At 46.4% G+C, this 288,358-nt stretch overlaps 1 protein-coding gene across 2 annotated transcripts; it reads right to left on the reverse strand.

Moving 5' to 3' along the window:
- Positions 1-19,481: 19,481 nt before the first annotated feature.
- On the reverse strand, positions 19,482-204,275 carry CHRNB4 (cholinergic receptor nicotinic beta 4 subunit). 2 transcript variants are annotated; one of them, XM_085643702.1, is made up of 6 exons: positions 204,052-204,275; positions 68,271-68,416; positions 52,592-52,636; positions 52,377-52,486; positions 28,233-29,205; positions 19,482-19,867 (listed from the first exon to the last, which is right to left on the reverse strand). In XM_085643702.1, exons 1-6 carry the CDS (start codon positions 204,134-204,136, stop codon positions 19,715-19,717), a joined length of 1,512 nt encoding a protein of 503 aa, XP_085499828.1. In that variant the 5' UTR covers positions 204,137-204,275; the 3' UTR covers positions 19,482-19,714. The 2 variants fall into 2 exon arrangements, with proteins under 2 accessions (XP_085499828.1, XP_085499829.1); XM_085643703.1 differs by lacking the exon at positions 204,052-204,275 and adding an exon at positions 71,651-71,779.
- Between the last annotated feature and the right edge of the window lie 84,083 nt (positions 204,276-288,358).

Consider the following 288,358-nt stretch of genomic DNA (forward strand, 5'->3'; position numbering starts at 1 on the left):
AACATACTAATGAAAGTGTTATTGCGCAGCGCAAGTCTATAAGATAATTCATGCGGAGGTAAGTCACTAAAAGAATGTTCAGCAGCAACATTATAAACATGTCTAGAAATAGGGTAATATATGTGCAACAACATACTTGTAATAATTATTAAAAGACTCAATAAGAACAAAATTAATAATGTCACTATGCAGTGGCTACGCAGTGATTTACAATACGCCTGTCGTTTCAACATTTTCCGCGACTGTCCATGATTCAGGTCTAGATGATACATGTCAGAGACAAATTCAACCGCTTCACCTTGGAGAGGACTTAAACAATCAAATTGTCTGACGTTCTAGGCCTCAATTTTACTTTATAGAGTTCGGTTTCAGTTTTTTCAACCAAAGGAAGTTTTGAATCAGTCTGTGAGGGAGTGCAGGGCACAATGTCTATATCCGAGGATAGTCCATGAAATTTCTTGATATGGCTTGAATGAATCCAGCCCTTGCGGCCCTCGATCTTCACGGCTGTTCTTGTGGTCAGCAGGACCAACTTGGGTGATTTCCACCTGGGCTCCAGCTGAGTCTTTCGGTCGAAATTCCTCACAAAGACAAGATCACCCGGAACAACGTCATGGGGTTTCACCTCAGTGTTGTCGGGAAAGGCTGCAGCTACCTGTGAACGACAAGATTGTAGTGCAGACATCAAGGAAGCCAAGTAATCTGTCAGCATATTACAGTCAATATCAGTTATTTTGCGTGGTATAGGCGTCCCCCACATATTCGGTGGTCTGCCGAAGATCACCTCATACGGGGATAGCCCTGTTCGAGAGTGTGCTACCATTCTCATGTAAAAGAGTGCAACTGGTAACGCTACTACCCAGTCGACACCTTTCTCTCTGCATATTTTGGACATTCTGATTTTCAGTATCTGGTTATGTCTTTCTACGAGACCTGCTGCCTCGGGGTGTCGGACACAGTGGAATTTCCACTGATATCCTAACAGAAGTGAAACGTGTTTCATTAATTCGGATGAGAACGGCTGGCCGTTATCTGAGTGAACAACACGTGGTAAACCGTATCGTGGGAAGAATTCTCGAACCAACTGTTTGGCAGTAGTCGGGGCAGTGTAATCTGAAACCGGGTATGCCTCTGTCCAACGGGACAGAGCGCAGACAACTACGAGAACATATTTGAATCCTCGACATCGTTCCATCTGGATATAGTCCATCTGGAGTACTTCAAAAGGGTGATGAGGAGGATGAAATCCACCCTGTTCTACGGGAACGCTTTTTCCTGGGTTGAATTGACAACAGATCATACAGGTACGGACCTTTTGTTTGGCTGCTGCTCGTAAATGTTTATTGAACCAAATGTGTTGAATGCTGTCTAGCATAGCTTTTTCTCCTAGATGTGCTGGACTATGTATAGTGTTAATTATAACTTGGACCATTGAATCAGGAAGGAACCATACAGACTTTTCCTTCATCATCCATCCCTGGTCCGTTTGAATCCCTCCTAATTCAGTCCATTTCTTTATTTCGTCTGGTGTAGCATGTGTCTGTATGTCAATTACGTCAAGAGTAGGATCTTTAACTGTCATACAATGTGTCGGTGTCGGGACTATTGTCTTTGTCATGTCGGGGGTTTGAGTTTGAGCAGTCTGTTTAGCTGTTCTGTCGGCTAGATCATTGCCTTGGGAAATGATATCAGTAACCTTCGTATGAGCCTTACATTTCATAATTGATATTGCAGTGGGTAGATGTATTGCATCTAATAAGGCATGAATGAGGGGTCCGTGCTGAATGTGGGCACCGTGGGAAGTTAAATAACCTCTCTCTCGCCACAGCACGCCGAAGTCATGTACAACTCCGAATGCATAACGTGAGTCAGTGTATATGTTGACTTTTTTATTCGTGGCTTGAATACAGGCTTGTGTTAGAGCGATAAGCTCTGCGGCTTGAGCTGACAAAGTATTTATACGATTAGTTTCAATGACTTCAGTATCTGTGGTGACTGCGTAAGCAGCCACTAACTCTCCTGTACTTGTTCTCATACATGAACCATCTACATACAATGTCAGGTCTGGATCTGACAATGGGACATCGGTTAAGTCTTGTCTGGGTTTTGTTGTTATTGTAATAACTTCAATACAGTCATGAGCTAGTGGGTCTGTTCCGATTACAGGTAAAAGTGTGGCAGGATTCAATGTGTTACAGCGTCTGATTTCTATATGTGGCTGAAACAATGTAAGTTCGTATCCTGTAAGTCGCGCTATAGTCAAGTGTTGTGTTTGCGTTCTATTTACAAGAACCTCTACTGCGTGTGGTACTTGAACTGTCAATGGATGTCCTAACACTATGGCATCGCTTTGTCTGATTGCTAAAGCTGTTGCTGCCACTGATTTTAGGCACGCAGGAAGAGCCTGAGCTACGGGATCTAATGTACTAGAAAAATAAGCACATGGTTTGTGTGCTCCTGCTTGTTCCTGTGTGAGTACTGACAAGGCAGTACCTTCGCGTTCTGTAACAAAGAGTGTAAACTGTTTTCTGTAACATGGCGTTGCTAAAACGGGTGCTTGACATAAAGCTTTCTTTAGGCTTTCAAAAGCTTGTGTGTGTTCCTGAGTCCAAGGGAGAACAGTCGGTGTGGCTGCCTCCTGTGTGGTTAACTGAATGAGTGGTTTTGCTAGAAATGCATACTGAGGGATCCACTGCCTACAATATGAAGTGAGGCCTATGAAAGCTCGTACCTCCTTTTGTGTCTTGGGTATTGACATGTTAGCTATCAACTGAATGCGGTCGGGTGTAAGCTGCCTTCCCTCCTTGGACAGCGAGTGTCCAAGATAAACAACTCGCTGGACACAGAATTGCAGCTTAGAAGGGGACACCTTGTGCCCCTTTTCGGCTAGAAATTGTAAAACTGTCAGTGATGCTGTTTCACATTCCGGTTCGCTTCTCGCGGTGATCAGCAGATCATCGACGTATTGAAGCAGAGCAGTGTTAACTGGCATGTGGATACTGTCAAGTTCTCGTTTCAGTGCTTGGCTATAGATGCTGGGGCTTTCTGTAAATCCTTGAGGTGCGCGTGAGAATTTAAAGCTACGCCCATTTAAACTAAATCCGAACAAATATTGACTTTCCGGATCTATTGGGACGCTGAAAAAGGCATTCTTGAGATCAATTACAGTAAAGAATGTTGCTTCGGAATCAATAGCTGTCAATAATGACGAGATATCTGGGACCACAGGAAATTGTGGCACAATGCATTTGTTTAACTCGCGCAGGTCAATAACCAATCGATATACTGGCGGGGCTGTAGGATCTGTTCGTTTAAGAACCGGAATTATCGGTGAATTACATACATTGGAGTCTGTTTCTACAACTACTCCTTGGGCAATAAGCTCGTCAATGATTTGTAGTAAAGCCACTACAGCATCTGGTGGTAACTTGTATTGTCGTATTCGTGGTAGCACCACTCCTGCCTTTAGTGTGACTCGATATGGTGTAATATTCATGCAACCAACATCAGTAGGGCCTTGTGCCCATAGATGTGTAGGTAAAGTCTGCAGTCGGGGATCCATGTCTCTAGACACATAGTGACCTTTAAAATCACGTAAAAACAACCTTACTCCTTCCGGGGAACAACATATTATGGCTCCTAGGGCTTTCAACGTTTTTATTCCTAACAAGTTTTCTGGACATGATTTAGTAAGCAATAGATCTGTAGTTCGGGTCAGAGGTCCTATCGTAAGTGGAAGAGGCTGTGATACTTCATTAACAATAGGTTTTCCTGAAAAACCAAGGGAAATATTCTGAGAGCCTGAGAGGGGTGCCCCTGGAACTTCACTACGTTTTATAGTTGTTCGACTTGCCCCTGTATCGAGTAAAAATTTTCTATCTTGACCTAATAATTTACTATGTACATAAGGTCCTTCTTGGTCTACAGGAATCTCGATAAGGGGTAAGTCAACTTCCCTCTCTAGGCTAGGTCATGCGTAACGCTGATACTCAGGATATTCATACTGTGCGGTCTGATACATTTGTCGTGTTGTTGTCTGTGTGGCAGCAACAGGCAACGGTGGTGCAGCTGGCACAAACTGTATTGGCTGTTGTGCGGCTGGCATGGCCTGGGCATGCTGCATAGCTCCTTGTTCATTCTGATCTTGTCTTAGTGGCCGTGATCTTTCTTGTGTTTTACCTATGGCGATATTATGTTTTAAAACTGGACAATCGTGTACGTAATGACCTGGCTTTTTACAATAATTGCATGTCCCTTTTACAGGTCCTGCTGAATCGGAATGTGTCATACCCTTTTTATGTCCTTCAGCTGGAACTGTCTGGGAAACTAGCATTTTCATTTTCGTGTCTTTCATGCGTCTGTGTTCATGTTCTTGTTCCTCTCTAATTCTATTGTGATGGTACTGTAACATTTGTAACATTTGTGATGGAGTGTTACCTTGCCAGGTACTCTCGAATTTTAATACTCTATTCTTTACTGGGGGCAGGGCATTTTCCACTAATTTTGTTACAAACAGATGCGGGTATGATTCGCTACTTGCTTTTATGCCACTATTTATACCAAAACATTTCTCGAATCGGGCATAGTAATCACTAGTGTCTTCATCTTGCTTCTGTTTACAGGCTGAAATTGTACCCCAATCTTCCTTTTTCGTAGTTAATAAACGTGGCAGTACCTGTACTAGTAGACCTGGTAGTGCTTTAGTTTTGTCCCCAAGCCCCGAACCTGGACCTCGGGCCTTTTCTTCTGCTTCTAATGCTGACCATTCTATCTTTTGGTCTCCTACCTCCCACTCTTTTTCCTTGAGTTTCTCATAAATGCCAGCAGGCATCAACACCTTTAATATTGTCATAATGTCGGGGTAGGTATACTCTCCCATGAGTAACATGTCTTTAATTTCTCGGTGAAAACCCGCTGGATCTTTGTCATGACTGGGTACCACTTTCTTCATTTGCAACAATTCTATTTTTGATATGGGCGTATATACAAAAACGCGCCTAAACTCGTTGTCCTCGCCTTTTATTGGGTGCACTTCTCGTAAGGGATTCTGTCTATCCATGTGATACGTGGTTCTTTCCTTGACAGGCAACGAGACATGCTCTGAGCATACAAAAAGAATATACTGCTTTCTTGATTCTAGAATTTCTTTAATTAATTTAGTACCTGGACCTCTCCATTTATTCATAAGCAATTCAGTCAATATGTCAGGTAAGGGACCAGGGTCCGAATGCTGACTCCGATATAGTATAATGAGTTGTTGAATCATATAAATCCCAGCTAACCTCTGTTCATCTGGGGTGAGATTCAAAAATGTGCGTACTACTGTATCATCACTATATTTTCCGGGACTGTCCACCCAATGGACAGCTGCCCTGGCTAAATCTTGTTCGTCCATAGAATCGAGAAAATGATAACCCCTTCGTTCTCGGAGTAGTTTGTCGGCGGTTTGGAACGAATGCTTGTTAGACCTTATATTAATTATAGGTATTTGGAAATTCCTGTCATTATCTGGACATATCGGACGTATTGAGTCAGTATGACATCTAGTCTGATTCCTATTACAAGATCTTCCTCTACCTACATAGGCTATGGTGTCCGACTGTCCTGCGGGCAGTCCTGACCCTTCTTCCTCGCTTTGTTCGAACTCGTCTGCCTCTAATCTCTCTTCGTGTAGGCGTTCTATTTCTTTACGGATCTTTCGGCACATGGCTATTATACAATTTTGCTTATCGTGTCTCCCTTCTGATATATTCTGGCTCCACCTTGTAAGAATTTGCATTGCATCCGGATCTACCCCCGGTCGGTCTTGATTTCTGATCACACAGTTTATGAGGAAACGTAACAGTTCCCCCTGTATCTCTACTTTCTGGTATTCCATAGCTCTGTTAATACATTCTGGATCTCGCCCTGTTTGGACAAAATGGTATATATTATCTAGATGCGCAGTCATTCCTGGTAACTTCGCTAAATACACTGCGGCTCGTCTGATACGCAATGATGCCAGGATCATTTCGTCCTCTATACCGGGCACCGGGTCATATCTACAATCTACAAGAAGTTCTTTAAGCGCACGGGCACTTACGAATTTGGGTGTACGTGAATGCGCTGACTCTTGAAAAGTAAGTTTATTTATTCTAGGTGGCGTAGAAAAAATATTGGTAGCACCTCCCGTGGCCCCATCTGGGGCGTCGGGTGTGAAAGGATTCGTCGAACGTGATACAGCAACTATAGGTGTGGACACAGCTATAGAAGTACCTGTAGGAACAGATGCAGAAACAGATGTGCTTGCCGGAACTTGTGACTCGATTTGTTGCTGTAGGGATACGGGTGCTGGATCTTGGCGTTGGACCTCCCTGGTATGCGGTCTATGTGGGGCGGAATTAGCATACTCGGGGGCTGCGTCATCTAAATATGAGGAAAGAAAAACATCTTCTGCGGTTCTAGGATGCCCCTTAGGATGTACCTTGATTGGGAATAATGGGGGTGGCAAGTCTTTCGGTATCTCTGGAGTAGCCTTAGGTAATCCTTCGGCCAGAAGGGGATACATACCATTCATGAGGGCATTTCTTTGTCTATCTACTTGTTCTGATTTCACTCGGATACCTTCCTCAATTAATAGATTTTCTTGAACTTTGCTTGAACTTTCTTTACTCTTCTCTTCCTGCCTACGTGCTTTTTCCGTACGTCTATGAGATTCTTTACGCCATAACTCAACGGCGTCTTTCTGTGACTGTCTGACTTTCCTTTTCCATAACTCTTCCTCGACTTTCATGATGCACTCTGCATCCCAGGTCCCCGCTGCGGGCCATTTCTGACTTTCTGGTAATCCCTTGGTGTAGTCTACCCATAAATCAAGAAATAATATAGCGTCTAAGCCATGTTTGTGATACATGAAGTGCCCTGGAGTATCCCTAGGAGGAATAGGGACGGCTTCTTCGAGTACCCCTTTTCTAGTAGTGATCTGTCTTAATTTCGAAAAGAGCGGCATATTGACAACTGATCCGATACTTAATCTTGAACACACTTAATACAAAAGCACACTAATGAACAACCATTCATACCACAATATGCAGGACGTTTAACACATTAAACATTAAAACATTAAACTTTTAACTGAAACAACAATGATGATCGTCTGCATAACTAATCACCACGCTTAATTCTTGACACTAACTAGATACTTCGGAATACTTGATATACTGCTAAACAGTACAGATACACTGCTAAAACAGTGCAGACCGGATTTGTGTACCCAAACCCGTCTTGACCGGCACAACCTATGTGCACGTCAGAAATGCCTCCCCAGTAATGGTACTCACCGGGTAGCTTCGGTAACAGAAGGCCTCGGTAACTTGAACTTGAACCGGACTGGACTCGACTCGACTCGTCGGAAACTGAGCTTGACTTCCAACTGGTGGGTCTCTGTATACCTCGGATCTTGCTCTCTCAGCTAGGCTCTGGTCGGGATACTTCGCACTTCTCACCGCCTCGTCTGGGTGTTGATCGCAGTCTCAGTCGCCCCCGCTTGACCGGAGGGAGATACAGGAAATCCTGCTGGTACGCGTTATTGTCCGTCCAGCTGTGGCAGGAGACCGGGCCTGCTACTCACCGCCGGCGCGTGAGATGAGAAAGTGTCCCTGTTCGGGCGCCATCATGTGGTAAATAAAAATTCCTTTACCGGGACTGAATTTGATACAGAAACATTATAAAATAGCTCAGTAAAATGAGAGGCAGAATCCGTGATATTAGAGGTTCGGAATGGGCTTTATTCCAGTGATCGATTATAATCGGATGCTCCAAGTTCCATCACCACGGGGGTTCAGGAAGTGAAGTACATACTTTATTGACAAGAAGTAACTTTTATAGTACATACATTACAATGAAGCGAATACAGTAGGCGTAACAATTGATAAGGAAATTGACGTTTTACCTGCGTAACCGAAAATGGGTGTAATAATGAGTAAAAAGGAACATAATTGGTTATGATGTCATATATAGGTGGATCTATAAGATAATACTTGGTCTAGATGCGCGCGCAGCAGTATGACGTGTAATTGACGTGTAACTAGGGGGTGAAGGGGACTTGACATTAGCTCTACATGTGGAGACGAAAAGTCTGGGGGGTCAAGTCAACCTAATCCCAAATCATATCTAACATCCTATGTTTAAAGAACTATGTTATCCACAAAAGAAGGACTCTCGGACAGAATCTATTCTATACTGACTGTGCGTGCGTGTACAAGCGTCTAAGTGTCTACACTGAATGCGAGGGGGTAGGAATATTCCATGGTAACAGGGCTATGAATTACTTGCATGAGGACAGAGAAGCCGGGCCTTTTGCTTGGTAACTGGAAGAATGTTTACTTAAACTACTAGGCAGGAATGCATCGGCTGAGGGGGGGAAGCAGATAATTCGAAGGTGAAATACAGTTCTTGGCAGAGAATAGGCTGATGTCAGGCTTCGTGAGCCGCGCAGAGAATGAGACAAAGTTCATGGTCACAGATGCAGGCTCAGACTGGAGCTTTCAGAGGCAGAAGGCAAGAGGAGTTTTGATGACAGAATCAGGGCCTACTTGCCTGGACTGTAAAATGGCATAAGTGAACCATATAAAGCCGGTGGCCTTTCATATTTAGGAATGGAATATCCAGCCTATTCATGGCGGATCTGACAGAGGACATGTTGACGGTGGACGCACATGTATTTGCGTCTTCATAACTGGAACTGGAGGAAACATACATGTACTTATGACATGCACATGGAACCGTTGGGGTCCAAGATAGGGGACATAACTGACCAGAAAAATCCATATTTCCACAGAAGAACGGGTTGAAAGTGAAATCCGCACTGTGTGCAGGTGGTGGATTTATCAGTCAGGTTCCATGAATGTTGGCAGCTAGTAGATCTAAATGCAGAACAGTGCAATGGCCACATAGGAATTATCTGTATTTACGCTACAGTCTGGATTGATTTCACACACAAAACACATGGATGTCACTGTGGACGACACATTCAAATAAACAAACACAAAAACAATCAGTGGCCTCGGAGGAATGGTGGGGGCCTGCGAACAGTGTTGTGGGAGGGGTAAGGAGAAACATGGGAAGATTAAGGGACGGCAGGGGGCCTGTGAGCAGTGTTGTTGGAGGGGTGAGGAGGAGCAACTCGGGAGATTAAGCGGACCAAAGTTTCATGCACAAGTAAAAAGAACATTTAACGAGCAAAGGCAGGCCAACCAAACAAAAAAAGAGAGCTCTCAAACTATAACTAACATGAAGAGTAAGAAAACATGTAACAGGGGCAGTCCTCATGGGAGGATACAAAATTCCATAAGAAGGGACTACTAAGTGTATTCACCAATGAAAAGGGAGCATTTCTAAAGGACAGTAAAAAGAAGCCCATATCCTAGATAAAGCATGTCTCGAAGAGACAGTGCATGTAGTGCCTAGGCGAGACCTAAAAATGGCAGTTTTGCATTTAGGCAAAGGTGGAGAGCAGGGAGCAAACCCACTTTTTAAACACACCTATGGTGCAAGCAGCAAACCCACAACCTCCCTTATAAAGTGCACAGAAAAAATGTTGTAAGCAAGTTTTGCAAAATATCCCCACCAAAAACAGAAATAGGACAACATAAAATGATCTCTATAACTCAATGAAATACACTTAAAAAAATAACTTCAAGTCCCCAAACTACAATTAAATTCATGAGCATAGAATCGTGGCATTCAGAAAATAGACTTTTCTTACTACTGTGTTACCTCGGTCACTCACTCGTGTGTAGTATTTACAGTAACAATCATGTATCTTGCGTGTTTAAATATGCTTCTGATAGGCGATACGTGCGGCTCCAACTTTCTCAAGCCTGGTCTAGGCCTCCCTGCATAGAAGAAACTCATCTTGAACCCAGATATTCTTGCTAATGGCACATAATCACTCACCTACCATCTTGGGGGAGATCATGGAGAAAGCCATCAACTCCCAGGTGCAGGAAATGATCAAAACAAGGCCCACATGTGAACAACAGATTTAAACCCCAGTGCACAACAACGCCAGCCATAATTCAAATGATCAATGACACTCTCCTGGTTGCAGACAATGGTAACCCTTGTCTTACACAAAGTGGGGGTTTGTAGCTACAAAACAAAATAACACAAATGCTGGATGCACAGAGAGATATCTCCATGCTCATCAGGTGCATTTGAAAATTGATTTCCCTGGACTGCCATGCTTGACATGGCGGCCCCTGGCAAGGTAAAAACCAGTGAGTGCTGCCTCTCCCTAATTAGGGCTGGACGTCTTACACTGTGACCCAGCAGTCCAGTGATGAATTGGCTGCCGGGTAGAGTTCTCATGGGCGAAGCCAGCAGAGGTTTTGCCAACTTAAACCCAACATCTACATGGAGCGCAAAAAACGAAAGTTTGACATGTAGCACGGGACCACCACCAATTTAAGGAGCTGCTTTTGCTCCAACAAATTGTGAATGACCCCCAACATTTGTACTCCTAGACAATGACAGCGAGCACCAAATAGTAAAAGAATGGCTCTTGAAGATATAGTAGGATGGGCTTTGGCCCAAGCAGTTAAATGCTATAAAGCTGTTCTCTACCTTTACACTAACCTTGATTCAGCAAGTACTGCTGAGCAATGAACCTTAGGACGCACCGTAAAAAGTTATCTCAGCTTTTCCCCCTTAAAAAACACCCATCTTTAAAACATTATTCAGACTGGTGAACTTTCTCGAACACATGGTGAAACCACTTCAGACCCCTGAATGCATGGGTAGCTATATATGCCTTGAATAGGATCAAACTCCAAGAACAATTGTTAGCTAGTGTAACATCCATATGGGTACTAACTTCTTTCAAGGCTGTAGAGCAAATAGTTTACCTGTAATTAGATTTTTCCACTCCAAATGAGATGACCTTTGTTCCTACACAGTTTATTCAAAGATTATTTTATTGCCATCAAACATCTAATTCTGTCTTCAGCCCCTTATGTGTCATGCAGGTCATCGTCAGCATACCTCAAAAAGGAAATAATACTTCCTCCTAGTTTGGAGGGAACTCAGCTGTGGCCGGCACAGGTAAACGCGGTGGGGTGGGCCGGGAGGGGGGGGGGGGTCGGGGTTGGGGGGGGAAGTCGACAGAATAGGTATAATCAAATAAATAAATAAGACATATTCCGTCGTCTGTCGGCTTCTCCCCAGCCGCGCCCTGCCCATGCCTCACCGTGATTACCTGTGCCGGCCGCCGCTGAGGGAAAGTAGTCATGTGTTTGACACACAGGGCTAGACTAGACTTCAAAATATATCAATAAATACGATAAAAAAAATTAAACTAAAAATTGAAAGAAGATGCAGTGAGGGGCACCCGACAATTCATGCCTCGCACGGGCCATCAGAGGTAGCATCCAATGAAGCGTTTGTTGTCATGTCTTCTTAACTGTAATGATCCAACCAGCCTGCCTAACCTTTAGAAGCCCTCATCCGCAGGATGCCTGATAGGAACCCTTTAAGCTTGATAGGGTTTATTTCTGTGAAAAGGAAATAGGACTTGGGAGGTAGATAGCAATGAAAAAATCCTCCATATTGTATAGGAAGTGCTAAATCTTAAGCGTAATCCTACACACTTTTAAATCAGCTCACAAGGGATCTTTATTCACCGTGCCAAGCCTCGAAGCCTTATCCCACTGCATGCACTTATGAGTCCATGTAATTATGGACTTAGTCCAGCAGAAACCACCAGTAGAGACACTTTTTGTTTTTTTTAGACCATTGTGGTAATTGTGGACATTGATGCTTGTTTCCGGTCCAGGGAAGACCTGGCTTGGCAGTTCGGGCTGGACTGTTCCCAAAAGGAACAGGGTCAAGACTGATTTGACTATAGCTGGGTCTGAACTGGGGTGGTGAAGTGAGCTAAAGAACGATGATGGATTCAACCTGACCAGTGACTGGGGGTGAGTGTCTGTAAAGTTTCTGCACTCCGTCCATCATCTGCTTGTGTTTACTGTGTTCTTACAACCAATTAAAACATTGGTAGTAAAACAATGGGTAGAAATTAGTGCAACTTTTGAAATGGATAAAGTGGGTGGTACGTCCCTGATGAAAAATAAGGTACTTGGGCTCAATTCTCGATAGACATCAGTGCCAAAATGGGCACACATTCAGTCTGCTTCTCTTTTAGCCCTACTATCTGGGTCTTTGACGTTTTAGCCATTGCCCAAAGAATAACATTTATGTGCATAGACATTATGGCCTATCTCGTTGACTCCGAAAATAAAATGTTGAAACAGTTTTCCTCCATTTTATTCTTTATTGTACTTTCTTTTTAAAATGTTGTGATAGTTAGCTGATAAATGTTTTCCTTTTTATGTAAATAGGGCCTGATTTAGACTCTGGATGACAACATACCATCCAAAAGGGTGGCAGAGGACTTAAAGTCTGCCACCTTGATGGATGGTAATCTGTCCTAATGAGAGATGAGCGCTGGCACAGCGGCATCTCTGTATGTTGAAAGGATCTGCCTTCATGGCGATTCCCTTCAAAGTACAAACATTTTGGTGAATGGCAGGCATCACTTTTAATGGCCATCCACCAAACTTTTTACATATATTGTTTTTCAAAACCAACCTCCCAAAGTGGGAATATGTTATTGAAAATATTTTTTTGTAAACGAATAATCCCCACACTTTGGGAATTTGTCCAAGGCTGTGGGGGACATTTTTCTTCTGTCTCTCATAGCCAGGTTTCTGCTGGTGCTGACCGACAGAAAACAAAACTAGCAGCTGTCTACTCTAAGTAGAGTGGGCAGTAGGATAGCTTAAATTAGATGTCCTTACTCCGTCGGGCCTTCGGATGTAGCTGTTCGTTGATTGAGCCAACAGGAACTACATTGATAGAAAGTGGGCAGCCCTTCCAAGCCTAAATAAGCCATAAACACTGTTAGTTTGGTGAAAAGGGTACTCAATTGATTTGCAAACTCCATATCACCCCCTCAGTTTGGAGTGTGTAGTACCTTTATGTGCCACGCATGGAACCAGCCTATTAGAGTGTATGTCTAAATAAACTGCTGTCTGAGTTGTAGACTCTTACACCCACTTCCACCAACAGCCTCCTCACGCTAAGAGCAACCGTTTCATAGAGATTCGGATGATAACTTGACAATGGCCATTTATTGGCAGATATGCCATGTTCACCCAACTTTAGGTTTCTTCATCTTATTTATTAACAGGGGCTCCATCCTTGGAACGACGACAGTGCCCATCCTGCCTTGGGAGGAGCTCCAGGAATACTGGAGCCTTGTGCCCATAGCCTCAGAGTGCCCATCCTGCCTCGGGAGGAGCTCCAGGAACACTGGCGCCTTGTGCCCATAGCCTCAGAGTGTCCATCCTGCCTCGGGAGGAGCTCCAGGAACACTGGTGCCTTGAGCCCATCCTGCCTCGGGAGGAGCTCCAGGAACACTGGTGCCTTGTGCCCATAGCCTCAGAGTGCCCATCCTGCCTAGGGAGGAGCTCCAGGAACACTGGCGCCTTGTGCCCATAGCCTCAGAGTGCCCATTCTGCCTCGGGAGGAGCTCCAGGAACACTGGTGCCTTGTGCCCATAGCCTCAGAGTGCCCCTCCTGCCTAGGGAGGAGCTCCAGAAACACTGGTGCCATGTGCCCATAGCCTCAGAGTGCCCATCCTGCCTCGGGAGGAGCTCCAGGAATACTGGTGCCTTGTGCCCATAGCCTCAGAGTGCCCATCCTGCCTAAGGAGGAGCTCCAGGAACACTGGTGCAATGTGTCCTTCGCTTCAGGGGGATCCTATCCTATCTAGGGAGGAGCTACCAGACCTATTTTTCCTCTTGAAGTCTGACATACCTGGCATGGGAGCAATAGGCAGGGAAAAACAAGAGACAACTCCCAACATGTCTAGGATAACTATTTTTTTTCAAAATTAAAATCCACACTTTAGGAGCTTGTCTTTTCAAAACAACAAATATTCTAGCTGATCCACTATGCCGCCAAGGCACAGCAAGTCTTTTTGCATTGAACTATTTTGCTCCTGCTGTGTCTAATGAAGTTCTTCTGTGGATAAGTCCTTGCCTAGATGGTGTGGCTCTGCAAGTTTGACAGATGATACACTGTGGAGCCTTTTGAGCTGGACCCATGCCACCACAGGCTGAGGCAACAATATTTTACGGAGTTCTTTGGTTTTCCGTTGTAAAACTTACTTGACCTTGGTTTTGTGGACGTTTTTAATTGTCTCCTCTCTCAGTCTCTCTTTTAACCCTAGCCACCTGCTCAACCTGACAAAAACTAAGGATCCAGGACTAATTCCAGTACCTCAAAGTGCATGCATCCAGCACTTTGACCAATGAACTGCAGCCAGAATTACTTGCACACCGCCCATGAGCAGTGTTAGACCTGGCACCTTGGCATGAGTCTCCCTTCTACTTTTTTGTCGCTGTGCCTCATGTGTTTTGCTGGTGTTAGCTGCTCAGAGCACTGTGCCACTGCCAACCAGTGCCACAGTGCAAGTGCTCCCTATTTAAAATGTATATGTTGGTTGGATTCCATGATTGGCTTATTTGGTTTACTGTCAGACCCCAGTAAAGTGCACCAGGAGTGCCCAGGCCTTGTAAATACAAATGCTGCTGGTGGGTTTGCAGCACTGGTTGTGCCACCCACAAAAGCAGCCTGGTAAAATGTATCTAAGGTCTGCCGTAGCAGAACCTGCGTGCAGTCTGGTACTGTCATGCTGACTGGGTAAGTGCACACACTTGCCAGTCCCTAAACCTTCCCTTAACTTCATATCAGTCACCCCTATGGTAGGCCCTAGGGCAGGGTGCATTGTAAGCATAAGGTAGGACAAGCCCTGATGTGTGTGGCATGTCCTAATACTGAATTACAGCCATTTTCGTTTTTCACTATTGTAAGGCTACCTGTTCTCCATAGGCCAGAATGGGCTGTTAGAATTGTTACATCCTATGATCCTAACAGACCCAGGGAACATGGTAGAAATTCGAGTTTAGTATGCCTGAACTCAGAATAATAAAATACATCTTTTAGTTAAGTTTATTTTAATATTCTGTGTTTGCAAATACCACTTTTAGAAAGTTGGTATTTGCTTGCCTGACAATTTCAGCCCGCCTCTGCTATGATGTGTATCTGCCTGTCTGGTTGTGTGAGTGACAGGGCTGGGGAAACGCAGAGGGGCAGGGCTAGGTAGCCTGGCGGTGAATAGGAAGATTGGCAGTCAGATGGGTGGGAGGAGTACACCTGGGCTCTGAATAGGGTTGTGCTCTGCTACCACAATGCTGGCTCCACCTCCTGCGGAGCGGCTGATGTCTCTGTCCTGCACTTGAAAAAAAAAGGCAGAGTCATGTCAACAGAGTGCTCAAGAACTGGTTTGGACTGGGCAAAGGCCCCTCAACCCCAGAGGAACAAAGGAATTAGGGGTATAAGTATTGGGACCCTGCTCCCAAGAAATTAGATCCTGCTGAAACAAGAAGAACCTCTGCCAGAGGAGAAGGAACTGGGAAAGCTGTAGGAGGAGTACTGTCCCATACCTGGGGGATTGGCCTGCAGTGGTTGCCTTGCTGCTGAAGGAGAGGAGAAAGACTACTAAAGACTTTGCTTCAACTTGTGCTTTAAAAAGATCTCCAAGGGCTTGAACTGAGCTTGCCCCCTGAACGAAGTCCCAGGACCAGTGGACTTCACCCCCAGCTCCCCAGAGTCTTTTGGAAGTGCCTGCTGCTGTTGTTGGGCCTTCTGAGGGACTGCGTGTCGCAAGGAGCTGGAAGCGCGACGCAAGGAAGAGAAGCGTGCCGCCGTCGGAGCTTGCAGAGAGTGTCGCTGCTGCAGCATCGCATCGAGCGGAAGCGTCTCGCATCATTCCGGAAGTGTCTCGCAACGCCGAAGAAGCGTGTCGCCATCGCAGCCATCGTAGCTGTCGCATTGCACCGCATCGAGAGAAGAGTCTCGCATCGAGGAGGAAGCGTGTCGCCATCGCAGCCATCATAGTTGTCGCATTGCACCGCATCCAGAAAAGTGCCTCGCATCCACGGAGAAGCGTGCCGCTGTTGGAGCCGCTGTCGTCGCATCTCGCAGAAGGGGTGTCGCCGCTGCAGCATCGCATCGAGCGGAAGCGTCTCGCAACGTCGGAGAAGAGTGCCGCTGCCAAGGCCGCTGTTGTCGCATCTCGTCAAGGGTGACGCCGCTGTAGCTGACGCATCAAGTCGAGTCTTCTCGCAACATCGGAGAAGCGCAACGCATCTGGAAGATCCCGTCTTTATTTCTTTTGCACCAAGAACTTCAACGCATCTGCATCGCTGCAACACTTTCGTTGCCCTGCATGTCGCATCTAAGGTACATTGACTTAAAGTGTCGCATTTAAGAACTTAAGAGAAACTAAGCAATCTTCTACCAACTAAGCAACCGTATTGTGTATTTTTAATCGTTTAATGGTCGTGTGATAATCCTATATAAAGAATCCTTATTTTTAATATAAATACCTGTGTGGTGTCCATTTGCAGTGCTGTCACTTGGTTCCTGTATGTGTTCACAAATGCTTAACCTATAACGCTCTGAGATAAGCCTGGTCTGCTCGCGCCAAGCTACCTAGAGGGTGAGCAGGGGTTGTTTTAGTAGTGTAACCCCTTTCCCTGACTAGAGGAAAGGTTCCCTGCTTGTCACAAGTACCTACCTGTGCCAACCAGAGAACCCGGATTCTAACAAGCAGGAAATAACAATCAGACGTACTCACAATAAAAATGTCATAACTGTCGAACTGTAATGCTTTACAGAGGTGTACCCGTTGATTGTAAGGAAATGTCATTCTCCTGCATGCACTCTGATAGGAGAATATTAAGTTTCATTATTTCACAAACTCCCCTCCTGCTGCCGTTTACACATGCCCTCCTCTCTCACCCACCGCTCCATGCAGTTTCTCCTTCAAAATCCTTCTCACATGAGCGTGTCAGACATGCTCGGAGGACCATATATAAACACGCGTGTTCAGTAAACCAGAAGAGTACCGATTTACCATAACTAGAAGAATTTACAGATGAAGCGCAGTGCATGGATTGAGGGTGAGCATTAGAGTGAGTAATGAGATGCACCGTAAGATGCCAGTGTGCTTATGATTTTAAACCATGGCATGGGGAACTGGGTTCGAATCTCGGTAATGACGCTGAACTTCCTGTGATTCTGGGCAAATCACTTAATCTCCCCGTGCCTAACAAAAAATGAATGTGTGTCCTCATGTAACGTAACTGGTGGTATGTAAAGCGCTCTGATACCTGATTGGGTTCGGGTCAAGTTCGCGCTATATAAAACTCAGCAAATAAATAAGTAAATAAATTATGCCGCTTTACGACCAATCAGAATCCCGCGTAACACCCACTGTAGGTGTCTATGGTCCGTCTGGCTATCCTACAGAAAACAAGCCGCCTTCAGTAATGTGAAGAATTACTATAGCAGAGGTAAGGAGTCTGAGTGAACAGAGAGGCAGTATGTGTATATGGTTACAATGTTCATACTGAGAAGAAAGGCAGATACCTTCAGCAATTCGCAGATGTCCATAATCCTATACATGTATCTGTTTTACTACTAATTACCCCTAGAGGAGTCGCTTATACAGATACTTTAAATCCAAATTGTTGAACCATATTAGGAATCATCTTTTCTAATTAACTAAAAACAGACTAAAATAGACGATTGCTTATGGAGATTAATAATATTAATATCACAATTTATTTTATTATAAACGTACACATATATTTAATAAATTGTTCTATCAGTATGTAATGTATATGAGGTAGATTTAATGTGTCTAACAGTCGTTTTATACTTTTGTTAGAGGTCTGTTACATGTTTTTAAAACATTTGTGCACTATTTACGTGACACTTTGTTCTCATTGATGTATGATAAAATATTTAATTGTATGAGTTTGTAATACAACAAACTGTAATATTTTTCATAAATGTGCCTTTAATTCCCAATCAAAACAATCTATTTTTGGTTAATTAGTTATCATAATTCCAAATATGGTTAACATTCAGAATTAAAAGTGAGTAGAGTTGTATAGATAGGGACTTTATCCAGGGGTAATTTGTTGTGTACATTATTGACCCGTACTCCTGGGGTGTATACATAGGTGGCTCTGTTGTTTTTGTTTAGGGCTTTCAGGTACATCGACTATGTATTTTGACTGGAAGCCTCATAGCACCGTGATAGACCCCTTTGGAATGCCGTAGAACTCATACATCAACATTGGAGACCGTAGATCGACAATTTCTGCGTTACCATAATGCAATTCATTGTAATGTTTAGTTATGGGGTGATGGTAACTTTTGTTGTTAATGGATTGTAAGTGTTACAGGATATGTCTAGACGAGTGTACAGCTGATGTGCTCTTTGTTGCAAGGGCACTGTAAGGCATGTACTGCACACTCGCTTTACTGATCCAGTCCAGGTGTAATACATCCTCTTGTCCACCCACGTCCAATATATTCCAGACTCTTCTTTAGAGAGAAGATTAGTTGTGGCGAAGGTCTTCGAACAGGAAATTCCATTTGTGTCTTGCCGCAGTATTGTATGTGACAACCCTTTTGGAACTGCTGTTTCATTTCTGGTTATGGATGTACTTACCTTACCTGTGGTTTATTAGACTTAAGTTGTTCTTCAGAATTAAAAAGCTGGACGGTCTGATTTTGGAGCGTGTATGGGCCATTAAGAATTGTTCAGGGTTTCAGGTCCTGTAGAGGATACTAACTTCCTACTAGTTGGAATTACGCTACATGGACACCAAAAGAGAAGCTTATTGTTATTACAAGTCCTTCTGATGCAGATTTGAACAATTGTATAGATCTTTTTTTAAATAGCTTTGCAAAAGGTAAAGAATACAAAAGATATTTTACTTGCAGCAGAGCTACCAACCCTTGAGCTGAAAACAGTGAAACATCACCAGGAGCACAACATTGCTGGCACTGGTAGCCGTCCAATGACAATGCAGGTTACATTTCCCCAGTGTCCTAACTTCGTAACTTGTCAGATGATCTTATTTGGTATTTTTCTGGGAAAATCGATCCTTCTCTATGGTTAAAATGTGAAGATTTCTATGTGGTCAGAACACCATAAACATTATAAACATGAATCATTTGCAATGGCAGAATAATTTAAAACATGATTTACTGAACTCTTAGGACTTACCTTCTATAATCCAGTTGAAATTCAAGGGGTTAAGGGAGGCAAGACAATAGGGCTGTCTCAAGAATTCTCAGCAAGCAACTGACTCTGGCCCAAGATTTCTGGACAGCACGGCCACTGACCACTCACCTCCCAATGGTAGGAGCGGTGCACACCTGTCTGAGCGTGTGTGTGTGTCGCCGAATCAGACCACACGTGGGTTACAAATGAGCACGTAATTACTCTAGTTTGTATTCTCCATCCTAAGGTCTTTCCAAGAACCCCCTTAACTGAAACAAAGGCGAGTGGTTGGTAAAACTAAGAAAAGTGTAATTTATAAAATGTACTGTATACTAGAGAAACTTTACATGAAGCAACAGTTGAATTGTTGTTACACGCTTGAATGATGATGCATAGATGGTTATTTACAAGCGTAAAGTCAAGGTTTCCAAAGCAAAAGTTCTAGGAAGTGCCATTTCATGCACAAGTGACACAAGCCAGAAACCTATGGTATTGCAATAGTATTCATGGAACTGTCTGCATGGTTTAGTGTACAGTGTCCTGTGGACTGCTAAGGGTATAATTCTGAAAGAGCGGCTGCATGAACAGTCCAACCGTGCCCAGGACACACACGAAGATGAATATCCACAGGAAGAGTCGGTCCACCACCATGGCCACGTACTTCCAATCTTCAACCACCTGTAAAGCAAGGCACACACAGTCAGTGGCTTTTACTACCATTTAAGAACAAATATGGCTTTGTGAGGCAGTTTTCTGAGAAATATATTTTCATTTTCTGAAAGAGAATCAGGCACATGGAAGAACTGCTGTGCAATCAGGTCTAATTTAAGCCAACATCTGTGCTGGGAATTCAGAGCTCCTGGAAGGTGCCATTTGTAAACCTCCCTCTCCCATGGGCAAAGTTTACATGCAAACCATTTCTCAAATGCCAACTCCAGTCTCTTGTGACTTCCCAGCACAGTGCTCGGGGCAGGTGTAAGCACAACGAAATTGATGAGAGGGATAAAATAGTAAACTGGTCCAGAAGTGTTTGCAATATGATAGAGCACATGATAAATACCAATGGCTCCTTACTGCATTTCCGGCCTGCAAGCCAACATATGTTTGTATAGGCATTTTCCCTTAATTTCCCTTAATCCTTCACTCACCTCACCCTCTGCAGCACATCACCAAGTAACTTCACTCTAGAATAAAGGTATAAGCAGCAACCTTGGGTTGACAAATGTGCAATGAAAAATGAGGTTCAAGCAGCTGCTTACGATTATTACGAAGAATGCCCACGCGTGGGTGTTTATTCTGACATTCTTCAATGCTGCAGCTGCTGGTTGTACCTTGCATCCACATACAAAAAATAATTCTTGCCAACAGGTTGCAAGAGGCATGATTGAGTCATTTCTTGTCTTTTCTGCAACCCCATTGTGCTGAAATAGTTGGTTGGTACAAGACATGGAAGATGTAATTTCCTTCTGCGCTGTCAGGCCCCAGTTGCACCGCCTTCTGCAGATCTGCCTCATCAATCTAATACATGAAGCCTATAAAGCTGTGCAACCAGACTACCGCCATCCCCTGAGCTGCAAATGCTGCTCAGTTGGTCAAGAGAATATAGCTTCGAGGCTCAGCAGGCATACTAGCAGTTGAAGGTCAGACATCTACTGGTCAATTCCTGGAGCCCTGGTCATCGAGGAGCCTCACAGTCCTGTCACTGATCAGCTTTTCCTCTTTAAACACCATGAGTCCAAATGAGAAGTTAAATAGGATCATTGGCTTAGCTAGCATGGCGGGGACTCGGCCTGATTATGAGTTTGGCGTACAGGGTTACACCGTCACTAAAGTGATGGATATCCCGTCAACCAAATTACAATTCCATAACTTTACATGGAACTTGTAACACGCCTGATATCCGTCACGTTTGTGACAGAGTATTCCATCCGCCAAACTCGTAATCAGGCCCTTAGTCATTAACACAATTAAATAGAAGGTTGGCCTCACTAGGTCAGCGCCAGAAATGTCCACATCCCCATCTCCTCTAAAAATAAGCAGTGCGGTATTTGCAAAAAGGATTACAGTTTCAGAAGAGTTTATACAGAAAAGCAGTTCCACTTGCTAATGAAAAGGTATCTCTTGCTGCTAACCCAGTTGGTGGTCTATTCACTGGATGCACATTGTGTATTTTATGTAATGCAAAACGGTACAAGTCCATTTAAGGTAGATACTATTCATGCAAAAGGTTTGTCACATGAGGAAAATTTTAGGGGTGGGGGGAATGTTTCCTTCTGCCCGTGGAATTAGGGGAATTTGGAGAATCCGTTAGTCTTGTAACGCGGATTGGAGCCGAATTCCGCCATTCAAAATGTGGTGGAATTTTTTTCTGTGAGGCTTCAGAAGTGCGAGCTGGCGAGCAAGATTTGGCGTCTCCTAGTGCGATTTTCTATTGTGAGTGGTCGATGTCAGTGGGCTTCTTGAGTAGATTTGCTGCCGCTTGAGTAGATTATCTCTCTCCCACCATATGGTGCCGTTTGAGCTGATTTTTCAGAGCTGCTCGCGCTACTGGTGCAAATTGCAGAGTGAGGTGCATATTTTCCTCTGCAGCTCTACAGAATTCCACGCTGAGATTTTACCGGCAGAGTGGCAAAGTCCCTAATTTGAAAAACATGCAGGAATCTGCACGGTCCCCAAAGTCTCTGAATTCTGGATATTTCCCAACATTCAGGATTACCAGGATCCCCAAAATGGTAATTCTGGGGGAACTGGACTAATCAATCAATCAATCAATCAATCACGAAATTTGTATAGCGCGCTACTCACCCGGAGGGTCTCAAGGCACTTGGGGAGGGGGGTCTGCTACTGCTCGAAAAGCCAGGCAAGATATTGGGCCACACATAATGAGGGCATTAATATCCAGATTTACGCCCTCATAACACCACTATATGGCTCCATGTCACTGAGAAACCACCTTCACACTCGGCATTTCTTGTACAAATCACAGTCTCATTGTTATCAGGTATATTACTGCGATTGGTTTAATTGAATTACACTATTACTGCCAGATTGCCCTTATTTAGTAAATTAAATCACAGGATTGGAAATGTGGTATTTCCATGACATGAAGAAATGTGGTAACCCATTCCTATGTCCGAGAGTCATATGTTAGCCAAAGCAGAGTTCCTTGCTCTAGTCTAAACTATCTTTGCTGCTCCTACAAAAGACTAGCATAAGGTTCTCTGCCCCTTCTTAGAACACAAAGCTGGCAATGCCTGTTAAGCTCCCCACTATCAGGCCCTGGTTTCAGATTGGGTTTTCATGATCTAAAAACCTTCGCTACGCATCTAGGAATTTGTAAACAAATAATCTTTTAGAGGCAGAAACATGGAGAAAACTCCCTGGCTGTTCAAAGCTTCTGACCTTGGGAGGCTCTAGACACAAACTTGAGTTCTGAACATCCTAAACAATGAAGGCCAGATTTAAAACATTGCATTCCCCTTGCATCATACATGGTAATGAAAGTCAGATTTACGTGACGCTGCAGTGCATGCTAAGTCTGGAGTAATGCAAGGTAGCTCAAGTCGTGCCTTGAAGTACTCTGCCCCAGGGAGGCGTTCACGGGAGGAGCATAGGTGTTCCCACACATCCACCCATGGATTTTGGCACATTCCCAGTTTAGCTAGACTAGCAAACCTGGGAATACGTCAAAATGCTACGTCTTCCCAGGAGAGGAGCAACGACGAAAAATATCTTTATTTCTCCTTATTGTTTCCTCTTTCTAGAAAGAGAAAAAAGCCTCACAGGGTTGTTTTTGTGCAGGGAGGAGTCCCTTTCTGCAGAAAAACAAGCCTGTCTGCAACACTTGTACCCTTGCACCATGACGCAAGGGTGCTACTTGATGTTAGACAGACAGAAGTACACCAGTAGAATAATTTGCCATATAATGTTAGATATGGCGCATTGTTTTTTAGAACTACTTGCAAATTAATTCCGTCCAACACAGGCCTGCAATTTGAACAATATCGGCCATGGGTCTGGACCTCATTGACCAGTATCAGACTTTCTAGTTATCCATGTTGAGCTGTACTCTCAGTTGTGCTCAATATGTCTGGCCAGTCTAATTTTGACCCAATCACCAACAGATATATATGTGGAAATTATTGTAGAGATAGAGTTCTAATGTTGCTTGCTATTCTGCTGTTGGGAATGCACTCTGGCTTTTGTTTCTTCTAGGTCGACTGTGGTATCTTTCAAATCAGGGCCAGCAGAGAGAAATCGTACATAGAAAGCAGTGCATAGAAAAGGCACATATTGTGTTATGTGTATTTGTAAAGCTTACGATCACCTACAAGGGTATCCAGGCATTAAGCAGGTGTGTGCCTAGCCCGGCCTAAGATAGGTTGGTTAGTTGAAAAGTCAGGCCTTCAGCATATTGCAGAATTTAAGACGAGAGGAGGAGGCTCTGATGTGGAGTGGGGAGTCATTGCATGCTCTTTTGAGGACACACTTGATATTGTATATGCCAGCCAGAACTTCTCATTCAAAACTGTTACTAATACTCAAGTTCAAGCAGGTTCGCGGGGGGGGGAGAAGCTTCTTGTTGGGGACAGCGAAAACTTGGAACCTCCTGCCAATCTCGATAAAGAGCAGCACGTCGGTCGCTCATGTCTTTTAGAAGATTGCTGAAAACATGGCTATTCTCCAACTGATTCTGCTCGAATTTCATAGCAGCATCACTAGGTCCTACCAGCTCCAACGTCCTGCCAGTTCCAGCACCAAGACGCCCTTGGGCATACGCGCGCTATACAAATTTATAAATCAAATCTATAAGCAATGTAAAAGGATGCTCGTCCTCCTGATCTGGTTCTGTGTATGTGTGGGATGTGTGCAAGTAGTACTCCGCTCCGCAGTACTCCTACTTGCACACATCCCACTATCTTTCTTGTCTTCTCCTGATCGGAGAGCAGAGGCTGTGGCTCTCCCTTTTATTTACTGCAGAATATGCAAGGGTGTCAAATCACCCATAAGCTCTGCCTGATATTTCCTCTTAATTAAACAAAGCTGTGGTGTAGCGATGCACTGTATCTCCCGCTTCCTTCTGGCAACACTAGGCAGATGGTGGCACCATCTGTCTGGTCACCTTCATCACCAGAAGAAGGAATGTCGTAAATAAAGCAACAGTAGCTAATCTGAAAGCCAATATTTAGCTGAACTCAAGCTCGAAAGGCACCAATCCCCCCAAATCGAGTTAGCTTCTTGGACATTCTAAGTTGTTGGGAGGGGGTCAGAGGTCACTGGCTTTCATAGGGATTGCTAGAAATAAACATCTTTTGAGAAGACTTTGGGTACTGTGAACAATTCATTTGATCCCACCCACTGAGTCAAAATGAAGTTTAGTAAACCAAAGACCTCTAAAAATATATGCATTTTGAGCAACAAACAGTTGGGAATCCCAAGATAGAATAGAGATGGCAGAATATAGTTCTAAATACATACAAAGTTCTGACCTAAACAATAAATACATACAAGGTTCTGACCTAAACAAATTGTAGCCATGCTCACAGCCATTCCGTCAACATACAATAAAAGGGTGACTTACTTGCCACATGCTTAATTTGTTTTTAAAAAAAGGAAAAAAGAAAAGATGATAAGTGCACAAATAGTACTCTGAAAAGACACTCCACTTTAGTTAAATTTTTCGTTGATACTGAGTCTGTATTCATAATATACACCAAATAGACACATGTGTCTGACTAATTTCATTGACCACCTAATTGTTGGCTGTGAAACCTCTCCAGTTCATAAAAGTAATAATCACACAATGGTCAAATACATCACCGATATATGTAAGGAAGTACAAGGTAAAACCGCCTTAACTAAGATTCAGTTCTCTCCAAATATCAGAATAAAATTGTCCTTCCACAGTCTTTGCAAGTAGTGCTTCGATCAGTAATGGTACGAGTAACAAAACTGATTAACAGTTGTTCTAAGTCACTCTGAACGTGATCTTGAAATTCTGGGCACAGCTTAATGCTCAGCTACAAGTTCCTCTTCAGCTATCTCTTGTCCTATTCTACTTAATCTAATCTAATGTTGAAATTCATGCTATCAGAATTTCAACCACCTCACAGCTGCTGAGCCACAAAAATGTTAAAATTAGTACCCATGGCATTTTAGGTGTCCCCGGGTTCCTTTTACAGCACGTCGCCGGTTAAAGTATGTAAGGTCATTTCCCCACAACAAATGCCCATACTCAGGGTCATATTCACAAAGGTAAATCTACACATGTGAAGTTAATACAAATAAATGTGGTCATACACTTTTGAGTATTTTACTATGTTTGGTTATTTGCTATTTAAGAACGTAAAGTTACTCAAAAGTGTAAACTCACCTGGCTGCACTCCCTGAAATAAGGGGTGTAGTCAGAATAAAACGTCAGAGTTGTAAAGTTACTACTCCTGATGGGAAAATTATAAACATTTAATAAACTTTTAAAAACATTTGAAATAATATTTTCTATGTTAAATATTATTGGTAGGTAATATAACTCTTATTTCAAAAATAAAATATAAAAAGTGACAGCATCGATAATTTCTTTTTAAATATAAAATATAATTATTTTAAATATATTGCATTAAAATAAATTTACTTTGTAAACTTTAAAATTTAAAAGCTCATCTCAAGTAAAAAATGTTTTTATTATGTATTAAAATTATTAAAAGTGATGCATAGACTTAAATAAATGCAACTTTTTATTATATTATTTTTAATTTAAAAAAGGTTAATGACATATTTTACGATAAAATAATTTGGTTTTATTTATAGACTTTTTTAACATTAATGGAAATGTATTGTTTTGTAATAGTTTAAATGATTTATTTTATTTTAACATTACTTCTTGCTGGGTTTTATTTTAAGTCCCTACTTCTATTATTTTCTGACGGGGTATTGGAGTACCAGTTGTTGGTGGACTTACTCCAGCTCTGTGCTGGAGAACATTTACAACTGCTTTGGGTCCTTTTTGGCTGTACTAGCTATAGAAGCGCAGTTTGTGAATAGCAATTTGCTTACAAATTTGTGGGTAGGTGCATGTTCCTCCATAAACACCTGTCTAACACTCTCTAAAACCCTGTTTTACTCTTTTCTAAACCCCTCCCCTTTAGAAGTAGGTATTCCCATTTTCCAGTCACTCCCCTTGTGGCTCCCACTTTTCCTTCTAAAACATATACTTAGGGGTGTGGAGTCTGCTGCAGTCCGGGCAGAGATCTCCGCACATTAAAAGACAGGTGAGGTGGAGGCTTCCACATGTAGGTATGTGAATGGCAATTTGTAGTACATCAGTAGTACCATTCTAGTACCACAAAGCAGACTCCAAAATGCAGTTTGTGAATAGGCCACTCAATGCTTTCAATCCTGCATACTATTTGCTACAGAATACAGTAATACAGATAGAACAAAAAACAACAATAGCTTGTCTACTTATTTGAACAAGGGAAGGCCGAAGTATTGATTTCTCTCACTGACATAGTGCTGGTGGCAGTCATTAATGCTGACAGGTCTTCTTTCCTGAGTATGTGGAAAAATGCACCACATTTTACTGTCTAACCATGAACCACTGGTCAGCCACTGCAATGACCACCTGCCAACCAAAGCTCAAAAGGCCAAAACGCTGGGGCAGAACACTGGGAGTACAGAGCCCACAGCTCTAGAACATACTCCATGCAGCTTTGATGTCCACCATGAACATGTACAAAAAAAACAGGAAAAATGCTGAAAAACAAGCTCTTCAAGCAATCATCAGACTGAAAATGAAGACAGCTGGATACAGTAAAGAATGATGGCTGATGGCCAGAATCCCTCAACGTTGGCCATAAATTCTTTGCAACAACTACCCTATCCTGAACAGCTACTGTCAATCCCAGTGACAGCTGCTGGTGTTAATCATAACAACATCACAACATCTCGAGTAGTAAATAACCACCTTCCAACGTTGTTAAAATTATTGTATGGAATACGCTCTATAGTGGCCTTAGTGTGACAAGTTGGTTCTATTTAAATGAATTGCATTCATTCCGTTTTCTTAATGTAGATGGCAGTCTTGCATCATCTACTGAGTTGACTATTTCAAAGTACCCTTTTAATGTGTCTTTTTTGAGCTTTACGGAGGGTGAATCCCATATTGCCCCTGTTTGTATCTACCATTACCTTCACTTATCTGTCATTTTACCTGCCTGTTCCTATCTAATGTTTTAGTAACACTTTCTTATGCTTTCTGATTTTTAGTACCATTTTTGTTATCCTTTAGTTATACTTTTCTGGGTTAGTGTTTCACATCATCACATGTGCACGCTTAGTGTTAGGATATTAAAGACAATTAAATATATTTTTTGTTAGATTCTTGTTTTCTATATCAAATTCAATTTTCTCATACTTACCACTGTTCCTATGCACATCTTGCGAATTTCAAATTATTTGGTGTAATTCAACCAGTTATTTGCCCTATTTATGCTACCTCCATTTGAGTGTAAGTTACGGGTCACCTGCTGCACATAAATGTACAGAATTGTTAAATGCCCCTAAAATATAATACTAGGAGGCAGAGGGTGAGGGTCACAAAATGTGCACTTTGTGCTCTTGACACTTCCTCTAGCAAAACCAGTTCCACTTACTCCACCCCTTGAAATTCCTACCTATTTACAGTTACATCCTAACCATGTGCAAATTATATATTACTTAATTGTTTAAAATATGAATGATTAACGTTGGTATCGAGGTTTCGCATGTATACCCTGAATTCCCATTTCTAGCTTTGTGAATGGCTGGCAAATAAATTATGTGCAGCTATTGACTTTTACCAAGAGTAAATCAAAGTTAATCCAGGAATACACTTTGAGCACTGCCCATCCCACAGAATATCTATAAAACTAACTTTTAAAGTTTGGGCATGTTTCAAATGTTAGAAAGGTATGCCGTGAGTAATGGACCAGTACACTCCACAGAGCCCTGGGAGGAATTTGAAGTACTCTAAATAAAATATACAATTTAATATGAATATTCTTACACTTTGGTCGTCATCCTCACTTTGCATGTGGTCTGCTATAAAACTGACGCCATCGATGGCTTCTTCAACGCCAGCCGAATATTTAACTGAAGGTCTTATCCTGTAATCTTGATGGTTGGTAAGAGAATCAGGCATTTCAGTAACTTTGATGTCATACTTTGTAGTCGAAGCTTTGTTCACAAAGTAGGCAGTTTGCTTGTACATGTCTGTTGGGGGAGAATGGAGACTGTCATAGGGATTCTTTCGTCGATTGCTCAACCTCTGCCGTGCCGAGTTATTCTCTGGCCTCCTGATAAACAGGAACATTGGAAGTCTTTCAAGGAAAACCAATTTTACCCAAGGTGGCATTGTATGGGTGCTGGGTGAGCGATGGTGAACATTCAACACGCAGACACTGGCAACAATGGAAAATGTTACTAGCACCATGGTGAACATCAGGTACTTCCCAATTAGAGGAACATCGAGTGATGTTGGAGGGACAATCTTTGAAATCAAAAGTAAAAAAACAGTCAAGGCAAGTAACACAGATATACAAAGAGTCATCTTTTCTCCACAGTCTGAAGGGAGGTAGAACACTAAAATTGCCAAAGATGTTATGAGCACACAAGGGATAATGAGGTTGATTGTATAAAAAAGAGGCTTCCTTTTAATGATGAAGTCATAGGTCAGATCAACATAGGTTGGATCTAGGGGATTTACATTTCTTCTTCCAGGAAGTTCTACAATATCCCATTCTCCGCTGGGACTAAAGTCATCCATTCGAGCCCAGCCAGTTTTTAAAACAAGGTCAATTTCCAGATGATCGTAGGTCCACGAGCGAAATTTCAGTGTGCAGTTTTGTTGGTCAAAAGGGAAATGTTTCACCTCAATCTTGCATGCACTCTTGTAAATGGCAGGAGGTAGCCAGAATATGCTTCCATTGTTCTGCACAATTGCATTGGTGTAGAGGGAAACCTCATATGTACCATCAGCACTAAAACAGATAAAATAAGATGAAAATGTAGAATTAATGATATTAGTATTTGATATTTATACATTAAATATTTTAAATGTGGTGTTACGAAGATTACAGTTCAATGATTCACAGTGAATGATCCATTTGTTATCTTTTTGCATTTGGTGAAAGATGAGCATAAACAGATTTTCAAGACTTTTATGCAGCAAAACTACACCAAATAACCAACTCTATCATTGGAAATATAAATTAAGACAATGTCTGTATTTCATCTACACTACATGAAAGTATATGTGCTAAATTGTAAATAGCCAATAAATGCATTATTTTGAATTAATTTAGGTCTTAATGATGCCAACTTGGTCCAGAGCCTGGGCATGCATCTTTCAGCCTTCCGGTCAACTTGGGATTTGTGGCTGCGTCCCCCCTCTGACTGTACTCTATGAAATCATGTTCTCTGGGGTTTTCACTTCTGGATTTATGATTTCTGTGTCTTTTGTGCATCAAGACATTTTTGGAGATGGTCTCCGTCGATTCCCATGATCCAGACCCGCCATTTTGTCTGATCTTTGCCCGTCCCTTCTTCCCTCCCGACTCCCCCTGATGACCCTCGAATGCTTTTCTCTTTCTTGCTGGATTGCCTTTACTACGTCCCCCATCAGGTTCCCTTCTCTCCTCTCACCTATTCTCTGACTTCTATTCTTGTCCCCCTTTTCCTTCTCTGCCTCTTATTGATTTTCCATTTACTTTGCAATTTCTGTGCAATAAATGTTTTAATTATTTATACCTTGTAACTCGCTATGTTGCTATGTTGTTCCTTATGTAAAGTGCTCTGATACCTCCGGGTCTAGCCAGCACTATATAAAACTCAAGATGAATAAATAAATAAATAATATCAATATATTGATCCATTTAGTGAACAGAAAAAGCGATGGTTGCAAAGGTAGTACGTTTTTTGTGGAAACATCTTTTTAGGAAAGGACAGTAATGACGTACAGACGGCGTGTTTTTTTTTATTCTGTGCATCTTCATATAACACGGTCTGTGCGACAGCAAGAGTCCACTTCACAGAAGTGGGACCTTCAAGAGACTGGTGCAGTAACAGACATAGACCCATCAGATCTGTGTTACTCTCAGTAGTGGAAAGAAAGAGAGCTGGCCATACACTCCTGATGGAAACCACACATTACAATTCCTTTTCTGACTTGATTAAAATAAACTACTGAATTATTTTGAACAAATAAAGACCAACCAAATAGTTTAATTTTACTGGTGGTGAAAGCCCCATTCCATTTTGATGCTCTTACCCCATTCAAAGCCTACCCCGTATGTATTCTAATTTTAAGCCAACCTTCTAAACAGGCATACTTTTTAGGTCGAGCATAAGCGTACGACCTCTTGTATACTTTAGAATACATTTATCTCTGTGGGCCAAATGCCATTCCTTGCTTCTCATTTGTTTGTTTCAATGTCCTTTGCTTACTAGTGGCCAGTCCTGCCTCTTTGTCCCTCCTTTTATCCTCCAAGGAGCAGGGACTTAGTACAATATCATTACACTTTGTTCTGTTGATCTGCTCGTGGGCGGGACTATTTTATAATGTTTTCAACCTCTTGTTACACTGTGGGTGCTCAGACTTAACTGCTTAAATTTTATTGCAGCAGTCACGTCTTGTCCTTCCTGTCTGAAGCCAGCAGCAGCCAGCCATGCTTTCTAGCTACTGCGGCTCTAATCACATAAAAAGTAAGCCAAAACTTAAACACAGCTTGAAATTATATTTTAATATGCATGCTGCTTGTGTTTTTAACTCCCGTCCAGGACTTGTGCTTGGCTGCGGAGTTGGAAGTTTCTCCTCATCAGTTTTGCGCTGAGGCCAAAATATTTCCTTTTGGAAAAATGTCCCCTTTAAAATGTGCATTTTAATCTACTACATTAAATAAAAGCAGAACAAGAACACAGGGCCAACACAAGGGCTGTGCGATCACACTGGATACTGACTTCAGATGGGCAATGTTTCAGAGTTTATTTTGCTGTTGAAAGCACTCCACACATTCCTGGCCTCCTGCAATTTCCAAACAATAAAAATGTCAAGATAACTCCGATGATTGATGTTCTTGCCACAGAGATCAGAGTTGTCTAGTGAAAGAAGTTTTAACTCATTGCAAGGTAGCCAGAGGGTTAATATACCAGCTGTGAAGTAAGTGTACCATGCAGATTACAAAGTGCATAAAATGTAAATAGGTCAATCGGCTACTGCTCTTCTGTTACTTGAAGCTTATAAGTTAAAATCCTAACAGAACAGAAAATGTATAACTGTCATCAAAGAACTGCATGCACTGCAAAGTAAAGATTAGAGAAGATATTAAAGTTGCAAAAAAGGTTCATCTGGATGGAAATTGATTATTTTTATTTAGGAGAACCCCAACTATGGTGTTCTGTTTTTAATTCTGGGTTTGTGCTTCTGGGGCCCAAGCCCTCTTTAGCAATGATGCCTACCAATATGCATGACTTGTGACTCCTACACCCTTTAGTCGTCTGGGTTATGTAACATTTCCTTTACACTAATTTACACACTTAAGATTGATTGTCTCTGTGTAATTTGGGTGTGATACAAAGTGCTCTGACACCCTACACTGGTATGTGTGGTGCTTTATAACGAATTAAATGCATCTGAACATTAGTGGTTATGGAGCCTTGATGGACACTGTTAAAGAGTGGTGGTGAAGTAATCTGCATCACTCAGCCTGACCTCAACATCACCTGAGCACTGTCTCAGCATCAACACAGCACCACCTCATCATTGCACCACCAGTGCACAACCAACTCAGCACCACCTTAACATCAGCACTGCACAGCACTATCTCAGAATCAGTGCACCACTACCTCAGCACAGCACAAACTCAACATCACTCAGCACCACCTGATCACAAGCTCAGCACCACCTCAAACAGTGCAGCACCAACACCTCAGCACCAACTCGGCATCACCACAGTACATCAGCATCAACACAGCACTACCTCATCATCAGTGATCCACCACCAGTGCAGCACCAACTCAGCATGAGTGCAGCACCATCAACTTATTAGCACAGCACCACCTGAACACCACCACCTCAGCATTAGCACAGCCAAATCTCAGCACCAGCACAGCACTACCTCCTCATCAACGCAGCACCATCTCGGCATTAGCACACCACTACCTCCTCAGTGCACCACCAACTCAGCACCACATCAACATCACCACAGCACCATCTCAGCATTAGCACAGAACAATCTCTGCATCAGTGCACCTCTACTATTGCAGCACCACCTCAGCAGCAACTTAGGACTCATGCAGCACCACTTCAGCGCAGCATCAACTCAGCATCACTCGGCACCTCCTCAGCACCAGTGCAGCACCACCACCTCAGCATGACTCAGCACCACCACAATATCACTCAGTACCACATCATCAGTGCACCACCGACTCAGCATTCGCACAGCACCATATCCACAACTGTGCACCACCACTTCAGCACACCACATCAGCACCACTTAGCACCAACTGAGCACCAGCGCAGCACCACCCGAGCACCAGTGAAGCAGCACCACCTCAGAATTAGCACAGCACTATCTCCGCATCAGTGCATCACCTCCAGCTCAGCACCAAAGAAGCCCCACCTTAGCAGCAACTCGGCGCAAATGCAGCACAACTTCTACATCAGCGCAGCATTACCTCAGCACTGTCACAAATTATCACCCAGCACCACCAGAGAATCAGCTCAGTACCACCTCAGACCCAGCACCACCACCTCAGCCTGACTCAGCACCACCTCAGCCCTACTCAGCACCACCTCAGCATCACCTCAGCAGTTCACCAACACAGCAGCAGCGCAGCACCACCTCAGCACAACATAAACTTCAGCACAGCACCATTTCTGCATCAGCGTACCACCACCACCTCAGCAGCAACTCAGCACCACCTCAGCATCAGCAGAGCATCACCTCAACACAGCACCACCTCAGCACCAGCGCTGCACCACCACCTCAGCATGACTCAGTGCCACAGCATCACTCAGCACCACCTCCACCTCAGTAACATTCGGTATCACCTCTACACAACTACCTCAGCATCACTTAGGAATACCTGAGTTTCATTCAGCGTCACCTGAGCATCACATCTGTACCAGCACACCACCACCTCAGCACCACTTCAGCATTACTCAGCACCACCTCAGTGTGTCCTCAGAATCTGGCATCTGTTGATTCTCTCCTAGTGTCCGTCTGCTGCTCATGTTGTCATTCAGGTAGTATTTCTCAATCTCCACCCTCCTATTGTTTATGTCCCTGCATAACAAAGAAAAGCTATAACAAACAAGCATTACAACAGGAAGGAGGAGATTGCCAGTGTTGCAGGACAAAATAAACTGGATGACATTTTTTGATAATTCTTTTTTTTAAAAGAGTCAGTCAGTTGTACACAATGTCTTCTTTAAACTCCACTACATAACACTCCACAACACAAATTACCACTCCACATACTTACACTCCATTATACACTGTCTCACACCACATAATTCCAATACAATAAAAAATACATAATTACGATCGACATAATACAACTACACACATTACCACATAATTCCACTACACACATCCACACCACACAACCCCACAACTAACAAGTCCAATCTAACCCACATAATTGGTACACACCACATACATCCACTCCAATCCATAACACATAGTTAAGAAACATTTACATTTACAATGCCAATAGCTCCAACTCTTTCCTTTTTTAAACTCATAGATCTGATGCTTAGCTCCTACCTATTTGTTCTTTTCCATCACCAAAAACGCAAAGCTATACACAAAGTTTCATGCCACACAATTCAGCTCCACACATTTCCAACCCACACCACATAATTTAACACCAAACCACATAATACAACTCAACAACACAATGACCCAACACCACATACATCCAGTCCACACCACACAATTCCACATTGTGCCGCAAAATTCAACTGCACATCACATAATTAAACTGTACAAGATACCACTCCACACAATCCCACTACACATAATGCCACTACACTGAATGCCACAAAATTACTAACCATATATTTCCACAGCACACCATGCCACATAATGCCACTACACAAATTCACTCCACACCATAGAACGAGACTACACACAATTACACAACTAACTAATCCAATCCAACCCACATAGTTCCACTAGACACCACATACATACACTCCATAACACATAAGTAAAATACATTGCCATTTACAATGCCAATAGCTTCAACACAAACAAATGCGAGACCGATTGCATTTCCAATGCTTGTTTAAAACCACGTTCATCCTCATAATCTAACCACAGGATCTCTTTCTTCCAGACTGCACTACCCATCCTCATTTGATTGGCCGCCTGAAAAAACTCAGCTCATTCTTTCTGTACACGAAGATAATACTGCCATAACCCAGTGCTCTATTTTTTTACATTAACTTTCAGCTCTTTAACACTATGGTGGAACACTTTCTAAGCTCTGTTTCTCCTGCCCCCACAACTCTGTTCTATATTTACTTTTTCTAAAAATAAACAATTTATCCAGGGCCAGGCTGCTACTGAGCTGCTCGCTTCTTGCTCCCCATCCACATCTCAGCTTGTTTGTTGCTCCTCTACCTTTCACCACCCATTTGTGTTTTTTATATTTTAAATTTAAAAACATTTTTAGATAAAAACAAAAACAAAAATAACATACACATGCACTTTTTGGTGAAGACCTGGCAGCTGCATACTGCTAAAGGTCCGCTCATGTCTTGCTCTCCACCACTGCACCTTGGCTCATACATTGCTTCCCACACCTCCCCTTCCTTTTCCACTTTTTATTTATTTGTCTTGGAATTTTATACACCGGGTGTGGATGAAAGTACTGTAAATTGTCAAAGAGATGCACTTACAAGCTATGGCCACCAAGGCATTATGTTCTATAAGGGAACGGTCTTATGACACCTATCAGCAAAAGGAATATGCTACTTACCAGTATGCATCTGTTCTTGGCATGTAGAGCTGCAGATCTATACACTGTGCATAGATCGCCATCTGGTGTTGGGCCCGGATGTTTGCAGTTTGTTTTTCCTCTTGGAAAGTCTTTGGAAGTCACGAGGTCTGTGACTCCTCCTTTGGTTCGTATTGCGCATGGGCTTCGGCTCCATCCTCAGATTGTTTTTCGCCAGCAGGGAAAGATGGAGCGTAGTAATAACAGTAAAGAAACCCATGTGTGTTGTATCTAAATAAGATAGACTGGAACGGATACAGGTAGCCGGGGAGGCGGGTGGGCGTGTATAGATCTGCAGCTCTACATGCCAAGAACAGATGCATACTGGTAAGTAGCATATTCCGTTCGAGGCATATGAGTTGCAGATTATACACTGTGCATAGACTATATAGCAGTGCCCAACCCTAGCGGCGACCACCGGCATCCATTGCAGTTGTTTGGAACAGTGTTTTAGTACAGCCTGGCCCACACTAGCTTGTTGCTTGGTTTGCTCATCTACACAGTAATGTTTTGTGAAAGTGTGCGGTGTTGACCATGTTGCTGCTTTGCAGATGTCATCTAGTGGTATGTTTCCTAGAAAAGCCATAGAAGCCCCTATCTTCCTTGTAGAGTGGGCTTTAGGGGGAACAGATAGCGTTCGTTTTGCTTTGTGGTAGCAAATCTGTATGCATTTTACAATCCACCTAGCTATCCCTGATTTAGAAATAGGGTTGCCTTTATGTGGTGGAGAGAAAGAGACAAATAGCTGTTTGGTTTTTCTGAAAGGTTGTGTTCTTTGGATGTAGTAAAGTAAGGCCCTTTTAACATCCAGTGTGTGTAAAGACCTTTCCGCAACGGTTTGAGGTTGTGAGAAAAAGACTGGTAATTCTACCGACTGGTTTAGATGGAAGGGAGAAATGACTTTGGGTAGAAATGTTGGGTTTGTGCGGAGTACAACCTTGTTCTGATGCATTTGGAGAAAAGGTTCCTGTATAGTGAGTGCTTGTATTTCACTAACCCTTCTAAGGGAAGTGATGGCCACTTGAAATGCTGTTTTCCATGTGAGAAATTGCAGCTCACATTTATGTAATGGTTCGAAAGGGGGTCCCATTAGCCTTGTGAGAACTATATTCAAGTTCCAGACAGGTGAGGGTGGTACTCTGGGTGGAATTACTCTTTTGAGGCCTTCCATAAAGGCCTTGATGGCAGGCACCCTGAAAAGTGATAGGTGCTGCCTGTTCTGTAAGTAAGCAGCAAATGCTGCGAGGTGTAACCGAATGGATGTATATGCTAGGTTACACCTTTGAAGTAACATATGATGTGCTGTATGGACACAGAGGGTTCATTGTGTTGTTGTGGCAGTAAACAACAAATCTTTTCCACTTTGCAGCATAGCATGCCCTAGTAGTAGGGCGTCTAGCTTCCCTGATAATATTCATGCAATCAGGGGGAAGATTAAGGTATCCGAATTCTAGGACCTCAGGAGCCAGATCGCAAGGTTGAGCTGAGCTGGGTCCGGGTGCCTGATCTCTCCATGGTTCTGGGTTAGGAGGCATGGTGAGAGGTGCAGCTTTTGGTCTGGTACTACCGAGAGTTCCAGCAGTGTGGTGTACCACGGTTGTCTGGCCCATGTTGGAGCTACTAGGATCAGTGTTAGGGAATGCTGTTGTAGCTTTCGCACCACTAATGGAATTAGTGGGAGAGGTGGAAAAGCGTATGCAAATTTGTTTGACCAGTTCATCCATATCGCATTGCCTTTGGACAATGGGTGTGGATATCTGGCGGCGAAGCTTAGGCATTTTTTGTTTTCGTGGGTGGCGAATAGGTCTATGAATGGATGCCCCCACTTCTGAAAGAACGGGTGCAGAACCTGTGGGTGAAGTTCCCATTCGTGAATCTGTTGCGTTTGTCTGCTGAGCAGATCTGCCATGGTGTTTTGGACTCCTGGGACATGTTGGGCCAGGAGAAAGATTTTCTGTGGAATTGCCCATCTCCATATGCTCTGTGCTAATTGAGAGAGCTGTGGAGAGTGTGTGCCCCCCTGTTTTTGAATGTAGTACATGGCAGTCATGTTGTCTGTGCGAATGAGGACTGCCTTGCCTGAAATCTGCGTCTGGAAGGATTTTAGGGCTAGGAAGATTGCCAGTAACTCCAGATGGTTGATGTGGAATAACTTCTGTTGCGGCGTCCATGTGCCCTGTACTGTGAGATGTAACAGATGAGCTCCCCAGCTGGAGAGCGATGCGTCTGTTAGGATTATTTGTGGAACCGGGTCCAGGAACGGTCGACCTCTGGAAAGGTTTGTGGTGTTCCACCACTGCAGAGAGCGATGGGTGCGACCGTCTACCAACACCAGATCTGTCAGTTGCCCCTGGGCCTGGTTCCACTGGCACGCTAAACACTCTTGGAGTGGACGCATCTGGAGTCTTGCATGGGGCACTATGAAAATGCAAGAGGCCATCATCCCTATCAGTTGCATAAACACCCTTGCTGGGAAAGAGTGTTGAAATATGAATTTTTGACGCAGAGCCTGTATATTTGCAATCCTGGCAGGATTGGGATAGGCTATGGCTTTTGAGGTGTCTATGGTGGCACCGAGGTATTGTTTTGTGTGTGATGGTACCAGGTGGGACTTTTGGTGGTTCACCATGAAACCTAGCTGGTGAAGTAGGTGGATTGTAGCGGCGGTGTGTTGCACACATTGTTCATAGGACGTGGCTTTTATTAGCCAGTCGCCCAAATACGGGAAGACGTGAATGTGCTGTCTTCTGAGGTGTGCCGCCACTACTGCTAGGCACTTGGTGAATACCCTTGGTGCTGTTGTTACCCCGAACGGGAGCACCTTGAACTGGTAGTGTTGCCCGTCCACTACAAATCTGAGGTACTTTCTGTGAGCATGGTGTATTGGGATGTGAAAGTATGCGTCTTTCAAGTCCAGAGTGGTGAGAAAGTCGTTCTGGGAGAGGAGTGGAAGAACCTGTTGAAGGGTTACCATGTGAAAGTGGTCTGAATGTATGTAAGTATTTAGAGGTCTGAGATCTATAATAGGTCGTAGAGTCTCGTCTCTCTTTAGAATCAGAAAGTACAGGGGGTAGACCCCTAAATTTTGTTGATTGATGGGGACCTGCTCTATGGCTTGTTTTTGCAGGAGGGAGATTACCTCCTGTTTTAGTAACGTGGCATGTTCTTGAGACATTGGGCGTTGCCTGGGTGGAATGTTTGGGGGGGTAGATGTTAATTCTAGGCAATACCCTGAATGAATAATTTGGGTCACCCATCTGTCTGAGGTGATTGTCTCCCAGACGTGAAGGAAATGTTGTATTCTGCCCCCGACCGGAGTGGAATGGTCTGGAGGGAGCGGGGGAAAGTCATTGGGTAGGCGGTGTGGCAGAGCGAGCGGTATTTGTCTTGAATCTGCCTTTATTATTATTGCCTCTGTATCCGCCTCTTTGATAACCCTTTGTGAAGGTAGATTGAGGAGGGGATTTGTAGGAAGTGGATGCACTATCTGAGGAGTAGCCTCTGCCCGTGCCCCGAAAGGAAGAGCGGCGAAAGGAGCGCCTAGGAGTGTGTGACTGTAGGGCTCCCATGGATTTCGCCGTATCAGTATCTTTCTTCATCTTCTCGAAGGCTTCATCAACTTTTGGGCCAAATAGATGTTGTTGGTAGAATGGGTGATTCAATATGGAGGCTTGTACATCAGGTTTAATACCTGAAACTCTTAGCGAGGCATGGCGACGGAGAAGGACACTGGTGTTTATGGCCCTGGAGGCTGTATCTGCCGCATCTAGGGCACAGCGTATAGAGGTATTAGTTATAGTTTTTCCCTCTTGGATCAATTCATTAGCCCTATTTCTGTATTTTTCAGGGAGATGGTGCATGATGGTCTCTAACTCATCATAATGCGCCCTATCGTATCTGGCCAATAGCGCTTGCGTGTTGGCGATACGCCATATATTGGCGGCTTGTGACGCAGTGCGCTTCCCTGACGCGTGGACTCTTTGTCAGGTGGTGGTGCTTCGCCGGACGCCTGAGAATTTGAACGCTTCCTAGCTGTAGGAATCCAGTGGTGCAGGGCCTTTAATGTATGAAGGATCTGTGGGGGCGGCTTTGTATTTTTTCTCTATATGGGGGTTTAGGACCCTAGCCCTGACTGGGTCTTTAAAAACCTCCGGTGCATGTTTGATTACTCCTTTTAACATAGGTAGAATGGCAGTAGACCTATGTGCATTATCGAAGGTGTCTAGGAGAAAATCTTCCTCCACTGGGTCAGCATGTAACTCCACCCCGTGATAATGTGCCGCCCTCTGTAGTAGGTGGTGAAAGCCTAACAAATCTTCTGGTGGGGATGGCCTAGATGGGTAAAGGTCATCCTGTGGGACATCTGAGATGTCCGGCTTATTATAGTCATTCCATGGGTCTGGAGATCCAGTAGGGGTGGGGTCTTGTGGCACATCTGCTGGATCATAGTAAGGGTCCCTAGATCATCTTGGTCTGGAGAGCGATGAGGCAGGGGTGGAGAAGGTGGAGGTGGGGAGGGTGGAGGAGGTGGAGGAGGTGGGGAAGGCGCTCTGAAAGGGGAGGTAGCAGTGTCCTTCCTCTTTGGAGGTGGAGGTGGAGCTGGTTTGTCCAAGTGTCTCTTTTTGAAGACAGTGTCAAATGTCCAGTTTTTGGATCCTTGGTAAGTGTCTTTTGCAGAGGATCCGGTGTGAAAAGTTCTTGCGACACTGGGTGTTCGGTCGGCGCCGAGGTTTTCGGGGCTGACGGCTTTTTAGGCTTGTCTAAGCCGTGCTTCTTCGGGACCTCCGATTTTTTGTTTGGTGCCGAAAGAGTCTTCGGCACGGGAGTGTCGGTGCCGAGGGCCTTATGATGTTTGGTCGGCACCGAGAGGGCAGGTTTCGACACCGAGGGCTTTGGTGCTGGGCTCGGTGTGGAGGTGGAGGCCGATTTTTTTCTTCGGTGCCGAAGGGTGTCTTTCGGTACCGCTGGTAGGCTGGCTCGAGCCCGAGCTGCCGGAAGGCTTAACAGGCTTCTTTACCGGGCCCGAAGGTGGGGTGTGAGAAGCAGTATCCTTGGTCTTGCCTAGGCTCGAAGGCGAAGGCGTGACCGAAGCCTTTTTAGGTATCGGCGTGGGTGTGGGAGGGGGTATAGTACTCACGACCCTCTGCGCCGGGGTGATGTTCTCCACATCTGAGTCGTCGGCCTCGGAAGCACTGACGAGGTCGTCTTCCTCTTCTTCGATGTTCTCCTGTCCCAGAGCTTCGACGTCGTCCCCGAAGATGTCGACTGGAGCGGAGGTCGAGGAGTGTGCCATGTTGCGTCTGGCCCTTCGATCGCGAATAGTCTTTTTAGATCTAAAAGACTTGCAGGCGGCAAAGTCTCGGGCCTCGTGTTCAGGGGAGAGGCAGAGGTTGCACACCTCATGAAGATCGGTGTGGGGGAATTCGGACCCACATCGAGGGCACTTCTTGAAGGGAGTTCTTTCCATCAGCTGAGACAGGAGCCGGAATAGGCCCGAAGGCCGCCGTCGACGACCGGAATCGAAGAAGTGCCGAAGAGAAGGTGATTAAGATGATTTATTATCTGAAGGATCTCGATGAGCGAGGATTTTTGCGTCGATCGCTGAACTGGAAAAGTTCGGAACCGGAGCGCGAAGTATTACATCCGAGCCCGATGGCGGAAAAAAACAATCTGAGGATGGAACCGAAGTCCATGCGCAATATGAACCAAAGGAGGAGTCACCGACCTCGTGACTTCCAAAGACTTTCCAAGAGGAAAAACAAACTGCAAACATCCGGGCCGAACACCAGATGGCGATCTATGCACAGTGTATAATCTGCAGCTCATATGCCTCGAACATTATCTTTATCTTCTGTCGGTAGGTATTTTTGCCACCCTGTGTAAGCTACATTTATTTATTGTGGGCGTTTCATGGAATGCTGTGGCTCAGGCAGGCTCTTAGCATGTAGGAAGTAGGGTTGAACAGCAATGTGATCTCCTATTGGCAGACCCAGTCCCTCACAGTCATCTAGTGAGTGGAGGGTCTCAGCTTTCTTATCTCCTATCCTGGGAATGTAGTCTATTGCACCTGATTTTCAAAAGGCAGACATAGGCAATCAAATCTTTCCTTCCCAATACCTTGTTTACCGACTGAGAAGGAAGCTGGACTGGTAAGGTTCAGACTGGGCCAGGCCTATTTCAAGGACAAGAAAAGGGATCAATTAACAAAACAATTCCAAGCCATCAAAACCATGGAATGGCCAGAAGCACAAAATTCTCTGTAGGGAAAAGATATAAAATATCGAAGGTGGCCCACAATCACATTTCTCGTACTTGGTCCCTCCACCACCCCTGGCCTCAACTCACCACTTCCAGTCGCAGTGTCTTTCTTTGAAGGAAAGATCACAACAGAGAAGCTGAAACTAGGGAACATGTTTATTATAGTAAGTACCTTGTGCTGCAAGCTCATATAATGGCTCAAACTGCCACAACAGCGTTTGTACATCCATTGTGTCCAGAGTGTATGCATAAGACGCTGGAAGAACATACCCATAACATATGGATTGTGGGCTGATCCTCCTTAAGAGTCTGTTTCCAGTACGATCTGCTGGAGAGAGGAACATCCAACTAGATCATCCAACTAGAGAACCTCATCACCTCTGCCACCTACCCAGAGGACTGGAAACACGCCAGATCAAACTCCTCCTCAAGAAATCTTCTACCGACCCCAATGAGCTGAAAAACTACTCACTGATCTCCCTGCTCCCCTTTCTGGCTAAAGTCCACACACAGGCCATCAACCAGCAACTCACGGAATACCTAGAGAACAACAATCTCCTGGATGGATACCAATCCAGATTCTACTCCAACCACCGCACCGAAACCTACCTGATCGATGACATCAGAATCCTCCTCGACCTCTTGGTGGCATTCAATACTGTGTCATACCTCACCCTGATCAAGAGTCTTCATCAGATTGTCATCCAAGATGATGCCTGCAAAAGGATTGCATCATTCCTCTATGGAAGAACTCAGAGGGTCCTCCTCACTCCCTTCACCTCAGAGCCTAAGAGCATTATCTGCGGTGTCCCTCAAGGCTCATCCCTCAGCCCCACCTTTTTTAACACCTACATGACCTCCCTGGCCAACATTGTCATGAACCACGGACTAAACAACATCTTCTGGACAACACCCAGCTCATCCTCTCACTATCCAAGGACCCCTCTACCACCAGGGCCAGTTTCCACCTCTGCATGACCAGCATCGCCAACTGGATGCAAGACAACTGCCTCAAACTCAACACAGACAAGACGGAAGTCCTGATCTTCGGGAATACTGCCTCACTGCTCCTGGTGGCCCGATGAACTTGGACTCCCACCCAAACCCACGAACCAAGCCTGGAACCTCGGCATCAAACTCACCAAGAAGAGCCAGATAAACACAGTCTCCTTGGTTTTCTTCTTCACCCTCCGCATGCTTCAAAAGATCTTCAAATGGCTCCCAGCCACCCCCAGATGAACTGTCACTCAAGCCCTTGTCACCAGCCGCCTGAACTATGGCAAAACACTTTATGTTGGAATCTCATCACACCTCCTGGAGAGACTGCAGACCACCCAGAATGTGGCTGACAGACTCATCCTTGACTTCCCCAGATGGACCCACATTACCCCCCCACCTGAAGAAACTCTACTGGCTCTCCGTCCACAAGAGACACCAATTCAAGATTCTGACAAACGCATATGAAGCCCTCCACAACCAACGACCAGTGTACATCAACCATGGCCTGCGCTTCCACCTCCCCTCGATACCCATGCCCTCTGCCTCGCTCTCCCTCACGACCACCCCCTGCATCTGCCACAGCAACAGTGGAGGTCGTTCCTTTTCCTACCTCACCACGAAATCCTGGAACAGCCTCCCCATCCACCTTTGGACCTCACCATCCCTCTGGGAGTTGAGAAGGGGACTCAAGACCTGCCTATTCGACTGAAGCCCCTGAGTAGACTGGACCTAATGCCTGGATACCCTCTCGGGTGATTAGAATGCTCTACATATCCTGATTGATTGACTGAGATAACAACATCATGTCAGATGGCAGTGTGTGTAGGAGACACTAATATCCATAGCATATATGAGTACTGTTGTTTGCTAAAGTGATAATTGCAAATGTCACTGTAATTGTGCCTCTTCCTGGTACATTGCTTCACATGGTTGTAATACTCACATTGTCTGCTGCCTTGTACATTTTCGTACATTGTGCATTGATAACTAGACCTATCCAAATACATGAAACATATCACGTTTGCCCTGGCTCGGATGCTGTATTTTGCAATAGCACAAACCCCTGTGTTCTGACAAATATAGGAGTGTGTAAAACTGAGTCCATATTGCATACCTAGTTAATGCAGTTACCTTGAACGTCCCTTCAAGTTTTGTGACTCCACATTGTTTCTGCTCCACATTATACCCTGTTCCTCAATGACTATGCTGTAGTTTCAGTCATATGATTGCATTGATATTTCAGTAACCTTCTCCACTACACTCATATTTGCCTCTATTCATCCTCGGTGTGCTGTCATTCTGCGGTGGTGTGCCTGTGCACTGAACCTGCAGAAACTGTGCTCACACTGCCTCTCCTGTACACTCTTGCTGTGCATTATACAGTGTTGTGAAGGGCTGGTGCGGACTGCTGCAGGTGATGTGTCCCAGCCATTTCTTCTGGTGCTGGTTTTATCCTTCTGGCTGTCTACTTTTCACAGTGTCCTTGAATTCTCTCTTCACGCCTTCTGTGCTGGTAGCTACTTTGACAAATCCAACAGATCTCTCGTATGCACGGCTTATTGGCTTTGCCAGTGCTTGATTTTCATTTTTTTCAGCCATGTTGTACAGGAACATGTCTGCTGTGCAGCGTGGCTGGAATTAAACCAATAGAGGCCTATGACCTGGTAAACGCTAGCTGGGTCATAGAGCTCTTTTTTTAAAACTTTCAACCATGCTGCACAGCCGCCATGCCACTTGCTGCACGACATGGCTAAAAAAACACATTGATAGAGCCAATCAATGTGATTTCTAGCCATGTTGCACAGCAGTGTGGCATATGTGCAGCATGGCTGAAAGTAAAACAAGCATTAGCATAGCTAATAGGTCTTGCCTTTGGGACCTTATAAGTGTATAGCCACGCAGCACATTATCAGACAACCTAATGCATCACAAACGTAATACTGTGTGTGCCGTGTAGATTGTAACTGCATTTATTTAGCACTTACTACCCCCGCCGAGGCATTGAAGCGCTTCACGCAGCTCTGGAACCCAAGGTTAATGGTTAATTAAGTGATATTAGTTACTGCCAGTTTTTGGGATTAGACTTGTGCGCTCAAAGCAAACCATTCCATGCAGTCATTTCAGTTTTTTATGGTGGACTAAAGTAATTGCAGTTTGTTCTGCTCATTAGATAAGCGTAAGTTGTTGGATCGCGTGCAGCCCCCCGGAGGCACGGTTAGGTCTCGTGCTGTTACAGATGGACAACCCCTGGATAGGTAGATGGACAGGTGAAAAGATGTCAGAGTAAGGGGATGATGGATGAATGGGTAAAAAGATGAGTGAACAGATGATAAGTAGATGGACAAATGGATGGATGGCCAAGAGGATTAATGTATAATTTATGGATGGGTGGCTGGCAGAATGAAAGGGTGGATGGGTGGTTGGCAGGGTGGATGGATGGTTGGCAGGGTGGATGGATGGATGGCAGAGTGGATGGATGGATTTGATACACTGCATGCATATTTTTCCAAAGTCCGTAATACAGAAAGGTTTTTGTACCAGGATTGCTATGCATATGACAAACATTTTTGCATATAAATCACTTCACTTGTGTAATTGAGAATTTAACAAAGAAATCTTAGTCAACAATGATTATGCTAAAAAAAAATGAATGTAATGATTCTGCACTATTGTTTCTATGAGCGTAATGAAAAACTGAACTGATTTTGCCGTTTTAAAGTACTGGGTTCAAGCCAGGGGCCGGCCACTGTGCCAAGCTCGCTTCAATGCACAGATCGTTTGTGTGTGAGGACTTGCTTCTAGTATGCATTTTTTTTTTACACTGTGTAGACGTTGGTTGTGTTTGCTTGGCTTTCCCGAGGTCTTTAATGTTTTTTTTCCAAAGAGATCCTTTTTGCTTGCAATATATAAAACGCATGCCTTTCTCAGAACACTTGTAGTTGTAAGACACATCTGGATGCTATGAAGGGTTGCCCCTGAGGCGGTGGTGGTCCTTGCAACCAATACATCAAAGATCCCCTGGGACTGTAGGTAGGACAAGCCGTACATTCATAGCAGCCATTGCCAACTCCTAACCATGCAGGCACTGGTGCACTCGTGAACCATGACCAGTGCATGACGTGTAATGCCAACGGGTGTCAGTGCCACACAGTTATCATAGGGGAAACTATCCCAATTCAAGGCAAATCCATGAACAATCAGATTAGCAAGCAGAGAGGTTTGTGCGGTTTTCGTGTGCAGTACACCCGTACAGTAATCTGCACATCCCAGCGTCCCTACTTTCAATGTATATCTGGACTCCATATGGATGAATTGTAATGTAAACACTGACCATTCATGCAACTCACAAAACAGAATGAATTATGTCCTCACGCCTGAGGAGGTTTGCTTTTAATGCGTAGGCCCTTTCTCCTCATTTTATCTCCCTACAATGGTTGAAAACACGAGCCAGCTGCCGCTGGAGTCAGGACTGTAATTTGGAAGCCAAAAACGAATCTGATTAGCTGACACCCAACCCACTGAGCTATCCTATCTACAGCTTGGCTGGGTTAATTAATGCTTGGACGGATGACTACTTGGACAGGCGATGTGGTTGGGAGGAAGCGTGAATATATTAAGAGAGACCGGCCTCGGTGTGGATGAATACATAATTACATAACAGAAACCAGTTGTAGTAAGACAGTGGCGTAGCAAGGAGGGGTGGAGGGGCATACCCCCCTCCCCCCGCTCTTACTTGCCGTTCTCGGGGAGGCAAATAGAAAAAATCCCGCCAGCCCCCCACAACCCCTTCTCATTTGTGCGGCCGCAGCGGGTCCGAACAATTCCTTTCAAATTTTCAATTTCCACTGTTCCATTATTTCCTTAAACATCGATTTTATCTTCTGGAAGTTTCCTCTAATATCTTTAATCAGATGTAGCCCTCGTCAGTAGAATCACGTAGGCGACTGCCTGATTCTACTGACGAGGGCTGCAGCCGATTAAAGCCCTGAAGAAGCGAGACTTTTGCTGGCTTGGCTGTATATGTCACTATATTTGATGAAGAACTTTGATCAAGTGTATGGAGGCTTGGCTGTAAATGTCACGCTAGTTGAGGAAGAATTTTCTCAAGTGTATGAAGAGTAGTTCTGAATTATATGTGTTTTCTCAGCACATGAACTACCGTATGGACTATTCCCCGTGAGGGGAAACGGGGGACTGAGAAGCATCGCCGGCTAATCTTCTGTTTCCCATTTGTGAATTTCACGCTGGACATGATATGGATGTTTGGGTGACTTGGTCAATGGGTTGTTTGTGGGACAGGTCATAGCGTTCCTGGTTTGTCCAACAATTCTGGCCTGGGCATTTGTTAGAGTTGGTGATTATGCAGTTTTCCAGAGTGTAATAGCTTCTGCCCTTTGTTTGTGACTGGTTTTGCACCCCATCGTTTGCAGACCCCTTATTATGTGGGAAAGAACGTGTGTTTTGTGCTTGGTGACAGTCATTGAGCAAGGTGGATTTCTGACATGCAGAGAAACTTCTTACTCTGTCAGCAGAGATGCAGCAGTACCTTGTTCGACATTACGGTAGATCCACCCCCGGATGTATAAAGGCAGATCTGCCACCAGTCTGTGAAAGACTACCCTGACAAATGTAGGAGACATTCATGGGAGAGGATATGGCCTAATGGCAGGAGCGTCAACCTCGAAGCTGGGGAACCGGGTGCGAGTATCGGCAGCGACGCTCAACATCCTGTGATTCTGGACAAATCACTTAATCTCCCCGTGCCTACCAAAATGAACGTGTCCCTCTGTAATGTAACTGGTGCTCAAGGGAAGCGCTCTGATACCGTTGGGTCAAGTTCGCGCTATATAAAACTTACCCCCAAAAAGCCCAAAATAAGTATAATGTCTCCAACATCTGGGGAGATACCCTTAGGCATGTTAGGGAAACTAGATCTGTGGCACTGACAATGTACTTTGGGGGCTAATTTTTGCTGGCCACCTTTGGGCCCCCGATTATATTATATATTGGATTCCTGGCTTGCATACCACTCCACCTAATAGTAACTGGCCTGGGTTCTGCACCGAGTTGCGTAGGTGAGGTACACTGGGCTTGATTTTACTAGCAGGAACATCAGGCCAGTAAAACTGCATGAGACATTGACTGCAAGTGCAGCCAGGGCCGGCTTTAGCGCTGGTGGCGCCCGGTGCGACAATCATTTTTCGCGCCCCCACCCCTTGACCTCCTCCTCAGATTTTCTCACTACCACCGAGCAAAAGTGCCCCTCATCTCTCCAATCATAAGTTATTGCTAAACACAGCACCCTCCCTGAGGTCAGCGCCCCCTCCACAGGTCAGCGCCCTGTGCGGCCGCACCTGTCGCACTGCCCTAAAGCCGGCCCTGAGTGCAGCCCAGTTCCGACCCCCCCCTCTCCTGTGCCATGGAAGAGGCACAAAAAGCTCACTCCTGTCTGACACAGCCTCTCCTGCCTCTTTGCAACCTCCACCCCGCACCGACCCCCCCCCCCCCCCCCCTGCTCAAAACAGCTGGTAATGGGAGCAGATTTGTCCCGAGAATGGGCATACCGCCATTGCTTAATTTGTAAATACATAAGTGCCAGGCCCTTCATCATGAGGCTACTGCACGTTACACCACTCGGTGCCCCTACCAGCGCTGCCAACGACAGTGCTTACACATCTACTAACCATCACACTTGCAAGTGTGACAGTTCAGATTATTCCAGGCCCCCAAAACTATGAGAACGGCTGGGGGGGCAGGTATTAGTCGTTTTTAATGTATATTGTATTAATGAACAACTGTTGCTCTGCTTACCTCTAAATTACACAAGCAGCGCTTCCATGGGGCAGACTGGCATAAGTGCTGTATCGACAATTAAGTGCCGGTGCTGAGCACCGGAAAACACCGTCAAAAATGATGCAGTGATTAAGCACTGACAAAAACTCAGAGTACTTGGATTTAGGTACAGGTTATCATTATTTCCAGTCACACGGTATCTTCCACAGAAATTGGGCTACCTAGAAACAACCCTTGCATGGATTCACCTCTGCCACAATACTGGAGAACTCTAAACCTATTCAGATTACCCACTGGTACCTTAGCAAGGGAGGGAAAATCGCCTCGAGGTGGACAAAACATCCGCCATCCAACTCTCATTTAGGGCCTCTACCTATAAACCTAAACCCTAAGCTAAAAGATCCCAAAACTGCCCATTGTGCACCTTGCTCAGGCACACTGCTCAATTCTTCTTTCATTTATATTTATTTCCTGTTTTTCTTCTCCATACACACAAAAACGATTTATGCAAATGCACACAATTTAGTACAGCGATGTAACCATTCTCAAGGATTATGTCTCATTTGAGTAGAACATTAAGGACAGTTTCTTCGGATGTGCTGGGCTGAATGAACTCACGGAGACTGGTCCGGGCCTGGTTACATCTCACAAGCGATCAACATCGACGGGAGCATTTTGAACCTGAAGCTTTCTTCTGGCATGAATTTGACATTTTCTATTCCCTGGTGTCAGCTACTACCTGGCAAAAATAACACAGACTGAAAGCGACAGGACCCAGAGAGCATCTTTATCCCTTTTACCCAGAAAGCATCTTTATCCCTTTTCCCCAGAGAGCATCGTTATCCCTTTTACCCGGAGAGCATCTTTATCTCTTTTACCCGGAGAGCATCTTTATCCCTTTTCCCCAAAGAGCATCTTTATCCCTTTTCCCCAGAGAGCATCTTTATCTCTTTTCCCCAGAGAGCATCTTTAACCCTTTTACCCAGAGAGCATCTTTATCCCTTTTCCCCAGAGAGCATCTTTATCCCTTTTACCCAGAGAGCATCTTTAACCCTTTCCCCCAGAGAGCATCTTTATCCCTTTTCCCCAGAGAGCATCTTTATCCCTTTTACCCAGAGAGCATCTTTATCCCTTTTACCCAGAGAAGAGAGCATCTTTATCCCTTTTACCCAGAGAGCATCTTAACCCTTTTACCCAGAGAGCATCTTTATCCCTTTCACCCAGAGAGCATCTTTAACCCTTTTACCCAGAGAGCATCTTTAACCCTTTTACCCAGAGAGCATCTTTAACCCTTTTCCCCAGAGAGCATCTTTAACCCTTTTACCGCACTAAATGACAGTAGGCATGGCAGGCGGCGCTGCAGCACGTCTTAATTTTGTGTTTGACTGATTTCTTTCTTTAGTCATATATCAAAAAGATTCCCATAAATGATTCCTTTACCAGACCACTCTTCTGGGAAAGGTATACTAGAAACTCACTCAAATTAAGACGAAACATTTTAAGCCCAAATGTGCATCTATCTTTTTAGACGGGCTATATCTTGGGTTTAAAATAAAACATTTGCTTTCATTTTCCGTTCATTTCCGTAGCACCTTCAGCCCACTGGAATTGGGGGTGTGGCAAACAAATAGTGCTACCTTGAACTAACATCTTTTGGCTTTCTGTTTGCTGGCTTCAGCTGTTTTAGGCTGTCCAGCATGAGTTCCTCCCTCCCAAGGAGCAAAGCTTTTTTACACTTCTTCTCCTTATATTCTTCCAGTACTCCTTTCTATAAACAAACCTGTAAATCTTGTTCTTATATTGTCACATTTGCTGTGCATTCAAAGGTCAGAGGTCAAATGTCAGGCTCTGTCTTCTGGGGGGAGATTTGTGTTTACTTTTCTTTTTATGACTTCAAAGTGAGAGGATTTATGTGACAATCTTGCAGGATACTGGGGTAGGAAAGGGTTTTTTTCTAGCACACAACAACATTTAAATTAACTGTGCAAGTATTTCAGAATTATGAAAGCACCAATGATGTAAATGTTGTTGTCCATTCTGAAGTGTGTTGGAAACAAATACTTTAATATGATTAAAATAAATCAGTACACTAGGAGTACACACATTATCGTTTGTGCGCTGTACACTTTTATTAGTAAAACTGTATTTCTGTGCAAACGTAATGATCATTTCAATTGAAAATGTGTTTTTTGTATTGGCAGTGTGCTACCACACCATGCATACTCCACTCTGCACCACTCTACTCTACACCAATCCACACCACTGCAGTCTACTCTGCACCACTCCCCTTTACGCCACTTCACGCCAATGCACTCTACTCCACTCTGTACCACTGCACTCTATGCCTCTCTACTTGGCACCACTCTACGTCAATGTACTCTGCACCATTACACTCCTTGCCACTGCACTCTATGCCACTCTACCCTGCACCACTCCACATCACTTCACTCACCTCTGAAACAATCTACTCTATGCCACTGCATTCTACGCCACTGCACTCCTCGCCAATGCACTCGAAGATATTCTACTCTGCAACACTGCACTCTCTGCCACTGAACTCTACTCTCTACTCTGCTCTACTGTACTCTATGCCAATGCACTTTACGCCACTCTACTCTGCACTACTCCTCTCTGGACTCTATTATGCATCAGTCTAATCTATGCCACTGCATTCTATGATGCTGCATTATATGCCGGTGAATTCTATGCCGCTACACTCTACACCACTATAGTCTGCAGCCCTCTACACTGATGCACTCTACACCAGTCCACTCTACTCTATGCCACTGCACTCTACTCTACAGCACTCTACTCTTTTCCATTGCATCCTACTCTGGACCAATGTACTCAACGCCACTGCACTCTACTCAACACCACTCTATTCCGCATCACTGTACCCACTGCACTCTACTCTGCACTACTGCACTGTATGCCACTGTACTCTATGCCAATCTACTCTACACCACTGCACTCTATTATGCAACATTCATATCTAAGCCACTGCATTCTATAACGCTGCGTTGTACGCCGCTGAATTTAATGCCACTGCACTCTATGCCAATCTACTCTGCAACACTCAATGCAAATGCACTCTACACCAGTCCACTCCACTGTATGCCACTCCACTCTGACACTCTACTCCATTCCACTGTAAGACACTCCATGCCACTATCCTCTACTTCACTAATTTTAGCACAAAAATACTTTGGCAAAGCCAATAGCTCTTGCATAGGAGAGACCTGTTGGCTTTGCCACCGCTTGTTGACACAAGTAGTGCAATACAAGGATGCAAAAAAGAAAAGTGTTACCAAATTATGTGCACCTAAAAAACAGAGCAGCATGCAATAGGTTTTTTTTTTTACTCCATAGCACTGAGGGCTTATTTATGAGCCCTGCGTCACTTCTGCACCACGTAAAGTGGTACATGCATGACGCATAGCTCTCAGTCCGATTTATGAAACAACACAAAGCCACCCTGTGTGGATTTGGGTGGCCTCATAAATCTTGAGTAAGGCAATGCAGCGCAAATCGCTGCATCACCTTACTCTGCCACCGGGTGGCGTTTTATGGGCGTTGCAGTTGGTTTTCCCACTTAACACCCATGGATTTTGACAAAATCATGTAAACCTGGGGAAGCACCAAATCCGTATGCCTCCCAAGGTGAGGCGTAACGAAGAGAAACTTCTTAATTTCTTCTAGTTGTTTCCTCTTTCTGTGTGATGCGGCACTCATAGAAAGAGGAAAACACCCCTTAGGATTGTGTTTGTGCAGGAAGGTGTCCTTTCCTGCACAAAAACAATCTGCATGCCAGGAAGGCACCCTTTCACCATGAGTCAAGGGTGCCTACGTTTGTGCTAGGCTGCCGAAAAAGCACCAGCGCAGGAAGAAAGGACAGAAATGCATCGTGCTGCGTAGATATGGTGTATTTCTGGCGTTTCACTTTGGCGTAGGGCAGCGCAGCAAGGTGCCTCGCTGCGCTGCTCTACAATCCTATAAATGATTGTCCAACATTCTAATGTCTGTGAGCATTCTTTCTATGGTCCTCTGAAGTGTTCCTGTCGCGCACTTCTGAGTGTTATGACGCAGCAGAACTTACTTGTTGTAAAGTACAATATCTGGCAACCAGATGTGCTTCGCAGGGATCCGCAACTTTTTTATACCATCATATTCACCTGGCTCCCAGGTCAAGCGATAATCCACCCACTCCTGGAATAAGAATGAGACACAGTTAATTTTGCAATGCCACGTCCTAGCCCGCTGATGCTGTGGAGGAGATGACTCCCTGTGCATTACATCACAGCCTTCCATTACCTGATTCAGCCAAACATTGGTAGTCATGATTTGCTCGCGCTCGTTCTGAAAAAGAAGGAGTAACAGTCAGTGGGGGCAATAGACAGTCATTGGGTGCGGCTAATCACCATAGTACACCTCTTCTGTGACCTGTGCTAATCTCGGCTTAGAAATTTGCACCAAATCAGGATTACACCTGACGAGGCAGTGGCGGAGCCTCCATACGAGCTGAGGAGTGACCCCCCGAACAGTACTGCATAGAAAGCTTTAAAAATAAAATGCCAATACAAATGATTTTAATACCATTTTACTCTTCCAGCTTTCTGTCGAATGGAGAGGGCAGGGCGGGCCAGTGCGTCATTGCTGCTGGTTGGCAGCAATGACAAGTGGCCCCTTTACTTTGAAGTGCGCATGTCGGTTTGGACGGCTACCGTATTACTGCCAAGCCAACATGTTCCATTCAAACTCTCCAACTCAGCTGTCCTAGACAGCTCTGTTGGAGAGCAGGCACAGGGCTCCAGTGCCTTTCAGAGAGGTGAGGCAGCCTGCTGCAGCCAATCCATACGCTGCTCTGAGCCGCATCTGAATTGGATAAGGCGTCGTTTGCTTTTCTACGTCACTTCGTGGTCAGAGAATCAGAGCCACGTCTGGAGAGCGTGAGGACGTGCTGCAAGGTAAGGGAAACTTTTATGTTTTTTTGCCTTCCTGACTCGCTGTGTGAATAATTGTGTGTGTTTGTGTGGGTGTGTTTATGATTGTGACTGTATATGTGTGTGTGTTTGTGAGCTTGTCTGTGTGCCCAACGATTTTTTAATGTCACCAACCGCCGCTGTGGAGAGGTAATACCACATCCCGTACACCCCTGCACACATTTCGTCAAGTAAAATTTGGCAGCGTCTGTACAGAGAAAATGACGTACATTTAGGGTTCTGTAGCTCAGAACTCTGGGAAACTTGTGGTATTATCACATTATGTACCATTATGATATGGTCATACTACATCCCCTAAATGTCGCACCCTGCAGTAGTGCTATTGACCAGGTACCAAACTGATGCACCTAATGAGGGGTCACTCAGAATGAACCCCTGTGGATTTTAAGACATTGCTTGCTGGAGCAAGACACCTGTTATTCATGCAAGGCGCCTCTTATTCATGCAGGGTGCATGCTATTAAAGCACAGAGCATTGCAATTCATCTGTAGTTGAATAACTGAATATACTTGCAAAATAATTTGGGAACTGTACATTTTTCTTTAATTTGTAACCCTATTGCATTGAATTTTCACACTGCAGTAATTCAATGAATAGAATACGACCCTGCGGGGGAAAATTACTATTTTTTATTGCATAAATGTATTGCGTGCACACACATTTTTTGCCACTGAAAAAAGCAAAGGTTGAAGTTAAGCTATAGTTAACTTTGGTTATACATACATTTAAACGAAAGGACAATAGACAACATATTGAAAGATGAAATGACGCACATCAGAATGAACGGCAGCGAAGCCAATAGTAAATAGAAGTGTTGATAGAACATTTCACAGGGAGAGGTTACAATAAGTAGATACCCTTTTTAACAGCACAGGAGATAAAAAAGAGCATGCATAGAAACTGGAGGGCAAACAAATAAAAAAGGCGCTTAGGACACCATTCAGCTTAATTACACAATACGAAGAAGGTCACTTTTGGATCAGAAAGTCATTACAAAAAAAGGCAACTGCTTGCTGAAAACCGAACATTTCAAGGAACCCTCCAGCACAGACTGGACTGGACTTCAGAAGACCAAAAAAACATAAGGTAGATGTTACACCGGTCTGAATTCAGAGACAACAGGATGCATAAACCATCTAACCGCCTTCGAAAATCATCCAACATTTACATTTGCCCTAACTGCTCAGTCTGCAAATTTGTGACACAGAAGAAAACATATCTTACAAATCACAAAGGAAGGAAGGAAAAACAACAGAGAGTGGCTGCACTGCACTGGCTCTCTCATGACCCACCTCCTCATCTGCCAAGATTACATTGGAAGTAGAATTCGTGTCCTTAGACTAGGAATGCAAGAAGACTATTCCAATACACAAAAACGAAACCCTGGGAAACCAATTTCAAAACACTAATGCAAAGTTCATGAACCTGAACATACATTCAAATTCCTTCAATGGCCCATAACCACGAACAACCAGGAGGAGGTCATTGGGACCAGGCCCCAAGAAAGAGTGTTTGGATCCGACCGATGGACGGCGTCCAAAATGGGATGAACTTGCATGCAGAAATGCACCACTGGCTTCAATGATCAACCCACTCCAAGCTCCGAATACTCTTGCTCGCCGACAGACTACTAAATAGGATGTCACCCACTACTGAGATACTACTAGTGTGTCAATACACGCCAACCACAAGGGCTCTCTGTCTTGTCCACCGACACTGTCATGAGGTTTCATGTTGCTGCCAGCTGCCAACAACGTGACAAAAATGTTGCTGACAGCCATTACAGAACTTTGGGACTTAGTCCCCTGTCCTGAGGTTTAAAAGTAAAAAAGATATAATAAGCAGGGTAGGAATACTCTGACCCCCCTAGGCTTTGTGGGGGCCGCCACTTGGGCCCCCCCAACAAAAAAGGAAACAGCAGTTTTTGCCACGATGCCACAGGACTTCAGCAAGATTACAGCAACAAAACAAAAAACATGGTCGTCTGCCATTTAAAAAAAATATTTGGGGAAGAGGCATGAATAGGGGCTCCCTCCCTGAGACGATTTGGTTCCCAGAGACCTCATCCCCTTGAGTCAACACTTAAAAAAAAAAAGTGAGGGGAGCCCCCGCCCAGCCTGTATAGGTCCCCAACTCCCAGGGCCAATTTGCAAATTTGAAGGGAGGGGTGGCCATGCGGCCTGCTCCTCCAGCCGTGGTAGGCCACAGGGATCTCATCCCCCAGAGTCGATTTCTTCAAAATAATTTTTTAAAAAGTGGGAGGATGTGTGTGGCCCCCTCCTGAGCCTTAAAAAGCCCAGGGACCCCATCCACCAGGGCTGGCTCTTATGCTCTGTGCGGGGGAGCACATCCTCGGGACAGAGTAGTTTACCTGCCCGAATTAGTTCCGGGCAGGGAAATATATGTTTGTTCCTGCCTGGCGGGAGCATTTTTAAATCTCCCGCCAGATGGGAGCGAACATGCCTTTCCTGTTTGCAGCAGAGAAGGCAAGGCCAGCTGGTGGGAGATTTAAAAATGCTCCCTCTGGGTGTGAGCAGACTTCTGCTACACTGCCCGCACTCCTGCGAGCACGGAAACCGATATTTTCCTGTCCGAAGGCAGCAAGCATAAGCAGCTGCTTTCTCCGGGCGGGAGCAATGCCAGTTGGCTAGGGCCAGGGGAGTCCTGGGGTTTGCCTGCGGCCCCCAACGTGAAGTTTGTGGGTGCCTCGGGTGGAAACCGGGGCACCCACCTGAGAGCCCGGCAGGGTCTAAGAAGGCTTGGGTAGGGGGGAAGCATGTCACCTCCCTTTAATTATGCAATTTGGCCCAGGAGGATGGGGTCTCTGGGGCCTAATAAGGTTCAGTAGGGGGGCTGTGTGTCCCTATAGTAACTATAACTCATGCCTTCTTCAAGCACTGTTTATGACTCACATAGTCCAGACGAACTGTGAAATCAGTGATTACATCACTGATGACAGCTGAACTGACATCATTGGCAACAACACTATACATGGAACGGGCGCAATTTATAGTTACTTGAATAAAGTATAACAAATAGTTTCTTACCTGTCGGTGTAGTTTTGCAGCTTGAAGATCTTTCTGGATTCACTATGCTGTGCATTAGTCCGCGATCTTGTGGTTGGGTCCGGATTCGTAGTCTTTTCTTTGTGTTTTTTCTTTTTTTTTTTTTTTGTAGCCCAGGTGGGCGGCGACGACCCACCATTTGGTGCACCTCCCATGACGTCGTCGTGCTTCCTGCGGAAGTCCCACCTTTGGGGCGCCATCTTCGGGTTCTTTTTTCCTTTCCTTTTTTTTTTTTTTTTTAACCCTAGGCGATTGATTAATCCTTCTTGTCCATTTTTCTGTACGTTTTCATTTCTTTTGATCTTTTCCACTTTACCCCCTCTTCCTCCAGCCTCATCTTCCTGGCGGAGGTGGGTGGCTTCGCTAGTGAATCCAGAAAGATCTTCAAGCTGCAAAACTACACCGACAGGTAAGAAACTATTCGTTTTGCAGCGTGAATCTTTCTGGATTCACTATGCTGTGCATAGACTTTGTAGCGGTTTTCCTAATTTTGTGGCGGCTGGGTGGTAGATGAGCGTTGGTCGTTGAAAATGTGCTGAAGCACCTTCTGTCCAACCTGTGCTTCCTTGTTCATCTGAATGTCCACGCAGTAGTGTTTCGTGAACGTGTGCACAGATGCCCAAGTTGCCGCGAGACATATGTCCTGGATGGGCGTGTTCGCCAGGAAGGCAACGGTGGCCCCCTTCTTCCTTGTGGAGTGAGCCTGAGGCCCCTCCGCTAGCTCCTGTCCAGCCTGTTTGTGGCAGAATTGAATAGTGAGGGCAATCCACCTAGCGATGGTGCCCTTAGTCACTGGCCTACCCATGAAGCTAGTAGCAAAGGACACAAACAGCTGCTTCGACTTCCTGAGTTCCTTGGTTCTCTCAATGTAGTGCATCACCGCTCTTCTTGCGTCGAGGGTGTGCAGGGCCTTTTCTGCGTTTGAAGTCGGGTTTTGGAAGAAACTTGGTATCTGAATACTCTGATTCATGTGGAACGCCGACACCACCTTGGGCATGAAGTGTGGGTCCGTCCTCAGGACCACTCTGTCCTTGTGAATCTGAATGTAGGGTTCCTGTAGCGTTAGTGCTTGAAGCTCGCTCACCCTGCGTAGTAAAGTTATGGCCACTAGAAAGGCCGTTTTCATCGTCAACTTTTGCAGTGTGGCTTTGTGAATGGGTTCAAACGGTGCCTTCATGAGCTCCGTCAGAACCACGTTTAGATTCCATGCCGGCGGCGGCAACCTTTTTGGGGGGGCCATTCTTTTGGCTCCTTCCATGAATCTCTTCACCACCTGCGAGGTGAAGAAACTTCCACCCTTTTCACCTCTGGTGTAGGCAACGATCGCCGCTAGGTGTACCCTTAGGGAGCTCGAGCAGAGGTTACTCTTCAGAAGGTGTGTGAGGTACCTCAGTACTGTTGAGTCTCTTGTCATTCTGTTTTGCAGGCCCTTTTTCCCGCACCACACAGTGAATCTCTTCCATTTTGCGCTGTAGCATTTACGTGTAGTTGGTTTCCTTGCCTCCCGTAGCACCCGCATAGTGCTCGGAGGCAATCTTAGGTGTGCGAACTCTAGGTCTTCAGGAGCCATGCCGCCAGGTTGAGGGTCTCTGGCTCTGGGTGCAGGACCTCTCCGTTTTGCATTGAGAGCAGGTCCTTCCTCCTCTCGAACCTGTATGGATTGCCTTGCGCCATTTCTTGAATTTGTGAGAACCATGTCTGCCTTGCCCACTGCGGAGCCACTAGGATCAGAGTCATGTTGCTGGTTCTGCACTTGTCGAGCACTCTGTGCAACAGGGGTATCGGTGGAAAGGCGTAGGCAAATGTCCTCGACCAGCTTATCCATAGGGCATTTCCCCGGGATTGCTGATCTGGTTGTCTGGACGCGAAGCTTTGGCATTTTGCATTTTGGCGTGTTGCAAATAGGTCTATTGTGGGAGTTCCCCATCTCCGGAAAAGCTTTTCCGTTTCCTGGCCATTGAGCTCCCACTCGTGCGATGCCGAGGTCTGCCTGCTTAGCCAGTCTGCCTCCACATTGTCCTTCCCCGGTAGGTGAATTGCCAGTATATCTATCCTGAGAGGTATGGCCCATCTCCAAATCTCCTGAGCCAGAGAGGAGAGAGGGAACGACTGTGTCCCCCCTTGTTTGTTGATGTAGAACATTGCCGTGGTGTTGTCTGTTTGAACCAACACCCTCTGGTTGTACAGGTGCCTCTGGAATGCCTTCAGGGCTAGCAGGACTGTTTTCAACTCGAGGTAATTGATATGGCGAACCGCATCTGCTGGAGCCCACAGACCCCTCACTCTGAGGTTGTCCATGTGCGCTCCCCATCCCTTTTGCGATGCGTCCGTGGTAATGGTCATTGTTGGGATTGGTGGTGTCAGGCTTCTCCCTGCTGTCATGTTGTATCTGTTCCACCAAGTTATCTCCTCCTGCACTGTGTGCGTAACAACCACTAGATCCTCCCAACTTCCGTCTGCTTGTGACCATTGCTGTTGTAGCCATTCGGCACCAGCTGGATACACGACGCCATCATCCCCATCATCTTGCTCACTGACCTCACTGTCAGAGCTCGCCCCTTCCGGTAGAGCCGTGTCTCCTTCAGTAGGGCATCTGTCCTCCTGTCGCTGGGCACTACAGTACTGTTCAGGGAGTTGATTTTTGCCCCCAGGAAAATCTTCACCTGCTCCTGTTCCAGCGATGACTTCCCCCAGTGAATCGAGAACCCCAGATTCGTGAGAGTGTCTGTTACGCGTTTTGCGTGCCTCTCGCACTTCTCGCGTGAGTTTGCCTTGACCAGCCAGTCGTCTAAGAAGGGGTAGACATGGATTCCCTGCCTTCGTAGGTGGGCTGCGACCGCCGACAGGCATTTTGTAAAGACCCTTGGCGCCGATTTTAATCCGAAGGCCAGGGTTGTGAACTGGTAGTGTTCCTGGTCGATGTTGAACCTTAGAAGGCCCTTGTGTCTTCTATTTATTGGGATGTGCAGGTAGGCATCCCTGAGGTCCACGGTGACCATGAAGTCCCCGTCTCTTATTTGGGGCAGCACCTCCTGCAGCGAAGTCATTTTGAACTTCTGCGTTTTGATGAACTTGTTTAGGAAACGCAGGTCCAGGATGGGTCTGAGGTTTCCGTCTACTTTCGGGACCACAAAGTAGTTTGAGTAGACCCCCTTGTTGCGTTCTCTGAACGGCACTGCCTCTATGGCTCTTTTTTCTAGAAGTTTCCGTGTTTCTTCTCTGAGTAGGGCCAGTTCTTGAGCCGATCTCTGTCTTCCCTTTGGTTTCCTGTTTGGAGGTCTTTTCTCCAAATCTACGCAGTATCCGTACTGTATGGTGTTCAGTATCCACTTGTCTGTGGTTATACGCCGCCACTCCTGAAGATAGAACCTCAGCCTCCCGCCTACTGGTGTTGTATGCTCGTAGGCTCTTGGATCTTCTCTCCCCCCTGATGTCACTTTTTTGCGCCTCACCCTTGGGGGCATGTCGAGGGTAGGCGTCCTCTTGCGTGCTGAGTCACTTTGATGAGGGCTGGTCACCCCCTCTCCTCCTTTGGCCACGTCCGTTCCCTCTCCCCCGAAAGGACTGGCCCCGAGGTTGGTACTGCCAGTTTTGCTTTTGTTGACCTTGTTGTCCGTGACTTTCACCCTGCTGACCCTGCTGGAACGTCTGGTGCGACGCCCCCTGTTGGCTTCCTCCCCTACCGTAGGGTCTCCTCGAGGGATTGCCTCGCCTCATTCCCCTCAGCTGTAGGGCCCCCATGGACCTCGCCGTTTCGTTTTCTTTTTTCAGCTGGGTGAGTTTCTCGTCTACTGTTGCTCCGAACAGTGTCTCTCCGTTGAAGGGGGTGCTAAGGATGTTGTTCTGCACCTCCGGTTTGAATCCCGAGATTCTGAGCCATGCATGCCTTCTCTCGGTGACCCCTATGGTCGTGCTGAAGTCTCTGCCCCGTCTAACGCCGTCTTTATACAGGAGTTGGCGATGTTTTTGCCTTCGTCTACCAGGTGCGAGGCTCTCTGGCGGTATTCTTCGGGGAGGTGTTTTACTATCTCCCCCATCTCGTCCCAGTGTTGGTACTGGTGCCTATTGAGGAGTGCATTGGAATTCGCCATGCGCCAGTGCATTGCGGCGTTCCTCTCGACCTTTCTTCCTGTGAGGTCTATCCTCCTGCTCTCTTTATCAGGTGGTGGGCCCGAAGTTGCTGGTACGTTGGCCCTTCTCCTGGCCGTGGAAGCTATGATGGAGTCGGCGGTCACGCTACCTTTGATGTAAGGGGGGTCCAGGGAAGAGTGCTTATACTTCTTCTCCGTCCTGGGCGTGATCGAACGGCAGGTCGCTGGTTCCTTGAAGGCTTCTCTCCCCTGATTTATCACACTTTGTAGCATGGGGAGGAATTGGCTCCTCGTCTGGATGGGGAGCAGGGTCTCGAGGAGAAAATCGGCTTTCGGCTTCTCTTCGTCGAGTTTGACGCCGAAGGCTGCCGCTGCGCTCCTGACCACCATATTGTACACCCCGATGTCGTCGGGCGGCGAAGGCCTCGAAGGGTACGTGTCCACGGGCTCCTCCGGGTTTTCGGTGTCGAGATCCTGCCATTCGATGTCGTGGCTGGTCGATGGCGCCGAGCCGTAGAACGACTGCTGGTCTTCTTCCTCGGCTTCTCCGTCATAATAGGTCTCGTCTTCCTCTTCGAGATCCCTCGTCAGCCCCTCGGTGTCGAATTCGTCCTCGACGACTTCCGTCGGTGGAACCGTTGGAATCTCGAACTCCTTCATCTTGGCGTCGAACTCCTTCTTCCTCTGAAGGATGTTCTCCATTTCGGCCTCGAGCCGCCTCTTCTTTTTCTCCATCTCGGAGATGCTTTCGGCGTCGACCGCGGGTCTTTTCGTCGAAACTTGCGTCGACGTCGACCGTTCTTTCTGCGTCGATCGTCCTGTTTCCTGGGTTGTCTTCGACGACCCTTGCTTTTCGGCGTCTTTCGGCACCAGGGAGTCCTTTTCGAAGGATCCGCTCGGCCTCTTGTCCATGCTTCCCCCTTTGGTCGTCGAAGTTTTCGGCGCCGGGGTTGCCTTCGTGGACTTTGACTCTGATTTTCTCGAGTCACCCTCGTGTTTTCGAGGTATTTTTTGTTTTGCGCTCGACGATTCTCTTACCTCGTCTTCTTTTTTCTTGTCGGTCTCTACGACCGTGAAGTTTTCGGCTGCCTCGGCGACGTTGTCCTCATTGTTCGTGGAGAGGCCCAGATCGTAGAGCGACGGGGCCTTACCCTTGCCATCCATGCTGGCGTTGGCTCTTCTCTGCCGATCTCTCACCCGGAGCGTTTTCGGCGCGAAGGCTGAGCAGGCATTGCAGTCCTTACTCTGGTGTTCGACCGGTAGGCAGAGGTTGCAGACCGGATGCTGGTCCTTCTGCGCGAACTTGTGGTGGCAGTTTGGGCAGAACTTGAATGGCGTTTTGTCCATTGCGCTCAGGGCCTCTGAGTGCGCATTCTCCAAGGTCGTCGAAGAAAAAGGCGTAGAACCTCCTTTCTTCGCGCTCCTGATGAAATCTCTTCCTTTCCTGTGATATCTTCTTAGTATTTATCGACGAAACTCGCTTTTCTTTCTTCTTCCTTCGATTGTAACTCTGGAGCTTCCCGATGACGATCCAGACCCAACGGCGGAAAAAAGAATCTGAAGATGGTGCCCCAAAGGTGGGACTTCCGCAGGAAGCACGACGACGTCACGGGAGGTGCACCAAATGGTGGGTCGTCGCCGCCCACCTGGGCTACAAAAAACAAAACAAAAAAAAAAACAAAGAAAAGACTACGAATCCGGACCCAACCACAAGATCGCGGAATAATGCACAGCATAGTGAATCCAGAAAGATTCACGCTGCAAAACTGGTGAACTTCAGTGTTTTTAAAATTATTTTTTGTTAAAAATGTTGTGTTTAAACTGACATTTTCACCTAACTATGACGTCTGTTGGTTTTTTCAGTGATTATAGATATAATATATATTAGATTTTATTGTTTTTTCCTGCCCTTTCTATGTCCACTCACTGTGTGCTCTCATCTTCATCTCTCGCCAGTAACTATCGGGCAACAAATATAAGCTCTAGATGTCCTCAGCAGAGGGCAATGGCACTCACTTAGAACATAAGTGCGTTGTGCACTCTACTCAAAACGATGGAGACGCTGCGGGTAAGGGACACTGGCACATGCCCGCTGTTGCCGCAGGCCTGCCAACTCACACAGTGCCACATGGCTTCATGCCTCCTCACACGGCACAATCACACGTCAAGCTGGAAACCCTTGCACCAAAGGGCTTTCTAGCTCAAGTGTGAACTCTATATACACAGCTGGGCTCCTGTTAAACCCCCCAGTTGTTGCGAGGTGGGGCCAGATGAGTTCCTTATTGCTGATGGGGAGGGTGGGGGTGTCTATTTAGGCAGAGCAGTGTGCCAAGATCCCCCTCTTCTTGTATTCTCATACGGGGAAAGATAATACTATAATCTACAGCCACCGTCAAGACATGAGGAGTTATGTAGAGAAATGAGACAGTGGCTGCAGACAGAGTAACAGGGCAAATGCTTCCTCCTTTGTCCATGCTGTCCCAGAGCCTTGGTAGGAGAGAGAAGTAAGTCTCTGCAGAGTCTGTCTGTCCTGCTGCCTGAATAAAGAAGGGACATTTGGCTGAACCGAGAGACAAGCAGAGGCTGCTGTGGCAGGGGGTGCTGAAGCTCCATCCGGGGCTACGAAAGAAGAGAAATAAAAGATTGCCATGGTTAAAGAGGGAGTGCGGGAAGCATTTGTTTTTAGGAGGGCAATGTTCTAACAGACTTACAGCCCTTTTCACGGGATATACAGTCCAATAAAGTCCTGCTTCATTGTTATTGTCCTTCGTCTTATGTTGAGGCCAATGACGCTGAAGCTGGCCTTTAATGGACAGTATAGCCTTATATGGAGGGCTGTAAAGGAGTCTGTATAAAGCCAATAGAATATGTGGAGCACTGGAGCACCACCTACCACACAGGCATGTCAGAGTGCGTACAAAGGCTGGTGTGGGCCCTTTGCTCAAACATTCGAATGTTTCTAGTTAAGTTTATCCCTGCTCAATTCAGAAGATTTTGCCCTGAAAAAGTGAAGTGTGTTAAATCACGTCACCCTTTCGGCTGAGGGCTAAGCCATTGTTTAGTGGCCCAATTACTCATTATAGGCTCAAGCGGCACTGAGAGAGAGCCTATGACGACTGGCATGGCCCTCAGCCTATAATGACTGGCATGAACCTCAGCCTGTAATGACTGGCAATGCCCTTAGCCTATAATGACTGGCCTTGTCCTCAACGTGTAATAACTGGCATGGCCCTCAGCGTATAATGACTGGCATGAGCCTCAGCGTGTAATGACTGGCATGGCCCTCAGTGGGTAATGACTGGAATGGTCCTTGGCGTATAATGATGTGCATGGCACTCAGCGTATGACTGGCATGGCCCTCAGCCTTTAATGACTGCCATGGCCCTCAGCGTATAATGACACACATGGCACTCAGCATATTATGACTGGCCTCGTCTTCAGCGTATAATGACTGGCATGGCCCTCAGCGTGTAATGACTGGCATGGCCCGCCGCATAATGACTGGCAAGGCCCTCAGCCTGTAATAACTTGCATGGCCATTGGCGTATAATGATTGGCATGGCCTTCAGTGTATAAAGATTGGCAATGCCCTCAGCCTATAATGACTTGCCTGACCCTCAGCGTGTAATAACTGGCTTGGCCCTCAGACTATAATGACTGGCATGGCCCTCAGCATATAATGACTCGCATGGCACTCAGCATATAATGACTGGCATGGCCCTCAGCCTATAATGACTGGCATGGCCCTCGGCATATAATGACTGGCATGGCCCTCAGCCTATAATGACTGGCATGGCCCTCAGCCTATAATGACTCGCATGGCACTCAGCATATAATGACTCGCATGGCACTCAGCGTATAATGATTGGCAATGTCCTCAGCCTATAATGACTGGCCTGGCCCTCAACGTGTAATGACTGGCTTGGCCCTCAGCCTATAATGACTGGCATGGCCCTAAGCGTATAATGAGGTGCATGCCACTCAGCGTATAATGACTGGCCTGGTCCTCAGCCTATAATGACTGGCCTGGTCCTCAGCCTATAATGACTGGCCTGGTCCTCAGCCTATAATGACTGGCATGGCCCTCAGCGTAATGACTGTCATGGCCCGCAGCGTAATGACTGTCATGGCTCTCAGCGTAATGACTGGTATGGCCCTCAGCCTATAATAACTTGCATGGCCCTTGGCGTATAATGATTGGTATGGCCTTCAGTGTATAATGATTGGCAATGCCCTCATCGTATAATGACTGGCAATGCCCTCCATGTATAATAACTGGTATAGCCCTCAGGCTATAATGACTGGCATTGCCCTCAGCCTATGACGACTGGCATGACCTTCAACGTAAAATGACTGGCATGGCCCTCAATGTATAATGACTGGCATGGCCCTCAACATATTATGACTGGCATGGCCCTCAGCCTACAATGACTGGCATGACCTACAACGTAAATTGACTCGCATGGCCCTCAGCCTATAATGACTGGCATGGCCCTCAGCGTATAATGACTGGCATAGCCCTCAGTGGGAGGCACCCATACCATGACATTGGATTTCCAAATTAACAGTTTTTATTGCCAACATAGTACATAGTCACAGGTACTTTCTCCAAACACACAATATTTTTAAGGCATCATATTTCACCTGCCGTAGAGCAATGGCTCTTAATTTAATTCAAACATTTTTGGGACTTGTTACGATATGCAGATCATTGCTATAAGTATTCTTAATGAATAACACTGTTTATCCTCAAGTGACTGTAGTCTAGCTTGCGATTTGTATTTTGTATTTGGAAAACATGGTATTAGTCTCTCCTTTAAATGAAATGAATTGTTTCACAAATACAGAAATTGATTTGCTTACCGCCTAAGTTTTTTTCTGAAGGCTCGTGTTAATTAGCGATGACATTAAGGTTTATGATCCCAATGTTTGATCTATGACATAAAATAGTTTAGAGGGATTCGGGGGATTATACACAGCAATGTGATTGGAAAGAGTGGGTGGAAAATAGCTTCCAGAAAAAAAGCTGTTTTGGTTTAGGTGTTTTTTTTTCAATTAAGAAAATATCCATTTTGGGTTATTGAAGGTAAGAGCTTTTCCTGTGGGAATGATCATCAACTTTGTAGCATATCACAACTCGATATGGATGCTACTGTTTTCAAATTGCTTTAACTCCAATATATTCCATTCTAATATCCTACCATGTGTTACCTTGTGTATCATCCCTGCCATTTACCATGGCTCGTATCTTGCGCTAACTTGTATTCCATCTTGCGCGGGCTTGAATAGCATTTCTGCTCTTCATTGTGGATCCACTCTTGCATTAACCTGCATAACCCTTCAGCTAGTTATCATGGATCATACCTCGTCTTGATATGTATGCCATCTCTGCTATTCACCATGGATCCTCCCTTGAGATAACGTGTTTACCATCATGCTATTTATTGTGGATCGCATCTTGCGTTACCTTGTATACCATCTCTTGTCTGAACATGAAGGCCATCTCTGCTATTCATCATGGATCCTCCCTTGCATTAACTTGTGTACCATCTCTGCTATTTATCATGGATTCTACCTTCTACTACCTAATATTGGATATTTAATTCAGGACCTACCTTGCATTAACTTGTATAACATCTCTGTTATTTAAAAAGTGCCAATTTCGTCAACAACGCCGATTAACTAAATACACACGTTTTGTTCAATATCGGTTGATGGCCCCTGCAATCGGAGTTGTGTCACATTCCATAACTAATGTTTTAGCTACGTATAGCAATGGAACTAAACTCGGATATCTGGCACTCAAAGTTATTGTGATTTGGATTTATTGTCTTAGAGACTAATGTGGCTGAGGTGTTGAGAATGGTCATTAAATTATAGTGTACAGCACCCAAAAAACTGTAACAATCACTCTTCAACAGCGTTGGGCCTCATTTAGAAGTTGGTAACTGGCCTACTAGGCTGAGAGGTCTGTCATGGGCCTCCCTTCCGCTCATCCAGTGGAAGACTGTCCATGGAATTTATAGGTCCCTGGTGGAGATTGGTTTGCCGAAAGTGCATCTGTTGGTGTGGCGGAGTTACTTCCGATACACACAAATACTGGTTGGGCCACTGTGTTATAGCAGCCTCCTCAGCATTCCCTATTGTTCTGCAGATCCCCAAGCTGTTGGTTCTTTCTGCAGAACAAAATAAAAATTTCCATTTTCTTCCTGCGTGTTATGAACATTTTTCTATTCCCTGCTGGGTCTACCAGGACTCACAGACCACCATGCCTCAAATGGCGGCTCTAATCGGGGGTGAAAGCCACACTATAAACAGAATGAGGCCTCTGCCTCTGTGACCTGCGGGCTCTGTGGCAGATGGATATTTGGACCAAGGGTTTCTGATGGCCGGGCCAGCTGAGGCTCAGTCATTGGAATCCTTCTGGTTCACCACCTACAAATTGTACAGATCGGCATTCGTGGCAAAGTCCTCTCCTGGTTTACGCCCTTTTAGGCAGATAGGTCTTTTCAAGTTCTCACCACCCTTCCACTCCCATACACAACTGCTCCATTGCGGGGTCCCACAGGGCTCCGCACTGAGTCCTACGCTGTTCAATATTTACAGCCACTGGTATTAGCAGCAAAATCCAGTAACATCTCCTTGGTGTCATTTGCGGATGACACCCAGCTGGTATTTTCCTTTTCCAAAGATTCTAGCCAGTACTCTGTGAAATTCCAGGAGAACCCGATTGCCATTTCTGAATGGATGGCGGCCAACTGCCTTCAATTGAATTCTACCAAATCAGAACTCCTTCTCTTAGGAAGGGATACCCATCTATGGGGCAACCACTGGTGGCCTCCTGTGCTTGGCTCACCCCAACAGCCAAAAACAGCTGTAAAGAACCTGGGTGTCTGGATGGATTGTTCCCTTTCTTTTGACAACCAGGCCAAATCAGTAGCAGGCACTTGTTTTGGTCTTTTACCTATTTTAGGACTCTTTGATTCCCATATTCGCCAGATGATAGTCCAATCTACCGTTCTGGGTAGACTGGACTACTGCAATGTGCTGCTCCTCTGCTCTACCAAATTGTGATTAAAAGGCTCCAGCGAGCCCAGAATGCCGTGGCCCGTACCCTCTTCGTGCTCCTCCAGCACTCCCATGTGTCTGGCCTTCTTCCCTGGCTGCACTGGCTGCCTACAGAGCAAAGAATCCTTTTTAAGGCTCTTTGTATCGCTCATAAAATTCTCAGGGGGTTTTTCACTGCGATTTTGAGTGATTTGTGTCTTCCCTATGTTCTGGCCATTGCCCCGCGCCCGGCTGATCTTCAACTTGCCCGCGTGCCCCGGATGCGTAGAACCAGAGCCGGCAGAGTGCCCCTTTCTGGAATTCCCTGCCTCCACCCATCCGGTGAACTCTGGACCACTGGGTTTTTAGAAGGGGCGTGAAGAACTGGCTGTTCTCTGATCACTAGCTGTTCCCATCTCTCCCGACTCCACTCTGCAGGTTTAAGCGCTGGGAAGCCCCATTGCTGGGGTATCCATGCGCTCTTTACAATAATCTTAACATAACATAAAATAAAATGTGAATTTGGGGAATCTCCTGCCCGGTGCAGGATGCATGTCACACTCTCTTTGCTTGTTGTATGAGATTTCTCAGATCATCCTCTGGGGTGAGCTGTGGGAGATCACAAAGGTGGGGTCATTAACTCTGGTCCAGCTGGACCTGTTTACTGCTATACATGGAGCAAATTGGTCACTATTTACTTGTATCGCTCTGTGCATTCTTTTTTTTGCTTTTTCAAACCATGTTACAAGATTTCTAAGTTAAACATTGCCTATTTTATTAAACTTACCACGCTTATTAACTGCGCCAACGACACCTGAAGCTGAATGGATACCAACTGTGAGCTGTTGGATGCGGGTCGAATTAACTTGTTGTATCTATCAGGACTCAGAAGTGTGTTCATCAGCCTCTCCTCAGCATCTGCAGAGCTGATTTCTGAAAAACACAACCAGTGGAAACACCGGCATGGTTACCCACTGCTATCACACAGAATTATATTAAACGGTACTGCGTGTTGTTTGTATTTAATAGAGAACACTTACGGCCATGGGTATGACAGGGTTAGGCTGTGATGCGTCATTGAATGTCCAAATAATCATACACAAATTACTACTGTTTGGCCTCTGTTTGTGAAATGCTTATGTTTATTACACATTTGGTACTCAACATGTCAGAGCCTGCACACTGAACTCTTTGATATGTCAGGACTTCCCCAAGACCCTGATGAAACAGACTTCAAAGGCCATATTGCTAAAAGAGATGCTAACACAACTTGCATCGGTGTACATCATCGCTGGTGTGTCGGGGCCATGGGCAGACCTGGACTGTGCACCCCATTAACATAACAACAATTGGAAAAGCCAACAGGTTTCTTTGAGCCGACCTTTTGGCTTTGTCAAAGCTTTTTGACAATGCAGAACAACATTAGCACAAAGAGAAAAAGATTATGAGCCTGATTCACAGAGTTAACTTAAGACAAAATCATGAATTTATTACTTTTGGTATTCACAGAAGTTAGGATTTTGTCTTAAGTTTGTCTTACTTAAGACAGACTTAAGTTAGGATTTTGTCTTAAGTTTGTCTTAAGTCTGTCTTAAATTTGTCTTAAGACAAAATCCTAACTTCTGTGAATACCAAAAGTAGTAAGTTTAGGATTTTGTCTTAATTTAGTTCTGTGAATCGGCCCCACTGTGTCCAGGTGCTGCACAGCACCAACAAAAACAAAACAAAGCCATCTTGGTTGGATTTAATAGAGTAATTTTAGCGATCTCAGCCTTCCTGAGAGTAGCATTATATCACAGTGATCCTGTGTTGAAAAGGTGGACTGAGTCTAAAGACCCCCATGACGAAAGGTTGCATTGAGAATTCTTCTTGCCGAGGGAAATCTTGCATGGTGTAGACCGGTCAACTCGCACGTTGACACTGTCACACGATATCCGCTCCCTTCACTACAAAGAGTGTCTTTGGAGGATGTAAGCAGCCAGTGTCCATTAAGGGGATTGAGAATACCCCATAACATCGGCACCAGCTCAGTGACCCTTTTTTTGGGCTGGGAGGAGGTGGAGGGCAGAGTGCCTCTTAGGTAGCTCTAGGCACAGGGCCCTGGATCTTCCAAGGCCCCGCCCCCCCTCACACCGTGAAATTTTAGTTGGGCACGTCTGGGGTGAGATCTTGCTGTTGTGTACACATATTATGACATTTTTACCCCAAAGCATTTTTATGGTTTTCACTATATATAGATAACCATTAATGATTCAAACAAGCTTACATCAAGAAGGTGGTAATGTACCTCTATACAAGGGGTCTTCAAACTGGGAGGAGGCTACGGGGGGGCCTGAATTGATTCAGGGGGGCACCGAGCTCTAGTCAAAAGAAGCATTATGCTGATGACGGTGCTTTGTTTTTAGCGGAAAGGAATGAGCGGTAGGCAGCAGCTCTGTAATGGGCCATCACTAACATCTTGTGTCATTTATATCCTGACAGGGAGAAGGTGTTAAAAGGGAAGGGACTCCAAATGTTCTTTAAACCCCCCCACCCCCATTTCTAATAATCACACTGTGGATACTTTCACATGTTAGTAACATTTTAGTGAAACTAACATATAGGGCGAGGAGGCCCACTACAGGATATCTAAACACAAGTATGAGCCGATCCAGCAGAGACAACGAACTCGAAAAATGCAATGCCTAGCATTAGGGTAATTCATGACTATGCCCTTATGCACGGTGGAAGGGGCAATACAAGTGTCCATGAATGCAAGAGAGGGAGGCTGAGCACAAAACCGAGTGTCCATGCAAGGAAGGAGATCATCATTAGAGAACAGAGTTTTATGTGTAAGTACTAACACATCCCAGAGATCAGTGATGAGAACATGAAGGAAGGTTTATGACGTTAACTCCTAGCCTGGGCCTTCACTCCTGATTTCAGATGTGCATCTATTGCTTTGCGTACTACTAAATATGCAGTTATATGGCAATGACTGTATGCCATTGCTAGCAACTGCTGTGGCTCACATTATTCTAGGATGCTCTTAAGTACAGCCCATCATTATCTTTTATGAGTGCAGTACCCACCATTGCTGTGCATGCACATAATGCAACAGCCAATAATGCAGTTTCCGCTATGACGCTGCTGGGTATGTGTGGGTCAATATCCATGGCCATGTGGAACGTTTTCAATGACAAGGGCACCAACACTATATCCGGGGCTGGTATGGGAACGCAAAGCAGCCCTGACAATTTTTTCAGACCATGGGTGTAAGTATGAAGCACTACTGCTTTTGCTACTGGGGCCCATATTGCAGCACTGGTACAAAACCAACCTCCAACAACAAAACCGACCCCCACTGCTGCAAAACCACCCCTTACCCTTCCAGCCTCCCGGGGAAATGCCCGACACCCGCTACTTCCAGTTAGGCCCAGGCTTTATCACAGTCGTCATATTATCTTCTGTGACTTACAATAATATCCTACTGTATTTTTGCTGCAACTCCCATCAGCCTCCAGTGGGAACTTAATGCCCTGGAAACCTTTGCATGAAGTCACTTTTGAGAAGTAAGCATTGGCAAAAGTAAGGTTGTAGTCTTCTTCAAATATCAAACATCTGTACAATTATTTTGGAGATTAATAATAACAATTGTCAAATTAAGCACCTTCCTAACTTGGTATTGCTCTAACTCAGAAAAGCTCTGCAAATCTCCGTATTCACTAGCAGACTCTACACACATTATTGCATGGAGGGGTAATACAAATAAAATTGTGCAAAGCGGGAGAGGCATTGATCTCACCTGTTGAAGATTTATGAGACAGAAGGTCCTTCTAATTCAGAGGTATGCAGTTGAGTTTTAGAAATGAGACACATTATATTTTTTCAACTAAAACGTAAGGAACTGTTGCCTCTATAGAAGAGGTTTTTTCTGTGCAAGGACTTTACCTGAAGGACTCTGGGTCTGATTTAGAGTTTGACAGATACCCCATCCGCCTTACTACAAGTGCATTACGATATGATAAAATGTACCAGGCATAGTTACAGACTGAGACGTGCAAATCCTGCCGCTTCTGCCCAGTCTCTATAATTGCCACCACTGGTTTCCCTAGTGCGCAGCTGGGCATCCAACACACAGGAGCGGGCCCTGCACAACCTTCCCAGCACTATTCATTCTCGGAGTACCTCTGGCCGCGCTCCCATAGGCTGCGTACTCTGGGTCTGCCACTTCTGCGAAGCCCAGGCGGCTTCCGACTCACTGCCCTGCTTCTCCACTTCCGGCGGCGCTCGTCAATCCCAGACCCGCCCTTCAACTGGTGAACGGTGATGGCGCCTCTGCCCCAAACTCTCGTTAAAGAAAGAGGGGAGGGAAAGATGTGATCAGGCTTTCCCAAATCTTCGGTGACTTCTCGTCTGGCGTCCGCCTTCTGTTTTGGGTTTTCCTCGCCGGCTTCAGCTCTCGCATGTCAACGCTGCTGGGCCTCATTCGTGACTGAATGTAGAGGGAACTTCTTTGATAAACTTTTTAAGCATGTATTTTAATGTACATTTTAATGGTGCTATGTATCGCGATTTATCGACACGTTGTTATGGTTTTAGTTCACTAAACAATAAACTTGATTTTGATTCTGATCCTGACGCCTCTCTGTGCGGTCGTGATCTGCGCTGTTTGCTGTCCCTTGCAGCGTGTTCTGCTCACTCTGATTTTCATCTCGGGGGTGCGGCGGTCTCTTCAGCACCTCTCTACCCTGTGGAACTCCAGATTTAGGACGGATATCGGGCTTTTCTACGTTTTCGAGCCGGAGCTCTTCTAGTGTGCGGCCATTGCGACAGTTCCAGGCCACACCCCCTATATTTTTTCACTATTAGTATAATACAAATAGAGTACAATTAGCTGGAACATGACCTTCTCTGTGGAGAGTAAAACATGCTTATAAATGTATGCTGTGAGCCTGCTTGCGGTTGAAAGTGTGTTGACCTGCAAGAGAGAGTGTGGGTGTGTGTTTATGTGTAAACGTGTGTGAATGAAAGTGAATGTCAAAGGATGTGTGATGTCACTTCTGCTACCCCAGGCATTTTGGTGAATTGACGTCCATGAATGCCAGCGCTCACCTGAACTAGACCAGCGGATTCTTTCTGTATCTACAGCTGGCACCCCACTTGGCTTCACCAGGATCTGCTACGGAGCACCATCTGTTGTTACCCTGCTTCTAGAACTTTCATATCGTGACCTTTGCCCCTGCCTGCAGGGCCGGTCGCTCCACATACCGCGCAGCTCCCTCCGTGAGTGCCGGGACCCTTGACCCCCCCGCTGCTGCCTCGCACAGCCGTGCGATCGGATTGCCGTTCTGCAACTGCTTGCCTGTCTGTGCCCCTGACTTGGTATTTCGTTGTGCCCACTGTGCCTGTGATTGTATTTTCGTGCCTTCTATTCTCGTGCCTGTGATTGTATTTTCGTGCCTTCTGTGCCCCTGAAGTTGTCGCCCTCCCATTGTCCTTTCCCGCCGCTTTCCCTGTCCCCGATCCCCGCCGCTGCTCCCCTGCGGCCCGCCCCCTTTTGCTTTCTGTAGCCCGCCCATTGGCCACCCCGCTCCCGCCTCCCAGCTGCTCCTCCCTCCCACTTCGCCATTTATGGAGGTCGCCCCGCGGGAGCGCAGCGGGCGCACTGATTGTGCGCCGAAGGCGCGCCAAAGGCAAGCCCGTCTACACCCGTCCGCGCCTGGACCGCGCCCAGTGCCAGGACCCCTGGCCCCCGCCGATACAAGATGACCCGACAGACCTACGACGCCGCCGCCCTCAACGCACTCAACGCCGGCCGGAACCCCGCCTGCTGCCGGGCCACCCCGAGACGCATCCACGGACCCTTCACCTGCAAGCCTGCAAGTTCACCTCCCTCCGAACCGGCACCGCACCCGCCAAGCCAAACACCAGCAACAACCACCTCAAGTGCATCCTACTCAACACCGGCTCCGTCCACAGACACGCCGTGGAACTGTGGAACCTCCTCGACACAACATCACCAGACGTCGCCTTCCTCACGGAAACCTGGATGAACGTCTCCTCGGCCCCCGACATCGCCATCCCGGACGGGTACAAGATCATCAGGAGGGACCGCGTCAACTAGACCGGAGGAGGCATCGCCATCGTCCACAGGAACACCATCCACATCACGACCAACTCCAACGACGCCTTCGCCGCCGCCGAGCACCTCCACTTTCAGATTCACACCGACCCAAAGACGACTCTCAGAGGCACCCTCGTCTACAGACCCCCGGGACCACGCACACAATTCAGCGAAGACATCACGGACTTCATCAGCCCGCACGCCCTCCCCTCCGCCGACTACATCCTCCTAGGGGACCTCAACTTCCACCTGGAGAACAACAAGGACCGCAACACCACCGCCCTGCTGGACAACCTCGCCAACCTCGGACTCAAGCAACTGGTCAACACCCCCACCCACTACGCCGGCCACACGCTTGATCCCGTCTTCTCATCCAGCAAGCACATCACCTTCAGCCACTCCACCGGACTCCACTGGACCGACCACAGCTGCGTCCACTTCAGCTTCAGAAGAACCACGACCCACCACCACCCACAACAGGTTCCCCACAGAAGCTGGAGCAAGATCACCGCCGACCAGCTCACCACCTCCCTCAGCCAGAGCCCACCCGCCTGCACAAAGGACCCCAACGAAGCAGCCCGCAACTTCATGCAGTGGCTGACCACCTGCGCCGACAACCTCGCACCACTGAAGAACCCTCCCAGCAGACCCAGAAGCAAGAAGGCATCCTGGTTCACCGACGAACTCAAGGACTCCAAAAAGACCTGCCGCACCCTCGAGAAAACCTGGCTCCTCGACCGGACCACTGACAACATGACCGCCCTCAAGCACGCCACCCGCAAGCACCACCAGCTTATCCGCACCACCAAGAAGAATTCACTGAAGGAACGACTGGACAACAACGCCCACGACAGCAAGGAACTCTTCACCATCGTCAAGGAGTTCTCCAACCCCAGCACCGGCAACAACGACATCACTCCGTCACAAGATCTCTGCGACTTCCTCGCCTCGTTCTTCCACCGCAAGATCGCGACATCCACAACAGCTTCGGCGCACCATCCACGCACCCAACCGTCGAACCAATGCCCCCCACCACCACCCTCCGCACCTGGACCACGGTGACCACCAAAGACACAACCCGCACGATGAACACCATCCACTCCGGATCTCCAACCGACCCCTGCCCCCACCACGTCTTCAACAAGGCCGACTCCACCATCGCACCCCAACTCCGGAACATCATCAACACCTCCTTCAACACCGCCACCTTCCCGGAGAGCTGGAAGCATGCCGAGCTCAGCGCTCTACTGAAGAAACCAACAGCGGACCCCACCGACCTCAAAAACTTCCGCCCCATCTCGCTCCTCCCTTTTCCTGCTAAAGTCAGCGAGAAGATCGTCAACAGATAGCTTGCCGCCTTCCTCGAGACGAACTGATCCCTCGACCCCTCGCAGTCCGGTTTCAGAGCCAACCACAGCACCGAGACCGCCCTCATCGCAGCCACCGACGACATCCGAGCCCTGCTCGACAATGGGGAAACAGCGGCACTCATCCTCCTGGACCTCTCTGCAGCGTTCGACACTGTCTGCCACCGCACCCTAGTCCAACGCCTCAGCAGCATCGGCATCCAAGAGAAGGCACTGGAGTGGATCATCTCGTTCCTCGCCGGAAGAACACAGAGAGTCCGCCTCCCCCGTTTCGATCCGAGGCCACCGAAGTCATCTGCGGCGTTCCGCAAGGACCTTCACTCAGCCCCACCCTCTTCAACGTCTACATGAGACCTCTTGCAGCCATCTCACGCCAACACAACCTCAACATCATCTCCTACGCCGATGACACCCAGCTGATACTCTCCCTCACCAGAGACCCGACACCGCCAGAACCAGCCTACACGAAGGGATGAAAGACGTCGCCGAGTAGATGAAGAACAGCCGCCTGAAACTGAACTCAGACAAGACGGAAGTCCTTATCCTGGGACCATCGCCCTCCGCCTGGGACGACTCATGGTGCCCCCCCGCCCTGGGCACCACTCCCAAGCCGACAGACCACGCACGCAACCTGGGCTTCATCCTGGACTCCTCACTCTCGATGACCAGACAGGTCAACGCCGTCTCCTCATCATGCTTTCCCACCCTACGCATGCTTCGCAAGATCTTCCGATGGATCCCGACCGAAACCAGGAAGACGGTCACCCAGGCACTCGTCACCAGCCGACTGGACTACAGAAACACCCTCTACGCCGGAACCACAGCCAAGCTACAGAAAATACTCCAACGCATCCAGAATGCCTCCGCCCGACTCATCCTGGACATGCCCCGACGCAGCCACATCTCCGGCCACCTTAGAGACCTACACTGGCTCCCCGTCAAGAAGAGGATCACGTTCCGGCTCCTCACCCACGCACACAAGTCTTTCCATGACCTGGGCCCCAAGTACCTCAACGACCGCCTGACCTTCTACACGCCCACCCGCCAGCTACGGTCTACTAGCCTCGCCCTCGCCGCCGTACCACGCATCCGAAGAGCCACCGCCGGAGGCAGATCCTTCTCCTACCTGGCGGCCAAGACATGGAACTCCCTCCCCATCCACCTTCGGCTGACCCAGGACCATCTCGCCTTCAGAAAACAACTCAAGACCTGGCTGTTCGAGCAGTAGCGGACCCTTCCCCCCCAAAGCGCCTTGAGACCCTTCCGGGTGAGTAGTGCGCTATACAAATGTTATGATTGATTGATTGATTGATTGATCGTTTCCTGACCTAGCTGGCCGAGGTTGCCACTTACTGACACCATTGTGGGGTCACCCCTCACATCACCCATTCCCTGAGATCCTTAGTGGGAGACAACCTTGTTCACAGAAGGACCCTCATAACATGCAAAGCATCACTAAGGCAATGATAAAAGTTAGACTTAGTTTAATTATTTCTTATTTCAAATTTCAGTCACTGGCTGTACTTTGTATGGGGAATTATATGAAACCGTCATATTACCTTTATTTCCATGACAATACAATACAAGTTGATTCACGACCATGTGATGATCCCTTCGTAGCCATTACATGTTGCCTGCAACATTTCTTTTATTAATTCAGTAATTTGGCTTCCTTTAGTGTTTTTTATATTTCTCCTGAGGTCTATTTTAATTCTTCACAATTCATGTCTTACAAGAGTGATTTGCACTGAAAATTTTGCTTTTTTGATCGTAGTCAAAAGTCAAGACCACCAGGCTTTTCCAGATTTTAACACGTACTAAGATGGGCTCTATGTTGGCTATATTTCTTAATTATATTATTGAAAAATATGATTTCCCCATCAAACATTAGGTTTGCTTTCAAGACAGCGACACATTCCTATTAATGTGGGTCTGGTGTCTGATTTCTCAGTCGTCTCTGTCTCTCATATTGTATTCATAGCACGTGTACACTTCTCAGCCCAGTGTTATGGTCTGTAGATCAGTATCATCGCCCACCGCTGCAGTACTTGAAGGTGAGCTGATGGTCAGACGGTGCCTACAGGTGTAATCCAAGACACCAAGACTGTACTCGAGCCGAAAGACGTGTGTGGGTCTTGCCAGGAATCCGCGGGGCAAACAACCATTACGCATGTAGACAAACCCTAGTAAGAGCATTAAATACCCCATTTTACACTTTTTTAAAGCATTTGAAGAGCACACATACACCAGCACGGTTTCTTGGAGCTTGGGTTTCAGAGGTATTGCACGCTGCTTATCAGGACTTACTCATATGCTTGTTTATAGAGCCGTGTTTTTTGTGATGGTCTGAAACTCACCCAGCTGGAGGTGGCTCTTATCGCGGGTGGTAGTGCGTTCCAGATGCGGGGGACAAACACTGAGAATCTGGAGTCTCCCATTTTTTTTGTGTTAAATTTGGGTATGGTGAGTAGGTTCATGTGGGTGGACCTAAGGTTTCAGTTGGTAGTGTATTTTTAGATACGGGCCCACAAGAAGGCTGGATTTCTTCCGCGAAGGGATTTGAAAATTATACAGCCCATCTTGAAGACGGTCCTTTGTTCTACCGGAAGCCAGTTTAGCTTTCTCATCAGAGGGCTTATGTGGCAGTGTCTGGGTTGATGGAAATTAATTTGGCTTGTGGGTTCTGGGCTAGTTGGAGTCTGCGATTGAGGCCTTTAGGAAGGCCTAGATAGAGAATTTTGGCGTAGTCGATCCTAGATATGACCAGGTCCATGACTACTTGGCCGAGGGCTTCAGCATTGAAGAATTTACTAATTTTCCTGATTTGCAAGAAACAGGAATAAGTGACCGAAATTAGCAAGGACTTTTTTTTTTTTTTTTTTTTTAGAGTTTTATATAGCGCAAACTATGCCCGAGACATTCTGTATCAGAGCGTCTTACATGAGCACCAGTTTTGTTACAGATGGAAACATTTATTTTTGTTAGGCACGGGGAGATTAAGTGATTTGCCCAGAATCACAGGATGTTGAGCATCGTGGCCGAGACTCGAACCCGGTTCCCCAGCATCAAAGTCGACTGCTCTAGCCATAAGGCTACATCCTCTCCCCATCCTCATCCACTTTATACAGAGATCCTCATTAATGAGAACCCCAAGACTTTTCACTGGTGTCTTAGTGGGGCACCCATTGGTGGAGGCCAGAATAAGGGACTCCAAAGATTGACCTTGTTTTTGGTTTAAACAATTTCCATTTTTTGGAATTTAGCTTTAGATGATTGCTGTTCATCCAATCAGCATTGTTTTTTAAAGGCTTCCTGTGATTCAGAAGAGTTGTTGATTGTGTAGAGTAACTGTATGTTGTCTGCGTAGTTGTAAATTCTAACCTTCATTTTTTTAAGTGTGTACTGGAGGGCAGATGTACAGGCTGAACAGGTGAGGGGACAGGGAGATCTCATATGTACTCCACAGTTCAACTGGACCTTGGATGAGATGAATGGCGTCAATCGGACCGAATGAGAGTGGTCTCTCAGGAAGGAGATAATCCAATTGAGAGCTGTGCCCTGCAATCCCGTGGCCTCGACACACTCCACCAAGAGGTTGTGGTGGGCCATGTCAAAGGCTGCCGATAGGTCAAGGAGGACCAGCGCCTGGGTAATGACTTCTTCTCTCAAGTCATCCACTACAGAGAGGATGATATCTTCAGTGGAGTAGGCTGGCCGGAAACCTGCTTGATGAGTGTCAAGGAAATTGGATTCCTCTAGGAAGAAGCAGAGGTGGTGAGCGATGTGGGCCTCTTTGTACCTTTGCTAGCTAAGGAAGCAAGCAAATAGAGCAGTCGTTTTTCAAAACAAATGGATCTTCGCCAGATTTTGTTTTTGAAGCGTTACCACAATGGCTTCTTTAAAGTGGCTAGGGACAATGCTGTGGCTGATGAATGAGCAGTTAAGGATGGATATAGCCAGGTCTGGGGAGTGCAGAAACCCCTGTTTTTAGTATTTTAGGGGGGCAAATATCATTAGGAGCTCCACAAGTCTATCCTGGCTGACTGCGGCAAAGTCGGAGAGGGTAATGGGGGGTCCTGTTTTCTGGAGAAGTTGCATTTAGAAGTATGTTGCAGGGTTTTCTCTCTTTTTATCAGCTTGATTTTGTCAATGAAAAAGAGTTGAGGGCTTCGCATAGACTCTGGGTAGGTAGTATGGGCAAGGTCACTCTGTCTGGATTTGACAATTCAGAAACAATTCCAAAAATCTCCTTAGATTTAATCTCAGACTTTAGTATTTTGCTAGAGAAAGGGCAGATTTGGCTTGCATTATGAACTTCTTATATTCTTTGAGAAGATATACATAGACTTCCTTTTTTGTCAGGTGAGTAATTGTTTCCCCATTTACGTTCAGCACGTTGATGTTCCAAATTGCCCAATTTCATTTCTTCAGAGAACCATTTAGACAGATCCTGACGTCTGGTCTCTTTATCTTTGCAGAGGGAGGCAAGTGTGTTGCTGTCTACTGTTAACCATATCATAAAATGTTCCTAGTGCCGGTCTATGTATTCAATTTGGTTGGGAAGGGTGCTGGCCAGTGAGTTGCAGAAGGAAGTATGATCCACTCGGGACCAGTTTCTGGAAAGAATTCCAGGACTTGGGCAGGGTTTTGGGAGAGCTAGGCCAGTTAGTGAAAATCTGAGAAAATGGCGGTTGGACCATGTACTGGGGGAGACCGAACGTTTAGACAAGACTAGATTGGTGAACGAGACCTGGTCCAGTGTGTGCCCTTAAGTATGGCCATGTGAGAATACATGTTGTTTGAAATTAAGGCTGCAGAGCAGGTCAGTTAAATCTGTGGATGGCTGCCCTCCAGTTTGCTCATTGGGCCAGTAGTTGAGGTCACGGATTAGCAGTTGTTTGGCATAGTCTAGGACTAAGGGGGAGATTGACTCTGCATGAAGTCGTGGGAAAAGCTCCATGTATCCTGGGGTTATGCACATGAGGGAGCAAGTCAAGGGGGAGATTGATGAGTCACGTTTGATCAGAAGACTGTCAACAGCTGGAAGAATAAAGGGTGCGAGTCTGGTGAAACTAAGATGTTTCTTCATTATTGCCGGTACACTTCCACCTTTTTTGCCTTCAGGTCTGTTACTTTGAAGTATATAATAATATAATATCCTTCTGGAAGAGCCACCAAAGTGTCTGGGGAGGATTAATCTGTTAACCATGTTTCGGTTAAGAGTAAGTTAGCGGGGGATTCATCATCGAGTAAATGAAATATTTTGAGCTGATGTTTAGCCATGGACCGAGTGTTGAGATAAGTAATCATGAGTTGGGTGATGTTCACCTTTAGACGGTGAGACCTGGAGTTTCTAGCTGGCAGCACTTCTATTCTATGGTAGCTTTGTTCACTAATAGCTCTTCTCTATCATTATGATTATGTGTTTCTGACTCGTAAAGCAAATCTAAATTAAATTCTGCCATAAAATGACCATATTGGGTTGTTTGAGTATTGGCTTCAAGTGTTACTTCTAACCCATTGGGTAATGTTTCCACATGCACCAGCCTCAGCCCATAACCTAGGTAGGTCAATCATAGATTTCTCACTGTAATTAGTTTAAACCAACTTAGCTGGGTTGGGTTTTCTTTATGGTATCATCTCAGATTACCCTTCACATGGTCAGGAGCTACTTCATTAATATCTGAACCCTTTGCCTTGCCTGTTATTAATAATATGTGTTTTACTTTGTACAGTTATTTGCCTAACATGCTCACAGTTGCTCCATTGCAAAATTGACCTTCCAGTTTGCCTTGTTCTTGACACGTTTTAGAAAGATGTCCGAAATGAATAAAATAGGGGCCTAGAATAACCAAAACAATCCAAGTAGAGTAGGGACATGTGTGGGGCTAATTAGCTTGGCTTCCATGCAGTTGCTCCAATGCCAGTCCTAAGGTTTGCTACGTGCTGCCCATGCCCACTACCACCTACAGAGAGGCAGCCACTAGCTGTGTGTGCAGTGTGCGGTCTGCTCTGCTACCCTGAACACCTGGATTACCAAGTCTGCACTCAAATCTCTACTCAGGAGTCACCAGCTAAGGGTGACCATCAATCTGTCGTTCCCTGCTCGCACAGAGACAGCACTGATAGGGCAAGCATACTGTAAGAAAACAGGGCTTTTTGCAGATATCCCCCCACTTTTTGCCCACATTAGAACTACTAGACGCTGGTTGTCGACTCTGACAGTGCACTGAAGCCTGCTAACCAGACCCCAGTGCCAGGGTTCTCTGGTAACCCCAATTGGCAAGGACTTTAACTCCCTTAACCTTATAAATCCCTAGTATATTGTACTAGTGGTACCCAGGGCATGGATGTTAAAGGGGTCATCAGGTCCTGAAGCACTGGTCGTGCAACCCTGAGTGACCCAATCAAACTGATGACAGCAGTCCTGCTATTCCAGACTGCAGGAGCAGTGCAAACTGCTTGAACTTGTATTTTCCTTCATCATGTGCAGCAAAGTCAATGCACTATCTTTAATATATATGCCAGTCGCTCCTAATTAATGACTCCTGAGCCCAGGAGGTAGGGTGCATTATATTAAAGGTCCGGCCATACAAGTGCAGGCTTATATGTCCCTATAATGTTCATTTCTATTAAAGGCTACGGTAAGTGTTCAGTTATCCATAGGAAAACATGGATTGGCACCTGGAAAAACCCAAGGTTGGCAGCTCCATTATGATACCGCCAAAATAGGTCATGTTTGGTATCAAACAACATGCCTCATCCTCCCAGGAATGAATCTCGTATCAAGGATGATGTGGCATGCACACACGTGGCTACCTTAGAGGGTGAAAACCTGGTTGCCCCGGCCTTCCTATGCTTTGGCTTGGACGGGAAGGAGGTCACACCTCCCTTTTTGACAGAATGGCTAAGGCGGTAAGCTTCAAGACCTTCACCAGTTGTGATATGCAAACAGGCTGCTTCTCAAAGGGGAAACAGCCTTCACTCTGCCACCACGCACATTTGCAAGCGAGCAGGCGGAAAATTAGGTATTCAGGAGGTGTACACCCTCAGAAGGGTAGCCACACCTCTAGAATGGGATACCTGGTCTGTACAGATAAGGAAGACTTCTGCCATTTTTAAAAGTTGTAGAATAGAGGGTTCTGGGTAAAAAAGGTGACCAACACCCCCGAGTGTGGTCACCTCAGGGCCGGATTAGTTGCTGGGGCCAGTAGCCCATTGGCCACTTGCACCCATACTCTTAATGCCCCTAAATCTAGGATTCAGGGGCTACCCCTGACATCAGAACCTCAGTTCTGATCTGACTTGCAACAAAGAACAAAGAGGTGACCTGTGTCTGTGACAACGGATCTGCACAAAGCAAAGGCGTGATGCTCTGCACCTGTGGTTACCTTCCTGGAACTGTATGACTGCGACACTTCCTGAATCAACGCTCGGTTCTCCCAGAAAGAGGGACCACTTTGAGAGCCAAAGGCAACTCCAGGCTCCCCTGGACTAGTTGCTCTAGTCTCCTGCCCACTGCAGGTAAAAACAACGTACCGGAACCAAAGAATAGCTGGCTATCGGGCCCAGTGAGGGATTGTCCAAAAGTAGATGGTTCAGTGCATTGTGGGAAATGTAGTTCTGACCTCCACAAAGGTTAAGGTGGCTTTTGTTTTCCCTTTGACAGCAAAATAACTGGACTAATTGGTCACCAGCCAGGCAACCACCCCCTTTACTCTGCGCTGCACCTCGAGGGAAGTCCGCAAAATCTTCATCCATTTGCACCGGGTACCTCACCGTTTAAGTGGTAAAACTAGCTCCGCTGCAGGTCCTGCTTCAGCACCACAGACAGCCAGGACATCTCTGCACCCGGGGGGGCCTCTCGAGCCAGGTAAAATTTAACTGATTGTTGTGGCTTGGTCCTGGGACCTGCATCACCTATACCCTCGTTGTGTTCCACGCAACTCGACCTGCAAATGACCGATTGCCACTAGTGCTTTTTACCACTGACTGCAATGATAAAGTTTTGTAGCACTGTTTTGCGCCGATTTAATTTTGCTTCTAAAATCCATAACTCAGGTTATACTTAACCAACTGACTTTGTTTTATTGTCTAAATTTATATAAACATCTGCTTTTATTTTTATGAATTGGTGTCAGATTTTTTTTTATCGTGTCAATTACTTATCGTCCATGTTGGTATTTTGAAATGCTGAACACATGTTCCTCTAGTAAAGCCTGACTGCACCTTGCCACTCAACCAGGACTGAGTTAAGGATGCATTATTGTGAATCCAGGGACCATCTTTGGGGTATTGTGAGAGTATTGCATGGTGAGGTCTAATCACCATCACCACATAATACTCCGCCTTCCTACACAACCTGCACAGGACAAGTGACAGATGAGCCAGGTCAGGTCATAAGTTGGTTTCCAGTCAGACAGAAGCCCAGAGCCAGGAGCAGAGTGTCCATCGACCTCAGCATGAGGCTCCTCACCTACTGCATCATGACCTCCAACCACTTCCAGCTTGAAGGTCAGTCAGTGGAGCGATAGTGTGCAGTTCAGATACATGTCCTGCTGCTAGAGCTCGCTACCCCAGAACAGTGGCTCACGTGAAGCACAACATTTATGAAAGCCAGGCTCACTAGGTTTTTGGTGAGATCTTGCCTAGACCAAATGAGCAACTCCACTGCTTGATAGCTGATGGAATAGTCCTGTGAGAGAGCGCATCACTCCCGTAGCGGCGGGTGTTCGAGCAAAGTGGCAAGGTGGAGGGACGGGGAAGGACGGACAATAAAAATAAAAAAAAACACCCGCCGCTTCGCTGGTCTTCCGCTCCTCTCTGGCTCCAGCCCACTGCAGGCACAAGCTCCCAGACTACCCTGCAGCCAGTGCTGACGCTGCTCTCATACTCTCATGCTGCTGGCATGCTGAGACAGCTTGCCAAACCCACATACGCACTGGAGGCAGTGTGTGCAACCACTCACCTTAGTGCATGTCATCCCCCCTGAACCCTCCCCCAAAGACTCTTCCAGAAAACAAAATAAAACTATAATAAAACCGGCCACTGCATAACTCAGAATTTCAAACACTCCTATTAATTTTGCTTTATGCCAACCAAATCAGCACTGAACATTCAAGCTGCCCTTCATTACACCCAAAAGGAGGAAAGAAGCTGAAAAAAAGGCGGGTCTAATTAGCATAAGCAGTGATGTCACTTCAAAAATGTAAGTGCAGTCACATTTGCAATAACACTTGAGCGATAAACCTTACAACGTTTTATAATATTTGCATCTTAGTGTTTGATGTGCAATGTATGTGTTCACATAGTGCACTCATTGTTATCCATCCAGCTGTCGCTGGAAAGCAGTGTAGGACTCCAACAATACAGGACTGGTAAAAAAAGGCCTGGATCTATAAAGTTCAATCATAGCTGCCATGCAGCAAAATACAAACCAAGGAATGCAAATCTTGCTGTACACAAACTATGCACTACTGTTAGCCTTTACATTTGTAACTCAATGTTAGGATGATATCAAATGCAGTCATTCGTGATACATCATAGAAAGTGTGCCTTGGAACAAGAGTGCAGTTTTACATTCAGGAATCTCGGAAGTTTATGATCAGGCAGTTTCTAATAGTGCTTTGAAGCGGCCACCTAACAGTGCCAGAGCTAGGCAAGAAACAATAAACTAGACACTACCACAAATGGAGACGAGAAAAGAACATTGAATGACATTTGCCTCTTTGTAAATCACATGCATATTTTTCGTATACCAAAAGGGTAGTCGACCGTCTAGATATCTGAAAATGAGATCAACAAAGTGAATGTAAACTTAGCTGGAATATTTAGAAGGCCTTTTCGATGAGAAAATTAACCGTTTCAGTGTTTAACGGGACTGTTTGGGCTGACACTTTGCCGAGAGTGTGGCTTGCAGCTGCAGATTTGTGCCTTTCCCTGTCAGCAGGCCTTGAGAATAATGGAATGTTTCATAAATGATGTAAAAGTCTAGCACTTTTTATCAAATTTAATGTAAAAGTGTGCTGTAAAATGAACTGTTGGGACTCATTTTTAAACATTTTTGAGTGTTTTTTTCCTCTATTGAGAAAGGTGAGCTTGCTCGCTGCATTACAGGTGTGGCATTACAGGTGTGGCATTACAGGTGAGGCATTACATGTGAGGCATTACAAGTGTGGCATTACAGGTGAGGCATTACAGGTGAGGCATTACAGGTGATGAATTACATGTGTGGCATTATAGGTGAGGTATTACAGGTGAGGCATTACAGGTGTGGTATTACAGGTGTGGCATTAAACGTGAGGCATTACAGGTGAGGAATTACAGGCGATGAATTACAGGCGAGGCATTGCAGGCGAGGCATTGCAGGTGAGGCATTGCAGGTGAGGCATTGCAGGTGAGGCATTGCAGGTGTTGCATTACAGGTGTTGCATTACAGGTGTCACATTACACGTGAGGCATTACACGTGAGGCATTACAGGTGAGGCATTACAGGTGAGGCATTACAGGTGAGGCATTACAGGTGAGGAATTACAGGCGAGGCATTGCAGGCGAGGCATTGCAGGTGTTGCATTGCAGGCGAGGCATTGCAGGTGAGGCATTACAGGTATGGCATTACACGTGAGGCATTACACGTGAGGCATTACAGGTGTGGCATTACATTAGATCTCGCGAGTTGGATAGTGCTGTGACTGGTCTCTCACGATAGATGTTGCCAAGCTTACTTGACCAAAATATATTTCATACTTTTGCGTCATTTTTGACAGCTGTGTAAGAGGTTAATCTGTTGTGTTAGTGTTAACTAACAGAACAAGGGCATTCAAACCCCTAGGCTAAAAAGTAAAGCGCCCCTCCCTACCGAACAACACAGCATCAGAGGTTTCGGCGGTGCCAGTGGTGGGCGGGACACCAATGAGGGTGTAATGTTGGGCCCTAGGCCCTCATGCTGAGTAAATGTCGGCCCTTTTATTAGCAGCGTCACCTGACCCAGTGGCGTCTGTGGTGGGTGGGTGTATAGTGGGATACACACATAGGAACACTAGAACGTGTCCCTGCTAGGACACTACATGAGGGGAACTTAAATGTGCATAATTGGGAGTGTCCAGCACCAGAGGTGAAAGTGGGTGGAGGCCTCCTAATTAAAAAAAATTGCACCATTGACCACCTCCCCGTCCTCACAACCACCACTTTTTGGTGTGCAAATTATGCCCTGGTTTCTTTGGTCAGTGGGCGCAGGTGTGCCCTGCCCCACCTCTGCCGGAACTAGAGCCGCATCTCCTTAAGCGGTCTGATGCAGCCTTTGTCTGGAGCTGTTCATGCCACAAGGCCCTTAGAACTGGAGGCCACAGATAAAGCAGGAATTGAAGTTACTTGCTAGCCACATATTGAACAGCCCCACACGTCACAGATGCTGAAGCCGCCTCCCCTCCCTCTACCCCGTCCATGGGTCAGACTAAGGCAGAGTCAATCAGAACTGGAGCTACTGCCCCAACCCAACAGGTCTTTGCTGTGAACTTTTCTGATACCACTTTGGCATTTCCACTTGTTTTTATATGCCAGGTGTTTATTATGGTTCCATCAAGCAAAGTAAAATCGGATTTTTACAGGAAGTATGAAGTACGCCCCAGTTATTCCTTGCTATTGATTTCTGAACCATTAACCCGCATCTGCAATAGATTTTTTATTAAAGCTCTGTGATGCCAGGAACCACAAACCACAACAGAGTGGCCACTAATGATGCCTATAACTGCCAATCAGTACGAGCTCGTTGGTATGTGCTCTTACTGTTGACTTCACAGTAAGATAAACAATTTCGGGATAACAGAGCCAGGCACTTGTCAGTGCGGTACATCAACAATCAGCAAGAGGGCGCCATCTTCCCGAATAATGCAGTGAAGGCTCAAGCTTTTAATACCTCTTATCAATGTGCTGCAAGTTAGTCTATTCGCTGACTGCTGAACACATCCTTTAACTTTAGTGCACCATAAAATGTGCAATTCATCAATACAGCTTGAACTACTTGCAGGTCAGGCGAGCTGACGTCAGAGCAGCACGCCCGCTGACGATTGCAAAAACACTGAAGGATGTCAGTGCAATTTAGTGTGGGTTCAATGGAGTGAAGGGTTTGTTTCTTTACGGCCCATAAACATTTGTATTTATTTCTGAATTTGTAATTAAGGATTATTGATCGGAATCAATGTCCGTGTGATACGATGGAGTCTAATTTACGAGATCCTCGTTGAAGAAGACGCTGCATAAAAAGGCAATGATCCAAGACGCTGAGACTGACTGCATTTGTTTGAAATAATGTGATTATCAGAAAGCAGCATGTAGGGCTCAATGTACAGAGCACTTTTGTGGTTGCAAAACCTGTGATTTGCAAAATATCAGTGTTTGCTGGCACAAAATGTATTTGTTTTAATGTACTAAACCCATTTTGCAATTCAGTAGCATTTTACCGATTCGCAAATTGGGTTTAAAAAGTCATAACAAACCACTATTTGGAGGGGCCATGTTTACGGAGTTCCCTCCAAATAGCGATTTTGTGACTGAAATACAATCACAAAGCATTGAAAAGTTATAGACTCCCCAAGTTGTGGTGCTAACACATCCGCAAAATGGACCCAGTCCCCTAAGTACATCGAAAAAAAAATGTTGATTGGGTGGTAGGCAGACAACTGCCAACTCTCAAACTTGCTTTAAAAAAAGTCCCTATTTAAATGCAGTTCTCATTCCTTGAAGAACAAGCATTTACAACGCAATAGGTTTCGCAATTAGGAGTTTTGGATCTATTGGCATTGTAAATGGCAATGCCTTTTATAAAAAATTAAAATGCATTGTCATTTACAATACCAATAGTTCAAAGTTTTGCAAAAGCAATATCTATTGTATTGCAGAGCACGATGTCCGTGAAGCAGGTGCCGTGCTCATTATTAAAGTTTTCAAAAAAACAAGAAAAGAAAGAACACGGTGTCCCTGAAGCAGGCGCCACGCTCATTATTAAAGTAAAATTTAAAAAAATGAAACCAAGCGCGGTGTCCCTGAAGCGGGCGCCGCGCTCAGTATTAAAGTAAAATAAATTAATTAATAAATCAAACCGAATGCGGTGTTCCTGAAGCGGGCGCCGCGCTCAGTAATAAAATTTAAAAAATAAATAAAAAAACAGAGCACAGTGTCTCTGAAGCAGGTGCCGCGCTCTACATCAAAGTTTTAAAAATGACATTTAAAAGGAGCGCTGTGTTCCTAAAGCGGGTGCTATGCTCAACATACAAATACAAAAAAAGCAGTCGCCATTGTCTCCAGCAGTGTCAATAAACAAAATAGTGCTCACCCACTTATAATGCAGACCGTGTAACAAGCCAAGTAAATGGTCCAGTCGTATGGGCGGTAACAAATGCAGAAAAGGCGGTACCAAGGAGGGACTAAAGCCTATTTACGAATCAGAGGCTAGCATTTAAGAAGGACAATGATACAAGCCAATGACAAATATGGGCGGAGAGTAGGAGGGGCTTCCACTGCATACTCTATTACAGCATGCCTCGCAGAGTGAGCAGCGCGTGCGCGCTGCCGCTAGGCTCGACCCAAAAATGGGCTCCATTAATAAAAGTTTACTTTATTTGAATTCAATCATAGATGTGGTAGTCTGCTGACCCCTGGAGGCAATCCTCTTTTTGATGGAATAAAATCGTAGTGATTTACAATTTGTGACCTACCTTATGAATATTGATGAGGCAGGTCAAATTGTGACCCAATATCATTCAGAGTTTTTGTGAACCAACCTATTAGTAGAAAGGTAGGTGCTCAAACTTCTTTTCCGGTTGCACAATTTGCAACCCCCTTTTGTGCACATCTTTTTCATACATCTGGATCTTACTTTGCCAAAAAGCAGTGCTATTTTCTCTGTAATATAAAACGACCAGGCACCAGATTCCAATGGAAACAATCATGACATGATAGGTTACTTACCGGCATGGTGTCTACCTTAGAGCTCCTATTTGTTCAGCTGTAGTTTTAAATCTATTTCCATATTGGCCCATGTCAATGGCTCGCGCCTTTATGGGTCAATGGGAGGTGTGTTCCAAGTCTAGCACTAGTCTGGACCTCATGCACTTAAACCAGCCAATAGCAGGTAAGCTGTTTGGGGCGTGACAGGGTCTAGTCAAACCTTGTGTGTCACTGAGCCTTTGCCATGGTAGCAGTGACATTCTTGAAATAAAATGATATGTATTTCTCACATTAAGAAGCAGCAGCTGTTCTTTTAAGCACCTATCTGGCCTCTGCAAAATCCGTGCAATTATGACTAGAATCACCTCAATAAAGGTGGGTGCTCTGAGAGGAGTTCAGGAATTGAGCTCTGGCAAACATCTGCTCAAATAAAGCACCGGGCAGAAGATTGCTTTGCAGTGGTAACTGCTGTTTATAAAATGTCACAGCAGGAATGTGACAGGAGTCTACTGAAACACAAAGGTGATGGATGCCGTATATAAGTATAAGTGACCATCCCTATGCATTCCAGTATTGGTCCTACATACCGCAGAACTGCCAGGACAGCTCGCCTTTCTACTGCAACACAAGGCTGGTTTCAGGCTTGTTGGGCCTCCTCAATTTGTCTTAGTATGCGGTATCAGGGAACCCATGGACTGGCATCCCACTTCATTTATGGTTACACCATAAAAAGCAAAGGGGATGCACAGAATGCTCGTAAGTGGCAATCGCACAGGTCACCTTCCCATCCATTATTTTTTGCCTGCCAAGGCACTCAAGGCATTCATTGGACACACGCAATGGATGAGGTGGGGAACGAGGGTTGAAATCAGACCTTCCTACCACTTGCTTATTTGATTTTGTGAACTTGTTTTGCAAAACGCTGAGCTAGTGAGTTTTGCAAAAAGCCCCCTAAAAAGACCACTACAGCAAATGAAGCCAATAAACACTGCAAACAAATAAAAAAATCAAGGGCCACTCTTAAAAAAAATATAGCCAGCACCATGCAAGCTACCAACATCCCTCAATGTCTAAAAAGTTGTTTAAAGATATATATATTTCCATGTAATCTTCCAAACACTAATCAATAGGAACTTCAAGAAGGCAACATGACAAGTGTAGTTTATTCCAAGCTTATTCATTTGTAAATCTAAAAGCAAGGCCCGATCTCCAAGAATTCTTGTACCACCATTTATTAGGCTCAAGCTACTGATTGGTGACTTATTATGGCATTAAACACGAGAGAAGTCCATCTAATCCTATGTGATATTTACAGAGGATGCAGTACAACCGTTTCAAGCTTGGAGTCTTGCGAGCCATCAATCATGCCACAGAGTGGAGCCCAGCCTTCACCAGGGTCTTCTTGAGAAGGCCAGGTGGTCCTGGCCCATCTGGGTTACTCTGGACGACACAAGAGCCTGGAGAACTGAGCGACCATCATTCTCGGGAATAAAAGACGAGTTCTTCCCCGATACACAGAGGGCACAGATTGCCCGTGTCATCATTGTGCTTGTTCAAGCTCAGCTGCAGGTCCGAGGAATGGATGGGTGATTTCCCATCCGAGCTTATTTCTTGAAAGTGAAACAGAAGATTGCCCAGAAGACTGCCTAGGCAGCTTACAGTGTTACCCAGAAGACTGCACAGGTAGATTACATTTTCACCCACAAGACTGCACTACTACAATTATTTACTACACAAAGACTGCACAGGTAGATTACAGTGTTACCCAGAAGACTGTACGAGTAGATTACATCACTACCCAAAGACTATACAGATAGATGACATAATTACTCATATGACTAAACAGGTAGATTACATGATCACCTCAAGATTACACAGGTATCTTACATTATTACTTTGAGGATTGCACAGGTAGACTGTTAGAAGGTGGTTCTGACACTATGGGCCGCCCAGATTTTTCGCTTTTTGAGCACCTTATTGTTGAGCTTTTACTGTGGGGGAGCCTCATAAATTGGGACTCACCCACAGTGAACTCAGGATGGAAGAGACATGCCAGAGAAAGTCAGTGTGTTTTACTGTGTTTTCACTTCCTTATTCCCCTATGGGAATGTGGAGCCAGGGGCTAGATTAACTTCAATTAGGCCTACAGATTCCAGACATGCACTTAAGCCAATGTAGCAAATGTGAAAAGAAGTATTCTGCAGAGTCCAAAGTCATATTTGTACTGCTTTTGGGTCATCCAGAACTGTCATATTTCTCTGAGCCAGCCATGACCAGACCCAGGCTGAGGGCTGACCTCAGCTGGAGGGATTGATAACCTTTCTTCCACAATCTAGGGCCTCCTCTCCACGAAGAGAAGATGGGAGGGGCTACAGGCTCATCAATTAGCAGCTGTCACTGGGTGCCAGGCACCAGGCTGCACCAAGGAGGGAAGGCAGGGTGGAAGGAGTTGGGTTTCAGAGGCCATGTGGCCAGAGACACTGGGCGACGCCATTTTGAACAAACCCAGAGGCTGGACAAGAAGGAGGGAGCAGGGGCAGGAAAGTGATGTGTCGCTGTTTGATAGAACCAACAGGGACTTCCTGCCAGCCCCCTACTCAACTTTTAAAAAGTGCTTGCACAGGAAGAGAACCTCTCTCTGGGGTGTGGTCGGCAGGGGCTGAAGGTGCTGGAGACTGGCGCAATGGGCAGTTGGAAGGAGAGACCCCCTGACTGCTCCCAGGACCCAAACAGCACCAGAAGAAGAGTCCAGGACCGGTGCGCAGGAGCAGTGGCCTCTGCGCAGGGAGAAGTGAGGCCCCGAAGGAGAGCCAGGCGAAAAGCTGGCGCAGGGAGCCAGTGAAGACCGTTCCCTGCGGAAGGCACCCTCTTGGAGACCCGGAGGGTGAAGGAGCGTGCTCTCAGTGGCTGGGGGGCGCCACCAGGAGCAAGAGGACGCGAAAATGGAGGAGATCGGACCCCTGGGGGCTGAGATATGCCCCCCAGAAGGTACACGACCTTTGATGGGACCGACGACGAAGCACGTGGGGCTCCGCCGCCGGTCTGGAAACTGCCCCCGGGGTGGGTCAGGTCCCGGGGTCTGCCCCTCAAGGAAGGAAAGTCGGGGTGCGCCATCGCGCACCCTGTGGAGGTTCCCCTGTGGGATGCCAGGAGCCCACCCTGGCCCCCGCCGAAAAAGGAGGAGGGGGAGTGCCGTCGCACTCCCCGGGAAGGTGGCCCTTGGCAGGGGGCCAGGAGCCCACCCTGGCCCCCACCGATGCGGAGTGAGGGGGAGCGCCGTCGCGCCCCTCCCCGCTCCATGGAGGATGCGGCGTGTCTGCCCGCTGGAGCGGGCAGACCAGAAGAGTCGCGCCGGCTCCCGCGGCAGCACGTGAGGGTGCTGGCCAGGCAGGGAGCCGGCGGGGGCAGCTCCCCAGGCTGCCCCCCATCTCGGAGGCATGAGGGGGTCCCGGGTGGGACCGGGACCCTGAACACGAACAGAGGAGGCGGAGGCGCAAGGGGCCCGGGTGGGACCGGGCCCTAGAAACCAGAAGGAGTGGCTGGGGGTGGGCTCCCCAAGTCGCCTAGCAGCACCTGGGGGTCCGGGTGGGACCGGGCCCCCCACCGAGGGAGGAAGATGCGGCGAAGCCGCCGGCACCACCAGCGCGGCTCTCCCCGGCACAGCGGGAGAGCCGCTCATCTTTTATGCATAGAAAAAAGCTGTAAGCGCCCCATAATGCCTTGCAAGGCATGGGGAGAACATCATTGTTGGCGCCTGGTGGCCCCCAGAGGAGGGGGTCACCCTCATGTGTGAAAGAAAGTGCATTGGGGCTGCAGGAGCACCGCAGCCTCCCCCAACCTAAAGGAGAACAGTCCCCCCATAAGTTTCATGGGGAATCTGAAAGAATAACCTCTCAAGGGCTCAGCCAGCATTTATCACCTTCTGGGCTGGAACTTCTGTTCTACAGCTGAGGGTGTACTACGAAGGGCATCATGGAGTGAAGGGCTGAGTTGGGGATGTCTGGAGAAGGGCATCCCCTGGAGATGAAGTGGTGTAACTGAACCAAAATGCATTTACTAATGGTTATTTCTTTCAGAGGGACTGAAATTAATTTGTTTAATGTGATGTGCTGGTGTAAGGTGATGTCATAAGCCAAGTGGGTTATGTTGCCAGACAGTCCTGCTAGGGTGTCTGGCTGTATATGCGTAATCCTGTGATTTCATATGTGAAGTCTTTAGGGGCTGTGATTGCAATGCATTCAAATGATCAACTAAGGTGATGAGTACTGTCATTCTAAAGTATGCGTAAACATGGATTCTTGCTGCTGAGCTTGGGTGAAGACCCCAGACTGCTAGCCCTTAAGTAGGAGATGCTCAGTCAGGGTCATGTGTCACCAAGGCAGGTTTACCTCTTTTTAATGCTTGTTGAGGTAATGGGGTGGGTCGCCGCTGGGATGGTGCCAGTGTGCAGGGCCCTTGCTCCAGGTTATGTTCAACTAACTGCATTGGGGGCAAGTTGATGTGCATACATGGGAGTGGTGGTACTAGACCCCACCCCCCCTGCGGGAGGGGTGGATACGTTATGCAATGTCACAAAGTAATTCCAACAGTTTATGTATATTTGTAAATTGGTGCATAGTATTGAGTAGTGTGTGTGTTTAATAAATGTACTCTTACTTTTATAAAGCAAAGTACAGACTGGACAATCAATTATTGAGTGTTATTTCTGCACTCCTGCAAATGGCGATTACTAGCCCACCCCACCTCCCTTGAGTAAGCCTCAGACTGCTCTGCAACGCTACCCTCTGAGAGTCAGGCGCTACAATTGGGTGTTTGGTTCCCAGTGAAGGACAAATGTAGTCATGTTATTTGTGCAGGCCTCACAGATGCTGCCTCGTTTTCCAACAACGACATTATTACCTGGAGGATTGCACAGGTAGGTGACCTTATTTCCCTAAACACTGTATAGGTCGACTTAATTATAACCCCATCATTTGCACAGATTCCATTATTACCGAGAGGACTGAACAGGTATTTTAGTTTATTAAACAAAGACGGCACAGTGAGGTAGATTATATATTTTTACCCTAAATACTGCTTAGGTAGCTTACAATAATACCCAAAAGACTGCACAGGCAGGTTACATTATTACACAGAAGGCGGCATAGGTAGAATGCATGGTTACCTAAAGACAACATAGGTAGCTAACTTAATTACCCAGAAGACTGCAGGGCTAGATTACTTTTTTACCCAAAGACTGCACAGGTAGCTAATATTATTGCTTCAAGGCTGCGCAGGCAGCTCACGTTAGTACCTAGCAGACTGCACTGGTAGGTTACATTGCTACCCAAAGACTGCACTAGTATATAGATATGCACATTATGACTCCAAGGCTAGGGTAATATAATCACCCCAAAGCTAAAATTATAGTTCAAAATATTACCCCAAGGCTGCATATATATCTGACACTATTACCGAGAATACTGCACAGGTAGATTGTATTACCTCAAAACTGCAGAGTTATCTTACATTATTATCCAGAACTGGGCCCGTTTGGGTAGCCACGCGCTCTATAAATCCCTAGCATAGCATAGAAGACTGCTCACTTAGCTTGCATTAATATGTCACAGGCCACAGATGTAGCTTACCTAATTACCCATCTAAATGCACTAGTAGATTACATTATTACCATAAGACTGCACAGGTAGCTTACATTATTACTCAGAATAATGTCCAGGTAGATTACATTATCACCCAGAAATTTGCACATGTAGATTATATTATTATCCAAAAACCGAAAAGTTAGATTACATTATTACCCACAAGACTTCACAGGCGTACATTATTAGACAGACTGCACAGCTACCATACACAGGTAGATTATATTATGATTAAAAACCTAAAAGTCATATTACATTATTATCCCAATACTGCACAAGTAGGTTACCTAGGTACCCAGGAGACTTTACAGGTAGCTTACATAATTACCCAGAAAACTGCAAAGGTAGTTTACAACATTACCCAACTACTACTACACAGGTGCTTACGTTTTTAACCAGAGGAAGGCACAATCAGATGACATTGTTACCCTAAGAGGGCACAGGTAACTTACATTATTTCCCAAAAAGCTGCACCCGTAGATTACATTATTACCAGAAACTGCCCAAGTAGCTTATATTATTACCCAAAAAAACCTCGGGGGAGGATTCTCAGAAGGCTGGGTGCATGCCTTCAATGCTCAGAGGGCATCACAGACTTGCAATGACCCAAATGCATGTTGGTCCAATAATCACAGGGCCCTACGGAGGCGGAAGGGGCAGGCACTGTGAGTGCAAGAGCGGCATTTTATTTCCCTCTGTCCCTGAATGATTGGAAAGGTGTCCGTACTTATTGTGCACTGGCTCTCAACGCCCAGGTGGGGATCTGACAGGAAGGCCTGCCCCCTGTCTCCACGTCGGTTCTATATATGCACAGGCTCTCTAGGTTCTTGGTAGTTATGAGGACTCCAAATATATGCATTACACAAACATTTTATTTATCTCTCTCTTACATTTCAACAAAACGTCAGTGGCATAATGGGCCTCCTTTTTAGGCCTCTCTACAGACAGTTTTGCTCTCTTCAAGACCTTTTCCCATCACAAAGCACATATGCGCGCACACACTCCCACACACGCACACACACACACACAACACACAACATCAAACATACAAGAGTGTCACCCTCCTTCTCAAATGGTTGGTTTGCATGAGCCCTCTTCAAAGATGGTCTTCAAGGGCTGTCCCTCACCTTTAGGTAGCAGTCCATGGCACTCTGCAGATGTTTACATCAGCGGTGGCCCCCACCATCAGGGCAGAAGAGCATCGCCCCCCTTCTTCCAATGCAGCAAAAGTGAAAAATAAAATGGTGATAAAATTCATTACAATTTTACTTTTCGCTACTGCCAGGTCAAGCAGCTTTCGAGGGCTGGGCCATTGCTGCTGACTGGCAGCAGAAGAGGAGTGGTGCTCACTCCAATTTAAAGTGTGCGACAGCCAGCCTGACATGCGCACTTTAAACCTCTCCACCTAGCTGTCTTCAAAGGTGGGTGGAGAGCAGGCCCCCAGTGCCTGCTCTAGCGTCGTGGCAGTTCGCTCCAGCCAATCCTGGTGCTGCTCTCATGCTGCTCATTTGCAGCATGAGAGCTGCTCCGAGATTTGGAGAGGGGAGTTGACGGAGGCTCCAGGAGGATTCGCGCCGGCTGCAATCCAGGTGAGGAAGCGTGGGTTAGTACGTTATTCATTTTATTTTTAGCTTTTTGGCCCACTGACGGGCACTGTGAGAAACTTGGCATTGCCTAAAGCCTTAATTCCAGATCTGTCAGTCGCAGCATGTTATAAAATCTGTTAACAAGCCGCGGTCGAGAGCTTGGAATGTGAGCCTAAAGTCATTGAGATTACAGAGCCCGCCACTGGGTTGAGCTCTCGGTTCGACGACCCTCCACTGTTGAGGGTCACCATCAGCCACTGGTTTTCATTTTTCACCGCATCCCTGGAAATAGTCCTTCGGCCCTCACATGCTGTTTAATTCCACTAACCATCTCCATACCATCACCCATGTGGGATGTCTGATTGGGCCCCGGAACCGCCCGTCATACAGTGTATGCTGCAAGTGCTGAGCAGCCACAATCCCTGTGAGCGAACATGCTCGGAGCCTTTTAACTTACAATATGTTTTTTAAAGACACCAAAGGCATTGTCCCTCCAATGTTTCCATCTTTTTGGCACCATTACCCACTACAATACAACTTGATAGAGGCACGTTTTGCGGTTATCATATAATGATGTGGTTATTTTAGATGAAGAATCCTGTTGACATCCTTAGCAACCACATCGTAACCTGATAACCTCCGAATATCAGGTCATGCTGTGGTTGATAAGGATCCCTCCTCTGGTATTTAAATTAGAGAAATAACCATTTTGGCTTCCTTAGTAACCATATCAGAACATGGTACCCACACAATGCATCACTACCAAGTGATAATATTGTGGCAGCGCCAAAGAGAAAGACACGTTAGAGGACAGCTACCAATTAACGTCCTTAGCAACCACATCATACCTGAGAATGTGGTAAAGACGTTAAAGGTAGTTTTCCTCTAATGTTTCGCCTACAGGAACACTACCCCATGGCATCCCTAGTAACCACATCATTACCTGATAACCCATCCTCTTCTTTGTAGTGATGGGGGGGGCATGAATAAGTAGTTTGCCTACCCCAGGACCCATTCCTTGAAACTAGAGCAAACACTGGCAAAGACAATAGGTCTTGCCTGTCGAATGCCAGCGCCAAGCTGTTGGCTTTGCCAATGTTTGTCTGTAAAGTATTGTTCAAAAAGATAAAAGAAAAAAAATCGAAATACTGGAGGAAAACCAAACACATATTATGTTATCTCAAAACTGTGCATTAAATTCAATGTTTTTAATCTTTATGAATGGCGTGCTTTATTTTTCAACTACTTTTCACTCAAGAAATGATTAACCAAATTTGAAAAGAATAAGGTAGTGTCAGAATGTAAAAGGAAACGCTTGGCAGTGCCTGGTTTACCTTCCACAGGATTCAGCCATTTGGTCTTCTGCAGTAGGCATCCTCCGAAAGAGTCATGCTAAGCCCAGCTCTGCCTCAGAGGCCAAGTGAGTACCTGCAGCAGGTGGCCATCCTACAGGGCTATATTAGCCTTTGTGTGCCAAAGCTTGTGTTTTAATGCAATATGTGGTATGCATGCGATAAAGCAGACCAAACCCTTAATTCCGGCTCTTCAGCCACACCCTACCACAAATAACTGGGTTGCTGCACTTTTATAGACATGTTGGGAGGGATGGGGAGCAACACAAAGCGGGGGACAGATGTTTGAAGGGGGTGTGGGGTAGAAGCACAAAAGGAGCTAAGTAGAAAACACATACTCTCTCATGAAATGCTAAATGAACAAGAAACAGAGGTGTTTGTTAGGGTTGAGCAGCGTAAGTGAGCCAATCAAAAGCATCGTAAAGAGCCTATTCTTCAAGAGAGGAACAAACATAGGAAGAGGGAGGCAAGCAAATGAGAGTGACGATAAAGCCAACCAATGTTAAGTCATGGGTGGGCTCTAAGCTCACAATAGGTCTTTCGCAACCAGACAGCTTATGCTGTTGCGTGGGCGGGACCAAAATAATGGAGTCACAGGGCCAGTGCCGCTGACTGCAAGGTGACAGAGTGTCTTTGGCTCAAGAACATCTACAAAGAGCATTCCGAGTCCGGCCAAGCAGAGTCATTATTTTATTTCTTAATTGTATCATAAAATTATAATAAAGTTTCATCTTCTTCCTAATGACCTTCAGGATAAACAAGAGCGAAGCCAAGAGCGCCAGGGGATTACTCTGATAATAGAGACAGTAAGGCATCCATCATTTTGTGACGTTTAATATGCAATGATAATGAACAGTTGATAACTGTACACAATGCTAGCATTTGTGCCAGGTTTATCTGAAATTGCTAGTAGGAAGCAAGGAGAGGGAAACACACCCGGCTATTGTCTCAATAAGCACAGCAGCGGCGGGCACAAGGTCAGACTGCATTGAAAACAAGAGGCGTCCTTCCCTGTGCACTGTGGTTTGGAACCTACTAAAGTAGTGAGACTTTAAGAAAGAAACTGTGCACTCTCAGTAATTCCTTTCAGGAAATGATTCCATCGCACTATTGTTAAAATGTATACCCACCCGTGCCATTGATTCCCTGGCTGAGAGGGAGGGCATCCCAGCCCTGGGCCCAGGTGACGCCTGCTCATCCTGCGTGGGACAAGCAGCGCGATTGAAAGCGTCCACACAAGCGCGCAGCTCGCTGCTGCCTCTGCTGGCCAGCCCGCACCCCTGTCCTGTGCCATGGATTCCCCTGAGAGGGAGGGCATCCCAGCCCTGGGCCCAGGTGAGCCTGCTCATCCTGCGTGGGACAAGCAGCGCGATTGAAAGCGTCCACACAAGCGCGCAGCTCGCTGCTGCCTCTGCTGGCCAGCCCGCACCGCTGTCCTGTGCCATTGATTCCCCTGAGAGGGAGGGCATCCCAGCCCTGGGCCCAGGTGAGCCTGCTCATCCTGCGTGGGACAAGCAGCGCGATTGAACGCGTCCACACACACGCGCAGCTCGCTGCTGCCTCTGCTGGCCAGCCCGCACCCCTGTCCTGTGCCATGGATTCCCCTGAGAGGGAGGGCATCCCAGCCCTGGGCCCAGGTGACGCCTGCTCATCCTGCGTGGGACAAGCAGCGCGATTGAAAGCGTCCACACAAGCGCGCAGCTCGCTGCTGCCTCTGCTGGCCAGCCCGCACCGCTGTCCTGTGCCATTGATTCCCCTGAGAGGGAGGGCATCCCAGCCCTGGGCCCAGGTGACGCCTGCTCATCCTGCGTGGGACAAGCAGCGCGATTGAAAGCGTCCACACAAGCGCGCAGCTCGCTGCTGCCTCTGCTGGCCAGCCCGCACCGCTGTCCTGTGCCATTGATTCCCCTGAGAGGGAGGGCATCCCAGCCCTGGGCCCAGGTGACGCCTGCTCATCCTGCGTGGGACAAGCAGCGCGATTGAAAGCGTCCACACAAGCGCGCAGCTCGCTGCTGCCTCTGCTGGCCAGCCCGCACCGCTGTCCTGTGCCATTGATTCCCCTGAGAGGGAGGGCATCCCAGCCCTGGGCCCAGGTGACGCCTGCTCATCCTGCGTGGGACAAGCAGCGCGATTGAACGCGTCCACTGTCATACAAATGTTTGGCGGGATTAATAGATGAGCTACGTATTGTTAGATTTCAGGGGTATAGCTTTCAAAAGGGACAGATTGTGATCTTTGAAATGAGTTGTGCTCAAACTGCAGAAGTACATTGAGAGCAATTAAAGGCAAACATGGAAGTGGCTTAGAAAAGTTGTGCTCGGAGAGAAATTCCATGCAGAGGATGTGAAAGGCAGAAGAGGGTCATTTGAAAGGAAAAAGGAGATGGCAATCAGGGATTTTAAGTCAAGATCAGTTTTACAAGGCAGATTTTATGAATATAGAGGATGCTTTTTGAGGCAGCATGAAATTTAAGGATTCAAGCCTCACAGAAGCAACATTATTTCCTTGTGATGATAGTGCTATATTCTGTACTTTTGATAGACGCTAGAATCGGGCAATCAGTCTATGTGGGGCTAGCTAGGCTCCCACTAGGCCACCAATTCAGCAAGGACAGCTGATCAACTCAGTGGCTTGAATCTTAAAATAATGCTTAACATATATATAATGTTGGCTGGGGGAAAGCCTTGTAAGGAGATTCTGCAAATGTTGGAGTGGGTGTCTTCTCGTGTTTGGCTCACAGTATTAATTGTAAAGCAACTTTACTGATACCTCTGGTTTAACGTGGCACAAGATGAAGGACAGAGTAAAGTTTCCTTAGCAGTGGAAGTGTTTTCCTTGCATTCCTGTGGGTGGAGATCCAGACACTGAAATTCAATTAAGACTTTGTTAGTAAGTGGTTGTTGATTAGCCTTCCTGCAGCACTGTCCCTTGGTAACTGGTAGGAGTGAAAATGCAGATTCTGATCTGCAATGTAAGGTGGGATATACAGTTTCTACTCACTTGCAACAGCATTTGAGAAGACTACTGATACTCACACATGAAACCTATGAGGAAAAGGCTACTAGGCTCACTGCACATTACCAGCACTCCACTCCAAAGATAGAGAACCCAACCCCTCCCTGTGTCCCCGGGATATCAATAATCGAGACCTGTAGGATCAACAAGAAAACAAATCTCGCCCAGTAGCATGCAATGGGTATTGAGAGATGATCTGGAGCTGAACAATATTTAGAAGGTATCATCCAGGACCCAGGTTTTTTAGTTGTTCTCAGAATGTTCCCCTATTTGTTCTTCCAAAGTCCACGATGAAAACCTTAAAACAGAATAAGTACACTAAACTCTTGGGGATTAACACATTGGGTGGTTGAGCAGCACTCACTGAGCCATAGTCAAGTGACCACCTGAAAACCAGCTTGCCTTGACAAAAAAAGCTTCTTCTCAGTTGCCATTCTTCTCAGCTCAGCCAGAATTGTTCTGACAAACAACTTAGCAAATGAACGTAAGAAGGAAACAAATCTATGAATAGATGTTTCATTTTATGTGCCTATTCAGGTCTGACATAAAATAAATCCTTAGCTGTCTGCTAGCCTCTTGAAATCAAAAAAGGTACACATAAATACATAATCACACACATACATAGAATAAGGGCTATCGGTTGGCCCCCTTCAGCCACTGCTATGTTCGAATGTCAAAGAAATGTTGGTTCAGACCATAGGATATCCACCAGTCATTGCCTTAGGTGGCAGTTTCATGAATTTATTTGCTCAATCCTAATCACAAGGAAAGAAGCATGCATTAAGAAGTCCCTCTATACTCACCAACACTGCACACAGCATACTTACCCTGCAATGCTAAAGCAGTGAGTAAACATCAATAAGGCCACACACATTATTTGAACTTGTAAGACGCATTTATGGCAGCTTCACTGATGGTGTATCTGAGGTGCTCTCTGATACGGATTGCCTCACGATCAGTACTTACATCGTTAGCCCGCCCCCTAACGGAAACTGCTCCGCTTCCCTCAGTGCCGTAGCTAGGGGGGGCGGTGGGGGCGGTCCGCCCTAGGCAGCACTATTTTGGGGGCGGACAAAGGCATTCAGATAAGGCTCGGCTTGCTTTCATGGACGTTCGGGGACGGGCAGACAGAGAAGGAATAGGACTCGGACAATGTCCTCTTCTTTTTTTGTGCTGGCAGCTGTCCCCCCCTCTCTTCCTATTATTCCCTCTATTTCTGTCTTGCTCCTCACTTACTGAAAACCGTAAGTTGAATAAATGGTTCACAACCTCTTTCCTTCTTTCATTTAGTTGCTTCCCTGTGAAATGGATCCAAAAAAGAAAAACACTTGCGGGAAATGCCCTTTTTCTGACATTTTTCTATTCCAAAGTGCAGCGGGATGGAGAGAAATAGAAGGTTTTAAATATGTAAAATAAATACATAACTAAATAAAGCAAGACAGAGTGGTTGCAAAGTGGCCAGATTGGTTTTATTTACATCCAAATACATCAGCATCACTTTACAGACTTTGCAGTGAAGCGCTACTTTTGTTTTCTCGTCTTTCTTTGAACAGCATTGTTGTCCCCAGGTGGGGAAGTGCACCATTCCTGGAGGTACTGCAATACCTGGTTAATGGATGGATTGGAAAACAAAATGTGTACCATGGCTCTGTTTATGGATGTGATCTTTTTAAACCATACTGCTTATGTTTATTAAGGATATAAGCAATGGACATTGAAACGGTTCCTTTCAGGGCCCTGTAGTCATGTCCTTAACTTTTCAGGTAAAACCACTCGCTGATTTCTGAATAGTGAGTGATCGTTAAGGTAACCATGTTGTTTCTGCTTACATTTCACATGCTTTACTTAATCTTGCATTCCCTATGAGTGTTTGCTTTTACTTTTTTTAGGCAGCATATTACTCCTATCAAGTGCATAATTTGAATTGAGCCACATCCAAGTGTTTTATAGCGGGCACAATTAGGTTGTAGCTGAAGGCAGTGCGAGTTTCTCTCAGTGGGGCAGTATGGTGTTCAGTGGGGGAGAGGATGTGGCACTATGGCCAGAGCTGTCGAATTTGGAACTGGGGAACCGGGTTCAGCCTTCATGACCAGTCCACCAGACCACTCTACTGAGGGAGCATATTCCCATGCTAGACCTTACAAGGCCCCACTAGACCTTAGAAGGCTTGATGTCGTAGCACAAGCAGTTGTACCCTAGTGGTGTAAATTGTGAGTTAACCTTGAAGGCCTGTCCACCACAATCCATACTGAAGTTCATCTCCAGTCTTGCGGGCAGGCCTACGAAGCAGCACACCCTAGAGCAACAGTGATCCAGTCACTGTGACTCTGTCACTGAGGTCACATGAACCTTGAGCAGGTTAGGGCGGTGCAAACGGTGTGACCGCACTGGGTACCTATTTCGGGTGGGTGCGTAGTGTTTGAAAGTATATTATGGTTTAAAAAAAACTTGCTGTCACCTTCCTGGCCTCCAGCAATTTTCAGAAACAATAAAAATGGCATGATAACTTCGGTGATTAATGTTCTTCCTAGAGAGAGATCCAAGCTTTGTCTAGTGGAAGGGTTGACTCCTGGAAAGGTAGCACAGAGGGTTAATATGCCTGCTGCAAAGAACATGTACCATGCAGATCACAAAGTGCACTGCTTTAATGGGGGGACCATGATGAATGGTCATTTAATGTCAGCTGTAGATGGATCCCTGAACAGTGTCATGTATGTGCATGTTTGCATTGTGCTGAGGGGATTACCAGGTAATTGTTCACGCAGCTCTCTGATGGATGTCACATGCGGTTTTTCTGAGCCCCCAGATAGATCATGCAATCTGTGTGTTCTCTTTTATACTGCCAGTCACCGGTGTATTCAACTGTGTAGCCTTGGACCGTGTCATGTATGTGCATGTAACTTGCACGATTGAGGTAACTATTAGCGGCGATACTACGTGTCTCTCGGTCCTCTTTCAAGTGCTTGCCGTCCTTTTTCCCCAGCAAACCCCCCCCCCCCTCCCCAGGGGCGGCAATCTGAGGGATAGCCCCAGGCGCTACAAGCTCTAGCTACGCCTCTGCGTCCACACACACGCGCAGCTCGCTGCTGCCTCTGCTGGCCAGCCCGCACTGCTGTCTGTGTGTTTGTAGACAGCTTGCACGCCGCTCTCTGTGCACGAGGATTGCACGGATGCAGCCTGCAGGGTACCTGCCCTTTGTGAGGGTGAGACCTGCTGTAATTCTGCCACTACTGAATCTGTGATTTGTGCTCAGAAAACTCACACCGTGTCCGAATGTGCTGAAGGTTTTGTGTGCGACTAAAGCTTCTGCTGCCTCACCGGAACACTGACTGGGCCGAATTTACAAACTGTTTGCTACAAGTACGCGAGACTTGGGCAGTAGCGGCTCCTGGAGGGAGTGCTGCGGGGTGGGGCAGGGTGGGGGGTAGTAAAGTCCGGCATACGGCCGACCGGAGGCAAGTACATAAATAAATAAACAAATAAAACGAATCATATTGCGCACGCTGCATCGCCGTTTTATTTATTTATTTATGTGCTTACCTTCGTTTGGCCATATGCTGGAGTTTACTACCCCCACGCCCCTCTCACGCAGCACTCCGTCCTGGGGCCGCTTCTGGACTTAGGTCCTGATTACAAGTTTAGGTGCTATTTATCGCACCCGATAAATAACAATACCATGGGGTACATTATTTATCGGGTGCCAGTAGCTGCTCGTGGCGGGGCGGGGAAATGTAAACACCGGAATATGGATGAACGGAGGTAAGTACACATGTAAATTAATAAAACGAATTCCTTTGCGTGCGCTGCATCATGCGAAATGCGATGCAGTGCACACAAAGGAATTCGTTTTATTAATTTAAATGTGTACTTACCTCCGTTCATCCATATTCCGGTGTTTACATTTCCCCACCCTGCCCCTCCCCCGCCCCGCCGCACCGAACTCCCTCCACGAGCCGCTACTGTCGGGTGCGATAAACAACACCCATTACGAGTTTGTGAGGAATAACATTGGGTTTTGGTGTTTAACACACAAAAATCCGCATGATATGGTAAATACCATATCCTTTTCCCCCGTAAACTTTTGGCAGGTTCGACCTGCCAAAATGTAACAAAGGCGGAGTTATTTAACGGATGCGATAACCTTAAACCCAAACTTTCCACACTCAAATTTTGTCATGTCAGACTTTGCTCACAGAAAAATGCGGAGAAATTTGGAAGTTAGGTACATAGATCAGAGCAGTATCACCAATTTGATAATTCCCACTCTATAAATGACAACAAAAGATCCCAAGGTAATTTCACAACCCAAAATTGCTCAAACCTGCACTATTGGTAAATTCAGGTGCGAAATGACCATGTCAGAATTAATGATGAAGTTCGAGAGAAGGCCTACGTCTGTTCTCATGACACCAGAAAATCTGCCATGCTGGGAGGTGTTCTGTGGCTGTAGGGGTGATTTAGGTTTTAACAAATCCTCAAGACCTGAATCAGGATTTGAGAATTCCAATGCTAAAAGCAGCTTTTATTCAGTCGTGTTATTTATGACTATAAGAAGATTTGTGACTCGGACCCTAAATTGTTATCTTTGGATCAAGATACAAGAGCTCCTCACCTGACTAACATGAGCCTTACTCTATATCAGTTCCCTGATCTCTCAGTTCAGGAAGCACTAATTGTGCTTCATGAACTGATACCCTGAGCACTAATAAAAAAAACAAGTATTAACAAATGCAGTACCTAAGACATTTATTTCTGTTTTTTGCAGTTCTATGTAGCACGTACTCGACCAAAAGAACATGAGCGCCAGATACATTACAGAAGGACACATTCATTTTTAGCATCGAGCCTGCAAGAGCATGCACTAGCGAGACACTCTTGTATACGGAAAAGGGCTTGGAGCCCGCCTGTTGCTTACCATTTGTTGGCTTCTGTGGCACTCTTCTTTACAGCCTGGTAATTGATCCCTGCAGGCCTAACATCATTTTTGCTCCTCTCTGTGGAGCAGGGACCAAGCAACTGATTGATTCAACTTAATCAGTGCCTGTCTGCTGCTCTCAACATGATTGAGGTACTGATTTGGTCTTTTTAACTTTTAGTACCCTGCAAACAGAAAGCTTGTGACATGCCCAGCAGGACAAACAAAATTGCAAAGATTTATTTTCTATAGTAAACTTTCTTTTTCTTTGACAAGTCTTCTTTTTTCACTTTGCACTCATGTTTCCATTTGTTTTCAATTGTGGGAGCAGTTCTCAAATGATGAGTATTATGTTATATAACACAGTGGCATTGTTTCTTTCCCATGTGTAATTTCTGAAATGATGCTTTATTTAACACAATCGTGCAGTACACCCCACTCCAATCCACGTCAATCCACCCCACCTCACCCCACACCAATCCGCCCCACTCAATCCTATCCAACCAAAACCAATCCAATCCACCCCACCCCACTCCAATCCATTTACCCCACTCCAATCCTCCCAACCTACCCCACTCCAATCTGCCCCACTCCAATCTGCCCCTCTCCATTTCATCCCACTTCAATCCAAAACAATCTGTCCCAATCCAATCCAAAATAATCTACCCCATTCCAGTCTTCTGGGCTCCAATCGGCCCCACTTCAATCAAAAACAATCTGCCCCACTCCACTCCAAACCAATCTACCCCACTCCAGTCTTCTGCGCTCCAATCTTCCCGACTTAAATGCAAAACAATCTCCCCTTCTTCAATCCAAAACAATCTGTCCCACTCCAATCCAAACCAATCTACCCCATTCCAGTCTTCTGGGCTCCAATCTGTCCCACTTCAATCAAAAACAATCTGCCCCACTCCACTCCAAACCAATCTACCCCACTGCAGTCTTCTGCGCTCCAATCTTTCCGACTTAAAGGCAAAACAATCTCCCCCACTTTAATCCAAAACATTCTGCCCCACTCCAATCCAAAGCCAACTGCCCCACTCCAATCCAAAACACTCTATCCCACTCCAATTTGCCCCACTTGAATCCAAAACAATCTGCCCCACTCCACTCCAAACCAATCTACCCCACTGCAGTCTTCTGCGCTCCAATCTTTCCGACTTAAATGCAAAACAATCTCCCCCACTTTAATCCAAAATATTCTGCCCCACTCCAATCCAAAGCCAACTGCCCCACTCCAATCCAAAACACTCTATCCCACTCCAATTTGCCCCACTTCAATCCAAAACAATCTGCCCCACTCCAATCCAAAACAATCTGCCCCACCCCAATCCAAAGCACTCTGCCCAACTTCAATCTAATGCAAAAAGACCAGATTATTGACGGAATGCTGATCAAATCAAACATTCACCCCAGTCACAGATCTGGCCCTGGACCAGAAATAAGCATCCTGGGACTAGATACGGGGTATTCCTCTTCAGCCAAGCTAGCTTGAATATGGTGCACAGCAAGCACAGGACCCACGTCTGGGCATACCCTTCCCACTTATGGCAACAAATGCAAAAAGAAGATATGATTGACAGAATGCTGAACAAATCAAACATTCATCCCCAGCCACAGATCTGGGTTAAATCCATCATGGTTTTTTTGCACGTCATGCCATTCCAGTTTAGACCCAGCCATATGCAAATCAGTCTTGACCCTTCTCACTATGGAACAGTCCAGCCCAAACTGCCAGGCAGGGTCCTCCCTGGACAAAAAGCAAGCATCCTGGGACCGGTCTCAGGGTATCACTCCTCATCAATCATGCTAATTTAAATCTGGTTGCGTAGCGAGCACTTGGCCCACGTCTGGGCATACGCCAATATAAAGAAATCTCCCCACTCCAATCTGACCCACTCCAATCCGAAACAGTCTACCCACTCCAATCTACCCCACTCGAATCCAGAACAGTCTGCCCCACACCAATCTACTGCGCTCAAATCCGCCCCACTCCAATCCAAAACCGTCTAACCCACTCTAATCTGCCCGACTACAATCCAAAACAATCTACCTTCTCCAATCTGCCCCACTCGAATCCAAAACAATCTGCCCACTCCAATGCACCCCACTGCAATTGGCCCCTACTCCAATCTGCCACACTCAAATTTGGCCCAATTCAAGCCACCCCACTCCAATCAAATTCACCTTATCCCAATCCAATTCCATCCCAATCCACCCTACACCAACCCAATACACCCCAATCAAATCCATCCTATTCTCTGCCTAATTCACCCCACTACAAACCAATGCACCACAATCCACTCAGTCCAAGCCATAAAAAACCACCATACTCCAATCAGCCACACATCAATCTGCCCCAGTCCAATCCAAAACCATCTGTACCACTCCAATTCAAAACAATTTGCCCCACTCACCCCAATCCACAAAGCTCCAATCCTCCCTACTAAAATCTGCCCCACTCCAATTCACCCCATTCCAATCCAAAACAATTTGCCCTACCCCAATATTCCACACTCTAATCTAAAGCAACCTGCCCCACTCCCAACTAAAACTATCTGCCCACTCTAATCTCACCCACTACAACCCAAAACAATTTGCCCAACTCCAATCTGCTCCACTCCAATATAAAATAATGTTCCCCACTCTAATTCAAAACAATCTGCCCCACTCCAATCTGGCCCACTCCAATCCAAAACAATCTGACTAGCTCCAATGTGCCTCGCTCCAACTTGACCCACTCGAATCCGCCCCACTCAAACCGAACCACTCCAATTCGCCTGGTCCAATCCAAACCAATCTGCTCACTTCAATCCACACAACTCCAATCTGACCCACTCCAATTCACAACAATCTGCCCCACTCCAGTCTGCCCTACTCCAATCAAATCCACCCCACCCCATTCCACTCACTCCATCCTAACCATTCCCTATCTAATCCAATGCCTCCCACATCAATCAAAGCCATCCCAATCCAATCTACCCCACTACAGTCCAATCCACCTCACTAGAATCCAATCTCTCGCACAATCCAATCCACCACAATCGACCCCAGTCCAATCCAAAAGCATCTGCCCATCTCCAATCTAAAACGATCTTCCCACCTCCAAATGGCCCCACTCCAATCCAAACCAATCTGCCCCAACCCAAAGCATTATGCCCCACTCCAATTCAAAGCAATATGCCCCACTCTAATCCAAAGCAATATGCCCCACTCCAATGCAAAGCAATCTGCCCCACTCCAATCTAAAACAGTCTGCCCCACTCCAATCTATAACAGTCTGCCCCAATCCAATCTATAACAGTCTGCCCCACTCCAGCCAGCTCCAATCCAATCTGCCCAACTCCAATCTAAAGCAATCTGCCCAAAGCCAGTCTGCCCCTCTCCAATTGAAAAGAATGTGCCCCACTCCATCTGCTCACTACAATCAAAAACAATTTTCCCCATTCCAATCTGCCCTACTACAATCCAAAACAATCAACCCCACTTCAATCTGACCCACTTCAATCTGACCCACTTCAATCTGACCCACTTCAATCTGACCCACTCCAATCCATCCCATTCCAATCTGCCCCTCTCCAATTCAAAGTAACATGCCGAATTCCAGTTTGCTGCTCTCCAATCTGCCCCACTCCAATCTACCCTACTTCAACCTAAAGCAATCTACCTACTCTAATCCGCAAAACTCCAATCCAAAACTGTCTGCCCCACTCGAATTTGCCTCACTCCAATCCAAAACAATCTGCCCACTCCAATCTATTCCACTTCAATCCAAAACAAACTGCCCCACTCGAATGCGCCCTGCTCCAATCTGCCCAACTCCAGTCAAATCCAACTCACCCCAGTTCACCCACTCCATCCCAGTCCACCGGACTACAATCCAATCCACCCCAATCCAGCCCAATCCAATCTAACCCATTCCCTCAATTTACCCCAATCCATCGCAGTCCAGTCCAAGACACTCTACTCCCCTCCAATCTGCCTCACTCCAGTCCAAACCAATATGCCCCACTCCAGTCCAAAACATTTCCCCCATGTCCAATTCAAAATAACCTGCCGCACTCCAATCCAAAACAATCTGCCCCACTCCAATACAAAAACCACTCCAATACAAAACAATCTGCCCCTCTTCAATCCAAACCACTCACCCCTATCCAATCCTACCAATCAACCCCACTCCAATCCGAAACAATCTGCCACAATCCAAAACAATCTGCCCAACTCCAATATTCCACACTCCAATTTGCTCACTCCAAACCAAAACAATCTGCCTCACTCCAATCTAAAACAATTTGCCCCCTCCGATTTGCCCCACTCCAATCCAAAGTAATCTGCCCCACTCCAATCCAATCTGCCCCACTCCAACCTACTCCACTCTAATCTAAAGCAATCTGACTCACTCCAATCCAAAACAGTCTGCCCAATCCAATCTGCCCCACTCCAGTCCAAAACAATCCTCCCCAGTCTAATCCAAAACAATGTGCCCCACTTCAATCCAAAGCAGTGTGCCCCACTCCAATCCAAAACAATCTGCCCCTCTTCAATCCAAACCACTCACCCCTATCCAATCCTACCAATCAACCCCAGTCCAATCCAAAACAATCTGCCACAATCCAAAACAACCTGCCCAACTCCAATATTCCACACTCCAATGTTCCCACTCCAAACCAAAACAATCTGCCTCACTCCAATCTAAAACAATCTGCTCCTCTGATTTGCCCCACTCCAATCCAAAGTAATCTGCCCCACTCCAATCCAAAACAATCTGCCTCACTCCAACCTACCCCACTCTAAAGCAAACTGACTCACTCCAATCTAAAACAGTCTGACCAATCCAATCACCCCAACTCCTATCCAAAACAATCTGCCCCACTTCAATTCAAAACAGTCTTCCCCACTCCAATCCAAAACAATTTGCCTCACTCCAATCTGCACCACTCCAATCCAAAACAATTTGGCCCACCCCAATCTGCTCCACACCAATACAAAACAATCTTCCCCACTCAATCCAAGACAACCTGCCCCACTACAATTCAAAACAATCTGCCCCACTCCATTCCAAAACCATCTGCCCAACTTCAATCTGACATGCTCGAATCTACCCCACTCCAATCTTCCCAACTCGAAATCAAACCAATCTGTCCACTCCAATTTGCCTCACTCAAATAAATCCCACTCCAATATGCCCACTCCAGTCCATAACAATCTGCCCCACTCCAATCTACCTCACCCCAATCCACTCACTCCATTCCTATGCACTACTCTCTAATCCACTGCAACCCACTTCAATCCAAAGCACCCCAATCCATTCAATTGTAACTTTATTCGGTTATTAAAACAAAACAACCATAAAAGTACAAATAAAACCACATGTTTAAGAAAATAAATTCATCCAGTAAAACACAGTAATCACAATAATGTCATCACAAATCAGGATATTATAGATTTCCGAAGTTTAAAAACATTTTTGAAAAACGCAGAGATAGATACAACAGTTAAAATGTTATCTAATCTTAAAACAGCTAAAAAGGCAGGACGACAACGATTTACTCCCATGGTCTTTAATATCGGCACAATCCATCTTCGCCTCTGTATTAAGTAAAGTTTACAGAAGAAGAGGATGTGAATGTCTGACTGCTCAGACAAATCATCACATGGGCATTTATTTAAAATGTTTCGCGCCAGTTATTCATTTTAGGGAAACTAAGTGACCTGAATAATAAGTTTAATCTAAAACGAGTTAATAAATACCTCTCGTAATCACTCATTTGTAACTTAACATATGGCTACATTTTGCTTGTAGTCGTTATTAGCTGGTGTGCGACCACCTTTTTTTTAACATTTCAGTGGCTGTTCTGCGTTCTCCCAAGTATTTCATGCACTTTTCCTTCAGGGCTTTTCTAGGGATATCGTGCAGACAAAAAGGATCATCGTAATAATCTGCCAGACCTACAGCCGTAAGGAATTTCTTCACATAGCTTAACCATCCAACCTTGCCGCTATTATCTAGCCTCATCACATCAATCAGGGTTGTACGGTTAAATTCGCATTCCTCGGTGGTCCAGACCCTATGCCATAACAGAACCGGAGCGACCTTTATGATGTCTTCAAGATATGGTTCCCCCAGTTCAGCGTGGCAAACATATGTGGAAACACTTTCTGGTACAGCTAAAAGATATTTCATGAAGGAGTTTTCTACCACCTGCAACGACTTCACATTTGCGTATCCCCACAGTCCTGCGCCATATGTAGCGATCGAAACACAGGTTGCTCTATAAACCGTTAGCAACTCCCCAATTGGTTTCCTGCCCATCTTATTACTAAAAAATTTTAGGGCCATTATTGATTTACAAAAGAGTAACCTTCTTGTCTTGATTGCATTGTTCCATAAACCAGTGTGATCAAATAGAACGCCATGGTACGGAAAGGTTGGAGTAAAATCAACTGGGCTAGAAGCAATAAAAACTGCCTTTCTCCTTTTGTTAGCCCCTAGGCCACATGTCATACAGAAGGTCTTTGAGCAATTTATCCTCAAGTCAAGGCTAACCATAGAGTCAGAAAAGGAAGTGACTATACTTTGTATGGCCAACGGTGTCCTACCCATGAGGACCGCGTCATCGGCGTACAATAACGCTGGGACTGATCTTTTTCCCACCATCGGCATGTCCTTGCATTCCTTTAATAGTGTTCTCGCGACGTCATTAATATAAAGCGTACAGAGAAAAGGGGCCAGGACACAACCTTGCCTCACTCCCCTTACAATACTGAATGGTTCTGTGCATTCTCCGTTTTTACCATACCTAACTCTGGCAGTTGCCCCTGAATAAAGTTATTTGAGGAAATGTATGATCGACTTTTCTACCCCTAAATTCTCGGGATCAGCCAAAGTTTCCTATGGGTGATGAAATCAAACGCTCACGTCAAGTCAACAAAAGTTAAAAACATGCTGCCACCCTTAGCTTTGGTATATTTTTCAATGAGGACATGCAAATTCAGGCACTGATCAGTGGTGCTCAGGCCTTTCCTGAACCCGTACTGTAAATCACTGATTATTTTATGTTCATCGGCCCATATTTGAAGTCTGTTCAAGATTACACGACCGAAAATCTTAATGGTGGAGTCTAAAAGCAATATTGGGCGATAACAGTGACAGTTTTCCCTATCGCCCTTCTTAAATATCGGAACGATTATAGACTCACACCAAGAAGATAGAAGACCGGTACGATATGTAGCATTAAAGAGTTGGGTAAGAATCGGTCCCCAAAGGTCGGTGTTGTTTTTATATAGGTCCACCGGAACCCCATCGGGTCCAGGAGCTTTTCCCCCCAAGCTAGCTTTTAAACTTGCAATTACCCCCGCTAAGGAAATGCCCGGGTCCGGAGTAGTCTTCAGATAATGGAGATCCTCCCACATATCTTCCTTTGCTAAGATGTCTTCCCCATGACTCACAAGCACCCCAATCAAATATACGCCACTCCAATCCAATCCAATCCACCCCGCCGGAATCCAATCCATTGCACTCCCTCCTCAATCCACCACACTCCAATCCACCACAATTGACCTCACTCCAATCCAAAACAATCTACCCCACTCCAATCCAAAACAATCTGGCCAGCTTCAATGCTCCTCACACCAATCGACCCCACTATAACCTGTGCCACTCCATTCTGCTCCACTCCAATGAAATCTACCTCACTCCAATCCACCCACTCCATCCCAATCCACCCTACTCCAATCCAAACCACCCCACACCAATCCAATCAACTCCAATTTAACATATCCAATCTACCTCAGTCGAATCCGCCTCAATCCATCCCACTCCCTCCCCAAACCACCCCACTCTAATGCAAAACAAACTGCCTCATTCCAATCCAAAAGAATCTGCCCCACTCCATCTGCTCACTAAAATCCAAAACAATCTTCCCCACTCAATCCAAAACAATCTGCCCAACTCCAATCTGCCCTACTACAAACCAAAACAATCTACCCCACTCCATTCAGACACATTCCAATCCACCCCAATCCAATCCATCCCATTCCAATATGCCCAACCCCAACCCAAAACAACCTGATGAACTCCAGTTTTCCCCTCTCCAATCTGCCCCACTCTGTTCAACTCCAAACCAAAACCATCTGCCCCACTCGAATCCGCCCACTCCAATCCAAAACAATCGGCCCACTCCAATCTGTCCAACTTCAATCCAAAACAAACTGCCCCACTCAAATGCACCCCACTCTAATCTGCCCCACTCCAATTAAATCCACCTCACCCCAATCCACTGAACTCAAATCCAATCCAATCCATTCCTCACATTCAATTCACCCCACTTAAATCCAATCCACCCTAGTCCAATCAAAAACACTCTACCCCACAACAAACTAAAACAATATGCCTCACTCCAATCCAAAACAATCTGACCCAATGCATTCCAAAATAATCTGCCCGAGTCCAAAACGATCTGCCCCGCTCCAATCCAAAACAATCTGCCCCGCTCCAATCCAAAACAATTTGCCCCGCTCCAATCCAAACCACGCACCCAAATCCAATCCACTCCAATCCACTACACTACAATCCTACCAACCCACCCGACTCCAATCTGCCCACTCCAATTTGCCCCATTCCATTCTAAAACGATCTGCCCCAATCCAATCCAAAACAATCTGCCCAACTCTAATAATACACACTCCAAACCAAAACAAGCTGCCCCACTCCAATCCAAAACAATCTCCCCCCTCCGATTTAGCCCATTCCAATCCACAGCAATCTGCCCCACTACAATTTGCCGCACTCCAATCCAAAACAGTCTGCCCACTCCAATACAAAACAGTTTTGCCCACTCCTATCTGTCCCAATCTCATCCAAAACAATTTGCCTCACTCCAATCTGCCCCACTCAAATCTACACCAGCCCAATCCGGGACAATGTGCCCCACTATATTCTGCTTCCCTCCACTACAAAGTAATTTTCCCCAGTCAATCCAAGAAAATCTGCCCCATTCAAATTCAAAACAATCTGCCCACCTCCAGTCTGCCCCACTGCAATCAATTCCAGCTCACCCCATTCCTCTCACTCCTTCCTAACCCGCCCCTCTCCAATGCAATGCACCCCATATCAATCCAAACCACCCCAATCCAATCTACCCCACTCCAATCTAATCCACTGCACCAGAATCTGAGCCATCCTACGCCAATCCACCCCACTCCAATCCAATCCACCAAAATTGACCCAGTACAATCTAAAACAATCTGTCCTACTCCAATCTTCCGCACTACAATTTGCTCCACTCCAAACCAAAATAATCTACCCCCAATCCAATAAAAACTGCCCACTCCAATCTGCCTCACTTCAATCTACCCTACTCCAATCCAAAACCATCTGTCCCGCTCCACTCCAAAACTATCTGCCCACTAAAATCTGCCCCATTCCAAACTAAAACAATCTACCCAGCTCCAATGCGCCCCACGCCAATCCACCCCACTCCAATCAAAAATCCAACTCACCCTAATCCACCGACTCATCCCAATCCACCCCACTCTAATCTAATCCACCCCACACCAATCCAATCTCCCCCAATCTAATCCATCCCACTCCCTACCAAGTCAACCCCTGTCCAATTCACCGCAATCTTAAACAATCTGCCCCACTGCAATATGTCCCACGCCAATCTGTCCTCTTCAATCCAAAACAATCTGACCCACTCCAATCCAAAACAATCTGCTCCTCTTTAATCCAAACCACTAACCCCAATCCAATCCACCACACTCCACTTCCTCTAACTCACCCCACTCCAATGTGCCCCACTTCAATCTACCCAACTCTAATCCAAAACCATCTGTCCCGCTCCAATGTGCCCCACTCTTATCCAAAACAATCTGAACCACTTGAATCTTCCACATTCCAATTTGCCCAACAACAATCTGTCCACTGCAATCCAAAGCAATCTGCCCCACTATATTCCAAAACAATCTGCACTACTCTAATCTGCCGAACTTCAGTCTAAAGCAATCTACCCCATTCCAATCCAAAGCAGTCTGCCTCACTCCAATCCAAAGCAATCTGTCCCACTCCAATATAAAACAGTGTGCCCCACTCCAATCCAAGACAATCTGCTCCACTCCAATCTGCCCCAATCCAACCCAAAACAGCCTGCCACACTCCAATCTGCCCCACTAGAATCTAAAACCTTCTGACCCACTCCAATCTGCCCACTCCAATTCAAAGAAACCTTCCCCACTATAATCCAAAACAATATGCCCTTATCCACCCTGCTTCACTCCACTCCAAATCCAACTGTCCCACCCCAATCTGCCCCACTCCAATCCCAAAAAATCTGCCCTACTTCAATCCCCAAAAATCTGCCCCACTACAATCTGCAGCAATCTTCCCCACCCAACCCAAGACAATCTGCCCCACTCCAATGTGCACTAATCCTATCCAAAACAATATGCCACACTCCAATCTGCCCCACCCGAATCCAAAACATTCTGCCTCACTCCAATTGGCCCCACTCCAATCTGCCCCACTTCAATATGACCCACTCCAATCTCTCCACACCAACCCGTTCCAATCCATCCCGCCCCACTCCAATCCAAAACAATCTGTCCCACTCCAATCTAAAGCAATCTGCCCCACTCCAATTTAAAACAATCGGCCCACTTCAGTGTGCCCCACTGCAATCTGTCCCACTCCAATCTGCCCGTACTTGAATCTAAAACAATCTGCACCACTCCAGTCTATCCCACTCCAATCCGCCACACCAAAACAATCTGTCCCACTCCAATCTAAAGCAATCTACCCCACTCTTATGCAACCCACTCCAATCTGCCCCAAATTAAATCCGCCCCAATACAATTTACCCTTCTCCAATCCGCCCTAATTCAATCGCCCCACTCCAATCAAATCCACCTCACTCCAATCCACCCACTCCATCTCAATCCACCCCACTCAAATCCAATCCAGCCCACCCCACACCAATCCACCCCACCGCAGTCCAGCCCAATCCAATCCACTCCCTCTGAAATCCACCCCACTCCAATCCAATCACCACAATCCCTTCAATCCAATCTATCCATCCCACCACACTCCAAACCAATCCACTGGATTTAAATCAAATGCATTACAATCCAATCCCATGATCCATTACAATCCAATCCAACGCCGAACCTAGAAACTGGGACCTCAGTGCCAAAGCCGGCAGCTCTGGCCATTATGTCTTATCAGTCTTGGGGTTTGTCTAAGCAGGTACTCTGCTGCATATGTTCACCTGCACTGGCCCCTCATCTCTGAATCTGTTCACCTGGGCCTTTGTCTGAAACCGGGCAGGAATGATTTCGAAAAGAGCACCAGGTAAACAAGCGCCCTTTCTGACACCGCTGTTGTACACGGATCCATCTCTGACGTATGTGAAGCATCTTCTTAGACCCAGGGTGCTGAAGGAGACGGGAGATGCTGCACGCGCTGGAGCACGTGAACCGTAAAGCGCGTGAACCGTAAAGCGCCTGCTTCCTGACCCGCTCTCTGCAACAACAAATCCGCCCCTGTTTGAGCATCCCAGCATATGCATCCGCCCGCGGCTCCGTCACGGCCCTGGGGGATCCGGTTAGCTCTGGATTCTGAAGGAGAGCGGGCCGGTGTCTTTGCACCTTGTGTATGATAAAGAAAGAGCCCGGTGCGTCTGCGATTGTGGTGAATGATGGAGGTTAAGAGTAGAGTGCATGAATGGATACTAGCATGACTGGGTGCGTGATTGGGTGCATGGATGAATGGTGGATGTGTAAATGAGTGCCTGGGTGAATGAGCAGAGAGTGAATACATAAACCGGAGGCTGGGTGTACAGATCAGTGTCTGGATGATGAAACCGTGAGGAATGAGTGTTTGACTTGATGAAATGTACTGCACCCCTCATGATGGCTCACCTTTCGAGGCTAATTATTATTAAGCAGCAGGAGTTAGAAATACATTTCTATCATCTAATCTTATGATTCCTGACTCTCTCTGAGTACATTCAGCTGAGATCCGAGAGGCATCACATGTCTGTTCCTCCAATGTAAACGGTAAGTGGTATAAATAGTGCCCGAGGCCCACTGGAACCCTAAAGGTGTGGTCAGGACTGGCCGTGACATGCAAGAGGTATCCGGGGCGGCTGCGATCAGGCCCGGACTGGCAATGCCGGGCACCGGGCAATCCCCCGGTAGGCTGCCAGGGGTGGGGGCCGGTTTTTTGGCAGGGGGCCGGTTTCAATGCTGGTGGGGCCGATTTTTTGGTCCGACGGCGACGCGTGACGACGCGACGCCGCCGACGGCGTTACTATGGATCAGTGATCATTACTCTCTCACGTCACGTCTCTCTTCTTACTCCGCGCACCAGTCTGCAAATTAAGCACAATTTTATCACCTGACCTGTCACCTGCCTGAATGCATAGTATTAGGGGGTGGGTGGGTGGGTGGATCGTCACTCGTCAGTCACTCGGGCGCACAGCGCGTCAGCGCGCACTGCGCAGTCGCAGAAATATCCCCTCCTGCGCCAGCCTGCGCGTGTACGCAGACCGCGGTGTCAGTTCAACCCAGAACCCCACCCCCACCTTAGGGTGGGGCGGCCGCGGCCTAGTGACATGCGCATTGGCGTTACAGCAGAATAAAAAGTGCGCGTGACCCCGGCCCGACCAAGGAGCATTCCAGACCAGACGTACACCCACCGACTGTGTCCGGTCCGCCGTCGACTCGTCGCCCGCCAGTGCGCCACCCGCCGAGGTGAGTCAGTGACAGTCTGTGACTGACAGTGTCTACATGGCATGCATGGCGATGGCTTTGTTTGGCAAATTGAATGGTATTTGTTTGGCCGGGGAATCGGATTAAACCAAGGGTATAGGTAGCGTATTAGGCCTTGCTTTCCCGCCCGGCCCAGGGCCTCCCTTGGCCTATCCCTTATTTTTTTATTGATGCCCGGCCGGTCAGCGCAGCGCACTTGCATGTTGTGTTCTCATTTAATTACAGCAGATGCATTTGCAACAGGAAGATGTCTATTTTTGTACAGTCTGTGAAATCATCATAAAAAACTCAAATGGGGGTTTAGTTTCTCAACTTTTTTCATCAAGGACAGAGAGCTGGAGACATTGACAATGACAGGCTGTGGGTCGTTTATTCCATCTCCCTTTTTATTTTCTGCCCTCCCAATGCTGTTTTTTTTTTTGCACAGTGGATAATTTGATTTCCAGGCGAGTGTAAATAAAAAACTTCGGCTGCTTTCTAACCATTTGTTGTGGTATGCTTGGGAAAAGAAACACGCGCATCACATTTCTATGTTGGCATACTTACGGGGTACTTTAGGCGGGGGTATAAAAGGAGGTGCAAAAATTGCTCAGCGAAAATCACATTTCCTCTGGCTGCCTCCTGAGTTCTGAACCTGCACTCGATTTACACCTGTGAAAAATGGAAACGACAGGCGGAAACGGCATTTGCACCTGTTTAGCGACCATTTGTGTTGGTTGGCACCTGGCATGCACTTAAAGCGGTTGTTAAGTGTGAGTGCAGACCACAAGTGTACACAATTTGTGCTCAGGTCAAAAAGGAGCTCGTGCATAAACGTGCGCATTGTCTCGAGGATTATTTAAAACGACCATTTTTCAAGGTTAACAGTTGGATAAGCAATATTCAAATGTTTTGTACTTTTTATGTTGTTCCGATTAAAGGGATGCCACCTACAAAATATAGATTTATTCATAGGAAAGAAAAGACAATCAGTATTTATACCCCACCAACTCAGACTACAACTGACGAAAAGTCTTCATTTTGAGATGAGAGGTGCCAAGCAGAGATGTGCAGCACTTCGCGCTTCGCTATATATAGAGTCCGCTGTGCAGGGAAATCCTTTAACATCTCTCCCCCGAGCCTGTTTGTAGCTCTCTGGAGACCCAGCTCCCATCTGCTCCCCTCTCCTGAGTCCCTGCACGTGCATAGGCCGCATGATTTAGCTCGATGAGCTGCATTTCTGTAATCACAGAGGCAGAGGTGATTGTATTTCAGGTAAAGCCCCCTTTCGCCGTGATTATTGCTATTATTAACTATTTGGAAAAAAGATGTTTAATTACTTTTGATTTTCACGGGTTTACAGATTAAAAGGTGCCTTTTCAACAGCCGCCCTCAGCTCTGGTTGTCTTGGTAACTGTTACTATGGCAGAAAATATCCACATGATTTTGAGTTGTTGAGATTGTCTTCCCTATGTCATAGTCCAGGCCCTATATTTATCATGAAGAGGGGGCAATACATAATGACCTTGAACCATGAGTCTGAGTTGAACTCAAGGGCATCAATCAATCAATCAACTAGGATTTGTAAAGCACAGATCATCACCCGTGAGGGTATCCAGACGCTGGGCTCCTGCTGCTGGAGATGGAATCAGCTCAGTTGAACAGCCAGGTCTTGAGTCCCTCTTTGAATTCTGGGAAGGCATCAGGAGGGCAGTCAGGATATTAATTAACCTTTACTCAACTCGTCACCCTCCATGCTAAGGCCATCCTCCTACCCTGCTCTTCCTTTCCACCTCATTTAATTGATTTCTGCTTATACTAACTACGCTGCTGTAGCATTTTATATCACTGAGTAACATGGTAATGTGCTCAACTATGAGGACTTGAGGCTGCTATCTGCTACCCAAAGGGACACATTTAAGTGACACATCATGAGACAGTGCATTCCTAGATAAATTATGAGCCCAACTTCTTGAGGCCATGGATGAGGCTGTCAATGTGTGATGAATGAAGATCAATGTGCTGGATCACAAGCTTTATCCTGGTGCTGCAATTTAACACTCACCGATTCTATTTTGTTTTCCTAAGTGAGCAAAATGAGTTGTTCAGAAAGTTAGCAAGCTCTTAAATTGAGTCTAACTAGAATGCAAGAATGTTTATTGAAACATCAAATATTGTTAATGAAATTACAGATGATAGTTAATATGTCTTTGTTGAAGAACTCTTTTCCCTAGATTCTTGGAATTTATCCAAACAAACATTCCTCCACATCCACAGAAGGGTGAAATCCGACACATGTACTCACATGTTCAGCAGTCTGCCTTTTCTGCATGGTCACTTCAGACTTTTCACCTTTTTCAGGACCCTACTTTTGCTGTTCTGAGAGCACCCTGGGGGCCCCTGGCCTGAGTCTGGTGGATTTACTTAGATTAGAGCCACCCAGGCAAGGCATTTAGATCATTCACTGAGCACTGCAGGCAGGCCTCCACAGTCCTTGCTGTTCGTGAGCAGGGGCCAGGGGGCGGACAACACAGCGGCGATGCCATTGCCTGGTAGGTAGTGTGGTGCAGCCTGCTAGCATAGCCGGACTCAAGTCTTGCTCGCAGCCTCAGGCACAGGCTGCCAGGCCTGCCTGTGCCTGAGGCTGCGAGCAAGACTCCGGCTATGCTAGCAGGCTGCACCACTACCTACCAGGCGGGCCCGGTTCTAGAGGGTGGGCCAGGCTCACCAAACATGAGCCTCCTTAGCCCTCGCAGTCGCAGTGAATCTGACTGCCACCGATATACAACAACAATAAAAACTGTTAACTTGTGATTTACGATCCTGCTGCAGAGCAACCATTTGTCGGTTGGTAGTTCGTAAATGCAGAGAAACTGAATTTTATGGGAATAGCTCAGTGGGTTACTACCTCTGTCATAGATATCCTTGTGTTACTTGCAGTTCAGAAGTTAACATAAGAAAGTGACCAATGAACTGTCATCAAAAAAATGCATACAAACTTCGCTTTTTTGTGTTGTGATGTACTTAGAACTTCTCCATTCTTTCATTATTCTAATGTTACTAATAAGAGTTTGTTTGGGCAGTTATACATTTTTATCAGTAAAGCCAACCCTGACCACTGGAGTACTCTTTAAATCCTGACTTTATGCTTCTCCGAGTCCCGACCAAACCCCCGTAAAATATACTGCCCACCATAATGGATGAAGTGATTTCTACACCTTGTAATCCTCATTAGTTTATGTGAAATTTCGCGTAAACTGATTTTGATTTATTGTCTCTGTATAATGTGTGCTGCTGTTATGTAAAGTACTGTGACACCTTACACTGATATGAGTAGTGCTATACAACAAATGGAATGGGTATGAGAGAGGGGCAACGGAGAGATAAGGGGCACTAGTGGAGGGTGGCAGTGAGGGAATACCAGAAAGAGGTCATGGGGTGGGGGGAGCTACGGAGAGTTGAAGGGTGTGGGTGGCAGACAGTGAGGGAGGGTGGCAGTGAGGGAGTCAGAGGAGGAGGTCACGGGGTGGGGGGGAACTACAGAGAGCTGAGGGGCACTAGTGGAGAGTGGCAGTGAGGGAAACCGAGGTGGAGGTCATGAGGTGGGGGAACTACAGGAGAGATGAGGGGTACTAATGGAGGGTGGCAGTGAGGGAAGCCAACGAGGATGTCATGGGGCAGGGGGAACTACAGAGCGATGAGGGGCAATAGTGGAGGGTGGCACTGGCAGTGAGGGAATCTGAGGAGGAGGTGGGTCACAGGCTGGAAGGGAACTACAGAGAGATGAGGGGCACTGGTGGGGGTGGCAGTGAGGGAATCCGGGGAGGAGGTCACGGGGTAGGGGGGGAACTACAGAGAGATGAGGGGCGCTACTGAAGGGAGCAGTGAGGGAATCCAAGGAGGTGGTCACGGGATGGAGGGGAAACAATACAATATGTAATGAAAAATGTGTTGAAAAATACTTTTTTTGGCCTTTCTGTCTCCCAAATTTCTTGTGTGGGGGGGACAAGTTCATCTCCCCCTAATAGTGGTTGCTCACTGCGCTTGCTCGCTACACACCATGTGGGGGCTGGTCTCACTTTTATTTCTCTCTGATTTACTACTCGTGCCTATTTTTGGTGCTCTCTGAAAGAATGTCTATGGGTACATATGACTGGGTGGGTAACCTGGTGCTCTTGAAGGTCATCATCTACTATTTACTGTGGTTTGAAAGTTGATACAATTGAATATGTAATGAAAAATGTGCTGTAAAATTCACCATTTTGGTCGGTTGTTTTCCAAAATTTTCTTGGGGGGAGAACACCCCCAAACCCCCCTATAGCGGTCGGGCTCGCTCGCTGCGCTCGCTCGCTACGCGCTGGACGGGGGCTGGTCTGCCAAATTTGACGGGGGTTGGTCTGCCAAATTTTGCCAGGGCTGATTTCAGTTCCCAGTACGGCCCTGGCTGCGATCCCATTGGTGGCAGGAGCTGAAGCCACCCCCACCCCCTCCACTCCCCCTTGCAGTGCTGTTCACTTTCTTATTCAAGCACCCGGGAAAGGGAGCACAGAGATGACCTGCTAGGAAGACAACTTACAACAGCCAGGTAGCTGGGATGGCTTTATACATTCCAGGTTATGCGCAAACCTGCAAAGGCTCACAGTTTAACTACTGGACACTCTGGTTCATATGAAAGAAAAGCACACTCCAGCTCAGATACTGCAGGGGTTCACTACTACTACACCCATAAAGGAGCACACTCCAGCTCAGATACTGCAGGGGACACTACTACTACACCTATAGAGTAGCACACACCAGCTCAGATACTGCAGGGGCTCACTACTACTACACCCATAAAGGAGCACACTCCAGCTCAGATACTGCAGGGGTCACTACTACTACACCCATAAAGGAGCACACTCCAGCTCAGATACTGCAGGGGTTCACTACTACTACACCTATAAAGGAGCACACTCCAGCTCAGATACTGCAGGGGTTCACTACTACTACACCCATAAAGGAGCACACTCCAGCTCAGATACTGCAGGGGTCACTACTACTACACCTATAGAGTAGCACACACCAGCTCAGATACTGCAGGGGTTCACTACTACTACACCCATAAAGGAGCACACTCCAGCTCAGATACTGCAGGGGTTCACTACTACTACACCCATAAAGGAGCACACTCCAGCTAAGATACTGCAGGGGTTCACTACTACTACACCCATAAAGGAGCACACTCCCGCTCAGATACTGCAGGGGTTCACTACTACTACACCTATAAAGGAGCACACTCCAGCTCAGATACTGCAGGGGTCACTATACTAAACCTACAAAGGAGCACACTCCAGCTCAGATACTGCAGGGGTTCACTACTACTACACCCATAAGGGAGCACACTCCAGCTCAGATACTGCAGGGGTCACTACTACTACACCTATAGAGTAGCACACACCAGCTCAGATACTGCAGGGGTTCACTACTACTACACCTATAAAGGAGCACACTCCAGCTCAGATACAGCAGGGGTTCACTACTACTACACCTATAAAGGAGCACACTCCAGCTCAGATACTGCAGAAGTCACTGCTACTACACCTATAAAGGAGCACTCTCCAGCTCAGATACTGCAGGGGTTCACTACTACACCTATAAAGGAGCACACTCCAGCTCAGATACTGCAGGGGTTCACTACTACTACACCCATAAAGGAGCACACTCCAGCTCAGATACTGCAGGGGTCACTACTACTACACCTATAGAGTAGCACACACCAGCTCAGATACTGCAGGGGTTCACTACTACTACACCTATAAAGGAGCACACTCCAGCTCAGATACTGCAGGGGTCACTATACTAAACCTACAAAGGAGCACACTCCAGCTCAGATACTGCAGCGGTTCACTACTACTACACCCATAAGGGAGCACACTCCAGCTCATATACTGCAGGGGTTCACTACTACTACACCCATAAAGGAGCACACTCCAGCTCAGATACTGCAGGGGTTCACTACTACTACACCTATAAAGGATCCCACTCCAGCTCAGATACTGCAGGGGACACTACTACTACACCTATAGAGTAGCACACACTAGCTCAGATACTGCAGGGGTTCACTACTACTACACCTATAAAGGAGCACACTCCAGCTCAGATACTGCAGGGGTCACTACTACTACACCTATAAAGGAGCACACTCCAGCTCAGATACTGCAGGGGTTCACTACTACTACACCTATAAAGGAGCACACTCCAGCTCAGATACTGCAGGGGTTCACTACTACTACACCCATAAAGGAGCACACTCCAGCTCAGATACTGCAGGGGTCACTACTACTACACCTATAGAGTAGCACACTCCAGCTCAGATACAGCAGGGGTTCACAACTACACCTATAAAGGAGCACACTCCAGCTCAGATACTGCAGGGGTCACTATACTAAACCTACAAAGGAGCACACTCCAGCTCAGATACTGCAGGGGTTCACTACTACTACACCCATAAGGGAGCACACTCCAGCTCAGATACTGCCGGGGTCACTACTACTACACCTATAGAGTAGCACACACCAGCTCAGATACTGCAGGGGTTCACTACTACTACACCTATAAAGGAGCACACTCCAGCTCAGATACTGCAGGGGTTCACTACTACTACACCCATAAGGGAGCACACTCCAGCTCAGATACTGCAGGGGTTCACTACTACTACACCTATAAAGGAGCACACTCCAGCTCAGATACTGCAGGGGTTCACTACTACTACACCTATAAAGGAGCACACTCCAGCTCAGATACTGCAGGGGTTCACTACTACTACACCCATAAGGGAGCACACTCCAGCTCAGATACTGCAGGGGTTCACTACTACTACACCCATAAAGGAGCACACTCCAGCTCAGATACTGCAGGGGTCACTACTACTACACCTATAGAGTAGCACACACCAGCTCAGATACTGCAGGGGTTCACTACTACTACACCTATAAAGGAGCACACTCCAGCTCAGATACTGCAGGGGTCACTATACTAAACCTACAAAGGAGCACACTCCAGCTCAGATACTGCAGCGGTTCACTACTACTACACCCATAAGGGAGCACACTCCAGCTCATATACTGCAGGGGTTCACTACTACTACACCCATAAAGGAGCACACTCCAGCTCAGATACTGCAGGGGTTCACTACTACTACACCTATAAAGGATCCCACTCCAGCTCAGATACTGCAGGGGACACTACTACTACACCTATAGAGTAGCACACACTAGCTCAGATACTGCAGGGGTTCACTACTACTACACCTATAAAGGAGCACACTCCAGCTCAGATACTGCAGGGGTCACTACTACTACACCTATAAAGGAGCACACTCCAGCTCAGATACTGCAGGGGTTCACTACTACTACACCTATAAAGGAGCACACTCCAGCTCAGATACTGCAGGGGTTCACTACTACTACACCCATAAAGGAGCACACTCCAGCTCAGATACTGCAGGGGTCACTACTACTACACCTATAGAGTAGCACACTCCAGCTCAGATACAGCAGGGGTTCACAACTACACCTATAAAGGAGCACACTCCAGCTCAGATACTGCAGGGGTCACTATACTAAACCTACAAAGGAGCACACTCCAGCTCAGATACTGCAGGGGTTCACTACTACTACACCCATAAGGGAGCACACTCCAGCTCAGATACTGCCGGGGTCACTACTACTACACCTATAGAGTAGCACACACCAGCTCAGATACTGCAGGGGTTCACTACTACTACACCTATAAAGGAGCACACTCCAGCTCAGATACTGCAGGGGTTCACTACTACTACACCCATAAGGGAGCACACTCCAGCTCAGATACTGCAGGGGTTCACTACTACTACACCTATAAAGGAGCACACTCCAGCTCAGATACTGCAGGGGTTCACTACTACTACACCTATAAAGGAGCACACTCCAGCTCAGATACTGCAGGGGTTCACTACTACTACACCCATAAGGGAGCACACTCCAGCTCAGATACTGCAGGGGTTCACTACTACTACACCTATAAAGGAGCACACTCCAGCTCAGATACTGCAGGGGTTCACTACTACTACACCCATAAGGGAGCACACTCCAGCTCAGATACTGCAGGGGTTCACTACTACTACACCTATAAAGGATCCCACTCCAGCTCAGATACTGCAGGGGATCACTACTACTACACCTATAAAGGATCCCACTCCAGCTCAGATACTGCAGGGGACACTACTACTACACCTATAGAGTAGCAGACACCAGCTCAGATACTGCAGGGGTTCACTACTACTACACCTATAAAGGAGCACACTCCAGCTCAGATACTGCAGGGGTCACTACTACTACACCTATAAAGGAGCACTCTCCAGCTCAGATACTGCAGGGGTCACTACTACTACACCTACAAAGGAGCACACTCCAGCTCAGATACTGCAGGGGTTCACTACTACTACACCCATAAGGGAGCACACTCCAGCTCAGATACTGCAGGGGTTCACTACTACTACACATATAAAGGAGCACTCTCCAGCTCAGATACTGCAGGGGTTCACTACTACTACACCTATAAGGGAGCACACTCCAGGTCGGATACTGCAGGGGTCACTACTACTACACCTATAGAGTAGCACATTCCAGCTCAGATACTGCAGGGGTCACTACTACTACACCTATAGAGTAGCACACACCAGCTCAGATACTGCAGGGGTTCACTTCTACTACACCTATAAAGGAGCACACTCCAGCTCAGATACTGCAGGGGTCACTACTACTACACCTATAGAGTAGCACACTCCAGCTCAGATACTGCAGGGGTTCACTACTACTACACCCATAAGGGAGCACACTCCAGCTCAGATACTGCAGGGGTTCACTACTACTACACCTATAAAGGAGCACACTCCAGCTCAGATACTGCAGGGGTTCACTACTACTACACCCATAAGGGAGCACACTCCAGCTCAGATACTGCAGGGGTTCACTACTACTACACCTGTAAAGGAGCACACTCCAGCTCAGATACTGCAGGGGTTCACTACTACTACACCTATAAAGGAGCACACTCCAGCTCAGATACTGCAGGGGTTCACTACTACTACACCTATAAAGTAGCACACTCCAGCTCACACGTCATACTAGCTCAGATGGCACGGAATCCCATTGTAGCACTTAACCCACAGCAACGCGTTAAAACGAACACACTTCAGCTCAGACACCACTGCAGCAAACACCAGCCATGATACTGCAGTAATACATTCCAGCTTACACACAACAGCAGCACAACTCATGTCAGCCACAGCACACCAGTCTGGCTACTACAGTTGCATGCTCCACCTTAAATAGGGAAGTAGCATTCCCTGCCTCTGGTGCCCTAGCATCTTACTCAATCTTAACCATCACACTCCAACTCGGAGGCCATTAACTGTATTGATAAAGAGCTCAGTTTTAACAACACACAGGAAGACTAGTACTTTACTTGCTAACTAGCCACAGTAAGCAACTAGCCACGAGTTCCTGATAAACACTGAGTCAAAACTGGCTTTGGTGAGGGCTGAAGGCTAGCGTGACATAGAACTCAAGTGACATTCTGTCATGAGCGACACCGCCAGCCAATCTCAGAATTGTATCCAACAGAACTTTACACTCTGGGACTTGTGCTTTTGCTCAAATAACACTGAAAGTGTGAGCTCCAAGAAGTGAAAATGTAAACTCAGGACTTGATGAAATGGCCAGCCATGACACAGAGCCAGCCAGTAACACATTACTACACATGCCTCCTCACTGGGTAAAGGGATAGTCATGCATGCGGTGTGCAGTTCCACAGTTGTGTCTTCTTTGTGTCAGGGAGGGAGTACAGTCCCTGAAGAACCCAGAGCATTAGGACAGGTTGAGAGGTGGCTCTTCCCGGCTCTGTGCAGGCCTCGGGTGTCTTAGCTTTTATTCCTGCCTTGCTGATATGCATGCTGTGAGTCGCAGTCCAAGGGTGTGGTGGAAGGATAGCTTGTCTGTTGGCATTGAGAGAGGTGCTTTGAGGAGCATCTGCAGGCTGGTGCCCCCGGACTGAGGCACTCTGTCAGCAGGCATTCTAGCAGCCGGTTTATCAACAGTGTCCTTCAATGTTTCTTCACCAGTAACATCAGAAGCTTCCCTCACCACAACGTCAGTGCCAGGTACCAGTGGCTTGCCAGGGCGACAAATGGAAACCACATGAGGCTAATGCCCAACTCAGCACGCACAGTACCTTGACGCCCTTTAGCAAAATTAGTGCTTTATAAGACAATCATTAATTTATTAATTCATAGCTACATCTTCTCTCAACAAGCCTTCAATTATGAGCAGTCATGACTGTAGCATATCGATGTTATGCGCTTTAGGACCCCTGTGGTTCTGGGCGTACACTGGAGAGGGAACACGTGACCACGTGAGGTGTTAGGGTGTGGTTAATGTTGAGTATGAGATAATGCACAGTGTGTGCGTGTATGCTGAGGAATAAATAAATATTTGACTGCAGCTCCCATGTGGGGTATTTCATTTCCATGCTCCAGGGCTGGAGAAGACGCTACAATGACACATCACGACACAGTGAGTCTTGGCCAAACACTCTGGGTCTGGAACTCCACCAACAGCTGCTGCACATGGACAAAAGACACCACCATGCTTGGATCACAGGTGTCATGGGACAGTGCAGATTCCAAAGTCGCTGCAGGAAGGCATATTTGAACTGATAGGGAAGGGCAGGACCACAGTACTCTTGCCTGGAGGCATGGCGGCTGGTGTCCGGAAGGGTTCTGCCTCCTTGGGTGCTTGGCTCTGTTGTACTGTCCCATAATTATCTAAAAATATGTGTTACACTCTGGCTGGCTCAAGCTCATTGATTGCTGCTCTTACTGCAGTGAATTGCTTCCCAGGTAGGTATACGGTGTAGATACATAAATGTATACATATGGATCGCAGAGATCGGGGAAAACATGGCGGTCGGTTGAAACTCGGTCGCGGAGGTGCCCGAGGCAGTGAGATGTAAAACGAAGTCCTCTGTAAGGTCTCAGTGGACTTTGGACAGATGAGGAGTAGAAGCGGTGGTCATATTTAATGGAAATGTTACGGCCGGAATAAAACGCAGATTAGCCTTAAATAAATACAACAAGTGAAAGTTGCAGGGGGAAACGAGCGCGTGAAGGCGAGGAGTTATCGCCAGAAGCAAAAGAAGAAGTGGCGCCTACCTTGAGTCTGCCGTTGCCTCCACACTCTCTCCTAGAGTGAGACCCCCTAAGGGGAGCAGGCGATCCCGTGGAGTCCCAGAGACTGTTCGTCCGGGACTCCTGCTGGTCCCGTGCTGCTCGGGAGCTCTGCAGGGGTCGGAGGGCGGTTGCACAGCGCTCCAACCGAGGCTCCTTGGTCAGCTTGGGCAGAGACAGCACAAGCGCCGGGAGTACGAGTCCCAACAAAGCTGAAAGCCCATCGGAGTCAGAGCAGAAGACTCGGAGGGTAGAGGAGGCTGGGAGGTCCTTTATTCACACAGCGCAACAGGTAGGGAAACAATCTGTGGGGATAAAACTTTTTGGAGAGAGAAACGCTAATGGTGCTGTGGTGAGGAAGTCATTGGATTTTGGTGTTGCAGGGTTAGATACTACGCCCCTTGAGAAACAGGGGAATTCCGCATTGAATACACAAGCTAACAGTGATTTAAGGGAGGCAGAGCTGGGAGAACCAAAAGAACCAGGAGAGAAAGTCGCTCCGCCCAATGGTTACAATCTGAGAAGGCTGGAGGTTAGAAAAAATATAAAGAGTGCTTCAAGTGCTCAAAGTAAAAATGTAAGAACACCACTGAGCTAGAACCCGCCCTTTCTCTCAAAACTGACGATGGGGAGTGGGTGACACCGAAAAAGAGAGGACCAAGAGGGAGAAAGAGAGACCTGCTATCTAAGGTTAAAATTACCCCCTCATTTAAAGTAGCACCCAAGGTTGTGGAGTTAAAAAACCCTACATTGACGTCGGCAATTCCGAGAGGAGACGGAGTTATCTTGAGCCCTTACAGATTACATAGTGCCAATATCGGCAACCGTTATCATAGCATACATCAGTACATAATCATAATAAAACACATGACACTGAATGTAAGTGGAGAAATATTGCTGCAGGTTTATTAGCATAATAAATATGCAAACACGGTGGGTTATCTTACGGGCGATCCCAGGGCAGGCCAGCCCCATGCCGCCTGCCCGTCTGATAAGCCTAGAGTCACCATGGCAACGCCAATTGGTGACCACCAAATGTTGGGAGGGTCCACCCCTCCCATCCGTGGACCTCCAGTCCACATGCTTCACCACGCCCCCCCGTGATGGGTGGGCGGAGCATACATGGCAGCCCCCGGTTGCTCAGACCCACAACCGCCTGTCGGTTAGCGGGGCGCCGTAGGTCTTCCAGTGGACACGCTAAAAGATCCCTGGGTATCCTGGCTTAGCACCACACGGTGCTGCTGCATGCTATACCCCTTGGTATGTGCAGACCCTGGATCGCCCTGTAACTCCTCCTGCAACACAAAAGTGAAAGTTGTTAGAAAAACCTTCCCCCCCCTTCTTGTCCCTCCTGATGCCGGGTAAGCGGATGGGCGGGCAAGGCAAACGAGCGGACAAGAGGGCGAGGAGGGGGCGGGGACCGAATATGTACCCCCCCCTTGGCTCCTCCCCGCCGGAAGCAGCTACCTGACTGGGGTCTCCCTAGGTCAAGCCCAGGGACACGACCTCCCACCCCTGTGCCTTCCTGTGGCACTAAGGCGGCCGCCCTCAAGGGGGCGGGCCGCTGCGCAACCCCCACCCCGGGCAGCCTTACATAGTGCCAATATCGGCAACCGTTATCATAGCATACATCAGTACATAATCATAATAAAACACATGACACTGAATGTAAGTGGAGAAATATTGCTGCAGGTTTATTAGCATAATAAATATGCAAACACGGTGGGTTATCTTACGGGCGATCCCAGGGCAGGCCAGCCCCATGCCGCCTGCCCGTCTGATAAGCCTAGAGTCACCATGGCAACGCCAATTGGTGACCACCAAATGTTGGGAGGGTCCACCCCTCCCATCCGTGGACCTCCAGTCCACATGCTTCACCACGCCCCCCCGTGATGGGTGGGCGGAGCATACATGGCAGCCCCCGGTTGCTCAGACCCACAACCGCCTGTCGGTTAGCGGGGCGCCGTAGGTCTTCCAGTGGACACGCTAAAAGATCCCTGGGTATCCTGGCTTAGCACCACACGGTGCTGCTGCATGCTATACCCCTTGGTATGTGCAGACCCTGGATCGCCCTGTAACTCCTCCACAGCCTTGGGAGTGGCCACCGTCACTACCAGGGCCCCCCACCAAGGTAGACCTATTTCCTTACAACCTGCTGCAGCCAAAGCTTCCCCTAGGCCCAGTAGGTCCAGTCTATTCGCAACCCGCAGCTGCCAAGGCTTCACCAAGGTCAAGTAAAATTAAATTCATGCCTAGCGTGGAGAGGTGCACCCCATCACCCTCCAGACACCCTGTTGATTTGGCGTGTAAAAGGCCATGCCTGATGAAGCCAAAGCCTCTTAGCTCAGTGAACTTGCACATGGCGCTATTAACTTTTCTCCTTGACACCTCAATGGCTTCTCCTGAGCGGGCTCCTTGCCAAGGTAGCCTATTACTAACAGCCTGCTGCAGCCAAAGCTTCCCCTAGGTCCAGTGGAAAAAGAACCGTGCCTAAACTAGGGAGGTGCACCCCATCTCCCTCCCGGCACCCTGTGGACTTGGCGTGTATAAGACCATGCCTGATGAAGCCAAGACCTCTTTGCTCTGCGCAACTGCGCATGGCTCCTGGTAGGCCATCATACCTACAGCATACTGATACCGGGCTTCTCCCAGGTCCAGTCAAAACAAGTCTACGCCCAACCGGGCCGGCGGCCAGCGTGCACCATCAGGACAGGTTCCCCCAACCTTTCTAAACTCCTCCGTGGATTTGACTGAAATGACCTTAAACCTAAATAGGCGATGGTCCAAAGTTGCCTTTGCATGGCTAAATAACAATCCCTTTGCCAAGACACTCCTGCCTGGCAGTGCCCAGCCTGCCTTCCTTCCTCTTTCACTCCGTTGGAGTATGCCCATCGTATTCCATCAGTCACCACCAAATGTAAAGCCTTGCCCTCCCAAAATTCTGCTAGTATACCAGGGAGAGACAGGTCAGAGTGACCACAGAGGAGAACAACGTGTAAAATGCTTCTCTATTTGAATACTGGAAAAGCCAATTGGTCTCCAACAGATTTATAGCTTAAAGTGTTCCCCCGGTGCTTCCCTTAATCATATGGACCATAGGCCCCTGTTGGAAGGCCACTTCCACAACCTGCATAGCTGCCAGCCAGTGCTGTAGGGCGGGCGAAGTTACCCGGTACTGATGCTCGCAAAGGTACCTGTTTCGCCAAACTCAAGGGCGTGCTACTAAGTGAGCAACCAGACTCTGCCCTAGTACCCAGAGGTCAAACCCAAGCCCCTCCAAGTTCTGCTGCTTCACCTGCCTGTTAACACGAATCCCAGGGCAGACCACCGGCCTATAACCCATGCTTGGCCATGCCTGAGCTAAAATACCTCTGAACAGCCTGACAACAGGCTAACCACCAGCATTGCGTTCTGAATGTTTCTGACACTGCCAAGAAACATGCGCATAACTAAAGCAACTGGCACCATGCCATAAAAGTAACAGTTCAGCCTTCTATGAAACAAACGTGCCCTTGTGGCGATCAGAGTAGTGCTCCCTCCAAGCCAGCAGCCCTAACAGGCAACCCGCACCCTCTTGGCACTGGCACACCCCCGCCACAGCTGCCCTCGAGTGCCTGGTCGTGTGAGGCCATAACCTATGTTTCATCACTGCGTCATACCGGGGTATGATGACCCATCTAACTCTACTGCTGAGTGCCCATTGCACCATCGCAAGTATGCCTTTGCCTGCTCAGAGTCTGGCTGTAAAGTTGGAAGACATTGACCCCCCAGCCCAGGGCGAAGATGGCAGCATTACAGTATCTGGTGCTATAGACGGTCCCCGTACCCTGATGGGACAGAATGCAATTCCCTTGCTCCTGTTGAGCACGAAACCAAAACCAATTGCTCACCCTGGTTTAATACCTTCCTGCTGCTAATCATTTCCTAGCTGAATGTTGACAAATCCATGTTCTGTAATGGCACTACTTCGCCGCCTGCACCATTCTGCCAGTGCCGAAAAGACCTTTGTCATGCTGCCTGGCCTCATCAATCATGCCCTGTTCTAGCAGCGCCCGCTTCAGCCGAGGAGCAAACAACTCGCCGGTACCCCCAAACTGGCCCTGATGCGAGACAAACCGGGCCAAGGCACAGCAGTGCGGTACTAACTAATAGCAGGTCTAACAGCGTCAACAGGCGTCCTCAGCTTACAATAGGCGTGGTGGAGTGAGGGTATCCAGTGAGAATCAAGATGACAACTTCCCATCTGACCGACCGTGGTGGGAACCACTCCTGCATATTCTAGTACACATGGTCCCAGTTCACGTCACTGCCTGATGTACGTGCCCTAGGTACATGGTCCCCTTGCATGGCGGCCTGCCATTGAGACCCACACCAGTCCCCGATCAGTACCACTATCTGCCTACGCTACAATCTTGCCTGGCCTTCCTTCATGCCCAGCTGTACCACGCGATGATTGCTCTCCTCCGTCACTTGACCTGACCACACCTAGAAATACAAACACAGCGAGAGGAGGCAGCCTGTGACCTGCCCCAAAACCACCATCCCGCATCAAACCGACCCGATGAAAAGACAAGCGCCTAATGCTCTACACCCCTGGAAGACCCAGGAAATAACCCACCGATCAACAATCGAGTAAATAACAACGGACATCCTTTCAGCATCTGAAGGCCTAGCCCCTCCGAAGTAACCTGGGAGCCCAACGCCAGGCCTCAGCACCTGTGGCGTGAGTGATCTTTGCCCACTACCGTGTGAGCCAGGGCCCCCTTTTTTTTTTTTTTTTTTTTTTTCTTTTTCCTCCTTTTTTTTTTTTTTTTTTTTATGACTGAAGCACACGAAAACAACCCTAGCTGTTCCTTGCCGCTAGGTCTTCCTACCCTCAGGAGACCAAGAACGACCAGGAAACAATAACACTCACTCAACACTAGGCGTTCCAAGTCCACTCGGCCTAATTTGCCAGCCGGTGAGCGTTCCAGATTCTTTAGCTTGACCCCTCCTATGAGCTCCCTGTTGTAAGTGGCGAGCCGGACCTGCCAGTACTATCTACCCTTCAACTCATTGCCGCATGGCGGCACTACCCATTGCAACCCTTGTCAACCAGCTGGCAATGTGGGTTAACCTCTCATTAGGGTGGCGGCAGAGCATCTAGCATGTGTCCTAGATGCCCAATCTATGTGACGTTGTGCCGGGGTAGTGGAAACCTTACACTGATAACTGTGCATCGCACCCTCAGACAATCGTAAAATTACTTGCTATTTAATAAAGCTGTGAATTGCAATGTGTAACTGTTACTACTTTTATCACACTCCAGGAGTGAGAGGCAGAGCTAGCTACTGATGCACTGCCCATTATACATGGGGTTAACAGCAGGCACATCCCCTGGTGGGCTATCTTGTTTGGAAAGGATCCTTGAGCTGAGGATTACACCGCGATCTCCCTGCCAAGTGCAAGTACACCTAAGAAATGTGCCAGTTTCATACCTGAGACCTGTAAATAAATCCCCGTAGACCGGCTACCTAACATGACCATAATGCGTGCTACCGCCTCAGAGTTTGCCTGCAAAATAACTGCTGTGATTCCAGGCTGATATGAAAAACTCATGCATGAGGCAAGAAGTATTGATGGAAGGATCGTGATGTGGCCAAAATTGCAGTCACTGCACCCCCAGTGGGTTGACCCCTACCCCGCCCATCCTACTTACTTGCTGAGTCCTATCCCAAGTACCTTACCTGCTGACCTACAGTGGCCCTTGGTGCTGAACAAACTATGCCCCGGTATGCTTAGTATCCCCCGGAGTTGCTAGCCTCCCACAGGAAGAGGTGGAACTGGGCCTGCCTGTATCTAGGAGTACTGGAGGATGTATGTAATTTGCCCTCCTTGGGATAAAACCTGCCCTTACCTACACATGCATAGATTCGTGTGCTGAACTACAGCAAGGAGCATGCCCAAGTAACTTGCCCTTCTATGAGACCTGGGCAGGAGAGGACCTGCGACATACCCCACTATGGTTGACCTACGCAGATCCCAGCTGTGCCCACACACAAGGGAGATTAAGCGATTTGCCCAGAATCACAGGATGTTTTAGCGTCATTGCCGAGACGCCCACCCAGTTCCCCATGTCCAAGGCCCAGCGCCCTAGCCGACAGGGTAACTCATCTCCCCAGCTCTCCATCTTGGCAGCCCGATCTGTACTCCTGTGACGCTGAACATACCAAAGCTAATAGTACTGGCTTGGCCATGCCTCTTTGTTGCATAAGATCAATGAGTCATAATTGCGGCAAGCAGGCATATCATTTGGAAAATGCCTCGGTTCAGGCATGGTGAGGCAGGGTCACCAAACACTACGACAAAATACATTTAAAACATACAAATGTCTGTGTATGTGAGCGCAAAGGCGATGACACGATAAACCTGATTTCCCGGAACCTGACATACTGCGCACATATCCTCGCATCTCTATATATACAAAGCGAGGAGCACTACTTACACAAAGCCCATCTATTGGCTGCTCAGTGCTTATGATTGCATATAGTGAAATAAGTACCCCTCCTAGCTCAATTGCAAGGCCCACCGAGAGCTATTCTACCCTCATGTCAGCCTGCCTGCGAATACGACAGCTGGGCTGTCCCTCCACACCAGTAAAACGCCAATTCTCCATGAAAGACACCAACAGAGCCAGGTGCGCCCTGCGCCAGCTTCAAGTATGGAATAAAAGTAAAAACAACTGGTCTGCAGGGCTCCCTAACTAGCTGAGGCAATGACTAGGGAGTGAGGATGCATGCCTACCGGGATTGACTTCTCCACCGGATGTAATGCAGCAGAAAAACACCAACACGTAGTCAGGCCAGGCCCAGCCTGCAACTCCCAAAATCATATATGTCACCCAAGGAATGTGATATGTCACAAAAGCATATCTCAGAGCAATCACCACCTCTCATTGTGTAAAACTACTTAAACACAATATAGCGCGTCTCCACCTTCAGGGACGGGAGTGTAAGCGACATGCACGCAATCCAATTGTGCGTACGCGACCCCGAGGCTCAAAAACATGGTGCCATTGCCAGCCTGGGGCCTCATACATGCGAAACATGCGCCCACTGAGCAGTACTGTTCTTTTTAGCCACGGCTGCCGGATGGAAAGCTGGGGGCCGCACAATGGATTAAAGCCCGTAACCTGCAGATGCCACAGCATAGCCCACGTGCCCCCCGTGCGCATGCATACCTCTCCGTGTCGCCACTACTGAGGAGATAAAAATTATAGTGCGACTCTACCTGCCGGAAAAGGAGCGCTTACACGAGCACCGTGTTTCCATTGCACATTCAGGCACGGGAGATACAGTGACTTGGCCCGAGTCACCGGATGTGGCACGACCCCGAGGCTCGACCCATATATTTCAAGCCCCAAGGTCGGCAGTCTAGCAAGCGGACCACCTCCTACCCCCAATACTCCCCGGCTGCGACCCGATCTGAGGCCCGAACCCTGGTTACCCGCACAGAAAAAGGGCAATATCACGTAGGCGCACGAAGCTACCCGAAGGTATAGAAGCGCACGGCCTTGCCCCATGGTGCATCACACCTTCCATCCCGGAAGAAGTGGTTTGTCCCGGGGGAGTTGAAGGGATATACATACCCGTATTCACACACCAACTCTGGTTACCGCACCTCGTCGCAGCGTAGCCGGAGGGCCACCTACTCTCCCAGACAAATAAGTAACATATGAGGGTTAGATTCCTATTGCTGACGACAAACCCCGGGGATCGAACCCCGCTCGTCTATTCACCCTGATTGTATTGACGTGCTACACTAATCCCACTCACTGGTAGGCGACCCCGAGAGGGGGTGCCACAGATCGCTGCGCCGCGCCCTCCCCCAGGGATACCCGTGCCGCTCCGTGCGTGGGGGGGGGGGGGGGGCTAACAGTGCCCCTGCAAGGGATCAAAGGATGTTGAGTGTTCCTGCCGAGACTCGAACCCGGTTCCGCAGCCTCGAGGTCGGCCGCTTTAGCCGTTAGGCCACATCCTCTTCAAAACCTGATTCCACAGACTCATTAGGCCGTCCTGCCCGCTAAGGCACAGCCTCTGCGTCGAGCGCTAGAAGCCATAGGCCCTGGAGAGAAATGATGCCCGCTACTGTGAGGCCACCGCGACCCCCGGGCAGCCCGAAATTGATATTATACCGCAACGCTCTCTGACTGGCACACGTTTCCAATCGGTGCGCGCTAGTTCCAGCCTTCCTTTTAACACCTAGCTGAGTCGAGAGCCTGGTTTTTACAAACGTTCCCACTCACGCGTGGCAGGAGTCCAACCCATGCCTGCGGACTCTGGGGGCACCGGCCCGAACCACTGTGCTAATGGCATTGCTTCTGGTATACAACGCAAATAACTGCCATTAGTACCAATTATTACACAGCTGTCACTACATGCTAATACTGTTCAGGAAATGCCGTTCCGTTCGAATAGTCATGCACTTCCCGGGATCTTTCCCCTGCAGTATCCGTGGTGTTCGATGCAGTTTCGGAGAACTGGCAATGGTAATCATATCCCACTGCCTATTCATATTATGGTAGCAAGGGCCACGCCCGAACCGAAGACTGTCCGGCCTCTGCACACCGAGACAGCCTCACCGCTGTCCGCTGCGTCCCCGTCTGCTGCCTTATTAATTGAGCTCTTCTAGATTGTATCGTCCCCGTAGCAGCGCGCTAACAACCGCACCACAGCATAATTCCCGTGTTCCCAGCCCCAAAATATCAGCTATGCAGTGCAGTGCCAGCTTCTTTCGCTCTCAGTCCAACAAGTTCGAGCTGAGAGACAATAATATGAAGTCAATGAAATACGTTTTTGGGTTCTTAACAGTGGCACAATAAACCTGAATGGGATCGCCCCCAAAGCATTGCGCCACCAACGCACCACCAAGACGGATCTGCGCCACACCGAATGCCTTTAACAATGTAAGAAGCCGTGGCCACGCCCCCACCAAAAGGCGTGCGAACAGACGCAATATGTATCCATGCGGTTGCCATTAATGGAGTACAAAAAACAAAAGAGAAGCTGCCAACTTGATTCCAGGGATCAAACCAACATGCACTATGAGATCAATAGCTGAAATTAGCCTCTCTTATGGTCCAGGCTCGTCGCATGACCTGCGAAAACGTGCCCCAACAGCCCCTCGCAAACAATGTGCCCCAGAACTTTTTACGGAGAACTTGTTCCCAGCTAGTCCCAGGCATATCCCCCTGCCTCCAAACTAATTCCACAACCAACACCGGTCAAACCCCCGACCGCGGCATGCCCGGACCCCATGGGATCCTTCGCACCCGACATGTGGACGACACTCCTCGCCGCCAGACCAGGGGCCCCCAGTGCGTGAGGCAGTGGGCCCGACTCACCGTCATACCGAAGAGGCCGGCCATCAACCACGCGACAGGGCAATCCCGCACGACGCATGACCACAAGGCAAACGAGCGGACAAGAGGGCGAGGAGGGGGCGGGGACCGAATATGTACCCCCCCCTTGGCTCCTCCCCGCCGGAAGCAGCTACCTGACTGGGGTCTCCCTAGGTCAAGCCCAGGGACACGACCTCCCACCCCTGTGCCTTCCTGTGGCACTAAGGCGGCCGCCCTCAAGGGGGCGGGCCGCTGCGCAACCCCCACCCCGGGCAGCCTTACAGTCTCTCGAGGGTGGGGGGACTGCATTCCCAGCCCCCCGAGCAGAACAAAAAACAGTTAAGGTAGACGTAGGAGCTCTCTACCACTCCAGTAAAATGAATATGCAGCTCTCTCAAACAGAGGCATTATGTAGTAAAATCTCACCGGGAGCACAGACCAGCGTAGGTGTGGAGCACCCGGGTGACATAGCTGGTACTCAACTGCAACATAATCTTCAAGAGCAGACACAACCGCAATCAGTTACAGACCTCATTCAAATACTAACTATGGAGGTGAGGAATTGATTAGAGACTTCTGAAATAAATCAAAAAGAGATTAGAGCATCCTGCGACAGTTTGGAGAAAAAACTGGATGATATTACAGCTAGGAAGTCGCAGTTGGAAAGCGCAGTAAGAGACTTAGCAGAGAAGACTGAGACAAACTCGAAGGAGATTACAATTTTAAAGGGGAATGAGACTATGCTAAAAGAAAAGTTAGAATCAATGGAGAACAATCCGAGAAGAAACAATCTTCGTATTCTAAAAGTTCCGGAAAGGTCTGAAAGAGAAGATACAAAGGTTTTTGTGGCACGATTAATTAAACAAGGCATACACACAGAATGCTCAGAAGAAGACTTGATTGAAGATATACAGAGAGTCCACAGAGACCTCTTCAGATTAAACGCAAAGAAATCTAAACCCAGAAGAATACTAGTCTATTTTCTTACTTATAAAATAAAGGAAGAAATACTTTCAAGAGCCTTAAAGCAGAAAAGCCTATCAGTAGATGGGATTGTCTTTGATATCAGATCTGACGTCTCCCAAATAACAGCCAGTAAACAATGGGAATTCGGTAAACTGATTGAGCCATTCAGAAAATAGGGGGTGACAGCGCAATTAAGATTCCCTGCTAGTTTGAGGGTTATGCATAATAACAAAATGCAGACTTTTCTAAATGTAGAGGAAGCCGAAGCATTTCTCAAATTAATATCAGATTCTAATGCAAAATAGGAAGCAGAGAATGGTTTTCGCTCCGGTTTGATAACTTTCCTATAGTCTCTACCCCCGATTTGATATCTCTACAGACGTATTGTTGTATGGTTCTATGGCTCTGCCTTTTCATTTCTTGTTTGTGTCCACAAGTAGCGTCATCTATTCTGAGTAAATCTACTTTCTTACACTGAGCAATGCTTGTTATATAGATCTCGAACCTTGAGAAGCCCCCTCAGGCGTAGGCCATGAAGAAAGAAGAAGAAGAGGGTTTTCCAAGGGAGGGAAAGGGGGAGCACAGTCACGGGTGGGGGAGCAAAGGGGAAAAAATACAAAAAATCAGTTGTCCTCTTCTAATGCCCTGGAAGCCTGACCATAGGGGAGTGATGAGAGTGAGGATTAGGAAATGAGTACCACTAGGGAGGTTCCTATAGAGGTACTGTCTTGGAACGTTAATGGTCTCAGAGTGAAGCAGAGAAGGGAAAGAATCTTACAATATATAAAGGATGCCTCTGCTCAGATCATAATCCTACAAGAGGCTCATTTAACAAACAAAGAAACTATGGAGATTTTTAAGTCCAGAAGATGGATTCAGAAAGTCATATGCACAGACCACCAACTAACCATAAGAGGTGGGGCGATTCTTGTTAAAACTAACGCCCAAATAGTCATTGAAGGTAGTAGAGTTGATAAACTAGGCAGATGGGTAATAGTCAAAATGAGATGCTATAACCAGACCTATACAATGGTTGGCTACTATGGCCCAAATTTAGATAATCCTACCCCATTTAGTAATTTACTCCTAGAACTCTTAGACTTTCCAGACCCTATAATAATGGCGGGAGATTTTAACGTGGTGCTGGATGATAGGCTATATCGTTCCACCAAAAGTAGAGCTACAACTCACAATAAATCACGCTCTCTAATTATAAATTCAATTAAAAATTTAGGTTGGTGAGATATCTGGCGGGAAAGGAAGGGATCTTTAAAGAGCTTTACATTTAACAACAAAAAATATAGGCATCAGTCGAGAATAGATTTCTTCTTGATCGATCAAGTTATAAAAGATCATGTAACGGATGCTAGCCATGTAGGATCTCATTTATCTGATCACTCAGCCATACCCCTACTTTTGGCTCCACTAAATACAGTATGCCAAAGAAGATGGACCATCGATCCTACTATATTGACTGATGAGGAGAAAATGAAAGAACTAGGAGTAGAATCCCAGTTTTTTTTTTTAACAGAATCTAGATAGTGCTCCTATAGGCGTAGTATGGGACGCCTACAAAGCTTTTCTAAGAGGAAGGATAATGTCTATTCAGTCCCATAAATATAAACGACGTAGGGCAGAAATAACTACCATCGAAGAGAAGATTAAAATACTAGAACAACAGATGCAGACCCAAGAAAGGATAGAGGGAGATGGGGTGGTTGCTATTGAAGCCTTGAAAGTGGAGTTAATGGGTATCCTGGAAAGAAGAGTACAAGAGAGATGGAAAGCAAGTAGACAGGCCCATTTTAATTACGGAGAAGGCTGCGGCAAGTTACTTGCCTGGAAGATAAAAAATGCCCAAGCAAGGAACTTTATAAAAGAGTTAAAATCGAATGGGCCAGAAGCTCTAGTTAAATCAAGGGAAGGTATTGAAGAGGCCCTAATTAGTCACTTTGGGGAAGTGTATTCTGAAAATCTAGTTACAAAGGGAGAGAAAGTGAAAGAGTGGCTGGGTCGAGAGGCTCCCCATAAGCTCTCTGAGCCTCAAAGGGAAGAATTAAATAGTCCAATTCTATACTCTGAAATAAGGAACGCTATTAAAGCAGGGAAAATGAACAAAGCTGCAGGGCCAGATGGTATCCCGGCTGATATATATAAAAAATTGGAGAGCTTTTTAGTCCCGGTAATGTTTAGATTGTTTACGGAGATTTTTGAGGGCGGCAAGGAGATCCCACAATCTTGGAATGACGCCATTATTACTCTGATTCTCAAGCCAGATAAATCACCTAACTGTTGTGACTCCTACAGACCTATCTCATTACTAAACTCATACTATAAGATCTTTACGAAAGTGTTAGCAGATAGACTGAGTGGAGTACTGGATGTACTACTACATGAGGATCAGAAGTGTTTTATTCGTGGCAGAGGAATTAAAGATCTAACTTACAACCTAATTGGCGCTGTGGATATAGCAACCACTTTCAAAATACCTTTAGCAGCCATTACCGTGGATGCAACAAAAGTATTTGACCGGGTCAACTGGTCATTTTTGCAGGAAATTTTACAACTCTCTAATCTGGGGGATAACTTTTGCAGGGTAATAGCTTTCATATACAAGAATCCTACTGCCAGAGTCTTGGTGAATGGAAATATCTCCAGCAGTTTTAATATCTATAGGGGGACCAGGCAGGGGTGTCCTCTATCTCTTCTGCTTTTTAACTTGTATATCGAGCCGCTAGCCGAAAAGATAAGATGCCACAAGGGCATACAGCCTTTTAGCTATCGGGAATGGGTGAAAAAAGTAGGTCTGTACGCGGATGTATGACGTTACAACGCATGCTGTTACAACGCATGCTGTTACAACGAAAGTTTTACAACGCGAGTGCATTGACAACGCAGGACATTACAACGCAAGTCTTTACATCGACTTGCACTAGATGGCGTGCTAACATTAAAAAAGTGAAATTTACTATTCCAACTCCAGTCCACATAACAGTAGGGAAGGTGTTGGGATAGTAAACTACACTATTTTTAATATTAGCACGCCATCTAGTGCAAGTCGATGTAAAGACTTGCGTTGTAATGTCCTGCGTTGTCAATGCACTCGCGTTGTAACAGTTTCGTTGTAATGGTAGTGCATTGTAAAAGTTGCGTTGTAAAGGTTGTTCCCCCTGTACGCAGATGATTTAGTAGTGTACACCTCAGACCTCAATACAGCTTTACCAGTAGTTTACGACCTGGCAGCACGGTTTGGGCAGCTTTCTGGGTATGAGATTAATGAAAAGAAAACGGTGGTAATGAAATGGAATATTAACTCACAACCAAACTGTGTTAAGGAAGAAATGAGGTATCTAGGAATTCAAATTGTGCAGAAAGTAGAGCAAATCCCTGAAGTTAATTATCAAAAGGTTAACAAGGCGGTAGGGAAACTCTTACTTAGCTGGTCCCATCTCCCGTTAACAATTTATGGCAGAGTAAATCTGGTGAAAATGGCAATTTTGCTTAAGTTTACTTTTCTGTTCCAAAATATCCCAATGGCTTTTAAAGAAATTTGGCTAAAAAAAATCTCAATCAAAGATTAGCAGCTTTATTTGGGCATCGAAAGGGACCAGAATTGCCAGGAAAAAAATCAGACGGCAACATGATAAAGGAGGTCTACGATTACCAGATTTGTCTTATTAAGCCTGGGCATTCTTATTAAAAGGAGGAAAATGTCTATTAAGTAAACCAGATAGCTCAGATACCGGGAGGATGTTTAAAGCTATGTTATCTGAGATTCAAGGGGGTGAGCATGAGTTCATACAGAAATATGGAGACCCACGATATTTTAAAAAGGTGCGATTAAAGACTCTGCAGAGGTTTGCAATAATTTGGTTCAACATCAGGAGAGAAGTCAACATAAGCTATTATAGTGAATTTGCCCCGGTTTGGGATTCTCCGGGTTCTCCAGAGTGGTCAAAAGATAGTCTTGCACGTCCTCTGAAAGAGGCAGAGATAAAAACCTGGGGGCAGCTGATGGATGAAGGGGTGCTGATTTCTTGGAAGGAGGCCCAGAAGATAGCCGATGGGAAACTGTCCAAATTTAAATACCTTCGAATGAAAAGTTGGAGCCTCACGGATGGGGGAGATGCGGGACAATCGAATGCGTTCGAAACCCTAATAATATCTGGTGGACCCAGTAGAAAAGAGGTGGCAAGATGGTATTGGAGTCTGGTGAAAGGCTCGGATAGAGACTTCAATCTGCCAGCAACTCCGTGGGATAAGAACTTGCCGGGAGAGCAGTCTACAAATTTATGGCAAGTATCTTGTAACATGCTATACTCCATAGTACGTGCTGCAAATTTAAGGCAAAACCACCTTTTTGTCTTAACAGGGTCTACTGGGCGCCATATAAGTTGGCAAAATTTGCGAAAGGTGTTATTCCGAAATGTCCCAAATGTGGGGAGGAAAGAAGTAATGATGAACATATGTTCTTGGAGTGCCCGGCACTACAAGCTTTTTGGAGGGATGTGAGTGATACAATGTGTCTAATACTCGGAGTGCAGCTCCAGGTAAGCATACCCCTTGTATTCTTTGGGCTACCGGAGGACCATGACTCTCTCACACAAAACACTAAAAAACTAATTTTCTATTTAATATTGTTGGCTCGCAGGGAAATATGCAAAAAATGGATTATAGCTATGCACCCAAACAAAGCAGAATGGTTATCCTCAATAAAATATACAGTTATGATAGACAGAGCTTTAACGTGTAAGCGAAATGAGTTCTGGCTCCCTTTTGAGAATTGGGTAAATCCATGTGCGAATCCACAATAATAGTCCTATGATTAGGCCTTTATACCATTTTTGCTTGTTCACCCCGGTGGTGGCTGATGAGAGGGTCTGGTCGTTGACAAGGCTACCTATGGTCGGAGTATGAGAAGCAAGGTATAGAGTGTTCCAACTTAGGTCAAACAAACAAAAGGGCTCCGGATGGTACTATTTTCAGGGAGACTCCGGAGATCGGTACTTATACCTTTTGTGGACCTGGGCTGATGAGGACAATAAATAAATGTATACATATGCATAAAGTCATTCTCTCGAATCAGAATCTGCGCATACTACACTGTGGTGGATCCTGGCCCTTTAAGACCAGTCCCAGTTGTGAGCACCGGTACCTCATGCCTCTTCAACCGATGCTGCAGCACGATAGAGTCCACTGGTACAGCAGCATCTGGGCCATCCTCTTACAATCTTTGACCAATGGCAGCGATGGGAGGGATCAACCAGGTCCTAAACCAAGGAGAACCAGGGGTGGGCGGGGCAGCGATGCCTTGAATCTGGACATTAAAATGCATGCTACTAGGAGTGACGGAAAGGAGGGCAGCAGCAGCACGATATTTAAATATTGCAGGATGCTATTTAGCTTCACCCCCCACCCCACCCTACCCCAATACAGCTCAGTCAGCTAATGTTTTTAACAGGAGTCAAACCAATGAAAACCTTTATGTCACCAATAGTACTGTGAGCCTTGAAGGTGAAATGCAGAAAGAAAGACACATAACATCCAGACTAAGGAGGCTGTAGTGTAGTGATGCCCTACAATTAGAGGGAATATGCGCCATCTTTACGTTGGACCTGCAGTCGTGCCTACAGTCGGAGCGAAGAGCCGTGCATCGGACTGCACCAAACCTATCAATTCAAGTCTCAGAATAAGGGCAGGGTGTGCAGAAATAAAGTAAGTACACGCCCTGTGCAGTTCCGATTGGAAATACTGCCATTCTAATGCAACATACGAGGAGAAGGGTGACCTGGGTGCTTCAGGCTGAATTTTAGACATAAAATGTTACTAGAGTAGAAATATGGGAAGAAGCTATGATGGGTCAGGAAGATGGGAGGAGTCTACCTCAGCACTCAGCATAATTACTTTTTAAAGCAGTAAAGAAAAGGACATTATAATAAACATCCTACTTTAGGGACATGAACAAATGTTGTGTGTCTCTGCCTTTTCTAACAATATTTTTCATTTTTTTAAATGTATTCTTTTTGCCCAGGAGTAAGAATTGCCTTGATTAATATAAATGCCACATAGAAAAGTCTGAACTACGCAATGCAATCAATAGACCACACCACCCTTATTCAGAGAACATTCAATATGGGTATCGATGACATAGCACTAAAATGGCTTACCTCCTTTTTGGAAAACCAAACCTTCCTGGTTCTAGATCGGTCTCGTTTTTCTGGAGCTGCGGGGTACCCCAGGGGTCTTCGCTAAGCCCTTCGCTTTTCAATCTTTATATGCACCCCCTGGTGGAGAGTGTGCATTCCCATTGGTTGTCACTGGTTTCCTATGCTGATTACACTCACTTGGTCATGTCGATCTCCCCAGATCCTAGCTCAAGTCACCTCCAACTGACTCTCCAGCTTCAGAAGGAGGCTAGGTGGATGGTCAGCTTCAGACCAAAACTTAACGAAGACAAGATCGAGGTCATGTTACTGCGTAATACCCTCAGTAATAAGGTTCCAACCCCCTTGCTAAATTCTCGAGCAGAGAATTTTTCTCAGACTTAGCGGCGCTGCCCGTATTTCGATGCGGAATCTATTTGAGGCGGAAATATTTGCATTATCCTGCTCTCTGCCTATAAAAAGAACAGCATTTTGACCGGCCACCGCTTCAGAGCCGTGAATCTTATCGGTACTATCCAAAGATTGACCTATAAATTACTCTAAGGTTTGGGGGTTATCATTAGATACATCCTCCTCTGTTTATCTAACTACCATTACCGTGTCTGGATACCTGCCGCTACAGAGTCCATCTATATATCGACTTATAAACAACTCTAAGGTGCGGGGGCCATCATTTTAGGTACCCTTCTATCTCTTTACAAACCATCGCAACTATATCTGGTCATTTGACGCTACAGAGTCTTAAAGCATATCGAGACGTATCAAAAATCTCTGTTCTTCCTTTTTTTCAATTACCAATGCCCATCCCTACTGATATCCCACATTTGAGTACTTTTGGATATTTTCACGTAATCTTATATACATAAGATCACCGGCAGCAAAGAACATTCACCTATTACTTTAAGCAATAGACGGTTTCCTGACGAAGGCTGAAAGGCCGAAACGCGCGTAGTGTTCCATCGACCGCCTTGCTTGTTCAACATCTACTGTACTGTTCTGATTGACTCCCTGTCCATACTGTTTACATAATTGCCTAAAGAATATGTACTGTATGTAAAATAGTAACAAAATGAATGATGGATAAAAATGAAAAGATTAATATTAAATCTACTTTTTCATAATCAATACCTGTGTGTGTAAGAAAATATTCTCTCTCTTTTTTATATCACTTTTTGATATTTTATGGATTAGTTCTTTACTATACACCTAGTGATATATATTCACTTGCTATAGTCACTTATCTAAATAGCTCTTTTCCCTACATATAGCAAGTCTATTAGTCGAGTAGGGGTCCCCTATTTTTCCAAATAGTCCAACCCCCTTGCTAGACAGTCTCAGGTACCTCCCGACCCCGAACAGCTTGATAAAAATGCCCCAGACTATGTCTGGATTCCAGGCTCACAATGGACCACCAAGTAAATAAGCTTGCTGCCACCTGATTCAGGGCCCTCAGACTGCTGAGGAAAGTCTTCGACCACCTTCCCTTTCTAGCTAAAAGATTGATTGTTTAGGCCCTTGTGATTTCGCGCACAATTATGGCAATGCCTTATATTTTGGATCACCTTGATATGTGGTAAAAAGATTGCAGGTGGCACAAAACGCCTCCTCATGGACATTCCGAGACAACTTGCTTTGGCAGTAATAAAGTGGCTTCCCGTGGAGCAACAAGTGCAATTTAAAGCCTTATGCGTTATGCCTCGGGCACGTCACGGTAAGGGCCACCCACTTTTAAGATCTTTAACGTCCCCTGACATCCCCCACAGGCCTCTTAGAACTGCCATGGCACACCTGTTGAATGTTCCTAAAATTCATAGTTCCCAGTTGGGAGGCCGCTTAATGACCCTAAACTATGGACCTTAATACTGTTAGAGCTACGCCAACTGGGCCATTAACCGCCCTTCCTCAGGCCTTGAAAACGTAGCTGTTTAGGATTTAGTCCCACCCATGCAGTGTGGCGGCTTGCCATGTCTGTTTAGAGCTGGGAGGCCTTCTGGTAGCCATGCGCTATATAAGAATCTGTGAACTGAATATAATTGAAACGCTAACTACAGGGCATAACAAAACCAGCGAAGAATACTAGTGATAACATATTCAAAACCAATCGTGCATGACCATCCATGTTGCAACTGCACTTTACAAAAGCAAAGCATAATAGATGAAAACTAACCATTTCAAAGCCGCCTCCATAAAAGTAACGTGCCTCATTTAGGATTTTGCAGAGCTGGTGGATCGTCCTAAAGTGGCGGTCATCCCACCCTGCTAAACTTGAAATTCCCTACTCCATTTTAAGGTGGGTTACTGCTGGGTTACCGAAGGCAGTGCATCAGGTGACTCTGCCAATTGTAACACCAGATACTGTGATCCCACAGGCGTAAAACCATTGGGTTATTGAGAGTAGGGTGAAGGACACGCAGTCAGCAGTGGCTAAATAATGATAGCAGCTCCTTTCACCACTAGGCATATGGGATCTCTAAATAGGGTGGATGGTCCAGTGTGACTGTGGTGGAGGCCATGGCCTCTGCCCACTGCCAGCCAGCAGACTGCCTGCCAGGGTCTAAATTTCCCCTATGTCTTGTGAAGTGTAACATTAACATCCATAAGATGCAGTACGCTAAGAGTGGAGTTTCTCTTTAAATAAAAATACTATGCTTGCATAAAAGTCTAACATGTATTGAATTATCCATCTTTAGCCCCTGCAGATGCCCTTTAAAATAAATGATTTATTTGACACTAGAAAACTCGAGGTCCACTTAGAGCTATCCGTATGTAATGGATTTTACTCTATTTTAATAGACTGGTACAAGCTGTGGAAAAGTAGCACAGTCCATTAGCTTCTGAGACAGATTTCCTCTTTTACAGATTTTACTGAAGACATGACTAAAGAGACATACTGAAGTGTGTTTGTGTGTGTATCTGCCCCTCTCCTCTCCCCGCTGCCTCGATGGAGGTTTCCTGGCAATCCAGGCTCTCCTCATCATTTCAGCTCATTCGTGTTTCTTGCCCAGAACTGCGCCCTCAGGGCAGTAGTGGGTGTGGTGGACACTGGAATCTCAAAAATACTATTCTAATTCCAGTCCTGAAATATTTGGGAAAATGGCAACTTTCCCCAAAATATTCCATTAGACTTATTTAGCATTCAACTCCAGTCCCAGAATGTTTTGGGGAAAGTTATACATTTCACAAGTATTTTTTTAGGAAAGGTTGATAAGTAGTAATTTTGAATGGCAGAAAGTGCTGTCCTAAGGACGCAGAGCATTGCAAAGAACTAGGAATGCCATCATTTCAGTTCTTCCAGAAGTAATGCCCTAACCACAGTGCTTTCAGTGGGATGGAAAAGGTGGCGGTTCTAAAACAGGTGTAGCTTGAGAAGCCTTTACACTAGGCGTGGCCTATGTAATTAATACATCTGAAATAGCATCCAGTTTTTGACCAATTTATAAATGGGGTCTCGCTGGACAAGGCATAATCGAAATCAACAGGACATTATATTTAATAGTTTATGTGGCACCCATATAGAGGGCCAACAGAGCTAAAAGCAATTTTTTTTAAACTTGACATGGTAAGTCTAAAAGTGACAATACACTAGTTATTCAGCTGAAATGAAATAATGTTTAGCTTAGACCCTGGAACACCAATGGAAATAACAGAAGCCAACTGCTATGTTGTACTTGCTTTGGTGACACTGCACTGTAGAACTAGCATGTGACAGGCAGAAAGTTAAGGTTTTTATTTTTTATCGGGTTAATGACAGAAAGAGGGCCCTATAAGGTTCTGGTTTAAAGTCCAGTATCAAGTCTCTGGAGCATGGCCACATTACTGTGTCCTTACACCTCCACCACCGGAGTTGTTTTTTGACCTATGTGCTTCTGCCCGCTATACATGCTCTCTCACGCCCATTTGCCTTTTTCCCTCACCCTCCATGTTCCACGAGGCACTCCCTCTCATTCATTTGCTCCCTCCACACTTAGAGTTGTTTCCCCAACCTGCACCCTCCATGTTTTGCTTCAAAAGTCAGTGTTGCTTAAGAGCTAACTGTTGTGTGTCTCTACCTCACATCTGTGTGCTTTCCCTACCTGCACCTTCCATGTTGCTTCGAAACCTTGTGTTGCTTAAGAGCCACCCCTGCCAGTGTTCTTCCCTCTCAACCCGCTTTCCCACTTCATATTGCTTTCTCCTCCCATTTTTTTTAATAATGCTTTTGCATATTGTTTGTTCTTTTTGGGCGTTCTGAGTTGGATGGATAAAAAAAGAAGCTGCAGCATTATTTTGGTGTGCGCACCTACAGAATGACGCAATCGTTTTTTTCCATGCCATCATGGATGGCATGGCACATAGCTACAAACAACATAGCTACAAACCATTGACAAAGCAAAAGGTGAAACCTATTGGCTTTGCCACTGCTTGTTTCCCTTTGCCAAGCCAAAGCCCTGGCAGGCCCTCACCCTCTTAGAGCACTGATTAACTATTAGGAAACCAGCCGACCTGCCACAAAAACACAAGCCCGCACTTGCCTTTTGGGCAAGCCTTTCGGGACATGCTCCATTGCTCGACAAGCCAGTGGACGCCTTGAACGAGGATCTTTATGAATATGAAGGCAGACTATTGTTCACCGCTCTGAGTCTCTGTATGTAGGAGTTGGTTTCCCACTTCAGGGTTTAGGTTTGCTTTCTGGGATTGTAATTCTATATATCGGATCATAAAATCAGGACTGTAAAGCAAAAACCTGGTCTGGATGAGCTTCTAGAGCATGGACCAGGGAAACTTGTATGACTGTGGGGGCGATTACGATGTCGGTCGGAAAGCCTTTGACCGTTAGTTGGAAGCTTTCCGACCACGGTCGGAGACTTTCCGACCGACAAGGTTGGTTTACGGTCCAACTGCCCGATTAGCATGTCGGCGGTCCGAACATAAACCGGCCAGTCATTCCGACCGACTCTCGGAGTCTTAATGCCAGCTGGAACTGCACCGTAATCCCCTATGCACGGCATTTCCGCCGTCGGTATTACGATGTCCGTTTCCCACCGCCTTTCCATGCCATCCTGTCCGACATAAAAAGACTGTGGTAAAGTGACTTTGGGGGCCCCTCGCAAGGCCTACGGTTGGTGGTCGATGGGGTACCTAGGATACCCCCATGTAAAACCCTGTACTGTGTAGCAGGCGCCATGGGCTGCCTGCCACAGTGTGCAGGGTTTTACACACACACTTCTCTATAAGAGTGTGTATTACGGCCGGTTCACGGCCGTAACACAAGTGCCCATAGAGAATAGTGAGTATGCAACCGAACAGTGTTTGGTTGCATCGTAATAAGGTGGTCGGAACCGCCGATCAGAGGTCAGTCAGTCCCGAGACGCGACCAACATAGTAATAAGCCCCTGTATTGTCAAAATGAACTTAGGTTCCCAACCATGGATAGTAATAATTCATAAAATATGACAGCTGGCAAACCGACACACCGCTGGTTCTGTGTGTGCGCTCTACTCTTCAGTTACAAGAGCAAGCACACCTGACGCAGCGGGGATGTGCGCTGAAGGGCGATGAACTGTAAGTAGACTTGGAGAGTCAGCACACTGCCACAGCGCCATCCTCCTTTCAGCTCTTGCTCTCAGCGGGAAATGACGTCTCTGTCGCATCCCGTCACCCTGCTGCAGAGCGTTCTTTGTCGAAGTTTTAAAGCAAAAATACTAACAAGCGATCAGACAGAGAGGATCCTTTCCATTTTTAGGACAATGCCTTTTATTTTTATTTTCGTTTTTAAAACATAAATAAAATGCATTGTCATTTACAATGTCAATAGCTCAAACTCGCATAAACGCGAGACCTATTGCATTGCAAATGCTTGTTGGGTTGTGGTTTTTAAGAGCACTGTAGCCTATTCTTCAAGCAACGAAAGCACAACCGGTACACCTTTCCACCAAAGAAAGAAAATGTAATTTTAAAATGTGTGAAAGGGAATTGCAAGCTGGGTATTAAAACAGGAAATACTCCAGTGTTTATCACGCGGAGTAATTGCATTAATAGTGTGTGGAATGGAGATGCAGGTTTGGATAGAATACGAATCCATACCCTACTTGTGTGTTTCGTTTAGATTGTCCCGAGCAGTTTTACCTCTCAGGCAGGGAGAGTGGTGCACAAGCTGTCCTGGGGGGATTTCACACCTCTGTAAAGGGCAGCATCTTGAAGGGAGGCTTTTACAAAGCATTTTGGAAACAGGGATTTTCTTTCTATTTATCGCTTTCTTTATTGAAAGTTAACTCGGGTTGCGGGGGTGGGGGTGGCTGGGTGTAGTTGGCGCTATAATGTTGTAGTGTTGCGTGACCATTCCGAGTATCTCTCCCATTTTGAAAATGCACATTGCTCGTTGCCTGCATGCTGCCCGGATGCTCCACACTGGGGGACCTGCATGTAGAGGCAGGGTGTATGAAGACCTGTCTACACCGTGCTATTTGTTTGTAACCTGTCTCTCTGCAGCCGCTTCAAAGTGCTTCTTGGTAAAGGTGAGGGGGAACCATTCACACTCCTGTCAACGCGTGTCAGAACCTTAGAACGATTAAGGCTTCTGTAGTTAATAGAAAGTGATGAAAAGATGAAACCAGTCATCAAGAGCAGCTTTCGACAAGTGAAGAAATCCTCCCACACCTTCTGTGTCAAGATGGAGAACTGGCGAGTTTGAAGAGCTCTACATTAGGCATCTGGGCAGCTTGAGTGGGCGAAGTCTTCGGTAAAATAGCCCAGTGGTGAGCCTTAGGAACTAAGAATAATGGGCCATATGTAGGAAGCCAAATTGCGATCGCAAATGCTGAAATTCGCAGAATTTCAGCGTTTGCGATCGCATTTTGGGCAGTGTGCTATGTGTAGCACACAAAAACCCACACGCAAAATAAGGAATTGCAAAATTTGCGATTCCTTATTTTGCGAATGCATTTAAGGAATCCCAAATTGTGATTCCTTAAATGCAATGTAGGAAGCACCCAAGTTATGGGATTTTGGCTTAAGGAATCGCAAATTACCACCAACTTCAGGTTGGTGGTAATTTGCGATTTCTTTGAAAAATGCACTTTTTTTGCATTTTTCAAAGTGCCATGTGGCGCACATACATGCCCTTAGCGCATGTATGTGCGCCACATGTGCACACATGTTTATTTCAGGGGTGCAAAAGGGTGTCCTATTGACACCCTTGCAACCTTGAAATTGCATTCTCAATTTGCGATTCTCTAATTAAGAATCGCAAATTGAGAATATCTTTCTATTCATTCCTATGGGCCTTCTAGCCCATAGGAAGGAATGCCATGTGGCGCACATACATGCCCTTAGCACATGTATGTGCGCCACATGTGCACACATGTTTATTTCAGGGGTGCAAAAGGGTGTCCTATTGACACCCTTGCAACCTTGAAATTGCATTCTCAATTTGCGATTCTCTAATTGAGAATCGCAAATTGAGAATATCTTTCTATTCATTCCTATGGGCCTTCTAGCCCATAGGAATGAATGGCAAGGTATTCCTTATTTGCGAATCTCAATTTGCAATTCGCAAATAAGGAATAGGTGGGATTCGCAAAATATTTTGCTAATCCTACCTACATTGCATTTTGCGATTCTCTAATTGCGATTCCCTAAAAATCGTAATTTGAGAATCGCAAAACACGTTATACCTACATATGGCCCAATGTTTTGAATTGGGACTGTTCTTTAATGGGTGGGCTGGGTAAGGATAGCAGGGGCAGAGCAATGGGACTGAGTAGATGCAGTCCGCAGAAGGAGCAAGGGGCACAACGGTGTGGCTTTTGGTGTTTGTCAATGCTCGTGGCTGGGAGTACAGTAAAGAGAGTTACTATGGTCTCGGTGTGAAAATAGGACTGGAAAGATCAGTGCAGTCGTGCGGGTGAAGGATCCGTCTGGGCTGTCATAGATGGAAGCAAACCACTTAGGTCTTGATCATTTGTAACATGCTACATGAAGATCAAGGATGTGCTTACAAGCATGGGGTCCTCAAGTAAAGGAAGGGTGGGCAAGGAAGGAGGTGTCGGGAAGGGTAAGGTGGGAGAAAGTAAACGGAGGAATGATGCGCTAGTGAAGGTCAAGGAGGAACAAAAACTTAGAAGGCAACACTGCATGATATTGGGGTTCATCTACGAGCTGATCAAGAAAGAGGCTGACAAGTTGGGTTGTAAATTTGCTACCATAATTGCATCAGTTTTGGATCTTTTCTTAGGAGGGGAAGAATGAAGTTTAGCTCAGAAATTACCTTTTAGTGGATTGGGGTGGGGTAATTCCGTGGATAAGCACTAGCTGAAAGGAAGGGAGGTTGGGTGCCTGGGGCCCAGGAATGAAGATCTCCATCATGAACCCCATGAAGAAAAGTTCATCCTGGTTGAATATTTCTGGCTGCAGGTCTCATCATGTTGGTGTATCACGTGACATCTAGGGATGAGGTGGAACATCATACAAACAACAGAACTGGCACGTGAATGCCACAGAATAAAGGGGGGTAGAAAATAGAGCGAGGTATGTCCGAGCCACTCAGAAGGTCTCACTTCATTTCTACCCTTCTCTTTTCGACCTCACTTCTATATGTTAACCATAGAAGAAATGGGCGTTAGGGTGATGGTGCAAGCTTACACCTATAGAGTGGTTCGCAATAATTATTTAGCATAACTTTTGAGGCCAGTGTAGAACTTCAGTCCCCTCACACTGGTTGTCAGCCTCTAGGTTATAACTGTGTATCTTATGGTTGTTTTGAGCAAACAAAAAAAAATAATAGAACTTACACTTCCTGCAGCCTTGAATAAGTCCTGTGGATGAAATACCTGTTGGTTCTTTTTAGCTAAGGTAAGAAGCAACATTGGAGATCTAATATTCTTTTGAATTTCATTCTTATGTAATATTCTACCGTTTGTCTAACTCTTATGCCTGTTAATAATATGATCGATGGTAATGTACCCCACTAATTGTCACTTAAAGGACTGTGCTACTTCAATTTCCGACATCTAGACAACAGGGTGTCTATATAGCCTACTCCTATTTGCGGAGAGACACTTACTTTAAAATTTGTGCCGGCAAAAAAGCCATTGTTGCCATTCTGTATGGTCGGTTGCATGCCAGTCCAAAGTCAGGCTACACACCTCAACGATACTGTACATCCTCTAACCACGCAGTGCCGCTAGTGTAAGACCTGTCCACTCAAAGCCACCTCTGTGTCTGGAAACTGCAGTCCTCTTCTCACCTCTTTTTATCCTCACATTCAGAAAATGTCTATGAACATGCTAGTTCTGAGCTCACCACGACCACCATCTTGACCATTGCAGGCAATTCAGTTTGCCTTGGAAGTTTCTACAGCATTTGCTATGGAACGGCAATTTGTAGCGCAATCATCGCCGATGAGGTTTTCCAGGTGCTTAACATTACTTCAAAGTGATGTCTCTTCCGCGCAGGGGATCAAGATCGCTTACCAGACTCTAATGAGTAGAATTAAATGTAGCTGCTGAGAACAACTTGTTATGTGAAACCTTTTATTAAAAATCTGAGGTTTTCGGGTAACCTCCACCACATAGTTATGCTGAGCCTGTCAGGCTGGATTCCCTGGAGTGGGCATTTAAAGGAGGGACAGAGCTCTCCCCAGAGAGGGGAGCGAATGGCTCCTGGTAACCACAGCTCAGGAGACCACACCAGAAAGCGGGTCCAAGTTGAGTGGCTTTTACTCTCTTTGTAGATGTGGATAATCAGTCTTAGGCTCAATGCAAGTGAATGTGTGTGGGGCGAGCCTAGGAACACTGCAACATGGTGATCAAAGCAACAATAAATTGTAAATGTCCAGCCAAAGCCATGTGCTCCCAACACTTCACATAAAATGTCACATCTTGAAAAAATTCACAGAGCAAACCAGTAAAACCAAATGAATAGAAAACACAAAATACACCACAAATCACATTATTAAACACAATACCATTTTAATACACAAGATGATACAAGGTGCTGCTAATCTCACAAAGTGAATGATAACCATGTGCGACTTCCAGGCAGCAGTGAAATGAGAGGTTTGACCATAACACAGTCATAAAACCAGGAACGCTAGCTATGCACACTATTCACGGTTTACGATGCATTTTAATATCTGCAAAGCTGTAGTGTTTGCAAAACCGCGGAGCTCCCCTGGTGGAGAACGACACGTCATGACGGTAGGCCATAAATCCCTTCTATGCAGGTGGAGATGCCCGTCCACCAGCGCTGCTGGCATTATGCCAGCTCCAATGAAGGCAGAAGCTTTGCCAAGCGGGCACCATGATTGATGCACCAGCTCAGCAAAGCCTTTTGTTTTTCAAACATAAACTTTCAAGGCAGGAATTCATTCTTGAAAAGCAAAAACAAATATTTGTTGTATGGAAGTCCTGGGCAGGGATATCTTATGAAAGCCACTGTGAGATGAGGGCCCTGCGGGTGACGTGCCAGTATGTTAGAGGTTTTCAATGGTGGAGCCAGCTGAACCCCCACACCGTGAGCCTAAATATAGCGGGGGAACCGTGACTTGGGTGGTGCTTCCACGCAGCCACTCTTTAAACGCCCACCAGAGTCTCAAAGATTGTGCATGTACAAAGGGGTACCTTGGACAGCTGGCAGCAAGTGCCCATGGATTACAATAGTCCACAAAGTTCCCTGGATCCAACTAGCTGGCTAGCCAACTGGGTGCTGAAGAGCAGCAAACTGCAGGACAAAGGAGAGTAACAAACAAGCATTGGCATAGCCAATAGGTCTTGCCTTTGGGACATTATAAGTGTTTAGCCATGCATCAGTTGCATAACTAAATACTTATAAGGTCCCAAAAGCGAGACCTATTGGCTATGCAAAGCGGCCCTGCGGCAGCAAAAGTGAAAGTGATCACGATCAAACATCAAAGCGGCTGTGTGGCCCCAAAAGTGAAAGTAATCGCGCTAAAGCGAGGCGTGCGCGCCCGCGCACATGCACTGTAGCTCTAGGCTGGCCTGGTAGCACTTTTTGGAGCCCTCTCAATAAGTCTCGCCAGACAAGCACATGCGCTGGGTCAGGCGAGACCTAAAAAGGACAAAAATGACAGTAGATGTAGAACTTTCTCGCACTTGCAACAGTTCCTCCTTCAATCAGACGGCGCCAGTCTCACGGTCATGGCTTGAGGGGTTCCCTGAAAGTTTAAGAAGCTTGCAGTTATCTTTAGACACTTTAGAAGCCTGCCTCGGTCTTGTGGTGAGCGGTACATTAAACTAAGGCTACTTTAGGGCTCCCGGGATGCCTAGTGCTGGCTGGGATTTCCGCTCAAGTAAGAGAGTAGCCAGAAAATGTAAATACCCCCACTTGAACCTCTATTCACACCGAGCACGCGAGGCAGGCAAAACCTACCTTCCTTAGGATACTTACCTTCTCCCTTTAATGAATATATACATCCATCCTTTCACATATCCACCCATCAATATGCCCACATAGCCATTTATCCATACTTTCGCCATTCATCCTTTCACTTTTCTCATTTGTCTATTCCTCGTCCTTCCACTCATCCGCCCTATAACCTATCAATCCTTCTGTTCTTTCATCCTTCCGCTCATCTATTCACCTTTTTACCCTTCTCCTACCTTTATTTAATTTTCTCTTTCTTTCCTTCCATTATTTCTTTATCCCCTTTTTCTTTTTTCCTCCTTATACGTACCCATCTTGTGCCTTTCATCGTAACTTTCTTACCTTTCTCTCGTGTTTACCTTTTTTATTTGTCCCTTTGTGTTTTCCCCTATTTTCGTGATTTTGTCCTTCCGTCTCTCTTTCCTTCGCTGGGCATGTCTGCCCACTTCCCACACCCCTTAGTCATTTATGGACTAACAGCATTATTTATGAGCACAGACGGAGGAGGCCGATAACAATGCTGAGTGGGACCCCTTTCATCACGACAGCCCCCGCTGAAGCTGGTTAAGTGGGGGTTGGGGTGGGTCCCTGCGGTCAAACCAAGGTCAGCAGGGCCGCCACGAAGAGCTTCAGAAGGGTTGCAGACTTAATCCGAGGACAAAGTAGGCAGCACGGATGCCCTTCAGCAGCAAATATCCAAACAGGCCCATTTTCAGAAAATGATTAGTGAGCGGTAGAACCGCATCAACTTTTATACCCCAAGCAGGGCCGCTCGAGCATCTTTACACATGTGATGGTGTGGGGTTAGTTTTGGGGAGCCTGGGATTCTAGTAACCTCTGCCCACGCGCAGGGGCTCTGGTGAACCCCCAGTGCTGGTCTTGCTGGAAACTAGAAGCATTCATTCCAGATCAGCTGAAAGAAAGGAAGAGCAGGGAAAGCAGTGAGAGAGACGGCATTCCTCTGTGGGCAACACCGATGCTCCAACTTGCAAACATTGGGGCGATTCAAAAAAGCATTATGAGTACGGGCAGCGGTGCTACAACAGGACTCCTTTAGGTACTCTGACATGTTTTTGTGAATCAGCCCCAAAACATCCTACGCCCTATCAGTAAAAGTGGAGCGAGGGCACAGTCTTTTCTATTTGTACAAATTATATATGAATAATCCCTGAATGTTGCCATTTTATTCACAGGCACATTTTATAAATTTTTTTATTTTTATTTTGACGGTTTTGTATAGCGCGAACAAGACCCTTGTGGGTATCAGAGCGCTTTACAGAGCAAACATAGGAAAAAAGACATCTACATATAAATACAAAGAATTATGTGAATACAGTACTGGTAACAGAGATTGACACATAACTACAGTGTATAGGACGAGATCAAGTGCGTTTGGACATGAGAATCGATTTCACTTCTTTTTTTAAAAATACCGTAGATGGATTGAGTCTCGTTTCTGGGGGTAAGGCGTTCCATATCCTGGGGGCCATTCCTGAGAAGGTACGATTGTAAGTTTTCTTCTTGGAGAAATGTTGTGGTGTAAGTAGAAGGTTGTTAGAACTCCTGGTAGATCTGTTACCACCTGATAGTACTAGTTTCTCCGCTAGGTACCTCGGGGTTTTGTGATGTAGTGCCTTATGTGTCATACAGGCGATTTTTAACTGGATTCTGGCCTCAAAAGGTAGCCAGTTGAGGGCATGAAGGTCAGGGGAAATGTGGCAGTTTCTTTTGGTGCCTGTAACAAGTCTGGCAGCTGTATTGATTGAGGCTCTGAGAGGAGCGGTCGTTGATTTGGGAAGACCACAGAGAGCGACGCTACCATAGTCAACTCTGGGAATTACTAGAGATTGAACTGCCTGTTTGAAGTCATTTGCGGGTATGAAGGGTTTCAATTTTCTCAGTGTGCTAATCTGAAAATGTGCTCCTTTTGTTGCAGCGCTGATGTGCTTCTGCATGTTTAGCTTATTACCCAGGGTTATTCCTAGAGATTTAGCGGAATCAATGATGAGAGGTTGACCGTCAAGTGCAGTTAGGTGCTTCATCCACTCACGGATGATAGTTGTTTGGTTGGGGGGGGAAGCGATTAAGATGAATTCTGCTTTTACTGTGTTTAGTTTTAAATGGTTCTTAGCTAGCCAGGTCTGTGTCTTTTGGAGCGTTGAGTTAAGGGACTTGATGTCTTCAAGAGATTGGACCTTAATGTAGAGTTGTGTGTCGTCGGCATACATGTGATATTGGATATTTGCGAAGTTGAGAAGCTCTGTGAGTGGTTCCATAAACTGTTTGAAGAGTGTCGGGGAGACGGGGAGAGGGAAGAACCCAAGGTGACTGGGGTGGGGTTGGATAAAGATTGGTTGATCTTGAATCTTTGTGTTCTGTTTTGGAGGAAGTAAGTGAACCAGTTTAACACTGTTCCAGATAGCCCCATTCTATACTTCAGGAGGTCAAGTAGGTTGTCGTGTTTGACTGTATCGAAGGCTGAAGAGAGGACAAGTAGGAGTAGCAAACAGGCTTTGTTTTGATCCAGTATTTGTAATGCGTCATCAATTATGTGGGTCATGGCTGATTCGGTACTGTGCCCTGATCGGATCGAAAGCCTGATTGGAATTGGTCGAGCAGGTTGAAGTGGTCTATGTGGTTACTAAGCTGCATGTGGACACATTTTTCGAGTAGTTTGGCCAGGGTTGAGATGTTGGATATTGGGCGATAGAAATTCAGGTCCGATGGTTCCGCTGATACTTTCTTAAGGATGGGGGTTACCTGACCAGCTTTGAGGATGTCAGGGATGGATCCTTGCATGAGAGAGGGATTTATGATCCTAGTCCATAGGGGCACTAGCAGTGGCATGAAGGTCTTTAAGTGGGATGCTGGGAGGGGGTCTGTGAAATGATTGGAAGGATTCAGAGTAGGGAGCGTGTTTAGGATAGTTTCTTCGATGTAGAGGTTGAAGGTAGTCCAGGAGGCATTGTTCTTGAGGTCGAGTATTGTGGAACAGTTAAGCGGGGTCCTTGGTGTGGACCGTGAGGGGATTGTGTGTGTATCGGTAATGGATAATAGATCATTAAGTAGGTCTGTCTTTAATTTATCAGTCTTTGTTGTGAAAAAGGAGGCAAGATCCTCACAATTGGGGAGTGTATCTGGATTGGCCTGGGTGAAGTGGGGGACACCCTTAGACTGAGTTTTGATTATTTCGAACAATTTTTTGGGGCAATTCTTGGCTTGGTCTAGTTGTACACTTATGAAATCAGCTTTTGAGCTTCTAATCCTTCTGTAGTAGGCATTTCTGGTGCTTCTTAGTAATTTGAGGTGGGCAGTGGATGGGGCGGCTCTCCATTGTCTTTCAATTGCTCTCAGTGCTCTTCTGTCTTTATTTACTCTACCATCATACCAGGGGTTTGAGTTCTTTTTGGTGACTCTTTTTTATTGTAGGGGGGCTAAGGTGTCAAGTACCCTGTTCATAAAGTGGAAGTAGTGATTGGTCATATCCTGTACATCCTTTGATCCATCCGGTGGGGACGTGAGGATGTGACTAGCGGATGTGAGATCGACCGGATTGATGTTTTCTAGGTTCCTCTTCCAGATTTTCATTCTCGTGGGTTGGACAGAGAGTAGTTTAACTACTTCCTTGATATGGAAAGTGATAATGTAGTGGTCAGACCAATCGCAAGGGAGAATCAATTCTAGCTGGGTAGAGTCTGCTTTGGAAATTACTAGAATTTTCGTAAAGCCTTCATTATAATTAGGTCTTCCTGTTTTCCGTTTCTACTGATTTTTACAGATAAATGCAGACTGAAAACATTTATTTTCTTGTCTTTATTTATTTTTAAATGTGGATAAAAACGGAAATTGGGATTCTTTTTTTTTTAGTAATTCTAAATACTGTCTGCCACGACTGCCAGGCCAATAGCTGTGTGGACTGATAGGTAAGGGGGCTAGAAAAAAAGGACTTTTAGTAAAGAGGGTTTAACAGTAGTAGATATGCACAAAGTTGAAGCTGAAATTTGCATATTTTCTTATAAGTGCATTGATATATCTTTTGCAGGTGTTTATAGAATGGAAACCTAATAAGCATTCAAGCATGATTGCATATTTAGCGGTTAAATAAATGTGGAAATATACAAATTTCAGCTTAATTTTTCCACAAAACCAAAAATAAATATGGATCAATACAGAGAAAATGATCAAAAAATAAATAAAGATGGAAATGCCCCCCCAAAAAATACTATCAAACCGGGAGCCCTAATCATAATACATACACACTAATGTTCACAAATAGTTATACCCATGATAATGGACTTTAGAAAGAGCTTTTGATGCATAATAAACGCGAACATTTAATTTTTTTTAACGGATTTCGGTGGTGGGGGACACCAGAGACGCATTAGAGGTGGAAAGCAAACGAGAAGGGGCAGTATGTAAGGGAAAAGCAGCACGTGAGAGTGAGCAACACTGGGTACGGGGGTAGAAGCACACAAGCAAGAGAGGGAGTAACACTGAGCATGGGGGAGAGAAGCACCCGGACAAGTAAGCAATACCGTGCGCGGGGAGGGAAGGAAAGAAAAGTACCTGGATGGGAGAGAACAACAAGGAGAGCTGAGGGGGGATCACACAAGAGAACCAGCTGGAAAAGATATGTCATGGAGTGCCTAAGCAAAAATAAAAAAGTAGTTACCTAAAACTGCGCAGTAGAAGATCACAAGCAAAGTGGCTATGCTCCATGGGAAGGACAAACACAAGATGGACAAGGTAAGCCACGATATACGAAGCACGCCAATGAGAATGGCAATAAAGCTAACCAATGGTAAGCAATGGGCGGCTTTAAGGCCATTGTAAGTTCTTGGTAAGCAGACAAGAGATCTTTTCAAACAGACACGTCTGCTGTCTGGTAGGCTCGATCTAAAATCACTGGAGAACTTCAGGGGCAAAGGAGGTAAGTCTTTGCAAATGATTCGATCTGACTTTAATGATAACACCGATGCAAACACAAATGCCGTTTGCCTGTTTTAGCTCATTAACGCCCGATGTATTGGCTTTGCCAATGCTTGTTTGCACGGTGCAAAGAAACTCTATTTTCCTGGGACAAAGACATAAATAAAGGAAAACGGAAAGTGCAGCCATCAGTCACAATGACAGTTTATATGTTTTGTGAATGGATGATTGGGAAGAAGCGACATAATAGGCCCCAGTTATACACCTGTAAATATAACCGAAATAAGCACTTTACAAAAACTATCCCAGGGTACGCATAACAAATGAGTTCTTCCTGATTTGTTAACATGCACAGAAACAGCAACTGTCGAAAATGCATTATACCGAGGGTCACTTACAATTGAATGAACTAAATCTTGTTGTAAATTTGGGAGACTTAAGAAGGACCAGAAGGAGACCATTTAGTAGAATGAACTCCCCACGAGAAGTGAGGATATGTTCCATGGAGCAGCAACAAAACACACCAGCGACGTTTTCATCAAAGTTGCCTTTCTTCTCAAATGAAATGGGGAGACCCAACTCGAGCAAGAATGCGTGCATGAGCCGTTTTCAAAAGCTGTGCAAACTAGTTTGTTCCAAACTAAGCCTTTGGTCATAACTTTCTACACAGTCCCAAATAAACAATATCTTTCCAAATTCCCACGTTAATGGAATTCGCTGTATCTTCTGGATCACTTCCGTTCGTGGAACTGATGCAGGGATAGAACAGCCTCACCAGTGTCAGGGTGAAACCGGGGTTGTGTCCAAGGGGCTCCCAGAATTACAGCCGGATCAGCGCATTCATTCTTCCCAAGCACACTTGTCTTTCAAGGTACTCTTGTAAATAGAAGTAATGGACAGATGCAGAAGGGACGTGAGGTAGCAGCCTTTCCAACCCTTCCACAAGTTCTCTTTCATAGAACCAGAAGGCGGACAGGCTTTCCAAACTTCAAGTGTTGATCAAGAAGAACGTACATTGAGGCGTTACGGGGAGAACAAGTTACGTATGCCATTCACATAGATGTATGCCTCCCACACCAATTAGCACAGCAATCCGCCTTTCAACATCCTGGGGCCACAAGCTCCCTATAGTTAAGTGGAAAATGGGTGAAATTGTATTGTATTGTATTGTAATTGCATTTATATAGCGCTTATTACCCCTGACGAGGTGTCAAAGCACTTTTTCGGCGAGTAGCATGCTACTCTGGAAGCCATAAACAATTAGTTGTGAATTAGTATAGTGAAATTTGAAAGTTATTTGAGAGGTGGATATGTTAGTCAGTTATTTGGAATTAGAAGGATAGTGGAGGGATAGAAGAGTGAAAGGGTTGCGTTTATATAGCGCTTGCTACCCCGATGAGGCGTTAAAGCGCTTTTTTGGCGAGTAGCACGCTACTCTGGAACCCATAAAGGATTAGTGATGAATTAGCATAGTGAATTATGAAAGTAATTTGACTGGTGGATATGTGAGTCAGTTATCTAGATTGAGAAGGATGGTTTAGGGATAGAAGAGGGAAATGTTTTGCATTTATATAGCGCTTGCTGTCCCTGGGGAGGTGTTGAAGCGCTTTTTCGGCGAGTAGCACGCTACTCTTGAACCCATAAAGGATTAGTGGTGAACAACTGTAGTGAAATATGAAAGTAATTTGGCTGGTGGATATGTTAGTCAGTTATTTGAATTGAGAAGGATAGTGGAGGGATAGAAGAGGGAAAAGGTTTGCATTTATATAGCACTTACTACCCCATATAAGGCGTTGAAGCACTTTTTCGATGAGTAGCTTGCTACGCTGGAACCCATACATTTATCCTTCTAGCTGTAAAGAGCGTGCATCGCTAGGGTTTGTGGCAATAGGTGGCATGTCACTGGCAGCCACTGCAAGTAAATCATTAGGCTGCCAGTAACGCACTACCATATGGTGTCTGCCTTTTCAGGAAAACCAGAATACTTTATGCACTAATTAACAATGTAAATGGTAAACATGTCAACATCCATCAAATGCATGAGCTGCTCCAAAAGTAAACGACCCTCCACATAGGCAACAGTAGAAGAAGGGGTGACCAAAAACAGCCGTGAAGGGGGCTGACGCAAAGCCATTCTTTGTACACTGTTGTCTTGGCATGACATCTAAAGCTCTCTGTACCCAACCTATAAATGGCAGGTTGTCATGGGCTTTCCTCCTTACAGTGCCTTCTGATGTAAACTCTGTGTAGCATTTCTGTTGAAACTGCTTCCTGTGCTGGCCCAATATTTACCTTTGCAGAGACCACCCACATGTGTATTTCAGCATGAAGACAAGCAAAGGAAGGAATAGCATTCTGAACCCCACACAGGACAGAATGGCAGATAACCTTTGAGAAGTACCTACTTGTTACCAAAAATACAACCTAACATACCAAGAGGTGTAGACTTGATAGTCTGCAACCCACACACAATTCTAAGCAATATGTAACACAGATCACATTGGCACAATCATGATTCAGAACCCACACACAATTATAAGCAATATGTAATACAGATCACATTGGCACAATCATGATTCAGACATTTGACAGAAATGTTATAGAGGTTGAATAGCTGTGCATAATGCTATTGGTGATAATTAGCTTTCTCAAATGAGATCAGCAGAACTAATTGGCCTCCAAGGGAAGAGTAGCCAGAACAGTGGAGAGAGTGAGGTCAGAATGTGCAGAAATCCCATTTAGACCTCCGAGGCCATACAAGACTCACTGTTGACAGCCCTGCAACAAACCAAAGGAAGCAAACAACCATACATATTATAGACATATACAACAATTGTATATTGCTACTATGCTACCCCTCTGACACAAACCGTTGGTGATACGCTCTTTCCAATAATGTAGGCATATACCATAGAAACATATGTTTATTAACACCGTCCATCAAACAATTAATGCAGACTCTTTAGTCATCATCCAATATCTCAAAGTAAGCACACAATGACATCTGTTTAGCCTAAACCCTTCCTACACTCTCCGGTGCACTCAAACGGTCTATTCCCAGTGCACAGATGAAAATGTAATTTTTAACACTCGGATAAAATTAAGCTTTTAAAGGAATGTATTTAGATACACAACTGTTGTATTGCTAAAAAGGGAATATGTTATCAGAGCACGCCTTAAAGCACATGTATCTTCCACTTTATAAAAAGACCTTTGTGTCATTCCTGCTTTGCCAGAGGATTGAAAGCTTTGATGTGCAGCAGTGTTCGTGGGTGTCCGAGTCTGGGCCAGATGCCAGTGCTGGAGATTCACCTTTACAGGAAAACAACGTATTCTTTCCCACCAATCCAACTAGTTCCTTTGGAAACAAGCATTGGCAATGCTACAGGTCTCTTATTTGCGAGGGTTTCAGCTATTGGCGTTGCAAATGACAATGCCTTTTATTGATGTGTTGGTTTTTGAAAACAGATAAATGGAAGGCATTGTTATTTACAATGCCAATAGCTTAAACTCTCGCAGATGCGAGACCTGTTAAGCAACGTGTTCCTGGCGCAGCGCCCCATGCAGCCTGCTGGCTGCAATGTTGTCACGACCATGGACGCATGGTGAAAATTAGGAGAAAAAACTATAGTTATGCGCTGCTACAATTAAAACCTTAGTAGTGAACATCTTAATTATAGCAGTCCATAATTATAATTTTCTTTTCTCCTAACGTTCACAAAGCACGCAGCCTTCAAATAGCAAGCAGTAGGGTCGGGGGAATATATGTCGTTACTACGCATTCCGTTGTAACGCATGCCTTTATCACGCATGCGTTACAACAGAATGTTTTTTTTTCGCATTGCCCTTACCTCGATTTCGCCTTTACCCCGCTTTTTCTTTTTTTGGGGGGGAGACCCCCCCAAGCCCCCTTTCTTCTTTTTTTTCCTTTTTCTTAGGTCTTCGCCGACACTAAAGAAAGACTGACGCTTTTTTTTCCGACCAGGAAGACGTTTTTCCGTGATGACGTTGCTTGCGTGGTGAAGACGTCGTTGAAGCAATACGCGTTGTGAAGACGTTTACGAGGTAAGTGTACCGTTGTAAACGTAACGCGTAGAAAATGCTTCGTGGTAAAGGCTGTTTCCCGGGTCAGGGAGGTGGAGGCAGCTGTCGCGCTGTTATGCATTGACAAAGATGACACATGGAATACATCACAACCAGGTGTTGCAAAGCATTTAACTCGTGTCCATGCTGTGCTATAGCGCTGGGCAGTGAAAATGCGATCGTGCGTGCATTACATTTTCGCACTTTCATGTGAATTGGTGGCAAAGAAAGCGGGCGCCCGTGTTAATGTGAAAGCGGGCGCCCGTGTTGTTAATCTTAAAGTGGGCGCCATGCTGAAACCTAATGCGCGGCACCCGGGGCGGGGCGGAGATGAGGGGAGCTACGAGCCGCAGATGCCATTAGTAAGTTTGTGTTAATTTCGACAGCTGCACATAACAAAAGAAATAAGCGGCTGCCATTCTCGAACCTTAAGGTGCCTCGCGCACGTTTTAAAAACCGTTTCAGGAAAGCATGTCGTGTCTGCAGTAAGACAGAATAATTAAAGAAAATGGTGCTCACAGGCTAAATAAACATACTGTGTAACCACCGCATAATCACACAAGTAAAAAGTCCAGTCCTCATGGGAGGTGACGAATGCTGACAAAGCATAACTAAGGCTGGACTAACAAGCTTATTAATGAATCAGAAACAACCATTTAGAAAGGACAGTAATAGGAGCCAATTGAAAAGATGGGTGGAGAGTGGGTGGGGCTTGAAGTCCCTAATTGAATACAGCATGCCTCACAGAGCAGCGAATGCCCTGCTCAGGTTTGACCTGAAAACAAAACATCCAAGACCACTTGGAATCCAGGAATGTACTGAAGACATGGCTCTTTGCAAACTGAGGATGAAGGGTCACACTATCAGGACACTGAGCTAGTTATGATCACTTGAAGCAGTGCTTTAAATGGACCGGTAGTCACCGGTACTGAGTACCGGCACTTCTTTCTTTTCCCCCTTTGAGTACCGGAACTTCTCCATGCCCACGGAGAGTACCGGTACTCACTGCAGCATGTTGGGATTTCTTAAAGTTCCCAAAGAAATGCTCATCATGAGAGCATGCAAAGCATTTCTACTCTGCAGTGCATGCTCACATGATTAGCATTTCACACTGGCAGTGACCATCATCTCGCATCAGCAAAACGTGTGAAGTCACCACCCGTAGCTGTGTGGCAGGAAAGAATGGAAGCACTTTAAAGATGTAGTTTGCAATGGCCTTCCTTTTTTGCCTAAACAGCCGAGGATCATTGACAAGGAGCCAGCCAGATGCAGTGTCAGAATATCAGGTTTCCCTCCAGTGCCAGGAAGGGGCCCCAGGACTGGATTCCTACATCCGGGGCCATCCGGGACCCAGGAAGCAGATTCCTGAAGGCAGGTCTCCCATCCATACAGCTCTGCTGAAAACCCAGGACATCAGATGGGCCATTTTCACCGCTTAACCTGCCTGCCACTGGGGTCTGACAGTGTCTTTCACCCGATTCATTTGCCCCCTGCTAAAATGGGACATTGAGCTCATAATAGGTGGGAGGAGATGGCCTGAGTGGCCTCCCTGGAACTCTGGTGAGATTGGAGGAAGCCTCTACCCTGGTGGAGACTCTGCAGTGCTCACTCTCTTTGTCTGAGAGTACTCCGGCCCTGCAGTCTTCTGATCCCAATCAACGCTGCCTGCTGCAAAGGGGGATACAAATAGGTAAGTTAGACATGCCACTTAAAGCGATGCCAGTGCTGAGCATAATCTGTTACTGTCAGGCAGATTTTTTTTTTAACATTTGTTTCTAGCTGTTAAAGTAACCGCACTGGAGTTAAGATGAAAGAGCAAATAGATGCCTTTAAATGTTGTGTTTACTCTTGCCACGGAGCTTGAATGTGAGGTGATACCATCGAACAAATTGCTGCTTATTCTTTTAACATGGAGATTGATGTTTACTTTTCTTTCCCTAACTGCTGGGTGAGAGCATTTCTGAAAGTTTACAAACATAAATACCTGTGAATGGACTGTATAAATATTTCAAATTGGAAATAGAAAGGACAAATGAAGCAGCTCTTTTATTATCCTGAACTGTCATGGAAGAATTTAATAGACTACTTTACCAGGGAATGCACAGAAGCTAAATATTCTCTAGAGCCAGGGGTCTAGCTTCCATAGGTGCAGCAGGTGCAGTGGCATAGAGGCCTGGGGTCCATTGAAACCAGATTATTGCTGTATTTCACAGATCAAACAGGGGTAAGTGGTAATTTCCTTCCATGCACTCAGACTCATGGTACACTGGATATCTCACTGGCTAGAACCCAATTACACACATTATCCTTGGTGCACTGCATAGTTTTTGTCAGTAGAACTACATTTGTGCAAATTTAGTGGTAATGAGAATGAAAAACGTGTTGTCTCTGAATGACAGTGGGCTACCACACTATGCACCACCAGTTACATACCACACTGATTCTTGTAAATGTTGGCCAGTAGCCCCGCCCCTAAACCCGCCTCCTCGTCCCGCCCCTTCGGTCATAGCTCAATTTGGTGAGTACCTGCACTTTTTTCCCCCCATTTAAAGCACTGACTTGAAGGGAATGAACAATACAGAACAAACTCTCTAAAGATGGTCGGCATAACTGCATGTGCACCTTTCCTCACATGTGTTTACTCCACACAAAAGTGGAGCAACATTGTTTAAGCAACAGCTGCCATGCACACAAGACACAAACACTTCCCATATAGGGTACACTGGATTCATACATAACTATCCGTACACACACACTTGTCACTTATTAAGCCAAATCACCCTATGAGTAACTTCTTTCATTTAAACAAACGCTAAGGCACAGCAGCAACACCACAATCAGAACACATCTCTGGATAGAAGGCACAACATCAAAGCATATCCAACATAGGCCACACCAGAGAACCACACTTTTCCATTTAAAACACGCCCACAGTGTTGCCAGAATACTATTCACAGGTGTGTATAAGGAGTGTTTATTTACGCCCAACATATACAGCTTTCCAAGAGGGTTCATTTTTAGATTTTGCCTGTACAGTGCCTGCAAAATCTCTTGCAAAAAAAGTAATAATAATGATAATAATACTAATCTTAATACTGGTTTAGGGCCCGCCCATTAACACTGGTTGGCGTGAACGTCACACTTGTTTTCTTAACTCTTATTGGTCAGAACCTCCTCCTCGCCCTAGCTTCCTCCAGGGACATCTCTCTGTGTCCTTTCCATGAATCATGGACCAAGTACAGATTCCTGTCTGTCGGCAGTGTCCTCCCACAGGACGCAGGCTCCTGAAGGTGCTCTTTGTGTTTTTTTTAGGTCTCGCTGGCGTTGGAGCACGCATGCGCTCCTCGCCTGCAACAGCTATAGTAATGAAGTCAGTTTCGAGAAGGGGACTCAAAGCCCCGCCCCTCATTTTCATTGGTTAGCGTCAGCGTTTATGTTAAACGCTGGCTTCCCATTGAAAAGGAGGGTTTTCAGTTGCCTCCCTTTGGCTTTTTGTTCCGGCCCACCTGGACTGGCTCGCCTGCATTACGGCTGTCGTGACGAAGTTTCTTATCAGAAGCTTCGTCATGCTGCCTTGCACGAGCCAGTCCGTCTCTCTGATTGGGCCGGACAAAAAAGGAGACATGGCGCCGTGTGTCTATTTTTGCATCTCGCTTTCACTTTATAGTGAAAGCACGATGCAAAAATAAACAGCGGATGCCTTTAATTCTTTTACGCAGGCGCTGAAACTTTAATTACCGTTAACCCTGTGATTCTTCATAAAAAAATAGATTTGCAGCTGGATTGCTAAATAGCTGCGTAGAAACTCGTTTTAGAGCGGGGTATATATATATATATATATGTTTCATATACGTCTTTGTGTTTATAGGTGCGTGCCTAGGTACGTCTGTGTGCACACACACTTCCATGAATGCAGATATGTGCACATAGGCATATGTGAGTGTACAATGTGAGATCGCAGGTGCTGCGGATGCATCTGTGGAGTGAGGGCGGTGGGGGCCGCTCGTGGCGGGCTTCACAATAAAAAGGTGTCAGAGAGAATGACGGAGGAGAGCGGGTCATGCGGAGACGGGGGTGCACGAAGGGGGGTGTATGAGGGATGGTTAGTGAGTGAGATGGGGCAGGGTCTGTGGAGGGGCCTTCAAATTAATTTAGGGGGGTTGTCTTCTCAGAAGACATGCAGACTGGAATTTCCTTTTGGGGTGGGGGGACGGAGGGGAGGGATACTAAGGTTCCAGGTGTGGGACTCTAGGTTTCAGTAGAATTCAATATGTGGGAGTCTGTCTGCTGTCAGAGCTCTGTGGGTGGTTGTCATATGTGGGAGTCACTAAATTACTAGTACTTACAGAGTGCGTGTGTGTTATCAGAGCTGTGAGGGTCTAAGATCGTGTGTTTTCAGTCTCTCGTTGTGGGAGTCTGTGTTGGCAGCATTCACAGTTTCTGTGTGTTTGTGTGCGTGTTTGTGGTTACATGTTGTTGCCAGGCCTGTGGGTTTGTTTGCCAGTCTCTCCTTTGCATATCCGCCCCCTCAGAGGTGCTGTGTCCACTCGTTTCATTTCGGAATCACTGTATTTCCTTGCACCCCCCCTTCATCACCTTGCCCCCTTTACCCGCTGAGCTGACACCTTCCCTCGTTTCATTTCGGATCTCTTTATGTCGTCCCCCCCACCACACACACACACACCCCGTGCCGCAGTCTGAAGCCTGGCAGTCTGGCACCGTCTCCTGCCTCACCCGACCCCCTCTGCTTCTGGAACAGGTATGCGCGAGGAGACATGTTCAGGGGTCTGAGTGTGACATAGCACAGTAAATTATGATTCCTACACCTTGTAACCCTCACTGCGCCATACACACCCTGTACATTGACTTACACACATTTGACTTATTGTCAATATATAATGTGTACACGTGATGTAAAGCGCTACGACATCCTGCTTTTGGATGAGTTGCGCTATAAGAGAAATAAAACTAAATAGTGGTATTTAAATTGTTATTTGTGTAAATACTGGAACAGGCCAACAGCACCTTTGACATTCTTACAGTGCAGGCATATTTCTTATATAACAAGCATTAACAATGCAATAGGTCGCGCCTTTTATTAAGTTAACACCATTTGCTTTGCTATACAATACCATTAGCAAGCAAATGGCTTTAACTTATTCAAAGGCGAGAGCTATTGCATTTTTAATGCTTATTTACTTTTGCACATGCACTCTTGCAGAGTGCATGTGCCTGCAGAGCCTCTCCCTCATCCCATCCTCCTCCCACTGTCCGTTCTGTTTCCCCAACTCCCCATTCTTCTCCGACTATCTGTTCGGTTTCGCCAGCCTCAGCCCTCCTCCAACTATCTGTCTGTTTAACCCACCCCCGCCTGCCTCCTGCTGTCCGTTCTCTTTAACTCACTCTAGTTCTCCTCCCGTTGTCAGTTATGTCAACACCAACCCTCCACCCTTCTCAAGCTGTCCGTATTGTTTAACCCACCCCGTCCTCCTCCCACTGTCCGTTCTTTGTAACCCACCCTGAGCCTCCCCCCTCTGCCTGCTCTTTTTAACCCACCCCCCTGCCCTCCTTCTGCTGACCGTTCTTTTTAACCCAACCCCGCAGTATGTCCTTTTTGTTGCCCATCCTACTCCCTCGTGTTGCTTGCTCAATCCCAAACCCTCCCCCTGAACTTTTTCAAAACATATTATTTATTTATTTATTTATTGCTGATTGCCTAAAACGAGCGCTGGGAAGATCACAAGTACCGCGCTTAGGGAAAGACCATTTCCCCCCGCCTGGAGCAGGACACGGCCACTCCGAGGCCACGCCCCCTAGAACTGAATAAATAGCGCGCCGTCGCGCTGGGCGCTTGTTAGTTGCTTACCTCCTGAGGCACAGCCGGGAGACGTTTGTTTTGCTTTTAAATATTGAAATTACATGTTTTTAACTTCACTCTCCCCCTGATCCCTGCACACGACTACTGTGTGCAGGCACTTGCTGATTGCCTAAAACGAGCGCTGGGAAGATCACAAGTACCGCGCTTAGGGAAAGACCATTTCCCCCCGCCCGGAGCAGGACACGCCCACTCCGAGGCCACGCCCCCTAGAACTGAATAAATAGCGCGCCGTCGCGCTGGGCGCTTGTTAGTTGCTACCTCCTGAGGCACAGCCGGGAGACGTTTGTTTTGCTTTTAAATATTGAAACTATATGTTTTTAACTTCACTCTCCCCCTGATCCCTGCACACGACTACTGTGTGCAGGCACTTGCTGATTGCCTAAAACGAGCGCTGGGAAGATCACAAGTACTGCGCTTAGGGAAAGACCATTTCCCCCCGCCCGGAGCAGGACACGCCCACTCCGAGGCCACGCCCCCTAGAACTGAATAAATAGCGCGCCGTCGCGCTGGGCGCTTGTTAGTTGCTTACCTCCTGAGGCACAGCCGGGAGACGTTTGTTTTGCTTTTAAATATTGAAATTACATGTTTTTAACTTCACTCTCCCCCTGATCCCTGCACACGACTACTGTGTGCAGGCACTTGCTGATTGCCTAAAACGAGCGCTGGGAAGATCACAAGTACCGCGCTTAGGGAAAGACCATTTCCCCCCGCCCGGAGCAGGACACGCCCACTCCGAGGCCACGCCCCCTAGAACTGAATAAATAGCGCGCCGTCGCGCTGGGCGCTTGTTAGTTGCTACCTCCTGAGGCACAGCCGGGAGACGTTTGTTTTGCTTTTAAATATTGAAACTATATGTTTTTAACTTCACTCTCCCCCTGATCCCTGCACACGACTACTGTGTGCAGGCACTTGCTGATTGCCTAAAACGAGCGCTGGGAAGATCACAAGTACCGCGCTTAGGGAAAGACCATTTCCCCCCGCCCGGAGCAGGACACGCCCACTCTGAGGCCACACCCCCTGACTTTTTGGTCCATAAGAATGTGTCTGCACAGGAAGCGCAGCGGACGAGCGCAGCGGGCGCGACGAATGCGCGCCGAAGGCGCGCATAAGGCAAGCTCGTCTGCGCTCGTCCGCGCCGAGACCGGGCTAAGGGCCACCCCCCCTGATCCTTCATCTACACATCCCGCAACCAGCACCCTACCAATAACTTACACTCCGGATCAACTCCTCAGCATCAAACAAACAACCAGGTACCCTCATTTATTACCAAATTTTAACTACAACGATCCTAGGTTCGGACCACTCATGTGTCCCACTTGCACTGAAACGCCACCCATCTCTCCCCCTATACCTCCCCCTCTTGTAACAGCAGCCCTTATCAATGCAAGATCCCTACCAAAACATAAATTTGAAATTGCTGAGTTCATAGACTCGCAACAGATAGATATTCTATTCATCACTGAAACATGGGGAGACGAGGCCTCTGGCCCTGATTTCAGAGACGCCACACCAGACAACTACTGTGTGTGTAAACTGGACAGACCTATAGGGAAGGGTGGAGGAGTCGCAATCATGTACAAAGATCACCTTAAAATATCTACTACAGATACAACCTATCCTGAATGCGAGGCCCTCCTCTTCTCAATAGGCATATCCAGTAAAGCAACATTTAAAGGTATGCTCATCTACCGCCCTCCAGGATCCAGAGCCAAATTTCTAGCACGCCTGGATCACATAATCGAGACATCTATTGGAGCACCACAGTTCACTATTCTAGGTGATTTTAACTTTCACCTCGAAGTTTCAGAAGACCCTGACACTAAAATGTTGCTTGGAGACTTAGAGACTGCCGGTCTCACACAAATTGTTAAAAAGCCCACGCACATAGCAGGCCATACGTTGGATGGAGTATTCACCAACTATCCCGAAATCTCCATCACAGAGGTCATTCCTCTAATTTGGACTGATCATTCTGCTGTATGCTTCTCTATCCCTATCAAACCCACGCCCCCTAGGATGTCTCTTTCCCACTCTACTACATTCAGAGACTGGAAGAATTTAAATCTTGAACGTCTCACTCAGATGATTCAGGATAGTCCATCACTTAATGAGCATGATCCCATAGCAGCGTCAGACACTTATACGGAGATTCTGATCGAAGCCTGCAACAAATTGGCTCCTCCTAAAACCTCCCACCGTACTAGAAATCAATCATCAGCCCCCTGGTTCTCTGAGCCGCTCAGACTTCAGCGTCAGTACTGCAGAAACCTTGAACGGCAGTGGCGCCGTAACTTTAACACATCTGACAAGATTAGTTACAAAAGCGCTCTTATTAACTATAAAAAACTCATAAAAACAGAAAAAACTACATACTATACAAGCCAAATTAATGAGGCGAAAAACTCCTCAGGGAAACTATTTCAAGTAGTAACCTACCTGTCCAATCCATCTATTCCTCAGTCAGAAGGGTCTCAAGCCCTTTCTGATACATTAGCTAATTTTTTCGAGGACAAGGTTAGAGCTATCTTTAACACATTTACACCTGTGGTAGCGACCACTCCCTCTCATCCTGCAGTTGACACCGGCCCTTCATTCGCAGGTTTTGAACCTACCTCCTGTGAATTTATTCAACCACTGATTGCTCGAACCAAATCCGGCTCACCTTTGGACCCTTGCCCTCCAAACATCCTTAGCCTCATTTCGGAGGTTATTGCCCCTCCCCTAACCACCATCTGCAATGCAATGTTTGAATCCGGTGTATACCCCCCGCAGTGGAAAAAAGCAATAATCAAACCGCTGCTAAAAAAACCTAGTCTAGACCCTCTCCTTCCTGCTAGTTATAGGCCTATTGCCTGCCTCCCATTCCCTGCAAAGATCTTTGAAAAGATCATGAATATTCAGCTGTCAAATTACATCCATCACAATAATCTACTGGATGATACCCAATTTGGGTTTCGACAGGGCCACGGAACAGAGACGGCACTGCTGAAAGCAGCAGATGAGATTAGGTCCACAATGGATAATGGAGGAGCCGCAGTTCTAGTACTCCTGGACTTATCTGCGGCCTTCGACACGGTCGATCACGCCACCTTGATCGACCGTGTCGAAGCCATAGGAATCACATGCAAAGCAAAAAACCTCCTGGCCTCATTCCTGTCGAACCGTCCACAAACAGTGAAACTAGGCAATTTCACATCCCAGACCTTCTCTTTGCCATGTGGAGTACCTCAGGGATCCTCGCTAAGTCCGACACTATTTAATATCTATGTGTCGGACCTGGCGAGGGTCATAAAATCCTGTGGAATCTCCCTCACTACCTATGCTGACGATACCCAATTGGTGTTATCAATACATAATGACGGAATCTCAGTAGCAGCCAATTTCCAAATGGGAATGAAGGCAATAAGCTCCTGGATGTCATCCAACTGTCTTAAACTCAACTCCGATAAGACAGAAGTGATGACATTCGGGAGGCTTCAACCCACCTGGTCCCCTCAATGGTGGCCTCACCAGATGGGACAACCGCCAGAACCTGTGACGAAGGTACGCAATTTGGGCGTTATCTTCGATAACAAATTGACATTCCGGCAACACGTCAATGCTGTGGTTTCTTCTTCCTTCCACGTACTAAAAAGGATAAAAAAACTAATCCCATACCTTCCGTCACATGCAGGTAAAACCTTGGTCAGTACATTAGTATTCTCAAAAACTGATTACTGCAATGCATTGTTACTCAATACACAACAAAAGGTTCTTAATAAACTGCAAACTGTCCAAAACGCTGCCGCTAGAACACTGCTATCAATCCCGAGATTTGCATCAGTTTCCCCCTACATCAGACAATTACATTGGCTACCGGTGAGGAGCCGCATCAAGTTTAAGGCTTTATGCATTGCATATAAGGCCATTCACGATCAAGGACCCTTATTCTTAAGAAAAGCCTTCCGACGGCTCGAACATACTAGAACTCTGCGGTCATCCTCAGCGCACCTACTCATGGTACCCCGTACAAGAAGGGCCAACTGGGGCGACAAACGTTTTGCTGTTGCCACGGCCAAAATGTGGAACGCCCTTCCTCTAAACATTAAGATCGCTCCGACCCTTCTTAACTTCAGAAAGCAACTAAAGACATGGTTGTTCCCTGCCTAATTCCCCCCCCTCCTCCGGAGAGTTCTGCAACTACAGCGCCGAGACACCCTTAGGGTATTTGCGCGCTCTAACAATCGCAAAAAATAAATAAATAAATAAATAAATGCAAGGACATCCAACGAATATTCTGTAGTTGAACTAAATCAGCATTATATAGCGGTCACCGCCGTCATTGCTAGCATATCCATAAACAAGCCCTCTTGCATCCTTTGACATTGTGCCATCAATTTCTGATAGAAAATCCGATTTGGTCTCTTAGGTGACCTTGTCAAATGCCGTACCGCAGGAGATTTGACTTCCTAAATAAGCCAACACCAAACCGTTAGCCTGACCCAAGGGCAACTCTCCTATATTCGATCCTCATAAAATAGACAGAAGAACCACTGCTCCCATCAAAGCACCAAGAATGGAATGCATAGTTACACTGACCGGAGAAACTGCCCTCACTACTGAAAGAAGATTCTTCAAAACTTACCAGGTGCACTAACATTACCATGACATCTACATGATTGAGAAAGTAGATGTGAAATGATGGTGCCCCAGAAAGCGTGACACAGTCGGAACACCGCGGTCTAAACTATGAGTATGACTCTGCAAGCCCTACCATGCATGCCCTAACCATGCATATGCCTCACCACGCATGTGCATTGTTAAGGCATATGTTCGGTCTAGCCGCGGGACGGACGGAAGCAGGGAGAGGTGAGGTAAGTGGGGTTGTTTTGTGGGCTGGGTGTGGGTAGGGTTGTTTTGTGGGCTGGTGGTGGGTCCAGAATCATTTGTGGGCTGCGGGCTGCGGGCTGCCTTGGAGGGAAGCAGGGAGAGATCCGCGGTGCAGTAAGTGGGGCTGTGGGGGGGGGTGGTGGTTCGGGGTACTTTTTTGGGATAGGGGGTTGGGGATAGTTTTGTGGGCTGGGGGGTGGGTCGGGGTAGTTTTGTGGGTTGGGGTAAGTCAGGGGTCGTTTTGTAGGCTGGAGGCAGGTAGTGTTCTGGGCAGGGTCTGGGTTGGGGTAATTTTGTGGGCTAGGGGTTGGGTCAGGGTAGTTTTCTGGGCGGGGGGTATTTGGGTCTAGTCTTCAAGAATGAAGGTTGGAGGTAGTTTTCAGGGCTGGGGAGGTTTGGGCTAGTTTTCAGGGCTGGGGGGTGGTGCTAGTTTTCTGGGCTGGGGGGTGGTGCAAGTTTTCAGAGCTAATTAGGGTATTAGGCCTCAGAGCAGGGAGAGGGGAATGGGAAGTCAGGGTATTTTTTTGGGCTTATGGGAGGGCGGGCAGTTTTTAAGGCTGGGTCAGGGTTGGGCAGGGTCAGGTTAATGGGACAGGGTTTTAGGCATCAGGGCAGGGGAAGGGCACTGCGTGGGGGTAGGGAGGGGGGTATTTGCACCTCATGCGGGAGGAGCTTTTACCTTAGGGAGGTGGGGAGAGGGGTGGCGACCTCAGCCATGCATGCCCCTTTACCATACATGCCTTTACCACGAAAATTCTCAACACATACAAACACGGATACGTGTAAATTCTGTTTTTAAATGTAAAGGCATGCGTGGTTAAGACGCAGTCATTATTCAGACCGCGTTGTTTAGACATGCAGGGTTGGGAATTCGTGGTTGCATCATACAACCCCAGAAAACAGATTCTTGTGCAGCTCAACCACCATCTTCGTAGGCTTGATCCATACAGTAGTCAAGATCTTTCAATATGTAACTGATCACAAGGAATCCTCACTTCAGCAGTGGTCTACTGTTATCAGCATGTGCCAGCTTCTTCTTGGATGAGATCTGCAGCCCGTGAGTATACCTGTAACTAGCCCAGAAACGTTGGTAGCAGAAGATTATATTTTATAGGTGGATGTCCCCAAGGATAAATGGGGTCATGAGTTAAGAAAAACTATGGAAGCCCTTGACTTGGGCAAAAGGTGAAAGGTCTTATAGACATAATGAGGTCATATGCTATATTTTGTCTTCAAGCGACATTAAAATATGAATCATAAAACGTAACCCCTGGCTATGGTTAGGCAACATTCTGATCATATTTTGTTTAACAAACAGATCTTAATGTAAAGATCGAACCCAGTTACAAACAGCGGAGTGCTATAGGGAGAAAGTTTTACAAGCGGAAGCAAGACGGATTGGGAGGGGAGGGCTTGAAAAACCCATATGCACATGGACAATGGGAGCAGGAGAGATGCTTCAGAGGGGGGGCTAGGAGGTGATGAAGAGTCTCTTGAAGAAATTAGTTTTTATTTCTTTCCGGAAATGTACGAGGGAACTGACCAGCTAGATTTGGACAGAGATGGTCTTCCAGAGTTGGGTGTGTACCAGGAGGTTAGTTGTCTAGTTGATTTCTACTTGCATTTTTAAAATATTAGCCTGCCGAGATTCTGCTTGTTGTCCCTGTTCCACCTGAGGACTTGACCTTGTTTGAAATGTACAGAGGGGTGTGTGTTGATAGCCTTGTAGATTATTCCAGCTGTTCAGAATTTAGTACATTTTTGTAGGGGCAGCCATGTAGTTCTCTCAGTGTCAGGTTAATTCTGAAGAAATTGTGTAGACCTTTGATGAGGCAAACTCCTGAATGATGGACGCCTTTCATGACTGTCATGCTGTGTCTGGGATACCTGCCAGCAAGGCACTGGTGCCATAGAAGTGGGACACGACCCGTGCCAGTACTGCTGTACTGTAGCGCTTTTCTGGAAGTGAAGTTTTCACTTTACCGAGCAGGTGAGTTAATGCGAGATGGTCTTTGTTTTGTGTGCAATGTGGAAGCCCAGCGACTTCGTGGTGTGGGCAAGATGTGATGAAAGAAACATCAATGCCCTCCTTAAGAGCTATTCTTGTACTGTTTGTTGCTTGCTGCCATTGGTAATAAGTAGAAATTCTGTCTATTGGGATTCAGTTTGTGCACGAATTTGGACATAGTTAGTTGAATGATGGTGAGGCAGTTCTTCAGTCAGTTGATGCTCTGCCCACAAGAGGTTCACAGGCAGAGCTGGAGGTCTACCGAGTAATGAGGGCTATTGATGCTCATGTCTGCCAAAGGTACTCCGAAGGGCTTCATGTAGAGGTTGAAGATTACTGCTGAGAATATTGACCATGAGCAACACCTCAGGGGATCTAAGTGGTTTCCGAACTGATGGACCAGCCAGGCAGTGTTCTCGAGGTGAAACATGCTCTTAAACGAATCCCTCCTCGAGTGGACTGTCTCTCGCCTTATGAAATAGGATATCATCACACTCTACAAAAGGAACCCATATCCTACTCTCAGATCCAAGCCTACCACAGATAAATCTCAAATATCTCATTCTCTGGAATAATCTTTTAGATAAATGTTACAAGGCAACTTTAGTACTATAGTGACCATCTTTGCCTACTCAAAACCATCAGTTGATTTTGGTGCGTCTAACAGGAATCACGTGGTGAGAGTAATTATTCTAGAGGGTCTCCACATCTCCTTAGAGAAGGATGTAATCCTGGGGCCTTTGATACAGCAGATCATGCCATTTAACTAAAACATCTGAGAATTACAGGGATTATTCTTCAGTCGTTCTAGTTACTCCTTTTTAAACTGAAACTGCTTGTGCTTATAATGTGCAAACTAACTCTGTACTAAAGTCTCTTGGCTTGGGACATAGAAGTCAGCTAGCCACTGTAGGAGAGTAGGGTCTGCTTTCTATGTTCACCCCCACTTTTTGCTTTTGCTTTACTGGTTTTCGACTTAGATGTGGCTGTGGGCCTGCTAATCAGACCCACAGCCCTGCTGTTCTCTCTCTAAATTGATACTATGTACTTTAGGTGCATAACCCATTTGGATAGGATCCCCTTATTGGCCCCTGTACAGTGTACCTTAGGTACCCAGGGCATAGGTGTACCCTAGGCCTACCAGGGGCTGCAGCATGTATTATGCCACCCCTGGCCTGGCCTTCCATTATGACACAACTGGCTGATCACTCAGCTGGGGCAAGGTCGTGTAATCACTCCTTGCTTAGGTGTAGTATTCCTATACCTATCTTACATATAGACACATGTGTACCTATCAGCCACTCCTATGGCAAGCCTTAACAATCCTGGAGGCAGAGTGCTTGGTAACATGTGAGATGGTGCTCTAGCATGAGCTGAGCCTGTCTGCAACTTTCGGAACCATGTCTTTATAGCTGTTCTATGATATAGCCACCATATACTCTTAAAGTGCCTTATAATCTTAAACGGTTATGGTAACTATGGTTTGGCTTTATCAAAACATGTCGTGTAAGGTGTCTAACACTTTGGAATAATACCCCCATCCCATTTCTGGGGATGAGGATATTATCCCTCCCTTCTAGAGGGAGAGGACATGTTGTAACCTACTTACCTGGTTAAAGTTAACCAGAGCCCCAGCATCACAAAATGGATGCTGCTGCCACAACACAAGTCTGACCTCCTGCTGCTGGGAGTGATCCCGGCAAGGGAGGCCTGGACAATAGGTTTCCTGCCTTGGGAGGTGGGAGCACCACCCCAGACAGGCCTTAGTGTATTGGGGCAGGGAGGGATGAATGGAACGAGACACTGCCTGGGGCACACAAGGTGTCCCATGCATAGTCCAGTTCAAACCGGTGCTGGGGCACACCAGCCCCAGTCCTGGCGCGAAACTGGACAAAGGGAAGGGGGTGTAACCACCCCCCTCCCAGGTCCCACCCATAAGGCGTGACCTAGCAGGCAACCCAGCCCTCCAGATTAGTATAAGTGTGGTAGCTGGGCCCCAGGAGATTAGATTATACTGAACCTGCAACTTGAACAGAAACTCTGGACCTTCGACATTCGACGAAAGAAGAAGACTGAAGAATCTCCCTTGTGGCCAAGGAGTGGCTACCCTGTGCAAACAGGCACCATCAAGAGACTACCCTTTGCTTTGCAGAAGTTCTACGAGGGACCGACTGCAGAGCCCGACCAGAGCCTTGACTTCCAGACTTCTCCGACCCTGATCCACATCCACAGCCGAGCTGAGATCCGTGGAGGCGACGAGAGACGTGGGACCGGCTACCTGGGAAAAGTGGTGAGTATCTTCCTGCGCAGCTTCTGAGGTACCCTCGAAGTTGTGCACCGGGGATTGAGAAGCCCCAACCCCAAGCACCATCTGCACCGAAGATCAGCCCCCCACACTCCACGAGTCCTGCGTGGGGCCCTTCTGCATTTTCCTGCTTGCCGCGTCTGTCCGGTTGCTTGCCCGTTGGCTAGCGGCCTTTGTGACGACACACCTTGAAATCTTCACCGCTGGTTTGGCTCCTCCAGACTGGCTTCCGCTTCTTTGCAAAAGAGAAGCATCCCAGACCTTCCTGGTCTGCACCAGAAGCAAGTCCTCCGTTCTTCGTGGGTTCCGCTTGCCAAGGCTTGGTGAGTCCTAGTTCGACTTCGATGCCGCCGACAGCAAGAGCCTTCGTGGGACAGCTTGCCTCCTGGTCCTGGTCGTCCTGGACGTCTCCTGGTACCCGTGGCTGCTGCGACAAGCTTCACCCTGCACCTGCAATCTTCACGACATCGCCTGGTTCCTTCCTGGTTCCACGTGGTCACTGGCTAGTGACCTTGACTCTGTCCCTTCTGCTTGCAGGTACCCTTCCTTCTTCATCCCGGCCTTGGGATCTACCGGACACTCTTCACTGACTGCCTGTCAGCAACTTTCCTTCAGGCATCCATAGAAGTCCACGACGAAACCCGACGCAAGTTCACACCTATGCACCCGCAGCCCGTGGGCTAGGTAACTTGGGTACTTCGGTGCTCACAAGGGTAGTGACTATCCTAGGGTCTAGTTTCCGAGTCTCGACTTTCTAGCTATACCAGAAGTGTCCTAAAACTGCTTATTTCTAACTGCTAGGGATTCTATTGACTTTTACGCATTACGCGTGAGTGTTTCCACTCTGCACCTGAATCCCGTGGGCCTCCCACTTCCTAACTGTTGCTAGTGTAGTGTAGCCCCAGCGATTCCCTAGGCCTAGGCCTATTCTATTTCCGTGACAGTGCTCCTTATACCACTTCTTCAGTATATGGTTTGCGTGGCCCCTAGGGCTTAACTGCATTACTTACCTGTGTGACTTAATGTATGCTTGAATAAGACTGTGTTGTACTTACCTCTAATCTCATAAAAAGTGCTGAGGATTTGACTAGAATAAATACACTTTATTTTATATATATATCTGTTGTGGTGTCCTTTCATTTGGTATTCAAGGGAGTATATATGGTATCACAGCTGGCTTCACATGCCATTCAGAGTTTAGCCTAAGACTGCTCTTGTCCATGCTACCACTAGGATAGCTGGTCTATAAGGTTGACTTCACAACCAATCACCATAAGGGTTGTTTGGACTGATATAAGGTGTACACTAGAACTAGTGACATCATACATCAGGCCAACTTCTCACATTGGTGAGCAGCGGTTGGGATCTGAGCTTGCTGTTGTAATACCATTGTAATCTTGAGATACTAAATTGAAAGATCACACAGATATTGTCTAGGTACATATAACATAGATTATAATACTTAAGTCCTACTGGACTTAGTGGTTGTAGGGAGTAACACACCCTGACTACAACTGCTAGAGAGGTTTAGTAGAAACAACTAGTGTAGGTAGGTGCACACACCACGCCCTCACTAGATCATGTCTCTGGGAGGAGATCAAGTAGATGCTCTCTCAGGAGGGGCAGGTCTGAAAAAGACCCCCTCTAGATATGATACCCTAACTTTTCAGGAGATGAGACAATTGTGTACCTCCAGAAAGTTAAAACAGGGTGCAAACCCTACCCTCCTTCAGCTAGTGCAACTCCTAGAGGAGTATGATACTCTTAGGGCCTCACAGGCCAGTACCCTAGGTACAAAGGAGGGTCTACCCACCACAGATGAGTCAGATGGGACTTCAGATGAAGAGGTAGACAGCCAGGGCCAGGTAGGAAGACTTATCCAGGCTAACCTAAGCTTACATGGGAGTTTGCATGGGGTCCCCCCATACAGACCCTCAAGTGGGCTTAACCAGAGAAGCAGGAGAGACAGGTCCCCTTCAAGGGAATCCATCCACTCCCATGTCTCTAGCATCTCTAATGCCTCTTCTCACAGGGGAATGACTTCCCCCGAGAGAAAGGAGCATGAAGCCAGAATGAGGGAAGCTAATCTGAGGATTGAGAGGGAAGAACTTGCCCTTGCCAAGGAGAAGCTTGCTCTGGCTAGAGAGCAAAAGTTAAGTGGGTCAGAACCCACTGGTGGCAGCAATATCCCTAAGGATAGAGACAGGCACTATGATAATAGAAACCTGAGCAAGATTGTCCCTCCCTACAAGTGTGGGGATGACATCCACAAATGGATAACTGCTTTGGAGAGGGCTTGCAAAGTACAGCAGGTACCCCAAAGTCAGTGGGCAGCTATCTTGTGGCTCTCCTTCTCTGAGAAAGGTAGAGACAAGCTCCTCACAGTTAGTGATGAGGATGCAGACAATTACACTGTCCTGAAGAGTGCTCTAATTGATGGGTTTAGCCTAACCACTGAACAATACAGGTTGTTGTTCAGGGATACCCAGAAGACACAGACTCAGGACTGGACTGACTTTGTAGATTGTGCCACTAAGGCTCTGGAAGGCTGGCTAGTGGGAAGTAAGGTTAAGGACTATACAGGATTGTATAATTTGATCATGAGAGAACAAATCCTTAACAACTGTCAAAACCAGCTACTGCATCAACACCTGATTGATTCTGATCTGACTTCTCCCCAAGAATTGGGAAAGAAGGCAGATAGATGGGTCAGGACTAGAGTTAAGCAGAAAAACCAGAACCAGGGCGGTGATCAGAAAAAGGCAGACCAGAAGGGTAATGATCAGAAACAAAAAGACCAGAAGTCTTCACCAGGCCCCCAAAAGGCTCAGGGGGAGGGTGGTCCCAAAAAGGATAAAAAGAAAGATGGCCAAAAGAAACCATGGTGCAACTATTGTAAGTCCAACTCACATTGGTTTAGTGAGTGCACCAAAAAGGATAAGCCCCCAGCCACCATTGCCCCTAAGGCAACTGTACCCCCTAGTCCAGCTGTAAGTGGTGGTTTCCAGCAAAAGGATGTAGTAGGGTTAACCCTGGGAACTGAGGAGGATTCTGGCCTAGTCAGGATACCTACTCAGGCTGTTCTGATCTGTGATGGGGACTTAGCTTTGTCCTCTACTGTAGGCCCCAGTAACCTGGGCAAGTACAGACAGACTCCTTTTATCAACCAAAGAATGGCTCAGGCCTACAGGGACACTGGGGCTAGTGTCACCATGGTGACACCTGCCTTTGTGGACCCTGAACAGATCATACTAGGTGAGAATTACCTAGTGACCAACGCTAGCAATGCCACTACCTCCCATAGTGGGGCTATTGTTAACTTCTCCTGGGGAGGGGTAACTGGCCTCAAGAAAGTTGTTGTTAGTTCAGACCTTCCTGTAGAGTGTTTACTGGGCAATGATCTTGAAACTTCAGTTTGGTCTGAAGTGGAGTATAGGACCCATGCAGAAATGCTAGGGATAGATGCACATGTCCTTGGTGTGACCAGGTCACAGGCCAAAAAGTGCACCACTGAACAAGTGCTGGATCCTGAAACTATGGACCAGTCACAACCCAAGAGAAAGAGCAGTAGGGTAAAGGCTGTGCCTTCCCCCCTGCCTCAGGCACTGGATCAGCCCTCACAGGAGGATGCTTCTGAGAGCCCTGAAGGAACTGTCCTAGAAGAGCTGGAACCTGATCAGGTTGAGTTTCTTGGGACAGGGGGACCTTCAAGGGCAGATCTGAGGCAGGCTCAATTAGACTGCCCCTCTCTTGAACCCCTCAGACAGCAGGCTGCTGCTGAGGCTGCAGGGAATGCTCAAGGTACCCATAGAGTGTATTGGGATGAAGGGCTACTGTATTCAGAGGCTAGAGACCCCAAGCCTGGTGCATCCATGAGGTTGGTCATACCACTGAAGTTCAGAGGCTTCCTTCTTACCTTGGCCCATGATATACCCCTTGCAGGACACTTAGGCCAGAACAAGACTTGGGACAGGCTTGTCCCTCACTTTCACTGGCCCCATATGTCAGAAGATACCAAGGAGTTTTGTCGCTCCTGTGTCACCTGTCAAGCCAGTGGCAAATTAGGTGGCACCACAAAGGCCCCCCTCGAACCACTACCTGTGGTGGGGGTTCCCTTTGAAAGAGTGGGCATAGATATTGTAGGACCAATGGACCCACAAACAGCATCTGGGCACAGATTTATACTGGTGATAGTGGACCATGCCACCAGGTATCCAGAAGCTATTCCCCTGAGGACCACAACAGCCCCTGTTGTGGCAAGGGCCCTGCTTGGAGTATTCTCCAGAGTGGGCTTTCCAAAGGAGGTCATTTCTGACAGAGGTGTGAACTTCATGTCAGGATACTTGACTGCAATGTGGAAGGAGTGTGGTGTGAACTACAAGTTCACCACACCCTATCACCCACAGTGCAATGGGCTTGTTGAGAGATTCAAAAAGACCCTAAAGGGAATGATAAAAGGTTTACCAGACAAGCTTAGGCGAAGATGGGACATCCTTTTACCCTGCCTTCTGTTTGCTTACAGAGAGGTCCCACAAAAGGGGGTTGGCTACAGCCCTTTTGAGCTTTTGTTTGGGCATCCTGTAAGAGGACCCCTATGTTTGGCGAGGGAAGGATGGGAGAGACCTCTCAGACAACCCAAACTTGATATAGTGGATTATGTACTTGGTCTCCGCTCCAGGATGGCAGAGTATATGAAGAAGGCTTCTAAAAACCTTGAGGCAAGCCAAGAACTCCAAAAAGCTTGGCATGACCAAAAGGCTGTGCTGACTGTTTACCAGCCAGCGCAGAAAGTGTGGGTGTTGGAGCCAGTGGCCCCAGCAGCACTCCAAGACAAATGGTCTGGACCCCACACTATTGTTGAGAAAAAGGGAGAAGTCACCTACTTGGTGGACCTTGGGACTCCCAGAAGCCCCCACAGGGTGCTTCATGTCAACAGATTGAAGGCATATGTTGACAGGGCAGACATGGGCTTACTCATGGCTACAGATGAGGGGCAGGAGAAAGAGAGTGACCCTCTCCCAGACCTGTTGACTCAGAACCCTGATGATGGCTCAGTTGATGGTGTGGTCTTTTCTGACAGCCTCACTGTCCATCAGCAACAGGACTGCAGACAAGTTCTGCAATCCTACAGACATATGTTCTCTCTGACCCCAAGTCAGACAAACTGGTGCACCCATGAGGTGGACACTGGTGACAGTCTGCCTGTGAAGAGTAAAATCTACAGGCAACCTGACCATGTCAGGGACTGCATAAAAGTTGAGGTACAAAAGATGTTAGAGCTGGGAGTCATTGAACCTTCAGAGAGCCCTTGGGCTAGTCCTGTAGTTCTTGTGCCAAAGCCTCACACCCAAAATGGTAAGAGAGAGATGAGGTTGTGCGTGGATTACAGAGGTCTCAATGCTGTCACTAGGACAGATGCCCACCCAATACCTAGGGCAGATGAGCTCATTGACAGACTGGCAGCTGCTAAGTTTTTGAGCACATTTGACCTGACAGCAGGCTACTGGCAAATCAGACTAGCTGAGAATGCAAAGGCCAAAACTTCTTTCTCGACCCCAGGAGGACATTATCAATTTGTGGTAATGCCCTTTGGTTTGAAGAATGCACCTGCCACTTTCCAAAGGTTGGTGAATCAAGTCCTTACTGGGTTGGATGATTATTGTGCAGCTTATCTTGATGATGTTGCTGTCTTTAGCTCCACCTGGGAGGATCACCTGGTCCACCTGAGGAATGTTTTAGAGGCCCTGCAAAAGGCAGGCCTCACTATCAAGGCCACTAAGTGCCAGATAGGGCAGAGCAAGGTTGTATACCTGGGCCACCTAGTTGGTGGGGGTCAGGTTCAACCACTGGAGAGCAAGATCCAGACCATAAAGGACTGGACTCCTCCAACTACCCAGACTCAGGTCAGAGCTTTCTTGGGCTTGACTGGGTACTACAGAAAGTTTGTTAAGAACTATGGGTCCATTGTGACACCACTTAATGACTTGACCTCCAAGAAAATGCCAAAGAAAGTTCAGTGGACAGTAAGCTGTCAAAAAGCATTTGATGACCTGAAGCAGGCCATGTGCAGTGCACCTATTCTGAAAAGTCCAGACTACTCCAAAGAGTTCATTGTCCAGACAGATGCTTCTGAGTTGGGTGTGGGAGCTGTTCTTTCACAACTTAATATAGATGGTCAAGACCAGCCCATTGCTTTTATAAGTAGAAGGCTGACCCCTAGAGAGAAACGTTGGTCAGCTATTGAGAGGGAGGCCTTTGCTGTGGTTTGGGCCCTGAAGAAGCTGAGGCCATACTTGTTTGGCACTCACTTCAAGATTCAGACAGACCATAAGCCCCTCTGGTGGCTAAATCAGATGAAGGGTGAAAATCCCAAACTTCTTAGGTGGTCCATTTCCCTACAGGGGATGGACTTCACAGTGGAACATAGACCTGTGACTGACCATGCCAATGCAGATGGACTCTCCAGATATTTCCACTTAGAACATGAAGACTCAACTGGTCAAGGTTAGTTTAATGTCCCTAGGTTTGGGGGGGGGGGGGTGTAGGAGAGTAGGGTCTGCTTTCTATGTTCACCCCCACTTTTTGCTTTTGCTTTACTGGTTTTCGACTTAGATGTGGCTGTGGGCCTGCTAATCAGACCCATAGCCCTGCTGTTCTCTCTCTAAATTGATACTATGTACTTTAGGTGCATAACCCATTTGGATAGGATCCCCTTATTGGCCCCTCTACAGTGTACCTTAGGTACCCAGGGCATAGGTGTACCCTAGGCCTACCAGGGGCTGCAGCATGTATTATGCCACCCCTGGCCTGGCCTTCCATTATGACACAACTGGCTGATCACTCAGCTGGGGCAAGGTCGTGTAATCACTCCTTGCTTAGGTGTAGTATTCCTATACCTATGTTACATATAGACACATGTGTACCTATCAGCCACTCCTATGGCAGGCCTTAACAATCCTGGAGGCAGAGTGCTTGGTAACATGTGAGATGGTGCTCTAGCATGAGCTGAGCCTGTCTGCAGCTTTCGGAACCATGTCCTTATAGCTGTTCTATGATAAAGCCACCATATACTCTTAAAGTGCCTTATAATCTTAAACGGTTATGGTAACTATGGTTTGGCTTTATCAAAACATGTCGTGTAAGGTGTCTAACACTTTGGAATAATACCCCCATCCCATTTCTGGGGATGAGGATATTATCCCTCCCTTCTAGAGGGAGAGGACATGTTGTAACCTACTTACCCGGTTAAAGTTAACCAGAGCCCCAGCATCACAAAATGGATGCTGCTGCCACAACACAAGTCTGACCTCCTGCTGCTGGGAGTGATCCCGGCAAGGGAGGCCTGGACAATAGGTTTCCTGCCTTGGGAGGTGCGAGCACCACCCCAGACAGGCCTTAGTGTATTGGGGCAGGGAGGGATGAATGGAACGAGACACTGCCTGGGGCACACAAGGTGTCCCATGCATAGTCCAGTTCAAACCGGTGCTGGGGCACACCAGGCCCAGTCCTGGCGCAAAACTGGACAAAGGGAAGGGGGTGTAACCACCCCCCTCCCAGGTCCCACCCATAAGGCGTGACCTAGCAGGCAACCCAGCCCCCCAGATTAGTATAAGTGTGGTAGCTGGGCCCCAGGAGATTAGATTATCCTGAACCTGCAACTTGAACAGAAACTCTGGACCTTCGACATTCGACGAAAGAAGAAGACTGAAGAATCTCCCTTGTGGCCAAGGAGTGGCTACCCTGTGCAAACAGGCACCATAAAGAGACTACCCTTTGCTTTGCTGAAGTTCTACGAGGGACCGACTGCAGAGCCCGACCAGAGCCTTGACTTCCAGACTTCTCCGACCCTGATCCACATCCACAGCCGAGCTGAGATCCGTGGAGGCGACGAGAGACGTGGGACCGGCTACCTGGGAAAAGTGGCGAGTATCTTCCTGCGCAGCTTCTGAGGTACCCTCGAAGTTGTGCACCGGGGATTGCGAAGCCCCAACCCCAAGCACCATCTGCACCGAAGATCAGCCCCCCACACTCCACGAGTCCTGCGTGGGGCCCTTCTGCATTTTCCTGCTTGCCGCGTCTGTCCGGTTGCTTGCCCGTTGGCTAGCGGCCTTTGTGACGACACACCTTGAAATCTTCACCGCTGGTTTGGCTCCTCCAGACTGGCTCCCGCTTCTTTTCAAAAGAGAAGCATCCCAGACCTTCCTGGTCTGCACCAGAAGCAAGTCCTCCATTCTTCGTGGGTTCCGCTTGCCAAGGCTTGGTGAGTCCTAGTTCGACTTCGACGCTGCCGACAGCAAGAGCCTTCGTGGGACAGCTCGCCTCCTGGTCCTGGTCGTCCTCGACGTCTCCTGGTACCCGTGGCTGCAGCGACAAGCTTCACCCTTCACCTGCAATCTTCACGACATTGCCTGGTTCCTTCCTGGTTCCACGTGGTCACTGGCTAGTGACCTTGACTCTGTCCCTTCTGCTTGCAGGTACCCTTCCTTCTTGATCCCGGCCTTGGGATCTACCGGACACTCTTCACTGACTGCCTGTCAGCAACTTTCCTTCAGGCATCCATAGAAGTCCACGACGAAACCCGACGCAAGTTCACACCTATGCACCCGCAGCCCATGGGCTAGGTAACTTGGGTACTTCTGTGCTCACAAGGGTAGTGACTATCCTAGGGTCTAGTTTCCGAGTCTCGACTTTCTAGCTATACCAGAAGTGTCCTAAAACTGCTTATTTCTAACTGCTAGTGATTCTATTGACTTTTACGCATTACGCGTGAGTGTTTCCACTCTGCACCTGAATCCCGTGGGCCTCCCACTACCTAACTGTTGCTAGTGTAGTGTAGCCCCAGCGATTCCCTAGGCCTAGGCCTATTCTATTTCCGTGACAGTGGTCCTTATACCACTTCTTTAGTATATGGTTTGCGTGGCCCCTAGGGCCTAACTGTATTACTTATCTGTGTGACTTAATGTATGCTTGAATAAGACTGTGTTGTACTTACCTCGAATCTCATAAAGAGTGCTGAGGGTTTGACTAGAATAAATACACTTTATTTTATATATATATCTGTTGTCGTGTCCTTTCATTTGGTATTCAAGGGATTATATATGGTATCACAGCTGGCTTCACATGCCATTCAGAGTTTAGCCTAAGACTGCTCTTGTCCATGCTACCACTAGGATAGCTGGTCTATAAGGTTGACTTCACAACCAATCACCATAAGGGTTGTTTGGACTGATATAAGGTGTACACTAGAACTAGTGACATCATACATCAGGCCAACTTCTCACAGCCACCTTCTAGGGAACCCAAAATGACCAAGTGTAACATACATGTTAACTAAGACTACCACATGTACGCAGATGACACTCAGCTATACTTAAAGATTTCCTCCCCAGAGGATTTCACCAACTCAATAACACTAGTGAAAACCCAAACTTGGCTGTCACCAAACCACCTCAAGTTGAACACTATGAAAACAGTAGATCTACCCATCCCCTACCACATGGCTCCCCTCTCATACAGAATTGGATCAACCACCTAAATACCCTCATTTGCAACTGATCATCTTAGAATCAACAAAATCACTTGGATTAACTCTGGATAATAACCTCAACATTGAAGCACACATCAGGGATTCCACAAGTAGTGGATGACGCAAAAACAATAATCTCCTCAAAAACTTGAAACCCAACCCACCCGCCCAACTTCAAGACTGTTGTACAATCACTATTTATATTGAGACTGGAATATCGGAGTGCAACCTTAACGGGATTATCAAAATCTCAAACGGCACCACTCAGGGCAAACCTCAATGTAGCGGCAATATTGATAACCTGAATGAGACAGTTCGACTACACTGCACCTTCTCTTGAATATCTTCACTGGTTCTCATTCAACGCCAGGATCCAGCTGAAAATAGCGTGCCTGGCATGTAAAGAGCTGCACCATGCTGCACCTAGGTGCCGTGGTAAAAAACTAAAGATTTCAGGAGGATGCTGCTTAACAATGGGCCACCAGCTCCCTCCAGCTGGAACTGCCAAGTTTAAAAAAAAAAAAAAAATGGTATGTCCACACATTCACTGGATCTGCCCAGAGGATATGGAACCCTCTCCGAACCATCGACCTCCACCTTCAAGAAGGAAGTTAAAAGGATTTTATGATGCAAATTCCTGTCATGAAGAATATTGACCATAATATGGTGTGAAACCCAAGGAGATCTGGTCTGACACCCGAGCCCCTTCTCGATGAGAAGCAACTACATCGAGCCATGCCTACCACCCAGCCAGGAGGACAGGAAATCAAAGCAAATGGTTTGTTGCATGATATTGTTTGTGGATGGTTTCATTGACGGTTTCATAACATAGAATATGATCTCTCTGTGTAGCGTTCTGATAACTTTTGGGTCAAATTCGTGCTATGTAAAACTATCTAAATAAATAAATACATAAAACTGTGAGAATTCCAGAAGCAGGGCCCTTGTAACACATATGGAGGAAAGTTTGACTCAAAAGATTGTCAGGCAATCAAGGTCTTCTTTGGAGCACAGCAATGGATTTGATCTTTTAGGTACCTGACAGCTAGGTTGTTCAGGTACCTGTACTTACAGGAAACCAGAAATAAAATGCTCTTTAAAGAATATCTAAGAGCAAGGGGGTCTGTCCTGCACTTGATACAGACAGGCAGGAAAAATGCTCTTTGGGATCAATCCAGAAGTGACAGAGAAGCATCCTATGACATGAACTGGACACAGGCAGACAGTAAAGTGTGGGGACACTCAACATCTCCCTGCTGTACTTTCTGTCTAGAGTCTCCCTAGATGTAGCAGATTTACAGAAATTGGCCTGTCCTGATCTACTTCAATGCATTATCTCCTTCCCTTCCCTCCATTTCCCCTTCACATATCATCAATGGACCGTGACCCGGTCCATTCCTTTCCAGCTCTGTGCCTGGCTAGTGGACTCTTTATTTTAGATTTGGGTTTCGAACATCCACCTTCTTCCAAAAACAACTACAGCAACTCCCATGCTAGGAATTAAACTATGCCAGAGACCCTCACCAACTTCCAAGTAGCCAGTGTTTGCATGATACAAGCAGAAATAATGCACACCCACTGTAGGAGAAGAGTGCTCTGAAAATTTGTAGCAATATTTTGAACTTAAAACTTCTGTTGGAATCCATGTCGATGACTGAGGGTAGTATAAAGGGTAGTCTAAGACCTGACTGGAAGTGGCGGAGGGAACAAGCTGCATGCATTCATCACAGTTCATAAACTCTGTAGTGTTTTACACAATTACTTCTGCTACAGTATAAACTACAAACTATTTATTCTAAAACTTGCAGAGACCTTTTCCAATTGGCTTGCTGTACTTCTCTACCAAAGGAGATTCGAATTATCAACAGGCCATACAGAACATAACTCCCAGGTCTGAATCATAGATTGCACTCACTATGATGATACATCACCGCCCAAATTAGAGACACCACACAACCACTCAATTGTACACACACTTACACAAACATACACACAAACACGGTCCCCAACCCCCACAATATGTCCTAATTGACTATCACCGTTTATCCAACAGCATTTCCCCCTACATAATAGGAGGTGGTCTCACCAGCACCAGAGTTTTTTACACAAGGATTACTTGAACTACCATGTTCTATCTGTGAGTGCAACCGTTCCACATCTTTATTTATTCAGTTCCCCTACATAATCCCAGATTACCTATACTTTCATGAGTCAGAATATTTTATACCAAAATCTGTAACCTTTCCCGAGAAAGCCCACACACATTGCGTCAGGATCCAAGGACCCGACCCACTGATCCTTTTCCACCATTCTAAGCCCACTAGGCAATGAACCCAAACATACTTTAGCATTCCTACCACACAAAGATACAACTATACTTTCCACAACCAAGTAAACGAGCACTGGCAAACCAAATCGTTCTGGTTTTAATCTCAAACACATACAAACACGGATACGTGTAAAGGCTGTATTTAAATGTCGGCACAATAAAGCCAGATACTATGACCCGGATTACAAGTCAGTCGGGGAGATATTCCTGTGGGCGATACCACCCCAGCTGATTCAGAGTGACCCAATGTTCCAGGACACAAAATGACCAGGTGCAGAGACCAGGTGCAGACTGGATCCCAACCGATTCCCTTCAACAGCAGAAGGGGAGTATGCAACGCACCAAGAAACTGTCATGGTAACCAACACATAGCAACTCACTGTGTCCCAGGCTCACATTTACTGCCTGGTAGTAATTGTTCCCAGAATATGGTAAAACCTGTGGTTTGTTATCTGGTAACTTTGATCCGCGTAGTTATTCACCATTACAGAGTACCTGCACTTCTATTTTTCCATTTCAAGCACTGCTAATAATGATCTAAAACGTTCCTAGTGTCAGAGCTTTAAGTGGGATGAAAAAGCTAGTGGGTCTCTCTAAGGGGCGTGGTCAATGTAATTAAGGGCGTGGCTTAAAACACGTAAGCTAAAAACTGTTTAGCACAGTGTGCCGCCCGACTTGTATTTTGCTGTTCCTGTCATTGCGTCTAGATATATGATACAACAAATCACATCATACCTACAAGTCAGGACTACTGGCTTTGTCAAAGGTTGCTAGTTGCAGAGGATAAATAAGCAGCAACTATGGCGTGTATATAATATTGAAAAAACTTCCACTTGAAGCCCAGGTGACACCACGACAATGTTGCTGCTCCTGCGTTTCAAAAAAGGAAGGGAAATCCAGAAAGAAAATCTCTCTTGAAAGGATTTCCCTTCCCCTACAACGCTCACCTGGCAGGCATGACATCATGCCGTAACTTCTCCACTAGTGAGAAGTGAGCAGTGTGAGGACGCACACAGCGATGTCACTGCAGTACGAACCAGGGCACAATACAGAGCCCGATAGAGACCCGTTTCGAGGCCCCCTTAAAAAAACTGCCGGTGCTCAGACCCGGCGAGACCTGGCCCACTTAAAGCCCTGCCTAGAGTGTCCATAAAGTGGGAAGTTGGCCGTCCGAAACATAAATAAGTAGTAAATATACACAATTCTTTCTATGGCTGGCAGCACGTCGCCAGATGTCTTCTCGTGCATTTTAAGCGTACATAGAAGTGTGTAACGTGTCCAAACACCAGCGTGCCCTGTTTCATTTCTGCTCTCCCCTTCTTGTGATTTACAGCTCTTCTCTATATTCGCTCTCAGAATAAGTTCACGCGCTCCCAGGCTCGAGTGCGCGCGTGCTGTATCCGTCACGTTTGAGGCCCTCATAACGAAGGTGTGAAATCGTGCGTCGCGTTCTAGCCACGTGGCCATTCGCAGGTGTGTAATTGGCCGTGGCAGCTCGCTGTACTGCTTGCGTCAAACACGGTCTCTCCCTCCATCCCGTCAGCCCGGCGGATCGACCTTTGTGTGACGAAAAGGGCAGGCCGGAAAGGGTAATTACAGTCACCGGCTGACTCGTCGCACAGGATCAGGCCGTGTCCAATAGTGCTGCGCCGCGCTCCTTTATGCTATAGCGTGCAGTACCATATATATATATATATATATATATATAACCCGCTTCATAATCCGTATATCGTGCTGCCCCCTCCTCCCGGCGGGCTATGCATCCTGATCACAGGCTGTGCAATGTAGCCCTCTGCAGCGTCAGTATCCACACTCATGACAATCGGTGATTCACATTCATAATTTATACACCAGACAGCCACCTGCAGTCTCTACACGTCACAATCTGCACAGCACACAATTCCCGCAGCCCCTGCACTCCATCACAATATGTAGAACATACATCCCTAAATCCCATCACAATCAGTAAAACATATAGCCCTGCACCCCATCACAATCTGTACAGCACACAGCCTCGCACTCATCGCAATCTGTAAAAAAAACAAGCATTGGCATAGCCAATAGGTCTCGCCTTTGGGACCTTATAAGTGTTTAGCCATGCAACAGTTGCATAACTAAATACTTATAAGGTCCCAAAAGCGAGACCTATTGGCTATGCAAAGCGGCCGTGGGGCCGCGAAAGTGATCGCGATCAAACATCAAAGCGGCCGCGAAAGTAATCGCGGTAAAGCGTGGCGCGCGTGCCCGCGCACATGCACTGTAGCTCTAGGCTGGCCTGGTAGCACTTTTTGGAGCCCTCTCAATAAGTCTCGCCAGACCAGCGCATGCGCTGGGTCAGGCGAGACCTAAAAAACAGCACTGAACCCCATTACAATATGTACAGCACACAGCATTGCACCCCATCACAACCAGTAAAACATACAGCCCTGAACCCCATCACATACTGTACAGCACACAGCCTCGCACTCCATCACAATCAGTAAAACATACAGCTCTGAACCCCATCACAATCTGTACAGCACACAGCCTCGCACTCCGTCACAATCAGTAAATAAGCATTGGCATAGCCAATAGGTCTCGCCTTTGGGACCTTATAAGTGTTTAGCCATGCAACAGTTGCATAACTAAATACTTATAAGGTCCCAAAAGCGAGACCTAGTGGCTAAGCCGCGAAAGTGAAAGTGATCGCGATCACGATCTAACATCAAAGCGGCCGCGAAAGTGAAACTAATCGCGGTAAAGGGCGGCGCGCGCTCCCGCGCACATGCATTGTAGCTCTAGGTTGGCCTGGTAGCACTTTTTGGAGCCCTCTCAATAAGTCTCGCCAGACCAGCGCATGCGCTGGGTCAGGCGAGACCTAATAAAACATACAGCCCTGAACCCCATCACAATCTGTACAGCACACAGCCTTGCACTCCATCACAATCTGTAAAACATACAGCCCTGAACCCCATCACAATCTGTACAGCACACAGCCTCGCACTCCATCACAATCAGTAAAACATACAGCCCTGAACCCCATCACAATCTGTACAGCACACAGCCTCGCACTCCATCACAATCAGTAAAACATACAGCCCTGAACCCCATCACAATCTGTACAGCACACAGCCTTGCACTCCATCACAATCAGTAAAACATACAGCCCTGAACCCCATCACAATCTGTACAGCACACAGCCTCGCACTCCATCGCAATCAGTAAAATATACAGCCCTGAACCCCATCACCCCATCACAATTTGTACAGCACAAAACACACCCCATCGCAATTGGTAAAACATACAGCCCTTACACCCCAACACAATCTGTACAGCACACAGCCTCCGCAGCCCGTGCACTGTATCACAATCTGTAAAACATATAGCCCTGAACCCAATCACCCTATCACAATTTGTACAGCACAAAACACACCCCATCGCAATCTGTAAACCATACAGCCCTTACACCCCATCACAATCTGAACAGCATACAGCCTCCGCGGCCCGTGCACTGTATCACAATCTGTGAAACATAAAGCCCTGAACCCCATCGCAATCTGTACAGCACATACCCCCTTCACCCCATCACAATTTGTACAGCACACAACCCCTGCACCCCATCACAATTTGTACAGCACACATCCCCTGGGGCCAACGTACGCCATCACAATGTGTAAAACATACAGCCCTACACCCCATCACAATCTGTACAGCACACAGCGCTGCACCCCATCATAAGCTGTACAACATGCAGCCCCTGCACCCCATCACACGCTTACAACATACAGCCCCTGCTCCCCATCACAAGCTGTAGAATATACAGCCGTCCACCCCATCACAATCTGCATAACACTGAGCTCTTACAGATCTGCAAACACGTTCATTGCAACGCGCAGCTTTTACAACCTCTACAATCTGTACATCATTAAATTCCTTCAACCTTTGCACCCCATCATACTCTGTACTGTACACCATATAGCTCCTGCACACCTTTCCAAATCTCTACGAAACACAGCATTTTTACCCCCAGTCCGATCACCATCTGCACATCACACAGCTCTCAGCAGTCGCAATCTGTACATCACACAATCACAATGCATCTCGCATCACAATCTACGCAGCCTAGCACTTCCCATTCCAATCACACTCCGTACAACAAGCAGTCCCTCCAGCCTCTGCATCTGCCATCACAATATTTGCAACACACACCCAATCTTAACATCACAATGCCACAGGCCACCTATCTCAACCTAAGCCTGTGCAATACACAATCTCTACAACCCTAACTTGCCATAGTAAACCCCATCACAATCTGTACATCACACCACCTCCAGCAGCCTCTGTGTCTCCCACCACAATCAGTACACCAAAGCCCATGCCTTCCCATCACACGGTGTATCACACACAGCAACCTCAAATCCGTACAACACAGCCCCTCCCTCCAGCCTGTGCACCTCCCACCACAATCTGTGCAGGCACAACCCACTAGCATAGTCGGGTGCCATGGGCCCTAGTGCTCAGAAGGAAACGAGCCCAGGGCTGCTGTTTGAATTCTAAGATACAACAATATTCAGGCTTCAGTGAGCCCTTCTGGGCCTGGGTGCCACTGCACTTGCTGCACCAATGGATGTTCCGCCCCTGCTGCAGCCCTTGCCTCACCGCAATGCACACCTCTGCAGCCTATGTGACCCTCATCACAACCTGTCGATCACGCCGCCCCTGTAGCATCTGCACCTCCCATCAAACTCCGCACAACACACAACACTGCACAATATGTTCTGCGCCTTCCTCCTGCGGCGTCTACATGACCCCCCAGACACTTCGAACTGTAACACACACAGCCCCTGTGTCCCCATCACACCTGAACAACACAGGTGCCTTCAGCTCCTTCATTGAGGCCCTGTAGCCCCATCACAACACACAGCCCCTGTACTCCCCACCTCAACCTACAACACAGGCCCTGCAGCCTCAAGGGCGTAGGAACCGGAGGAAACAGGGGAATATATCCACCCCCCATCCAGATCCCACAGTGAGTGGGGGAGAACACCCCTCCCCCCAGATGTTCAAGTCGAAACTTATTTCAGACAGTGGCAGATGCGTCTCCGAAGACATGCTGCACACCACAGCTTACTGAAGCGCTGTAACAGTAGGGCCAAACTCTCTGGGGTCTCCTGGCCTCTTTGTTTTGTTAATTATTGAATTGCAGTCACGTGTTTGTGTGGGGGGGGGGGGGGGGGGGGCGCGTGAGCCTCTTCTGGTAGAGTTCTTTTGTCAATTCAGGCCAGGCAGCAGAGTAAAGGAAAGCGGGGCATGCTATTTTATGATACTGTTACTTCTGGCTCAGCTGGCCTAAAACTGATTTTAGGAGAGGCTGAACACCTCAATGACCGCAATAAAGGAATGATCAAACAACAAAGAGGTCTTTGAGCCCCCACAGAGTAAGCTCCTGAAGCATGATGTGAGACAGGCATGTTCTTTCTTTGTGATGGAACTTCATTGTTTGTGGAAGAATTTCAAACATGAAAGCAGACTTTAAATGTAATGACCACACAAATGTATATAAGTGTGTGTGTGTGTGTGCATAGTGTCCACTTTATTTAAGGCGTGATAAGTGAATTTATTGAACGCCATATATGAACAGTAATTGAAAAACTTTAATAGAATCAGTGAACACCTCCAGAGAAAGATGGAGTCCGTATACTTCTCCCCCACGTTTCTCGTCACCAGCCTGGCATCCGGGCCGTGTGTGGTCTCTCGCGAGCAGGGCTTCATCGTGGTGGAGACCAATCCACCTCATCTCCGCCTACACCTGGATCTACATAGGCGCGGTCATGACGTGCCTGACTTTAAAATGGCAGCCTCCGCTGCCATCGTTTCTCCGGCAGCCACTATGGCAGACCCCAGCTCCTTATCCGATACCGAGCTGGACTACACCAAGCATCGCCATCTCCGCCTACATGTGGATTTCAGCAGCAGCATTGTCCAGAGGGGATGTTTCCCTGATCGTGGAGTCCCAACAGGGTGGCCTCTCCTCCTATGGATATACTGTTCTGCCGAAACTGACCTCCTTCCCTGCCCCTTGTTTCTACTCCCCTCCCCCTTTCCCTCTATCCTCTATTGGGGACTTGTTATTCTATGTTTGACTATGCAACTGTAGCTAATATACCTACTCAAAATTGTTTATTCTCGTTTTTCCCGACCGCTGACAACTGAGCAACATGACTAATGCCCGGTGGAGCTGCCAGACAGCTGTAGAGGAGATTGGCCCCGGTTCACCCCCTTGACCGTCACCTACCCAGCCGGATATTGGGCATAGTTCACCTTGTCTCCCCGCTGTGTCTCCTTCCTCCCCACTAACGGTTTCCACCGACCATTGAGACCTAGCATTTTGGCTGATACCTGGTGGAGCTACCTTGATAGCTATAGAGGAGATGGACTGTGGGCTTCCCCCTGACCGTCACCTACCCAGCCGGACTTTGGGCAGACTTCTCTTCGTCTCTCCGCCTTATCTCCCTCCTTCCCTTTTACCTTACCCTTCTACGCTCCTTTTCCTTGTCTTCTATGCTCTTTAAATGCTCTCCAACAACAGATGGAATTTGTAAATGATGTAACTTCGTAACAATGTGGAACCTCATGCAAAGCGCTCTGATACCTCCGGGTGTAGCCAGCGCTATATAAAACTAAAATAAATAAATAAAAACTGACCTTTGGCGTTAAACTGGAGCGAAAGATGTAACACTACAGTCTCTGAGCCCTACAATATGCAATCAGACTTAAATCCTGGCTTCCCCGCTTGACCAACTTGTGTGATCCACGGCTCATCGCTTTACTTCAGTATGCATTGTTTTCCTCAACCATCCAGTTTGGGAGCGCCTTGATGCGATTCAGTACAGGATCTGTGCTCTACAAAAACCTACCTTATATTTGGTAAATATGAAATAATATTGTTTCACATTTGATGACGGCATAGGCTATCTAACTAGAAAACATGAGAACTAGTGAGAAGTAAGCAGTGTGAGCAAGCGCACATCGATGTGTCTGCTGTCACTGCAGTCCGGAAAAATAGGACCGCCTGTGCCAGGGCACAAAACAGAGCCCGATAGAGACCCGTTTTGAGGACCCTTTTAAAAAACTGCCGGTGCTCAGACCCGGTGAGACCCGGCCCACTTAAAGCCCTGATTAACGGACACATTTTGGGCAACTCGTGACAGGGGAGCATTTGCGAATGTTGCAATTAAAAGAAATATATTACTTTCGGTAGATGACAATAAATGTAATTGTATACTTGTATGTACTTGAGGCACTGAAAACTGATCAACTCTTTCTTTATAGCATCTTAAAGTCTCTATCATAATTTTTCATGACATTTTGGACTGACTTACCCTTTTTGATAGCTTTTCTGGAGCTTTGGCTGTTGGAGCCAAACCAAAGGCCTGTCTCAGCTTCCCCCAGTGTCTCCTACGCACGTGTGCAGCCCTGCCACAAGCTGCCCCTCGGGATGAATCTGCAGCGTCAATCATAACACAGCACCTCCCCGCACCCGCATCATAATCTGTACAGCACACAGCCCCCTGCAGCCTGTGTATTCCCATCACACCCTGAACAATACACAGCCAGCCCTCTGCCTTTCCATCACAATCTGTTCAATACACGACAGTTGCAGCCTCTGTACTCCCATCACAACATGGAAAACACACAGCCTTTGCACTCCCATCAAAAATGAACACACGGCCTCAGTACACCCATTACAAATGAACAACACACAACCTCTGTACTCCTATCACAACATGGAAAACACACAGCATCTGCATTCCCATCAAAAATGAACACACAGCCTCTGTACACCCATTACAAATGAACAACACACAGCCTCTGTACTCCCATCACAACATGGAAAACACACAGCATCTGCATTCCCATCAAAAATGAACACACAGCCTCTGTACACCCATTACAAATGAACAGCACACAACCTCTGTACTCCCATCAAAAATTAACACACATCATCTGTACTCCCATTACAAATAAACAAAACAGCCTCTGTACTCCCATCACTAATGAACAACACACAGCCCCCTGTGCTCTAATCACAACCTGCACAACAGCCTTTCAGCCCCCGCATTTCCCTCACAACCCAGACAACACACATCCCCTGCAGTTCATATATATATTATCATCCATACAACACACAGCCACTGCAGCTTCCTTCACAATCCACACAGCCCCTGCAGCTGCCATTTCAATGCACACAACACAGCCACTGCAGCTCCCTTCACTATCCACACAACACACATCCACTGCAGCTCCCATCACAATCCACACAACACACAGCCCCTGCAGTGCCCATCACAATCCATACAACACACGGCCCCTGCAGCTCCCATTACAATACATACAACACACCGCCCCTACAGCCTCCATCACAATCCATACAACACACAGCCACTGCAGCTCCCACCACAATCCACACACAGCCCCTGCAGCTCCCATCGCAATCCATACAACACACAGATCCAGAAGCTTCCTTCACAATCCATACAACACACAGACCCAGAAGCTTCCTTCACAATCCATACAACACACAGACCCAGTAGCTCCCTTCACAATCTATACAACACACAGACCCAGAAGCTCCCTTCACAATCTATACAACACACAGCCACTGCAGCCTCCATTACCATCCATACAACACACAGCCACTGCAGCCTCCATCACAATCCATACAACACACAGCCCCTGCAGCTCCCATTACAATACATACATAGCCACTGCAGCCTCCATTAAAATCCATACAACACACAGCCACTGTAGCCTCCATCACAATCCATACAACACACAGCATCTGCAGCTGATTTTCACCACCGCAACATGCATCCTGCAGCCACATGACAAACTGTGCATGATACAGACCCTGCGGCCTCTGCAGTCTCCTCTTCAATCTGCACATTACATAGGCCCAGCGTCCCCATCACAATATGTACAATACACACTCTCAGCAGCACAATTGACCATCGAACAAACCCCTGTAGACTCAGCATCTTCTACAACAATCTGTATCCGCACCAACTGTATAGGCCTTCTTGTCACAGCCTGTACAAAGCACACACCCCTCAATCCTTATCACAATCACACAACCCCTGCAATATCTGCATATCCCATCAAAGTCTGAACACACAACTCCTATAGCTGTTGCATCCCATCACAGTCTGTCAAAGCATTTACCATCCAAACTATACAACCTGCAAGCCTTGCATCCTCTGGATCGCATCACAATCAGTTCAACACAACCCCTGCATCCTCTGTAGCCCATTACAATCAGTTCAACACAACCCTTGCATCCTCTGTAGCCCATTACAATCAGTTCAACACAACCCTTGCATCCTCTGTAGCCCATTACAATGTGTTCAACACAACCCTTGCATCCTCTGTATCCCAACACAATCTGTTCAACACAACCCTTGCATCCTCTGTAGCCCATTACAATGTGTTCAACACAACTCTTGCATCCTCTGTATCGCATCAAAATCTGTTCAACACAACTCTTGAAGCTGCTGAATTCACCACAAGCTGTACAACACACAGAATTTCAAACCCAGTTCCAACCTGAACACACGGCCCCATCTCTTTCTGCACAACATACAGTCCCTGCAATATCACCACAATCTACACAAGACGCAGCCCTACCATAATCTGAAAAACACAAAGCCCCTGTAGCCACACAATAATCTGCACAACACACAGCCCCCGTAGCCCCATCACAATTTGCACAACACACAGCCACTGCAATACTATTGCAATCCACACAACACACAGCCCATGTAGCCCCACCATAATGTACCAAACTCCCAGCCCCTGCAACACCATCAGAATCTGCACAACACACAACCCTTGCACCCCATCCCAATCTGCACAACACACAGCCCCCAATAACTTCTGCACCCCTCACAGTATGTAAAGCACACCGCCTCTGCAGCCTTCGCATTTCACATAAGGTGTTGAGTAATCATTTGATATGGTACACAAGACTATAAAACACGCGCTCCACTGTAGATCACAACGACTGTCCATAGTGGCATTTGTGTGCCAATTTCTCCTGCTACAACTGCCGGCTAATCTCGCTACAACTCTATGTGCACGCGCGGTTCAACTTCGAAACGTGCTCATTCACGCATAACTTACTTTGAATTAGGCGACGAGGATGACAAGAGTGCTACATAAATTAACATAAAAAAGAATGTGTTCTTGGTAACTATTAATGGGGAGAAATGTAAATGTGGTTTCTCTTCCATAATTACCAGCGCAGCTTCTAGGAAGAAACGTAGTTATGCGTTGATATCGCTGTGGAACCAGGAGCTCGAGGAACGAATCCCAGCTTCCCCACCCGACCCCTTGTAAACGTGTGACCGTGGGCAAATCACTATGTCTCTGCCCTGGTCTGAAATGGAGGTACTCCGAAACCGAGTCAATGCTGGCGCGAAATGAATGTTGGGGACTTTCCACTACCCCCTTACATTGACACACCCTCTGAGGTACTGTCAGATACCAACACTGGAGGAGTGCACGGCAACTCTCACCCCGGGGGCTCGCTGGTAACAACTAGTCTCGCAGAGTGTGTTTTATAACTTGCCAGTCGACGGGAAATTCATTATGCCCATAAATGCTTACACTCCGCAAGTTATATTTCCACATCTTCCTTCCAAGAGGACTCACATGCATTAAGTCGGAGTGCACATACAGATCTCCCCCTTTGCAGTCCTTACAGGCAGGTGTGTTGTCTAGAACAGTGCACATGCAGCACACAGGCAACTGCTTATGTTTCCACTAGAGAGACTTTCAACGTGCAAGGGACCCCCTCACTAGACGCACAGGTACTCACCTTTGACGGAGAAGGCAGCCAGGACAAGGAGAGGCAGCAGCCAGCACACAACGCCCATGGTGATCCGAGGGGCTGTGGAGCACATCCCTCCCTTCCCTCTCTCAGCAGGAGCCGCAGCAGGCAGGCTCCGTCCCCGGGACAGCCCAGGCGCGCGAGGGGAGGGAGCCCGCACCGCGCGCCACTAAATCAGCCTCAGCGTCAGGCGCCAGCGCTCAGCTGACGGAGCCCCGCGCGGGGGACGTCCAAGGGATCACTGACGTCTACTCCTCACAGATGCGCCCGGGACCCCCTCCCCCCTCCGTCCTGGGCGCACACACCCGTCACCCACGGGAGCGGAACCAACACAAGCGCGCACGCAATAGCAAATCAGAGCAATGCACGAGTTTTAAGCATCATTTGTTGCAGTAAATATTGTACAGCAGTTTGTAGATTCCCTGTGTTACCGAGTCACAGACGAGTCTGGGGAGTAGGGGTAACCCTGGCCGTCGGTGGAGCTCCCTTTGTGCTCTTTGATACCTCTTAGGCGACCACTTGACCTCATACCACTTAGGAAGAAGACATCTTCCACATAACAGCTTTCGTTTTACAAATCTTTGTTTTTAGGTTTTCGTTTTACTGAAGTCAATCAGCACGACAACTCCCAGAATGAATTAGCCTTGTTAAACTGAACACCAGACGTGGCGTACGTGCATTTATGTCAACCTTGTGAATACCAAATGTGGGTGAAGTCAAGCTTTTAAGAGAGTAATTCCATAAAATGAATGGCAAATGAAAATGATAAAAAGTGGGCGACTCTTGCCAAATAAGGGTGAGCCGACAGGTTTGATTGTGTTGTTGTTGACACATTAACTCGTTTCGTAACCTTAGGTACCCCTGATACCTCCATTTATACTCCTAGTCCCCTGGTTATGAAGACATTGACAGGAACAGCAAGTAAATGCCTGGATCACTTACTGGTAATCTTCATTAAATGTAGGACCCGCCCCCCTGGGAAGAAGGGAGGAGTTCAGGACTGTGACGAGGAGAGCAGGGTGCAGAGAGAAGGAAGATTAGCAGCAGCAGGTACTCTCTTGTCAACTGAACTCCCATGTCCACTCACCCTCGTCACAGTCATTAGGTGTGTAGTGAGCACCTAGCAGGTGCCCGACAATATATCGATGGAAAAAATGGAAATATGAATAACGTGTCAGTGTCTAATGAACAGGACAAACTTCAAAGTTTAGAGGCAGCTCCCAAAGAATCATATAACCCTAGGCAGAGTAATTATGAGATGATGGAAGGCTCAATGCAGCCCCACCACAGAGCTAGACGTTTAAACGAGACTGTGAAGTGAAGGTATTAAGAGTTACCCATGTGGCAGCGTTGGGAGACCCCTATACATTCTGCCATCATTCTCGTTGACTGCCACTGAACAGAAAAAGGAGGAGGAGCTGTAACCACAGAATAGGACAACGCCACAGCTGAATTGATCCACCCACTTATGGTGGACACTGAAGGTTTCTCACGTAAATGTCCCAGACCAAAATACATAAATAAAAATGAAGGGGACTATTGACAATGGTAACTTTACATGTGATTACATCTACTTGTGTAATCTAGCCCACCCTGTCTGTTGACATACATCTGTGCAATCTGATTGTCGGTCCTAACTAGCAGGTCATCTCCCTTGACCAGTATCAAGAAGGAACACATTTTCATCCATCACAAACCAAGTCCTGGGCACACGTATACAGTATACAGTTGGTATAAAAATGAAATTATAAGGAGGTCGACACCGGTAGTTCCATGAGAGTTGTTATATGTGAGTAGTATTTCGTTAAAGAACACAATGCCAGCCGACACGTGTTTCGTCAACAGGTCACTACCTGTGACTCATCAGGGCTGATAAATGCGCTTGCGTGTTTCGATGAACCGGTGATAATTCCGACCCGGTCAACGGGTAAAAGTATGAGCCACGGATGGGGCAGTCAAAATTTACGAGTGTCACACGGGCGTGTGCGTCCGTGTCTTGGCGGGGCCTGAAAGTGCAGGGTCCAGCCTGTGCTCGTCTCGCCGTGGAGAATGCTTGAGCGCCACTGACCTGCTCCTTCAAAAACCCTTTGCAGAGACTACACATTTTCATCCATATTGTCTTCAAATACTCAATTTGGAAACCTTGCTGATTCCTGACATGACCAGAGACCCTGTGGGGCTCCCGACCTAGACTGACTTCCTACACCACTCAACTGGCCTCTCTGGTCAACACAACTTCTACTGGAAGATAACATTCCTGCAAAAGATGATTCTTCACAAACCACCACTGGAGAAAATTCTTTATAGCGGCTAGAATCTGGGTTTCGTATTTCCTAGAATATGGAGATAATCCATGCATCATTAGGGGCTTGACATGCATTCTTGCCCATGCCTTTACAAAGGCACAGGCCGCCACGACTCCCTGAGACCTGAGACACAGACGGGTCAGAGTAGACTTCTGAGATTTGATTTTTGGAAGACCGGTGAGTTAATGCGTGAATAAGACAATTGCCCATGTAGAACAGAATCTGAATCCCCCACGTGTGCAATAAGCCCACTACAGAAGCCAGCATCTTCGTGCACACCCTTGGTAGAGTTCAGCCCAGAGGGAAGAACTCAGAACTGAAAATGTCCTAGAGGGGTTGCAAACCAGAAAAAAATGATAAAGATTAATTAGAATATGAATATAGGATTTACAATAGGTACGATCACTTGTAATTAAGTAATTTGAAATTAGATGCTCTGAATGAATCGATTTACCCCTTTTAGAGTGCTAATGTGCAAAAGTCCCCTTGCGCCCCTGGTTTAGGAACAAGAAAGAAATTCAAATATAGCCCCTGCCCCATTTCTAGAGGGGAGGGAACAATCACTCTTTTGAGAAGGAAACTGTCTATTCCCTCCTTAAGTGCTGCTCTGCTCGTCTGATGTGACGTAGAGGCCAGGGAGTAAATCCCACTTCTTAAGAAGAAGAAAGTTGGAGAAGTCCAATTCATAACTGAAGAGACCAGAAAGGTACTTAAACATCTGGAGTTTATTGAGACATAACACAGCCACAAGCTCTCTTCTGCAGCAACAGCTAACTGCAAGAATGTATTTTTGAATAAGGATCCAGTTAGGCAAACGTACGAAAAGCAGGAAACTCTGCAAAGTACAGGAAGACCGATAATCAGGATCTACATCAGAGCTTGCTTGCGTGATCAAAACTTCCCATTCCCATAACTATAAATCCTAAAAATCTAGTACTGGTAAAATAGAGCTATTTAGAAACATGGGGAGATGATGTGGTCTAAGGGTTAGGCCGGTCGACCTCGAAGCTGTGGAACCGGGTTTCCATCTCGGCAGGGGCACTCAACATCCTGTGAAACTTGGCAAATCACTTAAACCCCTTGTGCCTAACAAAAATGAATATGTCAGTCTGTAATGCAACTGGCGCTCATGTAAAGCACTCTGATACCTTCGGGTCTAATTCATGCTCTATAAAACTCCATAACAAAAAACATACGTCCTGCATGCAGTGATGGAAATGGAAAAACATTAGTGTAAGATACTAGAACATGACATTTTGGCTCCACCCTTTCATGTGTAATTAGGCCACATGTATGTGTACGTATGTGTTGCAAAGTCAACCTGTGCCCTGTGCATTCCCTAACATTTTGCTGACTGGTACTGTTGGTAACTGACTGTGACTGACTAGGCCCAGGACACGTGCTATGCTCAAAACACTTAGAATACAGGGAAAACACCTACATACACTAGGGTGCACTAAGGGTTGGGGTACCCCTGTGATTGGAATGACCTACCCCATAGGGCCCTAGTACCTAATAGGGCAGGGGGGTCGAAACTACCTATCAGTCCCTAGAATATAATAGGGCATGGCAGTTTAGAGGCTCGTAAATTGTGCCCAAACTTAACTTTTGTGTTTGGGCCACTTAAAATGGTTAACCTACGATGTTTGGGCATATTAGGTAACTCCAGGGTCTCCCCTAGGTGTCCAGGGGTGGGGGGTCAGGTATCTATAAGGTGCACACTTATAAACTAAGTTTTATATGCCCTGGGTAAAGGGAAATTGCACATTTCACTCCCCACATTGTGATAAAGTGCTGCCCAAAATCTTTGGTGGTAGGAGCAATGTGGAGGGAGGATCTGCAATATGTTTACATATTTAGAACCCCTAAACTCTCCCCTAGGTGTTCCTGGGGTGGCGTTCCTGTAGATATATGTAGCGTATTTATACAATATGTTCTTATAAGCCCTGGGGCTAGAAAAATGAGCCAAGTCACTTTTCCCATTGCAAATCCCATGCCATAGGTTAACATTGGAAAAAAGTTATAAGTTAATAACTGGAGAAAGAAAATCTATAAAACTAGGATTAAAGGACTCAGTAGAATGGTAATGATAAATCCAACAATATGGTATTGTTGAATGTATTGTAAAATGTACTGACAAGAAGTTATAAGACTTTATTTGTCTGTAAGCCTAAATTCAACCCTGTATTGCTCTGCCCTGATTGGTAAGAGATAAGTGGGTGAGCTTGGCTGCTTTCAAGAGGTGATAAATGACCCCTGGGGTTAGGAAGCCTCTCTGGAGGAGAGGTTACTGGGCATGGTAATGCCAGAGCAGGGGGAGAAGTCGTAAAGCATGGACCCTGTTCACCTCCAGCCAGATGCTATGATTAACGAAGGAATGAGCAGAAGCAAGGGGGGGGAGACTATGGAGATTAGCCATCCTAGGGGTGTGTTTAGCCTGCTCTTCTCTCCCTGCTGAAAATTCTGACATATTGAATTTTGGAAGAATAGTGGTTTCTGGGTTAGGATTTTGCCACACTCTGCAGGAAGTGGTCAGACCTTTGGATGGAACCCTGCAGCTCATTGGACAGGAGTGCCCTCCTGCTTGACCTCAGAGAACACTGAATACTCAGATCTGCTGCTTGAAACTCAAGAGAATCGGAATGGTCTGCGCTGAAAAATTTGATGTGCTTTTCCAAAGGCCTGCACTTTGAAGATTGAGCTTTTTTGTACCATTTGAAACTACAGCCCTGTGGCTCAAACCTGCTTCAAAAGGACGTAAGAGTGGACTCCCTGCAAGCTACAGGTTAACAGAGCTCACCTGGACCATCACCACAAAGAATTCCCAGCCTGGAGTACTACCAGTAGATTTGTAAGAATTTTGTCCAAGTGGATTGTGGGAATTGAAGTCTCACACTTTCAAGGACCCTCTTGGAGATTCCAGAACCTTGGATTGTGTGTTGGATACTTTGGGACCCGCAAGAAGAACTCCAGGAAGGAGTTCTTACAGGACCCAGCCTGCTGGAGGGGACTGCACAAGACTGGTGAGAGATCCTCCAGAACAATTGCTAAATGTGAATGTGTCTCTGTCAGAGGCGACAAAATGACCAAAAGGGACACTGTTAGTTTCTAAGCACTAGAAAGTGACTAATCCTTAAAAATTCATATCGCTGGTTCCCTGCAGTGGAGTTTTTTTGTTTTGGTGTCATTTAAAAGATAAACATATTTCCTATTTTTATAAATTGGTGTTGGATTTTTATTTTGTGTTGTGTCTTAATTAATTACTGAAATGGCGTTTTTGAATGCTTTACATACCTGTCTTTGAAATTAAGCCTGCCTGCTCGCAGCCACGTTACCAAGGGTGGAGCATAGGAATAATTTTCTAAGACCTATTCTGGGCCCTATACTGTGTTAGTGGCCTTATTTCCAGTGGCAGACCCACATTTGCCCCTACTTATAATCCACTTTCCAACAGTATGGCCTTATGTACTTGTGTGATATAACCTCATTAACGTAATGTAGTGCACTTGAATAATTACAGAAAGTGCTTCTACTGTGCAATCCTGATATTTATGTTAGTGTGTATATTAATGATTTCTTTAAAGTAATAAAGAGTTGCAGTTCTCACATATATCTACATCTGTGTGGTTTGAATAACATTGTATTCTGTATATGTTCACATATTTCTTTAAATAATGCTCTTCATATATTTTATAACTGAAAATGTATCTATTTGAATAGTACTCTACAGCTATAAGTGTATATGTATCTGTAATCATGCATTTAAAACATGTACTGAAATGCTTGCTGTACTAAAGTTGACCAAAGGCCTTAAGCTTTTGTATTTCGGCATGCTTTATTTTTCACCACTTGTGGGTCGATTCCGATCCTGTATTTTTTTTTTCCGTACGACTCGTATCCGTAATTTTTTCTGTACGAATCCTACAAGTCCCGTCCGACCCATGAAATACGATTCGTACGGGAAAAATACATACGGATCGGCCCGATCCATACGAATCGGATCGGGAAAAGTTGTACGAGACGGACACGGACACTTTTCCGTACGAATCGTAAAAATACAGTCCGACCGTACAAGTACGATCCGGACCGGCTTTCCGATTTACGAATCGTACGGAAAACGTCCCGTACATGGGGAATGACTTTACCCGCTACGAAGCGTATTTTGTACGACTCGTATCCCGGGAAAAGTTGTTCCCGGGGTGCGAGTCGTACAGGGGTACGAGTCGTACACGCACCCCCCATGCATATGTATGCACCTTACCACAACATCGCGTATGTACGCACCGTACATACGCAATGTTGGTGTACGCACCGTACATACGCAATGTTGGGGTACGCACCGTACATACGCAATGTTGGTGTACGCACCATACATACGCAATGTTGGGGTACGCACCGTACATACACAACGCATGGGGCTGTATGCCTGTACGACTCGTACCCCTGTACGAGTCGCACCCCTGGGAACGTGTCGGAGTACGACTTGTACGCGGAGAACGTCGCGTATGAACGAGTCAGACACAAAAAAAAACAGAAGCAAATACAGCGAAACGAGTCGTACTGAACCACGGACACTGTAAAACAGCACAAGGAGGGTCTATTCGACTCGCACAACACCACAAAACACGTCTACAGTTATGTTATGTTATGTTAAAATATTTTTATAGCGCGCAGTAGTTACTCCGAAGAGTGTCCCAGCGCGAGCCCAAGAGGAGGAAGAGCCTAGGTAGGAGCAAAAACAGATGAGTTTATGGAAACAAATAAGTTTTAAGGAGGCGCTTAAAACCGTCAGGGTCCTGGGTATTGCGCAAGAAAAAAGGGAGAGAGTTCCAAGCAGCGGCAGCTTTGACAGCAAGAGAGCTGCCCCCAATCCTAGACCGGGAAAAGCGTGGAACCCTCGCAAGTAAAAGAGCTGATGACCGGAGGGTTCTGGCCGGCACATAAAAGGCGAACCGCCTCTGAAGATAGATGGGCCCCAAGTTATGAAGGGCTTTGTGGGCAATGACCAGAGCCTTGAACTTTACCCTCTCAATCAGGGGCAGCCAGTGCAAGGCCTGAAGATAAGAGCGGACACTGCACCTTCTAGTAATACCAAGAATGAGCCTAGCGGCCGCATTCTGGATCACTTGAAGTTTGTTCAAGGAATAGCCAGGCAGGCCAACATAGAGGGCATTGGCGTAGTCCAAGCGGGACAGAACCAAAGCCCGAACAACCGTTTCCTTCGCCGGTCTAGGGAGAAGTGGGAGAAAACTCCTGAGGACCTTAAGAAGGCCAAAACAGCCACCCGAGACCTTCTTCACCTGGGTCGCAAAAGACAGATTGTCCTCGAACCACACTCCAAGATTTTTTACGGAGCTCCCCTTAGAGGAGGGGGGGGAAAGGTCAGGGGGCCAGATCCTATCTCTGAAATCCGCGGGAAAGTTGCCAAAGAGAAGAATCTCCGATTTGTCCTCATTGCATTTGAGTTGAGCCCTGGCCAGCCAATCAAATACCGAGGACAAGCACTTCTGAACAGGCAGCACGGAGTCATCCCCCTTATTCCATGTGAAAAGAAGCTGGGTGTCGTCGGCATAGGCTATCACCTTAGCCCCCAGCTTCTCAGCCAAAAAGACCAGCGGTGTAACATAAATGTTAAAAAGAAGGGGGCTAAGTGAAGAGCCCTGGGGGACGCCGGTAGAGACCTCCTGTAGAAGAGAGGCAGTGGGAGGCAGCCAAACCTGTTGGAAACGGCCCTCCAGAAAGGACCTCAGCCAGGCTAAAGCCAGGCCAGAGACACCAATCTCGGAGAGGCGGGAAAGCAATCTGGCATGAGGCACCGTATCAAATGCGGCGGATAGATCAAGCATCACCAGAGCTGCTCTGCCGCCCGCATCTAAACAGTCCCGAATAGCCTCTGAGATCTCCACCAGTGCCGACTCCGTGCTATAAGAAGCGCGAAAGCCAGACTGGGCTGGGTGCAAGGCCTCAGAGATTTCCACAAACTCGGAAAGTTGCCTAGTCACTGCCTTCTCACATACCTTAGCAAGGCTAGGGAGAAGGGAGATAGGACGGTAGTTGCAAGGCAGAGAGGGGTCAAGGGTCGGTTTCTTCAATAAAGGAAAAATTTTGGCCTGCTTCCATTCCGGTGGAACCCAAGCGCCCTCAAGAGAGAGGTTGATAATTACATTAACCTCAGGATTAATGGTCTCTGTGACCGCTGCCAACAGCCTAGCTGGACAGCAATCAGTGGGGGAGCCGGACTTGAGGCCCTTCAGCAGTTTGAGAGTGCTGGCGGCATCAACCGGCGAGAAGACCGACAGGACATGCTTGGAGGCGCCTTGAAGAGGCACCGTCTGTCCGTCATCCAGCCATGGAGCCGCACAAGCCGTTAGGGACTGCTGTATCAACCGGATTTTATCCGCGAAGAAACCCGAAAGGGTGTTGCACCAATCCACAGAGACCGGGCCCGAACACTTGAGAGCGACAGGGGCAGTGAAGCTCTGGACTATATGGAAAATCTCCTTGGAGTTATTACCAGCCTGCTCGATGCGGTCGGTAAAGTATTGTTTTTTATCCAGGAAGATGGCAGAGTAATAGGTCTTTTGCCTGGCCCTCAGAGTGGCCTTGGCAAAAGGACAGTACTTTGAACGACGCCACGTCCGCTCAAGCTTCTTGCACTCTTGTTTGAGTAGGCGTAAATCCTGCGAAAACCAGGGTTTAGATGGCGAAGCTCTCGAAGACCGGTAGGAAGTGGGAGTAGCGAGTGAAGACATAGATTTGTCGATCCAATTAGTAAAGGTCACCAAACTCTCTGCAAGATCACCCGTAAGGGACGGCCTAGAAGCCGCCAAGGCCCCGGCCAGAGAGGCGGGAGCTACCCTTTTAAGGGTTGGTTTCCGCGAGATGGATTCTGCCGCAAGGGGAGGGCCAGCCTTCCAGGAGAAAAAAGTAATAAGATGGTCCGACCACACTAGGGGAAGGGGCTTCTCTGCCAGAATGTTAAAGTTAGAGCAGATCGGATCAAGGATGTGTCCAGCCTGGTGGGTAGGCAGAAGAACCCATTGGGATAGCTGGGCTAGCTGCAGCATGTCTTTAAGAAGCATAGCATCAGTGTCCGACCCCTGATCCAAATGAATATTCAAATCGCCGAGGAATAGAAAATGAGGAAAACGTAACGCCCTAGAGATTAGATTATCTCCCCACTTCTGAATGGTGGCATTGGCCGGGCCAGGGGGGCGATAGACCAACGACCCCCCTAAAAGAAAGTGAGGGGACAGCCTGATGCTAAAGTCTAACGCTTCACCCGGCCCCCAATCATGAGACTCACCCCTAATAAGGTCCCATTCTTCTCTGAAAATAACAGCAACACCACCCCCCCTTCCCACTAGACGGTCGGCCCTAGCAACTTTGTACCCCGAAGGGATAGCCAGGGTAATAAAGGGATCAGCGTTGGAATCAAGCCAAGTTTCCGTAATAAACAGAAGATCAACAGAGTGATCAGAGAGGAGCTCAGAGATATCGGCATGATGTTTTTTCATAGAACGCACATTTATTAAGGCGGCAGAAATGTGAGGAGCCGTATCTTGCTTAGGGCGGCTGCCTGGGGCAGATAAGACAGTCGAGGCGGAGCCAGGGAGACGAAAGCCACATCTAGAGCAGACATGCTCCTGAACATCCGCCAAATCGAACTGAGAATGAGAGGAGCAAGCAGATGATAACAGATTACATAATTCCTCCCTACCATACATCAGGGCAGCGCGCATACAACCTGGCCGAGAAGCAGAATGGGGGGCCACAGACACAGCCGGGACGCGGACGGGCGCAGCGCGCATGCTAAGTAGTGTGCTGCCAACAGACCACAGGTGTGACTGCTCACGCGTGCCTGACCCAAGATGGCGGCCGGCCGGGACAGAAAGCCTCGAGCTAGTGTGTGCTGAAGAGAGTGCGGGTAAGCGGAACCAATTCTACTTTAGAACATGATTAAACATGATTAGCTCCAGAAGTGCCAACCACACTGACAGAGGCAATGGAATAAAAAACAGTAATAAAAACGATTTAAAACCAAGTATGCAAAATTAATGAGGAGCAAAAAAAAAAAGCAAGTCAGTCAGTGCAGGACAAAAGATTCACAAGCCCAGGTGAGTTGAACCATAAGCTCTCCCTTCTACTTAGGCAAAGGCGTTCGTGCAGCGCGCATGCTAAGTAGTGTGCTGCCAACAGACCACAGGTGTGACTGCTCACGCGTGCCTGACCCAAGATGGCGGCCGGCCGGGACAGAAAGCCTCGAGCTAGTGTGTGCTGAAGAGAGTGCGGGTAAGCGGAACCAATTCTACTTTAGAACATGATTAAACATGATTAAAAAGCTCCAGAAGTGCCAACCACACTGACAGAGGCAATGGAATAAAAAACAGTAGTAAAAACGATTTGAAACCAAGTATGCAAAATTAATGAGGAGCAAAAAAAAAAAGCAAGTCAGTCAGTGCAGGACAAAAGATTCACAAGCCCAGGTGAGTTGAACCATAAGCTCTCCCTTCTACTTAGGCCACAGTGCACAAAACATGGAAATGACTGACCTGGCCACATCCAAACAGGCAAACAGAGGGGCAAACTCACAACCACCCCTTATAACACACCCACCAAAAATTCAAACTGAGGCCCACCCACAAATGGACCAATAAAAAGGGCCCACACACACAAACCATGAGCCTTTGCAACAGACTCACTGCAGCTAGAGAGCACACACCAACAACTGCACCCATCCACCTTAACATATACACCTTCACACAGCCTCCTTCACACATACCCCGTCTTCACATTCCGACCCACACCTTCACATTCAGACCCACACACCCACAACCATCCACACCCTCACCCCACACCATGCCCACAGACAAGAATCAAAAGTTCACAAGGGAGGAGCTGGAGATCCTTGTCAATGAAGTCATCAGAGTCGAGCCACAGCTGTTTGGAACATTGGTCAGACAGACCAGCATAGGCGAAAAATCACGCCAGTGGCAGAGGATCGTCGATAGGGTGAATGCTGTTGCACCCATCAGAAGGACCAGGACTGAATGCCAAGCCAGGTGGTACGATCTGCGGAGGTCAGTCAAGCGAAAAATGAATGACGACTACGCCCAGAGCAACATCACTGGAGGTGGTGGGCCCCGCAGACCAGTACATTTCCATCCCTGGGAGGAGAAGGTGATGGTCCTGCTTCCGCCGGTGGGAGTACATGGACTTCAAGGACTTCCAGAGCCTGGTGAGTACACAAACAACTTATGTAACATGGGGGTAATGGCATCCACACCCCAACTACACAAAATGCATGCAGCTACCCCCAAGCCCTCACCGGCCAGAACCACAGTCAAAAACAACGCTAATGCCACTAACATGTGTATGCCCCATTGAGAAAGCAAGGCCATGCTGTGTTCCATGCTACACGAAGCACTAACCCAAGAATGGATGTCCGGTATGCTGGGAGGGTGGGTGTCACAAAACGCATTGTTGAACTCCAAATCAGACACAATTGCCTTCATCCCATATGGCCCAGGTACATACCCATGCACCATGCGCAATGCACAGGGACTGGGAAAGTACTGACAAGATAGCTGACACTTGGCCCTGGTGTAGGCAGCACAAGGCCCTCCTGTGACCAGTGCAAACACAAACACCAAGACAACAAGGTCAGATATCTAGGACAGGAACTCACACTCACTGTCATGGCAGCATGCTCCATGGGGGGACAGCTACATCACCTGGGAGCCACAGTGCCAAATCACACTACACCCACCAGCAGGCCCTGTCACACACACCCCTTACACAAGCAGACACCCCCTTGGACAGGCAATGGATTTACCCACTGTCACAATGGACATGTAACACAACAAGACCAATACATAGCTGAAGAAGCATCCAAGCCAAAAATCTACATGTCAAAGACTCAGGAGAACATATCAATCTGTCCCCCGCAACATACCCATCCACAAGTGAACAGTGAGGAGAATGCTAGGCACATACAACTACCTGGAGGAACAGTGCCAACTTGAATGTGTATGAAACATGGATGTTGCATGAAACAGCATTAACATTGTCTGTCTCTCACACACAGGGCAACGTGATGAATCTCCCCCCAACAATGGGGGTGAAGAATCACAGTCCCAGGCTCGGGAGGAACCTGATCCCACCCGCAGCGACGCCTCTCAACACTCCGCGGATGACCCCGACCGACCTGGACCTTCTGGTGTCCAAGCCCCTGCAGCACCTGATTCAGGAACATCTGTGCCAATCACCATCCCCATTCCTGCCACATCCCAGGAGACACCGAGGAGCTGTGCCCGCAGTGAACAACTGAGCCAGTCTGACCAGGAGGGAGAAGGTGCGTCGGGCACCCAGGAGGAGGCAGACAACACCGCCACTGCCATCCCTCAGGGGTCCCATAGACCCGATGTGCCCACAACGGCAGCCTAGGCTCGTGTTGGCAGGGGTGGTAGGAGTGTAGGCAGGTGGAGGCGAAAACCTGACCAGCCAGCTGAAGGGACCGGTATGTCATACATACACAACATCATGGACGCATACCGGCGTGACACCAGGGAGTACAGCCAGGTAGTGGGGACCCTCACAGAGATAAAGGGGACCATCACAGAGATGAAGAACCAGCAGGCCGAGCAACATGCCAGTCAACAAGAACACCAAGGACGGATGGAGGCAAGACTGGTTGAGCTCCTGGCGGTGCAAAGGGACATAAGCCATTCACTCCATCGGATCACCGACAACATGGGCAACCCTCCCTGTGCCACCAGGCGAAGACCACAACCAGCCACAGGGAGAGAGGAGGAGGAGGATTCGTCCGACGGAGCATCCCAAGCATCGTCAAGACTTGCATCTGAGGGTCCCCCGAGGAAGGTGGGTCGTCCACGGAAAAGCACGTGAGAGGCAGCGGCCCATCCACATCTCCCAGGTCACCTGGCCTGGCACCTGGCCTTCATGTGCGACAGCATCACCTCATTGACTGACATTATCTGCCACATGGACTTGCTGGTCACAGTCTGACCAATGATGCCAAACACTGTGGTCTGGACTCTGCTGACTTCAAATGCCGACGATCCCATCTCCCCCTGTGAAATTTGGATTCTATGGTCCCTGTATTTTTCTTTGCACAAATCACACCCCGACCTATAATACAAAAAAGAATAATTGAAATTTTATGTTGCAGTCATTTAGCATGAGTCCACAACATACATGTGGGGATATGTCAAAATATGCCTGAGTGTGGAACTAACTCCAGCCATCCATACACTGGGATCTGAGTCCGGTCGAGGACACACATGGGTCACAATGTATCATCAAATACGGACATGGAGCCCAATACTCACCCGTGATGGCCTCAAGCTGCTGAGGGGGGGATTGCAATACTGCTCAGACAGACCAATTTGGAAGAGTATCATGAAGGCGTAGAGGTCATGGGTCATGTGGAGGTGCCCGGGGAGGGAGTCCCATGTCTGTGTGGCGTGGTGGGAGAACTATCTCCTGCATGCAGTTGTTCTGTGGATGTGATGAATGGTGGCCAGGGCAAGGTTGGCTGCACGGAGTTGGGCCAACGGGGTGTTGGATGACAGACGTCCAAGGTCGATTTTGGGTCTGGGGTTGTGGACTGCCTCCTGAGTGTGGTTGAGGAGTCTGAAGGTGATCCTGTAGCAGACAGTGAGCCATTGTAGCTATCTCAGGTGGACGGTGATGTGGCTGGGGCGGGGGATGTTGAAGATGAGGTGTGCGGATGCACCCTGGATGTGGACAAGTTCTCCTGCAGTTTTGCTGTTGTTCCTCCGTAGAGGGCAGTGTTGTAGTTGACCCGGCTGGTGTCGTGGACCTGGGGGACGGTCTGTCTTGCCTTGAAGTGGATCTATCTGTGGATCATTTGCAGCATGCGGAGTGTGTTGCAGCATGAGGTACAGATGGTGTTGAGTTGCATGGTAATTGTGAGCGATGAGTCCGTGATGAACACCAGCTTGCGTGCGTGGCCACTGGGTGCTGGTGCGGTGCCCAGGCCGGTGGGACACAAGGAGTTGACCCAGCCGTAAGGGGATAATCCTCAGATGATGACCTCAGTCCTGTCCAAGTCCAGCCTCAGGTGGCTGATGTTCAGCCATTCGTCAATGGATCTCATGCCTTCTTGAAGGTTGGATCTGGCAATGGCTGGGTCTTTGTTGAGGGTGAGGAGCAGCTGGGTGTCAATGGCATACGAGATGATGATGAGGTCGTGTGCGCATGTGATGGTGGAGAGGGGGGTCATGGAGAAATTGAAGATCGTCACGCTGAGAGATGAGCCCTGGGGCATGGGCCAGATGACCCCAGTATACTACATGCTGAAGGGTGGAGGCCGACTCCCTGGGCCTTGCTGGTGAGCTACTTGTTGATTTAATCCTGGGCCCTCCTCTGTATACCAGTGTTGGAGATGTGTGAGCTGACAGTGTGGTAGCACATGGTGTAGAATGCCGTTGAGAGGTCAAGGGGGGTGGTCTCACCATTGTTGAGCAGGGCAAAGTTGTTGTTGGTGGTGGCAATGATGACGGTTGCAGTGGTGTGATTACTGTGAAAGATGGTCTGGTGCCGGTTGCCTGGAGCTGTTTGTGTGGAGGAAGTTTGTCAGTCGCTCGTTGAGTGTCTTCCTGATGACATTTGCTGGGTAGGGAAGCAGGGTGATGTTCCAGGAGATCCTGCGGTACTGCCGTCCGTTGTTTAAGAAGGGCCTGGGTCTCTGCATGCCTCCAGCTCCCATGGAATGTGGCAAACTCAAAGGAGACATTCATGACGTGCTGGACGTGGGCTTCAAGGATGAGGAATGATGTGGTTGAGATGTTTTGTGGGAAGGGGCCTGATGGAGAGCCAGAGTGGATGGTGCACATGAGCCAGGTGGTGTACTTGCTGCTGACGGGAGTCCAGAACCTGAGGGGAGTTTGTCCCATGGATAATAGTGCTGTCTGCCTCTGTGTGCCAAGGCTGTCATGTATGTCCATGAACTTGCAGTGGTAGAAAGTTGCAAGGGATTTGATCTGCCTTGCAAGGGTGGGGTGTCTTTTTGATGGAGAGCTGCTGTCAGTTCACTCACAATGCTGATGAGCTCCTTGATGTTGTGTGTTTTGGTGCCTCAGCCCTATCTGAAGGATCTCCACTTGGCCTTGCTGATGATATGGTGATAGCTGTGTGTTGCGTTTTCCAGGGCTGTAAGGTAACTGATGGTTCTTTGTGTTGCAAGGTTTGCACAAGAGTCCGGCTAGATCTGTATGAGTCCAGTAGGTCTGCCTTGTCCCAGGTGGCTTAACTGTTGTTGTGCTTCACAGGAAAGTCCGTCAATGTGGCAAGATTGTTGGATCAGTTGCTAATTCAGTGTGTGAGGTTGCAGGGTGTGGCAGTGGGGTTGGTTCGAGTGTCCCACACAGCATGTCTGTGGTGACTTACATCAAGCATCTTTGTGGCATCGGTAGCGGGGTGTGGGGCAGTGTGTTGCTTGTCGGAGACGTGGATGCAAATGTTGATGGACCAATGATGGATGGTGGTGTGGTTCTCCTCCAGCAAGAAGTTACTGGCCCCCAGCCACATATAGCCTGTGGAGGTGAGGGCGTGCGTGCAGATGTACGTGTTGATGGCTTAGCGGAATTGTAGATGTAGGCCTGGAGATCTGTAGATGAGTGTTACTCTGAGGGTTGCCAGGGGGTTGGTGCGAAACTGGATTTGTGACTCTGAGGGTGTACTTGTGAATAAATTGCAATTCATCCCCCGGGATTGTTGGTGCCGTCCCTGCGGGTGTGCTTGTATCCGTCTGAGATGGCAATGAAGAAGTTGTGTGCTAAGGATGCTTTTATCCAGGTTACTGTCATGAAGGTGATGTGTGGGGCTATTGTGTTGAGGAGGTAACAGAGTCCAATGGTGTGCTGGTGGACGGAGCGGGTGTGGAGTAGGAGGCACATGACCTGGTTGTTCTGACAAGGTCTGGTAGGCGGGGCAGCGCTGTGTAGGCAGTTGGAGTTGCACACTCAGCATGCGAAGGTGTCGTGTGTGCGCTTAGGGGTTGCCTGATAGCAGGCGGTTGATTGTCTGGTGGACATTGCTTGGAGGGTGGCTGCAGCATGAGCCTGTTGTGTGACGTGGGTCATGCAAGGACCAGAGGGCCGTGCACTGTGCACGTTGCAGGCGCAGACGGTCCTGCCTTTGGCACGGCGTTGGCGCAACAGTGGCACAGACAAGCTGCTGGCTGCATTAAGAATGGGTGGAGGGGGGAAGGGAGGAGCATTTCGGAGGCGTGTGGGTTGCAGAATCAGGGCATTCGGTGGGGCGGTGCCGCAGGTGAGGCAGCAGCAGGCGGAAGGGGTGAGAAACTAGGCAAAAAGTAGCACCCAAAGACAAGGAGGTCAGAAAGGCACAGTGCAACAGGTGTATATAAAGGAAGGAGTGTCAGGTTACTCATGGGTCACTCCGAGAAAATGTATGAACAATCACCAAAAATGACGGCCACAGGATCAGGCAACAAAATGCGGAGCTGCGCACAGGAGACACACCGTCAGCAGGCGTTGACGTCCCGTTGTGGGGAGCAACCTGCACAAATACATACACAACCAGGTACTTCATGCACAATAGAGATTATTAGCCATGAAGGACTGCAGGATTGCCAGGAGCTGAGTGAGCAAGTTCGAGTGCCGGGAGGAGGACGCCGGCCCCACCGCTCTGCTCTCTGCTTTCGCTCAGCTTTGCCCTCTCAGGGACTTGTCCGCTCCCGGGGTGTCCGAGACCCTTGCAGCTGGCGGTGGGGGGCTCGGCGGAGCTCACTGGAGGGAGTGTGGACTGCAAGAGAGCGGGAGAGCGGGAGAGCGAGGCAAACCGAGGTAGTTCTGTGTGCAGCCCTGTGTGAGGTGAGCAGCTGCAGGAGCAGAGAAAGTGGAGATCAGGCAGAGGCCAGGACCGGCGAGATTGGCGACGGACATCGGCAGCCATAGGAGGTGGATCCTTTGCGGTGACGGGCGCAGTCTGCAGAGCGGAGCACAGAGCGCATAGAGCACTGCAGCAGGAGGCCGAGCAGCGGGACAGCGGAGAGCAGAGGTTGGGCTTCCGGGCTCCGGAGGTTCAGAGCGCCGCATGAGTGGTGGCGGAGAGCCGCTGTGAGGCGGAAAATCTGCGGGTGATCAAGAAATAGCCCCGACTGACCCCCGAATGAGCAGCGGTGCGGGCGAGCCACGGGAGTGCTGCTGCCACTGACGCTCCAGTTGCCGGGTTTTGTAGTTCGCTGGTGCCGAGCGGAGCTCCGGATGCCAGACGCCCAGCCCTGCTTTGCTCCGTAATTTATTTTGAAAACTTACGCCTGCCGCCACCCACCTGCCGCCCGGGCATCAGGCATCGGGGCGCTGCTAGAGGATCTTCCTCACCGGTGGTGCCCGTGACTTTGCTGTCTTCACCGCCGCCGCCCGCCGCCTACTGCTATTACCGTATCTGAGCTGCACAGGAGCAGCCTGCACAGGAGCAGCTTGATTTGGTTCCAGCTGGTGTCGGCGGCTGGCAGGCCGTGACATTGTGGACGAGGGAGCCCTCAAGCATTTCCCCCATAGCGTCAGGAGGTGGTGTAAGCTGAAGCGGCAAGCAGGTGGGGAGCAGTGATTCCCCTGCAGCAGCAGTAGCAGGAGAGGAAGCGAGGGGGAAGTCACTGGAGTAAGGAGCAAGGAGCAAGCCACAAGAGCAGCCCAGGGGAGTTTGTGAGCTAAAGGCCCCAGGAAAGCTATGGATTGAGGAAGAGCAGAGGTGAGCAAAGAGCGCAAAGAGAGCTGGGGTCAGAAAGTAACTGTAAATAAAACTGTAAATAAAAGTAGACGCCGCGTCACATTGTGGGACCGCCCTCGGGCGTATGATTGTATGTAAGCAAATTAGTTATCCTAACTCTCAATTCTTAAATGCGTCCAAGCTCATAAAAATTTAAAAAAGCATATCTGGGGGTCTCTCTCTCCTAAAAGCAAACACTCTGTAATACTCTGCTTTGTTCCAAAAACCGCCAAAACTGTTAGCCGCTGCTGGTTAGACTCTACAGTCTGTTTGAGTGTCAGCCCATATAATCGACAAAAAACAGATATGCGTTCAGGGAAAACAAGAGGAGGGGATAAGAAAGAAGAACAACCCCCACCCCCAGCCAAAAATGGAAAAGACGAGGACCAGGAAGGAACTTTGACCAATACCACAGCTCAAATGTGTAATCCTTCTGATAAGTCCTCGGCAGATTTGGGCACACAAAATATAGAGGGCAAAGATGTAACAGATATCATCGAAGCAGGAGGAGTACGGCATGAGTGCGGACCAACAATTGACGTACCAAACCTTATGGCAAACACTTTGGAAACAATAGAAACAACTTCCACAGAGGCAGCCTCACAAGCTAAGTGCATCAATAGTAAGAAGGCAAACCGCACGACCTTAAATAGGCATAACTCCTGTCCAAATAGCAGCAAACGGGCATTGATAACGGACTTCCTAAAAGTAGCTACCAAAACAACGGAGGAAATTCGGAGTCGTCATGTCATGTCATGAAAGCAACCAATAATACTAATTCAATAAAAACCGATAAAGCTTCACCAATTAAAAAGACTCAAACCTGACCCCACCAGGGGATAGAAACACAATAAATACTGAGACAGAATGGAAAGAAAAGAAATATGCGGGTTCAGTCTTCTTGGGTGCTGAAAATCAAGAAAACCAGAGCCTCCAACAACCATCTTGTAAAAAACTCCCTCCCCTGGAGGTTCATCAAAGGAAAAATTCCCAGGTAACTGAGGTTCTAAGTCATTACCATCAATCTCAATCTCACCCGGATTCTCCATACCAGTCTCAAGAACATAAAACTCCACCAGGATACTGTGGTCATAATGGTCACAGTGACAAAGCCAATCACCACAGCAAAAGTAACTCAAAAAACCAGTACAATAAAATCACTTTCAGTCCTACGGGCACGTCCGATCCACAGAAGGGGGGCGATAACCCCACTATCAGGGGATAGCCAAATTAAGTTTTGACATCCAAGTCCCTGCCGACCCATTCTCCCACACGTCGGAAATGGCAGAATACCTTTGGCCGGAAAAACAAATGATACATCGAATTACCATTTAAATTACACGGGATCAGCTCCAAGATATCACAAAACCAAAAAAAGGCATCACCTATCATCTCCCCAGTTCGTTTAAGCGAACCACCTTCAGGGCAATTGCCCCATTCGGACCACAGTGCTAACTCAGCTCCATCAACATTCTCTGTATGGCCCCACTTGCTAAGTACAATGGATACAATTGGTAAAGCAATGATTTTACATGCAGATAAATTAGATACTTAAGTAGATCTTCTAAATATCCTTGCAATTCATGTTCAAGGGGTCGAACAAAAACTGCAAAGTGTCAATGAGATGATCCTGAAGGTACAGCAAGATCGGGAAACTACTTTCCAAATGTGCCATTGCCATTGTACCCGAATAATTGACAAACTAGCCTCAGTTCCAACCATACTTACTGAATTACTGAACACAACAAGGGAAGTTGCAACTAAGCCTACAATCCCAACTAAGAATGATGAAATAAAAACATCAGAGCAAGAAAACGTAGCCACCAAGGGTTTTAACCTAGAATGTCCCAATCCTTCCATAGGCCAAAAAAGTAGCGTAACAGAATCAACACCCATACAGAGCAAATTCATTGAGTCAACTGTACCTATACCTAATCTACCAAGTGTTCCCGACAACTTAAGCGCCCAGGATTGTCCATCTCAAGATCAACATAACAAATCATTGGAAAGACAGCTAAAAGCCCCTACGATTCTATCAAAGCGGGAACGTAAACGTCTGAGAAAATCCAGAAAGCACAAACAAACAAGCAAGGTATCAGTCCCTGGCAACATCAATTCAAAATAGAACATCGCAAGAAGTTATCGTAACCCATAGCAGTACGGAAGCGGTAACCCCCAAGGAGCAATCAACTTTTCCCCCAAATTCACCTATCATGTTCAATACCTCGAACCAAAACCTAAGGGAGTCGCCCCCGCCAAGGAAATTATACAGCTTATTCAAATCTGGAGCTGGGAAGGGAAAATACAATTCTAAAACCCAGGCAACACAAGTATCAGTCAGATGCCTCAAGTCGGCAGAAAGGAAAATAAACCAGGGCGCGTCCACCTCGGTAGAAGAAACCAGTACCGACGTAAGGCGACCAGTGGAAACAAATGGGGGAGGCGCAAACCAGCGACAAAAAAACAAATCAGAACCTTGAGATCCATCTCAGACCCCACGAGAGCCAATGGTGGTGAAATATACGGAAAAGATCTTGGATAAAGATTTGGAGTACGATCCCACCAGTTAATAACAAAGTCATCTTCAATCCACAATATGTCTCAAGGGGAATGCATGACATATTAAATAGAAATGTCTTGCTAAAATTATTCCAAGCTCTCCCATCCCTAAATAACATAAACACTAACGACATCGAAAGTATTGAATTTAATCAAAACCTGAGTTCCACCGGTCACGAAGTTACAATAGCCACATTTTCCAATAAAACGCATGTCAACCTCATCTGGCAGCAGAAGGATACATTTGCCAAATGGGGAATAGAGTTAAAAAAGATAATTCCCCCGCGCTATCCAGCCCATTACAACCACTCCCTAATACCAAGAGTCTCCTAAATGGGGCAAAAGGCCCAGATTATCAAAGTCGAGGGATAAAGAGCACCAGGCCAGCAAAATTACTATCACTCTTAAGTACCCTGAAGCTGGCAAGCTTTCGACACCTTGGGTATTAAATAGAGAAGGCCCATCCTTGGGAAACGCATGAACATCTTCAACACAAGCCTCCCACTCACACCAAGGATGTAACATATGCTCCTGGAATGTGCACGGCCTTCATCCAAAATTAAAAGACCCAGATTTCATGGATTTTATTACTCAATATAACATTCTCCTTTTTCAAGAATCTTGGCAGACAACCCCATCCCCGTAATAGGTTTTAAGGAATTTCTGAACCCAGCTAAGAGAGCCACCAAATATGGAAGAGCAAAAGGAGGTCTCTCTACTTTGGTTGTGGAGAGGTGTCAGTAACCATGGCATGTTGGGATATCCAGAGTCCCCTACATGGAAACATCATGTAAATAAGTGGGTCAGGAGATGCCGTAAGAGCCAAAGATACCGCAACACACAGGACAAACAGAGTATACCCACCAACAAGACATGCTCGTTCGTTGTGCAGCCTCAGCATCATTTGTGGCACCCTGCTACGCCTCATGATGTAGGCATCGTGTGCTGATCCTGGAAAACGTGCACAGACATGGGAAATCAGCATGTTAGCAAGACACACCACAAGGGCATTTATTGAGTGGTAATGTTTTCGGTTGCGATAGGCTTGCTCCTGTGCCTGTGGTGGTAGCAAAGCCACATGTGTCCCATCAATGGACCCAATGACATGGGGCATCCTTTCCAGGGCATAGAAATCACCCTTGACATCTGTCAACTCCTCAGGAGTAGGAAATTTGATGAATTCATCAAGGTGCTCCAACTTGGCTGCCAAAACATCACGCAGGACACGGCTGAACATTGTCTGTGACATCCCACCAACATCAGCTATGGTCAATTGAAACGTACCTGTGACAAAAAAAATGTAGGGCTGCCATCACCTTCATCTTGGGGGTCAGCGCAGTAGGATACCTGTGTCGCGGTTGGAGGTGTGGTGCCAGCTTGTTAGTCAAGTCCTCAATCAACTGTTGAGTGAATCTGTAACGTCGGATGCAGGCACGTTCCCTCATGGCAGCCAAGTCTGGCATTGGTCTTGGGACAGGCGGTGCCCTGCAGGATATTGTTTGGAATAATGAAGATTGAGAGTCTGCCAACATCAATGTCAATGAACATAGCACATGCTAAACCGATACTAAACATCAGGTAACTATGGAGTCTGGTGTGTGCAATACATCCAGACACATATGCCAGCTTGCTGGCACTCCTACCAAAATCCAGATACACCTGTTGATTGTCAAGTCTACATGACATGCCCTGAAATGAGCTGGGGGCCAGTCTGAGTGAACAGCCAGAGATGTCACCGGAGTGACACACATCCACATAGCTGCATTGGAAGGATGTCATCTCATCCAGACAGCTGACTGCAAGGCACACGCACAGGTCACAAGGAATGTCAAATGTACATATCAAACATTTTGCGATGAAGGGGTACACGTGACAACAAAAAAACACAGCCGTTGAGACGACGCAGACATGTATGCCTGGGAAAATATGATGTCCGATGCACACAGACCCTACAGACGTGGGAATCCACATGTGGCATGGTGTGCGTAGATGTGTGCCATGCCCATCTCCACACAGACCCATGTTGGATGCACCAACAGCAGGTGCAGTTGACGGAAAACTAACAGCAAGCTCATGGGAACACATGACACACACCTGACATAGTCACATAGGGGCACGCTGATCGTGACATGTCAGTTGATAGAGTGTCCCTGTCCCTGGCATCAGGAGACAGGTGCGGGTGTGGATGACTGTGCCATCCCACTGCTGCTGTGCATGACAGAGTTGGACTACAGACACACATGTGGCAAGTGTCAAGGTGATGTGTGCCACATAGTGCCCCATCACACATGACATGTGTCCACAGGTCATCACACATCAATTGTGCAACTAGATGAGATGACCTGTGCAATAGCACTGGCTGCCACACCTAGGGCCTGCACATGAAAGTATGCAATGACAAGTACTTGATGGACATCCTTGTGCTACTCGTAGCCCTCCATTCCTGGCGTGTGTACGCCTCGTATCACCATTGTAAGCGTGTGAAACGCACCGTACCCCCGCAATCATTGCGTGTGTACGCCCCGTATCACTATTGTACTGGTGCCGTACGGGTATGTGTGAAAAGCACCGTACCCCCGCATTCATTGTGTGTGTATGCCCGGTATCACTATCATACTGGTGCCGTACCTGTACGTGTGAAACGCACCGTACCCCCGCATTCATTGCGTGTGTACGCCCCGTATCACTATCGTACTGGTGCCGTACCTGTACGTGTGAAACGCACCGTATCTCCGCATTCATTGCGTGTGTACGCCCTGTATCACTATCGTACTGGTGCCGTACCTGTACGTGTGAAACGCATTGTACCCCTGCATTCATTGCGTGTGTATGCCCAGTATCACTATCCTACTGGTGCCGTACCTGTACGTGTGAAACGCACCGTACCCCCGCATTCATTGCGTGTGTACGCCCTGTATCACTATCGTACTGGTGCCGTACCTGTATGTGTGAAACGCACCATACCCCCGCGTTCATTGCGTGTGTACGCCCTGTATCACTATCGTACTAGTGCCGTACCTGTACGTGTGAAATGCACCATACCCCCGCATTCATTGCGTGTGTACGCCCCGTATCACTATCGTACTGGTGCTGTACCTGTACGTGTGAAATGCACCGTACCCCCTCGCATTCATTGCGTGTCTACGCATCGTATCACTATTGTACTGGTGCCGTACGGGTACGTGTGAAACGCACCGTACCCACCCCCGCATTCATTGCATGTGTACGCCTCGTATCCCAAATGTACGGGTGCCGTACGGGTACGTGTGAAACGCACCGTACCCCCGCATTCATTGCGTGTGTATGCCTCGTATCCCAAATGTACTGGTGCCGTACCTGTACGTGTGAAACGCACCGTACCCCCGCATTCATTGCGTGTGTACGCATCGTATCACTATTGTACTGGTGCCGTACGGGTACGTGTCAAATGCACCGTGCCCCCCGCATTCATTGCGTGTGTACGCATCGTATTCCAAATGTACTGGTGCCGTACGTGTACGTGTGAATCGCACCGTACCCCCGCATTCATTGCGTGTGTACGCATCGTATCACTATTGTACTGGTGCCGTATGGGTACGTGTGCAACGCACCGTACAGGCCAACTTCCGTTGTTGCGGTATGCAGGGGTTGCTGGACACGCCCCCCAAGTGACCAGACCCTGGTGGTAATGTATGGGCTCCATATTATAGGTTTGGCTTTGGGTATGGGTATGTTTCCTGCCCCTCACCCCCACCCTGGCCCCTGGGTGTTGTTCTCACCTTCTGCGGCATGTGCGTCGGTTTCGGTGCACCAGGTCGTAGGCTAAGAGGACCGGGATGACCCGTACGATGGGGTTCATGGCGTGTACGTCGCGTACCGGGGCTCCGTTTGTAGGACTCTGCTTTTACGGCTGTTTTTGGCTCCTGTAAGAAAAGAGCCGTACGGAGTGCCGTAGGGACGAATCGTACTTGCTGGGCCGGAAACCGCTGCTTAAATACGTCCGGACGTCGCGTACAGCCTGTTCCGGATCCGAATCGTTGTTTTTTTTTACCCGTACGGTCTTTCGTACGATTCATACGGAAAGAGGCTTTCTGTACGAATCGTACTTCCTAGGTTGTAAGGAAAGTTTACCGGGTACGAGGCGTACGGAGAAAACGCTCCGTACAACGATTCATACAGCCTTTTTCCAGTATTGGAATTGGCCCCTTTATAATTAAATTAAATAATTATTTATTAATATTATTAAGTTAATATATATTAATTTTATATTATTTTTAAGACATTTATAAAAAAAAATGATATTTTAAACAACGATATTTTGGTTTCGATATTTTTGTACTTGCATTTGTAGAGATAGGATGTCGATATTCTGTCCATCGATATTCTGTTCTCGATATTCTTGTAGGTCGATATTCGGTCCATCGATATTCTGTCAGTGATCCTTGGCAACCATCTAGGGAAACCTACCAAACCCACACATTTCTGAAAGCTAGACACCCAGGGGAGTCCAGGGATGTGTGGCTGTGTGGATTAGACAGCGTTTTCTTACCCAGAATCCCCAGCAAAACTCATATTTAGCTAAAAAGTCACATTTTATTCACATTTCTATGTGGCAAGGTTCTGAGATCACCGCGCTGGCACAAATTTCCCACCACCCAGCATTCCCTCATATTTTCCACACAGAAATGTGAGGAAAGTGTGACTTCTTAGCAACATTTGAGGTTTGCAGGGCATTCTGGTTATCCACTCAAGCCACACCACCAGCCAAGCATCATCCATGCACACCGCCAGCCAAGTGATAGTCCACGCACACCACCAGAAATGTGCCATCCATGCAGACCACTAGCCAAGCGACAGGCCACGCACGCTGCCAGCCGATCGCTAGTCCATACACACTGCCAGCTAAACACAAATCCACACACACCACCAGCAAAATGCAGGTTCACACACAGCCAGCCAAACGCCAGTAAATACAGACTGTGAGCCAAACTCCAGTTCACACACACACACACACACACAGAAACATTTGCTAGTGTCTAGCGGTTTTCTGCCCCCCTTGGGAGAAGATGTGCCTAAAGATTTCGCTGATCTGCTCCCAAGGGGGGGCAGGAGCAGGCAAAATGTGATCACAAGAAAACGGGGAGCCACCCTTGCCTTGGAGCCACTCCCTGACATGTCCATAAACATATCTCTGGTGCCTAGTCGGCTTTCTGCCCCCCCCCCGCTGAAGCTGTATGCAAGACAATGGGGATAGTAAGAATGAACCACTATTCTCCAAAAGCTAATAATGGGAATCTACCAGAGATTTTTGCTGATCAATATGTTTTACGCTGGGTGAGCACTGGGTTAAACAGAGTAGAATATTTTTTTTCTTCTATGGGGATTATCTTGTTTTAAAAGCTCAAGAATGACTTTAATGTCGCTCAAAGAGATTTTTTGAGTATCCTCAATTACAGGATTTTGTAACACATAAGGAAGGAGGCCCAGCTGTTTTCTGAAGGCTGGTGGATTTATTAATTAGTGGGAAAAAATGTTCCATTGGGGTTATCTATAACTTTCCAAATAAACTTATGAAAGACGACATTCCCGAAGTGGCAAGAGAAATTGGCCATATCGGAAGCTAGCTTCCTGGAATCCTTCTAAGGTGCAGATTCCGATCCGGGTCGGAAAGCACTCCGACCGAGCCGGATCCAGAGTGTTTTGCGACTAAGCCGGAGTCCTGCAGTCCGACCGAGCAAGTACGATGCGGCCGTATGCAGCCACACTCGGTTTGGTCGGACTCCCATAGAAGCAAAAGCAAATGGGAGCCGGTCGTGCGATGCGTACATGGGCTCCCATTGACTAAACGGGTACGTCTCGCTCAAGGGCGCCCCCTACAGTGGGTACGCGTCGGTGCCATCCGCACCGTACATGCCTATGTTGGGGGAAGCCTTGGGTCTCCCCCTGTGTCCGAGTCGAAGGGCTGCGGATGACAGGGGGTCCGACGCGGACCCCCATAGGCAACCATCCGGACGTTTTGCGAGCCGGACACTCCGGCTCGCACAGGCTGTCCAACGCGTGCATCATACTGGCTCAGTCGTGAATCACATCCATTGCACGCCACGGTTAGCTTCCGACCGAGACGTACGGAGTGGTTCGGACCCGGGAACTACTCGGTTGGTGAATTTCACATAGCTCGCATCGTATTTGCTCGCTCGTACAGCTGTACAAGTTGGGGCGGAAAACACGCGTACGGCTCGTAGTTTTTCCGGCCGGATCGCGTTCGGTGCCCTTCTGACCCGGATCGGAATTGGCCCCTTAATGGCAAAAACCACTTGCAAGTGCAATATTATAAAACATGCTTTAACCTTTATTATAGATGCAGCAGGATTATTAAATGGGGGAATGGTAGGGGATCACGATGTCCAAGGTGCGAATTGAGTGGCGTCAATAGTGTACATATATTTGCTACTTGTCAAACACTGTCGACTATAAAGCAAGAGATTACTAAATTCTTTATTGATAAGCTAAAAATTAAAATTTGCAATTAAATATAATGATAATAATATAAAAAAAACTATAAAAAATGAAAAATGCATTGGGAGGTTGGGGAAGCTCTTCCCTACCTCCCAAGGCAAAAAAAGGATATCCCCCTGCTGTTTTCAATAGTGGGATTATGTGGCGGTGTGCCGAGATATAACGGTTACGTCCATGGCACACCAGTGCCACAGCCATGGACGTAACCGTTACATCCATGGCACTAAACTGGTTAATATGAATGCTTGATTTGGATGCAATGCTTTCTTTCCTCTGCAGGTGCAGTTGCATTAGCTCACGGTTGCAGAAAGGCACATTGTGTGAAACAGAATTGTCGTCACCGAGAATTTTATTTGCGCTCGTCCCTAGATGGCAACATGTTCCTGTACTCACAAATTATGCACGTTGTGCATGGTAGGTATTGACAACTCACACCATGGACAAGTAATGCATGTACCACAGAATCATGTCAGGATTGCCCTCAGACCCCACTGGCCCTACAGCAGGGCACCCCTCCTGCCATGCGACGAAAGGGCCGTCCGAAGAAAACCCTGGGAGTAACTGGAGGCAAAGCACCTGCCAAACGCCAGTCACGGAGCCAGCCATGATGGCAACCCTCTTCACCACTGCATTGACTTTTTGGATTGTCCTTCCCCACACTGCCTTGTGAATGGCATCTGTCTGTTGGACTGGGTCACCACATCAATGTTGTGACTACTCGATTATCTCATGTACCACAACTGTCCACTCACTGCTCCACTAATCACCTCAATGTAAATGTTCACCCCCCTCACATGTCACCATTGTAAATAATAAATCCTTACACTCATGTTGTTGTGTCTGCTCCATCTTTATTCCAGGATGTACAGTCTTCAACATGATTACAATGTATCAGGAGTATGGAATGTATGTAGGCAAGGCAAGGTTGAAGGCAGCCCTTCAACTGGCACAATCTCGGAGTCCAGCTCCAGACCCTTTGTCCACCCCATGCCAGTGGCCATGTCTGACGATAGTGATCACGCTCCACAGACCACAAGGTCACGATACTGCACACGTAGCACACAGCAGCAGCAGCCCAAGCGGTCCAGGCTGCAGGCACGATCCCCACAGTAAACCAAAGCCACAGCAGAGCGCAAAGACAAAAGCCCGTCAGGTGACACCAGGGGCCAAAAAGCAAAGAAGCAGACCTCAGGGTCACATGGCTCAGAGCCATCCCCAGCCAAGGACTCTCCTGTCCCAAAAGCATCTCGCAAAGACAAGCAGACAATTTCCGTGCCCGCTGAGAAGGTGGTGCCTGCCAAGGGTACACATAAAAAGGGCTCCAAGGTAGATTCACCCACTACCTCGACTCCCATTCCAAGCCCAGTGAAACAGGTAAAGGAGGGCACTGTAGGGGGAACACCTGGTAGACAGGAGATGGAGGGGCAAAGTCAAGGCCATGCAAAGCGCACCGCTGGATCCAGCACATCTCCAGTGGGAGGGCCAGTGTATGCACCTGCTGTAGCCTTGGTGTTGAGTGTGCCTGTTGTGTCCACACCACTTCCCATTGATCCAAAGTCAGGCAAGCCATTTAGAATCCCCAAGAAGTGGAAAGGCACCCCTCCACATTCTCCCACCCACACTGTGTCTCACGTCTGCATGTCTCCACCGCCACGTGCCACTACACCACCTGGTCCAAGCAGCCCTCCGGCTTGCCAAGCCACTGATAGCTCTACCTCAGCTGGGCTTCTCTCTCCACAGTCAAGTGCTCCAACTGTGCCCGACACACAGCCAGCTCCCAGTCTGACTGACAGCCAAGTCTGAATGTTGGTCAACCTCACACTTCTGTCTCTCTCACATCGGGGCCTGTGCTGCCCATCGTGACCTCCCAGACTGTGTTGCTGACCATGGCAGGGTACAGTTGCACACATTACCTGTGCAGCTTCTCATGGACTCACTCTGCACTTAGTCCTGCCCACTGGCTTTGTCGTTCACTGCTGTGTGCCCCCTGCCTGTGCAGCTTCTCATGGACTCACTCTGCACTTTGTCCTACCCACTGGCTTTGTCATTCACTGCTGTGTGCCCCCTGCCTGTGCAGCTTCTCATGTACCCCAGCTGCACCTTGGACTGGCCACTGGCCTTGCTGTTTGCCCACTGCCTGTGCAGCTTCTCATGGACAAGCTCTGCACTTCGTTTTAACCACTGGCCTTGTTGCTCCTTACTGTGTAGAACTATTCCCTGTGCAGCTTCTCATGGACTCACTCTGCACTTTGTCCTGCCCACTGGCCTTGTAGTTCACTGCTGTGTGCCCCCTGCCTGTGCAGCTTCTCATGGACTCACTCTGCACTTTGTCCTGCCCACTGGCCTTGTCGTTCACTGCTGTGTGCCCCCTGCCTGTGCAGCTTCTCATGGACTCAGTCTGCACTTTGTCCTGCCCACTGGCCTTGTCTTTCACTGCTGTGTGCCCCCTGCCTGTGCAGCTTCTCATGGACTCACTCTGCACTTCGTTTTGACCACTGGCCTTGTTGATCCTTGCTGTGTTGAACTATTTCCTGTGCAGCTTCTCATGTACCTCATCTGCACCTTGGACTGGCCACTGGCCTTGCTGTTTGCCCCCTACCTGTGCAGCTTCTCATGGACAAGCTCTGCATTTTGTACCTTGCTCTTCTCTAATGGGGCCTATCTGTACAATTTGTGAATAAAGACAGTTGCTCCTGTTGTCTGCTTTTGTCAGTGTCCTTACTGAATAAAGTTTTTCCTGTGTGTATATGGTCTACTGTGCCACATGCCCTGTGTGCCACTTCAACATTGCCAATGGCTTGTCAGACTTGTTCAATTTTGTACTGGGGTGACAGGGACTTGAGTTCTTCCTGACTGTGATACTTGTGGGTGCAATGATGTTGATTTTAGGTTGTACGCCATTGTCATTTTCATTCTTTATTCATGTTGGCTATATTGTACACATGTCAGGTTTGGGGGCACTGCCAGCACAGTGTGGGATTCTTTCCACAGGATTCCAGACAGGCTGGGCAGGGTCATCATGTATGTGTGTTCTTACTTTATGTGTGGCCAGCAGTGTAGGTGTATGGTCATGTTGTGATGGGCAGTCATCCTAGTCACATGGGTTACTTTCAATGTGTGCACTTGGGTGGTAAAGAAATGAGCAGTGTGAAGGAGGTGAGTTTGTTGTGGGTGTTGATGTGTGTGTGCCCATGCAATGTCAACTACACACATGTGTCACCCAGGAGTAGAGAACCTGTTTGTGTGATTGTTCAGGCCTGTGATTGTGTGCACACGTGTGAGTTGTATGTTGTGCAGTATGCAGTGTTGTAGAGAAGACAGGGTTTTGCCTGCACACATTGCTATGTTAGCATAAGCGTTTTAGATGTTAACGCCATCTTGCCTCTTTGCTGCTTTTGCACATGACACTACAGGTAGCTGTTATTATAAGTAAAACTGCTTGCTTGCTTTTTCTTCTCATGAGAACGGTCTGTTTTTCACATCCCTAGATGTGCACCGCGACCTTAGTCTGAACACTGTGTGCAGAAACCGTCAAGGTCAAATAACAATGTATGCTGTTGAATTCACGTTGATCGGCCTACGCTATAGACACAACAAGCACACAGCTGCAAATATCTGAAACTCGGGTGCCTTTAATATTGCATCCCATGCATGATGCTGGCACTCTTGGAGAAAACCTTTCCAGACACAGAGAGCAGTGCTGATCTTGTGATGTGATTCACCTAAGCTGATCTTGGAGGTATGGGGTTCTCCACTCAAACCTAGAGACCTTCTATTATTATTATAAAACTAGCTTACTAGCCAGGGGATGGTGGTACACAAGGTATTATAGGACCTGTTTCCACTACCATTATAATATGATTTCTCCCTTTGTTTTTTATGGAATTGTAACAATGCTGATGGTTTTATTTCTGATCATGTGTTTGCTTATGTTAGCCAAAGTACTGCATCTTAGAGCAAGTAGTTAAAAATAAACATTTTAAACTTTTCCGTGTCTCTGATTACTCACGTTGTGGACTGATATGTGAATAAAAACGAAAAGGTGTTCTTGATTCCCACCGTTCCTGAGAGTAACCTAAGTCGCTTGTTCTGGGTTGTCTAATCATTGGTAGCTTCGATATGGTACGGAGAACGAATGAGACACTGATGCTAGTCGGATAGGGGTTCTAGGTACTGAGGTGAGTTTTTTGGTACACCACAATTCACTGATGTCCTGGTTTCCTGAGCATAGTTCTGTGCATGAGCAGAATCCCCGCAACATGGCGCACCCTATGTTTTGGTCTTATGATTGAGACGCCTTAGTAGTGCTTATATTTGTCCACAACACCCTCACTCTTGTTTCCGGTTGATGGGAGTGACGGTTTAACCTACCTATATAGTTGATTTATAGGTTCGTTCAAGCTTGACAATTAAAAAGGTTTAATTTTGACTTACTCACCCTTTTTGTGCTACGGTTTAATATAGATAGTTTTTCCTCTGCGTCCTCATGGCTGAAGTTGCTATTGCAGCACATAGTCACGCACCTCTCTGGCGTAATTTGACGCAGTTCGGGGTGCCAGACGATGGAATGTCTATTATCTTTGTAGTGAGTTCTGATGCATCGTTCCCCTATGAGCTTTTTTACTCTTGGGTTACTTTTCCCGGAGTGAATGCAGATGATAAGACGTTTCACTCTTACACTCCTACGGCAGTTCCAGTGAATTACACGATGTATAGGATGCAGGAAATTCTGATTTCCACTTGGCAGCATCGTATTTGGTTCAATGGCGCCATTCCCCACACCGTAACTACGGTTCGGTTAGGTCCCTTGTCCATTCCTGGGGTGACTTGGCCAGTCTTGGCCGGGTTCACACCACTTTCAAGATATTTGCAAGCCCCGGTTGATACTCTACGTCAACTACACACCGCCTTGATTGCGGTGCATAGGGCTTTGGTGCAATACGTCTCTCGCAATGTCCAGGTGGGGGTACCTGGGGTTGCGACTCAACCAGTTGGACCGGCCGGGATCACTATTAGTCTTGTCATGGTTAATTCAGTAATGGGCAAGCGCCCCCAGATTAAGGACGATATGCCTTATTGGCTTGCTGAGAAATTTGACCAGTTGGAAGCGGTATTTCCTAATTCTACTCCTGTGGAAAAACACAGGATCCTTACAATTAGTTTGCAGAAAGAATTAGTCCCAGAGGTAACAGATTGTGAGAACTGGGGTAAAGTATTTGCAGCGGTCTACGCGAAGTGCTTCGGCACACCGTCTATGACTGTCTGCCCTCCGTGATTAAGCGTGTTCAGGATGAGCACGGTCCGGAGGCGGCGGTCGAGTTGGGAATGAGGCTTATTGGCGTGTTCGACATAGTTGCTGATCTCATCCTTGCTAATGTCAAGGGAGATGCAGTTAACTTTCAGGAGTCGAATGAGCTGCGCCTCGTCGCCGATGCCGATAAACCCCGGCAGTTACCAAGGATTATTGCAGAGGCATATAAGACCATTGGCCGCAATAGTTTGGGGCTTAAGCCTTTTGCTAAAACAACAGCGTAACCGCAAACTCAGACGGTTAGGTCTACGAAAGAAGACCATCCTGTTTTTCCTAAACAAAATGGGAAAGGCAAGAAACAGGGGAAGCAGCAAAAGAAACAGGGGTCACGTCCTGCCTCACCAATACCGGTACTACTGAACGCACATATGAATTGCGTGATCGCACAAGAATTAGGTCTCCTGATAGATTTCGGGTTCCTGAACAACGTTCTCCTCGTTCTTCACAGGAAACATGGGTCTTGCAAGCCGGTAGAGGTGAAAGTGACAGAGGTCGGGGTGCCCCTCTAGGACATGAGCAGCCCCACCCGGCTGATGGTAAAGGCAAACAGGACGACTTTCCACGTCAACGACCTCCGTTTCAGAAAAAGAAAGTTGCTGCACTAACAGCGAGGTATGCCACAGAGAGTGAGAACACAGCTTCGGAACCTAACATGGGCACTAACGCTAGACAGCGCAGCGGAGGTTACAATAGTGCGGCAAGCACTGCGTCCATATCTGAAGGTGACAGCAACTGACACAATTATTACTGTAGAAACTGCTGATGCTAGAGTGGCTCCCTCTGACAGACTATATGACATAGTCCTTTTAATTGAAGGTGACATACAACGTACCGTAAAAGGGATTTTTGGGGAAAATCTGACCTCTACATATGACATTTTGTTAGCAGAGGCAGACTGGCCCCCAGCTTTCATTTTGGCCGATCCCAGAGGGGAGGAGGTAATCCTCCCATCTTTCACGCACACAGTGCCGAAGGAGCAAGCTCAGAACTTTGCAGAAGAGTGGGCACAGGTACTTGCTCCAGCGTTGTACCGTACTCGGGTTGGGTGGGACAAATTATCGCAAAGCCATGAGATTCCGTTACGGTCTATGCTACAGCCTCAACCCCAATATCCCATGCGCCGGGAAGCTAGATCACACGTCACAGAAATCCTTGAACAATTAGAATATCAAGGTGTATTTGTGTGTCACCCATGAATAATCCTCTTTTCACTGTAACCAAACCTGATGGGTTGTACTGCCTAATTTTGGATTATCGGCATTTGAACTCTCATTGTCGAACATGCACGGTACAAAACACCCACAGTTCTGCCCTCGTTGATAGTCTCGTGAGAAAATGGTTTAAGACCACACTTGACATCTCCAATGGCTTTTACAGCCATAACCTGTCCTCTATTAGTAGTCCATGGACAGCCTTTACTTCTGCGGCAAACAAAAACAGTTTAGAAGATTAGCCATGGGCTACAAAAACAGTCCATTGACCCTGATGCGTACTCGTATGTTGATGATATTTATCTCACAGGTGTGTCCTTGCAGTTCTGGCTGACTCCTACTTGTTGCTTTTGCAAATTGTGAGTATGTAGAGTGTGTGACTGGCAAGTCAGGGTTTTGTTTGGTTGAATAGCTGTGTGTCTTAATATTGTTTGTACTCACTGTGCATACCTGCTCAACCACACTGACATTGTGGGTGTGATGTTCTCATGCATTGTTGTCACATGGTGCTTTATTGCCTCCAGTGTGGCATGTGGTGTGCGGTGTCATACCATCCCCTATCTGTGCTTCAGATGCCTTGACATTGTGAGTCAGCACTCCCCCTATTCGTGTATGGTACACTCCTGCTATGTCCACTACTGAAGTGCACACCACTTCCTTTTGATGTCAGCTGTCCCCTTGTGTTGCCTGAGTGTGTGTGCCTCCCCATCACTTCATTTGTGACACAGTGCTTTGTGGTACAGATCTTTGGCCAGGAGCTCTGTGCTATTAATGACATTTCCCCAATTAGTTATCTGTGTTATTCTTGTACTATTCAGCAGTCATGGTTGCTCACGTGCAGTTGAACTGTTTGTGCTGCCCATTCCTCTGGTCAAGTTGATTCCAATTTTATGTCCCAGACTTGTGCATCTGTGGGATTTGTGTAAGGTGTATGTGTATATGCTGTGGTACTGCTTGACTTCCTGAGTGTGATGTTGTCAGTGTGCTGTTTTGATTGTTGTTGTGGGTGCTCATTGTGTGTCACTCATGGCTGTGTGGGACTGTTATGTTTTGTGTGCACACACAGCTTGTTGTGAATGCAGTGCTTTGGGTGTATGTTGCCTTGTCCTGGCCTGTTGTGCATCCCCTGATGTCCTGCTGTGTTTGCTATGTGATTTATTGGCATGTGCATCTGTTGTGTGTTTGATGTGGCTGTGTTGTTCTGTGATGTGCTCTTCTTGTCTGTGTTGTGGTATGTTGTCTGTGCATTGTTCTTGACTGATGAGGTTGTACACTCCTGCTGTGTCTGTGCTCCCATTGCCTTCCCATAGTTTGGCTGCACAGGTCATGTGTAGTCTTGTTGTGGTTCTGTGTGTGTTTCTGTTGAGTTGTGTGTTTGGCTGTTGTTTTTGTGCAGACATTGGTTCTGGCATCCCTTTGTGTGTGACGTTTGTGGATACCCCCAGGGAGTGTGATTGTTTGTCTGTGTATTGACTGGACATTAGTGAGACCCTTCTGTGTGTCTGGCACTGGGGTTGTGTGCTGCAGGTGTGAGGGTGGTATGTATCAAGAATCCTACTTGTGTTTGACAGTCATGGAGTGTGTCAATGTGCCCTGTGTGTTGTGCTGCTGACATACTCCTGTGTTGTTGTTGTGTACATATGTGTGGCTGTTCACAGTTTGACTTCAGGGCCTTCCTTTCATCCCTGTGCCTATACATGGGTTACCTTGCTGTCTCCCTTAGTTGTTGCACTGAGGTGACTGTGGTTTGGGTTCACTCACTGTGCCAGCCATGTGTGCTTTGATGGGGTGAGGGTGTTGTTCTCTTTTCCTAATCTTGCATGTGATGTACACGTGCTTGTTGATTGTCTCCTTAGCCTCCCATTTGTGTGCACCTCACTTTGGCTTTCCTATATGTTGTGCTCCATTGCTGGTAGCATGTGGTCTGTGTATGTGGCTGTGTGTCAGTGTGGGGTATGTCTGTGTGACTTGGCAGGCTGTGTGTCCAGTAGGATGTTTGTTCATTGTATGTGTGTGTGTTCATTTTGTACTTGTACTTAGCTTTCATGCCATGAATGTGGTGTTGTTGTGGTGTATGGGTTGCCCTGGGCCTGTGCTTATGTGCTGTATGTTCCTCTGCAGCCACTCCTGCTGTGGCTGTCTCCCTAGTTGTTTGTTGTGTGGTGGAGGGTGTGGATTCACCTAGCTTGGTGTTGGGAATGGGGGTGCACAGGAAGGTGCACTTGGCATGTCCCTTCATGTTGGGGGGGCAGTGTGTGGAGGTGTAGCCCTGTGTACTTTATGCCCTGCCCATGCCTGGTGCTGGCCCTGCCTTCTGCATTGTGCCCATGTTTTTCCTTGTCTTCACTGCTGTGGTGACGTGACCGGGACATTACTTGGAGATCGCGGAAATGTGTGACCTGGCTGCGGAGGGGAGACTTGGTGGCAGGTAGGACATGTGTGGGTACACTTGTGGATGTGTTCCTGTTCCCACCAGGGTGTCTGGTGTAGCCAGGTACCCTGTTTCGGCCCATGAATTGTGTGTTGTGGTTGTGTGCGGGATTGTGCAGTTGCGTACCTGCGGCGGCGTCCGCAACGGTCCATGAGTTGCTGGTGATGTATCAGGTACAGCACTGCAAAGATGTGAAGAGCTGGATCCATTGCGGTCTGGACCTGGAATCAGGTTTCACGCTCCGCTGTTGAGCTTCCGCCATCTCTAGTTGGGCGGTTTCTACGCTGCGGTGCGACTGGCTTTTTGAGGCATCCTTATTTCTACAGCGGGCGGGACGTAATTCTGCACGGCGGTGAGTCTCCATTGGCTCCCACCACCGCGGTGGCGGGCGCACTTTGATGGCGGTGCGCGTCGCACCGTGTCAGACGGGAAATTGGCTGTGTTTGGCCACACTAATATGGCGGGCGTGAGGCCCGCTGCTGGCGTGCGGAAAAAGGCATTTTCCGCCACCGCAGGCACCGCGGTGGTGCCACCACCCGCCATCCTAATAGGCCTCTTAGTGCCATCAATTGAGTCTGAGCTTCACTGTGTGACCAAATTGGTAAATCGTAGTTGATTCTAACTCCTTTATTTCATCAGGCAGATAGAACCTTCCATTGCAGGTGGCCAGAAAGAAGAAGTCCATGTTCCATGCATTCTCAATCCCATAATTCAGGATTAAAGTGATGGCGGGGGTGGGGGGAAAGCTGTCAAGTCACAAATGGCAAAGACATGATGAGCAGAATCAGACAGTCAACATATATATATATATATATATATATATATATATATATACATATATATATATATATATATATATATATATTACCTACTGGCGGTCGCCAGTAGGTAGTTATAGTTAGGACCACGTTTCCATAGGAAATCCGCAACATTCTATTTGGAATAACTTTTGCGCCGGCTGACGAATCCTCGCGAATTTTTCAAAATAGGTGGGGCGCTACGCTCCGCTCCTACCCTGAAAGTCTCGGGGGGATTTGTCAAGCGGGGGCTGAGATAAAAGGGGGGTCCCAAAACGCGTTTTTCCCATGCATTTTTCCATAGGACCTTTAGACACAGCTACAGCCCGAACGGCTGAACAGAATTACTTGAAATTTGGCAGAGAGGTAGTCCTCAGGTCAAGGAAGTGCCTTTTGTAGGTTTGGTGTAAATCTGTTCAGTAGATTCTGAGAAAATATCCTTTAAATCAATATATATATCTGAGCCAGCTTACGGTGCGCTTACGGTATGCTTACCGTACGCGTACGGTGGCGTGCGCGAGCGCGATTCTGATTGGCTCTTAGATCTTAGTAAACATTCGAATCGGTCGAAACCAGGAAGCGGCGGCCGCCATTTCGTGTGTTTCACTCAGAAAAAAAAAGAGTGATATCTTGAAAAGGGGGCAAGGAGGAGAGTTACAGACCCCCTTACATTTGTAAGGGGGTCAAAGAAGGACAGAAAAGTACAAAGACAACATTTATTGATTTTAAAAAAAATCGCGGGGTACGCGTACGGTAAGCTTACCGTAAGCGTACGGTAGAAAAAAAAAATAAAAAAATAAATGAAATTCAGATTTAAGTGTTTAGATATTAGGGGGCTCTAAAAAGAGCTGTTGTGTTTATGAAATTATTTTTTAGTGGTACCTACAAGTAAGTACCGATGCAGAGTCTAAGGTTCAAGAGGAAGACTCTGTTCCCTTCATCATTGAAGTGCACACCATCTCCTCTATAAATGTCTTGCATGTCGTAACGCAAGTTGTTGTGGTAAATGGAACCCATACCATAGTCACGGAGGAAAGCAGAAACAGATTTGTTGACGTGCTTTCTTGCTTTGTCAATCTGCGGACAGAAATGATTGGACCAGTTCCATTTTTGCCTTTGGCATATGTTAGAAAACACAAAGGCAGTTTTAGGGAAAAGTGAAAACAGTTGTGCAAAGGTGTCCTTCATAAGCATTTCCAGACCTACCCCAGTCAAAGTGCCTAGGTCATTGCCACCACAGTGCACTATTATGAGGTCAGGGTGTTGGATGTGCATGAAGGATTTCACCAATGGCATCAATTGGTGCCACTTTAACCCTCTCTGACCAATCCATTTAATGTCTACATTTGGCAAAGCAAGGTCTCTCACCATATCTGTTTTCTCTGCATACTTTTCACTCCAGAAGACATAGCTGTGCCCTACAATCCACACTGTGAACATCTTCAAAGGAGAACTGGATGCACTCAGGAGGTGTCTTTCAGTAGAATGGCAATATGAAAAGAAAGACAGTTTGGAAATGGAGGCATACATATTTTTTTCATAAAAAAAAGAACTGATTGGCTGTTTCATACCATTCTAGAATAAAAACTAGGCTGTATGTGTAAATTAATAGAAGCATGTTTTGTATTGGTACTGAAAAATGTATTACCAAAGAACAGTACTATGGATTTGCTGTTAGGTTTGAAAAGTCAAGCACTCTTGCTCTGTGGAATTGAAACATTGTTTGGTGAACTTCTGACCTAACTCCACACAGCAGTGTTCCATGAGCTGTTGCTATGGTAGCAGGCAGAAGTCAAGTTGGGGGAAGGGTACTAGGCAGAAGTCAAGTTGGGGGAAGGGTACTTTTGGAAAAGGGTTGGTTTTCAACCAATAGAAATGTGTGATTACATTTGAAAAAAAGGGGGAAGCACTGAGATTTGAAACTAACATGTATATGTGTGGAAAAAGAGAGGGAAAGTTTGCCATTATCTGGTTCTGCTGAGAGGAGAGAGGTGTAAAGAACAGAGATCCTGGCTCTGATAATCTGCTGTTTGAGTGCCACATTTCTTTCACAACTAACTAATTTTAAAGGTGAGTTTAGAGTTTGAGAGGGGATGTATATGGTAAATTAAGAAATGAATAATAGAAATGGGATTCCTTTTGTTGAAGTTGTGTTTATTATTTTCTGTTTTGGGAGAAATTTAAATGTGAAGAACATGTAAAATAATATGGACTATGTTTTCACCATAAATTAAGGTGTACTGGTAAAAATAAAGAATACTTTAAGGGTTTGAGGTTTCAGTCAGTAATGCAAATACATTCAGCATCACTAAGGCTGGTTGCCCTTGCTGGAGTGTAGGCAGACAACCAGGTTACACATGGTGCTGGTCTGAAAAAGCAGTTTGGACATGTGCTTTTTTAAGAATCTGAAAAGTGGATTCATAATGTGTCAGTCTGTAAAAGTGTTTATCACTTGCCAAAAAAAAGAGTAGTAAGTGTGCTTTCAAATTGGCAAAGAAATTTCGTTTTGTGACTAATATGAAAACATGACTCTGTGTGCAAAAAGGAATTACAGGCAGAGATTTATTGCGTATTGCTCTGGTGATTTCACAGTTGCATTAGATGGAAAGGGGGAGCCATTTTTTGGTGCAGAAGCAGACTCTTAGCACACACCCAGCTGCTTACCCTGTGGAATCATGCACAGTATTCAAAAGCGAGTGGGGTTTGAGGTTTCAGTCAGTAATGCAAATACATTCAGCATCACTAAGGCTGGTTGCCCTTGCTGGAGTGTAGGCAGTCAACCAGGTTACACATGGTGCTGGTCTGAAAAAGCAGTTTGGACATGTGCTTTTTTAAGAATCTGAAAAGTGGATTCATAATGTGTCAGTCTGTAAAAGTGTTTATCACTTGCCAAAAAAAAGAGTAGTAAGTGTGCTTTCAAATTGGCAAAGAAATTTCGTTTTGTGACTAATATGAAAACATGACTCTGTGTGCAAAAAGGAATTACAGGCAGAGATTTATTGCGTATTGCTCTGGTGATTTCACAGTTGCATTAGATGGAAAGGGGGAGCCATTTTTTGGTGCAGAAGCAGACTCTTAGCACACACCCAGCTGCTTACCCTGTGGAATCATGCACAGTATTCACAAGCGAGTGGGGTTTGAGGTTTCAGTCAGTAATGCAAATACATTCAGCATCACTAAGGCTGGTTGCCCTTGCTGGAGTGTAGGCAGTCAACCAGGTTACACATGGTGCTGGTCTGAAAAAGCAGTTTGGACATGTGCTTTTTTAAGAATCTGAAAAGTGGATTCATAATGTGTCAGTCTGTAAAAGTGTTTATCACTTGCCAAAAAAAAGAGTAGTAAGTGTGCTTTCAAATTGGCAAATAAATTTCGTTTTGTGACTAATGTGAAAACATGACTCTGTGTGCATATAGGAATTACAGGCAGAGATTTATTGCGTATTGCTCTGGTGATTTCACAGTTGCATTAGATGGAAAGGGGGAGCCATTTTTTGGTGCAGAAGCAGACTCTTAGCACACACCCAGTTGCTTACCCTGTGGAATCATGCACAGTATTCACAAGCGAGTGGGGTTTGAGGTTTCAGTCAGTAATGCAAATACATTCAGCATCACTAAGGCTGGTTGCCCTTGCTGAAGTGTAGTCAGTTACCCAGGTTACACATGGTGCTGGTCTGAAAAAGCAGTTTGGACATGTGCTTTTATCAGAATCTGAAAAGTGGATTCATAATGTGTCAGTCTGTAAAAGTGTTTATCACTTGCCAAAAAAAAGAGTAGTAAGTGTGCTTTCAAATTGGCAAAGAAATTTCGTTTTGTGACTAATGTGAAAACATGACTCTGTGTGCAAATAGGAATTACAGGCAGAGATTTATTGCGTATTGTTTTGGCGTAAAGTAACTTAGCATTTAAAAAACCTTGCAAATTCACTGAAAAAACCATAGGTTTCACACACGTTATAGTTAGGAATTAGCATTTAAAAAACCTTGCAAATTCAGTGAAAAAACCAAAGGTTTCACACATGTTATAGTTAGCTGGACATTTCACTCGTAAAAAACCAATGAAATTCCCCCGTTATAGTTAGTTCAGCTAACTATAACTCGCGCGCCCGCAATGCACTGCTGATGACGTCACATATTACATCACTCATGACATGGTCACTGACATCACTCATGACATCACTGATGACATCTCAAATGACATCACTGATGACATCACTGATGACATCATCCAGTGAATGTGTGTTTTTCTGAAAATTAAATATGTTTTATATATGTAGATCTGAAGGTCAATGGAAGAATAAATGGGTATATAAGTGTCTAAATGGATGCTTTGTTTTTGAAAAATTTATTGTGTTACTGACTGATTAAGTGTATCATAGTGAATACATGGCTTACTGAGTAATGTTTAAATATGAAAATATCTGTATCAGTCTCTCACTTTGTGTATAAGTGGCTGCATGGGTTGGTGAGTAGCTACATGGGTGTCTATATAGGTTATTAGTTGTTTTTTTGAGTATCAGTCTGAGTGTCTGCATGGTTCGGTGGGGGGTATTACGTAGTGCATAGGTGCATGAATGAGTGATTCACTCTTTGTATGTGTTGAAGACAGCATGTGTGCAGGACTGTATGGGTGGATGAGTGTGTGAATGGTTGTTTTAGTGAGTGAATGACTGTCTCAATAGTGTCTTTATGAGTAACTACATATGTTTTAAACTAGTATATGTGACTATTGGTGTATATAAGTGAGTATATGTGAGAGTGAGAGATTGAAAGAGTTCCTGTATGAATAAGTATGTGTTTCTATAAGTGATTGTTTATAAGACTAAGTATGTGTAAGTTTCCGTAGAAGTAAGTGTGGTGCTGTGTGTATAACTGTATAAGCTAATAAATGTATGTTTGTTTCTTTATTAGCATGAGTGAGTATGTGTGAGTAACTCTATGGATGAGTGGCATTGTGTAACAGGATGTATAGGTGTATGAGTACATATGATGAGTGAGTGCATGTATGAGTGGCTGTATAGGACTGTTGGTGAATGAGTGGATGTGTATGTGGTTCTTAGAATTACTTAAGAGGTTCTTGTAACTGGTATTGGTATGTCCATTTTTTTGAAAATTTCAGTCTCTATTTTTGAATGTGTGTATCAAATGTTATATTAGGGGAAGAGGAGGTCTGCCACTCTATCACAAGGATGATGTCATCAGTGATGTCATCAGTGATGTCATTTGAGATGTCATCAGTGATGTCATGAGTGATGTCAGTGACCATGTCATGAGTGATGTAATATGTGACGTCATCAGCAGTGCATTGCGGGCGCGCGAGTTATAGTTAGCTGAACTAACTATAACGGGGGAATTTCATTGGTTTTTTACGAGTGAAATGTCCAGCTAACTATAACATGTGTGAAACCTTTGGTTTTTTCACTGAATATATATATATATATATATATATATATATATATATATATATATATATATACAAATGCATAACCAATAAATGCATGAAGAAATAGCACCAGATCAAGCATTTCTCACTATTAAAACATAAGCATGATTAAGATATATTAAAAACATTCATGCCATACAGTAAAAGCATCTTTTTGGTAGAAACAGGTGGACAACGGGGAGGCGGATGGGACAGTGAGGAATCCTCCGGCAGATACTGTATCCACCAGAAAAAGCATTACCGAAGGTAAGTAACTTGCTCTTCTGATGGATACTTCTGCCTGTTGTTCCTCACCTTTTGAATAGAATCCTCAAGCCGTACCTCACCCGGAGGAAGGTGTCCACCAGACTAGACCAAAAAATCTTGCAAAACAGATCGAGCAAAATGGCCATCCCTCCTAACCTCCGAATCCAATAATAATCGAATAATTTTTAGTCGAAATTATATTGAAAATAATACTTTAAAAATACTTTTATTAATACATTATGACAAACACTTAAAGGAAAACTTTTATTTATAATTAATTTAAAGCTATTTCATACTTTACAAATCCGCCGAAGTCGCGACCCCAGCACGACTTTTCAAAATGGCTACTGGAATGTGCGCAGCCATCGTGTAGGGTGCGCGAAGAGTGTGCAACTTCTGAAGAAATTTTTTTTTTAAAAGAATGAATATAGTTTTCCTTACTAAAAATTATCCACAATTTTTTATATATAAATATATATATATATATATATATATATATATATATATATATATATATATATATATATATATATATATATTCACTGAAAAAACCATGGGTTTCACACACGTTATAGTTGGGAATTAGCATTTAAAAAACCTTAGAAATTCAATGAAAAAACCAAAGGTTTCACACATGTTATAGTTAGCTGGACATTTCACTCGTAAAAAACCAATGAAATTCCCCCGTTACAGTTAGTTCAGCTAACTATAACTTGCGCGCCCGCAATGCACTGCTGATGACGTCACATATTACATCACTCAAGACATGGTCAGTGACATCACTCATGACATCACTGATGACATCTCAAATGACATCACTGATGACATCACCGATGACATCATCCTTGTGATAGAGTGGCAGACCTCCTCTCACCCTAATATAACCTTTGATACACACATTCAAAAATAGAGACTAAAATTTTCAAAACAATGGACATTCCAATACCAGTTACAACAACCTCTTCAGTAATTCTAAGATCCACATACACATCCACTCATTCACCAACAGTCCTATACAGTCACTCATACATGAACTCACTCATCATATGTACTCATACACCTATACATCCTGTTACACAATGCCACTCATCCATAGAGTTACTCACACACAAAGTCACTCATGCTAATAAAGAATCAAACATACATTTATTTGCATATACAGTTATACACACACCACCACACTTACTTCTACGGAAACTTACACATACTTAGTCTTTTAAACAGTCACTTATAGAAACACATACTTATTCATACAGGAACTCTTTCAATCTCTCACTCTCACATATACACCAATAGTCACATATACTAGTTTAAAAGACATGTAGTTACTCATAAAGACACTATTGAGACAGTCATTCACTCACTAACACACCCATACACACACTCATCCACCCATACAGTCCTGCACACATGCTGTCTTCAACACATACAAAGAGTGAATCACTCATTCATGCACCTATGCACTACGTAATACCCCCCACCGAACCATGCAGACACTCAGACTGATACTCAAAAAAACAACTAATAACCTATATAGACACCCATGTAGCTACTCACCAACCCATGCAGCCACTTATACACAAAGTGAGAGACTGATACAGATATTTACATATTTAAACATTACTCAGTAAGCCATGTATTCACTATGAAACACTTAATCAGTCAGTTACACAATCAATTTTTCAAAAACAAATCATCCATTTAGACACTTATATATCCATTTATTCTTCCATCGACCTTGAGATATACATATATAAAACATATTTAATTTTCAGAAATACACACATTCACTGGATGATGTCATCAGTGATGTCATTTGAGATGTCATCAGTGATGTCATGAGTGATGTCACTGACCATGTCATGAGTGATGTAATATGTGACGTCATCAGCAGTGCATTGCGGGCGCGCGAGTTATAGTTAGCTGAACTAACTGTAACGGGGGAATTTCATTGGTTTTTACGAGTGAAATGTCCAGCTAACTATAACATGTGTGAAACCTTTGGTTTTTTCATTGAATTTCTAAGGTTTTTTAAATGCTAATTCCTAACTATAACGTGTGTGAAACCCATGGTTTTTTCAGTGAATATATATATATATATATATTATCTACTGGCGGTCGCCAGTAGATAGTTATAGTTAGGATCGTGTTTCCATAGGAAATCTCAAAATTCTATTTTGAATAACTTTGGCGCCGGTTGACGACTCCTCGCGAAATTTTCAAAACAAATGGGGCGTTCCGCTCAGCTCCTACCCTGAAAGTCTTGGGGTGATTCGTCAAGCGGGGGCCGATAAAAAAGGGGGGTCCCAAAACGCGTTTTCCCCATGCATTTTTCCATAGGACCTTTAGTTGAAGGTACAGCCCGAACGGCTGAACAGAATTACTTGAAATTTGGCAGAGAGGTAGTCCTCAGGTCAGGGAAGTGCCTTTTGCATGTCTGGTGTCAATCTGTTCAGTATTTCCTGAGAAAATAGCATTTAAAAGCATATAAATATCTATACGCGTGCACCGTGCGCGCACAGTGTGCGCACTGTGCGCGAACGTGCACGCACGGTGCCGTGCGCGAGCGAAATTCTGATTGGTTGTTAGATGTCGGTAAACATTCGAATCGGTCGAAATCAGGAAGTGTCGGCCACCATTTTGTCTCTCGCACTGAAAAGGAAAGGGGGAAAAAAGGTTGAAAACGTGAAAAGGGGGCAGGGAAGAGAGTTCCTGACATCCTAGCCTTTGTCAGGGGGTCACAGAAGGACCCCTAAGGGGCAAAAAATTATTATTATTTTTTTAAATCGCGTGGTGCGCGAACGGTGTGCGCAGCGTACGTTGCGCCCCAAGCGCGCGCACGGTGCACGAAGCGCACGGTGCGCGCACGGTGCGCGCACGGTGAAAAACCTTGAAAAAAAAAAACGTAATAAATACATAACTTATCATTTAAAAAACCGTACAAATTCACTTAAAAAACCATAGGTTTCACACACGTTATAGTTAGGAATTAGCATTTAAAAAACCTTGCAAATTCACTTAAAAAACCATAGGTTTCACACAGGTTATAGTTAGGTGGATATTTCACTCGTAAAAAAACAATGAAATTCCCCCGTTATAGTTAGTTCAGATAACTATAACTCACGCGACCGCCACTCTATCACAAGGATGATGTCATCAGTGATGTCATGAGTGATGCCACTGACCATGTCATGAGTGATGTAATATGTGACGTCATGAGCAGTGGATTGCGGGCGCTCAAGTTATAGTTATCTGAACTAACTATAACGGGGGAATTTCATTGGTTTTTTACGAGTGAAGTATCCACCTAACTATAACCTGTGTGAAACCTATGGTTTTTTAAGTGAATATATATATATATATATATATATATATATATATATATATATATATCTATATGTATATATCTATATATATCTATATATATATTCAGTGAAAAAACCATAGGTTTCACACATGTTATAGTTAGCTGGACATTTTACTGATAAAAAACCAATGAAATTCCCCCGTTATAGTTAGTGCAGGCAACTATAACTCACACGACCGCAATCCTCTGCTGATGCTAATACTGTATTTAGACACTTATTTGCCCATGTCTTCTTCCATTAAATTTTAGCTATACATATATTACAAATATTTTTTTTTCATAAAGACACATATGTCATCAGCAGAGGATTGCGGTCGCGTGAGTTATAGTTGCCTGCCACTTCCTGGTTTCGACCGATTCGAATGTTTACTAAGATCTAACAGCCAATCAGATTCACGCTCGCGCACGGCACCGTACGCGTACGGTAAGCTTACCGTAAGCTTACCGTAAGCGCACCGTAAGCTGCCACAGATATATATATATTGATTTAAATGCTATTTTCTCAGGAACTACTGAACAGATTTACACCAGACCTACAAAAGGCACTTCCTTGACCTGAGGACTACCTCTCTGCCAAATTTCAAGTAACTCTGTTCAGCCGTTCGGGCTGTAGCTGTGTCTAAAGGTCCTATGGAAAAATGCATGGAAAAAACGCGTTTTGGGACCCCCCTTTTTTCTCAGCCCCCGCTTGACGAATCCCCCCGAGACTTTCAGGGTAGGAGCGTAGCGCCCCATTAGTTTTGAAAATTTCGCGAGGATTCGTCGACCGGCGCCAAAGTTATTCCAAATAGAATGTTGCGGTTTTCCTATGGAAACAGGGTCCTAACTATAACTACCTACTGGCGACCGCCAGTAGGTAATATATATATATATATATATCTGATCAAGGACACAGCCAGTGTCTGAAACGCGTCTGAGGCATCACCCTTTCACTTTGCAAATATAATCACTATAATTGGCAACAGCTAATTTTGGAGTCTGTGGTCCTGTTTGTGCGTGTATGCATGGGGATAGTGCTAGCTGATATATATTATCTACTGGCGGTCGCCAGTAGATAGTTATAGTTAGGACCGTGTTTCCATAGGAAATCTGAAAATTCTATTTTGAATAACTTTGGAGCCGGTTGACGAATCCTCGCGAATTTTTCAAAATAGGTGGGGCGCTCAGCTCCGCTCCTACCCTGAAAGTCTCGGGGTGATTAGTCAAGCGGGGGCCGAGAAAAAAGGGGGGTCCCAAAATGCGTTTTCCCCATGCATTTTTCCATAGGGACCTTTAGTCCAAGGTACAGCCCGAACGGCTGAACAGAATTATTTGAAATTTGGCAAAGAGAAAGTCCTCAGGTCAGGGATGTGCCTTTTGAATATCTGGAGTCAATCTGTTCAGTATTTCCTGAGAAAATTTCAGTTAAAAGTACATATATATCTATAGGCGCGCACCGTGCGCGTACGGTAAGCATACCGTACGCGCACGCTGACGTGCGCGAGCGAAATTCTGATTGGTGGTTACATGACAGTAAACATTCCAGTCGGTCGAAATCAGGAAGTGTCGGCCGCCATTTTGTCTCTCGCAGTATGAGGCAGTGAAAAACAAAGGTGGAGAATGTGAAAAGGGGGCAGGGTGGACAGTTTCTGACCCCCTAGCCTTTGTCAGGGGGTCACAGAAGGACCCCCAAGGATGAAAAAAACATTTATTTTTTTTCGAAAAAGCACGGGGTGTACAGGAACTTCCATCATTTGTTAAAGATACCAGTCACTTCCTTCAGATTATTGAAAAATTAAACCAAACCTACACATTTGATGATGATACTCTTCTGGCTACATTTGATGTTGCATCATTATACATCAATATACCACATGAGGATGGGCTTATGGCATTATCTGAAGCTCTTAATAAAAGAACTGTGAAAAAGCCATCAACAAATGTGCTTACTAACTTTGCAAGAGTTATCCTTAAATCTAACAATTTTACATTCAATGGTAAACACTATCTGCAGATACAAGGGACTTCCATGGGTACTCGGATGGCTCCATCCTATGCAAATATCTTCATGGGCAAACTAGAGAACTGTATACTTGATAGCATCAAACCACTGGTATGGCTACGATACATTGATGACATATTTATAAAATGGAATTCAGGAAGTAGAACATTGGAACAATTTACAGCTTATATCAACAATATCCATCCTACCATCAAATTTACCAGCAGCAATACTAAACAGAAGCCTCATCTCCCTTTTCTGGATGTGCTACTCGCCATTCATGAGCACAAAATTACAACTGATGTGTACCACGAGCCTACAGATGCTCATTTGTATCTAAACTGGACTTCATGTCACCCACACCACACCAAACTGAGCATCATCTACAGCCAAGCACTCAGAATAAGACGCATCTGCAGCAATGAGGAAACCTGTAAAGACCATCTACAGGAGCTTGCTACATTATTTAAAAGGCGAGGCTATCCTCTGCATATCATACAGCAACAAATTGACAAGTCTTTGCAGTTACACAGAGAAGCGCTTATTTGGAATACCAACGGCAGAAAAAAAGTGACAGAACTCCATTTGTAGTTGACTATCATCCATCAGCTCCTAACTACAGAAATATAATGCAAAAAACATTTCCCTTACTGTCCACTTGTGAAAAATTGCAAAAGGTTTTTCCAAAACCACCAGTCATTGATTACCGCAGAGCTCCAAATTTACGATCTCTTATTGTGAGAGCTGAACTCAAGCAAGCTGTAACAAATGCAGGGGTTCATTGCTGTGACTCTAAAAGGTGCATCACGTGTGAATATCTTTTACAAACATCATCTGTAACTAGTTCTGTTACGAGAAGGACCTATGCAATAAGGCAGCATCTTACATGTCGCTCAACATGCATCATTTATGTGATTCAGTGCCAACGGCAAAGCTGTAAAAAACAATATGTAGGCCAAACAGTGAATGACCTCCGTACACGATTCAGGAACCACAAATCTGTAATAATTAATACGAAAATTGACCAGCCTGTAGCCAATCAGTTTAACCTTGTGGATCATTCACTATCAGATTTGAAGATTTTCCCTGTGGAACATGTTTCAAAGGAAGAACTACTGGACTCCAGGGAAAACTTCTGGATGTACCGTTTAAAATCACTGCATCCAGATGGACTGAACATTACTGACAACACAACCTGATTACTGCATATCTCAAGAGCTCTCAGGACTGCATTGATTCCACATTCCAAATGGAATCTTCACTCATGATGCTTTTTGAAAATTCAGCTGTCATCTGTGCAGCCACAGAGCAAACCATCTTGTACTACCTGAGGAAGGCGGAAGCTGAAACGTTGTAGTGGAAATATATTTTTGTTCTTTGGTGAATCTATCTGTTTGAGTCACTTCTTTCTTGGATATATGTGTATATATATATATATATTGTTTTTTTACCTCTAAACCCAAAGAAAGTCGCAACAAGGGTAGATGTCAAAACAAATATATTCTGGATTACTGCTCACAAACAGACTGCATTTTATAATACTTTAAAGTTATCGGTGCAGAGATCTTTATGTCCCCAGCTAGTTCCAGGGTATATAACGCAGAAGATAACTCTGGTGGTTAATGCATTGGCTGGATTGCTAGATTGCTGAATAATTGCAGTCTCTGGCTCAGTCCTCCTCTTTTCCTGCACTGTCAGCATTCTTTGAGGCCAGTCCCCCTTCACTAACAACAGATCCAAAGTCTTTTAAAAAATCATCCCCATTTCTGCTTGGAAAGGTGATTTCAAGCTTTAAGCTGACTCTTAGCACACACAAAATATTATGGAAACACACTATGAACCAGTTGATGAAATCCTGTTGCTCCGTTCCTAGATGACAAAAAAAAGTAACAATTTCAAAGAACAAGGAATCGAGCCCTAAGACTTGTAATAGCCTATAACATCTCACAACTGAGTGAGACTGAGCTCCGGATCTGAGGTTCTGATCATGCATCACAACATTACTTTGTGTGATGATCCTTGACTAGTAACTCCTCATGGTATGGAACACAGGCATAATCCTCCGCCTCCCAAATGCTTCTCAGATCCACCATTTAAAAAATATCACGGCTTATGAGGACAGGGTTTCACCATGAAACCAACGACATTGCAAATTGGACATTATGTTATCATTTTGCATTGCAGAGCGTCTTGAACCAAAAACAGAACTAGACCACTCGCCCAAATTAAAATACACAACAAAACCCTGATACTTTGTGTTCCTTTTTCTGGGCACAGCTCCATAGGTCTCTTTGTCGGCAAGCTTCAGGCTTAGGTGGCTGACAGGTCTTCCCTCTCACCTTTCTTTTTTTTTTTGATAAACAAGTTTTTATTATTTTAGGTAGTACAACAGAAGAAACTTTCGGGCCCTTCGAACCAACACCACACAATATTACAGCATAAAACGCACCGTGTTCCCACCCTACCCCTGACCCCCCCCCGTCTTCGAAACCGCCCTATCATGGTACGTTGCCCAGCCATTTCCCCCAGACTTTTCGGTATTTCTTGGGGCAGCCCCGTGCCCGGTAAAGAGTTCGCTCCTGCGCCGCATACCAGTCCACCCCGGCGCCCCACTTGGCCAAACTAGGCGGTTGCGGCTGCTTCCACGCCGCTGCAATGTCACGTTTGGCCACCATTAAGGCTGTCATGAGAAATAGCTGCTCCGGGCGTGTGCCATCCAGGCCGTCAGTGATGCCCAGTAGGGAGTGTCTAGGATCATGTGGCACCTCCCACCCCAGGACCTCCGTAAGTTCGGACTCTATGCCCCTCCAGTACCCCTCCAGTTCTGTGCAAGACCACACCATGTGAATGAAGTCGGCCGGCTAAGAGCCACAACGGGGGCAGGCCGCGTCATTGGAGAGTCCCGCGCGGTGTAGGCGAGCCGGTGTGAGATAAGCGTTGTGCAGGTAGTAAATTTGGATAAGCCGCAATTTGGCAGAGGCCGTCACAAAGCGGGGGGCCATAAGGGCATCCCGCCAGTCGGCCTCATCCAGGGGACCCACCCACCCCTCCCATCGTTCCTTAAGGCCCTCCAGGGATGTAGGGGTGCAGTTGATGAGGGAGCGATAGATCCTGGAAATGCCCCCCCCTCCCCAAATTACCCCTCATGACGTGAGCCTCCAGGGTGCTGTGGTCCGGCAGCCGAACGTCCAGTGGGGTGTAGGTGCATATGGCGTGGCGTAGTTGGAGGTATTTATAGAATTGGGAGGAGTGGAGGGAGAAGCGCGCCTGCAGCTCTGAATAGGAACACATACGCCCTCCCCGCCAGACGTCCCCCAGCTGGGAAATGCCGAGTAGGTCCCAAGATTTAAAGCCCTCCACGCCGCGATCTCCCGCAACCATGTCCCATGCCACAAAGGAGTGACGCTGGTCAGCCTCCGAGTCCATTGGGTGTGGCGGAGTGCCGCTCGCCAGGCCAGGAAGATTGCTTTGGTGATATCCGGGCAGGAGGCGGGGATGGAGGCGCCATACAGGCGGTCCTGAATACCGGAGAAACCCAGATCCCCAAGTTCCACCCTGTAGGCCGGATCGGACCATCCCCCCCCAAACCAGTCATGAATGACCAGGAGGCAGGTGGCCTGACAGTAGAGGTATAGATTGGACATGCCCAAGCCCCCATCAAAGGTGGGCAGGCGGCATATCGAGAGAGCCAACCGAGGCCTCCCACCACCCCAAAGAAATATCGCCGCCATCCCGTCCAGCTCACGAAACTAAGGTCTTGGAAAGGAAAGGGGGGTGTTTTGCAGCACATACAAAAACCGGGGAAGAATCATCATTTTGTAGAGGGCCACCCTCCCCAGCTGATTGAGGGGTAGCTGTTGCCATCTTGCCAAGTCCGGCTTGGGTTTCTTAACCAGGGGGGTCACGTTAAGCGCCCAGCTCAGTTCCGGGAGAAGGGAGAACCAGATGCCCAGAAATTTAAAGGACAACCGGCGGAGGGGAATGGTAGCTTGCCAATCGAAACATTCCCGGGAGGGGTGCAAAGGAACCAGAACAGATTTCCGCGAATTTAGAGACAGACCAGACGCCCGGCCAAAGCGGCCCAAGATATATAACGCACGGGGTCCGGAGCGCACCGGATCTCCAAGATACAGCAGGACGTCGTCCGCGTAGAGGGCGATTTTGTCAGCCTCTAGGCCAGGCCATTCCCAGCCCTGAAGGAGAGGGTCAGTTCTGATCAGAGCAGCAAGGGGCTCCATCGCAAGTGCGAAGAGAAGGTGCGACAGCGGGCATCCCTGCCGCGTCCCCCGGCCGATCCGAAATGGCCTCGACAGCGCTCCGTTGACCAATACCCTGGCACGGGGTCGGGCATAGAGGACCCGCACCATCCCCAAGAACTTAGGGCCGAAACCCATGTGGGTCAGGACGTCAAACAGGTAGGCCCACCCCACCGAGTCGAAAGCCTTTTCGAAATTAGCAAGCAGGAGGGCGAGGTATGGAGTCAAACGGTGGTGGTGAGCCAGGGCCACGTGGAGGCGGCGAAGACAATGGCGAGTGCCCCGATCGGGCATGAAGCCACATTGATCCGGATGGACCAGGGTCGACAAAAAGGGCCGGAGCCATTGGGCCAGGACCGCCGAATAGAGCTTCATGTCAGTATTGATAAGAGAGATCGGTCGGTAAGCCGCTATGTCAGTGGACGGCGGTGTAGACTTAGGCAAAACCACAATCGTGGCCAAGTCGGCTTCCAGGGGGAAGGAGCCCTTCTTAATCACCTCCGCATAGTGATCCCGCAGCCGCGGGACCAGGCTATCCCTATAGGTGGCATGGAATTCTTGGGTGAAGCCGACGGGTCCCGGGGTCTTCCCAGCGGACGTACACCCTATCGCTTCCCCAATTTCCTCAAGGGAAATGGGGGCCTCCAGGCTCTCCCATTCACCCGGTCTAAGCTGGGTGAGTCGCATGTTACTAGGCGTGAGCAGAGTGGCCAGAGAAAGATCCGGTGCCCGGGCCCGGTAGAGCTGAGAATAGAACTGGGGAAAAGCTTCCGCTATCGCCACGGAAGAAGACTGGAGCACGCCGTCGGAGTCGGTATTCGCCGGAATGATGCGCGACGTCCTGGGATAGGTGGCCAGGCGATGTAACAGCGCGCCGTTCTTATTGCCCCAGCAATACACCCTCGCCAGCGAAGATTGCCAGAGAAGCTTGGCCGCCTCGAGGGATCGCTGACGAATCTCCTCACGAAGGAGCCGCAGCTGCCGGTTCCCAGCTGGGTTGTCGAGCTCAGATAGAGATTGCTCCAGCCGCAGCGCCCGCACCACATGCGCCTTGGCTGCGCCTCTAATGGTCGCCTTGCAGGCCTCCCAAAGGGTGCCCGCCGAGGAGACCGAACCCTCATTGGCACAGTAGTACTGGGTAAGCTCAGTGCCCACCGCCTTACGAAGTGTCTTGTCTTGGAGGAACCAAGCGTTCAAGCGCCACATCGGCCGGGCCGCGTGAGGTGGAGGGCCCAGACCCAGGAGGACCGGAGAGTGATCCGAGATTCCCCTGGGGAGGATACGGACATCTTGGATGCCCCCGCAATCGGCAGGGGGGACGAAAATCGCGTCAATACGCGCGTGAGAGTGGTGAGCGGCCGAGACTTGGGTGTACTGACCCCTCTCACCTTTCTTACGGTATTTACAGAAGAAAATTGGCTCTTACAGGCTATCTCGCCTCTTGATTCTCACTCCTCCTTCTTAACCTTGGTACAACAAGTGTGCCAGACCTGTACCTGTTGACTTTGCTAGCTACCACATCTCCTCAGTACAGGTAGTTTGTTTAGGAGACACTCCACAATCCCCCTTCTCCTATATAGGATATACAACCTCTAGGAACGATTTCATAGGATTGGAAGCAGGCATGCGCCTTCCAATTTCTGAAATGACTCCTTTCTGTGTCAGTTTCATGCCTGCATTTTCAGCAGTCTTTGCATTACCTCTGGCTCTCAGTGAGTGCCTTCTAACAGGGCTTCTCAGGTTGTGAAGCTAACAGGTGTTCATGTTTGACACCCACAGATGTTATGGGGTGCATACAGAGGGCTTCTTGTACAAGGAGTGGAGCAGTCTAGATCTGTGGTCTTGGAATGCTGCTAAATAGCTCTGCTGGGGGCCCATGATGCCTGGGTTCATTTGTAGGTGTCGCCTACACAACGGCTGAACTGTGCTGCAAGATGTATTGTTTACAATTTAGTGGACATACAAACAGCCCACAGCATACCATTAGTTGTTTTCGTTGTCATTTGCAATCTTTCCATTGCTTAGCTCCCATAGGATTTCCTTCCTTTCTTGTGTTAGCTTCTCCATGGAGCATGAACCAAGTACCTGTGTTCTTCCTTGTCTTGTTATTCCTTGTCTGTCTTTCTGCAATACACAATTTGTTATTTTATAAGCATTTCAGTACACTTCCTGACTGTGCAATGTTTTTTCTAGTTTCAAAATAGGCTACTCGACTCTATGGCACTCCATTGAATGGCATTCCACTGTACGGAACTCCAGTCTATCCCACTCTACTTTACGCCACACTGCTCCACACCACTCCACCGTACTCCATGCCACTCTACTGTACACCACTCCACTTCACTCTAGAGCACTCCACTTTATGCTACTGTACTCTATGCCACACTACTCTATGCCACTCTACTCTATGCCACTCTACTCTATGTCACTCTATGCCACTGTATCCCATGCCACCTTACTCCACCTACTCTACTCTGCCACTTTACTCGATGCCAGTTTATCCTATTTCATTCTATGCCAATCCATTCCACTTTACTCCACTATGTACCACTCAATGGCACCTGACTCCACGCCACTCCACCCTACTCTACTCCACTCTACTCTACATCACTACATGCCGCCCCACTTCACACAATGCCACTCCATGGCACTCTACGCCAATCTACTTTATGCCACTCCACTTAATTCTATGCCACTCTACTTTATGCCCCACTACTCTACTATATGCCACTCCACACCCCTCTGCGCCACTCTACACCACTCCACTCTATTCTATGCCATTCCACTCTAATCTACGCCACTGTAATCTATGCCACCCTGCTCTATGCCACTCCACTCTACTATACGTCACTCCACTCAAGACAATGGCACTCTCTGGCACTCTACACAACTCTACTCTACGCCACTCTACTCATTGCCACTTGATTCCACTCCAATCTGTTCTACGCCAGTCCACTCTACTCTATGCCAGTCCTCTCTTCTCTATGTCACTCCATTCTACTCTACTCTATGCCACTCTACGCCACTCCACCCTACTCTTTGCCACTCCATGCAACTCCACTCTCCATCTCTCTACTCTATGCCACTCTAATCCACGCAATGCTACTATATGCCACTCTATTCTACACTACTCAGCTCTATACTACTCCACTTTACACCACTCCACTCTATGCCACTCTACTCTATGCCTCTCCACTTCATACATTGCCTCTGTAGAAAACTAGATTGTTTCTGTTCTGTTATCTTAGGTAGGTCAGGTCTTAGCGCAGGGACACACTGTATGGTGTAACCATGCGCTCTGGAAATCACTGTTATTATTATTAACTCTACGCCACACTACACTGCACCACTCTACTCTTCGCCATTGTACTGTACGCCACTCTACTCTATGCTGCTCTACTCTACGTCACTCTACTCTATGCTTCTCTTTGCCACTCCACTCTATACCAACCTATTCTACGCCACTCTACTCTACCCCACATTACTCTATGCCTCTTCACTCCAGCCTATTGCACTCTGTGCCACCCCACTCTACGCAGCTCCATTCTATGCTACTCCACTTCATACAGTGCCACACTACGGCACTCTATGCAACAGCACTCTATGCCACTCCACTCTGTACTTGTCATCTATGCCATTCTACTCTATACCACTCTATACCACTCTATGCCCCCTACTCTTTCCACTCCACTGTACGCCTCTCCATTCCACTCTACATCACTGTACTCTACATCATTCAACCATACTCCACGCTACTTCACACCGCTGTACCCTATGCCACTCCACTCTATGCCACTCTACTCTACGAAACTCCCCACCACTCTACGTAACTCTGCTTCACTCCATTCCATGCCACTCTACGCCACTATAATCCACTCTTCTGTATGCCATACCAGTAACTTTTAGCCATGCTGAAGAGTAGTCACATTGGTAAACACCCAAAATATCGATTCCAAAATATCGACTGCCCAGAATATCGAAGTTAAAATATAGAGTGGACAGAATATCGACTCTACAAAATATAGATAGGTCAGAATATCGAAATTGGGGTACAAAATATCGATTACCAAAATATAGACCTTAAAAATATAGATTACCAAAATATAGACCTTAAAAATATCGAATACCATAATATCGAATTTTAAAATATAGATTACCATAATATCGATTTTTTTTTGTGTTATGTATGGTAGTATATGTGTTAAAATGATGTATTATTGTTGTAATGTATGTTTAATTTATTTAAACAAATGAATGTTATGTAATTTAATTATTGCGTAATTTAATTCCGTAGCGGGTTGTGGGTTTATAGGGGAATAGGGTGGGAAGTAATTTAATTATGGTTAATTAAATGTTAATTATATATATATGTTTTGATAATTAATTAATTGATAATTAATTATTAATTGGTAATTTATTTTTATTAATTGGTAATTAATTTATATTAATTGATTAATTGATAATTATGTTAATTGTATTTGTTATTAATAGGAGCGGGTTGTGGGTTTTTAGGGGAATTGGGTGGGAAGTAAATTAATTGTAATAAAGTAAATAATTAATTTTTTATTTATGTGTATTGATAATTGATAATTAATTTGTAATTGGTAATAATTATTATTAATTGGTATTACATTTTTATCAATTGATAATTAATATTTTTAAATGGTAATTAATTGTTATTAATTGGTAATTATTTTTAATTAACTTTTTATCAGTATTGATAATTAATGTCATCTTATATTTAATTTAAATCATTACTTTCCCTACTTTTGCACTCTCTGGAGTGGGAATAGTAATTTTTACCCCTACGCTATCCAACGTTTTCCCTACTGTTGCACTCACTGGAGTGGGAATAGTAATTTTTACCTCTACGCTATCCAACGCTTTCCCTACTGTTGCACTCTCTGGAGTGGGAATAGTAATTTTTACCCCTATGCTATCCAACGTTTTCCCTACTGTTGCACTCACTGGAGTGGGAATAGTAATTTTTACCCCTACGCTATCCAACGCTTTCCCTACTGTTGCACTCTCTGGAGTGGGAATAGTCATTTTTACCCCTACGCTATCCAACGTTTTCCCTACTGTTGCACTCACTGGAGTGGGAATAGTAATTTTTACCCCTACGCTATCCAACGTTTTCCCTACTGTTGCACTCACTGGAGTGGGAATAGTAATTTTTACCCCTACGCTATCCAACACTTTCCCTACTGTTGCACTCACTGGAGTGGGAATAGTAATTTTTTACGCTCTCAGTATCCAACAAAATCTCCACTTTTTAAAATTATTTATATTATGTTTACATTTTAAGCTATTTTATATTATATTATGTATGTTTTATTTAATTGTTTTTAATATTTAATTAATTTTATATTATTTTTAATACATTTAAAAAATTCGATATTTTGGCTAACTATATTTTGACAGTCTATATTTTGGAATCGATATTTTAGTACTTACCTGTTTGTAGATAGGGAGTCGATATTCTGTCCCTCGATATTTTAGTGTTGATTTTTTGTATATGCCACTCCATGGCACTCTACGCCAATCTACTTTATGCCACTCCACTTAATTCTATGCCACTCTACTTTATGCCCCACTACTCTACTATATGCCACTCCACACCCCTCTGCGCCACTCTACACCACTCCACTCTATTCTATGTCATTCCACTCTAATCTACGCCACTGTAATCTATGCCACCCTGCTCTATGCCACTCCACTCTACTATACGTCACTCCACTCAAGACAATGGCACTCTCTGGCACTCTACACAACTCTACTCTACGCCACTCTACTCATTGCCACTTGATTCCACTCCAATCTGTTCTACGCCAGTCCACTCTACTCTATGCCAGTCCTCTCTTCTCTATGTCACTCCATTCTACTCTACTCTATGCCACTCTACGCCACTCCACCCTACTCTTTGCCACTCCATGCAACTCCACTCTCCATCTCTCTACTCTATGCCACTCTAATCCACGCAATGCTACTATATGCCACTCTATTCTACACTACTCAGCTCTATACTACTCCACTTTACACCACTCCACTCTATGCCACTCTACTCTATGCCTCTCCACTTCATACATTGCCTCTGTAGAAAACTAGATTGTTTCTGTTCTGTTATCTTAGGTAGGTCAGGTCTTAGCGCAGGGACACACTGTATGGTGTAACCATGCGCTCTGGAAATCACTGTTATTATTATTAACTCTACGCCACACTACACTGCACCACTCTACTCTTCGCCATTGTACTGTACGCCACTCTACTCTATGCTGCTCTACTCTACGTCACTCTACTCTATGCTTCTCTTTGCCACTCCACTCTATACCAACCTATTCTACGCCACTCTACTCTACCCCACATTACTCTATGCCTCTTCACTCCAGCCTATTGCACTCTGTGCCACCCCACTCTACGCAGCTCCATTCTATGCTACTCCACTTCATACAGTGCCACACTACGGCACTCTATGCAACAGCACTCTATGCCACTCCACTCTGTACTTGTCATCTATGCCATTCTACTCTATACCACTCTATACCACTCTATGCCCCCTACTCTTTCCACTCCACTGTACGCCTCTCCATTCCACTCTACATCACTGTACTCTACATCATTCAACCATACTCCACGCTACTTCACACCGCTGTACCCTATGCCACTCCACTCTATGCCACTCTACTCTACGAAACTCCCCACCACTCTACGTAACTCTGCTTCACTCCATTCCATGCCACTCTACGCCACTATAATCCACTCTTCTGTATGCCATACCAGTAACTTTTAGCCATGCTGAAGAGTAGTCACATTGGTAAACACCCAAAATATCGATTCCAAAATATCGACTGCCCAGAATATCGAAGTTAAAATATAGAGTGGACAGAATATCGACTCTACAAAATATAGATAGGTCAGAATATCGAAATTGGGGTACAAAATATCGATTACCAAAATATAGACCTTAAAAATATAGATTACCAAAATATAGACCTTAAAAATATCGAATACCATAATATCGAATTTTAAAATATAGATTACCATAATATCGATTTTTTTTTGTGTTATGTATGGTAGTATATGTGTTAAAATGATGTATTATTGTTGTAATGTATGTTTAATTTATTTAAACAAATGAATGTTATGTAATTTAATTATTGCGTAATTTAATTCCGTAGCGGGTTGTGGGTTTATAGGGGAATAGGGTGGGAAGTAATTTAATTATGGTTAATTAAATGTTAATTATATATATATGTTTTGATAATTAATTAATTGATAATTAATTATTAATTGGTAATTTATTTTTATTAATTGGTAATTAATTTATATTAATTGATTAATTGATAATTATGTTAATTGTATTTGTTATTAATAGGAGCGGGTTGTGGGTTTTTAGGGGAATTGGGTGGGAAGTAAATTAATTGTAATAAAGTAAATAATTAATTTTTTATTTATGTGTATTGATAATTGATAATTAATTTGTAATTGGTAATAATTATTATTAATTGGTATTACATTTTTATCAATTGATAATTAATATTTTTAAATGGTAATTAATTGTTATTAATTGGTAATTATTTTTAATTAACTTTTTATCAGTATTGATAATTAATGTCATCTTATATTTAATTTAAATCATTACTTTCCCTACTTTTGCACTCTCTGGAGTGGGAATAGTAATTTTTACCCCTACGCTATCCAACGTTTTCCCTACTGTTGCACTCACTGGAGTGGGAATAGTAATTTTTACCTCTACGCTATCCAACGCTTTCCCTACTGTTGCACTCTCTGGAGTGGGAATAGTAATTTTTACCCCTATGCTATCCAACGTTTTCCCTACTGTTGCACTCACTGGAGTGGGAATAGTAATTTTTACCCCTACGCTATCCAACGATTTCCCTACTGTTGCACTCTCTGGAGTGGGAATAGTCATTTTTACCCCTACGCTATCCAACGTTTTCCCTACTGTTGCACTCACTGGAGTGGGAATAGTAATTTTTACCTCTACGCTATCCAACGCTTTCCCTACTGTTGCACTCTCTGGAGTGGGAATAGTAATTTTTACCCCTACGCTATCCAACGTTTTCCCTACTGTTGCACTCACTGGAGTGGGAATAGTAATTTTTACCCCTACGCTATCCAACACTTTCCCTACTGTTGCACTCACTGGAGTGGGAATAGTAATTTTTACCCCTACGCTATCCAACGCTTTCCCTACTGTTGCACTCTCTGGAGTGGGAATAGTCATTTTTACCCCTACGCTATCCAACGTTTTCCCTACTGTTGCACTCACTGGAGTGGGAATAGTAATTTTTACCTCTACGCTATCCAACGCTTTCCCTACTGTTGCACTCTCTGGAGTGGGAATAGTAATTTTTACCCCTACGCTATCCAACGTTTTCCCTACTGTTGCACTCACTGGAGTGGGAATAGTAATTTTTACCCCTACGCTATCCAACACTTTCCCTACTGTTGCACTCACTGGAGTGGGAATAGTAATTTTTTACGCTCTCAGTATCCAACAAAATCTCCACTTTTTAAAATTATTTATATTATGTTTACATTTTAAGCTATTTTATATTATATTATGTATGTTTTATTTAATTGTTTTTAATATTTAATTAATTTTATATTATTTTTAATACATTTTAAAAATTCGATATTTTGGCTAACTATATTTTGACAGTCTATATTTTGGAATCGATATTTTAGTACTTACCTGTTTGTAGATAGGGAGTCGATATTCTGTCCCTCGATATTTTAGTGTTGATTTTTTGTATATGCCACTCCATGGCACTCTACGCCAATCTACTTTATGCCACTCCACTTAATTCTATGCCACTCTACTTTATGCCCCACTACTCTACTATATGCCACTCCACACCCCTCTGCGCCACTCTACACCACTCCACTCTATTCTATGTCATTCCACTCTAATCTACGCCACTGTAATCTATGCCACCCTGCTCTATGCCACTCCACTCTACTATACGTCACTCCACTCAAGACAATGGCACTCTCTGGCACTCTACACAACTCTACTCTACGCCACTCTACTCATTGCCACTTGATTCCACTCCAATCTGTTCTACGCCAGTCCACTCTACTCTATGCCAGTCCTCTCTTCTCTATGTCACTCCATTCTACTCTACTCTATGCCACTCTACGCCACTCCACCCTACTCTTTGCCACTCCATGCAACTCCACTCTCCATCTCTCTACTCTATGCCACTCTAATCCACGCAATGCTACTATATGCCACTCTATTCTACACTACTCAGCTCTATACTACTCCACTTTACACCACTCCACTCTATGCCACTCTACTCTATGCCTCTCCACTTCATACAATGCCTCTGTAGAAAACTAGATTGTTTCTGTTCTGTTATCTTAGGTAGGTCAGGTCTTAGCGCAGGGACACACTGTATGGTGTAACCATGCACTCTGGAAATCACTGTTATTATTATTAACTCTACGCCACACTACACTGCACCACTCTACTCTTCGCCATTGTACTGTACGCCACTCTACTCTATGCTGCTCTACTCTACGTCACTCTACTCTATGCTTCTCTTTGCCACTCCACTCTATACCAACCTACTCTACGCGACTCTACTCTACCCCACATTACTCTATGCCTCTTCACTCCAGCCTATTGCACTCTGTGCCACCCCACTCTACACAGCTCCATTCTATGCTACTCCACTTCATACAGTGCCACTCTACGGCACTCTATGCCACGGCACTCTATGCCACTCCACTCTGTACTTGTCATCTATGCCATTCTACTCTATACCACTCTATGCCCCCTACTCTTTCCACTCCACTGTACGCCTCTCCATTCCACTCTACATCACTGTACTCTACATCATTCAACCATACTCCACGCTACTTCACACCGCTGTACCCTATGCCACTCCACTCTATGCCACTCTACTCTACGAAACTCCCCACCACTCTACGTAACTCTGCTTCACTCCATTCCATGCCACTCTACGCCACTATAATCCACTCTTCTGTATGCCATACCAGTAACTTTTAGCCATGCTGAAGAGTAGTCACATTGGTAAACACCCAAAATATCGATTCCAAAATATCGACTGCCCAGAATATCGAAGTTAAAATATAGAGTGGACAGAATATCGACTCTACAAAATATAGATAAGTCAGAATATCGAAATTGGGGTACAAAATATCGATTACCAAAATATAGACCTTAAAAATATAGATTACCAAAATATAGACCTTAAAAATATCGAATACCATAATATCGAATTTTAAAATATAGATTACCATAATATCGATTTTTTTTTGTGTTATGTATGGTAGTATATGTGTTAAAATGATGTATTATTGTTGTAATGTATGTTTAATTTATTTAAACAAATGAATGTTATGTAATTTAATTATTGCGTAATTTAATTCCGTAGCGGGTTGTGGGTTTATAGGGGAATAGGGTGGGAAGTAATTAAATTATGGTTAATTAAATGTTAATTATATTTATATGTTTTGATAATTAATTAATTGATAATTAATTATTAATTGGTAATTTATTTTTATTAATTGGTAATTAATTTATATTAATTGATTAATTGATAATTATGTTAATTGTATTTGTTATTAATAGGAACGGGTTGTGGGTTTGTAGGGGAATTGGGTGGGAAGTAAATTAATTGTAATAAAGTAAATAATTAAGTTTTTATTTATGTGTATTGATAATTGATAATTAATTTGTAATTGGTAATTAATTATTATTAATTGGTATTAAATTTTTATCAATTGATAATTAATATTTTTAAATGGTAATTAATTGTTATTAATTGGTAATTATTTTTAATTAACTTTTTATCAGTATTGATAATTAATGTCATCTTATATTTAATTTAAATCATTACTTTCCCTACTTTTGCACTCTCTGGAGTGGGAATAGTAATTTTTACCCCTACGCTATCCAACGTTTTCCCTACTGTTGCACTCACTGGAGTGGGAATAGTAATTTTTACCTCTACGCTATCCAACGCTTTCCCTACTGTTGCACTCTGGAGTGGGAATAGTAATTTTTACCCCTACGCTATCCAACGTTTTCCCTACTGTTGCACTCACTGGAGTGGGAATAGTAATTTTTACCCCTACGCTATCCAACGCTTTCCCTACTGTTGCACTCTCTGGAGTGGGAACAGTCATTTTTACCCCTACGCTATCCAACGTTTTCCCTACTGTTGCACTCACTGGAGTGGGAATAGTAATTTTTACCTCTACGCTATCCAACGCTTTCCCTACTGTTGCACTCTCTGGAGTGGGAATAGTAATTTTTACCCCTACGCTATCCAACGTTTTCCCTACTGTTGCACTCACTGGAGTGGGAATAATAATTTTTACCCCTACGCTATCCAACACTTTCCCTACTGTTGCACTCACTGGAGTGGGAATAGTAATTTTTACGCTCTCAGTATCCTACAAAATCTCCACTTTTTAAAATTATTTATATTATGTTTACATTTTAAGCTATTTTGTATTATATTATGTATGTTTTATTTAATTGTTTTTAATATTTAATTAATTTTATATTATTTTTAATACATTTAAAAAATTCGATATTTTGGCTAACTATATTTTGACAGTCTATATTTTGGAATCGATATTTTAGTACTTACCTGTTTGTAGATAGGGAGTCGATATTCTGTCCCTCGATATTTTAGTGTCGATTTTTTGTATAGTCGATATTTTGTCCCTCGATATTTAGTCACTGAACCGTCACATTGCTGTAAAACATGGCAAAAAAATTGTCAAAGCCAATAGTTCTCACATAGACGAGACATATTGGCTTTTTATTGTAATGGCCCCTGAGCTTTCTCCTACATTAGTGCACAAGGAAGAGAATGAATTTCATGGGGGCTCATTAATGTGGTAGAAGGAGCTGGTGGCCTTTTCAATCATCCCAGTCAATGGTGCAGGAGCTGCAGCACGTCTATTTAATGTAATTTATATTTTGTTCAGGGAAAATAATTGTCAACAGAAATGCTGTGCATAGCTGCATGGCAGTATATAAGAGCAATTACTGGGGGGAAATGTTGGGTCAATATGAAGAATGTGACAAAGGCAGAGACTATATCATACTTGGATAGGTTGCCTGTTGGTATTATGGTATGGAGGCTAGTAGAGATCCAAGGCCAGGAGTGGGGAGGGTACGGGCCTCTCCTCTACTGGATTCTCTGGAGCAGAGGAAGTTTGGTTTGAGAGTAGACTTGAGCACCCTAGAATACACGGAGCAAGGGGTGTGCATTCCAGTGAAGAGACAAGACTCTGAGCCTCAAAAGGGCACAGTGCCATTGGTGTTCAGAGAGGAAGCTGTGTCCAGCTGAGAGCAGTAATCATGGCATGGCTATCGTTTTAGATGGTTCACATCACCTCGACTCCCTACATATCCTGATAATGATGTGAGCAATCTTACCATCTAAGGTGTAGACTTTATAGAGAGCCCTATGCTTGCAGCAGCAGCTCCTTCGCAATGGTGGAGGAGTGTCACCCCACTGGCTCAGAGCCAGCAGCTAAACAATAAAACAATATTTAATTATTGTTTTATTTTTCAGGTGCTGGCTGAGCTAGCGTGTGCAGGGAGGAGCGGAACCATGTCATAGGAGGGGGGAGGAGGAGAGGTAGGTGCACTTTTAAGTGCTCATGTCAGTTTGGCTGGCCAGCTTGGCCCGGCCAAACTGACATGCACACTTAAGTTTCTCCAACACAGCAGTATTGCAAAGTCGGGTTGGAGAAACAGCACAGACTCCCCGTGCCTGAGCGAGCGCTAATCCAGCCTACTCAGGCCAATCCCTATGCTGCTCTCATGCTTGAGAGCAGCACGGGGATTGGATGGGAGTCTGTGATGCTGTCCCAGCGACTGGTGGGACCAGGAACGTTGAAGCAGAGGAATGCGTGGCAGCCGGCAGCACCAGGTACATGTTAAAAAAGACCTGCCCCCCTGTGCCCCTCCACCTGCCCCAGCACTGTTTATCTGTGTCAGCCGCCAGTGTATGCTTGGTGAGAGCCAGTAGAGAGAAGTGGGATTATGTGAGGGGAAGGTTGCTGAGATGATTATTTAGAGGTTTTAGAAAGCACAAACAAGACCCAAGGCTATCAGAGTGCTGTACAAGTTAAATTTCCCATACACAGAAGTACGACAGGCTAATAAACACAAGGCTGAAGGACAAGCAAGGTAACCACCCATGTAATTACAGAGCAGCAAGGGTAACCAGATCATTAGAATATAATTACATGGCACGTTTAACAGGTACAAGGACAAGCTAGGAATCAGAGAAGAGGTTACACAGGGCATTTTACAAAACACAAGAAAGGGGCAATCAGTGCCATACTCAGTCCGGGGAGGTAGTACCATGCGTGGCATAGTTAATTATTTTTTCAAGAGTGATGAATATTATGAAAGGACAACCTGGAAACTGGTGCAGTAATCCAGTTTGCTCCATTTTAGTGTTAATCAGGAATTTTATGATTTGTAAAGTGAGGTGTGGATGAAATTTCTTCATGTTTAAAAGGTGGAATCAGGTGGCTGTGAAAGTGGGGGTGATGAATTAGCCCAGTCACATGCCCATGAGCTTCTTAAGAGGGCAGGGTGTACATGTGGTAGATGCGATGAGTGGAGATGTGGTAGCAAGCACAAAGGGAGCAGAAAGGAGATGATTTCAGCAATCCACAAGTTCAGCCTGAGAAAGTGATGACCATCCTCTTCCTGATGGCAGTACAACAGACACCTCCATCCTCTGACTGATGGCAGTGAAGCAGACATGACCATCCTCTGGCTGATTGCAGTAGAGCAGACATGGCCATCTTCTGCCTGATGGCAGTACAGCAGACACATCCATCCTTTGACTGATGGCAGTGAAGCAGACATGGCCATCCTCTACCTGATGGCAGTGCAGAAGACCTGGCCATCTTCTGACGGATGATAGTGCAGAAGACCTGGCCATCTTCTGACTGATGGCAGTACAACAGACCTGGCCATCCTTTGACTGATAGCAGTACAGCAGACCTGGCCATCCTCTGACTGATGGCAATGCAGGATACCTGGCCATCCTCTGCCTGATGGCAGTAAAGCAGACATGGCCATCCTCTTACTGATGTCAATGCAGCAGACATGGCTACCCTCTGCCTGATGGAAGTACAACAGATATGGCCATCCTCTGAATGATAACCGTGCAGCAGACATGGCCATTCTCTGCCTAATGGCAATACAACAGACATGGCCATCCTCTGACTGATGACAGTGCAGCAGACAAAGCCATCCTCTGCCTGATGATAGTGCGGGAGACCTGGCCATGATCTGACTGATGGCAATACAGCAGACGTAGCCATCCTCTTCCTGATGACAGTGCAGGAGACCTGGCCATCCTCTGCCTGATGGCAATACATCAGACATGGCCATCCTCTGACTGATGGCAGTACGGCAGACATAGCCATCCTCTTTCTGATGGTAGTGCAGGGGACATGGTCATCCTCTGCCTAATGGCAGTACATCAGGCATGGCATGGCAATCCTCTGACTGATGGCAGTACAGCAGGCATAGCCATCCTCTCTGTTCCTGAGGCAGTGCAGGAGACATGGTCAGCCACTGCCTGATGGCAGTACAGCAGACATGGCCATCCTCTTCCTGATGGCAGCACAGCAGACATGGCCATCCTCTTCCTGATGGTATTACAGCAACAATGGCCATCATCTTCCTGGTGGGAGTACAACAGACATTGCCATCCTCGGCCTGATGGCAGTAGAGTAGACATGACCATCCTCTGACTGATGGCAGTACAGCAGACCTGGCCATCCTCTGCCTGATGTCAGTACAGTGGACATGGTCATCCTCTTCCTGATGGCAGGGCAGGAGACATGGTCATCCTCTGCCAGATTGCAGTACAACAGACATGATCATCTTCTGACTGATGGCAGTAGAGCAGACATGGCCATGCTCTGCCTGATGGGAGTACATCAGGCATGGACATCCTTTTTCCTGATAGCAGCGCAGCAGACATGGCTGTCCTCTGCCTGATGGCAGTACAAGAGACATGGCCATCCTCTGCCTGATGGAAGTAGAGCAGACATGGCCAACCTATGCCTGATGGCAGTACAAGAGACATGGCCATCCTCTGACTGATGGCAGTAGAGCAGACATGGCCATCCTCCACCTGATGGCTTTGCAGCAGACATGGCCATCCTCTTTCTGATGGCAGTAGAGCAGACATGGCCATCTTCTTCCTGATGACAGTACAGAAGACATGGCCATCCTCTGCCTGATGGCAGTACAAGAGACATGGCCATCCTCTGCCTGATGGAAGTAGAGCAGACATGGCCATCCTATGCCTGATGGCAGTACAAGAGACATGGCCATCCTCTGCCTGATGGCAGTAGAGCAGACATGGCCATCCTCCGCCTGATGGCATTTCAGCAGAAATGGCCATCCTCTGCCTGATGGGAGTAGAGCAGACATGCCCATCCTATTCCTGATGGCAGTAGAGGGGACATGGACACCCTGTTCCTGATGGCAGTACAGAAGACATTGTCATCCTCTGCCTGATGGCAGTAGAGCAGACATGGCCATCCTATGCCTGATGGCAGTAAAACAGACATGGCCATCTTCTGCCTGATGACAGTAGAGCAGACATGGTCATCCTATGCCTGATGGCAGTACAAGAGACATGGCTATCCTCTGCCTGATGGCAGTAGATCAGACATGGCCATCCTCTGCCTGATGGTAGTAGATCAGACATGGCCATCCTACGCCTGATGGCAGTGGAAGAGACATGGCCATCCTCTGCCTGATGGCAGTACAGCAGACATGGCCATCCTCTGCTTGATGGCAGTACAACAAACATTTGGGAGATGGCCTTTCCCCATTTTTCTCCTGCGTCCCAGAGAGGGGTCCAATGAACCTTGAGTAAGGAAAGTATTTGTAGGTAATTAGAGGAAAGTCCCACTCACAACACAGCTCACCAGACCAGTAAAAAAAACTGGTAAGGTCAGCAAAACTCACCGTAAAGAGGGGGAACAGAAATCAGACTGCAAGAGAAAGGACTAGAGATTGCTTACAGAACATTACAATGGATACTTTTGTATGTAGGAAGACTGACCTGTACTGAGGTGGAGCAAGTACTGGGACTGGAGACAGTGGTATTCCAAGGCAAGGGAACAGTTCAGAAAGACTTACTTTCAGGAGTTCCCACGTTCCACTGGGAGTCCACATAGTTCTGGATGTCCGAAGAAGAACGGTGCTGACAATCTCCCAGCGGACGTAGTTGTAAGTCACGGGAGAAGCGCAGGGACATCTTATCACCATTATAGGCCCCCGGGCGCTGGGCCCTGCCTACACAACTACTCACAGGAATGAAAATGTAAATAATCGCCACTGGTTAAATTCTGGTCTGTGCATAGATTAGCATGATGCTCCTGTGCACATAGGGACCCCGGGTAACTGCCCAGCGTGCCCATGTGTGAAGACTGCACTGGGGAAGCATTCAGCAGACAAAGTTGGGGTGTGATGACAGAAGGGCTAATGGGAAACAATAGCCAGCCCAAGAGTAATTAAGCCAGAACCATTCAGGGTCTAGCATCTCATATCAACAAGTTAAAACCAGGAAACAGAAGCAGGTCTAGGACAGGCATGGCCGATTATATTTAAGCAACAAAGTGTGAAGTAGCAAACAGAAGCCAAGAGAGATGCCAAGTAAAATAAACAAGAATCTAGCAAGGCAGAGAAGTAACTAACAACATAATCCAGGAGTAATGTTGTTTAACGTGGATGTTAGCACAAAACTGCCTTTGGCAGTGCTTAGGGTGCTGTGAATGGTGGGGCCTCCTTACGCATGCAGGCCTAGCGAGTTGGCGATTAGACACAAAGCAGGTGCTACTGCTAGACTGCTCGGCTAGTGGTCACGTGCGACTCTACCCCGACAACGAGGGGTGCTTGTAGATACATTTTAAAAGAGAGGCCGGATGGCTCTCTACATCCCTTCCTTCTTTGGTTAACAGAAAAACACCCCAAACAGATAGAATTCAAAGTGTCAATACATAAAGTCTCTTAACCTCTGGCTGGGCACTGGATTAGGCCGCGACAACTACCGTTGGCATCTTGGCGCTCCAGACAGATCACGTTCACTATTGAGACTGACATCCATGACGCTTCCCAAGAGCATCACTGGGAGTTCCAGGGACAGGCCGACCTGGCTGCTGCCTTCGGGTGTTGCCACTCCAGTCGGCTGGGAAGGAGGTGTCGCACCCTGGTTGTCCGTTGTGTCAGGAAGATCATCGTCACTGTATGTTGACCACGCTGAGCTGTTATCATGGTGCCATCAACCTGTATCACCGTCCATACCTCAGGTTCATAGGGAGTGTGGGACTTCCAACCCAGGTGGCGATCTTGAAGCACTACGCGGGTCCCTAATTGCAGTGCTGAAACCCTTGCGTGCCTATCCTCGGTGGCCTTTTCATTGGTTGTCTGCTGCTTCTGTTCCGCCTTTTATTCTTCGAGGCTGAGCGGCACCCAATCAGTGTCCTCTGGGATGCTGTCCAGTGGTGGCTGTTTAAACTGTAGATTGGCAGGGGCACATCAAGTTGCGGAATGAGGGGTCTGTTTGTATGCCTGCAGAAATTAATGGAGACATGCCTCAGCATCCTGGCATGATCCACTCCGAGCCTGAGAGCACGATTCAATGTTCTCATGACTCTCTCTAGCTCACCAGTGGCTTGTGGACGTTAAGGGGTTGATTCAATGGTTTCTAACCGCCCTTTGTGCCAAAAAGTTGTGAAAGTCTTGCCCCTGGAATGAGGGTCTATTGTCGGACTTGACTTCTTCTGGGAGGCCGAGCAGGGTGAAGGTTTTCTTAAGCATGGGCTGTATGTTGACAAATGCGGTGAAAGACACCAGTTTTTCTATGAGAAACTTGGAGAATGAATTAATGATCACCAGAGTGTTTCGACCATCCGGGAAACTCCCAAAACCTATGCTGACTTTTGTCCAGGGAGTTAGGCACAGTTCTTCTGTCAGCACGGGAGCAGGAGCGGTGTCTCTGCTAGTGATCGTGCAGGGATGGCAGCGTCGGAGCTTATAGTTCACCAGTTTATCCATGCCAGGAAACCACTCTTTCGCGCAGAGTCTTGCCTTGGTTTTCACCGCTCCTTGGTGGCCCTGATGAGCGAGAACGACCATCCAACTGTGGAGGCTTTTTGGGATGACAATCCTCTGTCCACGTAGAAGCAGACCAGATGCACTGGTGCTCAGTTTGTGCCGTACTCTCCAGAGTTGGCGACGCACGTTCTGTTCATCGGCCACCAAAGACTTGGAACCGTCGAGGAACCGGTGCCAATGCGCTCGAGCCAGGGTCTCTTTCACCTTTACGAGGGTGTCATCCACATCCGTAGCACTTCTTATGTCCTCTCGAGTGACAGCTACTCAGGAGGCATTGATCTTCACCATGTTTATAAAGCACTCTATGCACTCTTTGTCCATCATTTGTCCTCCAAGGTGCCTGGTGATGGGTGTCATGACAGGAAGTCAGCAGGATTGTTGCCCCCTGGTCTGTAGATTAGCTGGAACGAGTATGCCTGGAGCTGTACGGCCCATCTCTCTATCCTTGGAGGTGCAAGGCGGGACGATCCATTGAACAGAGGCAAAAGCGGCTTGTGATCTGTCACCACCTAAAATTGGTGGCAACAGAGGTAGAGTTGGAAATGCTGGCACACCCATCTGATGGCTAAGGCCTCCCGCTCTATTTGTGGTAGCAGGTCCCCGTAGGAGATTGTGTCTGACTTGCATATGCAACTGGAACACAGTACCACATGGTATTCTTTTGTAAGAGGACAGCCCGAGCCCCATGGGGCTGGCTTCCGGGATCAGTTCAGTTCTTTGTCTTGGATGGAAGTAGGGCATGGTCGTTTGGTCCAGCAGTGCATTCTTTATGATGTTAAACAAACCTTCCTCCTAAGGCTCCAAGTCTATAGTACACTGGTATCCGTGAGTTGGTGCAGTGGTTCTGGCAGTGTGGCCAGACCGGGGATGAACCTCCCGCAGTACATTACCATTCCAAGGAAACTGGATATCTCTGTCGGGTTCTGAGGCACCAGGGCATTATCGATGGTCTCCACCTTACGAGGATCATCTTGGAGCCCATCTCGTGGCAAGACGTAGCCAAAAAAGTCAATTGAATTCCGGTAGAATGAGCATTTGTTTCGGTGCAAGGTGAGGCTGCAATCCGCAAGGCGTTGTAGGGTGGCCCGCAGTCAGACCTGGTGCTCCTCAAGTATAAATTTCTTTATTCGGATGCAAAGCAACCATATAAGATACAATACATCATATAATAAATAAGCAAACAATTCTTCTAAAAGAAAACAGTAAAATATTAAAAACAGTGCACATTGCCGATGTCTCGCTGAAGGTGCCACCATGTGTTGATATTAATCAATGTCTTTGTAATGTAATAAAGAAAATGTTAATAAATATATATTTTTTTAAAACAGTGCACATAAGTAAGAGCCACATCACATAATCAATGCACTCTAAATAATCTTGATTTATAAGCGGCCCACAAGAAACTTAATACTGCACATAAAGTCAAAGGGTTAGGTAGCAGCTTTAAATGCAAAAGGGCTACTTTAGCATGCCTGAACTTCAAACATTTGAGATGGGGCCGGAGAAAACGTTTTCTGGGGAATGAAAAATATTTACACAATAGGATAAAATGTAATGTGTCCTGAGGAGATCGAAGATCGCAGCCACAGGGACCTCGGTGATCTGGTGAGGGAAAAAAACCCACTGGGGAGGCTAAAATGTGGTGGAGAGGATTAAATCTAAAATGCGTGATCAAAAATCAGTCGTGAGCACTAGTTAAGGCCAGGAGGTACGGTTCCACCCCCGAAACTGATTATAACATTACGTATGCCCTGACTGAAGGTTTGCTGAGCTCCAGATTTTCACAGTTCGAGCTTAAAAAATTGTGGTGTAAATCTTTTCTAATGTTAATGTCCCCCTTATTTAAAGTGTCATGTGCAAAGAAAATATCTGGCCTACCTATCGTCTGAGAGGACTCCCGTATATGATGTATCCAAGGTATTTCATTACCATGCTCCAATTTCAAGCAGTCCGATACAGTCATACAATTTAAGTGCTTGTGCTCGAAGGTCCAAATCTTTATCCAGCACACTAGGGGTTTGGTTGCCACTTGGTCTGCCAGAAAACCCACCCCTAGGTCTTCATGTACAGTACAAACTGGCGTACCCGGGGGGACTCGTAAAATCTGTCGCAGAAATGTATTTTCCGCCACCTGTAGCCTATGTGTGGGCATGTACCCCCAAATTTCACTCCCATATATTACTCTTGAAATGCCCTTGGATTTATGAAGTTTAAGGATCACCTCCGGGGTCCCTGAGCCTAATCTATTTGCAAAACTAGTTAATAGCTCCCAAAGAGTTATTCAGCTCATTCAGTTTCCCTTCTAAGAGGGCTTCCCACTTAAGTTTATCATCGAATAACACTCCCAGATAGGGGAAGGACTGTACCTACCAAGAGTATAGTTCCAGCTTTAAAGATTTTTGGCCGGATCCCCCGTGGGCCCACCACCATTACATACGACTTGGTAAAGTTCAGTGGCAGATCCAGCCCATCCATGAATGCCACTAAACCAACGGGCCCTGTGAACCGCATCGTCCACGTAGAGTAAGCATGGCAAAACTCTTGTTGCTGGTTACCATGCCGCTGGGGACCTTCGCGTTTGAAACTAGCCGACTTTTGCTAAACTAAAGACTAGTGTGCGACCTGGGACTCCATATTTCGGATTCCCCTTTTTGACATTGATTCTCTTTAAAGGAATATTTTCTGTTGGTGCAACCTCATAGTTGTTTGTCCATATTAGAGGACTACTGTTTGTGATGATATTGATGTTCGAAGGAGTGGATTACACTTGAGATTTGATTGGACCATACACACGAGACGATCCTAATTGGTGACGTCGCACAGTTTTGTAAATTAGAACAGCCTTTAGATGCATGCATCCTGTGTGTACTACGAGTAAGCCCCGACGAAGTTCCCGTGGCACTAGGGAACGAAACGCATTGGCTGTGTGCCGGTTTTATTCTAACTACGCTAATAAAAAGAAGATTTTTGGATAATGTATGTCTCCTGACTGACTTCAATCAGAGTGCACCTTCCTGTCTTGTGGACTTTCTGTACAATTGACATCCCCCAGCAGCGGATGCCGGGAGTAGTTGCACTTGTGTAAAAATATATGAAACTGGTGGAATTTAATGTGCTTGACTTTGGTCTGCTGCTGCGTTGCTTTTTTTCTGTAATCCTCGGCAAAACTCTCGTGCATGCTCTAGGGGAGTCTGACTGAAGGCCCAAGAGTGCCGCCTCAAGGCCACTAATATAAACTGAGAATAAAAAAGGAGATAAGATGCACCCTTGATGCACACCTCCGTGTACAATTAAAATGTTTGGTGAGGACACCCTCATGTGAAACTCTCACTGCTGCCGATGTATTGGCATGGAGTGATATGAGAAGATCTACAATACAGGGATCTACTACCAATGAGGTTACAATGTCCCACAGCTTGGAACAGTTAACCCGGTCGAATGCGGACGTAAGGTCCATAAAGGCCAAATACATGGCACCCGGTTGGGCCACAGTATACTTTGAAATTAGAAGGTATAGGTTAAGACATTGGTCTGAGGTTGATAGACCTTCCTGAAAGCCATATTGGACTTCCGATAGGTTCTGATTATCTATGGCCCACATAAACAATCTAGAAAGAAGAACCTGGCCCAAAACCTTGACTGCTACGTCAATAAGGGAAATTGAGTGATAGGATCGTGGCTTGTCCTTATTCCCCTTCTTAAAAATGGGCACTATCGTGGCGTTGGACCAAGAGGGCAATGTCCCTTTCAAGGCTGCTTCATTTAGGACTTGGGTTAGTAGGGAAGCCCAGACCTCTAGGTTGTCGCGAAAGAGATCTGGCGGGATACTATCGGAGCAAGGGGCCTTATTTGGGGCCGAAAGCTGAATACTAAGGGTTACCTCTTCCAGAGTGAAACTAATCGGGGAAGTCACCACACAAAGGGGGATGTCAACATTGCGCTCTCTAATGCAGTCTTCACCGTAGACTCTTGCGTAATGGGACACCCATTGTTCTGCTGTGATATGATGACATACTAACGAGGTAGATGCCTTGGCGAAATAGGGACTATTAATAATTTTCCTAAATAAGGAAGAATCCCTCAGTTTGCTAGTTTTGGCTAGGTCCTCCCATGCCTGCTTTTGCAGATGACGCCTGTGCTCTCTTGTCGCTTCTTTAAACAAGCGACGGCACAAGGACACCCTAGCTTTCACCGTGGCACCTGTTTGAAGGCTGCTTTTAACCTCCTTAAAGCCTGCGAGCACTTGTGGTCAAACCATGAGGGGACAGCCTGAGCCCACCCTCCTACCTGTGTAGTTAAAAGGCCTGCAACTTTGTAGGCAATGGAGGAAAATGAGCTCAAAATTTCTTCGCTCGGGGTGCTTGGGCTCAGGCAAGCACCTATCTCAATCTGGCATGAGGAGAAAAGGGTACAATTAAAAGCCTTTGTGTCTATGCTTGCCCATCTAAGGCGCCTACCCCGATCAGTGGGAGTTAGGGATATCTGCAGCTGACCAGGACCTGACGTGGGATAACCCAGTCTCGTCAGTACCAGTGTCAGTGGGTTGTGGTTGCTGAAGGCACTGTCCTCTATGTTGAATGATCCAGGGGCCACCCCCAAATATGCAAATATAAAATCTATAATGGTTGCCACTCCCCTACCTTTATAGGACGGGGTCAAGTTGGAAATGGGCAAGGGGAGCCAAAGATCTAGGATATTCACCAGATTCTGGGTCAGTAAAAGGTTATTTAGAGCCTTCCCATCCCGTGTGTGTTCCATATGGACCTCCTCCGAAATTGGGCATGGCTGTACTTTCCCTTGGTTCTTTACAAAAGATGGACACAAATGGCAATTGAAATCACCCACTAAAATACAATTCATAAGCTTGCGCCCCTCCTCTTTTAATTCATCAATCGCACAATTTAAAAAGTTAAAATTAGTGGGTCCCCCCTCGCCCTTCTTGGCGTTATAAAAGTTGATAATCACACAGGTGAGAGCTCTCCCCAAGTGAACTTCTATGCCCTGAAATACCTGGGAGTTCCATTTCAATATCTTTAGATCTTTACAAAATTCTAAGGCCACAAATATAATAAGGCCTCTACTGGCTCGACCCATTGTTGAATTTAATGCGAAGCAAAAGATGGTCTTATACCCATCCAGGAAAAAAGTGTTCTTGGTTTCCCATGTCTCCTGTAAACATATAATTTTGTAAGCCCTCACATACAGTAGCCAGCATTCAATCAATTCTTGCTTTATTTCGATTATAGTTGCAAATCATAAAAGCATACAATAAAATAATCATACAATAAAAATACCAATCCTAAAAACATAATTATTTACAAGTTAAAAAAGTGAAAAGTCCCCCTCACCTTTTATATGGAATCTATGAGGGAATAAAAAGAGCAACTAATTAATCCTTGATTTAGAAGATTCACAGACGACATAGCAAATCCATTAAAGTTAAAAAGACATAAAATTGGGTAGTCACGGTGGCATATTAATCTAAGTTCTTACGATAACTAACAATACATTTCAGAAAATTGACTACTATAAATACCAAGTGCTCTCCCTCCAACATCTGTAAAAAAAGTAAGGCTGGACGACATTGTCTATAACCAGTACGCCTAAAAAACGGAATAAGCCATTTTTTTCTTGGTACCGTATAAAATTTACAAAAAAGAATAGTATGCAAAGTCGATTGTAGAGAGATATGATCACAAGGACAAAAAGAAAGAAATTTAGCCCAATTATTTCGTACTGGAAATGTGACCATTCGATGAAAAAAATTCATCCTAAATCTTACCAATAGGTAACGCTCATAGCTTGTAATATTAAGGGTGAGGTACGGCTGTAATGTGGGTACCAGCTGTGTCATTAAAGTGTGAGTGACAGAGGGTTTGGCAATTTCGCTCATCAATCTTAGCTCTTCCAGATGGGCGAGAGCTTTATTTTTTAAGGCCTTCCTCGTAACCTCACGTATAGAGGAGGGGTTATGATAATATTTATCCCAGCCCAAATCATGAAGAAAGCTCGCAATGTACCACAGCCACCTAGACCTATGAACGTTATCCATGGATAGGCAATCAGACAAAATAGACTGGGAGAGGGTTGCTTTGTCTGAGGACCAAATCTTGCGCCATAATAAGAGTGGTTCAACTTTGGCTAGGTCCGTCACTTGAACAAGACCCAGCTCTGTATGACAAGCGAAGGTGCCCGCACTCCCAGGAACTGCAAGAAGAAACCTCACAAACTAATTTTCCACTTTCTGAATGCTATCCGTGCCCACAAAACCCCAGGGACCCGCCCCGTACAAAACCACAGATAGACATTTCGCTTTATAGATCAAAATAATTTCGGAGGGAGCTCTATTTCCCAACTTCCTGGTAAAATTGACAAGGGCTGTAGTTGTTCTTAGAAAAAGAAGTTTTCTCATTTCTACAGCCGATTTCCAGGATAATTTGTGATCTATTGTTATGCCTAAATAAGAGTATTTTTTCGTGGTAGCTATTTTTTCTTGGTTCAAATAAATACCCCTCATTTTGCTAGTACTTTTTTGGCCAGGACTTGCCCTCATGACAAAGGTTTTACTAATATTTATCTTAAGGTCAAGGCCTGCCATAAATGTGGAATATCTATTCAGACTCTTTTGGAGTTCACGGGGGGTACGAGCTAAAATGACGGTATCATCTGCATAAAGAAGTGCAGGTATTGGACGATTGTTCACCATAGGGAGATCCTGAGACCCATTCATCATCTCTCTTTCCAACCCATTTGCATACAGTGTAAAGAGAAAAGGGGCCAGGACACACCCTTGCCTAACCCCTTTTTCTACTGGAAAGTCTTCCGTCAACTCCCCCCCCCCACCCCATAACGCACTCTTGCAGTGGCATTTGCATAAAGTTCCCTAATAAACTTGAGCAAATTCAGTGGAGCCCCCATATCAGCCAATAAAGCCCAAAGTTTAGAATGGGAAACACAGTCAAATGCGGCTGATAAATCCACATAGACCATATACAGGTCTCCTCCTTTGATATAAACATACTTGTCTATCAAAAGTGAAAGGTTTAGGGCCTGTTCGATGGTCCCCAGGCCCTGGCGAAACCTGTACTGTAAGTCTGAAATAATCCTGCCATCATCCGCCCAAACTTGTAGTTGCTCTAAAATGACTCGACCTGCCACCTTTCCCAGGGAGTCTAAGAGAGAGATTGGACGATAGCAGGTTACTGACTCACGATCACCTTTTTTAAAGATGGGAACTAGTACGGATTTTGACCATGAAACTAGTAAACCTATGTTACAGGATGCATTCAGGACTCTAGTTAAAAGGGGGGTCCAGAGGTCCATTTGGTTTTTAAACAAATCGATAGGCACACCATCTGGGCCCGGTGCCTTTCCATTTTTACTTGTACTCAGGGCCAGGGCAATTTGTTTCAATGAGAACTGTAGGTCAATAGGATAAATGCTATCTAGATCGTTCCGGAAGTTAGAGTTCTGGAGCTTTAAATCCAGTGGATTAGCTGACTCCGTACCAACTGAAAAAATCTTAGAAAAATAAAGAACCCATTCCTTTTCTTCTATTGCTAGATCTAACTTAGCTTGATGAGTGTTGTCATTTAGGAAAGGAGACTTGACCACTTGTCAAAAAGCAGGCGAGTTTTTTTGGGAGCAGGTTTCATGCAATTGGTCCCAAAATTGGTTTTTTAGTTCTTTTTTCCTGATTTTTAGTGCAGAGTTATAAGCTTTTCTTAATGATGTTATCTCATGTGGTACCCTAGCCGGTTTTCTCAATGCAGTTTTTAGATTTGAGTAAGCAACCGTACAGTCATGGTTAAACCAGCCCTTCTTCTTTTTTGAATTGTGCTTTATTTCTACCCACAGGTCCTCATTGATTGCTTTAACGATCAGTTCAAAACTTGCAATGACTTCTGTATGGGTTGTATCTAAATTAAGACATTTCATAATGGAGGAATAAGCCCTCACAATCACTTGCTTTGTTATCTCCGTGGGGTCTACTTACCCCCATTTAAGGGCATATCCATTTAGTCTGCTTAACGCCAGATTGTTTTGTAGTAAAATGGAACCCAAACCACGCTTCAATTTATGAATCAATGAGAGGGAAATACTGAGGGGATAAGGATCACTTAGCGGGATTGTGTGTCTAGTGAATCCTGCATCTAAAGTCCTCTCACCGTTTGAAACCAAAATATAATCTATAGTTGTTAAATATCCTCTGCCATGAAAAGTAGGAGCCAATGTTAGGTTCTTATCGTTCTGGGTATTTACCTGAGACAGGTCTAACTCGAACAAGGTTTCATTTAAATGATTACCTAAGATGGAATGTCTGAAGTGTGGGATGGGACTTTCAAATTCATCCAGGATACCACAAATGTTTTTATTATTTGTAGTCGAGCATGGTCCCAGGTTGAAGTCCCCCCCCCAAATAATTACCTCTTCGTTTAATGACTTCCTTATTCTAGTTTTTAGTATGGACCGGATCAGGGATACCAGATTCATTGCCTCAGCGTCAGAGAGATTATTATAGAAGTTCACTATAAGGAAGCTGTCCTTATTATTTAAAGTCAATCTAAGAATCTGAAAGTTTGGATCCAGATTTATAGCGACTACTTCCTTTGGGTTGAGGAGGTTTGAGACATAGGTTGTTAAGCCTCCTTTCGCTCTACCTGAAATGGAGGGTTGAGCTGGTGTAAAATAGGTTTTAAAACCATCCATATGTATCGCGTCAATGGCCCAAGTCTCTTGAAGTGCTAAGATGTCAAATTTAGTGCTAAAATCCCTCCATATGTCATTTCCGACCTTCGATCGTTGGCCTGCTATGTTCCAAAATAATGCTACAATTCGGGGTTTGCTCTTCTCCCCTATACATTCCTGTATATCTAGTACGGGTCCAATAATAGGGTTAGAATTTAGATCCCGTTCTAAAACCGGGATGGATTCGGCCTGATTTAGACCTATGGACTTACCTAATAGGTCAGTGGGTATGGGCTGATACTGATTATATCTTGAGTTAAGAACATGAGAGGGATGCAGAATATTATTAGAATTTACTTCTGTGCTTATAGAGGGCACCTTTTGTGGACTATCAGCTGCATCTTTTGTTATTCCCCGAAAATTAAGTCAGTCCACTCCTTCCAGCCCTGATAATGCCGCATAGCGGTTATAGAGGGGTAAGGAATGGTCATCCTGATGACAAAGTACAGGCCCAGAGCGATCCTGGTATTGTAATAGGGACCTGAAACGACTTTCCTGATGTTGGAATGGAAGCCTTAGATGACTATTCTGATATTGAATTGGGGGGCTGAAACAATCAGCCTGAGGGCGAAGTTGCGAAACAGAACAATGATTCTGATTTTGAGGTAGAGACCCACGGACGTCATTCTGGTATCGATATGAGGAATTATAATAATTTCTCTGGCCTAGAAAAAGAGGCCTGAGACGATCCTCCGGATGTTGAGGTAAGTGACTAACATGGTGTAACGCCCTGAACGTCTCAGGATCGTTTAACAGACACGATAATGAGAACGCAACCACTTGTGAAGGTTTCGTTATTTTAATGAAGGCAAAAATAATACAAGGAATAAACAAAGGTTATAGTCACTGGAATCCTCCAGGCTAAGTACGTTACCAGCCCACAGCACGGATGGTCCTAACCGTCCTCTGCATATAAGCCGATCCCGGCGTATGCCAACAGAGGGCAGAAATGAAATGGCCGACAATGCCAATCGGTAGGCTGTGAGGGGCACGAAGAGTGTTGGGGAGAATCGAGGAGTCAGGGAAACACCCAGCCGGGGTCTCTACCTGAAGGGAGCAGCCGCTCAACCTCTTCCTCAGACTGCACCGGGACGCGGAGTCACCTCCTGGTGATGCGTCACCGATACCCCAATCACAAGCAAAGAAGACTGAACCGAGAGCAGCCGCTCGATCGATCCTGTGGACTTCCGAGTCTGTAACGCGGCAAACACCTCCTGGTGTGCGTTACAGCTGGCAGTCCCTGTATCTCTGGTCAGGCTGGGAGTTACGACTCCAACCAGCAAAAGCGCCACTGCGCTTTGACTCAGCCGAGTCAAAAAGCGAAGCTCAATGGTTATCCGGTAGAGCTTCCGGGTCCTTCACAGGTGACGATGGGGCAAGACACGGCCCAGGGAGTAACGACTCGACCTACCTCCGTTCTTGCCTTACTGGAGCACCACTCCGGAACACTGCTCTTCACTAAGCAGGTACGTCGGTGTAAACACAATATCCAACAGCGTTGTACCTCCCGGTTCCTCCCTTTATAGGGCGTGTTTTCCTTGAGTTATGTAACAGCTCTCCTGTTTACATAAGGGCGTGTTTTCCTTGAGTTATGTAACAGCTCTCCTGTTTACATAAGGGCGTGTTTTCCTTGAGTTATGTAACAGCTCTCCTGTTTACATAACCTCTCAACCGCTAAGCATCCTGGGAGATGTAGTCCGTTTTCGCTGGGTACCGTTTTCCTCCCCTCGCATGACAGGAATTCTTGACAGTACATCCTCCCTCTCAGCGGCTCCCCACGGGTCCAGCGCTGGCAGGAAAACGCCGATGGAACAAGGAGGCCAAGCGCGGAGCATGAACCCCTTCAGCCGGTTCCCATGACTGCTCCTCCGGGCCATAGCCTTTCCACGCAACCAGGTACCACAGCTTCCCCCTGCGCCATTTGGACGCCCGTATGCCCGACACTTCATACTCCACCTCCGACTCCACGCATACCGGCCTAGGTGTCCCAGACGGCTTGGAGGGTGCTGGTTTGAGCAATGATACATGAAAGACAGGGTGTATCCGCAATGACTGGGGCAAGCACACCTTCACGTTCACGGGACCCATACACTTGGTAATTCGATAGGGGCCCATGTACTTGGGATGGAACACACTGTTCTTTCGAAACCTCATGTTTCTTGTGGATATCCAGACGTAGTCTCCAGTGCGGTACAGTGGCCCGGGCCTTCTCTTCCTGTCTGCCGCAGCCTTGTATCTTCTCTTGGCCTCTATTAGGACAGCCCTTGAGCGCATCAACGTGTCTTTTATGTGTGCCACCCTGTCCGCTGTGGCGGGAATCCTGTCCTCTCTGAACGGATGTAGAAATGGCAAGAACCTGGGATGTTGGCCATAGTTGCTATAGAACGGAGATGACTGTGTGGAGCTGTGAGTGGCGTTGTTATAGGCTATCTCTGCAACCCATAGCAAGTCGACCCATTCTTCCCTGCCCTGGTCCACAAAACATCGCAGATACTGTTTGAGCGTTTGGTTCAGGCGCTCGGTTTGGCCGTCCGTTTGCGGGTGGTAGCTGGTGGACAGGGCGGTCTTAACATGCAGCACAGTGCACCAAGTCTTCCAGAATTGCGCAGTAAACTGCGACCCCCGGTCCGACACGATCACCCCAGGTAATCCATGCAGTCGTACCACATTCTTTAGGAGTAGTGACGCCAATTCCCCGGCCGTAGGGACTCTCTTGCAGGGGATGAAGTGCCCCATTTTCGTCAAGTAATCCACCACCACCAGTATTGCCGTCATCCCCTGGTCTACCGGTAGGCCCACCACGAAGTCCAGTGATATGCTATCCCATGGTCTATCCGGGGTCAGAAGTGGATGTAAGAGCCCTTGGGTTCGGCCATGGTCGGCCTTCATGGTAGCACACGTAGGACACTCCTGTCCCCACCTCCTGACATCCACTCTCATGGTTGGCCACCAGAAATGCCGTCCCATGCTAGCCACTGTTTTTTCAAAGCCCAAATGACCTGCGCATGGAGAGTCATGGCACCAGATGAATGCTTGTTTCCTTAGCCTAGGCGTGGGTATCAATAGGCACCTGCCCTTCAGGGGTATCCCGTCCTTCAGCTGCCATTCTCTGTGACTGAGGAGCCACCTCCGCCATGCGAATGACCTGATCCCTCTCTTTATTCCCCTCAGGAAAGTATCCGGTTGGATAACCCCCAATACCATCCTCGGGGAAATGATGGAATGCTTGGTCGCAGGCAATGGTTCCTTAACTGCAGATTGACGGGACAGGGCGTCCGCCTTCCGGTTTTCCATCCCCGGCCGATATGTGATGCGGAAGTTGAACCCCGCAAAGAAGATCATCCACCGCAGCTGTCTGGGAGAAAGGTGTCTTGTGGCCGTCATGAACTGTAGGTTCCGATGGTCCGTGTACACCGATACCACATGTCTTGCCCCCATCAACCAATGCCTCCATTCGGTGAAGGCGTCCTTGATTGCGAGAAGCTCCTTCTCCGCAATATGGTAGTTGCGTTCGGCGTCGTTGAGTTTGCGGGACATGTACGCAACGGGATGAAGCACCCCTGTGTCGTGGTTGCGTTGGGACAAGATAGCCCCCAGCGCCACATCCGATGCGTCCGCTTCCACCACGTAGGGGAGATCCGGATCGGGGTGAGCCAACACCGGCGCCTTACCAAAGGCGCTTTTCAGGGCCTCAAAGGCTTTGTTCGCTTCAGGGGACCAGACAAACTCCTTGGACTTCCTCAGTAGCTGTGTGATTGGGGCCACCAATCCTGAAAATCCATCTATAATCCGCCTGTAAAAGTTGGCGAAGCCAATGAAACTTTGGACGTCCTTCACGCTTTGGGGCACCGGCCATTCTTTCACCGCCTTGATCTTTCGTTCTGCCATCTCCTGTCCCTCTGGACTCAGCATCACTCCGAGGAATTCCACGGATGTGACGTGAAAGTCACACTTGCTGAGTTTACAAAACAGCATGTTTTCCCTCAGCTTTTGGAGCACAGCTTTGACGTGGTGTACGTGCTCCTCCACACTGGACGAATAGATGAGGATGTCGTCGATATATACGACCACGTAGATATCCAACTCCTCTCTGAATACCTCATTCAAAAAGTACTGAAAGGCTGCCGGGGCGTTGCACAGACCGAACGGCATGACGAGGTACTCAAAAAGGCCGAACCTGGTCTTGAAGGCGGTCTTCCACTCGTCTCCGTCCCTCATGCGCACCAGATGGTATGCCCCTTTCAAATCCAACTTGGTGTAGATACGAGCTTTCTTGACCTGTTCCAGAAGTACACTGATGAGAGGCAAGGGGTACCGATTCTTTACGGTTATCGCATTCAATGCCCTAAAGTCCACACAGGCTCTCAGCTCCCCATTAGCCTTCGGGATGAAGAAGAGTGGCGAGGCGGCCGGAGACTTGGACGGGCGGATGAATCCTAGCTTGAGGAGTTTATCCAGGTATCCCCGGAGATGCACGTTTTCAGGCTCCGTCAGGGCATACAGCCTGCCGCTGGGAACGCTGGCCCCTGGCACCAGGTCGATCTGGCAGTCAAACTGTCTATGTGGTGGTAGCACTTCCGCCTTCACCTCATCAAATACATCCTCAAAACTGTGATAAGCCTGGGGGAGAGCCACATCTTTTTCTGCCGCTGTAGCCACCGTCTGACTCCCGCTCTCATCTGCGTCAAGGGATTCCGTTCTTATTCCACAATGCAGGATGCAATACGGTGACGTCAGTTCGATGCGATGTGTTGGCCAATCCACAGAGGGGTTGTGTTTCTGTAGCCACGGCAATCCCAATATGACGCCATATTGGGGCGCTCGGATGATGTTAACATCGATTTGTTCCAAATGGTTCCTCCCACATCTCATCGGAAGGACCCCCGTGTGCTGCCCGATGGGCCCCGTCACCAATCGCCTTCCGTCTACAGCATAGACGTCTTCGGGTACAGCTTTGGGAAGAAGCACTAGCCCTAGCCTGCATGCCTCGTTGTGGTCCATAAACATGCCAGTGGCCCCTGAATCCACCATGGCCACAACGGGTATCCACTGGTCATGCACTCCCACGTGCACCGTGAGAAACAGGTGTCGTTGTCCCTTAGTGACCGAGTTGGAAAGTGAAGGGATGGATGAGTGACTCCGAGATGCCCCTTCTTTGGTCTGGGAGTCCTCTAGTTTTCCGCCGGTA

This window comes from Triturus cristatus, chromosome 3_1, assembly GCF_964204655.1.
Source record: "Triturus cristatus chromosome 3_1, aTriCri1.1, whole genome shotgun sequence".
Classification (NCBI taxonomy): Eukaryota; Metazoa; Chordata; class Amphibia; order Caudata; family Salamandridae; genus Triturus; species Triturus cristatus.

Excerpts from the sequence above, each read along its gene's own strand:
- CHRNB4 (XM_085643702.1), bottom strand. The coding sequence starts at position 204,136 with ATGTGCTCCACAGCCCCTCGGATCACCATGGGCGTTGTGTGCTGGCTG. Across the intron at positions 29,206-52,376 it reads GATATTGTACTTTACAACAA|TGCTGATGGTACATATGAGG; the intron begins GTAAGTTCTGCT and ends TATCTGTTTTAG. Across the intron at positions 19,868-28,232 it reads GTGAGGATGACGACCAAAGT|GTGGTTGAAGATTGGAAGTA; the intron begins GTAAGAATATTC and ends CTTGCTTTACAG.